This window comes from Accipiter gentilis, chromosome 10, assembly GCF_929443795.1.
Source record: "Accipiter gentilis chromosome 10, bAccGen1.1, whole genome shotgun sequence".
Classification (NCBI taxonomy): domain Eukaryota; kingdom Metazoa; phylum Chordata; class Aves; order Accipitriformes; family Accipitridae; genus Astur; species Astur gentilis.
This window is the reverse complement of record NC_064889.1, coordinates 38475229-38763586: the sequence shown is the minus strand read 5'-3', so window position 1 is coordinate 38763586 and position 288358 is coordinate 38475229.

The window sequence follows — 288358 nt, the reverse complement described above, 5'->3', positions numbered from 1 at the left end:
AAACCAAATATACTTGATAACAGGGCTAAGTCCTTGTGGGAGCTGAGCCGAGTCTTTCACACATTTCCTCAGGTAGGAAACCACTGTGCGACATTTCAAAGCAACGTCCCTCCCATTTTTCTTAAAAGAGCTCTTCAGTGACTCCCTAGGTTGTGGTTTCCAAGTCCCACAGGCTGGACACGCTGCTGGTTCCTTATAGGACATGGTGTATTGGAGTCTCTCAGGAACATATTTTCCCTCGTTTACAGATCCATATCTCCACCCTGTGGCATGACCTGGCCTGTAAAGCCAACAGAGCTCCCTTGCTCCAGCCAGGTCCATAGCCTTCCTCTTGGGACGCCCTCCTGTCTCCAAGCTTGGAAAAAAAGGAACAGGATGGGTCAGAGGAACTACATGGAGGAAAGAGGACGTGATTCAAAACTGCTTTATAGTAGCCCCGAGGACAGCAAAACACAGAGGTTGAGTCGTCCCCACGCACAGTAAAAAACTGAAATTAAATTCACTGTATCGAGAAAGATCCTCTGCCTTTTCCATCAGTAAGGACAGAGGAATTTAACACCTGGAATTCAGCCAAAGGCTGAAAGATCTTATAACTTTAATGTCTGCACTAGACTATTTCATTTCACTACAACATTTTCATTTCCAATTAGAATATACATGCACTCAAATCATTCTGCATATAACTTTCCTATGGCAGCCTCTCATGGAGGGTTAGCACAGCAGTTCTTGAGAACTATTATGTCTTCAGTCGACCATGGGTTCTCCACATCCAGAGTCCCAATTTTTGTTATGCCATTGTAAATCTAGAGAAACTCCAGTGATTTCACTGAACTTGCTCTATTGGAAAGCCAAAGTAAATACAATGAGTTGTCAAAGGAGTTATATCACATCGACACTAGTGTAACTGAAAGCATAATTTGCACTATTTTTTAATAATATGGTGTCTTAGATCATTAGGAATGAGGTCCTGCAAACACATATGTACCTTTCTTCATGTGAGTAGCCCCTGTGCTGTCTATTTATGTGAGGAATGCTAATATGCCAGATGTTGGGACTTAAGCAGAAACCATCTTGACTTGCACCAGCTAAAGCTCTGGTTTACTATGCTCATACAAAAAAAAGTCTGCTAGATTGGGCCTTTCTGATAATGTCCCCCAGAGATGATAAAAATAATAGCTAAGAAGCCTTGAAACAGGTTTCTGGTGAAATCTGTAGAGTAGAAAATCTTGAAACTTAGGGGTGGGAGGGCTTGTCAAAGATTTAAAAATAAGACTGGCTTTGCGTGACAGTCAGAGTCAGATGAGAGATGAAACTTTCGGCTCCTCTGAACTATTTAGCATTAAAATCATTTGAAAGTTTGGAAGTTACAATTCAGAAAGAAATCCTTCACGTTCAGATAACCTTCCTCGTAGCGGAATCTCATCCCTCAGTCCTCCTTGTGAACCAACAACAAAGATAACTCCCGTCACAGCCACTGCTACTGCTACAGCAGAGCAGAAAAATCTTCCCAGCTAGCTGGAGCACACCGCAGCAGCAAACACTCATCACCACTTTGATACTTCAGAAAAAGAAAAGACATTACATCCAGCCTAAAGAGTGTGCTGTTAGCTTCAGACCCGCTGGGAATGCGTGAGCAAAAGGAGAGCAACTGAAAGGAGGAATTGAAAGGTGAGATCTTGATCCCACTGGATTCAGTGGCAACACTCTCACTGGCTTCTAAGTTGTTATGGTTTTGCCCCAAATTAGGTTCCAGTGACAAATTTTTCCACGGTGGCGTGGTATGATTGAGGTAAAGCATTGCATTCATCTCCTTCAATGTAAACTATTTCTGGAGTATAGAAATTAAGAACGGAGTTTGCTGGGGTGGGGTGGGGTGTTTTCAATGAAAAGGTATTCCAATATACCTTTAAAAAATACGTTCCAGAGAAAACATAAGGAAATTAAGTTTGCATACGGCTATACAACCATTTCCCCCTCCCCCAGCCCAGATTCACTTAGAGACATAAAACAACGTCTTGATATTTCATTTTGAAGGGTCCTTTCTTCAGTCTTTTAGAAACAAATTTTACCTTGCATATAGTTGTAAATAAAAAAGTAACAAAATCAATTCATCACGGACTTTTATGAAGTGAAGAGAAAGTTAACACACACCATTGGTTATAAATTGATTTCTGAAGGCATAAGGACCAATAAAGTGCATTTCTTATTTGCCCCTGTCTACTTGCGTGGAGTTTCCTACAGGTCAGAAGGCACACGAGCTAAGGTCAACCCCTAGGGTGTATAATTTGCAACACAGTGCCTTCATTGCAGAGCTTCCCTGCCACAAGGCGCAAATATGTTTTCCTTGGCCAGAGGAACTGTATGAAATAAATTATTCTGCAGCCAGTCTGACAGAGCTGGGCATGGGGTACAGAGAACTGGACAATTTCCCAGTGGCCTCTTGCCTAGAATTTGTTCTGAATGCATGAAGCTGAGCAGGATTTGCAGAAGGCAGATGTGGATAGCGCGTATTAATTCCCAATTCAAGTTTATCTCTTCACGTCACAAAAGGACAATGTGTTGCTTCAGCAAATCTCACTTAGCAGAACTCAATGGGACTCCTACCAGAGCTGGAAGACTCAAATGTATCCGTCTTCGCATGTTTTAAGGTGGTTGCTCTCAAACCCTCTGTCTTACCACATATTTCACGGCTGTACAGAAAGACTCTCAGGTTAAATACATTGCTGGTGTAACTCTATCAAAGCCATGTGTGCAGGTCTCTTGAAAATTATGTGACAGTGTGAACCTTATGGCAATGGCAGTTATCTGACAAAGGGTGAAAAAAAGACATACAACGTTCCTTTTGCTATCCAATACGTGTTTCCATTTTGAACATGAAAAAGAAAATCCCCTTTGCTTTTGCCTGTAGACACTAAAGATCAGATTAAAAAAAATATTTTGGCATCTAATACCTATCGAATTCAAGGGCATTCAATGTGAAAAACACCCAGCAAGATGAATTTATGGTGTTTGCTTGCAAAAATATGATTGGGTATGATCAGGTAAGTAAATCTTTTGTTCTCTTCTTTTCTATTTGACTCTGGTCATGTACCTCTCCTGCTCTCATTAGGATAGCATCTGATTTTGCTCCCTCATACCTGTGTGTCTCCAAAATCTTTAACATATCTAATATTTATACACCCACATTTAACAAAAGCAAGGAAGACATGGCAGGAGCTTTAGACTTCTCTCTGTCTTGCAAACATATTAACATGATTTCACTGAATCCACATTAGCAGCTTTTGAATTGGCCAAAACAAGAAAACCTTAATAGTTAGCTGAATTCTTGGAGAATCAGTTGGTTAAGAAAGACACTCTGATTTTTACATTGAGAAAGCAGTCTGGGATCTCTCTCTTTCTCTGAGTTATTCCGCACATTTACTGAAAAGGAAAATGCTATCATATGGGAAAAATCACTTCCAGAAGTTGTTTCTTCACTAGGTTACACAGTAGCTGCTTGGAAGGACAAATCCAAATCAGACACAATGCAAGGTGGCAGTTTCATAGACTGAAATTTTGACTGCATTGCTTTTTAAGATTTCTCTCCTGCCTGAAAAGCAAACATTTTAAAACAATGGAATCCAACATTTTATATAATGAAGTGAGAAATGTACTCCTTTCAATCTTTACATTTGCACATCTGAGAACTAATACAGCAAAAGTTTATCAAATGTGATAAGGTAAATCCTGCATTATTAAAAGTGAGAGAAAGAGAATTATTTTACAGCGCTGGTGAATATTTGAGTGTTTTTTCAGAATGTCTGACTGTTATTTCATCTCAAACATCCACACAAAATAATTGGGAAGTCAAAGCACAGCAAATATCTCCTGCCGCTTGGTGGATATAACTGGTACGTTATTGGATAGTTAAGTGGATAATGGTGTGAAATAAGCCTATAAAAACCAACACACTTCATAGTTAATATTTTTTCAGAGTATAGTTAAATTACTATGACACATCTGTCATAACTCTTACGGGGAGCTTCATAATGTGTCTGATGTTATATACTCAGAGCTGTAATGTATCTCTTGAACTGCAGTAGACCTATGGAAACTGAATATCCACAGGTCAATGGCAATATACTTTATAGTGTCAATATAGTATATAGTTACAATGGTAGCATGTAATAATGCCAAGGTCTCATCTTGTTCTAAAGGATCTTCTTTTCCACCTGTGCACTGGCTTAGAAAGCTTTGCAATTTGTTTTCCTGGAGGAGACCAGCACCTAGGTGGGATTCTGGCATCATGCTGTGTGCTACCATAGCACAGTGCTCTTAGCCTGATAAAAGTCCTGATTCCTGCATGCATCTGCCCTGCAAGAAACTCTCTGAAAACTCCTAGAGAAAGAAAGGACAGCATCGCAGAGTCCTGGGAAGACGATGAATGCTTTCATGTACCGGACTGGACAGTGAGGTAAGAATTTCCAGTCTGAAAGACAGTCCTACCATTACATTTTAGCTAAAAATGCTCAAACTGAAGGTGAAAAAATAGCACCAGCATCTCATTTTCCATAGCTGAAAAAAAGAAGAAAAAAATAATCTGTTGTGAACCTGCTTGAAGTCTTAGCTGGGGTGTCCAGTCCCAGCAGGCTGCAGTGGGAAAGGTGAGCGAGGGAGGACGGAGAAGCCAGGCAGGCTGCGCGGCTCCATGCTGTCCTGCCTTAGCCAGGAAAACCTCCTCTCTGCGTGTGGACTCAGAGACGAAAAGCATTGAGCAAAACCTCCCCAGAGCCCTGCCTCTTTCTCACATAGTGATGGACACTGATTTCATGCAATGCTAGCCTCCTACAGACAGTTGTTACTCAACTCCTTGCCTTATATTAACACAGCATCTCTACTGCGAGCTGAGAAACTGTGCCAGGGGAGAGAGAACGATGGTGAAACCTCCAGCCTCTCTCCAAACTGAAACACCAAGAGGAGCCGCTGTCGGCTTAGCATGCTGGGAAAAAGACCGCTTATTCGAGTTCCTAACAACAGACTCCAGAGCCTGACACAAATAGCAGTTTAAAGAATTCTACCTCATTCGTCTATTATTACATTTGTTTTTTAATACTTCATTGGGATGAAAAACACTTAATACTAGAAATCTGCTTTTTAGCTGAAAATAAATTTGCATGATTGGATTTTATTATAAAACAGTGAAGGCTCTAAAAAAAGTTAAAGAAGTAGGACCCACGCGTCAATTATAAACTTTATGATATGGCTTATTATTCAAGGGTGCTTAGAAAGCAGGGGGTTTTTAAGAGCTGAGTTCCTGGGCTGATTTATCGGAGCACTGGTATGATGATAACTTCTGCTGTGTTACGAAGAATAACTTCCTTCTGCATCACCCATCAGTGGCTTTTTCTAGAGTTCCTCTAAGCAAAACAGTAATTTCAGTCCAGTTTTGGAAGTGACAATTTTCTGTCCTCAGGGCACTGTCCATGCTTTCAAACTAAGACAAGCAGAGAGGCAAAGCGAGCAATTTGAGTGACGAGCAGGTCTGATACATCTGGGCCTCAGGCACCTAAAGCTATGGGATTCCCATTCAAAACAGTGCAAAGTGTGAAATTTGGAAGTCTTAATTCTCACTAGCAAACTATGGGTCTGGGCTGGCTTTGGTTTTTTTCATCCACATAAAAGGAGAAGAATCTAATGTAGCAGCCAGCTACTGAAATTATTCCTGTATTACAAGCAATGGAGGCTGAATCTTGAAATGTGTTGGATTCCTATACACTTCAAGAACGAGTGGTACTTTATGGGTACCCGTGATTAATTCCTGTAGTTTTAAGTCAAGTTGTCTCAGACACTAAGCTCTGCTTCGTGTTAAGTGTTGATTTCCAGGATTTTGGCTGAGCTCAGCAAGGAGATGGGTTTCATTTCCAAGGAACAGACCTCGCTCTAGATTCTGCTTTCAAAGAAACCTGAGGGTGTCCGGACTCAGAATACTTCTTCAAACCCAAACCATTCTCCCTGGCTTGGACAAAAAACAAAAACCAACTCCAGTTTGCTCGAACAGTTTGCAAGACAGAGGGAAAGAAGCTGAGTTAGAATTCTAAGTTCTCAGTTTTCAGCTTTCAAACATCTACTGGTGTTCCCTTTTAATAGAGAGATTTAACACAATCAAATGATTTCAGGGGGTAGTTAAAATGCGGAGCAGACATCTAATCATATGGCTACGGGGCACTTTTTCAGCTCTGACATTCGGCACCTCTCTCTGCATAAAAGCAGGTAACTCAAGAGCCTCTTCTTCAGATGACAGGGGTATAAACTTTATATACAGCACCAAGTTCATAGCTAAAAGGGTTAATGACAAGGTGGGTTTCCACCTAGCAGCTCTTCTCTAAAAATGAAATGAAATTGAATGAAATCAAATTAAATCAAATCAAATCCCCCATTCTATCCTTCTGATAGAGTGGTGCTAAAAGGTTAACTTACAAAATGGTATTGCTCTCAGGCCGATCCTGTGGTGGCTCTGTGGTTTCCGCCTATATAAATTTGATAATATTTTACAAATGCAGTATATGAAATATATTCTTAACATGTGTTTAATACATTTACAATCTATTAAAATGAAAAACAGAATATGCTTCAAATACTGCTTGGGTATTTGCTTAATGCAGTATGTCTGGAACATGTTAAACATTATTTTAGAGGTAATTGAAACATTTCACACACATTCACCCTGCGTACTGTATGTGTGTACTGCATGCACTTTGGGGCCAAATCTTGCCCCAAGCACACAGCCTGAATATCCAGGCTGAGGACTGAGAGGTTCTGTCAGCCTGGCATTTCCCTGCCTGCAGAGGTGTTCTGGTCCCCGTGGCTCTCCTAAGGAACCGTAATTCCTCTCTGCCTTCACCCCACTGGCACACAACCAGGGGGTCCTCATAGCGTAGGTCTCTTTGCATCTCTCAGCTTCATTTTTGCGAAATAAATTAGATCCAAATTTACTCTGGGCAACTGGTTACCAAGTTACAGGGTATTATTTCAGCTCATTTCAACACATAGCCTGTCAAAGCAGCCATTAAATACTTCTCAAATGAATATTTATGTAAATACACGTGGTACGGGAATATTCCTATGTAAGTATTTGCTTAGTTTCACAACATGTTCCTCTCACTCATGCCAATGTTCCCAAAAAGTGAACAAGGTGTATAGAATAATGATGGAGAGAAGTCCTCGTTCTTGCTTAAATAAATGGCCACAAAGACTTGATTATAGAATTTTCCTCATTATCTCTATATAACCATTTAATGTCCCTGGACAGGACAGGATGATTAACATATTATACATACCTATTTCAAGGTGATAGAATAGCTATCACTGCTCCTGAGAAGCTGTAGAGTTTAACAGAGAAGAGTGAAAAATATGTTTATTTCCAACTTGGAAACAAAACCATGATGTGTCCCATGCATCTGACTTCTCTATGCCATTTCCTTCTCATTATTTGACTGCGCACACTTTTCAGACTAGGAACCTACGCTTAACTTGCCATAGAGCTTTATGTTTTGCCATTCTTTAAACCTAAATCAGCAAATTGTGTAATAAATATTGAGGGAGATAGTAGTTACACTTCTAGCTGGCTGTCAGAAAAGCTGTACTTCGTGCTGAGAGATTTGCTGCCTGGAAGAAGGCCATTTGTGTACAACATAAACTCCTAAAGCTAAAACGTCAGGGTTTTCTTTGCTCGCATGTGGATGTTTGGCTTGGTACTTGGGATCCAATCTCTTTAGAGATGGGAAAGCAAATTAATTTTGGAAAAAAACATGAAAGATGAAAAGGGAGAGAAGATCCCTATGCTCATGAAAATGAGATAACGGCAATACTCAGTGGTTTTCTGTCTCATTTCTAGCTGGCAGTCTCCTACAATATGGACCTTGATATCTCAACTTCTTTTTCCCAGCGGAGCCTTTACTCCATCTACTGCCTCCTCCTAACTTTTTTAATCCTTCTAAAATCTTTTCCCTTCGCCAAGTAATCTGGGCAGCTATAAATTTATCCTGGTGGTGGTAGACTGCAAGCTATTTATCATTTCAACTTTGGTTGAAACACAAATTTTAGCTGGGAGCCATTAGAAGAAAAAAATTCATCAAAGCTTAAAATAGACTAAATTAGGTCTCATTAGAGTGGTTTGCAGATGTTTAATAATTTCTGTATGATACTTTTTCTATAGCTCCTTCAGTGAGTTATCTTAGTACACACATTCAAGTAAGATGCTCCTTGAAATGAATTCTTATTAGAAAGTAGATCAATCATTTTCTAAGGACAGCTCAAGCATAATTTTAATGTATCGCATTACTGTCCCTCTTCACATTTGGGCTCTATCTCAGGCATGCAGCTAATGGAGAGACTGTACTCTGTATTCCAATTTCTTCAAACGAAATAACTTTTTTTTTCCCAATGCAAGGTTGTGCTGTGTAACTATCTTTTTTTTAAATAAGAATTATTTCACATTATTTATAAATAAATAAACCCCCTTCTCCTATACAGTTGTATTAATGTGCCCTATTCATGCAGTCAGATGCTTTAAGACATTTTGTACAAAATTCACCTGGGAGAGGGTTGCAGGTAAGTAGTACATATTATGAAAGATTCTTGCTAAAAGGAGATTACTAATTTTAATCATAAATGTCCTATGTACCTCACCAAGACTTGAAAAACCATCTTGATGGCAAGGGCATCTCTACCAGATTCTGAACGTCCCCATAAAGCTCTTATTTGAAGATGTCTTTCGTGTTCACGGCAGACCTTAAATGTAAATGTTTTCATTGATACCAGTCTGGGATCTGAATAAAGCAATAAATAAATAAATCATGCTGAGTTGAAAGAGGCCAACATGGCAAAAGCCACAATACTGAATTTCTTTGAGCAGTGCACAGCGGGTGAAACAAACATTTGTCCAGGGATACAGAAGCAAAGATGACACATTTGGTGTATCAGAGAAATGGAGCAGCTGGATTGCTCAAATTTTCAGTGATTGTTTCTATACTTTGTACTGATATGAGCCAAAATCTGAAATGGCCTACAGCTGTCTTCTAGAATAGCTTAGGAATAATTTCTAGTCCCCTGGATAACACATATTAGTAACTCTTTCTGCTTGGGTTACAGCCTATTTTTGTTATCTCTGATTCTCTGAAAAGTTTTCCTGAGCATTTTTCAACGTTCTCTGAGGGGCAAAGAAGGGCAAAATCTACCGAATTTAATTTGCTTCTCATTTTAAAAATACTCAGTATTCACACCACTGTGAAATGGACACATGACCAGCAAAGAAATTTGGTTTATGTACCTTACATTTTTGGCAAGTCAGGTTTTATTCCTTGCCTCCTCCCTTTCCTTTCATCTCTTCTCCTCCTTCAACACACTCCATCCAAACCCAACGTGCCCTTTTCAGCCCAGGAGCCTAAAGGAAAGTTTGTAGATTACAAATTTGAATAAACTTCATTTCAACAGTAAACAAGCGAAAAATGACCACATTGGTGTCAGGTTCCTGATAAATATTAGGCCTGACGTAGGTTGGGGTTTTTCCTTGGACTTCTGCTTGCTGTTCGCGTTCCAGGAATCCATTTTTTATAGTAGGTCTTTTTCTTTCTTTTTTTTTTTTTAAACGAGTTGAAAACTTGATGTCGTTTTCCAGCCTGTAACCACGGAGTGCATTGTACTCAATACTAAATGACACAGGTCAGAAGCAGAAACCTGGCTGGTCTGCCTGAAGCCATGTCTTGAATAGACAAGTCTCTCTATCTCAAGGTATTTATTTTTCATAATATAAGAAGGGGTGTTAAACAAGGGCCGTGGTTGGTGGGTCACAGTGGTAGCTAATTTCACAGAAAAGAATATATCTGGACATTAATTTAGTTTCGTTCAGTTCAGTTCAGTTCAGTTTAGTTTAGTTTTCCAACATTTTGTCCTATGGAGTTCTCAAAATGTAGACTTTGTGTCTGAATAACAACCAGACATGCATCTACTTTGCAAAGCAATGAAGAAATTTCCACATGAAAAGTAATGAAAGCTGCCAGTGCAGGAATTATGTAGCTCAAGCAGAACTTATTAACCACAAGACATTTCTGAAATATCAACCAGATTCTTTGCCCCATCCTATGCTGTGTTTTAACTTTGCATATGAATCAGCTCAAGCAATTTTAAAACAAAGACTGGCAAGAGAGGGACAGGAGTCATTATGTGAAAGAACTGGGCAAAGATTGATTTTATATAAGGTACAGAAAGAGGACAATAAAATAAGAGACTCAGAGAAAATTATAGTTCTTCAAAAAGGGGTGAGATTATGACAAATTGCACTTTCCAGGTCTAAGAAGCCTCAAGTTTTTTTCAGAGCAGTGTTTCAAATATAGGAGTGGCTGAACCGCAAAGAAATCTGACTGCCCACATTTTCCAGTGAGTGTCTTTTTGAAAACAGGTGACTTTGCTGGTGTGGAATGAGAGGTTTTAAAGATCTGTTCAGTTGCTGAATCTAAAATAAAGCTTAATCAGGACATGGGAGTCCTGAATACCTTCCTCCACTGAAAGGTTCAGCTTCTGAGATCTTTACACAATACAATTAATTTCAGCAGACCCTGAATAAAACTGTTATAGTAGAATCCAAATAAATTAGGATTTATGAGCCTAATCCTGCACATTCCACTGAAAATATTTGCTTGGGCCAGTGGTCCCATCTACCGTCGGAGAGATACTGCCTCATGTGTCTAGTCCGGAGCTCACCAAAGAGTATACAATATTTTTCTTTAGCTTGAGGGGGACAGGCTCAATGCATAGGTGGATTAAAGCCACTCAGAGGAGTAAAAGAGCAGCCAGTGAGTTCACTGTATTGTGGGACCAGCTGAAAACAAGAGGCAGTGCTGAGCAACCAACCCGGAATTTGAGAGATTTGGCAAGGCATCCCCGAGGAGACTTGCTGTATCTTCAGCCCTGACACAGCATTCTTGTTACGCTTAAACTGTGATTATTTTTAAAGTCCTGCACAATATCTGCAGAACATGTTTTTGTGAATATTCGATTGAATTTTAGTGATGGTCAGCTATGTTTTGTCTCTCTTGTTCTTCTCAGTCTATTCACCTTTTTCAGCCTTGTTTTGCCTTCGATTTTTCAGCCTGTTGTTCTCTCAGATTGCAAAGTATCTGAGGCAGGGTCCACCTTTGATTTTGTGTTTAGCACTGCAGTGTTCTGTCTGAGATCTCCACATACTGCTAAATAGCAATAAAGCTGATGGTGTTGTTTCAACAGCATTCATATCTAATTTGTGAACATTTCTGAAAACATTGCAGTAGCTGTATTTATGATAATACCTAGCCATGGCAAGTGAATTCTGAACTGATAAATACCAGGAGATTGAACAAGCATTGCAGTCATATTGTCAGGCAGCAAGTGCATTCATTTGATCTCTGTGGCCAGCAAAAAGAAACAAACAATTCTGAGTGTTAAATATCCCTAAGCAACTGATCAAAAATGATGTATACTTATTTCAGGATTTACTTCTTCCTATTATTCAGAAATATCTGCTTTAAGTTTTTTTTCACTGCTGTATGTCTCTTCCCAGCATTGCATTATCTTTAAGAAATCTGCAGCTGCTCCACCTAAGGCTGTGGTCTAAGATGGGCTGGGTATGTTTATTTGTACTTAGACTGGAAACCTCCAAAAATAAATTAAAGACCAGGTGTATCGAGAAGTGATGCTAAGTGACTCAAGAAGTGGCATCTAGCCCATTGAGTCAATACTGCATTGATGATCTGGCACTGAGTGAGGACACAATGTCTTGTTGCTGGTGCCTTCTGCAAGACAAGGCATAAAACTTCCAGTTGTTTGTACATAATATAGCATATTGTTTTCTTTTACTTTTCTTAGGTTCCACTCTGTAAGCTTGCACTTGAGAAAAGGAATCTTGGTTTTCTCAGTAAGAGAGGAGACCTGATGGAAGAAGAAAATATGAGTTGCCCTTAACCCTTAGCTACTCAACATTTTGTCAGAGAGCCCAAGAAGATGGTAGTGCTGGAACATCTCAACCTGGGTGTTACCTACTTCCAGGCAGCCTTAAATCTTGAGGACTTGACTAGACTTTTAAGCCTGGATTTGCTTTTCCCTGATGAATAGCAGCAGCAGGAACTGTCTCTGTCCTTCCCAGTAGGATGCATTTCCCTCCCAGCATTACAACTCTTGCTGGTGGAGGGAACAGAAATTGCATATGTTCTGCAGCTACCAAGATGAGTCACAACGACAGCCGATAGTTTTTGTTATACAAATATTGCTCAGACAAAATAAACAAATTAATCACTGGTTGGCAGTCTCCCTTAGTCACCGCAGAAATGGAAGTGTCATCTATTTTGGTGGTCAAGCTGCAAATGGGCAAATGTGATCTCAGCTGAACCCTGGTATTGACAATGACACCACACACTATGGCAGCCAAGAAGAGAAATGTCAGGGGACCAGGCTGATGCCGATTTTACATCCAAAACCTAAAGCAAAGCAGATTGCAATACATGCTGTGAAAGCAGCTTTTGCATTTATGCATTTATGTTTCTTTCAAGGTGGTTGTCTCGCCCAAATCGATACGGCAGGGACATGGTCACAGTCATGCTATTGTAAAATGGACTGCCACCGGTGTGGCCCAAGGCAAACAGCTCCCGCAGTGACAGAGGTGCTTCATGGCAGCCCAGCTACATGCCTCTATGAACCTATTGTTGCTGACTTGCCATTACATAATTTCCACCAGCATAAATCAGTGCGTGTTCAGAGATCAAATTTGGTTGGCAGGGTCCTAGTCCTTTCCAAGTTTCATGGCTAGTTAGCTCCACATTACTTCCTCAAAATGCTCCTATCTCTACACTTCCAGAAAATATCCACTGCTCCTAAAGAAGTTTCCAGTCTTATTCTAAATGACTTATTCCTTTTTTTTTTTTTTTTTCTCTAAGAAAGTAAAATCTGTGTGCTTTCTTATTAAGCCACTTTATTCTTGGCAGGCTTTGAAAAAAGCCCTACTTCAGCAATTTAAGCTTTTCTTCCTGGAGGCACAATACTCAGACACGAGGAAAAGTAAGTCAAGAAGACAAAATAAACATATTTTTCAGGAAGAATCTAAGCCAACTGGAACTTTCAATGAATGATTGAGAGACTAGCTGCTTTTGATATGCGCAAATACATCCCAGTAATGCATACCCCATGCAGGCACACACTATATCGCTGGATACTGCAGAGGGGGAAAACTATAATAGATATTGTAGTTTGTCCCCCACAATGGCTTTGAAATACATATACAGCTCAGCAAAGGTTGTACAAGTTCATAAATGGTGAAACTGGATTCGTATTGCCCAGACAAAAAGGAGGAAAGGAAAGAACCACTGTTTTTCAGTTGTTCATAAAATGTTCCAGAATACCCTAGGATCTAGTCTTTTACAAAATCCTAAAGCTTGTATTTACTTTCTACTCTCCATTTATTTGCTTAAATAAGATGAGAGATGACTGCATTTATACGGCAGTCTTATTCACACCAGATTTATTAAAAATTAAGGCAGATCCATAGGTGGTATGAACTGCCATTCTCTAAAGAGGTTAAAGGTGCTGACTGCTAAATACCAATCATGTCCATGGCTCCTGACAATAATTATGGTTTTACCTGTAAGCTTTAAATTAGTATATTCAGGATCTTCACTAGTATATTGCACTCTCCTGTCTTCTTCAAACGGAAACATTTTTATCCAGCAAAAAGAATGCAAATGCCTATTTGGAAAACTGAATCAAAATAAATGTTGGGAAATCAGTGGGAAAGTGGTTCACACAAATATATACAAAAAAATAATACTAACAAAACTTGCCAAAGAGTTCTGGGCATATAAGAAATCACTGCCATGAAACGTCCTTGGGAACCTTGAGCTGAAGACACCCACATATCTGTCATATGTCTTAGAACTGTTGTTCAAGTTGACCGATGAATTTTCTCATGGATTTCAAGGCAGCTTCTTGCTCCTAATTACTTCTTTTATTGAAGACAAAAAAGCAAAACCTCCCACACAGCACTGGAAAAAAATGCATTTCATCCATGACACTGCCTGACTGTACAAGGTTTATATATCTAGCACAACTTTAGGACTTGACCCTCGAGGTGTCCAGGGTAAGTGGTAAGTGGTTACCCTCAAGGTGACCAGGTAGGACAGTCTGGGTAAGGGGAATTCTGGAGCCACTCCAGGCAAGTTCAGGCTAGTTTTGTTCACGGTGATGAAGAAAACCAGAGGATTAAAACAAACTCCAAAATCTTGGACTCTTCAAAACCAACTCAATGCCGCTAGTCCATTCTCTTATCACCCCTGCAGGCAGCAGTTTAAGTCCCAACTTAAGTGGCAGAACCACATAGGGCAAGAAAGCAAACCATGATAAGATGGAATGGAAACTTGTGTCACCAGTATTAGTTACTTTGATTGCAAATATCACCTTCTGTGTGTTTAATGTCCTTGAAATTTATTCCATGACCAAGTGATTAATATGGGAGAGAGAAATACAGTTCAAGCCCAGTTCAACATGACCCATGAAACCTTCCCTATTCAGAAGGCCTTATAAACGAACAGAGAAAAAGAAACCTAGCTCTGCATCACTTCTACTCCACTATAACTGAAATTGAATTTGAAGTTCAGGTTATGCAACAACATAGCATTGTCTCATTTTATTAAGGCCACCAGCTTCTGGAGGTCTTCGGCATGTTATTGTTCTCAATTAACACACTTCTCCTCTTTCTCTCTGGAATCTTTCCCACTGGTTTGCATTGTAATAATACCTCCAACTCATAGTCTCCAAGACAGATTTCAATTTGTGAGGCCAGTTTCACTTCATAACCCACTAAAGACTATTCACAGTCTCCATTCAACATGCTGCATTAATTAGAAGGAAATTTGCAGAAATAAACAAACAAACAAACAACAATTTCTTTGCTTTTTTCTTAATGGGTTGCTTTTGTGTGTGGAATAAATCTTTACATTAGAAAAAACAGTGAGCAAATGAAGCCAGACAGTAGCTGTGTCTTTTGGCAATGAGAATAATCTAATAAAACATCACCTTTCAAAGACAAAAAGAAAAAAAAAAGTTTCTCTGGACACTCAGTAACGTCACCTCGGCACGAAATATATTCCACTCTTGGTTTGTGTTTTTTGGACCAATGCAGCTTAGGATGGTTGTTATCCCAAGACCATGCCACCAGAGTTGGAATTAATAATATAAACGGTGAGCCCAAGCTCTGATTGACAGCTCTGATTCTGTTAATACCTTCTAGTTGGTCTTCTGCTACGGTCAGAAGTTAAAATTTATTTTGACAAGCTTTCTGCTGGTTATGGAGGCTAGAAGCTTTATACTGGGGTATCCAGTGATTAAATATCTGGCATAGATTATCGAAAACTATAGGGAAAGGCAAGGAAGGCCTCTTGATGACAAACTAGATCCTGCAGTGCATAGAACTTGGTTTTAATTAAGTTATTACCTTCCTTAATAGGAAGTAGCTGTTCCTTTGTTCTTTTGCAAGTCAGCAGACAGTAACTGAGCGTGGAATGTAAGCAACTCAATTAAGGAAAGGCTGCCTTGACAGATGCTTGCAAGTACACGGAGGTCGCCCTGCTGAAGTACCTGCTGGTTTCTGTTTCAGCCAGTGGCGACTGCCTCTCCAATGAACAGCACGGGATTTCTGGGGTGACGGTGTCATGGCTCAGGCATATAAACTCTGTGAGGGTCAAAATGAGTAATTCAGGATTAAGAGGAGAGCTCCTGGGCTTAATCAGTGGATTCATAGTAATTAAAGGCAGAAAGCTCTATGAGTCAACCCGTTTATTTCCCAGGGCAGCGACAAGATTGTCTCCGTAGTTCGTTTTCCATAATGCCTCAGTGTACTAGATGAGCATTTCAAAGATGTTTTGTAAAAGAGACCTCTTACTATCTTTTTGATCACCTGTACCAATAACATTCAATATCAATAACAGAGAAGGCAAGAGAAGCCTATTTTTTCTTTCACTTCCACTCATAGCAGTAGCTTATAAATCTACAGTCACCACAGCTCAAAATATCATTATGATTGAGTCCAATTCGGATTTCAGTGATAGCAATTTCAGCTCACAGAATGTCAGTAACATCAGCATTAAGAGCAGAACCAGACCCATTAGTTTTCAACTTTAATTTTATAAAAATTATTCTAGTTGTACCAGGGAAGACCGGAGGTGCCAAGTCTGCAAGCAGAATTGAAGTCAGTAGAGAATTACTGCACATCTCACAGAGGGATGCCTGAAGTAACCCTTTTTTTTTTTATCCTTTACCCCTCTGGAACATCTTCCCTAGGAATTAAATATTCCCTGTGGAGTAAAATGTGATATCAAACTCACTCCAGTCATCTAGCCGCACCTTACAGAGTAATATTATTTGACGTAGGGTAAGATTATAAAAGCCCCACAGGATACTCTAAAAAAATGCTATGTAGACCATTCTTGTACAAAATCAATCAACAGCAACAAACATCCCATACCATACCCTGCGGGTGACGGTTTGTATGAAAGTGCAGTCAAGCACAGATGCTACATATGGTCACGAGAATCTCTCGTATAGAGGGAGTAGCCACCCAAAACTAACTTCAGACTATACACTTTACAAAGAAGCAATCCCCGTGAAGGGTTTATTAGGAAAAAAGAGACAGAAAGAGATTAAAAATAAATGAGAACAAGGCTATTTTCAAAAGTCTAAACTTCTTTGGTCAGAGGCTACATGTGAAGATGTCAGTCATTGCTCTCACTCTTTACGGATTACTGAACTTGTGTGCAAAGGTAGTACAACAGTTGCAATGTTTAAGCAATGGATATTTAATATCTTTAAATAGTGAGAATGGCAAAATTCATTTCAATAGCAAAGCAAAACTGAAGAAATGCACATTCCTTACTACGCTGTCTGATAATCTCAGATCCTCTACCACACTAAAGACTGCTCTGCATGCCCTGGGCTGCCCGTGTAGCTAATAGAAGAGGTATTAAACTGATATGTCATTTAGGATAGGGACATGAGCTATAAAGATACCACGGTGCCCAGCAGCTCTCCCAGTCAAAAGTGGGAAAACTGCTAGAAGGCTAAGGGGAGGAAAAGTCAGAAGTCTTATTTGCTGAGAGGGAGTGGGAATAATTACTACAATAAAACCGTAATTTTAACATAATGTTATTACAGCCATAATAATACGTAATTATGACTACATTCCATTTTAACAATACTAATCATCTTATTTTATTTCTGTGCACAAACTGTCCTTGCTGCTCAGAAGATATTCTGAAACCAGCTGATTATACATCTGTACCTGAAGGATGAGGGCTTTTTTTCAGTGAACTTGTAAGAATTTGGGGACCTCAACTGTTCAGTCCAAAGTATTTTTACTCTGGAATAAAGGACACATTTTATTTAGGAGCAAAAAACTGATTCATCAGGAGGAAAAGTAACAGAAAAGCAGATCAGAGAGATATGGCTTTGGGGAAGCTCCTGCAGGGTTGGGGTCCCCATTAAACAGCTTAGTCAATAAAAGAGCTAGAGCTTGCCTTGAGAAAACGTTCAGAGAAAGCAATAAATGTAGAACAGCTGCTCTTGTGCTAAGCTAGCATGTTCCCAAATTGAGATATGGGAAATATGATTGCATAAAACATTGGCTGCACGTAAATCAGGAATGCTCCTGTGAGGCAAGCCTCATGTTGACATATCAAGTATCACTGAAGAAAAAGCTAATCTCATGTTGGAGGATGACCTGGCTGAACAGTCTTCATCATCTTGGATAGCATCAGCTATAACAGTATAAAGGGTAACTGAGACTTAAAATATAAACATTTGTTCCTTGAGAAGAGACTTAACTAATAGATGATTCAAGATTGCTCCCAAACTCCTTGTAGCAACAGGCACAAAATGTTTTAGCAGTTTTCATTTGTTAATAGACACCATCAGATTAAATTGGCATGTAAGGATCAGGAAAAATCCTACCTTGGTGACATATTATGGATTATTTTATTTCTGTATTATGCCTTTTTGTTTCATCAATACATTGGAGCCATTTCAAAGGGGCAGCAAATGATGTAGTTCAGGTTTTCAGCATGAAAGACATGCTCTTTTATGAAAATAACTCCCCCAAATTCTTGTATATTGAGCTAGCCAAATACATTTCATTTCAAATTAGTTCAGCATGAAACTTCATCTTCTCATGGTGCCTTCTGAGAGTTATTGTTCTAGAAATGTCAGTCCTCACCAACTACTCACACAGCTTTTGATGTGCTCCCCAGCCAGACTACGATGCAGTGTCACTCTGGACTGATGTGTGTAGTTAATCCTGGGAATCATAAAAGTCTAGGTACATCATGGGAGATGTTGGGAACAGGTTGCGTATCCAGTAGGAACTTTCCCAGATGGACCTTCTTGCAGGCTCATGTTCATCAAATCATAGTTTCTCTGCACAGTTTCTTCTGCACAGTGCTCTCTGGTTTCTTTTCAGATCCTAGAAATCTTTTGTCTTTTACAAGCATTGTCCATGGAGAGAAACTCATGAGTTTCATTGCTTATTGGTACATAACTCCCAGCACAGCTACCATTAAGTGAAGTGATTCTTTTTTTTTTTTTCTTCAGGCACTGTACTTGATATTTCACTTGGAGGTTGGTTAATATCCAGGCATCCTTTAGACAATTATGAAGCTTTTGTATAGGAAATGAACACCTAATCCTTAGATCCCATGAGACTATGCACCCTTATAGAAGGAATATGTTTTTTAAGAAAATCCTTTGCCCTTTGCTTTAAGAAAATCCTTTGCCCTAAGTCTCATAAAACAAAGCAGCTTAGGGATCCTTGCAATAGCAGGGCTGAACTAAACATGCTTAACAAAGTTTCCCTTTGTCAACAGCATTTTGGTGAGGTTCCCTCCTGCAGGATGAGTGTCAGGCTTCAGGCTAATCTCTGTAATTCTTTAACTAGAGATTTGCACATTATTAAGTGGTCGTTTTCTCAGTGAGTGGAAAGCTATCATGCAGTGGAACATTTCTCCTGATGGAAAGCTCAAATGCTCCATTCTTCACATAAAAGGCCAGTGGTGTGTGTCTCAGCTGAAGAACAAAAATGGCAAGTGAAATTGGAATAAAATGCCTACTGAAGTACTTTTATTCACCACGTCTACCCATAGGCTGTGGGCAAGCAGAGATTTCTTAAGTTAGCCACAACTTCTTTGCTAACCATTACTTAGCCTCTACAGGTAATTACAGATCTTGAAACGATCACCGATGTGCATGATCAGCAATCACAGCCTGGACTACATGGGACAAACCAGGAGTTAGTATGACCCTGAGATAAATTACTGAAGGAACTAGCAAACCTCAGAGTCTGTCTACCTTCAGAGTCCTCAACAAAGACTCTCTTTTACTGGCATTTCAGCTGAATCCCAATTCTCTTCTACTGGGAGACATGTCACACAGCCTTTAAAATACAGTAAGCTTGTTACATCAGAGACTTTTTAGGTTTTGGCTAATACTATCCTTTTACAGACAGTGAGAAAAATATATTCACTTTTTGAAATAGGGTACTAAACACTTAAAGTAAGCTATCTCAGACCCTTACATCTGACATACAGTACCTACTTATAAAAAAACAGGTCCACGCATGGCAGGCCAGCACTGCACCAGTACGCAGAGTGGGAAAAGCGAGAAACACACAGGGAGTGGCGCACTAAGCTCTATGAGAATTTGCAAGGTAGGAAATCAGAAGGAAATTCTCCATGGTTCTTTGAAGAGTCATTCTGGTGACTAACCTACCCAGCCTTTGGCAAACCAGGGTGCCTTCTCTGAAACAATCTATCCCATTGTAATTTATTTTTAAGATTGCTTCCACATCCAACTTTCACGTCCTTCCCTTAACAAACATAGGGCCACACTCCCCTGAGGTCTTTACAATGGCTTTGCTGGGTCCCTGGGCAGTCAAACTCCTGTTGGCACTGAGATTTGATCCTCAAGCTTCATCTTGAATTCATTTGCGTGTGGCATTTGCATGCTGATTTCTTTGACGCCCTAATGGTTCAATTTCAAAGCACATCTTTTCCCTTTTATCTCTAGCTGAATGAGATGTCTCAATAAGCGCCAGATAAAGACGGAAGTCTTTTGTCTGAAATCACACAGGCATGGCCAGCTGTGATGAAAACTGGCTGAAGTTTCACAGGCTGCTTGTCTGCCTTCAAACTGGAGCTCCAGCTCCTTTCAGTCTGGAGGAACAGAGCAGGGGGAAAGGGCCCTTCTTGCACACATGGTTGCCAAAACAGCTGAGTGTCTTCCAGTGTTTATTTTTCCTTCCAGAAGTTATTTTTGATAAAGGAGTTGGGGGGGGGGGGGGGGGGGGGGCAAAAGGGAAGCGATCAAGAGGGAAGAAATAAAGAAAAAGAGAGCAGACACAGTAACAGTTAAATCTGTGATTTGCATCATATGGGTTATTAGATGGTAGACCATCTTTATACTGAGAGTAGACATTGTCTTTTGCATTTGAGCCTCTGAGTCAGACATTATTCAGTTGTTTAACAGTGGGATGCCCTTGTGCTATTTCTCTGATTTTAAAAAGACTTGCTTCTGTGCTTTTGGGTTACTTGACCTGTTGAATACAAACAGTCTGGCACTGAAAAGTAAAGGCTAATTTTTCAGTCAGTTAATAGTGAGCAAAATTTGTCTATCTTAAAAAAAACTGTCAGTCTTAAAAAATTGTCAGTAGGCCTACAAGATGGCATAATTAAGGAAGGATTATTACAAAATCAAGGACAGCAGTAAGGAGTGCATTTTGAATAATACATTTAAGGGCTTTAAGAGATCTACCAAATATGAAACCTCCTGCACAGTATTCAACACTGGTAACATACCAATCAGATTTGCTCAGGGTGGTGCATTAGAAATGCCAAAAAAATCTAGATGGTGAGTTTGTTCCCCAAATGATCTGCCCTGAAGCTAAAGCAAGCTTACGGTTTTTACATGGAGTTATTGAAAACATATTGAGTTTAAGCTCAAGAGGTCTTGACACGTGGAGAACAGTTTAAAATCTGCAAGGCCATGATGCTTGTTAGGATTACACATGGTGGAGACTGACTAGCAGTTGCTGATTTTGGTCTCATTACAGCCTGTAATGCGGTTTGTGCAGATTGTAGCTTGGCACAAGCTGCTCTCCATAAAACCAGGGAGTGAGAGCCACTGGCGCATCTTTGACCACATTTTGCACAAAGGCTTGGGTGTCAACCTGAACTCTAACTATGCTGCCAAACCAGTGCCATTTTATTACGCTTTCAGTAGAATGACAAGGAAACGTAGCTTCCCCATAGGAGCTCCAAGGGGTTAAATTCCCTTGGAGAAAGGAAAGTCAGATGGGCTAGTCTCAAATAAGCCGCCCATCTGGGAAATGTCAAGTTTTCTCACAATGTTTTTAAGGGTTTGTAATGTGGCTGATCGTTTGCATGCATGAAAACAGCATGGGAATGCAATATTTCCTACTATATGTGTGGTGGAGCCCTCCAGTCCAGCTGTATTTTGCTTGTCATGTTCTTGAATTCTGACACCATTTAGAACATGCCAGTTACTACCGTAGAAAATGCATTTTCATTCTGTTCCCTGGATGAAAAGCACATTAAGGCAGAAGAGAAAACCCAGCAGATTCTGGAGCTATCAGTGAGGTCTCTTATTTATTTATTTATTTATTTATTTATTAATAACATATCATTTCATCAGGGGGCTGAGTGGGTGGGGGTAAAACTCAGTTTGACACCATCTTAAAAATGAGAATGTGAAAGTCTGGGCTTGATGCCACAGAGGAAGAGAGAGAATGATGACAACATTACTGTCACTATATTACCACACGCTGTAAATTAAAGTTAGTGGTAAGCAGTTTAGGCACTATTCCTGTCTGATTCATTAAAAAAAATACAGTAGCTATATGGGCAGCACAAAAGTCTGGTTCTTCATGTATCTGATATATGATTGGAAAGTTGCATTATGTCCTGTCTTGAGGAGAGGCGTGTATTTTCAGCGTCCCAAGTGCAACAGCAGATGTGTAGCCATTGACTTCTGTGGATAGGACCCTATGCCTGATGTGTTGGCTATGTCTGAAGAGAATGGTCGCTGAAATATGTGAGCCAGATCCTCCATAGATGTAAACTGGCAAATCCCTATTAAAGTTAAGGATTTACTGATTTAGTCCAGCTGAGGTCTGGCACTCTGTGTGCAAGCGTTAAGAGGAGGAACTATTTATTCCTAAGTGAACCATTAACTTTGGGTCCTTTATGTTCATCTCTTCAGTTAAAATTCCTACTGCATTTCTTCAAAAGAAGAAGGGGTGATACACACGAGCCGTATGTCCACATAGCATGCACCATGACCAGCAGAAGCTGTAATTAGCACTTCTCAACAGAGCTATATAAGTAACTGGCTTTTCCTTTTACTGCCAAGTCAAGTGTAGACCTTTTGGATCAGATAAGTACAAAAATATTTTAATGCAAATCGATACATCAAAACCCATTTCTTGGGGGTAAAACAATGCTCAGCATTTCATTCTGATTCAGGCTTGCTTAGTTATATTTTAAACAGAATTACAGTCAACTTTGAAAAGCACAGGTCACTTCAGGAAGAACAGTAAAAACATTTAACTGTCAAATATCAAAACTAAGTTTTCTGAATACTCCCTATATACACATACACATCAATCCAATGAATAAGTCATCAAAATCAAGGTGAGTACATAATCTAGAGGTATCTCTAAAACTCTGCATTTTTCACCAAAATATGTTTTATCAGAACATTTTCACCCAGCTCAATTACTTTCTGCAGAAAGATCTAGAAGAAAACATTTAGTTTCTAGGATCACATTATCTACACCGGCTGGTGTTTGTATTACCTTGTCTGTCTACTTATCCATTCATCTAGCCAGGACAGTATTTACAGACAAGACCAAAGGAGATCGAGGTCTGCACATGATCACAACTGGTACAGTAGGTCCTATTGTAGTGAAGGTTGGGTTATCCATCCACACAGGTAGCAGAGATGGATGCATTGCACTCTCTGCTTCGTTTGCAGACAACCATGATACTGTCTGAACCAACAGGGTTTGATACCAGCATGCCTTTTATTCTGTTTTCCTAAATCTAAACCTCCTATACATCTGTGTGACTACAACACATAGGACTAATGGAGCCGTTGAAAGGAAAAAGAGTAACGAAGCTGAGAGCTGTTGGCTCAGCCTTGTTTCTGTTCCTGTATTTTATGTACTGGTGGTTGCTGCTTCATTTTTACCATGTGTGAAGCTAAGAAGATAAAGAAATGGAAAGCAAACTATAGAAAACATTGTTATTTTACTTGTTTAATGATAAGAAAACCACTCTATTTAGTGGCCACTTCTGTTTCGTATTTCTTGTTCTGCTCAGAGTGGAGGAGAAACCCTGTTTGACAGTGAAGTTTCGCAGTTCAGGTTAAAAACTACTTGGCTTTTCCCCCCAGGGTAGCAGTAGCAGACCATAACATGCAGAACTCTATACCTTACGGCCTGCTTCTGCAGTCAGCAGGGGCTCATACTGGGGCCAGAGCAAGCTGCAGTGGCAGGCATGGGAGAGGTGAGCTCTGCAGAGGCTAGCTCTCCCTGTTTGATGCGTGCTGGCCATACAGAGGTTGCTGGAGAAAGCAACTTCATTGAACAAAAATGGACAAAACCCATGGAAACAAACCTCCCCTCTTTAATGTAACCAGCACACACTGAATTCTGTTCCTTGTTGCAATGATGAAACAGCAGGTTTCTACCAGATGAGCTATATGAGAGCATAATTTGTCTCGCTGCCTTATTTTGTGGTTGAGATGGGCAATTAAAAAGCCATACACACGCAATACTTAAGTCCCAGACTCACACCTAATAACTGTACTGTACATCATCATGGCTTCAGACAAAACAAATACATGCAAAAGCAGTAAGACAGACCTATTACTAATCCCACCAAAGATTTTCGCAATCAGATACTTCCAAGAAATAGGACCATATTTCCTGAAGTGTCTTACAGTTATCATTGACATGTTACATGAGATTTTCCAAATACACTCTGGCTGGAATATCATTCTTGATGACTTCCAGTTCTTGATGAGTCACCTCTTAACAATCACACAAGAACAATGAGATTGTAATTGATCTCAGTGGGCCAAATTTTTAATCTGAGAAGACTTCTTTATTGAAAGAAGACTTCGTTGTTGATTCCAGTGACACAGATGAAAACAAAAGTCCTTGCTCTTACCACTTTCAGTCCTAAAGCTATAACAATGCCTAGTGGCTTGAGCCAATATTATTACTTAGAACTTTCATCCAAAAAATATCATTTTAGGTCAGCCAAAACTATTTGCAAATTTGAGTCAATCAGAAAGATACAAAATATAAAAAAGCCAACATTTTTATCTTGATGCTTAAAAATGAAATGACCAAAGGGATGCAAACAATATGAGCTTTAAAATGTTATTAAAACCAGAAAATATTTTCCCCTGTTGCAGATATTGGAACACCTCTTATTTCAGTTTCCTGGTTTGGTTTATTTATTGCTTTGGTGCTCACAGGCGGAGCACACTGGGTTGGAAAGCAACCTAGGTACAAGCTGTGAAAACTCCCCTCAATGTCTATTTCAACATTTCAAAGCTTCAGATAAGGTTCTAGCTACCTGGAAACAAAACAGAAATGAGAATTATGAAAAAGATTTTTTATTTCTGGGAGGTTGCTAACTCTTTGTTATGCCGGTTGTTAATTTTGTCCAGAGAAAGCAATGCCACTGTCACTGGATACAAACTTTTCTTCCTTTATGTTTTCTGTCTGTATGTCGGTATCACTGTGAAGACAACCATACATATCCACGCATAGTGCAAATATAAACCATGCACAAACGGTGGCACAAAATTGAGCAGCAATTTGAAGCAGAACATTCTGGTGAAGCTAAAATTAGAAAAATGATTATTCAAAACTTGTGCTAGTTCCAGCTCTTAAAGCTGATTCTACTTAGAACTGTGCTCTTATGAACACTTGGCCAGGATTAATAAATCAGCTATTTTTCTGAGATTTGATTTCATCAAATGTCATTTGTCAAACTCCTATGGAATGTTTAACATGACATTGCTCTTATCGAGCTGCCCAGCATGGGACCGCTTTTCGGAATCATCTGATATATTTATTAAAAGCCTTCAGAAGGTCACTCACTGCAAACTAAGGTCAGCCATAATAACGTCTGTATTTAGATGGATGAACTGCTCTGGGCTCCCCCACCTGCTGAAGGGTCTAATGAGCCAGCTGAGAGTTCCTGTCATAGCAAACATACCCCTTCTCAGTTATAACCTGTAGAGCGGGTTGAAAATGCGTGAGCATGTAGAGCTTTAGGAGAAGGCATTTGATGGCGATGAAAGAAATAAAAACAGGCCGAGAGAGAACACTGACACGCAGCTGAAAAAAAAAGTCCGCCTATACTATGGCGAAAGATATAATGCGTTTCACTCTGAACTCTAGGCACGGACCTTATTTATGTCTCTTTTAAACCAGGTTGCTAGCGAGCGATACGGTTTGTTTCCACAAGAATCCTGTGGTAATAGTCACAGAGAGCGAAACAGCCTCAGGTGCGGACAGGCCACCATAAAGCCTTCCACACCGCTCAGCCTCCTCCAAGACGTCGCCTTACCGTGCGGACAGCCCATCCATTACATCCCGTGAGAGGAGCCGATAGGGATGCTGGGCTCGGGGAAGGATTCTGCTTCGTTTCCTGGGCAAAAAGGAGCCTGAATTCAGTACAGAACACACACACGGTTGATTCATCTGTTTCAGAGCAAGCTGTCTGTCTACCAGAGTAACCTAATGGAGGGCATTTAGGGAAGGAGGCTTAGGAGCCAGTGCAATATTGATCGGATGACGATGGGAGGGTTATGGCTGCAGCCAGAGGAGCTGCCTTCCCTCCGCTGACGACAACCGCTTTCCCTTGTGCCACAGAGATCTCGCATCACAGTGACCCAACCTCCTGCCGGCTGCCATTTGGTAAAATTACAGGCACACCTTATCCTAAAGGCAGAGAGGGAGTGAAAGAAAACGGGCTTCGTGTACGAAGGGAGCTGTGGCGGCGCAAGCCAGTGACCTACAGGCTCCTTCGCAGGCCAGAAATGGAGAAGCCAGAGAGTTGCCTGTGTAAAACCCGAGGCTCCCCCCCCCGGCTCCCCACAGCGAGGGAAGATGGTGGCCCAGGCCCCGCAGAGCCCACCGTCCTTCTCTGGGCTCAGCAGCGGCAACCTCGGGGAGGCAGCCCTCTGCCTTCCCCTCAGGGCGCCTGGCGCCGCGGGAGCAGCGCTCCCAGCTGACAGGAGTTTCGTTCCCTCTCCCCTCCCTCCGATCGATGAAAATCGTTCGAAACTCAGCGAAAAAAACATTTAATTCTATAAACGCGAGTCGCCAGGTAAAACCTGGCCCCGCCGCTGAGGCGGAAAAACGCGAGCGAACACGCCGCCCTCACAGCAGCGGCCCGCCGCTGCCATCTGCAGGGCGGAGCTGGAACGGCCGCCCCGGCCCTGCCGCCGGCGCCCCGCGGGCCGGGGCTTAGGCAAGGCCGGGGATCGGGCAGGCCGGCACAGGCCCCGGAGGGCAGGGCGGGCCAGGGACAGGCAGGGACAGGGTCTGGCAGAGACGGGCAGGGTTCGAGCGGGCTGACTGAAAGGCTGGGCCAGTTTGTGCCTGTGGGAGCGGGCCCCGGGCCATGATGGAGCAGCCCAAGGTCACTGAGCAGGCTGTGGCCCTGATTTATAGAAGAAAATAGTTGAGTTGGACACGACCTAAAACGACCATCTCTAGTTCAACTGCAATTCCTTGTAGTAACAAGACAGGCCAGTGTTAAACCCCCGTGCAATGACAGGATTATACCAAGACGTCATTTTGGTATCTGTGACTTAGCCAGCGTTGTCCTGAACTCACCAGTGGGAAACTCGGGCACAAACTGGATTATTCAGCACTGAAGGATAGGGAAATTGTTCAAAAGGCCCCAGGCATGGGAAACCCTAACTAGAGACAAGAGATTTTGATCTAACTTTGATCATGAATGCATTACAGCTCTTCATCCAGTACGAACAGTCAAGCCTGTTGCCTTTTGTGATCGTTGAGGGTACTTTGATTATCCTTTCCTATGATTAGTCACATTCGCTGCTCTCTGATGAGGCTTAGCACAGATTTCTGCAGGGGATGTGATGGAGCAAGGGTACCTCTGAAGCTCAGACAGTAAAATTCAATCAATTTGCAACCTACTAACTAACCATAGATTAATGCAGAGAAATTAATGGTATATCGGCTAGTGTCTATTCACAGTGCAGTCAACCCCAGTCACGACAAATTACAAAAACAGTGGGGTATGATATTTTATCTTGAGGATGAGGCAGCTTTCAGTTTCAGGCTTCTGAGAGGTTTACAAGAAATGTACAGAAATATTTCAAGTTAGAAACAAACAAGAAGTATCTCTTAGAAATTAATCAGTTTGAAGCATCTATATTTTATTTATTCCACTGGAGTGGTAATAAACAGAACCTACCTTTCTTCTGAGGGTGGATGGCCAATGGGTCAGGTTTAGCAAAATAGCTGCGTTTAAGGCAAAGATCTGTACAGCTTTGGTGCCTTGGCTTTGCTATTGTAAACTGTCTGCTTAGCTTCATTTCAAAACACTGGGGTTTGAAATCAATCATAGTTTTCTTTTGGTTGATACTTGTTTGCTCTACTTCTCAGCTTTTAATACTTCACGGCACTGACTCAGAAGTCCGTGCCAAGAACTGCATCACATTGATATGAACAAAACTCTTGCAAATTCAAGCTGGCCCTCAAAATCCATTAGTGCCCTAGGAAATTCGGGAGTTGGAACCGTCGCAATAGAAAGGTATAGATTTGGTTTACATATGTTGACATGAGGATCTCAGTTGCACCCGTTATGAGAGTAACCGCACTTGGTGATGAGTGAGTGGGTTCTCCAAGGGGGAATGGAAAAATCAGAAATGGACCCTGTGTGGGAGCAATACGCTAAGGTGCTGACAGCTTAATGAATAACTTGACTGTTATGACAGTAGGACACCTTGCAGTTCCAAGAGCAAATATTTGAAATCATATGCAATGCAGGAAATGTATATATGTATGTAGAGAATACATGGCTTACCCGTATCACTAACAGATGGTCTATGTTTTCACTTCAGAGGTTTTCTTCTGCACAATCATGAGTTACTGGGGGTGAGAGTGAATCCATAGCTTGCAACTGATGACATAAAATGGAACAGTGTATTAAAGTCCCCTTTTTATGGTGGCCATATGGCTCAGAGGTTTTGGTAACAGCTAATTAAGATATTTGCCTGTAGGCCCCCTTATAAACCTACTTCTACTACTGCTCCAAAAGCTCTAGCCAGCCTATAAGGTAAAAAAAGGTAGCGATTAGAGGATGGTACTTTAAGGATATAGCAACATTTAAAAAAAAAAAAAAAAAAAAAAAGAAGAAAAAGATTCTGGTCTTCTACGTTGTCATTTACAGTCTCCTAAAGCTTCAGTGAACTATGGAGACAAGACCTACCTTTTGTCTAAGTATTTTGCCTAAAGCAAGTTTTAGGGGTGCACATTAAAGAGGTAAATTTGTGAGGATTCTGGAAATACTGTTTTCTGCCATGCATCAATTTTAGGGACCTGAAGACTCTCTGTCCCAGATTTATGCATCTTGACCCTTTCTTACACTGTCATTCTCTGACACAAGTAAAACTAGGTACCTCTTTTCTATAGATGTTCTGTAAAGTTGACCCCATTGAGATTTTTTTTTTAATTCTCTCTTGAGAATGGATGGGAATTCTTGAAATCCATGGGGTTTATGATTTTCCTAGATTATTTATGGGTGATTATTAACTTTGCACACTGCTCAGATTTTGAACACCATTTTTTCCTTAGAAGTAACTTCTTACTATGTAAAGAAGCTGTTGTGATATTTTCATTAAGAAATTCATGCTCTCTTCAGCATCCTGTTCAAAAAAAATACATTTTTTTTTTATTTTAGCAATGTGTGTTAGGAATATGTTTTCTCTGTTTCCAGTAGATAGATCTTTATGAGCACTTTGTTAATGTTTTCCACAAAAAAAACCCCAACCAACCAAACCAAAGACTTTGGAAGCTGAAGACAACTGATTATTTAAAGCATCAGCAAGAATAGGCTGATTGGCAGCAGAAAAGTAAAATGATGGAACTCCTATAAAAGTCAAGGTGCTCCTACCGGATTTATGGGAAGGAAAGACAGTTGCTGCTTGTAAACATCATACTGAAGGAATTTAGTACTGATGCAATTGAAGTGAATAATTTTTGGCAATAGATTTTTATGATCAAATGAAATTCAGAAGAAACTTTATACTTACTACTAATAAAGAGAGTTAAGCGCATGAGGTTTCCTTAAAGCAAGCAAATCTTTCCATGCTCACTACTGTTTTAGCTTTAATTTTCGATTGTTACACACATCTTGCAGTTCATCTTCTGGGAGTCAACTTTCCAGTCCCACATACAGAATTTGGTAGGGCTCAGTCCTTGGGGAAGGAACAGTCCAACACAAGCATTTCATGTGAGCCTGGCAAGGTAATTGTCTCCTGCAGCTGTCAGGACTAATCACTCAATGGAAACCAGGCCCCAGCATTTGTGGTAGCCTGAGGGCAAGCAAAATATCAATTGGGCTACAAATCAAGAGTGCAGCATCCTCTTGCACCATGAATCAGTTAAATGAGACAAGCAATTCAAGTGCTAAGTCAACATGGTCTGTATAAACAGGAGTTGTAAACTGTATTTCAGTGATTTGCTTCACCTTGTTTTTAAAAGGCATCTGAAAAAGAGAGAGATGGAACATGAATAAACTGCTTGGGTTGGACAGACCAATTTGGATAAAATAACAACAATTCTGACATCTTCACAGAAATTCCGGCTCAGTATATAATCTATTTTGATTGGAGAAAGTTACCAATTTTTTGAAAACAGCTCCATACTTCAGTCTTGTTCATTTAATTGCAGACCCGAAGCAAAAGTATAATATACTAGATGTCACTTGAAATCTATTCTCATTCATCTGCAAGCAAACATTGGGTATCCTTGTGCACTGGTGATTTGCAGACTAAAGAAATTGGAATCAGCTTTGCAAAGAAGAGCCTTCTAAGTAGGCAAATCCTTATGACAATAAGCTGACAGATGAAACTTGGCAATTTTGCCTGAATTTTTCCCTTCATCCCAAATTCACAGAAAGTTGCAACATAAATCCTGGGAATTACTAATAGCAGAATGGTGATGACTACATGATTGTAATTTTGTACAAAGGCAGCAGTGAAGAATCCCCAACAGATTCAATGGACTTTACTAGTCATAAAAAGAGTAAAAGACAAGGCAAAATGGGCAGTATCAAAATCAGCTGCAGCAATCTCTCCTCTGAGTACAAACGTCTCCTAAGGTGTGGTTACACGTGCCGTCATCCAGATACTTTGCAGATGATTCTTGAAGCACTGACGTGGTGAGGAGGAGGAAAGCATGGGATGTCCCATGTTTAGTGTCACTTTAAAGGAAGCCCTTTCAGTCCAGCATAGACAGGCATGGCTGAGTAGAATTTCAGCTCTGAACACAGAATTGGAGGAAAAAGACCCAAATTTAAAAAAAAAAAAAAAGTTAAAAAAAAGGGCAGGCCAAAAATGACGTTATATGTATAAGTGGCTTTCTGTTTAGACTAAGACACCACTGAGCTGGGAATGAAGTATAGTGGTGGGCTGATAAGGGGTAGCTCCTGCCTGAGTCTCCTCCCACAGTCTCCATCTGAACCAAATCATTCACGTCTACCGTCTGTCTGGCATCATTGATTTTCTTTCAAGGTAAATATTTTCCTTCACTAACAGGTCCAGTAATGGGAACCCAGCCCATTTGCACCATCTTAAGTGGGTGATATCCGTGTGTTTCTATAATATACATTTGTAACACACATCAGTACTCAAAACGCATTCTCCTCTCACTTACACTGCTTCTGCACTGATGTAACTCCAATACCTCTGCTAATCCTTTTTTACACTACGGGGAGAATAAGAGTCCTAGTGTTTCTAAATATGACGCTACCAACATATTACAGACCCTTGATTGTAAGTGCTAGTTGTGTAGAGCACAGCCTTGGACACCAGTTTTGACTCATCAGATGTGGATTTAAATAATCATAACATCAACATCTCATTTGCAACCAAAGATGGAAGAGAGGCCAAAATGATGGAATAAATAAATGGGGTTTGGGAGGATTATGCCTACTCAAGATGGAGAACAGGCTAAAATCTAAATATTAGTCTAGAATCATAATAAATTAATATTTCTGTTTGCAGCAGGGATAAAAGAAAATGAAAATATTGTGGCATAGAAATGAATACAGATATTGACTAATATCACTTTGGAATTGAATCAATCTTTAATAGCATAGGGAAGCTTTGTACCTGACATTTTGTTGTCAGGGTACCTAAAGCTGGCTAAACCAAAAAAAGCTTTTAATATGTACTTTTATTAACAAAAAAAAAAAAAGGGGGGGGTCACGTTTTTCAATGGAATTAAAAAAAAAATTTAAATCAAGTTCTTAATTCTCTAACTTTTTTTCCTTGCATTGCTCTGGCCTTTACAGAGAGACAGTCAAATTTACCAGAACCTGTAAGTGTCTGAAATGCCTATATTCTGCTTCTGAAAGCAAGGATTTCATGTGGAAGAGAGCATTCTGCTAATGTTTCCTATGAGGCATGCCTACACTCGCTTCCGCCGTAAAATATATGGCACTTTGGGAAAAAAAAAGGAGGAAGTCAATCTGTGTGCTTTGCATCATCCACACAAGCAGAAATCCTATATGGAGATCGACTGTCAGGTCTTGAAAATGCAAAACTGATGCAAGTATATCAGCCTCTACTGTCACAGAATGGGATGGAAGAATATGTCAAGCAAACATCGTCTTTATCAGAAGGGAGGGGAACTATGAGGTTATTGCTCACAACTTGCTCAAAGTTCTGGGAAAGGAGTAAGGCTCATTAGAGCCGGATATCTGTGCCGACTTCCCTCTCCCCCCGACTGCCACTCTATTCTAGACGTGAAGAACAGACAAAAACTTATCATTGCCAGTGTCTTTAAAGATGCCCACACATGTTCCCTGCAGACCAGAGAGAGGGGGAAAAAGTCCATTTTGTCTGGACAGGTATCAGTTTTAAGCTTGTCTTATCTTCACACACCCACCAACCTCCCCATGTGGGAGCAGGACTATCGCTGTACAGTGTGCAGGGTGAACTCCAGCTCTCCCCTCTGAGAACTGATAAGAAGAGATGCATGAATTGCCCTTTTCAGCCAAGCTCACGGTGTGCAGCCAATCTTTATCTCCAGTCTTAAGGAAGGAAAAGCAGAAACCAGCTAAAAGCCTTTCTTTCCCCTATTCTCTGATATTCTATAAGTCACATTGGGAGATTAATATTGCAACCCGTCCCTCCTCCTCCTCCCTCTACCCCAAAAAATCCCTGTTGTGACTAAGAACACTGATAAACTTCAAAATAAAAACAGATGTGGGAGGAAGAATGATTTATGGATTCCTCCATGTACTTCAGTTTCTACATAATTCCAGGGTTTGGGGCTTTTTTATTTTATTGTCCACCTAGTATTATTCAACCCATTTCTAATTCCAAATTTGGACAGGAAGGGAGGTGGGAACAATACCCAGACTTAGAAACACCAGCATGAGAAGAAGAGTGAAGCGCTACTGCAATGTGATTGGATCTGCCAGAGATCCAAACTGATGGCTGCAGTTCACAGATGGAAAAGAGGAGGGAAAAAATGTTACATGGAAAGGAAGGAGGAGAAAGGAAAAAAACAAATCTCCTCCCTTCCCCTAGTGGTAAATCGATAAAGAAGAAAAAATGTGCAATAAGTAAACCCTTTATTGGTCAATAAGCAGAAAGTGAATGGAACTGGGACAAGTGGAAATAAGGGTGATAAATATTATAGTGGAAAAAAAAAATTGAGTTGTGAAGAGAAGATAAGAAATGCTCAGACATCATCTGAAGAACAGTGAATGCCTCTGAAATGCATTCCAGGATCTTCCAGCTATTCCCAGTCAGAGGTGAAGGAGGACAGGCGAAGAGATACATAAATGCACATATTTGGAGAAGCTTGGAGCACAAACTCTGACAGCAGGGAAATGTGATTCAGTGGCATAGATTCATCTTTACAGCATGTATTATTATTATGACTGACTGGCAGTCTTGGATTACTTGTAGTTTTGAAAGCTTAGCTTTGGATGCCTTAAATGGAAGCTGATAATACTCATTACTGATATTTGATCATAAAAATCTCCATTGAATAACTAGGTCTGCAAAAGAGGACATGCACATTGTCTTACTGCTACATTGCTGCACTCAAGGCCTTGTGGTAACAGAGAAGCAGCTGTTGAATTAATTTTTAATTATTTTTTGAAATTTCATTTCATATTAAGCATCCCCAAAGACACACGCAAATGTCCCTATCAGTGTATAGGTAAATCACCAATAAACTGTATGTACAAAAATAGACTTTGCTGGACAATAGCCAGGAGGGGAGGTGCTTGAACTTGAGGCAGTTGCTTGGCATTAGTTGCTGGTATCTGTGTGCTGGTTCAGATCACATGCTATCTAGATTTCTTTGCTGGCTTTCTAGCATTTCGTGCCTGTTTTCACTCAAGTGTTTATTTCTATAAACAGACCTAACCTTAGAAAACAATATAATGACATCCTTCCTGGGGGAGGAGGGGGAGAGAAGTTTCCTCAAATTACTCAGGAGGGTTTCCGCTGGCTTTTTATTTTCAATAATCCAAGAGGTAAATGGCCGCTTTTGAACTCTGCCCTCTGCCCTTTTTATTTTGCAACTTGGGCAAAGATCAAGCCTAGAGTCAAAAGTGTCAGCAAAAATGGCTGTGATATGCGTGTGCTTTCCTTTATGAAAGTCCTCATGATTATGTTTACAGAATTCATTATAAACTCAGAGTCCAGATTAAAAGCAAATGTCTAAGTGTCCTGTGGGGAATTGCAGGGTTGAGGATGCAGCTTCTAAGAGATGCGTGGGATCGGTAGGGGGTTATGAGCATTTCCAGGGAAAAGGGAGCAGAGTTATGCTAAAGGTGAAATGTGGACACAGGGGTCACCAAGAGGACTAGAGGTAAAGGTGGGGAAGAAACAAACAAACAAAAAAGAGTCAGAAGGATAAAGTACTTCACCACATCAAAACCAGGACAAAACAATACAGGACATAATCTGTTCAAAGTGGATGCAAGGTTCTAGCAATATCCAACCATAGCAGAATCCTTGGTGAAGAAAACAAATCTATCCAGACATAAAATTGAAACAGTCCAAGACAGAGTTTACCAAACCGTGTTGAAAACAGCACTCTATCAAAATCTGGACCGCTAGGCTCCTTCTGAACATGTGACAGAGGCATTTAATAGCATGAGCTGCAGGGAAAGGCAGCATATGCGAGGGCAAGCCAACTATATGCCTATTTATTCACTATTCATACTGCTCCATCCCCAACCAGCAGATGAATGTTGGCATCCCATCTTCTGTTACTTACTGTGTCAAGGCCTCTGTGCCACAGACCCAAGGGAGAATAAAACCCTTGGCTAAACTAGATGGTCAGTGGCATGTCCTTTTAGATTATTGAATGGCATTTTTCATTTTGAAGAAAGATCTGGGAACACCAGAGAGGCAAATAGACTAAATAGGTCCCTTTTCTTCTGAAAGAGCTTCATGGTAATTGCTGCTGACAGGACTCCTCTATAGCGGTGAGGTCTCAGGAAGAACTGGAAACCATCTTAGAGCTGATTAACGCAAGGTGTTATCCCTGACCCCTGTCATGGGGAGACCCTCTCTATGTCCACCATCAGTGATAGGGAAGTAGTGGATATTAGTTGATTTGGGACAGGATTGGGAGGAAGTGGATGAAAAGTAAATTGTTTTAAGTTAGTTCCTGAAATGGCTTTAGATAACTTGTTTGCTTTTTTTGTTATAACTATTTTGAGGCTGTCAGTGCAACTGTTCAGAGAGTCATTTGTGACAGGGCTCGGAGAATTGAATGTTTCTTAACCTTTTACTGCAGTTAGCAGGAGATGTCAGTGGTGAAGGTGGGGCTACCCACAGTGCTCGAAGTCCTCTGGAACAAAACTGCTTTAGATACCCCTGCCTTCTCTGCACACATGCAAATATGAACCTGACACAGGGAACCTCCTGAAGAATCTCTTGGATTTGCCTTAATTACTAATGTCTAAGAAGAAAAAAAAAACACCACTGCACTACAGCATGTTTACATTCTTCTGCACAACAACCTGTAGGCAGTATTAACTGGTGTGGAACTGAAGTACCATCTTGCAACAGATGATCTGGATTTTTCTTTAAGTTGTGCTAAAAGTATTTTCCCATTTTATACAATTTAGCAACTGTAGCATAGCCTACACAGCTTTAAACATATTTGATTTCATTTAAGTAACATAGGCAACTGTATAGCCCCAAGAGACTCTTTAATGGGTCACTCATCCATCAGGTTAGTGGGCAATAGGCTGCTTGTCCTTTGTGGATTGTTTGTACTCTTAGAGCACAGCATCCCTCCAGTTCTCCCGAGAGCTGCTTTGAAATGGCCAACATTTACCAAGGATATATTCAGATTTCACTTTATCCTGGCTGTCAAACTTTGTGTATTTTTCCAATGTCAAACAGATTTTAAGATGGAGGAAGGAGATAATATGATGATAAAAAGACTTGACCAATTTAAAGGTAGCTTTTAAAAATACTGTATACAGCACAGGACAATTTACTTTTTCCCCAAAATTTCAGCTGAGTGGTAATGGAACACATATACGCAGAGTGGGTCAGAAGCAGACTTTCATAAAGAAAATACACATGTGCATGTCCTTACTCATGTGTGCATGTGCACATGCATGCACACAATCAACCATGTGGTGCTGGATTTTATTTTTTTTCTCTAAGGCATATTTTTAACTTTCTTTTCTATCAGCTTGTAAAACATGATTTTTATTCTTCCTTTAATGGCCTGGGCTAATTACTCACAATGACCTTTGACCTACAAGTGCCTTCATTTATGGTAGCGCATTCCTTTCAACAGAAACATATTGGCTTGGTTTTACAGGGTGCTGATGTCTGGCCTGGCAGCCCAAGCCTCAACAGTCCTACCATCGACAGTACAGCCTGGTTTTGGGAGTCAAAAGCATCATCCTTTCATAGGCCAAGTTTCTCGTAAACACTGTGAAAGTTTCACCTGAGCAGAAATACCAAGATTTGCTTTTGATATTAAGATTCTGCTACTGCAATTTATCTCAGGCAAAATCGTGTAAATCGGTACCTATACTTGGAAAAATGCGAAGGCATGTGCAAATACCTTAGCTAAATCAGGGAATGAAGCAAAGTTTAACTGTACTGGTAGAAAACTCCACCTGGTTCAATGCACCTAACTTCTCAGGAGGCTGAGCACTGCAGCACTGTACAGAGATGGCTCTGTTAGTTCAGCTACATAATATAGCTCTAGTAACTCTTGGTGAGGTAGTACTACAGTATTTCCACTAATTAACACACTACATGGAAGTCTTTCTTAGTGCTCATCTCCTCCAAGAACAAAATTCTACTCCTCAGGATTTAAGAGTAAAATACAGGCAGCAAAAAAATCCAGGCATATCAAGAGGTTAATTCCAAAACTGTTGCTAGGATTCAGCAAGAATACTCTGTTGAAAGTGTCACAGTAAAGTTCTGCCAAATACATGGAAGTTACAGAAAATAAAAGGTACAAGATACTGGCATATCTCTTGCCAACATCAGCAGGATCACATACAAGCAAGGAGTTAGGGGTGGTCTCATGGCTGAGGCAATTGGCCAGGTTTTAAAAGATAGGCCTTCCATATTAACTTCTCCCTGATCTTTGACAAATTGCTTAAAATTTGAAACTGGAAGTTGCTGAACCTTCTCGCCTAAGTTCGGAAAATCATGAAAGCCCCATATTAACATAAAATTTAAGAGCAACCCCAAATCTGCTCAGAAAGGTACTTAAGCACATGGCTGAATTCTTGAATAGGGAGGGCGAGCTGAAATGGATTTTCTGTCCCAGCTTTTTGTATGTAAAAGAACTCACATCTTGTGATGAGGAACAGTAACATTAAATATATTAAAGCTACTCAAATGCTATTGCAGTGATGGGAATACCTAGTTAAACAGAATATATGTGAATACTGTGCAGTGCAAAGAAGAGAAATAGTTCTTGGTCAATCACTGTTTACCTAAAATAGCAAAGCAAACCAGAAAAAAACATGTAGAAGGAGATGCACTCTATTGAGATACATTGCTAGGGAAAGAAGAGGAAGAGTCATGCAGAAAATGAATGTGTTCATAGGTGTTTTGCAGTAGTTACATAGTTTTCATGATAAGCCTTTAAGCTTTCAGGTTATTTTTCTTGGGTCTTCTAGATTCTTTTTTTCCTTCCTCGCCCTCCTCTGCACTAATACAGACTCTCAGAGAAAGACCATTTACTTGCTCTGTTGTCAACGCATCTGGACGTCTTGTCAAAACAATATAATTTTACTTTGTAACTTTTTGACACTGGTATTTATTGCACCTGTCTTTAGTCATGATTTATGACTTGTCTGGTGAGTATTACTCTACAGCTCCAAGTTTACAATACCAGATAAGTGAAGCATTTGAAGTCCCGAATGGCTACAGATTTATAGATGTATATTTCTCTCCCCTCCTCCAAAAAGGGAAATTAAGATGAGCATTTTCTCCCAATTTTCTGGGTGGTAGAAATCAAGATAATCAAAAGTTCTTTGGAAAGGAAAAAAAAAAATTAAAAAAAGGAGGAAAATAATGGTATTTGCTGCTGTCTCCATTAGGAGGAACACAGTCAAATGATCTATGTTAGGGGAGTGCTTTGCAGTCAGAGTAGGGGTTTGTTTTAATTAATCAATAGCTAGCTATCTGTACAGCATTTTAACACCCAGAACTGTGTGTCAGTGAATGGGACGTTAGCATCATGCAAGCTGTAGCATTCAGAAGTATCCATCAGTTTGACATTCTGAATTAGTAGGTTTGTAACACACTTTCTAGGATAATACTAGCTCCTACCTAGCATTGAAACATTAAGACCAAATATGTAAAATCTAAACTTTACCTGAGTCACCTCAGTGAACAAAATGGGTTTATTCACACACATAATGTTAACTGTGTCTATGAAAAGCTGTTGTAGAATGCAAGTCTAAATATTTGATAAAAGTAACAATCTTACATTGTAAAAATCCCAATTTTTCTATTCTTCTTTTATTTTAGAAAACCTAAATTTGGGGCTTAAATCAACTTGACAGTATCCCTTAAATATATAGCATGCTTGAAAGGTATTTATTATTCTACTGCTGTTAAAGCGGGTCTTTCAAATTTGCCAGACTTTAAAACAAATCCGGGCTTCCTTCCTAGTCAAGGTTCTTTTCAAATCTGATCCGGTATTGCAGATGTAACACAAGACTGTTGACACAGTTTGGTTGTTGTAATGTAAGTATCCTTCCAGTGTATCTCTCATCTAAGCCAAAGCAACATGTGAATGTGTGAATGTCAGATAAAATTGTTTTGTAAACATACGGCCGCTTTCATTTGTCAAAATTTCATTAAATTATAAAGGTACTTGACAAGGTTTGCAATTGTAATCCCCTAGGGATATATGTATCGGTGAGATTCCCTGTACTGATCCTTTGATAGAAATTGGGTGGAAATCAGGGACTGTAAGCTCTGGGGAGCTCTAGAAGGAAAACCTGAGATTTTTCACTGTTCAAGGAAAAACCAAACCAAAACAAACCCTCTTTACAAAGGCTACATGGTAAACAACTGTAAGAGAAGGCAAAGAAAACCCTCGCTGACCAAGCTCTTGTCTCAAATACAGCCAGTGACTTCCCGTAACAAAACAACACAGGACCTGGTATCTGGAGGCAGCACGGATTGCCTCTCTTGCCCCAAACTTTGCACATTCTCAAATGCTTTGATGGACTGCCAATGAAAATATTGGGCAGGCATCAACTGTGCGGTTGCCACGGAGATCTAGTAAGCTGGGGCAGTGGGAGCACAGATTTCCATCAACAGGACTTTAACAAAAGCCTTGATTCAGTGGCAGGCTCTTAGGTTAGATGCTTCTGGGCTTTAGCAGGGTACGCAGAAAATGGTGAATTTACTACTGAGGTTGTGAAGCAATTGCAAATAGTGATTCCTTCAGGGAGGAAAGCACAGCCCTGCTTTTCTTTCTGATTCAAGATTGACCTTTTTTTTATTCTTCCTTGCCCTTTAAAATGAGAAATAATGAGGCTGGCTCTGTAACAGTGAAATGGAATTCATTGCCATTTGGAGATATCTACATTATAGATTTTGGGGTCCTAGAATCATGCCATCAGTTTGGATACACATTCACATCTCAGAAATTATTACTTGCTGCTTTGAAAAGGCAGCAAAAATACCTCACGTTGTTGTGACAGTGGCCATCCCGGAGGACACAAAAACCTAAATGTACAAAAAAATTATTAACTTTGTATTTGTCACAAATAAAACTATAATGTATTTTTATCATTAGAGAGCCTGTTGGCAATTTGTGCTTGAAAGGGCTGAAATACAGAAGAACTTGACAGAGTAGATAGAAGACAGAAATAGCAAAGTGAGATATTTCCAAAATCTCGTCATTTCAGCTGTTGTACACAGAATTGTGCATGAATTCCTATTTAAATTCTGATGTTAATACATTCAAAGCAATATTAAACTCATTCAATGCCCTTTCAGATTTTTTCAGTAACAACCAGCAAGTTTGTGGGACAATTTATTGTATATAAGCTGATGTGAATTTGTACTTGCAAGTCCAAAGTAGATACTTTAGGTTTAAAAACAGAGCTTTGGATTTTGTGACTGAACTTTCCTCAACAGTGATGTGCATAGGACTGTTGTATTTAGAAAGAAAAACTAACAATTTATTATCATATGAAGCCCTAAAGGCAGAATGAAAATAATGTTAAAATAAGAAACTGGATTGTTTACAGGTTTCCATGTAACTAGAAATGCATTTTTAGGCACTTAGAGCAATTAAATTATACATCTTGATAAACAAGCACAAATTAAGTGGAATTTTACACAAAGTTTGACTGAAACTCAGATCTTTTAATGACTGTCTTAGGAGAATTTGTGAAACACCAGACACTAACGATTTCTTCTGTTCTAAAAATTGAAGTGCTGGTGTTCTCTCCTAGAAGTCACAGAGATTGGTTTTCAGGTTCAATTACAGCAAAGATGAGACAAATACTCAATCTCTATGCACTGTCATTTGACTGAGCACAGTTAGGTGGTAGGAGGCACCATCTCTGACATTCAGGAAGGAAGAACAATCAGAGGAAACAATTGTCTCAAACAAATCAAGGTGGCAATAACAACTAACAGTTGAAAGGGACAGCAAGCTTCATGCTTCAGTCCTCAATACAGTCTCCAGCAGAGATCAGACTGTGACCTGCTACATGGACAAGTTGTTCCACAGTTCTCCCCGCTATGGAAGTCCTTAATCCTCCCTTGAAACAGCTGCCAATGGATACTGTCAGTCAAACTCCTGGTAAGATAGCTTTGGCTCTGGCTTACCATGTTCTTTTACATTATCACTGAGATGGGGAAAGAATTTCAACCCAGAACGCTCATTACATTTAAATTATATGGAATTTTGCTGTTATCCTCAGTGTGACTGGACTCAATCCAGTGTATGAGGCCTGATGGAGCTTTCACTGCAATTAAACTAGAGCATCCAGGATGCTGTCTGGAATTGGCAATTACTTCTGTATGCATCGGACTTGTCTGAAACACCCCTAACCAGACTAGCTGGTTAAAAACAACTGTTTTAAGGACCTGAGAGATCAGGATGAAATCTGTAAGGGAGAACATCATGGAAGTCCAAGACACCTTGGTCTGGTTCTGTTTTCTTGATGAGCTGCCTCTAAACAAATCATGGTTCCTTTAACACCGCCATCTTAAAGGTAGGATAAATTATGTCAGCACACAGTTCTTCCATTTCTTCTATAGATAATGGGCACAAGTGAATTCTTTTCATAGAAATTGGGAGGAAAAAAAAAAAATCGCATTGCTACTCATGCTTAACCAACTGAACCAGTGAGTTGCCAAGCCTGTGACATCATCACTGGCAACATACAAGCTTCAGATTAGAAGTAGCCCGATGACATCACCCTTCCAGTTTCTATCTAACAGATGGTTTCTGTATATTGTGTAATTTTAGATCATTATTCATGGTTTTGGTCAGTATAATTCAGGAAGTGAAAAAACTGCCAAGAAAAATTGACCTGGAACTAGTTCAAAGAGACTAAATTATTTTATTGATTAGACTCCTTAGCTTTCATTTTCCAGCAGAGCCATCATGAATCATCGATACACAATAATATCTGAGTAATTTCTGTGTGAGCTGAATTAAGTGCTCCAAAACAAGGTACGCTTTGAAGGATTAGGCCTTCAAGCTGTTTGAAAACAAGATAGCCAAGAAGATTTGCTGGGCAGTCCTGAAAGGGGGCCAGAAGCTATTTACTGAGGCAAGTGGTTTGTTTGAACTGGATTTTTATTTATTTTCATATTATACTTGTTGACTTCACATCCGCCTTCAGCTCAGCTCAAAGGCTCGAGAGAGGCATGTTTTTCACCAGCGTGAACATGGGCCAGAAAGGAAGGACCTTCGGAGAGGCCTCACCAGGCACAGCCCCAGCGTTGAGATAAAGCACCGCAAGCCTGCTGGAGGAAAGGAGAAAAATGGAGAGGGAAGAAGGTAGGAAAGGCTGGGGAGTCTTCTTATTACGAAGGTTTACAAGAGAGTGCAGCCATGCAGAAGCCTTCATGTAAGAAAGGCGCAGAGGGCAGTGATGAGTGAAACTCTCCATCGTTTGTCAAGTATAAATACATCTGTCAGGTGCAGGGTTGGCACTGAGCGCACAGGTTTACCATGCCATGGTAGCAAGTTTCATTTCGGACTGATCCACACCAGAGTGCAGGATCTACCCTGAAATCAGCAGTCTTTGCTCAAATCAGAGATGGGGCAGGGGGAAGAGAGAGCACTTTTCTGTCGACGTACTCCAACAACTCTAAGTTAGATAACTTCTGCCTCTGAGACAAGTCATGAGAATGGGTATGGGGCGTACCAAAACGCAGTTTCCACGTAGTGATTCCCTAAATGCATGTTTAGTAAAGGTCTCAGACCCATATTATCAGAGTATTAAACAGTACTGAAGCAGGCCATGAGGATTTTAGGTGGAAAGAGAGAGCAAGTCCAGATTGCAATGGAGTAACTGAAAGCTGCTCAGCCCCTTTCTAGTCATTAGTAAGGGCACAATCAAATCATGAATGAATATCTCCCAGCCTTACAGAAGGAGTATGTAAAGAAAATATTAAAACCTTGGCAGCGGTTTCCTATTATTAGTGTGCTATGCCCCAGTTAACTGTGTCTCTTAAAGTCTCCTGCGCAGGAGTACTCCAGCATTTACAGAAATGAAATGAGCCTGAAAATGGTCTGGCAGCACCAGCAGCCTCCAGATGCATCCCATGGACTGTAGTGATGTGCCACCCCACGTGCAATGGCTTGGCACAGCAGAAGGAAGGGAGTTTTGAGACCCCTTTCAGAACAACAGTAAAATAAGAGACTTTGAGGGTAGCCTGGTCCTTCCCAAATACTCTGTGTGCTCACTTGGTTCTCTAGCATAGCTTGCAGCAAATATCCTGGTGGCTGTGGAGATGCCAGCTGGGTCTTGTGGAGAGGGCAAAAAAACAACTAAAAGAAACCGTCTGAGTTCAGTTATGAACCTCGCTCCCCATCGTAAATGATATCTGAATATTGCTCCTCTATCAGCTCTAAGGTCCTTTGAAAATGGAAAAAAGAATACAATAAATGCCAAGTTTGTCATTTAGTTCCCTAGTATTTTCCTTTTCATAGAATAGAATGAATCATTTCATTGCAAACAAGGCACCTTAATTGGCCTATTTTCAAAACAAATACTTAAGATCCTTACTCTCAGTAGTCAAGCTCTTCTGTAAACCGGATGTATTCTTGCCTTAGTCTTTTGTGAACACCAGCAAAACACCTTACCCTGGGCAAGCATCTATCACATTTGCAGTAACTATGGTTTTCAGATGTTGTCTCTGGTGAGATCATTTCAGCATTTATTCTCCAGGAGAAGAATCTTCAGTTTTATCAGAGTTTAAACTGAGAGTACCACATAGAAGAAAACCAGCAAGATCTGGGCTAACAACCTTTCAGTTCTTTGCTGTACATCAGAGGAAAGTGCAACAGCTTCTCTACAGGCATTTTTCCTCTTTTTCTGTTATGTTTAAATAAAAGAGCATTAAGATTTAATTATGTAAAATGCTTTTAGGCCAGGCTCAGCAGGCATACAGCTTTGAGACAGTGACTATTCTCAGATATTTCTGTACAGAAATCCTACTTGTAGAAAGATGCACAAGTATAGCTTTAAGTGTGGCAAGTTCCACATATTACTTACTGTACATGTTAACTTCACCATGATTTTTAGAATAAAGTTCTAGGGATTATTAGATGCTATTTTACTAAATGTCCTCTTACCAAAATATCCTGGTTTTCCAAGTCTAAATATTTAGGGAAGACATTGTAGTTTAATTAAAATCTTTATGGGGAAAAAAATACTGGCCTTGCCTTTCCAGTCACTCAGAAATAAAATATGGCACTTAAAACCTGTCTCTTTCCATCCCCAAACATATGGTTTGACACCATTCTGTTTTGTGAGAATATTTTACAAGTTTGGGTTTTGTTCTAATGTAAAATTAAAACAAATTTTAAAGCCTCGAGGTTGGCTGCAAAGTAGGAAGTGTTGTTCAAATGCCAAATTTAACACCTAGTTTTTGTTACTTGAGTTTCAGGTGCTGAGGTTGCAAAAGCTAGGGGAAACTAATTTTTAGAGGATTTTTAAAATTTGAGCCTCTCTTCTGTTCTTAATGCAAGCATCCTGTATTCGGCAAGAACTTGTCACCATTTAATTAATACAGTGTATATGCAACCTGGTGTCATCTGTACAGTCTGGCTTTGGTGGAAAACTTGCCTATGCTATGTATTCGGTTTATAATTAGAAGGGTTGTGCATGGAGCATTTATTCAGGTAGACTGAAAGATTCTGCAATACATGCAGAGAGACCATTATTCTTGACATCAAGAAGAACACGTCTTCCTCCAGAACAAATACCTACTTGCCTAGCATCTTTCTTTATTCTTTCATTTTATGCTTGCTTACCAATATAGAAGCCTACTTGTAAGACAATTTTATGGCAGTAACATTACTTTTTATCAGTCTTTCCAATCCGATAACAACCTTTTCCTAAAGCTGCTTTAGCAGAGATTATCGACCATGATAAATTGCTCTGCATTCTCATTTCCAGCTAATAGCACCCACAACCTGAATGAAGAGCCAAAATACTTTTTTCTGTTTTAGAAAGTCATAACATCCAAGAAGGCACAATCACAAAGCTCAGTTGTGTCAACAGTGATAAAATGATTCAAAGTGACCTGTTTTAACCTGAGGGAAGGTTAAACTATTAGATCTTAATCTTCAGATGATTTTATTATCAAATTTTCATGAAGACTAATCATAATAGCTATAAATATGTTCTGAGAAGATACTGCCTCTGTATACATATAACCAATAAGAGAAATACTGTAAAGATTTTTCTCTAAAATTATGCTTTTTATTAAGAGTTGGTACTGAGAACCATTTTTAGCCTTCCGGTTATTTGGGGATTTTGTTTGCCAGCTGTTCCCAAATAAGAAAAAAATTCTTTCATCCTTCCTGATTTCAGTAGCCAAATGAAAATCAGTGCAGTGATCAAGATGTAATTCTGTTTTCTTTCAAAGTTCATGCATTAACTATTTTCCTCAAGCATTTCCAGACTGGATAGCATCCCTTTCTGAACATCCCACTTCAGGAAGGGGACAAAAACCACTGACATTTTCCTTATCAGTTCTGTGAGGATCAGCTCAGGATTTTTGCAGTATTTAACACACCACATGGAGGAGACAGCATGGATTTGGAGGAGGATGTCTACAGATAAGAAATTTCCCTTGGCTATGTTTGCCAAACCACGTAACACGCCAATGACTATTTGCTTTATCCTGTGTCAATATGCTTTGTCGTAATTTTCATGCTCTTAAAGGAGAAAAATCATGCTTGAAAAAATGGAGAGCACGAATTATACATGCTTTATATGTCCACATATTTGCTATTACTTAAGTAACCTAGTGAAATATTGGCCAGCTGGAACAGGGGAGATGGTGTTGCATAGTTCTCCAACAGTGACCCTTGAGGACTGGAACAGAGATGTATTAGTTATAGCCAGAAGGGAGCACTTTGTCTCCTAAATCCCTTGGAGTAAGTTGGTTTTTCTTGCCAGTCTGCAATTGATTGAGTCATCACAGGTCAGTGATGACTGTGGATAAATATTTCCTTTGAAGACGTCAGACTTTAAAAAATAGTACAATAAATTCCCACACATTGAGCTGAGTCAAATTAGCAGGACTTCAGCAGTCGCAGCTGGTGTGAAAGGAGCAGTTGTGGGACCTGAACTGACACCACCATTTGGAGACCTATGCAAAGTGCATCAGGCTCATGTTGTTTTCAAATGTTGTTCTCCTCCCAAAGAATATGAAATAGTTTTGTGAGGTTTTTTCCCTGGGCTTTCTCTGTCCCCATCTATCCCAAGGAGTCAGAGTCCATGCAAACAGTACCTCAGTGTCTGAAACATTCAAGATTCAGCTCCATCTGTTGTTCAGGAGGGTCAAGGTGGAGGCCACCAACCTTCTAACTGGACTAAAACAGGTATACAGGGAAGAAAAGACTGTATTCAAACATCCCCACAGATCTTCACCTTCAGCAACATCACGATGCCTAATGAAAGGATTTGGCTATATCCTGTCAACTCAACATGCAGAATATTTTGTGCAGCATTCCCAGTGAAAGCCTACTGATTTCACTAAAAATTTTACAATGACGGGTGAAATGTAGAATCCATTGGGGTTGGTTGAGGGAATATCTTCCTATGAATGGAGTTGTCACTCATAGTTGGGAAGGTTTGGAAGATGGTTCCTCCTTTAATTTCTCTAAATTAACTCCAAAATTCAATATCAAGGCTAGTTATAGAGTAAAAAAATATGAAATGTTGTTTTTCTAGACCTATTTATTTTACTTGTTAATGGATTAAAATAGTTCCCAGCTGTGCAAAGTTCTCATTATGTTCATTACTCATAATGCACCTCACAATGAGATGATTAATTCAGCACACTTGCAGGCCCTTCATTGAATGCTGTTGATTAAGCAATTATGTTAATCCACTTGTGTTTGTTTTCTCACTGCTCTGATGATGGTTGGGACCAATTTCTTTGCTGAATTATTCCATGTACATGCTAGAAGTTTTGCTAACATTTGCAAAGGCCAAATCCACCATTCACAAACAACACGAAGGTGAAAATTGCAGATTATTTGTCTCTAGTGTATTTTGGATTGCTAAGAAAAGTGCTGGACTTTATTTGGATTCCTCCTGTTTTGGGCCAACTCCTGGAAAGGAGTAACATAGCTTTTCTGTATCTGCTTTAACACTGAAGTGGTAATTTCAGGCCAAGTAAAGATTAATCCTTTCATTTAATTTGTGTGTTCTTGTATTGATTGTATTCAGTAGTTGAGTTGATCTTTTATTTCCAAAAGACTGCTTGCAAAATAGTTTTTAGAGATGTTGTACAGATGGATATATGCAGGTAACCCAAATATGCCATTCAGAGTCAGAAACCAAATATTTGCAGGAGGAACATGACAGCCTCTCAATGTGACCTGCACCATGAAAAATGGACAATGATTCCCCTTACTTATTTTAGGTTTAGTCTCTTATTTGATACAAAGCAGCAGATGATTAGAAAAGGGAAGGATATTCTCCTACTTTTAGATGAATATTTTTGTCAGTAACAAAAATGGAAAGGGAAATACTGTGGTAGGAGAAATATGTAATGAATTTTAAGAGTCTTTGCTCAGCTTAGTTGGATGGGGCAGTGGTTCTTTAAGTATATTTGTCAGTTACCTACAAAGACATGTGATGGAAATATTTTCAAGAAGCCAGAAACATCCTGCTCCATTCAATATACTCAACTCTCTGGGTGTCCGAGGAACCACCAGCGATCATTTGTAATAGTTGTCGTTTACCGTTCCGCCAGCTTAGCCAGCCAGCTTCAGTGGAAAGGAAAGACGGATCCGAGTTATACCTCAATAGACTAAACAGTAACCCCGCAGCAGCGCCCAGCTTTAGGTTGGCCGAAGCATTGGTGGATCTCATGAATAATAGACACATGAAAAATGCTAACAGACTTCCCACCCATCAGAGGAGCCAAAACCAAGATGCAAAACATTAACACAAGCCAAACCTGCACAAAACTAACTGTCCCAAAAGACCTCTGATAACTTTTGAGTTCCCCATTGGGAAAAAATATGATAAAGCAGCAGCTTATAGATGCAAAGCAGCAAGATTTAGTGATACCCTCCCCAAAGCTTTATTTTTGCCATTCTCTTCCTTAGCTTTTGTCTTTAAGTGTATATTCATAACAGCCCCACCAATATTTTCTGAATATAGACCATCAATGACCACAGCTTTTATTTTGGGAGGTCCATTTCCGTAGCAACAGCTCATAAAAGATACTAAATAAAGCTTAGATCTTTGCAGCTCAGGTTGATATATTATATATTGGTCACTGCAGTGTGCTGACGGCTTTCCTGCAATGTGGCCTGTGTCTTTTTTATTATGTACATTCTTGGTGAGTGTTGGGGAGATTGATCCCATTCTGGTATCCAGATTTTAAAACAGATGTGTGGGAAAAAAAAGCTGCAGAGGGTGCAGGAAAGAGGTGCAAAAAATCCGGAGACTCTGAGAAAAAGCCTTTCAGGGAGACCTGTTTAGGTTTTTCAAAGAGGACTGAGAAGTAGAATGATAACATTGTAAAAATACCTTCACAAAAGGAAAGCCACCGGTTGCTGAATAAGCCTAAATCTAGTAAGGAAAGATTAGTGTGATTAGCAAAGGGAACTACTAAGGAAGCAGTGAGTTCTCAAGGTCTTCTTGTCTTCAGGTCAAGAGCAGATACCTTTGTAGTAGTGATGTTCTAGCTAGACAGAGATTATTGGTCTTGGTAGGAGGCAACAGGGTGAAATTTAATCTTCTTGATGTCAAACTACACAACCAGGTCTTGCCTTCTAGATTTAAATTATATTCATCTGTCAAGAAAGTGTCACTGAGATTAGGGGGTTTAATTAAAAGCTAGCTTTCTTTCCATATAAATACATTGAGAGGAAGCATTTCTTTTTTTCATGAACATTCTTGTTGAGAATTAAAAAAATATCAAATAAAGCCTGAAGAACAGTTGGCATCCATAGGAAAATCTTTAACATTACTCTAAATGAATACTTCTTTATACTTTCCAGTTCCTCCAGAAAACAGCATTATCTGGTCTTTTCTAGTAGCATCATAACTTAAAGGTAAATCACAGAACAGAATCACTTCTCAAGCATCCAGTACCTTGATTTCTTTCATCTCCCCCCCCCCCCCCCCCCCCCCCCCCCCCCCCCCCATGAGATGAAGATTCTGTAACTGTGATTATGTCAGGTTTGGGGTTTTTTTTACAAGTGCTTCAAGGAACTGAAGGCACCTAGTGCTTTACAAGGCAGTTAAGTGCAGTGTGGAATTTGCTCTTAATATTCATCCACATGTTTTATGAATTTCTATATTTGATTTTAAGCCTGGATTTTAAAGCCAGACTTGTTTTGATTCATTTATGTCTTAAACTCAATACCAGTTTCTATGTTCTCTTATTTTGGGAAACCCGAGTTGAATTGCTTAGCAGAGGAGAAAATGGATCAGAATTCTTTTTTCTCCCTAAAAACTGTGCTAAAATTGCGAAGCCAGCTGTTACTCTGAGACCAAACTCCCATCAAGTTCAGCAGAAGGAGGAGATTGCCATAACGTAACATTAGAAATCATGAAAATCCCAATGGGCATGAGAAGGTGTTGAAGGGGGGTCAAGGAGCATGATAGACATGAAAAGGCTTTTTTGCAGCTGGTTCCCTTCTCCTATCAACTGTACAAAGGCAGGCGAGGGAGAGGGAGGGAGGTAGAGAAGTGAAGCTGGATTATGAAAGGGACACACTTTCCATCCATGTTCAGGAAACCGGTGAGACAAAAGGCACGCAGCAGCAGCCACATGGCAAGGGGGCTTCAAAAAACAGGCTGCTTCCTCTGTTGTTTCCTCAGAAGCCCAGGATCCATCGCTTAGTTTGTTTTTCCAAGGAAATAATTAAAGATGTGGATTAAAAAAAAATTAACAAAAGACTGACCCTTCCTCCCCCCCCTTCTTTTTTCTGCCTGCCCACTTTAAGGGAAATCATTTTCATACCCCCCTTCCGCTCTCCATACACAATGACAGCCCCAATGCTGGAGCAGAGATTGGTTTACATCCCAGTAGAAGGGAATACTTAAGGAAACCTTTGGCAGTATTATGGATTGAAGTGCAAGGAGATGGTTTTATCAGGAGGCTTCAAGGCTATTATTGTCCAAATAAACACTTGCTTTGCCAGACATGATCTACAGCTGCTGCACAGAGACCCTTGAATTTCATCTGAATTTCAATCTCCCTGTCCTTTTTGCCTTCCTACTTCACTGTTTTCAGACCTGAATAGCCTACTGTACTGGATTACTTCATTTTTTCCATCTTAATAGGCTTCACTAGGCTCTGACTCCTGACTTCCTGCCCACGACTCTAGTCCCCACTTCATCTAGATTTAGGAAGCTTTAACACATTTTGGTGGATTTTTTTTTTTTTTTTTTTTTTTCCAGTTGCAGGGGACAGGATGCTCCCCCAGACTTAGCTATCATGATGCAGCATTTCACTGCTGACCAGAACAGTGCGATTTCAGCACAGCAGAAACCCAGACCAACACACATCTCTTCACATGCATTAGAGGCAGACAAATTGCTTGAATAAAGTAAGAAGCAGCTGAGCCAAACTTTCCAAGACAGTTGTTAAATACTTATCATTTTCTGCTTTCCTAGACCCATGCTGTTCTGTAGTCTCACAGACAGACCCAGGAGTGACAAAATACAGGTGGAGAAGGTGTTTCTGCAGCATTGTTACAGCATCAATTAAAAAAAAAAAGACTGAAACAGTTTCACTAAAAGACCGTTTCTGAGCATTTTCAAGGGCAGAACTGCAGAAGGAGAACAGCAGAAATGAGTGTTTCTAGCTAGATTTGTTTTTCTTTTTCCCTAGAAATACTATTTCGGAAAGGAATTATACCAGTAAATTGGCTAGGAATATAAGATACTTCATCTAATACCATCAAGAATCACCTTCTATTTAGTAAGTTTTATTCTTTTCTTTTCCTACTGCCTCTTCCTCTCACTCTTGGTTTAGAAGCTTTCTTAGTTTTAAACATCCAAACTAAACTCATGGCTTCAGGCACTTTAGCATGAAACATCCTCACTACCAAGACCACTGAAAATCTGGATATTTCAATACGATCATAGTGAATTTAGTCCAGCACTTACCCGAGAACCTCCCCTTTGCACCTGAGCACTGATGGGTCCAGGGACAGTCTCTCTCCAAGTTTGCTTGGGCTGATTATTTCACTTGACCATAGTGCAGAGCAGTGATTTCACTATGAGCAATCCTCCAAGGAGCCAAAGCTAAACAGAGCCCCGGAGGAGGGTTATATTGGGGGTTTGCTTTGTAGTGCAACTGCTCACACCTGCGTGATCATCTGGCCGTGAACCAGCTCCAGCTGTGACCAGTCTTTTCACTTACTGGTTTGGCCCATGAGTAAATGCTCTGAGCCTTGCTTATAGTGTTATTTGACGTTCTGATTAATTTCCTTACTTTAATTACACTGGTTTTGCCAGATACATAAACTGTTTTCTGTCATAAACACAGAAAAAGCAGTCTTCCAATAAGGGGAATCTTTCTTTGAACCTCCTAAGAATTAGAGTAGTAATAGCACACTGATAAATTGAATGTGCTATTAATGCTGTTCTAAAGTAGTTAATACCCTCATAATGATTAGAGATGCAGAAAAAGGTCTGGTAAATTGAGCTCCCATATTTTAATCCCTATCACAAATTCAGAAATATTTATTTCTAGCATTTAAGCTTGAGAGCTACCAAGCTTGAACTGCAAATCTTGTATCCATAGTTCAGGACTTCTGAACTTGGCCCTAAGGTCAGTATCTTTTTTTACTCCAGGTACTAATCTGAGCATTTGCCTTCTCCCACCAAGAGGGTTCAGACCTGTTGCCTTGCTAGACAAGTATAAAAAAAGAAGAGCTAAACCACTAGGTTCAAGACATTCCCTGCCTACTTCAGTTTAGAGAAGAGATAACACATCCATTTCTGCCCAACATAGAAATTCTCAGTAAAACCTTGTCCCTCATTCTTACACACACCTACAAAGGCAGGATATTTTATGTAACTGTTTATTGCAGGTGATGTTTTGGAGAAGCCAGCTGCGTGGCTTACGGCAAGCAAGCCAAGCTTTAAAGGAGAATTGGATTTTATCTGGTGCTTTGGTTTGTTCATGTGCAGCTGAAGAGTTAATAAGCTGGGCTTTCTGTTCTTTGCATTTCCAACCATTATCCTTCTTTCTGAGTTTTGTGAAGGCAAATTTTGTATCCCCACTACATGTCTGGTCCAGCGGCGGTTTCTGTAGCTCCCCCATTAGGATGCAGATAAGGATTTTGCATGGAGATAGTACGCAGAGACATCCTCCGACGATCAGCTCTTGGGTTCCAGTATGGCTCACCGCTGCAGGAGGCGGTCAGGTCTGAGCTCTCTGAGTGCGCAGGTTTTGTTTGTTTTTTATACCTGAAAAGCAAGACTACATAAGTTTTGCCTTTCAAGCCTTAATCTTTAAGTTCCTCACTTTCCACCACCTACTCAAAAACTGAATGCAACATTTCTAAACCACTTCAACTTGATATACCCCATTTAGCTTGCTAAATCTAAAGAAGCCTTTCACGGTTCTCCTGGTGATGGGCATCAGCACTAAATGTAGCATGTGGGAACCCCTTGCTTTGAATTTCCTTGGGGCATAGACAAGCCATGTTGTTCCTACACCTTGATGAAATGATGAGACAAGAAGGAACCTTGTCTAACTTAGCCGACTTTGGGTCTGGGCTTCAAAAGCTGCTGTCAGCCAGGAAGGGGTAGACGTTTAGATCATTAAAATTTTCTCCTTGATTGGTCTGGAAAAATAGAGAGCCTTCCTTTCATGCTAGCAAATGTAATATACATATGCAAAATAAATACAAGTTTAGTTTCTTTCTGCACTGCACTATACTACAAATAAACAGACCTGTCCTTCATAGACACACCAGCAGGATTCCTCCAAATGTAGCACGACTTACAGAACTGTAGGACAGTTGTTACAGCCCTTGATTATGTTGTCAGCACATCTCTATCTGTTTTCCCATGAAATTGAAGTAATTACTGGCTCAATGCATGCCTGTATTTGAACCATGGTCCTACAGCTATGATAATACAACTGTCAGGAGTTTTTTATTTGTGTGTCTGTTTCCATTTTTTAAAAATATATTCCTGAGATTCAACTATGTGCATGACTTTTATGTCACCTGGTAAGAGGTCAGTTTTCAGTCTTTCTATTAAAAATAATAATTTAGAGCACTACAAGAAAAGATAAACGCATCTAATCAACTTCCAAACAGAAATGCTATCTATTTATTTTTTTGCAGGTCCCTCTCTTGGGGGGTCATAAGTCATTTATCTTTGTTTGGTTTTTGGCGAGTACCCATAGTAGGATGCTCCTGGTGTTATTCATTAATTCCATAAACTATTGGTTTCCAATAACATAAGAGAAGATCCTGAAAAGATTTTCATTCCTAGTATGGTTTCTCAATGTCTTTGAAATAATCTCAGTGTAGGGCTGAAGCAGGATACAATTTTTCTCTTTCGAACATTGTTTAGGTAGATACTCTCATCACTACGTCTTTTGTTGTATCAACTTGACTTTCTCGGTCCATTTTGGGAGCACTCGCATCTTGAAAACATCAGATTTGACCTGAAACCACAGTAAGCTACATCTGATAACGAGCCTCCATGTACCTGTGTGGTCTGATGTCAGAGAAATAGCTTGGAAATGGGAAATCAGATGAAATTACATGATTCTTATCTTTTTCCCCTACAGAGGGCATGAGCTGCTGATTTAGAAGTTGCTTGAAGTGAAGGGAAATGGGAAAAAACGATTTTTCACTAAATTTTCAGGACTTGTAGCAGATATTAGCAAGGGGCCCTAACATAGTTATTAGCTATGCAAGACTATTGTTTATTTTTACACAGGAACTAAAGGAGCAAGTATCTATGCTTATTTTTCTTTACCTAGCTAAAGAAATTGTATAGCTTTTCGAAAGGGTTAAATAATTTCCTCCCTTCCTGCACTCCTAAGGCTTTTCTTGCGCGCGCGCGTGCGTGTGTGTGAGGTTCCCCACTAACCACAGCTCTGTTTTCCAAAAGGAAATTAAAATGAAATACATCAGGCATGCTGGGACTTCACACTTCAGAGACTTATAAAGCAATATCGCCTGTTTAAATTGATTGTCACTTTAACTGCCCACAGCTACTCCTCAGGAAGGGAGCTTAAAGTTTTACTGTTCTTAATGGGACAATATCTCTCTTCCAATGACTTAATTTAGGTTGTGCTGAAACTCCTATTAAAAGCAGGATCATTAATATTTCATTAAAAATGCCTATGATGTCAGGGGTAGCAACAGCAGATTACCTGCCAATCTACAGGAGAACCATCCTCTTCCCCTGGGGATGTGCTAGCATCCCACAGTAGGATGGGAAAAAGAGCATGAAGAATTGTGTGTACTCCTTAGTGCTGAGTCCCTTTGTCTCTTCAAGCTCTGCAACTTTTCTTCCTCTTTCATTGTTTGGGCTTGTACAATTATTACTTTCATGATAACAAGCTACAAGTCATGAAAGTGCTGGTAACTTAAGTTAATAAGTTAATATTACAGATGAAAATGTTTATTGGCCAGAGAGGACATGCGAGCATGGAATTGAGACACGCTCATTTCCACAGTGCTCATTTCTGGATCTCTTTTTCCTCCTGGAATGCAGGAGAACTATGGGCAGGGAGATGTGAAGATATATAACAAAGAAGCAGGCGTAGCTATAACATATAAACAGCTACAGTCCTACAGATATACCATACATTTGAATGTGTATGAATATTGTATGGCACATTTTCAGCCAGTGGGAGCTTTTGTACTTCCCTGATTGCAAACTCTAAGGAGTTATGACATCGTACAGCCCAAGAGGTTGTGTTTCCAGAGTTTATCTTTAAAATCAGGGGACTCTCTTGGGTAAAAGGAGAACTTGTATTATGAGCTTAGCAAATTAAACTATTTGTTTCTCCACCACAAGAAAAAAAAGGAAATGGCAAAAAAGCAAATGCATGTTTGATGATCAGGTTCCACAGGGCACAGGGCTCTGGCACCGAAATACCAGGCAGCCAACCTGGTAACCTGCAGACTGCAGCAATAGTAGCAGGAACCTGAACCAAGCTAGGAAACCAAGGCTCCCGACTCCCATCCAAATGCCCCAGGAATATTATTTCTTAAAGATCCCGTCTTATTTGTAGCAAAATGGGAAAAAAAATTGAAGTGAAAAAATACCTGTAAATAAATTTTTAAATGTTCGTAATACGCACTCAGCGGTCAGATAGGGGTGGGAGGCAGTGCCAGGATGGGTGCTGGAGCGCACCGGAGCACCAGCTGGAGAGGAGACGCAGAGCAACAACGAGCACGTTGTCCTGCCACTGGGGAGGGACGGGATGCTCCTCACGTGTCGCCTGCTACCATTAGAGTGAAATACTACTATTTTGAAATATCTTGTTGAATGTTAGATACTTTAGGGACTGCTGAAACCCTAAGGACTCCAAGTTAGACCCGGCAGTTAATGTTTTATTATTATGAAAGGATATTTTCCAATTTTGAAGTTGTCAGCATTCATTTCACTTTGTGGGTTTGACGCACGCATCATCTTAGGAATTTATTTGACTGACAAATGCTATCCAACCCAAACTAAGCCATGCACATAGATCTCACTGACTGTGAGATTGTGAGTTACTTGCAATGCTGCAGGATGAGAATTGCGTATTAAAAAATGAAACGAGTAAAACACCTTCCAAAGAAACTTGAAGCGAGCACTCATTGTGTTTTAACACAAAATATTTTAGTCCCTTGAAACTTGTTTCTACTGTTATTAAGTCTAACATTTGGGCCTACACTTGTGTTCATTACAGTATCAAATATAAATCAATTAGAAAGCTCCCCTTTTCATAGTAGTATCTGCATTTTTTTATGGTTAGATATGGCTATTAGTCATCATCAGGCTTGCATTTCCTGAATGTCGATATATCAAACCACATCCGAATAAGAACATTGAAAAAAGAGATTTTCAAATTTTAGAAGCAAAGGCTTTAAGTGATAATTTGTGGGTTGGATGAGGGGTAATATATTGACAGAGAAAGGCTGCAATATTGCAAGCTTTATTATCCTAAAGTCTCATTTCAAAATTTGGAAACACAGTTCTAGTTTATGAGTACAGGGCAGAGGGTAGCTAGTTATAAAACAGCATTAATATAAATCATAGTTATTACAGAAATCGAAAGCAGGTTATGTTTAAGGTATTTCTAAGCCTCTAGCTTTAGAGAAATAGGAAATGACATATATATATATATATATATATACACACACACGGGGATCCCAGAAGAAAAATACAATGTCCACTTGAGTGTCAAGGAAGAACACTGGATACATATTGATATACTGCAAAAGTGAAATTTGTGTGGCAAAGCCGTTTGAAAGGAAGCTGAGGCTCTCATGCTACTTAATTTCCCTGGTCGTTCCCCACTTCTCTTCCTGGATAATCCACTAAGAAATCAAACTCCAGGAACCTGTTACCAGCACAGCACTGGAGTACAATAGTGTTTACAGCACTTTGCCCTTGCCAGGGACTCCTGCAATGGAAATCTCAGTGCTCTGCATATGGCCTGCCAGCAAAATGACATGAAGATTGACCAGACAAACCTCTTAGAATAATGGGATAAGTGGAAAGGATTTATCCAAACAGGAAACGTTCATTTTCCACTTGTGTGGCTGCTCTTCTTGTCCATCGCTCATACACTCCGAAGCATATTTACCAGCAGTTCTGAAGCTTCCACCTCTCCTCTGCTCAATTCCTGCTCTCGGTGTCATTACTGGGCAGATACCGTTGTCTCTTTTCCCACCACTTGCCTCAGGAAGGATCTGTAATGTACTTTCTGGCAAAAGCGTGTTGTGCTGGAGCAGGGAAGATGGGATTCAGCATGCTTTTGGGGGAATACGTCATAAAAATCAGAGCTAGACTTTAATACTTCAACACTTGCAATATTGTGTATCTGGAGTTGGCAGCGTATTGATGTGATCGTGAACAGACATATATACATTATGCTTATAAGTGTGTATATATATATGGTTACGTATGTGAGCATATTTCCTTTTCTCCCTGCTGAAATCAGCAAAAATAACATCAGTATTATCTTTTACCTGAAAGAAAATTTCTACTTCTCGTGGCAGAAAAGGAAACGACAAAGTTTGAAAGTGCGACAGAAATACAGGAAAACTCAAGACCTAGAAGGTGAATCAGAACTGTCCCAGGGTTTTTTTTTTTATTATTTAAATCAAACAGGCTGCCAAACAACTTCTGAAGGCAATCTCATATGTGAGGGGACTCATCCTCCTGACTTCAGAACATTTTCATTGTCAAATACTGGTTTTAAATTTGAACCTTCTGGTAGTCCCCTGTTTCATGGCCCCTTAAGTTTTAGTTCTGGGCAAGCAAGAAGCTGTAATCAGTACGCTTCACTCAGCGTCTGGTCCGAACGACTGAGCCAACAGTGCTGCAGAGACAATGTCCTCTGAAATCTTCATCGAATTCTCAAGATACTGTGCCTTTGGACTGCAGGGGATAGCAAATAGCAAAGGGGTGAGAGATATCAGAGACAAAGTGGATGATTCTCCGTAGGGCACCTGCCTTTGCTGTAAACTGTCCTCCGTCTTCCCCTTGAAGAAAGAGAAGAAAAGTAGAATACATCAGTAGCATTAAAATAATGCTACTCTCCATTCTACGTTATTGCAGAAAAGTAATTAAAATCCTAGCTGCTGACTCTTTCCCCTGGGATCAAATTTTTACTGGAAACGAAAAGGAAAGGTGGTTGAACTGTGGAAACATTTACCAGCTGCAGGTATAATACTGTGTCTGTTGTCAGAGTGAACATTTCATTGGTTTATTTCTGGAGGATTATTTAGAGGGTTGTGGTCTTACGTCCAGGTCTCAAGAAAAAAAAATATAGCCTATGAGGTGTGCCTTCTTTCTACAGAATAGTGATTTGTTATGTGTTTGTCTGAGTTAAATATAGCAGCCAGTCATTCTGCACAGTCCGATATTTTATCCTGCTAACTTTTAAAAAAGAAAAAAAAAAAAAAAAAAAAAAAAAAAAGAAGAAATTCTTGTTTGGAGAGATGAAAAAGTCAGCAGAAAAGCCACAGTTCCTAGGTTTGTTTCCAGGCCAGTTCAGGTGCTTAGTGTTGTAAAATTCAATAATCAGTCAATATGATCAGACCGTTTCAGCTGTATTCCGATGCTCTCTGCTGATTGTTTTCTTGCCAGTGATGATTCCCGCTCCAGTGAGGTGCCCAGCTTCGGAATCGACCTGTGTTACTTCTTGGGTTGTCTCTTGAACATGGGAGAAGTTGTAGCAGGGCAGCTGACGGCTCCATTTAGTGTCTGGCAGCGATCAGTACCAGATGCCATGGGAAGAATGTAACATCAGCACAAGCGTACGGTGGAATTTTGCCAGCGCAGTCGTTATCTGCAGCTCTGAGGTGGTTTCTGTGTCTGTAACTGGTCTGTGCCTCCGAGGTGACGTGTTGGGCACCGCGGAGAGGAATTAAGTCTTTAAGGGAAAAGAACAGTTGTGTACCATTGAACCCACCTTGTTTTCATGGGTGGGAGGAGAAAAATGCAGATGACCCAACTAATGTTGACTTGTCCTAGCAGAAGGTCCTGTGTGACACCGCTGGTGCTGCTGCTGCAGGTTGACAGCTCTGGGCATCCTGCAGGTTTCCTGGGTCAGGATGAAAGCAATAATAGAAGTGTTCTACTGCACTGGTAATTGAACAAGTTTTGAGGATGAAGCAATTTAACAAGTCATGTAGATGGTGCTTTCTTGTCTTTAGCAAGATTTGGGGTATTTCCTTAGATACCTTTTTTTGTTCTTGAACAGAGATTCAGTTTTCTATAGTTATGAGTAGTTGCAGCTTGCTGCAGGAGGCTTCAGTTGTGATTACAGGCTTCACTGGGAAATACCAGCTTAATAGCAGTATCTCTGAATGACATCCAGCAGAGATATTTATTTTTCCTCAACAAGATTTATTTGGCTCCCATCCAGGACTCAGCCTTTTCCCTGCACTCCTTGAATTTTCCTGGAGTTGCCCACTTTTCTTGACTGCCTGCATTCACAGCTCTGGCTTGAGCGCCTGCAGCCAAGTACGTCTCTCTGCACAAAGTCGCCTGCCATTCATTTCATATCATTTTGCTTAAGGAACTAGGTTTTGTATCATTTCATACCCTCACTATGCAACATATACCGGCATACTGAGGTTTCTTCTTAGATATAATTTCTGCTATCATCCTTTACGTTCTCGTTACAGTCTGTAATGGGATAAAGACACATATAGAAAAATACTGCTGACTTTGGGCATGAGACTATTTACTTAAGCTAGCTGAGTTACATATTTTGGTTTAATAATTACAACCTTTTTCTCTTGCATCAATTTAGTGAACCCTACTATTTTCTCCCACTGAAGCCCAAAAAAGTATTTACACAGCTCAGTGCTCCTCAGGCTAAACACTGATGTGATACTCTAATAATGGGAATCAGTGCAAAGATCATCGATTGTTTCCCCCCCCCCCCCCCCCAGTCATCTTTGAATCAAGACTATACAGAGAAGACAGTGAGACATTGTCTGTAGGTTGGGAGGAGCGAGGGAAGGAGAGATGTTTTCTGTCTTCAAGGTGCAGGGATGTACCTCAGCTCACTTCTTTTAAGTGGAAATGATACTGAATGGAGCAATAACTGAATCTAAAATATTTTCTTGGACGTGAGTAGAAGCTAGAAATGCATTTGTATCTACATAAAGATGGAATACCATCAAGAGAGCTTCTGGGCAGAATTGGCACCTACTGTGGATAGCTGAAGGCGAATGTGCTATTTCCTCTGTTACTTGTCTAAGGAATCACCTCACACAAAAAGATAAATGGCATTTAGGATAGGAGAGAGGCTGTGCTGAACCCAGGAGGATGTCCCGAAACAGTTTCTCTGGAAGCAGATAACCTTAGAGCAAACAGATAGACCTCACCAACACCCCTGAAGCCCTCGGTATTACTGTTAGCTTTGGTGAAGGTATTATTTTCTCATAGATGAGAAAAGAATTTGGTTCTATTTGTCAAATTTCTCTGGAATAAGGAGGATGAGAGTTTCATGGCACCTGCAATTTTTCTTCTGGTTCCAGACAGATGTGGCAATGGAACAGGGGGAAAAAAACAGTCATCTGAACATGGCCTGTTAGGTGTGATTTCTACATGGAAGGAATTATTTTTGTTGTTTTACGCTTTCAGCACCAGTTTTCCTTTCCCTAGTTAGATCAAGAAGGGCCACATTATGGGCCTGGTGTTGTTTATGACAATGATATTCTGGCTACCTAAGTAAGTCAAGTTAGAGTGAGTAAGCTTTTCTATCTTTATCATTTATGATTTAAAGTTGTGCTGGATCTCTTGCTTAATCCAGGGGAGAGTACCGTAAGTAGGAACATACTTTGGTTTGCCGTTTATTTTTCTCTGCTTTCCCTTCCCTAATTCAAACAAACCAACATCTTCTTTGATTGGCGCTCCTAAATCGAAGGATGGTATTTCTCTGGAGTCTCCCTGCTACTCCTGGTGGGTTGGATGTGGGTTGTTACAATAAACATAATGAGATGCTGGAAATAGCTGGAGTGATACCAAGTTGTGGGCTACTTATTTCTTAATCAGGCTTGTTAAATAAACAAAGCATCAAGGCTGAAAAGTGAAAATTTAATTATCTGTTCATTTCTAAAGCTGCTATTGAATCATGAACTGTGAAAATGGGGGAAAAAAATCATACAATTTCATTTAAAAATGCGGTGTATTAGTTTTGGAAAAAGAATCTACTGATGTGGCTTGGAGGTAGCAGTGTGTGAATCAAGAGATATCCTGGCTTAAAGCTGTTCTAAAATCTAGATTCAAAAACATCATTATGACCACTTTCCTCTTTCGCTTGCTGGTAGTTTTCCGTAGGTTATGTGTTGTTCTATTTGGGAAATGTCTGTGCTGTTGAGGGCAATCCATGACTTGAATTTCACATGGTGGACTGCAACTCTGAAGAAGGCCTTTACGTACCCATCACTCTAACGTACCCGTTGCTCTGGAAGTCATGATGGTGCTTAAAAGAGATGATTTAAGCCTTTTGATTACCTGTGCTGATGTTAATAGTCACGAGTTGCTGGTGGTAAACCTGTTAAAAAAACCAAATTAGTAAAAGTAGCTTCCAGAGATAAAACAATTTTTTTTTCTTTTTAACTTTTACTGAGTCTATAAAGCTGGTGAGGTCATTCCTGAAGCTCTTAACCAGGGAATAGACATGCATTCACATGCTGTTCTATGTGCTTCTCTGAAAGAATAGTCCCATATAAGCATGGTCGAATAAAATCTCTGGAGAAGACTGCAAAATTAATGCCATGTATCTTTCTTAGCGTGCCAAGTCCAGCGTTAAAGCATGGAACGTGTCAATTAAATATTTCAGCTTATTTTTTCCATTGCCTTTCATTAATATTCTGTCACAAGAGGAGGTCTTTTCAACCCAACGTCTGCCCAGTCTATTAAAGGATGTGTCAGAAGCTCACTTTATACATGGGCAAGGACAGCAAGAAATTTGCATCTCTGGATGTTTTTTCTCTGATGCAGTCTTAGCGTTATGCCTGATTCCTCCAGACACAGTTGTACTCAACAGTATCTCTCAAAGTTTCTTTGTCAGCTCATTCTCTGATGTTTGCTGATTGTTGGGTTGGGTGTCCAGTTTGTGGTTCAAAACTAATCATTTACTGGCTGTAAAATACAATCTGTGTAATTCAGATTGACGGGGCATCAATGGGGTGGGTAAACCTCTCCTAGCGGCATCGTTGTCTTGTTATTTCCTTCTGCTACAATGCCATTGTGATCAGAAATGTTCATGTTTTTTATTCTGCTCCACAAAAATTGAATGATTTGGGGAGGAGGGGAAAGTGCTTTATATTTAGGAGCTTTTTTCCCTCTTCCATGGTAAGCATTTACATTTATATATGTGTATACATGCACACACATATACATAAACATATAAATACATATTGTTTTTGCCCAGCTCTTAAAAATGTTCTGCCTCTGGTGCACGAAGCCACATTTACCACTAGCTGGAGAGAAAACATATTAATATGAAATCAAATATTTGGCTTGTTGAATGCAAGATGTAATTACATTCACTTGAACGCACTTACACCCGGGAAAGAAACCATACTTAGGGGAAAAAAAATAATTTTCAAAGGTGTTTTCATGTCTATCCTGGGAGAGAGAAAAAGTGGGGGTGACTTTGGTCTAAATATAACAATCTGCTTCTTTTTAAAAAATATATCTGAAATTTTTTATGCCACAGCTCAAATCCTGTAATTATAAAGTAGTCTTTGCAAAGAAGTTTTTCACCTAATTAGTACATGTTGTGTTCATGGAGCAACTTTTTCACTAAGGATTTAAAAAACTTGTTAGAGAAAACATCTAAAAATAGAGGACTAAAGATTTTGGCTGCTCTCTGATCCCTGACAGACCCCACCTCTTGACTTGTATTTGTTCATAAACAATTTTAACCACTTTCCAGACATGTAAGATGAACCTTGCTAAGGACAGGGTGGTGGTTCTTTCCTGGGAGAGCCGTAACTGTAATACGCTGGATGCATGGACAAGTGGGACAGGAGCTGCTACAATGCACAGCCCATGAAATGAGGAGAACTGACCACAGTCAAAAAGTGTATGGAATAAGTCCAGTCCCAAATAAATTTCATAAAAAATAGTCATTAATGTTTTTCTGAGAACCCAGTCTAAAGAACTGCTGAGGCACGTGCTTTAGTGTAAGTGGTCTGGTAGTTTGTTTAATACTGATAGAGTTTCCCACTTTCCAAGAACTAAGCACTTAATTACTTAATTAAGCACACGCTTAATTACTTTGCTGCACTGAAGCCTGAGATAGGTGAGATGAAATATGGCCGTGAAAGCAGATATTTGCCTTTCTAGGTAGAGTATTCACTCCATATCGCTTTCCCTTAGACCTCAATATGTAAGTTTGATTTCTGGCCGTAATAATCCTTGGTATCAAACAGAAGCAGGAAAGATTTTTATTTTCAAACATTTTTGGCCGAGTGTTGTCACCTAAAAAGCTACAACTGCGTCCCTAGCGTAACCTTGTTCAAAGCAAAGGAGATTTTAATCAGGTCTAAATTTGTCCCCGAAGATTCAGATAAGTTTCAAACAAGCCTTAGAGATGGTGTAACTCAATCTTTTGCAAAATGAAAAATCTATTACATTTTTTTCAGCTGGTTTTCTTCTAGCCTAAATAAATGACTGGACTTCAAGAATTACCCTGTTATTGTTTGCATGTCTGATAAGCCGTGGTGGAAGCTCCAGGGTTCCAATAGAAAAGGAAATAGTGCCTGGAAGTTGTCAGTGATTCTTAAATTCTTTTGTTTGTTTTACAGGCAAACCCACTTAAAACAAGTCCTAAAATTGGATGAGACTGCCTCTCTGTTTGTACACACAGAATTTAAGCGTCGTTTTCTAAGACTGTATAATATTCAGAAATAGAGCAGGAGAAAGGTCAGCATTATCTTCGTTTGTGGGTGCCACTGACTGACAATTAGCCAGCTCCAAAACTTGAAATGATTGCTTGTCTAATTGCAAGAGAGCCAGAGGAACCTCATCTCCACTGTTCAATCTCATTACACTGCGGTGTGTATCTTTAGTCAGAGAGCAGAGCTTTCAAGACTTCCTTTGGACACGTCCCCTTCTCTGATCAGGGCAATTTCTGCAACACAAAGTAAAACTCAGCCTTATGGTAACATCCTGGATCTGTTTCTTTTGGGGTAGTCTGTTTTTTCTTCCCTGCGAGTTAAACGGGATGTTCAAAGCCTTGGAAGAAGGACTAAAATAATCAGCAATTTATCTGACAGCTGAGAGTACGCTTTTGTAGCTGTCAGTCAACTTCTGGAAAGCCACAGACTGTAAGACTGAGGTAATGTGCAAAATGAGACACATGTGTGCAAAAAACACTGTCCCAAAGTGTTTTCAAAATGCCAGCATAGCCAAATATACTCAGTATTCAGTGTTCATAAATAAGCTTCAGTTCCTAACTTGTTTTAGGTTTCCTAGCAGCTCAAATAACTCCTGACCATTTCATAAATGACAATCACATCGCCTTCCATAGCCTTTTTATTTAGAGTTCTCCAAAACATTTGATGCATGCTAATTATCTGAATTTACAATCACCACTGAGGGTAAGGGACTATTATCCCCGTCCAGGGATGGAGATAGTATCTTTATGGCTACTTTTATGGCTCTATCTTTATGACTTCAAGGCCCATCTTTTTTTCCAGCATTTCAGGGGGATAAGGGAGATGAAGCCTGGGTAAAGCTGGAAACTGTGACAGCTGGTAGATTTATTTCTTCTCACTTTCCGTTTGTGGAATTTATTTTCAGGGGTAATTCTGAATTTCGGGGTTAAAAGGGAAGTGTTTTATTTGTATGGGTTCAAACCAAAACACTCTGGAGTTTGGTGTAAATATTGTGAACTTAGCTTATTTTGAAGTTGATATTGAAGAGAGGTATTGCAATGTAGCTGAAACAAAGCTCATCCCACCTTGCCCCAGCCAATCATTCCCTTCTCCAAATGAGAAGCTGTCCAGGAATTTTTTTTAATTCGTCTTTCCAAATCAGCCTAAAAATGAAAAGAAACTTTGAAACTTTCCAGGCTCCCTGGAAATCAGGTCCAGCCTCGGCGCGGTCCTGCTCCGAACCGCGATGTCTCAGCTCAGGTCCCCGCTGGGATTGCATGCAGCTGTGAAGGAGCTGGAATAGTCAATATTTAACTCTGCCCTGAGGATTTCTCTTTGCTGTACCAGTCTGTACCTTAGGATTGCAAGCTGCAAGTCCCTGGCTGTGTCCCCATGTGCTCCTGAGCTTGCTGGGTCACTCGGAGGTAGTGCATTGCAGCCTGGCCAGCGATCCCACCATGTCCCGAGGCTCAACAACTGCATGAGCTGAAGGTTTCTCTTCATACACATACAGCAGCCCAAGTGGGATGTAAAGGAGGAAGGCTTTAGCCTTGACATGTCATTCACCTGCAGGCTCTTGGTGCTAAAATAAACCACAGCCATTTTTTGTGTTTCTCTATTTGTTTTTCTGTTTGTTTGTTCCCTCCCCCCCCCCCCCCCCCCATTTGGCAGTTCAAGCACTGAAGGTGGTTTCCTTCACTTGCCAGTGTTTGCTAAGGTCGGTCCCATCTTGCAATTTCTACTCTTTGTTTTCTTTGCATCCCGTTGCTTTTGATATTGAGCCAAGTTCTCCGCTAAAGCAGCCCAAGTCTATCCCCCCCAGTCCCACTGAGCTGGCCCTACTGCATCCCTGTGCACAGCCCAGAGACCCAGCCCTTGGTCTCATAGTCTGCCCAGGATTTATTTTAAAAGAGAACTGTCTGAGGCAGCACTTGGAAAATACCAAAAATCCCATGGAGGACTTGTTTAAAAACCCTGCAAAAATAATTGCAGCTTATTGAAAACACTAAAAAAGTGGTTTCAAAAGTGCATGTGCATGTTTGGAAATTGGACAGTCTATAATCAAGCAAAGATTCAACGAAATTTTACCTCAGGCTAATATATTTTGTCAACCTTTTTATTTTTTAAACCGTGTCTGTGGCTATTACCCGCTGTCCAAAATACCTCGCATCCTTCTTCATCACGGTGATGGTTACTGAAAGGTACATGGCACAGCGCTGCAGCTACTGTCACGGCCAGCGAGGCAGCCCGGCCTTTTAGCTTAGTATTCCTGTGCCGACACATTCCTCGTGATTTGCAGTTGTATTTATTACGTGTTATAGAGCATTTCCAGCTTAGACCCAGCGGGCGCGGGAGGAACCCACAGTTGTTGTGTTGGTGTTTGGAGAGGGAATCTCCTCACCTGGATTCTAAGGCCACAAAATTTCACACACTTGTGCCTGTAATGAGGCCAATAAGTTGTGTTTAGCTAACATCTGTCATCCAAGACAGGGCTTAAATTAGATCAGAGGCTTCAAGAGAGGGAGAATCCACCCGTTCTTCAGGTCCTTCCTATAAAAAGTCAGTTCTTCTCCCTGCTGAAAAAGGATGCCTTATTTTTATTTTCATTTTGGCTTCAGTTACCTGGGTTTATGCTTTTCTTCAGTAGACTGGAAAGCCTCTCTTACCGGCGATTTTGTTCCCTTTATGTATGATGGCAGCACAAGTGTGCTTACCTGCGTTGGTTTTAATCTAGCTAGTCTGGCTAACAATGATAAAAGGAATCTGCTAATAAATTCAACAAACTTAATGCACAGAAGCATCCCACATTGACTTTTATAGCCTACGTGACAGTTACTGTGATATAATCAAGTCTTGAGCTTCTGTTTGGCAAAGTACAGAAATTCAACACCATAAATTTTTCACTGAGAAGCTTTTCTTTTCCAAGTTGCAAATCTTCTTCTGCCTTTCTTTAGTCCACCTCTAATTTTCCAACTTTTTAAAATGCCTTACATCTCATAGCTCTGCTTTCAGAACATTAAATATTTTTAATTAGTGCATCCTTTAGGTATTTTAGAGATACCTAGTTACAGTAACGATTACTGTGCCCTGTCCCCAAGTTACATATTTTGAAAAAAAATCTTTCAACAAGAAGGTAAAAAAACCTTCCACCAAAGTAACTCACTTTGGCACAATGTTCACCATTTCCAGATTAGAGATTCAGGAAGGTTTCACAATTCTCCTTTAATTGTACTTTTGTTATTTATTAGTTTCCATTTTTCAGCTCCTTGTCATATCGGGAGAAACTCATCTCTTCATCCAGGAGAGAAAATCTTCTGGATTCTTACTTTGGGACATTGATATATCATTTAGACAAAAAGCGTTTGACCTTTAATCCACACGGGGGTAGCTAAAATTAAGATAGCTCATGTCTGCAAGTGCTCTCCTTAGACTTTCTGTCTTGATTCATTCATAGATAAAATGACTTTAAACACTTGCTAGTTTCACACCCCCCACCCCCACCCGTTTTGTAAGGCTTCACTCATTCATTTTTAAAAACATTTATTCATACAAGTAAGAGTCTTTCATTACGCTACGATCTGGCCTTTTGCACATTTTCTCACTTGGTAATTTTTTCAGTCAAGTCATAATGTGAAGTATATTATTATAGCAAGGTCACTGTATTCTCCAAAGCTCTGTCTGTCTTCCTAGGTGCTTTTTCAGATTTTGCTTTGACCCTAAAGATAAAATGATTACTTATTTTATTTCCATGGTCTTGTTCTATTGCAGCATATCCTTCTGGGATAAAGATTATTGGCCTTCTTCATTGCCGCGTTTCTGGCTTCCAATTCACTTATCTCCAGGTCTGCAGTTGTGTGAGTCTATCTGCTTCTCCCCTTGAGCAAAGCTGTCTCTTTGCTAGCCACGTCTTCTGAAATCCTTCCAATAATGCCTGAAGTTCCGTGGGACTTTTACGTGAAATTTTAGATGGGGATTATTTCTTTTTTTAACATATAACAAGTTTTTTTAATGCGTGTGTATATATATATAGCTTTAATTTTTTATGTGTCTCAACTTGAGATGTGTGCAGACCCATGAAAAATCTCCATACTGTTCAACTTAAGATTTCTAGAGATGATAACACTTGCATGCCAAAATTCTTTGCTCGCTTTTTGCCTTTTACTTATTTACCTTCTCTGACTTTTACTTCCACGCTGCCATTAAGATTGCAAAGTATATTGAGTCCAAAATCACTCCAGAACATAAACTTGAGACTTTGAGTAACCTTCACATCTGCCAAATGCCTCACCTTTCACTCACTTTAAGTCAGAGAAAACTCTAAATACAGCAGATCATCCCATCTATTTACCTTAAATAAGAGCTAGTTGGACGATGCATACAAACAAAAATGTTCTCTGCTCCTTGAGTAACTCAGCAGAAGAATGCAAACCAAAAATTAGAGTAGGACTATTTATTCCCATCATCAGAGTGTACATTTACACGTGCCTTACCTAAGCCCCAGTCTCTTTTGCCGCATTTATAATCTGTTATTGATGGAGGTGCTTTTCATTATAAGAAAAGCTTTAACTGGGCCACAAAGTTACATGGACTCCATATAGTCCAAACTTTTGACTGTATAATCTATATGGAATAGTAATTTACTTGCACAAGCCGGTTCACGTTCTGGATACCAGCAAGGTGGAGAGCAGAGGCAAAGATTTTATGGGCTGAATGAGTCCAATGGGTTTTGCAATATTGGCATAAAATGTGAATTATTTTCCATACTGAGACACATATGAGATAGACACTGACAGATATGAGAGGACTTTGGGTGATATCCATCAAAGCCATGAGAATGCCATTCATAAATCTCACTGTAATTTCCTCGAGGGCTGTTGGCTGTTGTTTCATTGGCCTGATGCTCTGCAGTTTACCACTGTTGGCATTTATGCTGTGTATGTAATTTTGAGCTGGATAGTCTTGAAACCATTTAACTTGTGGAAGTAAATTGCTTGGAGCACTATGAAAATATCATTGAGACTGTGTGGTTTTTAAACTCCTTTTCACTGTACTGTGTTACTGAATTATTTCCAGCTGCTTCTAGACACTCCTTGTTGCCTTGCAATAGTAAATCTACATACCCTATGCCATTCAGGTGATGTTTGTATGTCTGGAGACAATAAAAGTCCTCCCAAAGCTCTGCAGTGAAGTATTATCAGTGGTACTGCCGGGCATAGTTATCTTTTTATGTTGGGAAACGTGTTTACATTTTGTCACACCCGAGGTTTGTTTCAGAAATGCTAAACATTAAAAGGCAGGTAAAGCCTTTCTACCGCTTTGTCTCCAACAGAGTGTAGGTTACCAGGTGACTCAGATGGTACTTCCATATAACACAAGCTTCAGGTAAAACTTCCCATGAAACATGCAGCTGAATTTAAGGCTGATGCAAATTCCAGAGTTCTCGGAGTCATTAATAACAGACAAAACTGGTGATGCTACACCATCTTTAGGAAGCTGTTGCCCCAAACATTAATTTAGTCCATTGTGGTTAGCCAGGTTCTGGCTACTGACAAAACGTATAGGTTGTTGGCACTGGGGCATGTCAAAGGTGGGGCCATGGAAAAGAACAGTACCTTTGTTACCTTTGCTGACAGAGACCTGGTAACAGCTAAAGAAATCCAACCTTGACTTGGCTTCTATGAGCCAAAACAGAGACAGGATTTCGGTCCTGCTTCACAGTATTTTGAGCTTCGAACAGACTTTGTTTTGATGTATTTTAATGATAACCTAAAAAGAAAGACATGATGAGCTAAAGGTGTGAAATGAGCAGGGTTAACTCATTTTACTGGATGTGGTCTCACCCTTCACACCAGGCCAAAACTTCTACATGCGAAAATATTTCCATAAAAGTCATGTTGGTAAAAGTCTAATGAGAATTCACCAGGTCTCCTTTACTGTTGCGTATTACTTCCAAAAATAGATTGTTTTTAACTTTTATGAGAGACTTGTTCTAGCTGAATAAAAATAAAATGCCAATGATAATAGGAAAAGAACTGTTAATTGATTTTAAATACTGGTGGTCTTGAATACTGCCAGAATTAATGACAATGATAATATATTTATGCAGCCCTTTTTTATCCCAGAGCTCCTTACAAAATGACTTACAAATTATTTAAAGAGAAGAACAGCCAAATGTTGGGTAAAATATGGCAGTTGTTTTACAGCACACGGCAACGCTGTTCAGCATTTCAGGATGGTTTTCCAATTGAAACTGCAGGAGGAATATTGGGAGAATGTATTACTGAAGCTGGAATTGGTCCAGATTCCTCGGATTTACACACTTTTACAATACTTTCTGGGAGATCTTTAAACATCATGAATGCTCAAGATAACCATCTACAGCGCCTGTCTAGTGCTCTTGCTATGTTCCAAATACAGTGTCAAAAATAGCATGCCCAGGATGATACTTTTAGTAACCAAAGCTAGCAGAATATTAATAGATGGTAAAAGTCCCTGCTCTCACAAAACCACTAAAAGCATGTTTTCAATTGCAAGTGTTTTAAAGTGGTTTGAATCCTGATGACTTGTTTGTACAATGGGAACTTTTAAAACAGGCCTCCAAGACAGTCTGAACCTATTGGTCATCTCTTCCATTTTCTTTAAAAAAAAAAAAAAAAAAAAGAAAAGATGCCAGCATAGTTATTTGCTTCAGGATTTCTCAATATTTCCTTTTGGAACCATTACTCAGGGAAATACAAGCTCCTGCATGTGTAGCATATGTGGTACTTGCAGGGGAAGGATGGCAATGACGCGCCGTTGAGTCTCAGCTCCCATGTTCTTGCTGTTGCTGATCTGGACGTGTGCCACGCAGAGCCTGGCAAGCCTGCCACATATTTCACCGGCTTTACTTGCGCTACCAGTGGAACCCAAAACTGCAGATTTCTTATCTCCCCAAAGCTGGACTTGTGCTGATTTCTCCTGATGTAACAGGCGAGAACATTGCTTCTGCCTCCTCCTGGTGATGGAGTTCATACTCAGCAGCGTGGAGGCGGTTGGCATCCTTGGACTGTGGCCTTAAGATACCCGGTGTGGGTTTGACCAGGAGAGCTGGTGGGATTTTAACCCCCAAGGATCGCTTCCCTCTGCTCCTCGCTCTTGAGCACTGGTCCGCCAACGGGGCTTTAATCCCAGCCATGCCAGCGCTGAGCGGCTCAAGCCTACGCATACCCTGGGTTTTCAAAATGTGATGTTCTTTCATTAAATTCTTCACTTTTGCTGAATTAGCCTTGTTGGATGGGAAAATTTCCCGGCTATCTCCACTTAATAATACAACACTGCTCTACACGTTGGTGAAAGGGTGTGTAATACCACCGAAACAGTTTTTTAACTGATGTGAAAGAGCAGGGTTTCCTTGCGTTTTCTGTTCAGACTCCCCAGTTATCGATTTCGACCACACTGTTCCCTCCACCTCTGCCCAAGGATTGGAAAAAAAAAAAAAAAAGTGACAGTGAGCGTAAGGCAGACACAGGGTCTTCCAAACAGTCTAATCCTCCTCCTGCAGTGTGGGTAATTACGTGGCACTTCTGTTTATTTTAACAGACTCTTATCTCCCTGAACAACTCTGTTAGTGACCTCACTCTCCCAGAGGGCAGCTGTGACATCATCAAATGGCGATACTGCTTCCTGATAATTTTAACCCCTGTCATAACCAGTTATAAATTCATAGGGAGACTTTGGGTTACTCTGCAAACTCCTGAGGTACCCCTATTTTTCTCCTTGTAGAAGAACAGCGCGTCTGTTTTACCTGACTTGTTAATGCACGTCGAACAAAGCGTGGTTAGCCGGGTGTCTATCCCGGCACCTATTACAAATGTTAAATTCAATGTGCATCATTAACCGAGGGTATGTTGAGGATTTAACATTCTCAATATAGTCAAGTTTTTCTTTTTTTCTTCTGCAGCAAAATTTGGCAGCTTGGGAAGGGTGTAATGCATAGTATCACCTTGGCTCTGGACATGCTCAGAACATGACATTGACCCAGTAATATTAGCGTATTAGAGCCATAGACTTACCAGTGTTTAAGAATGAGGGATCATGACTTGGAAATCTTCCAGTTTCCGGGTATGCCACTCCCAGCCTTGATAACTTGGCAGTGATTGTAGTGTTGAAGAGATGCATGCAACCTCTGGTGGAATAGCAATCATTTCTAATAGGAATTACATAGCCTTACATTCCCAGGTTGAGTGTGAAGAGCTGGTTTGATGGTATTTTGCATAATTCAAATTACAGTCCTGTTCAGCTCATCTTGTACAATGAACTCATTGGCAGTAACATCTAAAAAAATAAATAAATCACACCAGTTAAACTGGAAGGTTTGAATTTCGCTTCAGAAATTCCAGCCATGTATTGTTCTGGCAACCTTTATCTTTCTATCATCCTGAAAGGATCTGCAAAATATAAGTAATGGATTATTATTTTTTTTAATACACAAAATGTCAAATAATTTATTCTGAATACAATCAATCAACCTCTGTAGCCTACAGAGAGAATTTTTACATATGGCTATAACCAGGTAAAGAAGGGTACCATATTTTTAGCTGGTTGAGCTGGTAGCAGCGAGGGTGTTTTGCCTTTGCTTGTGTTTTGTTCTCTTGTAGTAAATGGGCCAGATTCTTATACATTATCCTCCTGTAGCTATGAATCCAAGGATAGATTTTTTTTTAATTCTTGCATGGTTCAAATAGTGATTCGAAGTGGTAAAACTTTTGAAGAATGCTAGGCAACTACAGCGCACGCTTAGAAGAAAGACACATCCCCAGAAGAAAAACAGGCCAATATGTGTTCTTATAAAGCTTCTTCTATTCATATGAAAACTGTAGACATTTTGCCCTAGCTTTGTTTAAAATAAATTGGATTTGTCCAGTTCGTCAGGTGGGTAAACTAAATCAGAATCCATATGAATCACAGAAGTCCAAAGTTGAATTGGGATTTGGCTAACATTTACATCTCTGCTGATCACACTCTGTTCCTTGCAGTGGTACAGAAGAAGAACACCTACCCAGGAACACTCCAGAAATTAGACCTCCTATAAGAGTATCAGCTCCTCAGTTCTTACAGTCACATTGGCTGATTTGGTAATTAAACGTATCGTTGCTCTCACTTTCCATAAGATTTTGATGTAAACTCAACTCAAGAACAGTTTGGTCAAGAATATTGGCTTTTGGTTTGAAACTCTGACCAAGAGTGGATGGTGTTAGTTATTCTTGAGTGTGCAAAAGCAACACAAGCTCATTTCAAAGAGCACTTGGCACAGGAATATCAAGTGTTAGTGCAACTTACTCCAGCTGAGAGTCATTATTTCCAGTGGCAGTGGAAAACCATTGAGAGCTCTCATGGGAAATTGTACAAAATGTTATGGCAGGAATAATATTAACCCTTGCCACTGTTTTATGTGAAATTTCCAGTCACGGCCAAACTTTACTAGGAAATGACTCCAAGATTTTAGAAAATGACACTTTTGCCACCCATGATTTTCACAACGTAGGAAAGGAAAATGTTAAACCTGTTGCTTAGTCTGTTCTCCTGCATCCCAGTGCAGGGAGCTAAAAGAGAAAAGCAGTTTCTGCTAACTTCAGGATTTAACAAGACTGCTGGTAAGGAAAAGGCAAGGAATGGAAAAGGCTCCCTTGTAAGGACACAGGTCTAGAGTCAGGGAGACATAGGGGAAAAGGCACACTAAAATATCAATGCAAAGATCTAATTTAAATCTTGAAACTTCTGCTTCTTCCCTAGAAATCAATGCAAGATAAGGGATTTAAATGCACTGGGAAACTAGGTCACTTATTTAACTGTTTAAACAAAGAAATGAGACTGTTTTGATTTCAGTTTAGTGTGGGCTTTGACCCATAGACCTGAATGAGAAGCTCTGCATACATCTGAAATAAATTTGGTCAGTGGATCAGGATTATTCCTGCCTTAGGTGCTAATGAATGATCATAAAACTTCCCGAGAAAAATCCAGTTCCTAGGAAGCCCCATCCTTTAAAAGCCCCAGTCTTCTTCCACATGTTGGACCTAAAGGATTGCACTGTTAAATTAGGGGTCCTCAGTGGGAGGCATTAATCTAGGCACACCGCTCAAGATTTAAGCAGAATCTCTATGTTTCAACAGAGATTTCTTGTGAATTGTCGACGAAAGTCTCCGCTCAAGTAGGACATTATTTTGTGTATGACTTTTATTTAAACAGCTCACCTGGAAAAAAGGCAACAACGCACAACGCACAAAACCTAACTGCTTAATGAGTGCTTTCTGTCAATAAACATTGTGAAGAATGGCCCACGTATTGCTCTAATGGCATTAATAGTAATGCAGCAAACAGTACTTCACTGATTCCCCTTTGCCAATTCAGCCAAGAAGTAGAAATATTGACTAGAAAATGTAGCTTAGCTCAGAGGTAAAAATTAGGCTTGTTAAAAAGTGTGATTGCTGCATTCGTATTTTTCAAAGCAGTCTATGGTTACTGTTTAGAAATGCAGACACCCCCCCCCTCCACCACCTTTATAAGCCTGCAGTTTTGCTATCATTAATAAAGCCAAAAGGGAGAGGTGGGGCCACATGTGGTGTCAATACACTTTAATTAAGTGTAATAATTCCCCTTTTCCTGAGGTAGACGTGCTAAGACAGATTTCTCTTCAGAGATTTATGCCTCGCCGATGTATTTCTCAGCTTTTCCCTCTGCTTCGTGTGCAGAGCATCAGTGCCCTCTTTGGGAAGACCGCGATTCTGCAGGACATGTCCAGGGCGATAGCTTCAAGGATTTCTTTCTACACATCCACTCTTTTTAAAAAGTGTTTTTAGAGAGCAAAACTCGCCCCGGAGCAAAGAGCCTTTTCAGTTTGAGCTCCATCTCGTAAAACCCTTAGGAAAGCCTTAGCTGGACTGCAGCTGCTCTCTGGGGAATCCCTTCTCTATAATTAGGTAGATAATTTAACTGTGAGAACATCCTGGGAGCATTTTAATACCTGTACAGACATGGTGGTGTCTCTAGACCTTCCGTCAGGCTGGGGCATCCTGGGCGGCAGCAATATCACGGTCGAACCTTTTCCCTGAGCTCACGCTTCTTCGTTGGTTGGTCGAAGTGGGATGAGCAGGGTACCCGCCGGGACAACACGTGGTTGTAAACGCCGTGGTCAGATTTGGGCTGGAAAGCTGAAATAGGCAGATCCTGCCGAATTTAATGTGATACAGATTCTTCAAAAATCCCTCTCTAGGTAATCAGGTGTTCCGTTTGAAGCATGAAATATGTGCTGAAATCACCAACTAAGGTATAGACCTTAGCTGTCTAGGTTTAGGTCTTTCAGGGATGTGTGCAGGAACAGCTGTCCTTCCTTGAGAAGAAAACTTACAAAATTACAACGTGGAATTTCAAGCTCAGTACCAAAATATAAGGCTAAGAAGGGATCAGCTCGTTGTGGTTTCTTTTTAGTGAGTATTTAGGTTTTGTGCGTGACTGCAAAGTTACTGAAAGTTCCTGGTCGGCATCTGGGCAGGTCGCAGAGGGAAGCGGGCAGGGATGGAGCTCCTCGGAGCATCTCCCGAGGGAGCACCAGGCAGCCCAGGCAGGAGGCACCGAGGTCTGTTAAGCTGAGCTTTCCGGGGAAAGGGAAGGCTGAGTGGGAGGGAGGAGGTTTTAAAAGCGATCAGAAGCCGATAGCAATGCACAAAGCTCTGGATTAAAGGCACTATTGCTCACTGGAGGTCACTTTTCATCCTGAAGGATAATTCTTGCCTGCTGCAGGCTTAAAAACGCCATCTCGCATTCAACATCTGTTTTAGCAATCTCTTCCAAAAACAAAACAATATTCCCCCAGTGATTGTGGTACAACAACACAACCCCCTCTGCTCCCGCCTGATACGGGGAAGTGCCCCGCTGCGCTGCAAACCTTGCCCTGTGTTCCTGGGCTGTATTACCCCCGGACGAGTCAGGGGGCTCTCTCACTTACACATTAAATACTTGGGAAGGATTCACCTGGGACCAGGAAGGAACAATTTTGCTGAAGCGAGGAAACCTACAGGAAAGTACGAAGCAGACAGACAGGGGGTTCGGGGGAGAAACAGATCCTGCAGAAGCTATTGCTTGATGATCAGTATGCATCAGATAAGCAGGAGCTCTGACGTGAGCCAACTTTGGTTATGTAGCAGTTTGCGAGCAGTGGCAGATCCTGGCTAATCCATCCGATGTGTAGTTTAACCCAAAGTTTAAGTTTGCTGAATCCATGTGCAGCAGAGCTCCGATATAAAGTGCTATTTGCCGTCTCCATCTGGGTTGTGCTATCCATGCAAAATATAGCTAAAGTGCCAAAACCTCTGACTCCAGGAGCAGCTTGTCTCTGTGCACAGGAATTTAATTTCTAATTCCAGTATCACCAGAACCAGAGAAATCTGATAATGGAACTGGCAGCGTTATTGAGAAAGTGGAATAGCGTCAGATGATGAAATAGGGGAAAAAAGAAAAAGACAACCAACCAAACAGGAACAATTTCTACAATGGTGTTAAAAGAGGAAAGGATTTAATCCAATATCTGTATATCTCACCAGACAAGAATTGTCAAATCTGTGTAGGAGTGGAAATTTTTGCAGCGATAGGTGGGGAAGAACTGTGTCAAACCCTCCTCGTACACACTCTTTGGCATTTAATTTCTCAAGGAGCTGAAGGGGAAAGTTCAAAACAAAAAATCCTGGAGAAAATGGCTTCTCCTCCCAGGGCATTTGCAAACCAGACTTCCATTACAAAAGTCAGCCCCAGATCCAGTGTGGGAAAAGAGCCATTAAAATGTGCATACATGAATTTAGTTCTGCTTCTAACAATGAAAAGCCTCTTCTCGTGGCTGCCCTGCACACACACACACACACACACAAACAGCCTGAATACCCTGACAACGATTTAAAATTGTCAAACTCAGCAATTCACCCAGGCCCCTGCTGAAACCGCGTAGCAGCTCAGGACCAGGTCCTGACACACCAGACATCAGCTTATACCATCTCTACCGGCCAGGTGAAGCAAGGATTATCAGTGAGACCTTACCGCAACGCCCGTTGTTTTGCAAGGGAGAGCGTGGGGAGGGAAGCCCTGGGCAGGTGGAATTTAGTCCTTCCTCTAATAGGGTCTGGGAGGAATCTCTGCAAACCTGTTACCAGCCTGGGATAAACCGTAGCTTCTGATGATTTATTCCAAAATTCAGACCATCACTTCTCTTTTTTTTGTCTTACTGTTTAGAAAAACAATGTGTTTGTTCCCCCCAGCCCACAGCACATTACCTAATCGACTGACTAGTGTTTTCTTTCAAAAGGCTTTAAAATACCTAAGAATTTTTCTACATTACATTGATACAAAATTCACATATGCCGCAAAAAATATTATACCTTGTAAGAAACACATTGAGATCAGTTTGTAGCTTGAAGATTGCATAGTGTAACAGGCACATCAGATTTCTTATTTAATTTCTAACACCTCAGTTACGTTATATGCTGATTTAGGACAACGGTATCTGCATCCAAATATTACCAGACGTGCTTTAGAATTTTCTCTCGTATTCAAAAGCTTATTTCTGAGCCTAATCCAACCTAATGCATTTGAATCCAAACATCCCAGTTTAGGTGAAATTCAAGCTTTCCTTGGTGGCTAGAAACCGAAGTGCCCCGTGCCCTATGAATGTAGAAGAGGGGCTTGCAATTTGCAAATCCATCTACAATTTAAACTCACTGCTCATATGTTTTATATTTTAAGTATTACGTGGTATTTGTAGCCCTTTTCCAAAAACTGCCTCTTACTCGGTGTCCTGAGTTTTTTTCTGGAGGTGGCTGAGAGCACCGGGAGCCTGGGCTGAGGCTAGGTCGGGTCTGCCTAAGCCCCATGACCAGCCTTGCCACAGATCTGCGCTATGCTGAACAAGTCCCTGCTGGTTTTCTGTTTAGACTACAGTCACTCCAGTGCAAGAACTGGCTCTTGCTAGGAGTTTGCACAGCTTTTGACATCAACCACCAAAAAACCCCCCGCCACAAGCAGTCAGGGTCCTATGTTAGCACTGTAATGAAAATCACGAAGAATGATATTTCATTGACGCCTTTGAGACTGTTTAAATCACGTGCCGAGGATGTTCTTCAAACACCAGGTTATTACAGGTCTATACGGCAGCTTTGTTTCATTAGAACAACAGAGTGTTAAAATTGCCTTCATGAAATCACCCTCAAATATCTGGACTCTCAAGGACGGGTCCTTGAAAGAGAAAGCAATAATCAAGAGGAAGCCAGCCAGCTATGGCTCAGATTTTATAATGTTTTCCTGCTGTTATTTTCACCACAGGCTATTTTATATTCCCCACCTCTTTTTTTTTCTCTGTGAAGCTGCTTTTTAAGGTCACATCTGTTCAGGGCACATAATGATTTTTATGACAACTTTCCAGAGAAGTGGAGAACTTGAATGCAGAGGGAACTGCAATTAGACAGGTACATATCAAGGAGGATTTTCCTCCGTCTTGAGACATTTTCTCATGTTGAACTCAGATGATCTATCCCTAAGCAAAAAATGCCTGACCTAAGATCTGACAGGGCCTGAAGAGTGAAAACATAGCTAAAACCAAAGTGGTACAGAAACACAGACGGCAGAGCAATAGTTTATCTGCAAATTGCTGTAAGCTTACCTCTCATTGAAACCCAAGCACTTTGAATGTAGAAAAGTTGAAGCAAGAAAAAGTAAAAATATTTTTAAAAGAAGTCACAGGTTTTAAGCATACCTTTTAAAGGCTAAAAAGAGCCTTGGGGAAGATCAAGAATTAGCAAGCTCTGTAGTGTATTGCATAGCATCTCCAGCAGTATGTGTGTTTTTATTGGAGAAGGGGATTGCTCTTTTCTTTCTTGGTATTGTTGTATGTAGGAAACTTCTTCTGCCTTATCAAGACATGCCTGATAAATCAGAAGATCCTTTTCCTTCTTGACCGGCTCCCTCAGCCATCAAATGACATCACAGCATGAGGTGGGTGGCTTCATGCCATCATCATGGTACTATGAGGGCATTGGGCTGGCGGGGACATAAATGCAAGCAACGGCAGAATTATAAAAGCAGCAAAAAGAAGCTGGTTTTGTGTGTTGTGAAAGGACCCTGGTACTGCAAGGAGCGCCTCGGTTCTCTTTTGCTAGTGCCCAGTGCATTGCTCTGTGCTGCCTTTAATATGGTTATGATATTAGCTGATACACTCTGAGAGCAATTTTTTATCATTGCATTTGTAGAACTTTTTACAGGTCCTTTTTGATCTTGGACAAAGCACACGTTTGATTTTCTTCTTTATCAAATAGCCCCTAAAACCATTTACAGGCTTCACGGTAAACAGAACCCTTGCTGAGATTAAAGCTCTAAAGTAGAAACATTGAAAATATCAATTGCAGTAAAATTGCTGCCTTTCAGTGAGCATGATTATGTCGTGCATATGGTGTTTGTGTCCTGGCCTGCATTAGTGCTGTCCATGGAGTGGTGAACATGCTTTAATGCTGGAGCTCCTGTGTTCCATGCTCGGTATCATCTGCGAGCACAAGGCAATGCATTGGCGTCAGAGCTCGAAGCATCCCCAGTATGATCAGACATTGAATTAATGCTTTAACGAGTCATCTCCTATGCTGACTACAGAAACATCTCTCCTTTTAGGAACACCTTGTGGGAAACTTTGACAGAACACAAAGATGACAACAAAAAGGTACATGCAAAACTCCAGGGAGACCTTTTAGCAGCCTTTCGGTGCTTAAAGGGAGCCTATAAGAAAGATGAGGACAAACATTTTAGCAGACCTTCTCCCAGTCTCTGTCTGTCGTGTTTTGGACGTGCTTTTGTCCTGGGGCTCTGAGGATGACTCTTCCCATCAGATCTGAGCAGAAAGGTGTTACCCGTCTATCCACGAGCTACAGAAAGGAAGCCTAGCTCTACTTTTATCTATGCCTTTTGCTTTCTTTATCCAATATGGTTTCCAAATAAATTGCTACCAAACCAGAAAGGTAGCATTTTAAAACCATTTTGTACTGATGCAAATGACTTCCAAAAGTGCAAGGCAAGAGATTGCCAGGTTATCCTTCTCTGATGCAATGTGTAGAAGATCATATTGTAGAAGTGCTGCACGAAATTACGGCAACTGACTTCTGGGAGCTATACTGGTAGCTCTATCGTTCATGTTTAGCCTCCTGTGGGTGCATTTTTCAATTGATATCCCTTAAATAACCTTAATTATGTGTATGTTAAAGTGCCTCATACAGCAGGGAAAATTGAGGAAGACACTTATTAAAAAGAGGCACCAGCACATGTGGTATTATTTTTACAGTCATCCAGTGTGTTGATATAAAGTATTACATTTGAGTCAAACCTCATTTGTGTGAGTAGTTAAAGTGAAAGCCGATCTGTCTTTGCATTGTGTCTCGAATGGCTGTCCAATTAGCGGAATGATTAGCCCGGCTAATATCAACAGAACCATTCCTGTGTCAATTTGACAGTTACATCACCACACAGTTTTCAGCCACTTCCTGAGGGTTTCTGAATCAGACCCAAGAAAACTGCAGCCCTACAAAATATCTCCAAGGAGAAGGCATGTTTCGCAAGCATCGTCTTAGGAAGAGCCAGAGAACGGTTTCTTACGGACGCCAAATATTTGTGTTGACATTTTTTCACAATTTTCCAATGTTTTTTCTAAACATATGATCTGTTGTTCTCAGCTTCTGCTTCTGGAAAGACCGCTGAAAAATTGTTTGTTTTTACTGAGATTTTACTTGACCTTGAATGCAAGTTATTGCTTGAGCTACTGAACAGTGGTTTATGCTGTTGATATGTTTGCTATAAATCATTGCAGAGGAGTCTTAAAGGTGCACAGGAATATTTATTTGTTTTATTTAAAGAAAAAACCCAAACCTGTTTAGATTCCCAGTCATTAGCAGAACACATTTATTTGCTTACGTAGAAGGTTTACAAATAAATAAGTTCCTTTAAGAATCCCCATCCTTGTTTATCATCTGTGCTTTGTTACTTCTCTCCTTTTTTCCTCTCAAGTAGTGCCAGGAAACCAAGCACGGCTCTGTCTTTATCTGCCTCCAAGTAAACTTCTTTTCTTCCGCTTTGCTGTAAGCTGATATTAGTTTCTAATACCTTCACCTGCTCCCTCCATCACATTTTGAACTGATTTTTGCAGACTCAGTGGCCGGCGTTCCAGTGGGCTTATAAAGCCATGGGGTCTTCATAAGCTCTTTGGTTTAAGAAAAAGAAAGAGGAAAGAATCATGATCTTAGAAGTATTTAAACATTGCTAGGTGAGTCTGATTTTCAGAAAATTTTGAGCATCTCCTTCTGAAAAAATAGATGTTTTGAAGGGAATTCCAGCTGGATATCTGCGAGTGGGAGCATCCATATTCCCCAGTCATTTTCTTATATATATATTCGAATTTATATATATTAAGTGCTATAAGCACTAAATGGTGCTTACACCCATTTAGTTGTTGTAATTGTTTATTACAGGCTGCACACAGGGAAGATACCATGGAAACATCAGTGTTTTTTGAAGACCGGACTCATACGCAACTACGTTGGCTGTGTCTATGTCACTGTTGACGGCTAAATCATGAGACGTGTGTGACGTCAGAACTCTTCTTGCCTCTCCAGAGCAAGCCAAGCAAAGACATCAGTGGACCGTGCAGGCTTCTGCCAGCCAAGGGGAACCCCGGCAGATGCAGGAGTAAAGGTTTGAAATTTCCCCCATTTCTAGGAATTTAGCACGGGAGGGAACTGGAGCCTTTGAAAATGGCTGAGCAGCATTCATAGCGGGCAAGCTGCAGATAACTTTCCGTCCATTGAAATGACTTTGGGATGTTCCATTTCATGCAAAGTTAAATGTTAGAATTAAAGTCTCCTGTGAGCTCATGGGAGTTTTGCTGGAAAACCTTCAGGACTGATATTAGTAGCACCTAATTACATTCAGGCCTGGGGATCCCACTCAGAAAGATTAGCATGCCAAGCCTGAAACGCCTTAGTTCTGAAATGCCTTACTCTGATGCTGGGGTCTTTCTACACGCTTTAAAAAATACTGTCATCTTCTTCGGCAAGAAGATCAACCTCACAGAACCCAAACCTGATGATAGCTTCAGCCTGGCTTGGTCCTGCTTGTTGAAACTTTCTATATATAATTGAAAATTCACAAATACCGGTTTGAACCCAGCACTCTCGTGTGCAAAGGCAATGACCTAGACATCAAGGTTTTCTTCAGCGTTCAGCGTTCCTTTTTTCCCCTCATTCTCCTTCCAGCCCAGAGAAAAGTTCATTACACTAAATGGCACAACTTTAACAGTAATTTGATCGAGTGTTCTGGACAACTTTTCTGATTGTATTTACACATTATTCTTAAAAGCAGAGTTGCTTTGAAGAGAAATTGGTAATTGTCCTATCCCAAGAATAAACCTGGAGAGAACTAACCCAAACAGGGCAGGAATGGTTTTCTAATAAGCGATTCTACAGACATTTGAGAAGTTTTTGGTAAAACATTCAGTAGCTCCAGGAAGTACAGTCACTTCCTTATGGATTTCTAAAAAGTGGATGATAGGCATGTCCAAACCAATGATGGCAAACACTGACACCAGTGCTAAATTTGGCAGTGGCAAATTTGGGCTGGCACCAATGACAATGAGCTATAAATGTTTTTTAAAATAACTTTGGCACCAGGATTGGGGATCTGTTCTAGATTACCGTTAATGCTGCTATGGATGTCTGGAATTTCTTCCATGGTTTTTCCTTTCCAGGCTCCCTACTAAGATCCATCTTGGAGTCTGTAATTATTAGCTCTAGAAAAAACTTTTTTACAGTATTATGGTGTAACTAATTTTTTGGATTCTTTTCCACAACACAAACCTGTATCTAATCAACTTCCTTCTGTGGTTATTTCATTTGTATTTACCTTCGAGACGCGGAGTGAAGCCAGAAAGACTTGAGGAGTTCTTCCTTCATTCAGGAAAGACAGAAGGAGTGCAGGTACCAATGCAAACCAAATTCATTGAATTTAATTACCTGTAATTTGTACATATATTATGTTTTAGTCAGTGTCCTTTTTATGGGCACCCATCTTTTTCACTTGCAGTGGAATCTTCCCTCTTTCCCCCACATGCAAATAAACTTTTTTTCTTTTTTTTTTTAATGTATTTGTTTAATAAGAAATTCTTCATTTTATTTAGCCCCAAAGGGTACCTCTGTGGGACGTCCTTTGGTAAGACAAGAAGCCAAGAACACAAACTGGGTTCATAGTGTGGAATGGTAAAAATCAGTTCAAACCCACAAGATGATTTTAGTTTAGAAAGTTGCTAAATGTGTTTTATTGTTAGGCATCATGCCCCATTATGCTAGAAATGCCCAGGAGTAGTGTGCTTTCCCCTCCATGCCCTAAGCTGACATTGACTGAAATCCTTCCATTAGGAGAGTTTATAACAAGCAGAATTAGGTTGTTGCTTTTAGTTCAAACACATACCCCTTCATTTCCTCTAATTTTATACAATGTAAATAAATACTCAGTGGGGCTTGGAGGCTACTGGAAAGCACTGAATGCTGATCATGTGTTCTAAATAAGGCACTCCCAAAAAAAGCAATGCCTTTAGGCTGAGGAAGGTAATTGTCAGTTGTCGAGGAGAAAGGTCGAGGGGTGCAAGTGGGCTTTTTCCTGTATTTGTCCGAGAGGATAAACAGCAGGGAAGAAATGCTCTGTTAAAATAAAACAAAGCAAAAGTAAGAGGGAAATAGATGTCTCCCCTGTTAGACGGCAGGTTTGCCTAAACTGAACCGCTCCATAAAACTGTTGGGCTTTGCTTAACAAAAGAGGGTGCTTTTCTCTGGTGAAACTCCTGCCTTTTCCCAAAGCTGCTGCCCTCCAAGAGCGGAAAACCAAGGTCTAAAAAGATTTGTTGCCCACGCCAACTTCAAGATTGTTGAAAATGGAGCTAGAAACTGCACGCATTTCTGTCTTACAGTTTTAAATCTGTTCCTTTCACTACGAAATAGTTGTAAAATATCCATACAAACAAGAAAAGGCAGATTGAAGTGTCTCACTTGCAACTGCCTTAATAGTCAGCTGAAATCAGAACAACAAAGATATTGTCACGATCCAATCTGAAGTGTTTCAAGTCCGAGATTCAGACCAGGGAGTCTCCCTGTTTCCATATGACTAGTTCAGACACCAAGATTTTGGAGCACGGAATACATGTCACTTTTATTCAACTATAACCTGGTCTTGCTTCTCCAGTTGAAGGGCAAACTAAGAGTGCATACCATCCTAGAAACTGTAGAGAAGTTATTTGTAGGAAAACTTCACCCATCACAAATAACACTTCCCCCATCAGGCACTCAAGCTGGCAAAACCAAGTTCAAAAGTATTAAAGAAATTCATACATGTCAAACTAAAGAAAAGGGTTAGCCCAACAGAATAGTGTCTCTATTCTATTCCCATTTGTTTTCTAAATTGTTTAATGTAAGGCACAGCCTTCCTTTAATTTTAGTTTTTTTGGCCAGCTTTAAGAATTTTAAAGAGATCGTAATGATCCCTAAATCACAGATAACTGAACCTATAAAACACAAACTCTGGTCTCCTCGTAATGTCATCTCTTGCCAGCTCTCTGTCGGGAATGATTTTCAGTCAATTTGATCTTCAATAAATAATAGCCTAGGTAAACAGGTGAACTCACAGTAGGCAGACTAATCCTCTTACCCCTTCCCTAACACAGATGTCTCCCAGGGCCAGCAGGAGGGACAGTTATGAGATTGGCAGGCCATACAGCTGTGTCCATTGCACTTTTTCAAGGACTTAAATAGCCCTCAAGTGTGATTTTATACTCTAAAACATCCTAAAATATGACCACATCCTAAATGCATTAAAGATTGTTCCAGGGCCCCTGTGGTTAAATGGAAGAACCAATATCCTTGAGTAGCTCTACAAATAGGAAAAGAAAACTACATCAAATGTATAGAAGACTATCATGGTGTATAAAGGGATATGCATATTTTGCTTGGGTTTAAGGAAAGAATAGGGAATCATGTATCTTGCCAACATTCAGGTTCATTTCTTGCTGTGGTTTGGGACAGAAAAAGGATAATGAATCCTGATCAAAATGAGCCAGAAACTCTTGTACAACGCCTTAATTCCTAAGACTGTCTTGAGAAACAAGACGACAGACAGATAAATAGACAGACTCATGCTTGCCTAAAGGCATGCTGTTTGTCAAATTTACACCAAGATTTGTACCTGACAAGAACTTAAATTGTCCTTAGATTTTCTTTTACTGCAGATTCAACCCTGAGGAACATTCTCTGTGATTTCCTTGGAGTATCACACTAAAATAACTCTTATTTTTCCCTAATAGCTTTGCTAACTCAAGATTCATCCTGTAGAACATTACAGTTCCAAAGTATTTCTTGTGGATAGAAAAGATTAATATAAGCAGTTGATCCTTTAAGACAGTTTCAGTCAACTAAAAATCAGATACAGAAAGCTGGTTTTATAGGCTCATTCTTTGCTGTATGTATTCTTTGTGTAGAAATACATTTCACCTAGTTTTCAACCTAATGTCATTGTATTTGACATGACTAGCTGTTTCTAATTTGACTTTTACAAAACTAATCAGCAAAGCCAGGTAAAATCCATTCCAAAGAAACAAACTAGCCCTGTCTATCTGGAAGACTCGATGGACTATATGGACTGTCAAGCCCTATAGGATGTCAAACCCTTCCGAACAGCTGAATGAAAACAGATGTGTTCAGACCTTGTCCAGTGCTACCTTCAGCATGAATGAAGCAGGTGTTTGGCTATTATCAGCTAAGCTGAAAAACCTGGGCTGGTTTTTTCCTTATCATAGGCTTTCAAACAACACACTTCAAGAATAAAATTAAGCTCATTCCCACTCAACACTTGAGGAAATTTAGGTCTCACTTTACCTGCCTTTCCACCCCCTATGCCTTTCATGACTTTCCCCCTTTTTGGTCTGAGGCCCAGCAATTTGCTGAGCAAGGTATCCAACCCAGTAATGGGACATAATCCTGTGCAGTGGATGGTTACTGGGGAGAAATTTGAACTAGCCTAGTTAAAGTAAAACTGCTAAAGCCAGTTATAAAAACTCTTTTTTCTTTCTTTTTTTTTTTTTTTTTTTTTGTATTTTCATGCATTAGAATTTGTTCCATATTTTTGTCTGAAATTCTGAAATTTGCCATGGTTTCATCAGCTCCTAAGCTTAATTTTGCTGATCCCGTACTGTAAGTTGAAAACTTTGTTTATTAAGTACTTTTTGCTCTGACTCTATAATTGTCATTCCTGAGCAGTGCAGTACATCTGTACTCCCTGGAATCCTTTTTGGGCAGAAAACCAGAAGATTTGACATCCACTGGAAGAAGCGATTCTTAATTTCTTGGTTGTATTCTGAACTGGAATTGTTCAACAGGAGAAAAATCACAAACTAAGATAGCAAAGGTAAAATAATTGTAACAGTAATAATTCATCCCTATATCATGAATTAAGTTTTAAACCACAGTCCTTTGAAAGACTTTGTAAAAAGTCTAACTGACTTCAGCTTTTTCTGTTAGGTTCATACTACTTTATTTGTAGTGCATTACTGCGCATCTTACTGAAATACATCTAAAGGGGTGGTTAAGAAGCCTATGTATAATATGGTGCTGGATATCAATAAATATATTACAGAAGAGTGATATATAATATAATGTGGATTAGATTGGCAGAAGTATAACTGTTATACTTCTGTTGCTCTTTTAAACCTGAGACACATTGATTTTCCTATCAGTTTAACTGGATCTTCACTTAGAAATTTATGAAGAGGTGATAATTTTCTGCTAAGCATTATCAGACAATTTAAAAAGCTCATGAAAAATTTTCTCACAATGCATAGGTGGCTTTTCCATAAAGAAACAGTTTGTTTCTGTTGCTATTATTTTACAGTGCGGTAGCTTCTTTTCTGACTTAAAAGAGTGACCATGTCTGTTCTGCAAAAGTAGAACTCTTGACCTCATCTGCAAAAGGAAATTATTCTGATCTCATTTGCATCAATGTCACTAGATGGATTTATTCTGAAATGCCACAACTTGCTTGGATTGTCAGCAAGAAAGAGGAGGAAAAGGAACACTGGCTTTGGAGCAAGTTTCTTCCCATGGTTCACAGAAGAGCATCCTCCCCATCTGCTTTCTCTTTCATTCACATATTAGTTACACTATTTCCTGGATCCTGCTTTCACAGTTTCCTTTGCTGTTATGTGGTCAGTATAATGTATTATAATGAAGCATAGGTAGAAATAGGCTGTAAACTTGAGCTGGACGGATCTTGCCAGAATTTATCTCCTTGCAAAGTTGATGAGATATCAGGGAGGTCTGCAGCATGGGTAGGTGGCACAGCCCGTGTAGTATAATATTGGCCACTGTAAACAGAAGAAATGCAAATAACTTAGTCACTTGTTATTGCTTTTATTCATACCTTCTCTGCAGTCTTAAAGAAGGGCATTGTTAGAAGGCAATCAGCCCTGAAACAGATAAGAAAATAATAATTTGTTAACAGATACTCTATCAGGTTAAAAATAATTGGGCATTTTTTATTATTATTCTTCCAGTAATACCCTGCTCCCTGTTGTTCTATAGCCTTGTTCCTTCCAGGAAAGTGAAATACTATCGTCCAGTGTTTCTTAATTCCTTGCCATAGCAATGAGCATTGAGTCAGGCCCCTACTGAGCATTTCAAGAGCACAGTGGTATTTAGCAGCGTCAGCTTTGGTTTCTGCATAATTGCAACTCAAGAGCCTGGTTTTAGACTGCGTTGATACAATCTACCAACAGTTTAAAAACCAACCAAAACCCAAACCTGTATATTCTACTAAATATCTCCTAAATTTTCTCAGTGCTCGTTTCTGCTCTTCCTACTATTTGCAGCGTGCCTCTTCCTCTTCCAGCGTGCAGGCTGTAGCCCATTTCCTACAGTTTCTCCTCCCTCGTTGAACGGTGTGAGGCAAAGGGCCGAGATGTTCCACCTTACGAAGGAACAAAGAAGCACCAGCAGACCAGCTTTGGCCGTGCAACTCCTTGGCTACTCTGAGCCAAATCCCCTTTTGTTTCTCCAGATCTGGTTTCGGCAGCCAGCTGGTGGATTGCCCATCCGCCGCACGCTCCTGGCATCCTCACAGAGGAGCGAGGACCACGCGTGGCCAGGAATCTCCATCCCTGGCATGGGAACAGCTCTTGAGGGACCCCGAAGAGGCAGGTGCATCTTGGCGGAGCAGCTCCAACCACAAGCTGGGCAAAGTGATTCCTCTCGCGCCTTACCCTTCGACTTGCCCGTTGACGTCTCTTTGGTTGAGCTCAAGCTCTAGACCTCAGCGTGCGTCTTCTTTTGCATGGAGAACAAAGGCCATTCCGATGAGCTGTTCATTACCCAACGCAAGAGCTTCATGCTCCTCGCGAGGCTCAGGACCCCATGTGGAGTAAATGGCTAAACTTTCCACACTCCGAAAGATGGATAAGAAGTGCTGAAAATCGTGCTGGAATAATCAAAGACACCTGTCGCTGGTAGAAACTATTTTCTAGTCAAAGCACAGCTTTGGCTAATAGAGATATACGGGATCATCAGAACTGGTCGTAAAACTGAGGCGAGGGTTTCGTTTTTCTCCTTGTGGGCAAAGCGTTCATACTCGCTTTCCTCTCATTCAAAAATAGTTCAAGCACTTTGCTGGAAGTATTAAGGAAAATGTTATTTAAAATGTTAAATAGGCTCCCTCCCCGCCAACGTTTGCCAATATTTGCCCCTAAAATGAAAGTTTAGGAGAATTTTGAGGAAATGAAAAATTCATGAGATTTAGCCAAAGGTCTACCTTCTTTTAAGTCATAAATTGTATTTGTAGAACAGTGTCCTAGCCAAAGTTGCCTGTTTCTTCATTTGGACTTACTGGATCACACTCACTATTTTTTACTAATTTTTGTAATAGCAGCTAGCACACTCCATGCATCCTGGCACTCCAACTAAAAGCTGCATTTTTACCCTGGTTTTTATGGGGGACTGCCTGAAAATTCCTTCTTTGCAGATCTTGGTTTTTAACAGCTCTTTGATTTGTTGCTCGCTTCACTCCTAAATTGCTTCATATGCTATTGATTTTCTTCCTCTCTGCTGCAGTAATCTTCTCATCTGACTGATGTGAGATTTCAAGAGCCCTGCGCTGAGGCTTCCTCCTTCCCTTCCAAAAGAGTTCAAGCATCTCCTTTCTCCCCCCCTCCCTCTTTTTTTTTTTTTTCTTTTTCTTTTTTTCCTTACATCATCCTCATGGCTCACATCCTTTCTCTGCATCTCCCTCCTGATTCATTCTGTAACCATGAATCTCTCTTCAAACACAGAACATCTGGGGATGGAAGGAGAAGGGTATAATTACTATAACATGTGGTAAGAACAGCAGATTATTTTGGTATTATCATTGCGACTTCCTTGTATTTCTCTTGCTTCCCTTTTGGCATTGCAGATGATAGAAACTAGCTGAGTGAAATGTTTCCTTCCAGCTCTCTCCAGAGGACAGAAGGCAGGTTCTTGCCAGTGTGCCGGTGGGCAATATAGAGAAGCCGCAACCGAGGTCATTGTTTGAAACGCACACGATATCAAATGATGCCATAATTATTAGGTGCTGATATCATGGCACTCCCTGCCAGGAGAGCTTGCGCTGGAGTAAGTGGCCCTGTACTCCTTTGAGGTGAGAAAAAGAGAGCAGTGTTTCCATACCATCAGCACCAGCACACCTTGGAGCCACCACCATGGAGTGAAGTCCACCAGGAACGGGTCCATCTTCCCCCCGAGGAGATATCATTTAATAAATGAGAGACTGCCGAGATGAGAAACATCCCTAACTCCAAAGTAACTCTTCAGAACTTCTGTAATATTTTGGGGTTGGTTTCTGTCCCGTAAAATAGTCAATAGATATCAGCCAGCCCTGAGATGGCATTCTGTATGAATTCCTCCATGCCAAGCCCATGGTGAAAGATACTGTGGAACAACCTGATGAAGAAGATTCGCATTTAGTGTCATAGCAAATAAACTTTACTATGTAAAGAGTCCTCACTGCTGACAGCCAATGTTTTTTCTTGCCAGTAGGGTCTTGGAGATACATCTCCTTAGCCCCAGCTGTCGACCCAAAATGCACACTAAACCGGGGTGTGAGGCTGGTGTCACACGGCATTCGAGATTTGGTAATCAGAGAGTACATCAAGCAGTCTATGACTAGAAAGGAAAAGATGTATATTCAGCATTTACATCCTGGGCTTGCAGGGAATTGTCTGTGCTACAGCGGATGGTATTAGGCATGTTGTAGTGTTATTTACATCCACCAAGGTTGAAAAGGGATGTTTAGCAGACGGACAGGCATGAAATCCTGCTCTCCAAGAGCAGCGCGAGAGATATTAATACTCTTCAAGATTAGTACTTCAAGGTCAGAAAGCTCTTTTGTCCTATTTTCATCTTAGTACATTGCCAGTAATCTTGACTGGGGCTTTGCCTGCTATTGTAATACAAATATGCAAAAGTAGTATTCATGTAAATGCACATAATTTCTTATACTCCAGGTTCCTCATTGGTACCTTTGTTATTTGTCATAGGAGTTTGCAGTAAAACAAGTGGTTACTCTCCCTCGGGACCCCATCTTCTCCTCCTATCATGCTTGATCCCACCGCAGGGACAAGTCATATGTTGAATTTATGAGACCGGAATAATTTTGGTAAAAGCCCACAGCGGTGCCATAAACACAAGTTCCAGCTGAGGGAGAAAAGAGTCTATAAGTGAACACCTCTTCACAGTCCCTCGTGCTAGCAAGGGAAGCAAAGGAGATTGATTGCTTAGGAGTATCGCTGGCATCTGTGTCCGTATCCTCTTTTGTTAAACCCTGGCAAATAACAACAGGGACTACATGCCATGATACTTAAAGCTCGGTGAATAATTCATACTGAAATTCATGTTAAAGAAGCTGACTGTGTTTCTGTTCATGAATTACCCATGAGCAGATGTCGATTTTCTAAATGTGCTTGTTATTAGAAAGTATTCATTAGATAATTTCTCCAAATACTCTTTGGCTTTCTCTTTGTTCTGAATTCAGTTTCTTGTTAGCATCTAACATTAAAAATTGAACTATTTTGACTTCATGCAGAAATCAGAGAGTACCATCTTCCGATTTTGGTTTGGAAGTTGCTAGTCTCCAGGAAGAATATTTAGTAAGTGTGGATCCAAATTTCAATTAATATTCGGTATGATTTATTTAATATTAATTTAATATTAAATTAAATTTTTTGCTAGTTTCCTCATTTGCCAGATTATTCATGTACTCATAGAAAATGGCCATGATAAAACTATCTGCAGAATTGATACCAATCATTGCCCAAATGCAAATATATAAAATGAAATTATAGTAATTTCTTCACTCTTTCTCATAGCCAAGACCTTGAGTAATATCTGCCCTCTCTCCACATTGTTTTATTCATCTGTCTCAAGGCATCAAAAAGTACTGTACAAAGTCATCATGTTTTGCTTTCTTATCGGTCTTTAAGGGAAAGATCAACTGTGAATTTTTTCAGCAGCGATGCAGACGTATCATATCAAATCAACACTAACACCATGTGGGACTCATTGGCCTGACTCGTGGGCTGCAGATTGGGGTTTTTTTTGCAGTTATCATAATCGCTTCTGCATCTCCCTCCTCCTGACTGCTCCAGCCAAATTCCAGGTTAAAGTCCTGCCCTGGGGCACTCAGGGTTGCACGATACGCTTCTCTCCGCTGTCATTATTTGAGCCACTGAGATGTTGTAACAGCCCATAAGCTGAGTGCTAGCAGGTTGCCTTAACCTTTAATATTTATGCCTTCAGCCTGTAGTGATAGGATGAGGGGTAATGGTTTTAAACTGAAAGAGGGTAGATTTAGATCAGATGTAAGGAAGAAATTCTTTATTGTGAGGGTGGTGAGGCTGGAACAACAGGTTGCCCAGGGATGTGGTGGAAGTCCCATCCCTGGCAGTGTTGGATGGGGCTTGGAGCAACCTGGTCTAGTGGAAGGTGTCCCTGCTCACAGCAGAGGGGTTGGAACTAGATGATCTTTAAGTTCCCTTCCAACCCAAACCATTCTATGATTTTATGATAATCTCTATGGTTTAGAGATTGACCTAAACTGCTGTTTGCTCTGCATTGAAAGGGAGAAACAAACTTCTGAGCGTCATTTACTGCCTCGTCTCCGCTGAGGGAAAGGTATTGAACAACTGGGAGAAATCAGTGAACTGCTCAGGCATGATACTTAAATCAGCACAGCTGTTTCTGACCGGACCTGAACACATGTTCATTCTTCTTATCATCACTGCTATGTGAAGCTGGTCAGGGATTTCATCTCTTAGAATAGATACAAGATGAGAAGGGTGAGCTGAAAGGGGAGAAATACACCCAGGCGTGGAAGTATAATGGTCTCTGAGCTGCTTTGCATTCTGTGGAAATCTTTCCATATGGCCTGGGCTGTTTTTTAACAAAATAGTGCAGAGCTGCCAAAGACTCAGAACAGATAAATTTAACCTTGTGTGAAACACAGAGGACAGATCCTTCTCTGGCATAGCTACGCTGAAAACCACAGCGAAATGTTGCTTTCCACCAGCTGAGGATCCAGGCTGGAGGATCTGGCTTTGGAGGATGGAAAACCACTACAAAACATAAGCTCTCGGCTTGACACATGTCTTGAAGGCCAATGGTGACTGGCGCCTACCAGCTATACATCCCAAACAAGCCAAAAAGCTGATGAGCAGTGAAGAGACACACCTGATGGGGACGTGACAGCTGGAGTATGCAGAAACATAGGAAAAGGTACTTGATTTGATTTTATCTGTCAAGCAACAGAATATTTCTTACGGTAAGAAACATAAACCAAGTCTGTACTTCTCATCAAAAGCAGAAGAGGATTTGATGACAGGAATAGTTTGCTTGCTTGGTTGCTTGTTCTTATTTGATTTGTGGCATGAGATTGATGAGTTTCTCAGGTGCAGTTGAAGGGAATAGCTGTATAATCCTGCACAACACTATTCATTAGATTTATCACAGAAATGTACTTGCAGAGAAGCAGCAGTGCAAATACAATTACTTCCTCTAACTCACAGCTGCAAATATGGAGTGTGCACAAAAGCGCTTTTCCATTCAAATATAGGTTTTCATTTAAAATTGACTGTGGGGACAACTTGCCCCAGAAATGACACAATCTAATGTCTTTCCTTCATTTTAATTAGATCTCATGTGCTTTAACTATGACAAGGAGATTTCTTGATGTTACTGCTCTCCTTTAAAAATGTTAGTTTGCTTTAAAAGAGTTATTGCAATCTACAGATGATGCTGTAAGCAAAAAGGCAAACAAACCCGCCATGCATACTGGTACTTACACATACTGGTCTGTCAAGAGCATATAATTTGTAAATCTAAAAGACTTTTGAAGCCAAAACTCTTAGTTTCCAAAAGGCTGATCTTATTAGAGGATAAAACTAGCCAGGACAACATGGACTAACACCATTGCTCTGCAGGGCAATGTTTGTACTACTGGAGCATTTAACCAAAAAAAAAAAGGTTTCCATCCTTCTACTGCCCAGTTTTCTTCATCGTAAAGAACTTCAGGCTCACCCGTGGACCAAATTCTTTAGATTCTTCATAAATTCAGCTGGGCATTTGGCTCGTTTACAGGGCAGAGAATGAAGCTTTGTAGCTTTTTATATGAGAGAGGATGCAGAAATAAGGTTCTGACCACCTTGTGTAGACATAACAGAGGAATATGAACCCAGCTGCTAGACCGAGGGTTTGGGGTTTCTTCGTGTTAGCGCACACAGGAACACACATTGCAAACCTGCTACTCCTTCCATCCCAAATTATATTATGGACACAGGCATGTTCTCATAAACCACATGATAACATATTTCATCTCTTTATTTGCTCTACAGACCCATTTTCTTCTCTGACAGCAGGATGAGAAGCAGCAATGCTGCACAATGAGTCAGCCAAGTGGTTGTCTGCAATAACACAGAGGTGAATTCTCTTTGGGTCTCAGATAAAGCTTTATCGCAGAAGTTGGCAATGCTTTGCAGATGCTCCTTTCCACCCTCTCTCTCTTTTGCTGCAACAGCTCAAGTTTGTGTTAAAAAACTAGTGCCAGATTTGGCTCCTGGAAATAGATAGATCCAAGTCATTGGGAATTGGCTTGCATGTACTTCAGCATAAAGTGCAGCCACTGAAATGCCAGTCATGACTACAGTCGACACTGTTTAGTTTATTCTTTCAGATCGCTGTTGAAAGAGAATGATTTCTTATCTTCTGCCCAGTCCATGAGGCTCCAACATGTTACGGTGCCCTTCATGAGTCCAACTGCAGATGCACCCCATGCTCCTGTCCCACAGTAGGTCCTACTCTAAATCACACTCGACCCGGAGCTATTATTGGAAGTGGCATTCCATTACATGCATTTGAACTAAATGTCAAGACAAATTAAAACAAAAGCACCATTCTAAATATCAATCCTATTAAAAAACACCCCAAACATTAGAAAGGCCCCAAATCTATTTAAACGAACTCCCACAGAATGCTCATAAACTCGACAGCTGCGTGGAAACTATGCACATCTTTCAGGTAAGTTCCAGGGCTTGTTCAAGAGAGAAGAGATCTTGCCAGCCTCTATTCTATGTAAGTTTTATTGGTCACAGGCTTCCCATTAATTAGCAGAAACATCAGTGATCTCGTGGGTTGCCTCTTATTTCTGAGGTGTTGCCTGCTCTCCCTCACTTGCAGAGGCTCCCGATGTTAAAAAGCTGACCTCAGGCTTTGGGGATTCAATAAATCTGTTACCACATTCCTCTGATAAATATTTTCTCAAGCTGTTTAGTAGAACTGAACAGCAAAGGGAACTGCGGGTAGTAAGAGTGGCCAAATAAACATGCACATTAGTGAGTTGATTTTCCAGCAGCATCGGTGCTACTGGAGCTGGCCACCATGGGATGCAGGCTGCCTCTCGCCACGTGGGTGCTCACTTATGCCATTAAAGGTACATTGATCTGTAGGAGATCAAAGGTGACCCAGGCAAACTCATCAGAAAAAGCCTTCTGTGAAGCCTTCTGTATGAAACAAAGGAATCAAACGGTGCAGGATGCCAAGCAAGGGAATAGCAAATTCAGCTGGGTATCCTGGGGAAATTTCCTCTTAGCGAGGATGGATGGACAGCCATTTCATGTCAGAAAGAAGGAGTCTGAGTCATTTTCAAAAACTTCAGGTCTTTTAATATTTATTTTCAGCTTCTGATATTTCTCTTCCCTCCCTTATTTCCCAATACATCTCTCAGACTTCCTAAAATCTGGCTCGACCAAGTGCCTCATTGCCAGGAATTCGGTGTGCGTGCTGGACATCACAGAGGCAACTGGGGATCCGTGAGAATGGATAATCTTTCCCTGGGCCTGAATGGCCAGGGTTTATTTTAAGCTGAGTGGAGGACTGGCTTGGATCAAATTCTTGACAACATGTAGGTTCATTAATTTCTTTTTGTATGATTTTTGTCGGATCCGACCATTGCAGCTATATCAAACAAGTACCTACTAGATATCTAGCACTCCTTCTTTTTAACTTGGAATCAATGATGAAATTTCAGTTTGACTTGGACTGGACTACTTAATATACGGAAACAGGGAATGATGAGAAGTTTTTCAAATTTAACTCAATATTTTATCTTTTCTGCACTGTTTTCAGCAGATAAAAAGAACAAAAATAGAACAGGAGGAGAAAATAATCTAAAAGCAACAACTTTTTTTTCCAGTTAAAAAATTCTGAAGAAAATTACTAAATATCTTTATTTCAACTTTTAATTTTTGAAATAGAGCAACACTTGTTTCACTACATTGTGTTTCAATATGCCTGGAACAGCTACGAACGGTTTATGGTTAGGTGGTTAATTATGGGTTAGTAACGATTGGTCTTTTGGCCTGTTTGTTGAGATTGTGGAACTTGACCTATCAGGACTCCTTGCTCCTTGGCCTCATTCGGTAATTAATTTGCCATATGGCTTCGAAAACAACAAGCAGGGTTGTTTCTTTCCCGTCGTAGTGTGGTTTAAGGAGTCTCCATAAAGTTCTTTCAACATGAGCAGCTAGACGTTGCTAGAAGCACAGCAAATTTCAGTGCAAAACTATTCCAAAAGTTAAACCTATTCCAAAAGTTAAACCTCAAATTGTCAAAGGCATTCCCTTCAGCTAGCATTGCCTTTCTTGCAAACTCTCATAAATAGAAGTCCAGCAAAGAAAGAAGCTGATAAATTAGACATAGATCTATGAAGAGAAAGGGAGCCAGAAACCAATACCTACAAGACATATGTCTTTATTTACTCAAACATAAATCAAACAGAACAGGAACTTCTGCAAGTAAATCGGATTCCATTTGTATGTTTTTCCTGACACATAAATCTGGCTGTAGCAGAATGGCATGAATAATAGAGGAACCGAACTCCCGCAGTGACTAATCTTTCATTGAATCTGGACTGATAACTTACCCTGCTGAGCTGGGCTTTGGTGCTGCTATGGTGAATCGCGGGATCACCAGAGGCAACATGGATGTGTGTTTGCTAAAGAGTTTCTCCTGCTGAAGGCAAAAGGGTTTGTATATGAGCTGCTATACGCTAGTGTAGATCCAAACCTTATTGATGTCGTTTGCTAGACAAAAAGGGCTCTCTCTTTCGAGGCCCTGAAGAAAGAGTCTGCAGCTGTTTAGGTAGCAAACAGCAAAACACAATACAGGGGATCTAATGAGAGCAATGCCAAATGGCAGGGAGAAAAAAATAAACCACTTGCAGATGTGTTTGTGCGTGAACTTCCCTATGCTAAAACGTAGCAAGAACCAGCTATCCTCCAAGATGTGGGGAAGCATCCCTGGGAGTGTGATGGAAGCCGGCTTCAGCCTCCCAAGTCCCCAATTCCCAGAAGGCATATGCCATCATTTCCCAATGCTCAAGCTGATAGGATATGCCCAGAAAGCTGCAAAATGATAAGGCGTTGTAACAGTTCTTCGCAAACCATACAGGGGTCTTCACAGCAGCAGCTGTAGCCGTGTGGCTCAGATACAACTCGCCAGGCTGACAATAGTTGTGCTACATCTAATCGAAGTATTAACTATGAAAGGCTTTCGCAGCCAGATTCACAAGGCATTTCCAGGAGAGAAAAATCCGCTCTTTCTTAGCTATATTTTGCTGTCCAAGCTGCTGAGACTGCACATTTGACCATCTTATAACTTGAAGAGACCTTAGGTGAATCCAGTCTCACTCTTAGGAATGTTATCTTTTCAGTTTTGGCAAACAGAGGATATTTTCATAGAGATTCCTCTTGCTTGCACTAAGATGGAGAAGGATGGAACATGAGAGAGGGTTTTACTCCTTTGGCTGACAAAGTCTGCTTTGAATAAAAAAAATGGATCATGCAAAATATTATTAATGATCAAATCCACAGTTTTTGCTAAGCCAGAACATTACTCAAGGTCATATCCCCTGAAATCCTTCTTTGACTGATGGAGTGGTTTCTTCCAGTTTAAACGCAGTCACAATATTATCCCTAATGTAAACTGGCAACATGGATGTTTTTGCAGTTGGTGTTGGTAAAGCATTCCCAAGAGTGGCAGATTACTTTCCACCATGGAAAAACAAATTCCACCCTCTCTGCCATCACCCCCAATTCCACTCACCTTTTCCAAACAGTACATACAGTAGGAAATCCTGATGATGTTAAAGCTACTTCTGCTGAAAACCTGGCTACCTTAATTGGTCCTGTTCACTTGATATATGACATTTTCTAAGTCAAAGTTTTCCTATTCTGAGCATCCATTAATTATGTATCCAATGAGGCCTTCCTGGTACTGTATCAAATCCCTTAAAACCTATCTTGCAGGAATGGAAAATGAGTAAGCAGATCCACGAAGAATAACAAAACAAGTTCCTCTGGGGTGTGTTAAAGCCTACCTTCATGCAGTAGGGCAGGCTGTCAGGGCTACAGCAGCAAACCGCTTTAGAGGTTGCGAGTGGAGAACGGACTTACAAGCAGCTCTTTGGAGCAGCAGGTTGGCAGAGTTACCTGGAATGAGCGCATACGTTAAGCCTGTTGATGCCGAGTGTCTCATAAATACCCTGATATATAGCAGGAGGAGCACAAGAGTGGCTCCTGCAGAGCAGGACGTCGTGGAGGCGAGGGGGGATTCGACTTCTGTGCTGGAAAAGGGATGACCTGGTTAAGGAAAGAAAGGTTGCAAAGACAAGAGGAGGGAAGGAGGAAATGAAGGGAACCTTATTTAAAAACCGCGGTGTGGTTTTCGTTCTACCACAGTTGGGGTTAATGGCTAAGCGCCTCCCAGCTGCAAAGGTCTAGAAGACAGTTGCGAGGTTGATGGTTTTTTAATGACTTAGCAAAGAAGCCATCTGGAAGGACAAAGTGCTGCGTTATTTCTTGATTTGAATGATGCTAATGTGTTGTTCTAACGTAACATCCAGCAAGTTATGGCAGGTATACTGGAAAGGGGCCAGGTTGGGTTTTCCACCAACGCCTGGCTGGCAAGTTCAGTAGGAGACAAATTTTCAAACTACACCACACTGCTCTAAAAGATGAGTCTTCCATGGACTTACTAACTTGTCATCTAAAGAGACTTTTTTTTGGAAAAAAACCTCAAAAACAACAACACAAGCCCCCACCAAAACCAGATGACACAGAGAATGAGCCCCTTCTGAAGTGACAGGGTTATGTTATATTTCGTGATGCTGTGACCAGGTGTCATGGTTTAACCCCAGCCGGCAACTCAGCCCCACGCAGCCGCTCGCTCTCCCCCCACAGCAGGATGGGGGAGAGAATCGGAAGAGTAAAAGTGAGAAAACTCATGGGTTGAGATAAAGACAGTTTAACAGGCAAAGCAAAAGCCATGCATGCAAAGCAGAAGAAGGAATTTATTCCCCACTTCCCACGGGCAGGCAGGAGTTCAGCCATCTCCAGGACAGCAGGGCTCCATCACGCATCACAGTGACTTAGGAAGACAACTGCCATCGCTCTGAACATTCCCCCTTCCTTCTTTTTCCCCCAGGTTTATATACTGAGCATGACGTCCTGTGGTCTGGAATATCCCTTGGGTCAGTCTGGGTCAGCTGTCCCGGCTGTGTCCCCTCCCAACTCCTTGTGTCCCCCCAGCGTCTTCGCTGGTGGGGCTGGGTGAGAAGCAGAAAAGACCTCGACTCTGTGTAAGCACTGCTCAGCAGTAATGAAAACATCCCTGAATTGTCGACACTGTTTCCAGCACAAATCCAAACCAGAGCCCCATACCCGCTACTGGGAAGAAAATTAACTCTACCCCAGCCAAAACCAGCGCACGAGGTCTCTTCCCTCTCCTCTCAGCCTTGCACAAACCAAAGCAGGGACCAAGGGCTTACAATTCCCACTCCCCTGTTGCTGTTCTGAGAATGGGTACAGTCCTGGGGCAATGGCTTGAGAACAAAAACCATGAAAGTCTTGCCATTAGAAAGGTCTCTGATGAAAATAGTACCCTGACAACTTTATTCTCGACAGTTCTTGTGTTTCGGGCCACTGGACCAAATATGGTTTTCTAGTTTTCAGGATGTGAACATAGGAAAAAAGGAGCTACATCGATTAAACCTGTGTCAGTAGTTTTAAGGATATATCTATACAGTTTATTTGTGAGTCTGCTTTTAGATAGCTGTAAGTGGGCTGACACAACACCACATAGCCATGGTTAGGCTGATTTAACAAGCCTCTCTAAAAGAAAAACTATATCAGATTAAGTTTACGCTTTCATACAGCCTATGCATTGGCGTCGAACCAGATCCTGCTTATACTGTGCTGATTAGACATCCTCTACCTTCTGAGAATTGTACAGCTTCTTAAATATCCATCTATTCATCCTAATAGCTGTGCTGTTTGCTTGGGGTTATATCCATCTTCATGGACTTTAGACATTTTAAATTTAGACATCCGTCATTCTAGGCTCCCTTTATCATGAGAGGAGAGAAATGGCGCTCTCTGGAGAGAGATTCATCACATGTTAAAATAGGTGTCTGAGAAAGGAGAGATGGATAGCTCTTTGGAAGGCCTTACTCCTCTAGATGTCTAAGCAAAGTTATTGCACATGAATCTCAGCTTATCCATGTCCTAGTATCCAGCTCTCCTCCAGCTTGTATGTGCAGGTATCTGGCTACACACCCAACCGAATGTTTCTGTTCTTTATAAGCTGTGGGCATCTATCTAGAGATATGTATGAAAAATAATGAAAATTTACCAATGACTACAAAGGATTTTCCATATTTCACTGTCTACTTATCTCTGTTAACTCAGATAAATTAGGTCAACCAGGGAATGTGGCCCATGTGCTAAAATCATCAGTGGATGATGTCATGGTCAAAATGAGTCCTCTTTTAGGAGTTTAAAAGGTAATTGAAAGGTTATTTTTTTTAGAAGTTCACTTCATTTTTTCTAATGGGAAGTAAATGAGATTCAGGTCATATTCAGGCAAGCTCAGGGTGAAGTCATAGGGTGAAGAGAGGGAAGATGGAGTTGAAGATTAATTTGATTAGGATTTCTTAAGATAATATTTGATTTTATGAGGGGTTTAAAAGCACCATTTACTCAGTCTGAGCTGTTCACTTATGGTTTTTTCAGGCTACATGGAAAGGTACAGAGCCTTGGTTGGAGTTAGATGGTCACAAATGGAGAAAAATTAATACCAGTTACAATAAGAATCTGCAAAGTGTTAGCACAAAAAGTGGATTTGTTTCAATGCAGAGTTGAAGATTCTCTGATTTCTCAGGGAGTTTCCTAATTTTTGTAATACACAAGCTGTGAACTTTTAACTTGGGTGAACACTACAAGCTTTTAATTCTACTACAAACAAGTAAGTTAAAGATTTCACACGAAAAAAACAATTCCTTGCCATGCTTGTGGTTTCCCAAAAAACATTATTAAAGGTAGAGATCTGTCTCCCGTTGCTCCCAAAGAAACTTAAAACTTTGTTACTAACTGAAATAGGAAATAACAAGGATTCAAATGATAAAATCCCAACGTTAGTAGACACGGGATAAATTCCTTCAACATTGTATAACATCCAGTGTTTGTGAAGCAGGATAAGATCCGTCACACAGCACACTGACGGAGGGTGTAGGACAATGGAGATCTGCTGGTGCAAAAAGAAGTTCTGAAAGAACTCTGAAATACAGCAAGCACTTGCCTGGGTTGCAGAGCAGGGAATAACTGTTTTGATTTTGAGGACACTCATAACAGTTCTGCAGGTCATCCTAGCTCTGGGCAATCCATTAGTGTCACCAAAATTAGAAGACGTGAAAAAAAAGGAAGGGAAAAACCCCTATCTTTCTGTTTGCAATTTATGAATGCGTCCCCAAAGGTGGCAGGGCTATTAAATATCCATCAAGCTCCAGTGTGCCAGCACATCAAGTAAGTTTGTTTTTGCAGGAAGTCTGGAGGGTCACAACAGCTTTACCGGTGTCTGGCAGAGTCCTGGATACCTGCAGTAAGGATTTTCTACGTGATGCATGTGACTTTAAAGATGTGACAACTGATTAACAGCTCAGATGAAACCTGCGTGAACAAGAACAGATCTTTACTCCAAGTATACTATGTGCCTCTTAAGTGGTTTCTTGAAACAACAAAACAAAACAAGGATTTTGCAAGGGGATAGATATGGAGTGCAAATTTGGAGGAGGAAAAGAATAAAGAATCTAACTGAATCTCCTAAAACTATTTTTTTTTCTTTCCCTACAAAGAAGCCTGAACCAAGTGATATATATGCCAAAAAGATTCAGAGGGTTTAAACCCAGAGCTCGTGGTTTGCTCCTCTTGCTATAACCACATATTCGTGAATACCCTACACTGCTGGGCACGCTGACATGTTTGAGATTCACAGTCTAGGGCTTGCCCCCCCTGTTTTCTTACAACAAAAGTATTTCTGGTGAAAATGCATGTAAGTCTGAAGATCAATGAGCCAGCTTATACACACTCTTGCTTTCCTGTTGGACTTTGGATAACGGCCCAGCCTAGACGTCATTCTGCGAGTCATACAGGCATTATTTTCCTTCCTCTCTTCCAGGAGCTTTCCTTACTCTGCCATCTTATCAAAGACTTAGTATTTAAACAGCTTAAGCTTGATTGTTTTTGATGAATTGGCCACAGACCATTTCTCCAGGCAGCTCACCGGTCAGAGCTGGGGAGCAGAAAACACGAGCTTTGAGGCTGGGATAGACAGTACGGGCAAGCTGGAGGCTGTGACCTCCTTCAGCGGCACGGGATACAGAAAAGCTTATGGATAACATTTCGCTGGGACCAGGAATACCAGAACGCTTCTCCGAACTCCTTGGTCTCTTTATCACCCCATCTCCCTACGTAGCTTCTTATGAGTGAGTCATGCTTCTCCATTTGAGAAGGTCTTTTAACTATTTGGTGGATGTTTAAAATCCTGACTTTTAGCATTAGCAAACCAAGTCTTCCAGCTTTATGGAGACAGGACCCTGGAAGCTAACAGCTTGCCCTGTTTTCTTCCCCATGTATGCTTGAGACTGATTATCTAGATTTCTTGGGTTTCTTTCCTGTTTGCTTCTCCAAGAGTCCCATCAAGTTAGACTGATGTGTGCTGTAAGGGGTCTAATAACATTTATAGCTTTACTCTAACATTACCTCACTACTGTCAATACTTATCCTGTTGTTACAGGGCAACATGCTTAGCTGAGCACACAGAAGCTTGAATTCCCCATCCCCTACTACTTTCGTGTCTCATCACTGTAAATACTAATGCAATTATTAAGGAAATGTTTCTTTTCTGGATGGGTAAAGGAAGATGAGTGATATAATCTGTGTAAAAGCAGAAACTTGAACCTCCATCTCCAAAACCAGGAGCTAAACTCCTACTGAAGAACCAACTTCTCTTAATTCTCTCTTACACAGAGCACTGAGGAGCATCTGAATAGGGAGAGAACAGTACTTCTGTCTCAGTAGTGGGTAAGGTAAGAAGACTTAGAAGTTAATTTACAGCATATTTTTCTTAAAGCCATGATGGTCCAAGAAGGCTTGGTCCTAATTTCATTTAGGGTTGGGAAGGGAGTTCAGGAAAACAAATGGATCTCTCCAGATTAAACATGGGTGGAAGTCTGTGTAATGAATTGAATTGGCCGTAGGATCATTTTGCTCATCCTTGCTTTTGTGAAAATATTTGCAATGTGACTTTTGGGCCAACTGAGAACTGCCTCTGTTTGTTAAGGACCGCAAAGAATGTTTAAAGTAGAATTTTGGAAAATGTCTTTGAATAATGTGGATTAGTGGCTGCCTGTGTAATTTAAACTTTGCCATAACTAAATACCAACAGTAATTAGCAAATAACAACCAAAACCTGAGCTTATATAAAAAATATCTTTAGAGAATGACCAACTAACACAAGGACTTATAATATTGGGAAAGCTGCAAATGGTCCTAAGGGGTGTCATCTCCTCTTCCCCTCTACCTCCAGGGTACTGGAAAGCTCTCTGGGCTCCTTGGAGGGGAAGGACCTTGGATTTCTCTTGTAGCAGCCTGTGGTGGTAAATGGGACTGATCAGTTCTAACTTTCTGCCTAAGCAACCCGAATCAGCTATTTGGGTGCTCAGGAAGCTCGAAGACTATTTGCTAAATATTTTGTGGCTCTTCTCACTAAGAGGATCCCTAGAGCATCTGCTGCCTGGGGAACTGGGGTGCTAAGGGGCTTTTTTCCACCTGCGTGGGATTGGCACCCAGGAGCAATAAGGAGAGCACTGAAGGTTTTATTGTTGTGACTGGAGAGTGCTATTCTTTCTGCCGCAGTCTGCATAAAGCCAGGCTATATTTCTGTGCAACTGTGCAGCTGTATTTCTTCTGCCAAAGCTGTTTCTTTGAGACTACATACAGAGACACACAGACGCAGGAAAGAAAACAAGTGAAAAATTTAGGAAAGTGGAACGGAAAAGAAAAGGAATCCATGATTTACAAAAAAAAGGACAATGAAAGAGAGAAATAAAAGAGCCTGGAGTTTTGTAAGGTTATCTGAATTCATTTGAGAAGCAATGCAAGAAGTGAAGCTTTGTCGCTCTAGAGACGATCTTCCCTCAATGTTTTACGTCTATTCAAACGCCTAGTGTGTGGATTTGTCAAGTTTAAAAGACTAGCAGCCTTGGCAATCTAATTCTTTTATCTGCAAGCCAGGTAGGGCACAGGCAACTACCCAACTTTCCCATGTTTTTCTGCCAACATTTTCACTTTCCACTTGAAGGGACTTGGTGCGAAGGGTACATCGAGATGCAGTCTTTGTGTTTGTTCTGCTCTGTAGCAGAGACATACAAGGATGCCAATGATGTGTGAGGATTACGGGAAAGTCTGGCCCTTTCTTTACTTCAAAATGAGTTGAGAAGGTCCAAGAAACAGCATTCAGCAGCACAAGCTGAACCTGGTCTGGGAAACAAGAGTCAAGGGAATAACTGGTAACCGCTTCGGGCAGAACAGCGTACAGAAGGGTCGTGTACTGACTCCTCACCCAAGACATCCATCCGGGACATAAACATATCTGAAACTGAAAATGAAGTGCCTCCCTGGCCTCATTACTAGGATACCTGAGCACCTCTCCATCTTCCATGCCGTCTTCACAGCTGGTTGGCCAGACACCCTCCAAAGCGGCGCTCACCAAGCCCTTACATCAGGAGGACGTAAGGATGTAAGGAGGATCCTTCTGCTGAGGCGTATCTCTCTCTCCAGATGAGAGACATGACTAGTGCGGAGGCAATATCCTGCTTTTAGCTGGCTAACATCAGGGAAGACAAATTCTGCCTCTAGTGAGTATAGTATGTCCACAGTGAGGGTACAGACAAACTGGATCCAGCTCTGTGCGTGTTCCCAGTCAAGGGGATGAAAGACAGCTCTAGGTCAGAAGCTGTGCAACAGTGCTAATGTAATGCTCTGCCTGAACTATTAATCCCAACACTGTGGGTGATAAAGACATATCCCAGCATGCCTGTGATGGAGTAAGGAGTTGAAACTGCATTTCTTTTCTTTTAGGCAAGCATTCCAAGTTACCTAATTCCCATTCGGACTTAAATATGCGTTCTTGTTGTCTGCAAGCTAAAATTCAATATCTGAAGATATTTTGTACTACGACCATTGAAACCGAAACCTGTTTTTTTTTCCTATTCGTTTCTGATGAGACTGATTAAGAAGTAGTGAAGTCAGATCTGGGATGCAGGGTAACACTTTCCAGCTCTGCTCACAATAAGCGTCTCAGATTTACTCCTGGATCCCAAGTGTTCCCCTCTGATACAGGATACTGCATTCCCACAGAGTTCTTAAATCCCTGCTATGCAGCAGAAGTGTGTGGTCAAGAGTATTTTGCATTGTTGGGTAACAGATCTCAGTAACGTTTCTCACATCTTCAATGCAGCAGAGGATCTAATTTTTGAGAGAGGGGCCACAGACTCATTCTTTTCTGGGAAATAGCAAGAATCAGACATCAATCAAAGTCTCCGTCTAAAATCTACCTTACCCTCCACTGTTTCAATGAGTTGCTACTTGCACATGGACACTAGATCCAGATAAAATGGCTGATCTTCTCCAAGAAAAAGGAATGCCTTTGAACATGAAATATTCACTTCATTTATGGCCTACAAGATTTTTGGAACATCACGCTGTGCCACAAACTTTTGGCTGCAGCCCTTTCCATCAGCCCATCCAATTCGCCCCTTGCCTCGGGACATGCTGACTCCGTAGCAAAAGCTCATGCAATTCGTTTTAATACCTGTCCGATCATCTCATTTTCGTGGACCACCCAGACCTCACTAAGCTAAAAGCACTCTGGAAGCTAAAAGATAACCATATTTCCACACTATTTGTTTTTGGGTTTGTGGTTTTTTTCCATACAAATAAACTGTGACAGGCTCACATTGGAGGTGATTGAATCAAATTAAACCTGTTTTCATATTACAGTATAATCTGGATGGACTTGTTTACACTAATTGGAAACTAATTACGTGCCTCTGCTAAACTGGTAGGTTTCGATTGTGGGAGGTTCAGGGACTAAAGCACTTCATGCTTTTCACTTTGAGATTGCGTTAAAGCTACTTTATATAGAAGGCACGTGGAGTGAAATGGCCAGAAGAGTGAACTGATAAAATCTCACTGAGCTCAAACTTGCAGCTGGTGAAAATCAACCCAGCTTTGTTCAAGTCACCCTGAAGAGGAACTGGTTGACTGACTGTGTCCTCGCTCGAAGGAGTTTGTAAACTCCTTTTGAGCATAACACAGTAAAAAAGATAACAAGCCAGCAAGGAGAGCTGGGGGAGGACAGGGACTAATTTGTGACTGCTGAGCAGAGACATGGTGTGCTGTGGGACAGCAGCACGGAGGTTTATTATTTAACTTGTAGAAATCATTAATAGGAGACTTTTGTTCTGTTTTGGTTTATGACCACGTTGGGTCCTCTACAAATAAAAAGATAGAAACGTGTGTAAGGAGCTTTGTGTGACAGGGGGTCACACAGTCCCTGGTGTCCAGCTGCTCTACGCTCTGACCAGATTTTCTGCCGGAATTTTTCTTATGCTGTTGCTGACTCAGCAACACTAGAGCTCTTGGGACACGTGCAAAAATTAAGCAGTTACCTGAGAGCTGGTTAGATACAAGTCACTAAAGGGATGGGAAATATCTCTGAGGAGTCATTGAGACGAACATACTTGGGACACTCTCTGGAAAAGCAGACTCCTGTGGCCTCAGACACCAGGATAAGCATTAACCTCGTGGCCTAAATTCTACCTGCAGCAGTTTTCTATCGGAGTAATTCCCATGTGTTTAACCAAGTGACAGTAAGGGCAGATAGTGTTCAACCTATTTAAAAAGCTGAGATGCTATGGCTTTAAAATCTGGAGTTCTTGCTTCTTCAGACCTTGCTGCCATACACCCCCCTGAAACTAGGCTTTAGATCTGTCATTTTAAAGGGATGGGGGAATTCAATACACCTAGGATTTTTAGATTCATAAATGCCCATGAGTCTCACAGGGACATAAGTTTCTACATATGTTAGGACTTAAGATGTTGTAAGGTACAAGGTGGCTTTTACTTTAGGTGTAAAAAATTGCGGTTTTATGTTTTTGCACCTGACTGAGAATATAGCAACACTAGTGAATGAAAACCAGTTTATGAAAACTGGCTAGGCCGGTTCCAGGCTACCTGTTTAGGTGTTGCTAACCCTTTGTCCTGGCCCATGGATATACATGAAGCTGAGTCTCTTCCCAGGAGAGGACTTGTGTTCATCTCAGAATTAGTGCCCACTGCTTCGAGCGTCAGACTTGCAGAAGCAGTTTGAAGTCACTTATGAAAAATTAGGGCCTTTTTAATAATTGGCAGGTTTACCACCAGGCAAACTGTGCTTTTATCTTAGTGGGGGAGGAGGTGGGGGAGCGGAATGGGTAAGAAAGAAAGAAAAAAAAAAAAGAGGAAAAAAAGAACCAGAAGCAGGGGAGAACAAGGAAAAAAAAGCAATGAATCTTGCATATCATACATAAGCTCCAGGGGCACTGACATTCCGTGCCAGTGTCTTATTTGCATGGCTATTTCAAAAGAAAAAATAAACAGGCAACTCCACAGCTGCCGATTAGTATTCTGTGGCTGTCCGAGATTTGGCATCGCCCGCGGCACAGCCGACACCGGGAGCTGCAGAGGCCACCGATGGCTAACAGCTGAATCCTCCAGCACGCGGGCTGCCGACTTTATCAAGCCAAGGTGTCACTGGTTCTAAGCTCTTTTGCTCTCATGCGGTACAACTTGATTACCGAGAATGAGGAAATCTGAGTATTTTGTTTTCTCGTGAAAGGGGCTAATGAAGTGTCTTTGAGCAACCGGGATGCTCAGCTCCAAACACACGGTGCTTCCTCAGCAGAGTATAGTTCAGCAATTTGGGCTCCATTTTTTTCCAGGGTTTCTATAGCATTATGTCAGAACATGATTTAAATGTAATAACAATTGTTTGGCTTGCAGTCTGGGAGGAACATGTGGTACCTTTTTACTGGTTTACTATTTTTATAAGTTAAGCTACATCATTTTGTGTTAACTTAGAGTATCTGCGGTTCCTAGGGAGAACTCGCATTCCAGATTTCAGTATTTTATTCTGTTTCTATGTTTGAAATAGATTTTTATTTTCCCTTTCCAATTGCCTTTAAAAAAAGTTTGCCTTTTAGTGTAAATCCAGATAAAACCATCCTGGCCTTGTCACCAGCACCCTGTTGGAACTCGAAGTGGATATTGAATTACCTTGTCCAGCTGGCTGGTTGCCATTAACTCTGACTTATCTGACTTATCCATAAATTCGCTGTGTATCTGAGACAAGAAGTGTCCCTTATAATTTTGCTGCTTTTCAAGTGCAAAAGACTGCTTCTCTAATAGAAATTTCACAGTAACCTCTCTTTTCGTGTAGTACCATTCACGCACCCATTAACCTCCGATGACACAAACATTTGTAGAAGTGAATTTGAAGGTCGCATGCACATGTGTTTGTGGAAACCAAGTGCTCTGTTTGAACATGCAGTTATTCATGCCAAATCGCGTGGGCATTCAGCCAGGGAAGGAAAAGAAACAATACAGCGAGACCCCTCTGGCCAAACAGGGCTAGCAAACCCCTCTTGACTGTTCAATATTGAAACCCCATACTTGTCTGACGTCGTTTTTAGAGGAGAACATCTTATCAGTACGCATACCTTATACACGAGGTGGAAATTGTGCGTGGAGCAACAAGTTGGTGTGTACTTAGATGATTGATAGATGCGCACATAACCAGCTAAGCCCCCGACAAGGCGGTCCTGGATGTGAATATTTTGTCACACCCACTCGGTTGGCTCTATATATACAGATGGACTAAAAATGGAACCTGAAAATCAGATTCCACCAGATCTCAGGCTAAAAGAGGCTGGAGCTCCTGTCTCGCTGGTTGCTCTCAGCTTGTTCTTGCTCACCGTGCGATTGCAGCCGCAAGGTTAATTCCTTCCAACAGCGACCAGCTCTCACGCTTACTTTGGACCAAAAGCTGCAAATGCCTTTTATAATCTCAATGTTAGGTATTACCATCGAGTCCGAACCATAATCCTGACTTAAACCTGTCCCCAAACCATAGCTAAAACTCATCAGTTTGACTTCTATCCGTTTCAAAAGAAGGAGAGCCAAGAGTAGCCAGTTCCTTTTTTAAAGGGAATTAGGCAGCTCACAAAGCACTCAGAAATAGTCGACAAAATTAATTTAGGATGGTCGGTAACTTGCAAGACTTCCAGTAGTCCAGTGAAAACAATTCACCAGGATATCTTGGTGCCTTCAGCTTCTCCATCTGCAATTAATTTCTGGAATGGAAGGTGCAGCTCTTGAAAAATAAAATGCCCTCAGCGGTGCGGAGCATGAGATGGAATCTGTACTGGTTGTGTGTGGCCTCGGTATCAGCTGAGTGAAATCAAATTATTTTCGTTTACAAAGCTGAACGTTCCCGAAGCGGGTGTATGGCTCTGCTGAGTGTGTGCGTAAGGGTCTGTCAGAATTCCTTTGCATCGTGTGGTATTTTTGGGGGTATGCACTTAAGACTTGAGTACACGGGGCAGGTTACCAGTGAAATCATAGCAGTGTAATTATAATGTTATTATTAGGCATACTTATTCCAGAATAGAAACTACAGAGAAAGCTACACTACTATAACTATGGCAATATAATTAGGCAGTAGACAGACTTCTTAGTCATGCTAAATTCTCTAATATGGGTCTGTTGCAAAGCTGACAGAATACCCAGGAAAAACAAGATGACTGTGCAGTTTTCTGGAGAGAAGTTTGTGTTCTGGCTGTAGGATCAGCTGCAGAGCTGCACGTAATAAATGCTGAGAATCCTTAGAAATCTGCAGTAAAAGATATCCCATGCTGATTGAAGATACAGGCTTCACCTTTAATATTGGACTTAAGTCAGTGGCCTGCAATCTGCAAACAATTCTTAGACTACAACAGGGCATTTCATATCTTTATTTCTTGGAGAATTTGACCTGTCTCATATGAAGCACTGAAATCCAAAATTTAATCTGCAGTTTCTCTCGTAAACTATATATCAGGCTGGGAATCTCATCAGAACAGGATTTCTTGAGAGATTTCCAATTCCTGATGGCAGAAAATACCACAAGAAAAGACTTGCTTTATTCTAGCCAAACCCAGAAATTTCAGAGACGTGCAAAACTAAACAAGTGAAACACCCCAAGTGTTTTGAGACGCACAGAAGTTTTTTTAGGATTCATGTTAATGCGACCAGGTCTCTTTGCGGTCCCTCTCTGTTTCAGCCATGACAACGTGACTGATAAATTGCCATTTCTCAGCAGTTCAGGCAGATTTCTTATTTAAAGGAATGAGATTTCTTTGTGCTGAACATAGTCTGTCTTGCTGAAATTGGTGCTACAAGGGGGCTCCACACAGCTAACCATTTCTTAGAAATGGAAGAAAGAAACCCCAAATCAAAACAGAAATTAGCTCAACCTGTTATTAGCGGTTAAAAGGGGAGAAGCTGTAATATTTGAGTCTGATGTGGTCCCACTTGCTCCTAAAGAGGGTTAATTTTTTTTTTTAATAGTGAAGTGTAAAAAGCAACTTGCAGCTTTCGCTTCTTTCCGAGAAATCATAAAGATCTTTAGTGCCCTCTACAGCCACACTGAATTCATTCATACCCAGAACGCTCAACTCACTTTTTGTATTCTTGCTCTTCTGTTTCTCAAGTGAGCTGCAATGTACAGTCCTTTAAACGAGCTTTCAGCACTGCATTAATCACATGCCTTAATGGGCAAATTCAGCTTTTTTCTTGCTAATATATTTGCATGCTCTTTACGTAACAGAATGCTAAAAAGTACAGTCTGTGCAGCTGGAGAACTACAAGCTTATTTCATTTCCAACCCAGCTATGCAGCATGTGGTTTATATACTGAAAAGAGAAACAGAAGGCACAATTTTCCTCCCTGTGCACCGACACTTCATCTCTTCTGCTTGTAGCCAACTGCCTCTGATTGTGGATAACTCACGGAAAAGTCCTGAAAACCCCAAATTACTTTGCAGCCTCGTACATTTACCGTGAGTGATTTACACAAAGCGTAATGGACCTGTGTGCTCTTTTAGAAAATAAAAATGAAGGCATCTTGACTAAGCTTACGTAGCAGTTTCCGTGGCCAAAGATCTAAAAGCCCTTCGCTGGCTGCAAGACTGATAAAGCTCTCTGATCAGTGAAAATCAGGCTATAACCGTGTTCAGAGCTGAGATTACGCACCGAGCCCGGCCACAGCTACAACATCCTTTCAGCCGGCGTTTCATCCACATTCTTCTGTCGCAAACACGACATCTCTTCTTAGGTGGCTCGCCTTTAACCGCAAACGCAGGTTTTGTGTATTTAGCTTTGCCCTACGGACAGCTGCGCAGTTTCCCACCCAGGAGCAGCTTCCACATGTGTCCTGTAAACACAGCCCACATCTGCTGACCTTCCACCCAGGGTTTTCACGACGGGGCCGTGAACCGTCACAGCCTTTTAAAAGTTGCTGCTCTGTCGTTCAGGCTATCTCAGCACCGCAACCTGGAGGTATGAGCCCGAGGTTTCAGCTAGCAAAGCCATCCCGAAGAGCAGCCTCTACTCGGAGATGGACTTCAGCCACCTCACGCTTGCCCAAGCGGCTCACGCTCCAGCTCGACCCAAGTCCCTTTACAACGAGCCCGGGCGCACACGTTTATACACGCTGCAGATGCATTTCTGGATCGCGGTGCAAGCCCAAATGAGAGGAACGAGGCCAACTTCTCTTGAAGGCTTCGCCGTCAGAAGTGCTGGGTCAGGGCACTCCCTGGTGCGCCGGTTGCCTCTGACCACGTCGGCTTACGCAGCCCCAGTGGAAACCAGCAGCCACCCCATGCCGGTGAAGGTTTGGTAGTGAAAGGGGCTTTTCCAATTACATACACCATTTGTTAATGGTGGAAACGTTGTCCTTTTATTGCTCTGTTACTGCAACCGATGTCTCCAAAGTATCCTACGTAGGAAAAGTTAACTGATAGGAGCTGAGCTATTACTTCATCAGAAACTCCATGACCTGGGGAACTGTTAAAAACCTAAATAATAACAAACCTTTTATTTACAACTAGTAAATTATGCCCATATGTTTCTGAGCAAAACCTTGCTTAACAGATGAATTAACATGCCAGAAATAAGCCATGTTAATGCACATATTTTTTCAGCAACCCCTGATGCTTAATATGGCTAACAGCCCTTTTGTTTCATTATGTTCCACCCTCTGTTCTTAGTTTTAGAGTTTCCTGGAAAACCAAATTATTTATTTATTGGGGGGGGGGGGGCAAAAATAAAATTTTCAATTGAAAATATCATTCTCCCTGTGGTGTTTTCATTTCAAAATACATTTCGATTTTGTGTGTGTGTGGATATGAAATAATACCTTGAAATGAAAACCTGTGTTTCATTTTGAAATGTTAGACTGAAAAACACTTTCCGCTTAAGATGTCACTTTATTCCTATGTTTGAAAATATAAAAATGAGTCTATGCTTCATTTTAAGCAACTTGAATTTTTATCACGTAACTTCTTTTCCTCATTGCTGACTCTTCCCTCCTCCTTCCCCTCCTACCCATTTTTTTCTATGCTGGAGAAAGGCAGAAAAGTCAGAAAACTGGCAAAAAAATGGTACAAATGTTTTTCACTCCTTTTTTTTTTTCCATATAGCATAATGTTGCATAACTTTTTCAGTTTATAAAAAAGTGACAAGTGGAAAAGAGGGAATTTTTTTTTTTCATATTTTCTCACTTTTTCACTTTCTATTGTCTTGAATTAAGAGCTTTGTATGGAAGAAACTTAAGGGGCAAGGGAGGCATTCCTAAAATCAAAAATCAAGATGCAGAAAAAAATGAATCATCCCATCCTTTTTCAGAAGCACAGCCTGGTCCAAAATCAAGATGAAATGAAAATTTGAAGAAATGAAAGGAAACCACGTGTTTTATCTGGACATGCTGTTTAAAAATATTACAATTTCATTTTAAACTGTCCAGGTTGATTTAAAAATAAATTAAATCAGTGGTAAACTTTTGAAATCAGCAGAGGGGAAAAAAAAAAAAGAACAAAACAATTCAGTAAAACTTTTTCATCCTTCCAAATGGAGAGTCAGGCTCCACTGGGGTCGGACAGGCTAAATATAGAGATGCTCCTTCCTGAGGCTAAAGATGTGCGAGATTTTGCTGTCCAAAGGGAGCAAGGCTTGAGCATCCAGCAACAGCAAATGGTACGCTGCTCCCTCGCAGCATTCACGCGCGCCCTCAACCCAGGGTGCGAGAAACCTGAACTCAAAACTGGGAAGAGAACTCAAGAAACGGTTACTGGGAGGCACCACGTGCTGCCTCGGCTCCCCGCGAATCCGGGCAAATCCTCCGGGACCTCACGTTCGCAGGGAGTTAGTGCAGCTGTGAGGTCCGAGGAGCGAGGGAGATGCTGGTGGGCACTCAATTTGCCAATAAAGCAAGCCACTAACACCTTCAACCGTCCTTGCTTGGATAAGAGTGCTGTTTGTCTAAGGTTGGGCAAAATCCTGGAAAAAAAAAAAATAAATTCACCCTGTTAAATGCTGTGGGCTCAGAGTATCGGCCACAGGAAAGCACTAGCATTCAGGATATTTCCAGTTTCAAGCTGGCTCAGCGTGTGCTTTTGTGTATTGTGAAGGAACATAATCTGTTACCATTTACAGGTTTATGCCACACACGCACATGCAAACACAAATTATGATGGAGGATACAAGTGTAGAGTAGCTGATGACAATAAAATAGGATTAGACTGGAGCCTTGTCTTCACTTACTGATAGAAAAGGAAAATCTCACAGAAGACAAGTTTAATCCAGCTGTGAAATGTTTCAGGGGGTCTTAGACACATATCATGTACCAAGTAGAGAATAATAGAAACAATAAACCTATGATAGACACATCTGAGTGTTTTGAGTGGATGTATAATCACTTCATCATTTTAAAATGATGTGCAGAGTTTATATTTCTGTTATTTCACATGCAGCATGAAAGCAAACAGTGAATCCAGAGTGATCTGGGAAGAGAGATCACTGGGAGGGAAGAAATGTTAGACTTCAGATTAGTTTTCTACCCCATAAATTCAGCATTTCCATGCTTCTGTTCTTTGTTCAGTGCCACACACCCACCCTCCTTAAGTACACTCTTGCAGAAATAGAGGTGCATTGCTCTTGGTAGTGCTCCTTATTTTCCATCCAGTTCCTAAATATGAACATATTTGCTATTTTGCATAATTGATCTGCTGGGTAAGAAGCCGTTTTCATACCGTGAGAGCAGCCGAATCCCAGTTAACCTTGCCGTTTGATGCAGGAATTGAACCCGGGTACAAGGAGACAGCTACATGCTGCAAAGTTACAGACAAATTTAGGACGGAAAGTGATGATGGTATAGATTAAAGACTATTTTTAACTATTAGCATTGTCTGCAAGCTTAACTTATGCTCAGGGGTTTTTTTCAGCTTCTCTTTTGGGATGAATAACGCTGGCTCGATCATTACCCTTGTCTCCTCCAGCTCTTACTATGCTACTAAGAAACCGTACCGAAACTGCAAGTCACACGTATGGGGAAACTGGGAGGAGAGACTGCAATTGCACAAGACCACAGTTCATTATCAGAGTTCTCGTTTTTAACTTTGTGAGTGCAGTAAAAAGCTCATTTACACCCCTCCCATCTCTAGACAGAGCACGGCTAATAGGAAGCCATGTACGTGAAACCCATTCAAGCCACCCTGCTGTGCTGAAGAGAACGAACAAGTTTCCAAATCTCCAAAAACATTTGTAGTGCAGATGAGAAGCGGGAAGTTACAGGACAGACCCAAGGACATAATTTTCTGTGGAAAAAGTGGGCAGAGGAAAGAAAATGAAAGGAGAAACTCAGAGCTCTAAACTTAGACTAGATGAATCGGGGAGTACTTCTGTTTTAATAATCATTAGTCTATCATTTTGCAGATAGTGAAATGACTCCATGACTCATTTATTTTGTGCAGTTTGCACCAGCCCAGGTTCCTGTCTGTGCTTCTGGCTATTGCTTTTTGTTGCTGCTGACTCGGTTTAACCAACCTTGACACTTAAAGGCCAAAATTAATCTTCCAAGTAAAAGATGGCCAAGGTTACTAAATTATGTGCCTCTTCATTATCTTCAGGTACCTTCTTAGGACAGATGAATTGCCTCAAAGTCAGGGAAGAAAATCCTACAGGGAGAAAGCAAAGAATAATGTGCAAATACTGAATGAAAGAAATGAATCTGCACCAAAGGAAAAAGGGAAAAGCACACATGCCATTTTTTTTCCCCCACTCATTCTGTTTCCTTTATGTTCACTGGTTCAGGGCCGCTGGTAGAAGATGGAGACATATATTAATTCTCCATGCAGAAAAGTAAATAGTGGTCTCTGTCCTCTGGGATTCAGACGTCTGGTCTCAGCTGTCCCCGAGGAATCTTCCTCCATTGCCTAATGGTCTCTGACCATAGCAGATCCATTTAAGGGATACCATATCATTTTCTAAAGCCTCATTTAGACTCATACACAAAAAAAAAAACATCACCCTGTCACACTGAAGCGATTTCAACCCCGTAAACCTCCTTTTTCTTTATTTCTCGTAACTAATTTAAAATGCATGGATGAATTTAAGAAAGAAAAGGAGAGGTAAAGGAAGGAAGGAAAGGAAATAGCACAGGAGCTAACTTTCCAGAGTTGCATTAAATGATGGATTTTAAAAGTCCATTTTAAAGAAAGTTGTGTAACTTTTTTAGAACAAGTGCCTGCCATAAAAGAGAGAGAAGGGAAAAAGACATTATCTGGTCTAGTAGTTTTCAGGAAGTTGTGGTCCCAATTCCCTAAAAATAAAATTTCTTTATGATCATCATTTTGCTTATTACTTCTGTTATAGTAGGACCCTGAAAACCTCAGCAGAACTTGGGATCCTATTGTAAAAACAGAGTACTGGTGACCAGATCTAGTGTTTGAATAAATCTAAACCAGGGCACTGGTGTAAATACAGAAATCCTCTCCAGAAGAGGCTCAGGAGCTCAGAACTTGTTTTTAATCTTGGGTTCAGCTGAAAAATGCAAACACATTCGTTATCTGTGAACTCAAGTGCATAAGAAATATTAATTCTGACTTCATGGAAATGTTTGACTGTGACAAGAACAAAAATTTTAGTTTGACAATGTTTAGCCCCTATCATTTCAAGCTACACATTAAAATAGAAGTGATAGCAATAAAAAGATTTGCCATCAATGATTTGACAGAAGCAGGAGGTGCCTGTGAACCCTTCTGGTTAACATGAAAGGGCATTTCCTGGTGGGAAACTTTTCTGGATGAAACTTTTCAACCAAATCAAGTCAGATTGGAAGCTGCCACAGGACAGATGAGGCTGTAATGGAAGTTCATAAAATAGTAAGAGACTTGCTAAAGGGCATCTCGGCAGCAGGGCCAGGAGCAGAATGAAATCTCCTGCCTCCTTATTCACGGCATAGTTTAATCTTTAGCTCTACATGAATTTACTCCCGTGCAGCAGTCCTGCTGTGCTCCCTGTCCAGCACACCTCACAACTGCCAGCCTGGGGAGAAAAATCAGCCCATCCTTCTAGTAAACGACTGATTTCATGCACCACTCTGGTAATGCTATTAAAGATGATATTTTTGAACAATAAGTAATCTGTTCTCTGGGATATTAGTACAGTGGAATTCCTTTTCCCTGCCCTGTTGGTTTGGGTTTTTTTTTTTAAGAAAGAGAACTAAATTGCTATAGGTAATCTAAAACTGACCTAATTTATGGTAGAAAATATGATTGGTGTGGAGCCCATCTCAGAGAGTTGTAACTTTTCTGGGTCAGAACTTTAACTGGTAAAATTTAGTACAGCTCTGAAATGAGCAGAGCAAAGATCTGGCCATATAGATTTAAGGACAATGAAATATTCCATAATATTTCAAACCTTTTTGAAGCCTCCAACTGAAATGAATGGAGTTAATTTGGGGGCCTCTCTGAAACGACAATTTATCTATCAGCTGCTTCGAATTTGGGCTTGTTACACATCAGTATCAGCAACTATTTCCTTAACCGGAGGATCTTCATGCCATAGGGTCTGCCTGGGGTGAGATACGAGGGTCCTGCTTGGTCCCACTGTGTCCACATCAGGACCAAGTGACTGGGCTGGACTGACCCAACTCCTCTCTCCCAGCTCCCAAACCAGGGTGAGCAGGACAGCGGGTGAATGCAGTGCTCTCTGCTGGGAAAATTACAACTTTTTACCCAAATTTCAGGAGCCCTTAGGTCACACCAACTAGGAGTTTCTGAGCGGAGGAATCTGCGTTTTGCCTCTTCTTGTTGCTGTAACCTCGGGGAGTTGATTCTGGAGACACGGTGACTTGGGCGGCTGTTGTGTTTCATTGCCATGTATGAATTTGCTATTCATTTCCGAAGTTTCCTATTAAAAGCTTTAAACCATTTCTTCAGATTGTAGTTGGAGCTCCCTGCTGCAGATAGAGCATTTCAGAGTCTTTTCAAAGGACATATAATAAATAAACAACCCTGTAGCTTGGAAGAAACACTGTGGAAAAAAACCAGCTACATCATGTGCATGCATCTCTAGTGTAGCTGTATGTTTTCAATTTGCTCCCTTTCCATCGCTTTTGAGGCCAGAAACCCATAACAGCCAACTCAATCTGCCATGAACTTTGGTGATACATTGGTCTGTGATCATTTGTCATTTTAATGTCTCCACCCAGATATGCATTAAATAGTGCACGACAGTGCCTCCGTGGCATCAAGAAGTAAAAGTCTTTGCTTGAGAGCAGAATTATGAGTTGCTAGAGGTTTTGTTAAAAGAATGAAAGGTAGAAGTAACCACATTGTCTTAACGTTCTTCCTGTTGCTGTTTGTTTATTGGAAAATAAAAAAAAAACAACTTGGAAAAAAATGTTTCATGTGATACCATCTCCCCACAAGATCTAAAAGTGCAGGATACCTGAAATGAAGAGAAAACCCTCCCTTAGAGTATCTATAGCTACCTCACATTCAGAGTAGACAGGGCGTACTGGAAAATTTTCCAACTACCTGCAGAAGGGGTCCCTGATCGGTTCGATTAACCTATGGATAATGCTGAAAGTTTTGTCTTGCATTCCTGGCACAGAGCTGAGCCCTGGCTTCAGCACTTTCTGCAACGTGTTGGGCATCCACCCATCCGAGTGGGTGCTGTCCTTCGAGAATGAGACATTGAACTGCTGGCAGTAAAAGGATCAATCTGTCAAACCTCAGGGGATGAAGCAGTTTGGGGCACAAGGCTTTTGGGTGATCAGCCAAAACCAAAATGGTGCTTTCAAACTTTTCAGGCTTTACTTGTTCCTGTGTCAACATGTTTGCTTGCTGGGACATGACTGGCACAGGATTTGGTCTCATTTTAACTAAGATGCACGAGGTAATTTATAGAGGAAATAAACCTCTCGTGGTGGAACAGTCTTAGTAAAACTGGTATGTGCAGTGCACATCCTTCGATGTTATTTAAAATGTATATTATGGCTCTAGGTTTTATTTTGAGATTTGGTTTAGCGCAGTTTCCACTCTTGCATTTATTCACACCTTTTGCAGGCAAAGGGCTCTCAGTGAAACAGATGCTGGATCTGTGTGAAATGCCCTGATCCATATTTCCTTCTTCTCGACTCTAAAATCAGCCCTATATATTGTGTCTTTAGCAAAACAAAACAAACAAAAAACCCTCTTCAAGCCATGATTTCCAACCAGATAGCCATTAGACATGACCTGATACATACTGGGTCTAAACCTTCAAATGAGAATAGCACTGATGTGCGGAACCCCTTCAGGCTCTTGACCCATTATCACCAGTCGCTTTACAGAGAACCCAAACTTACAGGCAACTTCATCTACCTATTTGAACATAATTTGGCTGAGACTCAAAATCCAAATAGCTATTCATTTCAGCAAATTCAAACTTAGCAGAAGGAATAGTTTCCTCTTGGATGGCCTGTGTTTATTTTAACTGTACTTTGGTCCGTATGATTAGTGCTACTTTCTTGCTCAGGATATGGGGAATTGCAAATGTTAATTTTTCTGACACACTATAATTACTGCAGACATCAACTGTTTTTATGCACTTCTCCAAAAATATGGTCAATAGTGTTTGCACAGGAAATTCTGGCTTGCAGGGAACGCCCTGGATTTCATCCGTTCTTGCTTGTAACTCAATCTCTTTGAAAAATCAGAAAATACCTGGGTTTACTTGTCTAATTTTTAAGTTGCATGAAACATTGGGTTTTGGTCTAGACATTGCTCCTATATCCATGCTGGCTATATAAGTTTTCCAGGAATACCTTCTTTATGTCTTTTGAAATGTTCCTAGCGTTCTTCTGAAAGTAAGAATATGTTTTCAGTCAGTTCTGCTGCCTTTTTCAGTATGAATAGAGAATCAGCAGAAAGTCACAGCCTAGTACGGTGGAGAGGGAGAATTAGGACACTTGGACTCCAAGTCCTCTTGCAATTATTTTCCGTAATACTGTAAACATCATGTCTGTAATTAGTGGTGCATTTGATGGCAGTAGGGGCTCCTCATGGATCACAGTTTTATGCAGCACTACTGAACATTTTGCAACCCACATTTCAGCACTGATTGCTGGGCAGAGGCCACTTCTCCATCACTTTTGTTCTTAGTGCGGTATTTTTGGCAAGGCGAAAAGCAGGACAGAGCAGGCATACGTTGTGCCCGCTGTCACTTCGTGCTCTACAGCTATTACGTGCTTGTCCTGCCCTACTCTAACTGTACCGGCAGTGTGGGATTTGGTCAAGCTGAGCAATGAAATATCTTCGGTCTAGATATCCAACCCCAAGAATTGCTCCATTTTTAGCTAAAGAAAGAAGGGAAAAGAGAAGAAAAAAAGAAACCTAACAGCAGTCACATCCAAAGAGTTACCATCACTTTGCAACTTCTACCGTGGTGTCTTTCCCTTTTGCAGAAGACAGGCAGCTTTCATGATGGCTACACGCGCGTCTTCTCTTTTTGCTTCATCCAATAAAAGCTGCTTTAGCCAGGACTGTGTACACCCAAACCCATAGCCTGTGCATTCATGTCATTGTTGGACACAAGCCCAAATCTTGTTATTTAAGACCAGAGGCATCACTGCTACCAGCTGAGCATTTATGTCTGTAGAGTAATAAGAATTGAAGTCAAGATAAAAATGAAAACAGCCCATTTTCTCAGGCAAGTTTTACCTAAATATCAAATACAGCATACCAGGAGCAGTTCCAAAACATTATTTGTGATCCTGATCTGGCCTAGGGACAAGAATATTACTTACACAGACTCTAGCAGCACTGCACATAACTTTTATGAGAAGCTGTCCTGCCAATTACTGCAACTGGAAACATACGTTTGCACGCTGAATATGTGGATTATGGAAAGATTTTTGTTTGTTTGTTTTGGGGTTTTTTAGTGTGTGGAATGTTGGAGACTTGGTTTCCATTTGCATGTGTGCATCTATAGGATACACTTCTAATGGACCCTTTTGAATTACTTTGAGTGGCTAGACCAAGTGTGGATTATATTTGTCTGGAAAATAACAGTTATGTACCTAGTGCACTTCAAACTACAAAAAAAAAAAAAAAAAAAAAAAGTCTAGTGGATCTATCTATCGTAAGCACTTCTGTAGCTCTTAACCCAATATCTGGTTGCCTTGCAAATGGGAATTCTTCAACACAACATACTTTCATTAAAAAAAAAGATGACTTGTTGTAACGACAACAAATCAATTCTGACAAAATCTTTTTTTGAAAAATTTCTTGTGTGTAGCTAACAAGAGATTGCCAGAGTAGCCCGGGTAGGTATTGATTTCTTGCAACACATGGGACTATTGACCTCAAGTTCCTATCAGAAAGATGCAACTTCAGAAGACGTGGATGTGATGGAACAATGGCTGTGTCAAACCCAATGTCCTGTCATATAGAAGAAATCCTTAAAATTCAGTTTTAAGTCTGCAAGATTATATACTGGAGAAAATTTAAAGCTAGAGGAACTTCAATCTGGCTGTTCTTATGCCAAAATGGACCAGGTCTTCCTCTGATTCAAATCAGCATTTGGGCAGCAAGCAAAAGTAAAAATGAGCTGAATAAGTTCTGTCAATGTCAGAAGATATATGGTGCACACCTTCGAGAAAAGAACACTGCATGATAAAGAGTTCCTGAGAATTAAAAAAAAAAAAAAAAGGTGTTTAACTCGATCTAATTTTGTGTAAAAGCAACAGTTGATGACAGCCAGCCAGTCAGGGCACATTGCAGATGGTGTTTTTCATGGCTGTAATCTAATGTCATAGCTTTTGCAGAAGTGGAATTAAAAATCTTCAATTCTTTGTGGTGAAGACAGACAGATGCTTTCCTGCTTTAATTCCTGAGTGGCCATAACATGTTCGTTGACATTTCAACTTGATGTTTTAATTGGCTGATTTGAATAAAACTCAGACAGGTTATGTTGCTCAGTTTTATTTTGTGTCTCCCAGCCCAGCAGCCAACAAAAAGAAGACAGCAGGACAAGGAGGGGCAGTGACTTTTCACCTCTCTGATTCTCTCTGTGTTTTGTTTAGCTCTTAATATATTTAAATTCATGCCTTGTTAAATTAGAACTGTGTCCTGGAGGGACTGAAGTCGGCCACTACAGTCCAAAAAGAGGGTGCCCAACATTCCTCCCAATTGTCCAGGACAATGTTTTCTTCAAAGATTTTTTATTCCCCCCCCCCCCCCCAAATGAATCCATTTCTTTCTCATGTGCAGCTCTAAAAACGTTACCCTAATGAACCACACAGCACATCTCAGGGGTGTGCCGCAACCCTGGAAGCAGAAGAGGCGGGTCCTTAATTTTCCCAAACTGTGGAGGACCACTCCTCCCCATTCCCACCGTTCCAAGGAGAAGGACAAAAGCTTCTCCAGAAACTGTGCACATTTCTGTGTCTGCAGCAGTGGCACTTTCTGAAGGCTCACAAATTGTTCAAAAAACACTTTAACCCGTCAAGGAAACGAAGCTCTCGAGTGAGGAGCACTGTGACCTTGCTAACCTGGATGGCTGTGGAAATCAGTCCAGCTTTGGGCGATTATCATCCCTTGCCAGAAAGACGAAGGGTCAAGAGGGCTGGATGGAGTGAGAGGGGAAGAGGAGGACAAAGAAAGCAAATGGTTAGCACATAGGCTGATCTAGCTGGTGTTTCTCATCTAAGGCTTGCTCAGGACCTGCCTGCAAACTGCTATTCTCCTCTGAATACTAAAATACTCAGAGATGCTGAAAGGGGAATACCTTATGACAAAACTGTGCCGGCATCAGTGTCATTTCCCCCTCCCCATATTTTTTTTCTTAAGTAAAGATATACTAACGTATACTGTACTAATTTGGTTTGCGTTTTTCTCTAGACCATAGGATATGCAGTTTCTGTCTGCTCACTTAGGTGAGCAGATAAAGGCGGAGATCAGTATCTGCAAAACCGTTGCAACTTCCAAATATTCTTGATGGTTACAGCTGTGTATGGGTGCATGTGCACAGAGGCACGTGTTACGGCTCAGCGATATTTAGTCTTCGAGAGACTGACAGGGAGAACGTGAGGCGTGCTTGGTGTTTTAAAAGCAGGAGGTATCTCAGGTACCACGGAGGAAGCACAATCTGAGTGGGAAGCGAGTTTGCTCGTCCCAGGTTAGCGCTTGAGGTGCAAGACCACAGCACAAAGCCGCCACAGACCATTAGCAGAGCTGGGCATCCATCTCTGTCAAGGGGAAGGTCAGGGCTCAGTTAGCATGGAATCTGAATTACCTTCACCCTGGAGAAACAGGCGCTCGGGTGGGATGGAGGTCACTGCCAGGGCAGCGTCAGAGAAGCCCCAGCATAAACTGCTACCTTCCAAAAAAAGAGATTTCGGCTTCACCTTCGACACTGTCTTTGCAACTACAGAAACTCCGTGATTTTGTTCCTTTCCTGTAAACTCTCAGAGTAGAGATGTCCTGTTGCCCCACTCCTAGTCCTTCGTGTTCCTGTCGTCCATTTGCACCCCACATAGCTGTTTAGTCTGCCTGAAAATCCACATCAGATTCCAGAAATAATTCAGTAGTAATAAATTGGTGCCTCGTCTCACTGCAGTAAGAAATGCCTTGACTATGCCGAGTATAATTTTTTTGATACATAGGTAGCTTTGCTGAAAAAAACTGAATCAAACTGGCAAAACTTAGAGGAGAATTACAATCTGTGGAGCAAATCCTGAGCAGCTGTCATTTGTCATATTTCCATCAGAACTAGTTCTTTGATGATTAGTCAACCTAAACTCAGAAACTGGGCTGTAACGGTGTGAGAATGAGAAAAATCGATGTGATCCTCAGACGTTTCGTGCGGAATAGCGGCAAGTCCCTATGAAATGAGTCCGTCCTTCCCATCAATCAACTGTCAAACTAAATTATTTCAGAGTTCTAGCGCTGAGCTTCTGGAATACTATAAGAAACTTCTTTTTTAAATTCTAAACTAAGCGGCAGCAGACAGCTGAAATAAAAGCAACTCCCTCCAAAGCAGCAGTCAGGATAAACTACGTGCGAGGAAATTCGTCAGTCCTGGACATTACTTCATGTTTTCACCTGGGAGTTTTCAAAACCAAACTTGCATCCTGGGCTGCCAACAATGTTTGAAGAGAAGTCGCTGCTTGAGGTCACCGCCGACCATCCCTGCCGGCACGAGCAGTATTGCAATACAACGAGTTGCTTCTCTCCAGGCTGCTCTCGGGAGGAATCCGACCTCGGTCAGACATCAGCTCTCAAAAAAAAAAAGTTGGTCCTTCTCACTTCGGAGCTGTCTGCCGAACTGAGTTCTTTCGGCTTGAAGGAGGCTCTTCCCATGGTACATCCCAAGGTGGGGAAGGACTGGCGGTCCCTGGCCCATACTGGTGTTTGGAGGGATGAACCAGTTCTTGCCGTTGTCTGCAGGTGTATACACCAGGCTGGGCTCTTCCCCAGACAAATCTCCACCTGCCTTTATTAAGAACTGCCCAAAGGCCAACTAAAGTAACATTCTTTGCTTAAAACGATGCTGAGAAAGCAAGGAACATGAAGAAAAACTGTGAAATTAAAAGGGTCCACATACTAAACTTCTTGATAATTTTTTTTTTTTTTTTATTAACCTTGTTTAGGAAGCTTTCCTTCACTTGGATGAACCTTATTTAGGAAGCCCTCCTTCACTTGCATTCAGTTCAAAATTCACCCAGGCACACACAAATCCCATCGACTTTGGTGAGAAATATTACATGTGTGCCGATGGACAGAATTTGAGCATGTGTGCTGATACTTAGCAAGAGAGAGAGACACATTTCGTTCATGTAGCAGAAAGGAAATTGTGCTTTACTGTATTGTTTACTCTTCCCGGTACTTTAATTTTCCCTTTGTTTAATATTTCAGCAGAAGCCATTTATCTTCCCTGATGATCAAATAAACTGGGTGGTAAAATAACGGATATGCAATTCATTGGGCAAGGGAAAATGGTATTATAAGGTAGACCAAAGGGATATAGTTTGGAAATCCAGTAATGTGTGATTCGCTACCTCACGCTTGCCTCGGTGCCCGAGGGAAAATATTGGGTTTTTCATACCAAGCGAAGATATGGGTTATTCTTTAACAGCACTGCAGTGCAGGGGATTGCAGCTGTGAAAGCCGATACTTGACTGCTTAAAAGAGCCATATCCGATTCAAAGCAAGATCTTTCTCTTCAGTGAAGATAACAGGTAATGAAGGTAGCTATCAGGATTTTTGAAGCAAGAGTAGCTAATTAGAAAAGACTGGGTAAGGTTCAGACGATGGGAGGTTCAAACGGTGGGAGGCTCAAGCGTCAAGAGCAAAACGATGCTGCCTGAAAAACAGATTTTTCTTTGGTCCTCCATGGCCTTGATCCAAGGGCAGCAAAGTCTTCCCATGGGCTTCGGGGGGATTTTCAATGCAGAAGACCAGACTGAACCTGACTCCCAACGTGGTCCTTTAACTAACGAACTTCTCTGCCAGTTCAACCGCGTGAGTAGGTACAACACAACTTGAAGAAATGCTAGGAGAAGATGGGAAATTTTAGACTATTGTTCCCATTAAATCCTTTTTTTTTTTTTTTTTTTTTTTGCCGGCAGAAGGGCAGGATTCACTTCGCTTACCTTCCCATCAATAGTTTAGGGATGCAAATACTTATCAGGCATTTTCTGCTACGACAGTTACTTAAGTAAAGCCCTGATGTTCCCTGTGAGCTTACAGCATGGGTTTGTGACAGGATGTTCATCAGTTTGCTTCCTTTCATCATTTTTTCCTAGGTTTCTAGACGAAAAATGGGAAACTAATACCCATGTAAGTTGCACCTATTTGATTACAAACGTACATGAAAGATATCAGTTGCTCTTTCAAATTTTTTATTGAGAGTCCTTTGCCTGGCAGACATGCAGACTTTATATAACACAATTAACAAGAAAACAGATAAATTATATAGATTAGAGTTGTTATTTCATACCTGGTTTTTGCAGCAAATTGCTAAATTAAAATTAATTAAGAAATCCTCTAGGAGTATCAAAGCTCTTTTAAAAATACCTTCTTTTTTCCTCTGATCTGAATTTTTTAGTTTGAAGATGGATTAACCAAATTAAGAACAGGAAAGTGTAACGACACGACATGCCTTTGAGGACCAGCCTTAATTTTTCCAGCATATCTCATCTAACCACATGAATATTTTTTCCTGTGAAGTAGTATTTAAATATTTATTTTAAAATGGTGAAGTGCCTTCACATAAAGACACAAATAATTGTTTTAGTTGGCAGGCCAAAGATCAAATAAAATACCTAAGTGTGGTTCAGATATTGACATTTAATATTTTTTATGAGAAAAAATGTACCCTAAAAGACGACCTCAAAATACTTGATTATTTTTGGGAGCAGACTGTGGGTAAAAAAACACCGTTGCTATCTCAAATTTTTGAGAACGAAAGATAAAGCAGACCAGTATTCATAGGCATATCTATGTTTATGTGTTGGATACAGTCTTTTTTATTTTTTAAATTTTTGTAGTCTCAAAGACCAGTGATGTTTCTTATGGATAGGGGAACGTAACATTCTGCTTATATTAGTGTTACAAATACAATGACCGAATCTTCAGGTTTTCATTAAATCACTATTATACTTGCAATTTAGAAAATCGGTTTTTCTGTGCAAGGTCTCTAGAGCCTAATAGGGAGCCTGAGCTCCCATTGTCACCTTGGCCTTAGTGGTGCCACACATTTGGGCATCTCTGCTCTTTGTTTATTTTCACAAAACTTTAGCAGAGTAATATCTCTGAGACTTCTACAGCTAGACAAAAACATACAGAAAGTTTAAAAAAATATTGTAGGTAAATGGATTCACCTGCATGCAGACACATGCACACTGAAAGTATAATCATTTCCTAAGTAAACTGGGCTTAAAAAATGACGAGAAGAATCAAAGACAAAAATAACAACTTTGATTTCTACAGAAGGGATCTGGCAAGGTTGTATCCTCAACGCAAACCTTCAAGTTCCTTTCCAGGAACTGAAATGTGACTTTTTTTCCTGGTATTTCTAAAAAAACCTGACTTTCTTCCATCCCCCTTTATTTGTTTCTTTGTAGCAGAAAGGGTAAAATTTCTGTTGTAATATCAATCCTTGCTGTTTGCTTAGACTTTTTAAAGTACTTGCTGCTTTTTTTTTTTTAATTATTATTATTTAAAGGATCAAGAAATATTTTTTTGAGAAAAGCTGTGGAGTAAATCAAAAAGCTGCACCAGACCTCACAAACATTATCAAGGCATTGGATGTATATTTATAGTTAGGAAAAGACTTTGGTTCTCTTAATCTCACGTCTTTAATAGACATGACAAACTCAGGCTCTGCTACAAGTGTTTTCTCTAAGTGTAATTGCCAAGCTCAGCTAGAAATAGGGTATAATTTTTGCCCCCGTCTCTGCTAAGTCCGTCTCAGATTTTCATGGCACAAGATCAGCTGGGCAAGAGGTGTTTTCCTCAGTGTTCCCCTTCCTAAAAACACAAAAGCCTGCTTCCAACACTAAATTTACCGCTTGATGTTATGATGGAAACTTTTTATGGTTTCCTACCCTATATGAAGTCCCTAGGAGAAACCTGCTGCGTAGACACGAACGAAGGGCTGAAGAGCATGTGGGTGAGAGGAGGTGATGAGGTGACACGGAGGCGCTTTGCTAGAAAGAGCCCGGGGTAGAGGAGCACTTTTTCAGCAGTGAGGGTGAAGCTTTCCCACCTGGGCTCCTGCACTTATAAAGCATCCTACTCAGGAGTGCTGGAGGAGACACAATTTTAGTTCCTGGCCTTTTACAAGCCCCGTAAGAAGTCAGGGAAATAACATGTCCAAGTAGCGTGGGTGGCTCTTCCACGTAGCGTGGAGCAGTAGTCACCGACTCAAAAAGTTGCCCATTTCTGCAAGGGTAGTATGAAGAAACCTCCCAGCCCTCCCATCACTCTGCCTTGCTGAGAAAAGCGAAGATCTAAAGAATCACATTTCAAAGTCCGAGCTGTGTTTCCACTATGTTTCCTACACGTGGTTAACTCCGATCGTTGACTCTATGCCGGGCTGATTCCAATAAGGTGGCAGCAAACACCGCATAAAGGCAGTGTCCGCCCCAAGACGTAAATTAGATTGTACGGGGCGGAGCTGGTAGATATCCCAGAAGAAGACGGCAGTCAAGCCGAATTAAGCACTGCAGTTTCGTTAATAGCCAAGAAGCCTAACCAAGCTGTCTCTGCATGCCGAAACATTCCGCATTTCACAGTGCGGGAAGGAAAGCAATTTATAATGTTAATCCCACATAACTAGAGCTATTCCTAATGATGCCAGCCTGCCCAGGCACGTTACAGAAAAATGTTTTCTCTCAGTACTGCCAGATTTATTATCTATTCATGTGTCTTCTGAAGTAGAAGAGGGAACACTCAGTGACAACTTGTTTATCTGATGGACTGTGCATTTTATCACAGAGAAACCATTTACGTCCTTTAGAAACATGTTTGTTTTATAATCAAAGGTGTCATTGTGGTGCTCAGTTGCACAGGCAGCACCGTCACTTAGGAGTACTCATTCATACTTAAATATACAAGCACATAGAAGAGGATGGAGATAGTATTGATGCAGGCTCAAAAGGCACTGTGGATAAATTGTGTGAGACCCCAGGTGTTTATTAACACACATTGCAAAGATGATGTGGGTTCTATGGTCAAGACCTGCTCTGAAATAAACGCTGTCTAACTGCTAGCATGTATTACACCATGATCCTTTACTAAGAATTTTTCATTCTATGATAAAGGTCCATTCTGGGAGAAATAATACAAAAAAAAAGGGCAAAACCCCCAAGTTACATGCACATTACAGGCCACCACCCTTTGGTAATGCTAACCGTGTCTGACATGGTCTCCAGAGCGTTTGCTGCAATGAGTGGGGCAGCAAGCAGAGAATGGGGGTCCAAGCACTGGAAACAACATGTTCTGGCTGTGATTGATGGAGAAGTTGTTGACTTGGACCGATTCTGCTCAGAGGGAGGTGGCAAATTGTGGAATTTATCATAAAAAGCTGTAAAGCAGGACATTAAACCAGACATTGGGTTAAAATATACAAGGAGGAAAAAAAAAAAAAAAAGAAAGAGGTTAATTTGTTTTCATCTGCTGGTTACATTCCAAAAGGTGAAGTTTGTTTTTTCCTCTTGAACTAGCTTTAGAGAGGAGATACGCACCATATGCCACCAGTTGCTCTTGCACACAGAGCTGCAGCAAGATGTTTGCCAGAGGTTTGAACTCTGGTGAGCATGGCCTTTCCCTCCCAACTTTCATTTCCAGCTGTTTATTTGAATGTGACTTTCAGGCTGGTGAAAACATGCTGGATTAACAGGCCTTAAAAATTAAAGACTATTGATCCAGGCAGCAGGTAAAGCAGAGGCAGCTGTCTCTCTGGCATCCTAAGACGGTAAATATTTGGAGGGCAGTGGGCGACTGTGGTTTCGAACACAGCTGAGGGTTTGCCTGGCTTTTGTTGTAGGAATTCACACTCAACAGTATACATGCCCACATAAGAAAGACAGCAAAATATTTCCACACTCAGAGATTTGTGCACGTCAAGACCAGAGGGAGCGTGGTGTTAATGTAGTTGAGCCTGTGACACTTACGCAGGCCAAATAATTTAACCCCTTGGCTTCTACAGTAAAGGGATTTGTTCAGCTTCTGGCAGTAGAACACCGAATCCACAAAACCATGCCTGAAGGAGACTGTGCATGGTGTAAAACCACGCATCGGTTTGAAACTCTCAGGATCTTCAACATCTTTATGCGTTCAGAAGCTCCGGGGATGCGGTCGAACTCGTCAAAGGCTGACTGCCCGAGAAAGGAGCCAAATCTAATCAGGACAATAATGCAAAGCATAGCATGGGCTTGTGCAGCAAGGCTGGGTTTGTCACTCTCTATTAGCCCATATGTACGATTGCTTAACTGCCCCTTCACTGCTTTGTGTTTTCTAATATGTCCCGCTCTCAATTCCACCAATAGACAGAAAACTTCCTATCATGCCAGTCGCAGAGACAATTATATAAGAAACTTTTTTTTTTTTTTGTTCCCCCCCCTCTCTTTATTTCAGTTTAGAGAAACAAAGAGGTCCATTCATTCAATTTGCAGCTGAGTCTCCCAGGTTATGTAAATTGTTAAATCATCCATGCTCTTTCTTTTTAGCCATATTGCAAGCAGTGAATTTCCATATCCAGTTTAAACTTCACAATTGATCTATCCCGACAAACACAGAGAGTGAGAGAGATCAAGAGTTTCATCTTTTTTGCTTCCTTTCTCCTGGTTAACCAATATGTTGTACTTCCATGGAGACTAATAAAAAGAAATCAGAAGTCTTTCATGAAAAAATAAGTGGAATAAAACCTTGTGATATAATTAGGAGATGCCTGTGGACTTCATTTGAGCTTTATTCATTTCCGTCAAGGCATAATTTAGTGCAGAAGCACAGCCAAGCTTCCATTTATACTCTCCTGATTTTTATTTTTTTTTAAATTCTTGCTATTTTTACCTTACAGTTTAAATTAACTAGAAGTTCTTTGGGAAAGCTGCTGCTGCTTCTGCTCAGTTTTTGATGCTTACATTGGTTTGTTAAGACTGTTGGAGGATTTCTCTGGAGCAGGAACCGATAGCAATACTAGAGTTACTTTTGATCGCTTAATGATGCACGTTAATAGGAGTATTTTGTTTTACTTTGTGCACATCTCAGTTTCCCTGCGCCTTTCTGTGGTTTGGTTTCAAAAAGGAAAAGAATATTATAAAATCTGTCCAAGGCTTGGCCACTTGGGGACATTTATACTTAGCTTTTAGCTAATAAGTGTAACTTTTTGCAAAGGATCGGCAAGTTCTCCTTGTCCTTGCAGCCAATCGAGGCTGTGATTCTCTGTGTGGCTGTCCCTCCTGAAGAGCCTACCCCTTCCTTTCCAAAGTCCTCGCCAAGGAGCCGGCCAAGAGCTCTGCTCCGAGACCCCTTTTCAGAAAAGCATGCTCATCTAGTTTAGTTAAGAAAAGAGCATTTCATATAGCACGACACTTAGGCACGTGCTTCGCTTCTGCTGGCTTTACACAGAGATTTCTTCTGGTTAAGAAAAACAGCATCTACCCGCATACACCAATGAAAAGGGCAACAACAAAATAATAGAAAACAAGATACAGAGCCAGGGAGAAATTGGCGGTAAGTTTATGAACACCCAGACTAAAAAAAAGCAAAGTCGAAAAATTCCCATTGACACCCACATGACTTTTACCTTTAGCAGGACAGGAGTATGAAGCCCAAACGTGTTAAAACAAGGACTCAGGTACTGCATGCTCTGGGTGGGCTTGAAATGTCTGGTATCCATTAGGGCCCAACGTTCTGCCGAACCAAGAGATTAATTCTCTTGCAGGAACCTGGGCAAACCAATAGCAGCAGAAAGTTAATCAAGCACTGATCCTCCCAATCCACTTAATCACAGCCAGCTGCTACTTAAAGCCTAAGAAGAGCAACATCCCCAGGGCAGCCCTTTTGGAGGAGGGGAGAAGCAATTCAGAGAGAGCACCCTGGATGGGAGAAGGGCATTAAAAAGTTAATAAAATAAAAGTTAATTCTCTCAATCAAGGAGGTAGAGAATAGTTCTGGGAAGTTCTAAAGCTTCCAATATTAATTTCTTCCCGCCTTCCCAGCTGCTTATCCCTGGAAGGCATTTGATTTGTACTAAAATATTTGCTCATAACCCAGGTTTCCTCCTGGAGTGTACACAGACTGTGCAATGCCTGAGACTTGGCTGTATTTTTTTTCCCTCTTTCATTCCAAGTGTCTCTAAAATCTTAAAAACACTGACCACGCCAATTCAGTTTACATTGGCTGGATAATCTTGTCTTCATTTTCTTTTGAGGTATGTATGGTCTCTTGGCCATGTCATCCTCTTAATATAAAATTTTGCCTGTTTTAACAAATGTGCTATTCCCCATTTGAACTTTATTGGACTGGAACATTTTGAGGGGTTCTGACAGGATTTTAGGTGTTTAAGCTTCCATATAGGAAATCCCTAAGTACATCATAGAGGCCTCTTTGCAAAACACTTGAACACTTCATGTGATGTAGGAAAATGCTTTTTCTTCCTGAATTCTCATTGGGGAATCTGAGATACTGATGGATTAAGTGACTTGATAAAATTACCTGGGGTGGCTGTGGCAGAGTTGAGATTTAAATCCAGCCTGTTATTACATTAACCAGTTCACTATCTCTAAGTACTGGGTTGAAGCCAGCGGAAGGATGGGGCCACATCCCCCAGTCAATGGTCGTCACATTTAGTTGTGGAGTTGAGAGAGGATTTTATGGTCTAAGCTTGTGGAAGGTCACTTAATTAACAAGGAAACCGCATTAAGATTTTTGTCTTGGTCGCACAGGAATTTAGGAAGTCAACGCTCTAAAACCAGCATTTCGAGACACTCTACCTGATTATTAAGATCCGATCTTGAGTGATGTGACCGGGATAGAACAAAGGAGGTGAAGGCTCTTGGAGGCGGTAAGGCTGGCTTGTCCAGAAGCTGACGCTCCACAAGTGCACAGTCCTGCATTAACACGAGCTCTCACACCAGAAAGAGTTGGTGTCCCTCCGTCCTGGAGGACACGCGTGAGCCTATGGTGGTGTTGGCTGGAACGCCAACATCGAGAGGGTCTCCACTGGGAATGGTCACAGCAGGGCTATGCTATCTTCAGACTTTCCATACAGATGGAAATCCTGGTTCAGCGTGGCAAAGCCTGGGGCAAATTTCGCATGTAGTTACAATATTATGAAACAAACCCCCACTTTGTTCACAATTTTAACTTCAGCCTGCTATAAGCAAGTTGCTCTTTAAAGGAAAGAAAGTTGTCATCAAAAGTATCTCCATTTAGTTTCACTGGACTCCCTCTTTTTCATGAATCTGCACAACATTTTGAAAATGCAAAGTATTGGTCAGCAGTTTCATGTTGCTGGTTATTATCTTTGCCGTGGCAAATACATTCCATAATACTTCCCCTAATATTTAGTTTTCTGAAAATTTTCCACCAAAGAAATATTCCTGCATGTTAAAAAAGCAGCATATTGGACATACCACAGACTTTTACTTTTTTCTTAGAATAGGAAATGTCAAAATTTTAAACAAATATTTACGTGTATACATACACACAAACACAAACACACACACGTGCATATGCATTCTCAAGGTACCGTGATAGGAAAAACCACGCTGGTGATCCCATCAGCATTCTGTTAAAAAGTCAGTTATTTTGAAGGTACATGGCTCACCTTATAAAAATCAGTTGGACTGTAGTTTGTGTTCTATTTTAAAGATGTTTACATAATTTCAGAATTTTTTTTGGTAAGCCATCAGCAAACATTCCCACTCTTCTGTTGGCAAAACACCTTACCTAGAACAGTCTTTGGGGGGTTTCCACTAATTTCTGCAATTTTCTATAATATAGCTTGACTGACCTTTTTAAATTAATGTGGGTGGAATTTTCCATGTGGCTGAAAGAAAATCTATTTGAAGTGGGGACTTTCTATTTATTGCTTTGTGTTTACCAATTGCTGTCTAATAAGTGTACTTTCAAATTAATTAGTACGGTAGCCAGTGGTTAGGTTCCTGCCTTCCCCAGCTGTGTGCACTGCAGTAGTTCTGCAGTACAGATGTGTTGTGCTGAACATATCCTGCAAACTCGCTCCCAGAGGTGCTCCTTTCCAGTGGCTAGACATCAGTGAGTGACAGCATGGTGAAAAGCTAAGTCTGGATTTCGAGGGAGAAGTTCTGTCATCAGTCACCAAACACCAGGATCGCCCCCGTCATTAAAAGCCAAATGGAAGAGAACAGTTTCAAGGAGCTGAATATATTTTTCATATATCATTAATGAGATGATTTAGGTTGAGGAACATTAAGGAGATCCGGTGATGCTCAGGAGAGACCTCGAACGTTAATAGATGCAGCTTAATTCAAAAATCCCTTTCTAAAGCCATTTAAAAAGTGATTTATTATCATAACACACCTGAAAATGTCTGCAAGGCATAGCATTCCTGCAGCCAGATTCAGAATAGCCATTAAGCACACGCTCAAATAAAGTCATTAACCCAGCGCTGCCTAACTCTATGAGCAGGGGAATCATTAAGGAATCATCCACGCTGTTTTAAACCCGATTGTATTTTCTATAGCCATACTCACTCCAGCCCTCACGTTATCCATCTCCACCTTCCATCTTCTTGCATATACCCCTGCAATCAGTAAACAACTCCAACCCAAAGTGATCATCGTTAGATCAAGAAGGTTTGCAGACCACTTTAAAAAGAAGCTTTGCTAGTATTACTAAAATCAATAATGATGGTTAGACTGAGGTTATCACAGAGCACAACCACGTTGCAGAATTTAGGAGACCAGAGTCCTTTGTACGTGGTGTACGACCCGACGTAGACGGGATCTGGTGAGAACTGAGAGTTAGAGAACTTTTCTTACAGAGGAGAAAGCTCCTGGCAAGAGGTTTTCACCCCACCTGGGCATAGGGGAGAAGTAGCAGAAGAAATTTGCACTTTAAATAGGCGAGCCAAGCTCTGCCAAGCCCCTGCTCCCGTGCACGTCTGGCGCTCGGTGAAAGAGGAGTAAACTCTGACTTGGACCCTTGGAAATCCCACCAGGCAGCCCGGAGCGCTCGGCCAGGGAGGGGAGAGGGCAACCCCATCCCTCGCGGGGATGACATAGCTCTGCTGTGTGAAAGCTCCATGAGATCAGATGGAAAAGTTTAACACTACCCCTGCAAGGTTTTGGTGCGTGAAGGATGGAAAAAAACCGAAGAACATCCTTAAAATGTAAAACATCTTGGTCTTTTAATAATCCCATGCGGTATGTTTTCACTTTAGCAATAATTGTATTTTCTTTTTGCGTATTTTATTTAACAACATTTCAGGGCCCAGCTAATCTGTTCCATCTGTTGAGGGAGCGAACAATGTGCTGAGCACAGAAACAACTGCCTTTATCAGGCTGTGGCAGTTTGCAGAAGCAATCTAACACCCTGAATAATTCCCCGGGAGAAATTGCAGTCTCACCTACCGTGGACACTGCCGTCTTTGCTGCTGTCAGTAACCACACTGCAATTGCAGGTGTTATGAAGGTTCAGAAGAAATTTATTATTGAAAAATATCAGTGTAACAGTAATTGAAGGGAGATAGATGAAACTCCTACCAGAAAAAAAAAAAATACATTCAGCTTTTCTAAAGCTGATGTGAAGGCTTGTGGTGGTGCATTTGTATTTTATGTTACAATCTTCAAACCAAACAAAGCATCCTAACCAGATTAAGATGTGTGACAGTTAACATTTAACACTTACGCCGTAGCACTTTCATCAACCCATCCAGGGTGTGATGCTAAACAGGGGAAGAAACACCGCAGTAGAAAAAACCCGCCGCACTCTCACACTTTGGGATGCGTCTCAAAATAAAACTCTGCGGCAGGATCCCTCTTGGCTACCTCTGCCGTGTAAAAAGAAAGGTGTCCGAGCATTCCGTGTCTCTGCAGCCCGTAGGCAGAGACAGGCAGGTGTAGCACAGCTTGGATGCGTGTCAGGATGGGCTGGATGCTCCCAGGCAGATGTTTCTTGCAGGCAGAGGTGAGCCCACCCAGCCGGCCACCCTGCCCTCCGCCAACCCGAGGGTGCTCGGGCTGTTTTACAGTGTCGTTGATGCAAAGCAGCTGTCAAACAACCCATTCAATTAGCTTAAGAGCTGCTTTCGATTTCCTGAGTGGTACAAACCGGTCCAGGTGTAGTGGTGGGAATCTGGCTGTAATAAGCGTGCCTCCAAATTTCCCTCAACAGAAAAAGTAAATGTCACCGATGAAATGCAGTGCTTTCTGGAAAGGATCATCACCCGCTGTTTACTGTGCAGTGACACGCAGGCTTAGCACAAATATGTGGAGATAAAATCGGGGGGGGGGGGGGGGGGGGGCAGGAGGTGAGACCCAGACAAACAGGAAAGATGTAGTTGCCCCAGCTGAGGTTTGGTCCAGCTCAACGGGGTGATGGTTGCGGGAATGCTCGGGCTGACAATGATGCAAAAATGAACCTGGGCTATTGTATACCTTAGGAGAATCTGGGGATGGAAAAGGAGCAGAAAACTCAAACACTTCCAGGAGAAAAGAGGTAACTCCTATAGCAGTAATTTAAGACATCCAGCTGCTTGAATACATGTAGCAGACAGGATTATTGCAGCAAGTCCAGGGAGGGTGGGGGGATATTGTAGGAGATGCTAGTGAGGCGGTTGTGTTTGGTATTACCTAATTTATGATATTGTTTGGCAGTTTGCTCCTGGAATATCTCATCCACATACACAGTATATAAAGGCTGCTCTTCTTTTTCCCTACCATGTCCCAAGTATCGTGTTTGATTTCCTGTTCTTTATCATTTTTGCATAACTGCAGAAATCCCACACTTCACATCAGAAGCAGCTTGAATAAAAAAATCCACAGAATGAAAAGAAAACAACCTCGCTTGGAGGCCACATCTTCAGACACGGACAAGTTCCCACTCTCTACTGACACCCACGGTGCTGTGCACATTTATTTGACGTGAGGACACGCCGCATGGGGTGTAGTATTTGTTTCTCCACCAAAATCCTTTCTGATATTCCAGGGTGGACCATTTTGCGAGTGATGGAGTAGTGAGGTGGCGACACGGCCAGTGACAAGGGCAGACGGGTGTGCAAGAAACTCAGATAGACTGCAGCATAGGAAAGAGGAGGCCCCCCCTTACCCCCAAATACATACATCTGGTCTTGGGGGACTGTACTTCTACAGAAGAGCGGCTGTTATTATCTCGTTTATACTGAGGCAGATCAAGAGGGATGCCAATTCCTCATACTTACAGATATCTCCAATACAAAAAAGTGGGAACTTGGGCAAGCGCAAGAGAGAAGTGTGGTTTTCTTTAACCAGCTCAATAAACTGATGAAAAAATGTATTGCTGGGTATCCCTGAGACCATGACGAAGTCCACCTACTCCCTCCCAACCCGGCCCCCCAAGAGAAGAAATTGATTTCATATCACATTTCACACTTCATTTATTCTGCCTCCCCCAGAGAAAGGCCCCCACACAATGACACAAAAGACATCAGTTTTATTTACTGCCCATCTACTTGTGTCTTTGTGTCCCGTTGAGTTGCAGGAAAGCAAACCAGTGTGGGAACCCGGCGGATTGAGATTGTTCAATGAAGCTTGCCCAGTGGATGCGGGCACAGTAAATCATGCCTGACAGACTATTGTTGTGAGGAGGGCTTTTGTTTTGTTTTGTTTTGTTTTTTCTGGAGTGGTGTTGGTTTTTCCCTGGGATGGCTTTGTAGTCCTGAAGCAAGGGTGGGTGTTGGGGGGCTGGGAGAGGGGCACGGGAGGCATGTGCACTACAGCGTGGGGGGGGGGACGCATTGGCACCGGGCCCACCGCATGACAAAGTGCCTTGAATGGTCACATTCCCTTTTTTGTTTTCCTTTCTGATTATCCTCTGGCTCTCGATATGCTAATGAGTTTGGCATCTCCTTCAGCGTAACGCAGTAGGGCAAGAGCTGAGATAGCTCGTGGGCGTCCAGCTCACCCAGAAACCTTCTCACTGGAGGATCTCAAAGCTCCTCTGTCCCCGATCCTGCCCAGGAGCCCCTGTGCTAGGCTCCCCCACCCCTCACGGACATTTCGGGCTAAATTTGGACCTCATACTTTAACCTTTGAAAGAGCTGGGCTTGGTTTTCCTTGGTGACTTGATACATTATCTCAGGAAGGAAAAGAATTACCCTTGAGAGTAAAGGTTTAAGAAGCCATTTAAGATCTAATAAGTACGTTTTGTTGTATGCCAGGTCTTCCTGAAATTATACAGTGACAACAGAGGATAATCACCCTTCCCAAAGTAAATACGCTTATGCCACTAGGGCATTTCATAAGAGAACTGGTCCACATTTGTACCCTGCAGATCTCATTCAGCTTTGAGAAGTGGCTCACGTACGCATTATCCCGTTCACTGTCAAATGGAATTTCAAATATCAGACAATTTTAAAAAAGCAAACCCATCAGCTACATACGCTCTTCATAAAATCATAATACTTTAAAGAAAAAAAAAAAAAAATCGGGACAAACAAATATTATGAGGTCTTATGCAGCAAAGTTCCAGGGGAGGATTCATCTCTAGAGGCTTAAAATGGCTGTTTAGCAGTGTAAAAAAGCAGATTACAGAATGGCCAACAACTATTCAAAGCAGAGAATGAGCACCATTAACTGGCTGAATAGAAGAAGCTAAATAAATGTTCCCTGCCTTTGTGGGATCATCATCTGTGACCATAAGTGTTGCACTAATTGTGCTGGTGCTGAATCAAAGGAATTTAGCAGTGCCTCTCATGGGAGACAGGGTCCCAGAAAATGACTGTGCGTAATAGTGGAAGAAGATAAGGGAGGGGATAGTTAGATACTAGAATGAAAAACATTGCCAAGAGAAGCTGTGCGATCTCCATCCTTGGAGATATCAAAAAATCATCTGGATATGACCCCAAGCCACCTGATTTGGCTTTGAAGATGCATCTGACTGACAACAGCTGTGCCTGAAGGAGTAGGTCGGTCAGATGGATTCCAGAGGTCCCTCCCAACCCAGGTTGTCCAACAGCTCTATAGTATCTCTAGGTCTGACGGATGAGGTTTTGTACGTGGCTACCGGGCTGTCTTTCTGTCCCCTGTATATCACCATTTGAGCGTTAAAGTGAGGTTCACAAAATGGTTTTGCCAGGTCTCAATACCTTCCATGTAGCAATGACTGAATCATCTTCCTGCAGATAATTTTTAAATCTTTGTTGAGTATGGGGCATGAATGACTGGCTCTGGGCAGGAAAGTTTAATGTATATGATCAGAATTAGTCTGCTTTCCAGCCTGTGACCTCAGATCCATCAGATATAGCTGAATTCAAACCAAAATCCCAGATGAAATTTCTTTTTTTTTTTTTTCCCTGAATGCCCAATTCTGGTTCTGCAGTCCCAAACAGCAGTGTCCTTTATAAAGGGACAGACCCCAACCCCACTCCCAGTCCACATGGGCTGGCTCCGACAGGTTCATCCCTTGGCTTCTCATGTCCACTGTGACTTCACAATTCCCAATCTCCATTTAGATTAACCACACGTATTTTCACCCCGCAGCGAAAGCTTTTCTTTTTCACTTGCCAGACTCATGAAACCAACCTGTTTCTATGAATGGGTTCTGTTTCGATGAATCAGCATTTCCCATCAGTAAGCTTTGCATCTGAAATTCCCTGGCTGTCCTGAACCAGACGCCTGATGGCAATATTTTGAGCAATCTCTTGGAGTCCAGGGGGAGGGATGCCTGCCTGAGTCAGCGACTTGCCTATTTTCTCCCCAGCCAGAACAATTCGGCAGCGACACGGAACAAAGAGTGCCCAGCAAACACAGCCCATTGCAGCTGTCATCTACTGTCGCTTCTTTTTATTCTTTCAAATAAAGGCAAATCCTTTTGAGCAGTGAAAACACTGGAGACTTAGAAACAATTATTATGAGGTAATGCCTGGAAACACTCTTACAGGGCAGGATTCCTCCTTGAGGTATTTGCTCAAGCAAAAAAGCCGAGCTGACAGTACCATGCTGTTGGGCCAACACAGATGGAAAGCCGGTGATCCTGTAAAACTGCAAGGTGCCAAACATGCCCCTTAGGAAACCCGTTGTCTTTTTGGCCTGAAAGGAAAGGGGCTGTCACTTGAAGCGTGGGCAGAAGCAATGCACCACCAGTTAGTTGAGCACGCCTTTTGCAATGCCTTCTTGAGTTTGAAGAGTTCCAGGTCTTGGCTTTCTTTTTCCCTGCACAGTCTTCATCTGTATCCCATCTGATAGGAATTTTTCTTGCCTGCCTCCTTGGCTTGGATCTCTTTGTTTCAGCTGTGTGTCCTTCCTCTAGGCCTGATGCCAAAGTCACAGATGTGCAAGATGGGAGAGGAAGACCAGGACATGGAGAAGCTTGTGCTTGAATTTATCAACAAGCACTTGACATCCCCATGGTGCTGTTTATTTCACTAAAATCCCACCTGTGCACTGGAGATTTTTCAGCCAAGCCCAGCTGGGAGTAAGGCCAAAGGCCGAGTAGAGCTGTGTAGGCTTTTACACCTTTCAAGAGCTCCCCCGTAATTGCAGCTTGAGATAAACCAATGCATTTGTTTCCTTTGCCTTTTTTTTTTTTTTTTTTCCTGATCTTCTACACGAGACAGTCACAGGATATTTGAAGTTGATGTGTACTAGAAGGGGTATGTGTCTGTTCAATAAACTGAGGAAGCTAAAGAGAGTCTAGGAGATGAATATCCTTACAAGGAAGGCCAAAGTGGTAAAGCTTTGATAGCACGGATTTGCTTTTTCACATGGCATTTTGCATCCTCTCGGGGCTTGTGTCATGGCCCTGTTCCAATGTCAAATCACCTCTGAGCATGCAGATCCTATCTCTCAGGGGTGAAACTGAGCAAATATTTAGATACATGAAATGCACATGAAGAGCTAAATAAACTGCTGATTTTCAGCTGTTGATAGCTGGAGTTTCTGCAGATGTCAAAACAATCCACCTGTGTCCTTTCCAAAGTAGGTCATTTCCAGGATTTCCCATTTTCAGGATGGGAAAGAAAGCAACAGATTGCATAGTAAGTTGGTATCGGCAAAAAGAAACCTAGATTTTCTTTCTGTCTTCAATAGCAAGAATTCTCCTTCTGGAAAACCTCTGGTACAGTCTGCCTTGGACAGTCTTTTTGGTAAAGCATCACCAAGCCCAAGGAGATACAAGAATTTTGCTTTCTCAATAAGATGTTTGTTAGTTGCAAAAGACCAGGCCTTACGTGAGTATCACTTAAGCTCTAACAACCATCAGCAGCTATGTTGTACTAATAGTTATGGTAGTAGAAATGCAGAATAATTTCATTAAATAGGTTTACATGATGATTTTCTTTTCCCCTTAAATTTTTTATTTGTTCGTAGTAGTGCAACAGACACGTAATGGGTGTTCCAGTGTAAATTAGACACTACCCATATATCTAATACTTCCTTAAGACCTGCTCTGTCTATTATAATAGCTGCCAGAAGATCCGTCAGTCTTAGGTATGTCCTTTTACAGTTATGGATGATAGGGCATTGCCTCTAAGAAGTAGCATCAGGGAAAATTTCTGGAGCAGTATCAGCGAGGAACAGAGAAAAGTGATGTGTTGGAACAAATTAAAGGCAAAAAGTAAGGAAGACACTGAAGTGGCTCACTGCCTGTGACACTGAGATGGGCTGTCCAAAATATTTCTAACCTTCTGCTTTCTTGAAAAAAAATTGGGTTTCAATCGGCTGAAATTGTTTATGGATATCTGTGAACAATATTTGCTTTCCTTCCTACAGTTTTTCCTCCTTTCGTTTAAAAAACTAAAAAATAACAAGTTAAAGAAAACCTGTTCACAATCTGTATATTACTTCTGTTTTCAGCAGCAACAAGAATTATAGCTCTGTGACAACATATCAGTAGTGTCTTAGGGAAAAAATAAAAAGAAAAGGCAAAACATTCTGACCATCTTTGGCATGAGCTAGTATATAGACCACGCTCAGATTCTTGCTGTGGGAACAACAGTCTTGGACAAGCCGTATCTGTCTGCAGCCATCAGTATCCTCCTTGTCAAAACAAATGTGTTTATCTCTTTCGCAAATGCTTTGAAACAGGCTGTAGAAGAAATTTTATACACAAGACGAAAATCCCACAAATCTAATCACGTTTCTACTGGAACAGAAAGACAGGAAAATATACATCAAAACCCACTTTTGTTGAGCTGGGCTTTTCCAAGAGGAAAAAACCAAAGCATTTGGTAGCAATTAATATGCCCCCTACATTTGCAGTTTTAATTCCTGTGCAGATGCGTAGTGTTGTTATTCTAATAACTTCCTGTGGTGCTCCCTTTTTCTGTAAACCTCAACGCCAATTAAAATGTGATCCATCACCAAATGCTTCCGAAACAAAGGGGAATGTCCAACTTTCTGATACAGCCATGAAAAATCCCAGTCAGTCAAAAGAAGACCCAGGGAAAAAGAAAAAAAAAAAAGCATTCAAGTCTTCCCATTTCTGTAAGAAAGAGTAGAAGAAAATGTTCTTTTGTGTCAGTCTTGTAATAGAAACAGACTGAGGGATTTAGACTATATTAGGAGAGACCAGCCAGACTTCCACTCAGCAAAAAGATTGATTAATAAATGCATCGAGCTTCTTGTGCTGAAATGACAATGTCTGGATATTCACCCTCTGGGGGAAACGTCAGGGATTGGATGGTACAAGCAGATGTATCTATGGTTTCGCGAATCGCTGAAGCCAGCTTTCAGGCAGCAGCAAGTGAATGCCTTCCCTTCTTTGTCTGCGACGAGGAGAGGCAATGCCGTGATTGTGCAGAGATACACAATTGTGCCGCCAATAGAGACTCCAAGCCTTACAGTAAATAAAAGGTGGGCAGCTCGTTGGTGGTTCACCAGCTTATTAAAAAGGCCTGATTTGCTTTTTCTTTCCACCCTGAATGATACAGCTTCCTCTGTAATGCAAATCAGCATCAAACAGAGGGCCTGAGCACTCCTGTTTGTATGCAGGACACGACGGTGCCGCCGAGGACGGTTTTTTCGTGGTTCACGTTTCCGGGCAGCATCCCAACATACCCTACGGTCAACTTTCGGTAGGACTTACTCAATGGGCCTAACCCTCCTGGGGGAACGGCTTCTCCTCCTGGGAAGTGCTGAGACTTTTCTTGCCATCTCTGCTGCCCTGAGACCCGTGAGTCCCCAGCCGGTGAAGAACGCTCCGTACCTTGACAGACACTTGACGTTCTCCAGGTACGCCCTGGCTGCTGCATCAGTGCTGGAGCTGTCTAATATGGCGTTTCCCAAGGTTCAGCTTTAAGTTTTATCAGCTGTAAAAATATTTTGCTGATTTTCCAGGAGGATTCTCAGCAATTACAGAGATCACGGTGGAGAGAGCTCGCTCTAGCGCTGTAGTGAAGACAAACTTGCGGAAGACTCTGTGTTCCCAACTGCCCGTACTCCATCATATTTAGTTGCATTTATAGACAGTAGGGAGATGCAAGGGGTAGACTGGGGGTGTATGGTATTTCTGTACTATAAAATCAGCGCTTGTCTCTAAAATAAAGGATAAACTGTTCCGTTCCACAGGGACCATATTCTCATTCACACCCAAGCTTTGTAGCTTATTCCTGAGACTTTAAATCAGATGTTACGATAGAATGAGCATCTTCACCCCTTTGTATAGCTGCCGACTGCATGCTCTGCCCCCCTGTTCAGAGAAAGGACAGTAATAAAGAGATGCAAATGGTTTGCCTTTCTCAGCGTCAAAATAAAAAGATGCCACAGCCAATTTGCAATGGGCCGGACACATGTCCTCCCAGAGTTCGGTCAGGAGGGGAGAAGAAGGACTGCAGGAGAAGGAAAGGAAAGTTGTTTGTTTATTTATTTATATCCTCTCCAAGCCTGTTTTCTCCAGGCACGAATCCTTGCCAAGTCTATTTACAAAGTTCAGCCCGGGGATCGTGAGAATTGCAGCTCGCACGCAGCTCGCGGTCCGGTGCTCAGCGTTCACCCTACCACAGATGTGTCCTTCTTCCTTCTACTCCGTGCTGGACCTTTAGTCCTGCTTTGGGGGAGGCCAAGTTGAGGAGGACACAGGAAAAACACATACTAGAGAAAATATGTGCTAGTAAAAGTATAGTAAAAACTTTGTGTCTTCATCGCTACCTGTCATTCACACTCCATTATGATAATGTATTTCTTATCCTTTAAGTATTTCATCATGTGTGAACGTTCATATAATTTACAGATTCAAATAGTAAACTCTTTCTAAGGGCTACGAGCATGAATCTAGATTAACATCTTGCCTGAAAAGCACCAGTTTTCTGGCCAGGATACCTGTTTCCATGTTTCAATGTCATCTTGCTGGCATCGAATTGTAGTTCATGAACCAGATCTGGAAGCACCATAAAATGATACAGCTCTGAGGACCTCACAAGAAATATGCCACTTAATCCTATCTTTAAATCTGTCATATTCATGCTCATTAGCCGGTTAGCCAGGAGTGTAAGAAGCCTAAACTACATTTCAGGAAAGCCTTTGAAATGAATGCCCGTATTTTAATGTAATCCAGGCACGAATTATTGGGAGACCAAGCTCATAATCCATTTGCGGGAAAAACACCATCTTCTTTCTCCTTTGTGATGTAAATGTATTTTTTATTGGGAAAGTTAATGTAGAAACAAGAATGGTATCACATAGGCATCCCAGTGTGTTTGGATATATGGTATTCTTTCAAACCTGGTGTAAGTTTTTCCTTGAGCTGATGCATTGAGATAAGTCCTGGGCTGTTTATCAAGGCTAAAGAGTTTGAAATATCTGATGAGGGAAATCTTAAATACATCAAGGCCCCTAGCAATCTCAAGAATGACTTAAGTGCCTAAATATGCATGTCGCTAAGATGGCAGTGATGAAAGCAGTATTTATTGTTAATGATTATGTTTATTTTCAATATTATACTATTATTGAAGAGTATTTTTATATTATTTTTATGTTCCGGTTGTTATAGGTAAAAAATGATGGGTCTGGTCACCTTTAAGAGTTATGTGTATAGACGGAAAAAGGAATTTAAATTCATGTTTGTCCATCTGCAATATGTTCTTTACAGAAACATCATGTCAGATTCTCCCATGTCTGGGTTAGGAGATTTATTGTGCAATTACAAATCCTGGATGTATTGTCTGGCTGCATGACACAGAAGTGTAATCAGTGGAAGAGGAGAAAAATTCTGGCAGTTTGTGTACTATTTTTTTCTCTTGCTATCCTTCAGTGTCTTGCCTTTTGTTCCCTTCTACAACTGTCCTTCTGGTTTCCTAAGGAAGCACTTTATTAAACCCTCTCTCTTAGAGGAAAACGGTGTGCTTGCCTCAGTTTCTGTAATCTGTACAAAAGCAGGCTGTAGTCACAAGAATTGATTTTCCCCCTTGCATAGGACACGTCGAGAACAGCAACTTCTTCCATGCGGATATTAGGGTGACTTTTAAAACACGTTACTTGAGGGATCATTTCAAATCCATCACGAGACCTGTAAATAAGTTGATTTGATTTCAGCAGCTGATTGCAAGTCACTCGGGGAAAGTCATTCTCGAGAATATTCATCAAGGATACACAACAACCCACGTAAAGGTAATGCAAAATCTTGCCTCTTGTTTCACAAAGGAGCAGAATTTCTTGCCCTAGACAGACGAAAATGCTTCCTACCTAAGAGATATAGCAGAGCTTCAGGGATTCGCAACAAGTCCCTTCTGAAATCCCCCCTCCCCAGTAAAAACCAAAACCAAGGGGAGCTGTTGAACTGCTTAATTTAGCCTGGTGGATACACCATGAAAATATAACTAACCCAGGAAAAGGCCTTTCACAGAATCCATTTACAGGCACAACGTGAGGTCAAGTTGTAAATCGTTCGGCCGGGTTTGTTTAGCACAGCCTTGATGGATCGGGAATTGCCGACGTTTTCCGCGAGGTCCGTATTTGCTCAGATGGTTCTGGAAAGGTAAGCAGCTCTTTCCATTGCAAAGAGAAACGTTTTAAAGGGAACGGCTGCTCGGGCTTATCCATCCGAGCGGGGAGCACCGGCATGCATGTGCTGCCTACCCCGGGAACACTAAGTGAACCTGAAAGCCTCCCAACATCTGGCTGCAGCTCGCCTTTGTTTGCTTTAGGCTTTCCATACAGACGACCACCCTGGCTGAGGGAGCAGGGATGAACGGGGCGTCTTCACGCATGGCTGGCGAGATGTGTGGAGTTTGCGTCCCAGCCGCCTCTTTGGGGACGGGGAGAGAGGCTCCGGGTTCGGGAGCTTTTGGTCGCGTTCTCCTTCGGAAATGAGCTCCCGGCACAGTGGGGCAGACGTTCTCGTTGCATTTGATCTCACCGATGATTCTGTAGAGGCTCATCGACCCTGTGCCACCCAGGGGTGTGTTAAGGTCACTTAAAGACCCTTTCAAGATACCCCATGATGTTCAGATGTCAGGGTTTTCTTTGGGGGTTTGGTCTGGAAACAAACTTTTATTTTGCCAGAATCTGGAGGATGCTGTTGGGAAGGGACTCTCCTTGCCTCATTTCAGGAATTCCACTTCTAGTTTTGGTTGAGAAGAGGCAGAGGGAGAGTGCAGTGGAGAAAAGAAAAACCCAGATATGTCAAAATTAGACTACTAAATACCAGGCAGTTTCTGGAAAGCAGCTTCTATTCCCCCGAGATCTGATGATGTTGCTAGTTTCTCCCTCCTCCCAGGATTCAGTTTAATGTAAAATTCCATGGCTTGGTGCTTTTTTTTTTAAATATATATTGCTTAAGAGAATGAAAGAGATGTTGGATGGGATTTTTGCTAACTTACTGCTCTGAGTGAATCGATAACCTATGAAGCTGCATGAATAATCTTTAAGAAGATGAAGCAGCCTGACTTCTAGTAATGCCAACAAGGACCTGCCAGAGGGGGCTCTCCAGATCCTCTTCATGCTATGTGAGGCAACATTTGTGAGAACTAATATCTTTTATTGTACCCTTGATATAGGCGAAGGAAAAAAAACCACCTTACACAGTCCACAGCATAAGCCTTCGTCAGATATGAAATAAAAGCAGCAACTTTAAAGATCTGTACAAGGCCTTATCTACCCCCCAAAAGCTTCCCCCCTGCCTCTAAATCTGTGTTAATTGGTGCTAAAAAGCCTATCATCTGCTCCTGCAAAGTTGGCTTAGTGTGTCTCTTTAGATCATCATAGCTGTAACCGTGTCGTGACTTGCCTTCCATAGACTAATAATTTCTTGATCACTTTGGCATCAAGGTTAATCAGTGAAGTGCTGGGAAGGTAAGCTTGCACGGTATTAAAATTATGGTACTTCCCACTGTGTTCTTTCTGATTCGTTTCAGGCCGGGATGCAGTTTTCACGAGAATAACAACATTTTAAGCTCTTTCTATTAATGTTAACAGAGCTCCCTCTTGTGGGTGAAGCAAAGCCCTTGCTGTGCACTTCCAGCTCAGAGACAGCTTGCACTGTCCTTTAGACTTCTTGCAAGTATTTTCCTAATGACCGAGTCACTGATTAAAAAAGTTTAGTTGAATTTATTATTTACCTACCGACCATTTCTTCATAGTATATTACAGTATGCAGCTTTTATTCCAATATCCTTCAGATCACTTTTAGAGCTAAAATTTAAGAATTGGGAATTCAGCTTATTCTTTTTGTATGGAAAAAAAAAAATCACATATTTACTGATGACAAAGGAACTACTCTTGGTTTTAGATTACTTGCTCTACCACATATTCATTGATACAGCCGAGGTGAGACACTTGACAGTCTGTATGGAGTAATATTGCATCATATTTAGTCAGAAACCTGTTTTGCTCGTAGGTGAAGAATATAACCCATTCTCACATGTGACATTTCCCTCTGCTTGGGCCTCCTTCATCCGAAACGGTCTGTGCCAAATCCAACAAGTCCTTTCACTGGTGCTACATATTGTGCAAGCTGCACTAGAGGCAAACAAAGTTCACGGGACATATTGGGATAGAATTAAATTTTCCATCACAAATTCTTTGTTTTAAAGCTGAAAAGGCACATAACACTTTAAATTAAAGATAAATGCAAATCCCCTGGGGGGTGTGGAACATGTTAAAAAGAATAAAGACAGCTTGCATCCAGGGTCAAAGAAGAAATCGGGCGCTCTGAAGTCAGTGCACCCACGCGTGCCTCTGCCAGCAGCTCTGAGGACGATAAGGTTTCTCGCAAACTGCTGGCAAAAGGCACTTCAGAGGAGAATCCAGGTATGCCAAGTCCTAGTTCAACACGTGGTGGCAGCAAGGGACTGGCTCTGGAAGGGTTGGCAATAAGCACAGGCCAGCACTGGCCTCAGCACAAGGACATGTGTGCCTTCCTGAAGGGGAAGGAAAAAAAAAAAAGTTTTCTGACCCTTTACATAAGAGATCGTGGAGCAAAGATGTTCTGTTCCAAGATGTGACTGAAGAACGGCATCCCAGCAATGTCTCTTCTCTCGCATGTCCGCAGACCGGCGGGACCAGCTTCTTTCTTTCCCATTTTACAGTCTATCAGTCCTCGGGTGCGGTAGGTGCTAGTTTGCAGGCTGCACTGTCTTCAAACTCACCTGAGTAGCCCCAGTGCTGTAAAATCAGCCCTTGGACACTCTTGCACAGTCCCAGTACTTTCGCTGTATTACGGGTTTGAGCCATAAAAGGACAGAAAGCTATTTAACTCACCAAGGTTTAAGATGTGTCCTTGGAAGCCTTTCGCTCTTGCATGAGCACCCAAATCACGAGGCTGGATCCCCAATTTGCACCTGCTCAGTCTCCCTAGCTCAAGAACTGCTGTATTATTCTTTCTTAAGTACAACAGCTTAATTGGGAAAACATAGCTCAGTGGTACAGCATTACCAGCCATGACGCTGGTACAGACAAATCCCGGCAAGGCAGGAGGAAGGATGTAGAAGCCAACGTGGTAACCATCAAACCGTTATACAGGGGCAGGGCACGGCCAACCGCTGCGTATTAAAAGAACAAAGTTACCCCACCCTATTTTTTTTTAAAGGAAAAAGCAGTAGATGATACCAAGGGGAAGGATGTGAGACTTGCTCCGAGGCAGGTGTTTAAATCCCCCAGGTACGGCCATCTCATCAGCATTTCCTCTTGGATAGCCTAGATAGCACCGCACGGCGGCTGTGGGATGCTCCCCTGGAAGAACAGCGAGTTCGTGCCGGGAGGTGGGCCCTCAAAATACGGTGTGGTAAGAGTGAGATTCACCATATCCACCTCTCTGGGAGGTTCCAGTCAAAGGCTGTTTCCCTTTGATACTCAGGAGTGGTATTTACCCGTAAATATTTAATTCCTTTAACTTATCATTGCAGAAGGGATCAGTGGAGTCAATCAGTTAAGTCAATCCCTCCATATCCCACTCTAAAGCCTATACGGTAGGTTCACTTTACATTCCAATTTCAGCCTAAGCATGTCAGCTTTAACCAGCATTTTTATGTAAGTGGCCTCCTTTTACAATTGCTAATTGGCAATTAATGCAAAATACTTTCTGCAGCTTATATTCCACTTATTTCCTCTTTAACCAGTCCCGTCTTACTTGTATCAACCACCACGTGTCTGGTGACAGAGGGAAATCCCCATTTTATTCAACACTGCTACCTTTTTTCTCACCTGTTCATTTTTCACAGGCCAGCAGGCTATGGACACATCTCTTTGAGATCACCAACTGCACTTTTGGGGCCTCCCAATAATTAACAGGTGATTCCAGTTGGCTGAAAAGAACAAATCTTCTCCTTCATAAAGCCAGCCAAAGTGATGGCAATGCAGTAGTGGAGCCCAAAGGTTTCTGTTCTCAGGTGTTTAGTGCTACTCCCAGTATTTCTGTATTGGATTGCTCAGACCAGCACGCATTTCAGATACATCCACGCCATCGCAACCAGAACTGCTGAGTTTTGGCCAAGATTTTGGGAGAAGCCAGGTAGAAAGGTGAAGGTAACGTTCACGTCAGCTATGTACAGACCGCACTCACTGACCCTATGGCAGTAACCACCTTCCAGCCCAAGCTCAGCCACGCGCCTAGTAAATCCCCCACGCTTCCCGATTAAGTCGATAGCTCTTTATTAACCTGTGATTTAAATGGTTTAAGCCATCCCAGCTCATTTTGACTGACACAGGCCAGGGAGCACTTGCGTGCTTAGCCAGGGTGGATCAAAAGGAGAGGTAACCTCTGAAGATGAAGGATCAAGGTCGGGACATGGGCCAGAGGGGTGATACGACACAGGAGAGGACACACGGCCGTAGCAAACAGAGCAGGCACCTTCGGCTTAGCGTGGGATTAAGGGTTCCGAGTCCTCTTCCACGCCTCCATCGCCCCTTTCAGCCACCCAAAAGTCCAAGCCCATCTCCCACCTACCCTCCACGACGACACCACGTCCTCAAGCCCGAGCGCCGTGCCCCCGTCCGCTGTCACACGAGACAGCTCGAGGCAGCCCTGGCAAAAGGTCACTTGATAAATCTGTTTTTCTGCGCTGTTTCCAGGACACAGCCCAGGCACCTTTTGAAGCGAGCGCTTTGGCACGCGCTCCACCGCTCCTTGAGGAGTTGGGTTACTCGGAGCCTCGGTTGCTCCTCCGAGAGCGGCTGCCAAGCCGAAACGGAGCATCCCGACCTCAGCTCCTCCGGTCCTGTGATGAGCGAGACAGGTGGTAAATGACGGGAGGTAAAAGCACAAATCAAGCAGCCCAGAGCGCGTCAAGCACATTTCACAAACCCCTTGATTAAGGTTAATGAGCACCTGCCTGTTTCAGAGCAGGAATCCGCAGCAGCAAAAAAAAAAATAAATACCGAAGCCCTCCTTTTACTTTTCGTAATAAGGGTTGGCTGGCGGCCAGCCGAGGGAGGTGGCAGTAGTTCAGTAAATGAGGAAGACAGATCTACGCACCACCCAGTTACCTAATGGAAATGAGCAAACAAGAAACCGATCTCTGATTAATGCACTCATTAGCTCACGGAAAGGACGACCAAGAGCCAGACAGATTTAAATTTTGTCCGAACACCATCTGTGCCTTTGTCTGACTTCCTCTAATTCGGGTAATCATTTGGGAGGTACCGGTTAAATATGAACCATCTCACAGCGCGAGCAACGACGGTTGGCTATTTGGCCCCTGGTTTCACTGGGCGTAAAATGGGACAGTCTTGGATGAGATTTTATTTGTTCTAATGAATAAAGGAAAACCAAGCTCATGTTAGCATCTGTTACAAATATCTATGGCATGAGCTTCTGTTCTACAATGGTTTCTAGCAATCTGGGAAGTCACATGTTTATTTCAGATTTATCACACTAAGACAAAAATAATTATCCCAATAATGACCTAACTGAACTGATTTTTTTTTTATTTTTTTTTTTTTTAAATATAGTATGAGCCTCAAGAACCTTGGATTTAAAGACCTTGTTTACAGGAGTATTTCAGGCACAACATCTGTTAGTCATGGGTAAGCATGTCCCTTTGCATGTATTACCATTTAGGGCAGTAGAAAGATCCATCTGAAATTAAAAAGCCAAATTTAGCTATAATTGAATAAAAGAGCCAGCTCATGTTTTTTATATTTATGGAAGAAAATAGGGAAATTAGGGTAAAGATTACTTCAGATGAAAATAAACAAGAAAACAACAGCAGTAAACCTGAACTAATTTCTTTCCTACACTATCGCATTATTTTTACATCGTTGTGGTTTAACAAGGCCTATATCTATTGTATTACTTTAATGGCTGCTTTTTATGTTTTGTCTTGTACGAGGGCCTTTTCCCAAAGCCTCCCCCTGCCCCACGCATACACAGTAAGGAGACTTGCTGAAGTCAGTAAGATTAGTCTCAGCACATGGCAAGCTCTCATAAAACAGAGCAAGAAGGAATTTCAGAAGCTCATCCACGGGAGCATTTTTGATGCCCCACAGCAGCTGGATACTCTTCCAGACCACCAATAGAACAGGTAAGAGATAAGGGGATATATACAGGCATATAATTTCCACATCATACGCATAGAGCAACTCTCAGGACATTCTGCACATACAACACTTCTCCAAGGGACGGTCAGTCACAGCCCAACAGCTTCCCAAACCCTCTAGATAGTTTTTCCATTGCCCAAATCAACTAAACCAAGGCCTTTGCAAAGACAGACTTGTTCACTTACATCCTTGAAGCACCATAATACGGGTTACACCTTTACGGAGCACCAGCACAGCGAGGCTGCTTTCAAGGAGTGGAATAAATAGAAATTAACCTCATACAGGTGATAACTAATGAGATAGCGAATGAGTTAGAGCTGCAGCAAATCAGGCAAAGAATGGATTCAGGTGTTGCTGGTGGTCCCGAACAAAAACCTCTACCCCAAACAACTCATCATTCCTTTGAAGTTCAAGCGCAAGTCTTATTAGCTCTGTACTATGGCCAACGCTCCTTGCAATTAGCTGAGCTGCAGACTATCTGGACTTTGCTTGGGGATGGCTGTGAGATAAGAACTCTCGGTTCCTGCAGGTTTGCTCAGTTAAAAAAGAGCCAGGTGCTCTCAGGCCTTTGTGCAACTGGGTCTTCGTGCTTTGGTCCCTAATAAAAGATGTTCTTTCTCGGCTTTGTAAACACGCTACTCTAAGCCTTTTATTGTTCTGCAGAAAGAGAAATGTGCCATAAAATGCGCGTAGGCAGGGTATCAATTTCCTTGTATTGATTTTGAATAAAAGAATTGTTCATTTAATATTTTTGTTTGATTACTTTATTAAATGTATTGATTTGCAGCACAAGCTTACAGAAGAAATAGGATGCCCGTGACTCATACCTATTCTTCAGCAAGAATCCCCATTAGATAAAACATTATGCTAAGAATTACAGCTGCTGAGGCTTAATTATGATTAATTTATTCCCTCCCTTAGAGTGGATTAAACTTAATATTTGCAAGTGTTTTAATCCTTTCTAGATAAAACAACTCTGAACTGTCTGGAGTATGGATATAAGTTATGGTGGGAATAAGTCTGTTTTACTAAGGTTATGTTGTAAATGACAGGAAAAGATTACTGTCAAGTTAATAGATCAACATTTCAGAACTGTGTATACACTATGGTGGGATATGGAAATGAAAACATTCATGCAACCAAATCAACACATGCATTTTTTAAAAGGAAAATCAGTATCATTATATCTAGTCTGCAAAGAAACTTTGGTAGAGAAATAAAGAGCTTAGAGACTGTCAGTGCTAGAATTTGGACCCTAAATCAGTTTGCTCTCCCATTCTCTCCCCCTTATTGCATATATGCTGTGCAGGGGCGCGAACAGAAGCACCCAAATATCCACGCAGGGATGGCCCCTCTACAAACAGGCACAGGTACAAATAATCACAGATGGTACAATGATTTTCCTCATCCAAACCTACATAGCAGAAAAATAAGCGCCCTTGGCGTGAGCAAGGTGTTGGTGGCCTTAATGTTTGTAAGTAAAGCTGACTTCCCATGGGATCATAAAACACAGAAAAAAAAGTAACTTTTTAGAACAACTTGGTCAGTTTGCAGAGCAGAGTGTAAGCTCGTGTTTGAAATAGCAGGAAATTTGACTTAGATTGCTAAGGGAGCTCTTCCAGTCCTATGTTCTTGCATCTTGTTAAAATACTGAACTAGAGTTTGAGTTACTACTTTTCTAGTGTTCTTAATTAAAAACCCTGGGGGGGGGAGATCACCTGAATCCCAGGTGTCTTAAATCCAGCTTTACTTCTCCATCTAAACTTTAGCCTTTCTGCCTTTTGTGCAGAATTAGGTGCCAATAAATGGAGGAATTCACAGCTATTTCTGCAATGTGCAGAGGTGGGCAGAGAGTGGGTAGAGTTAAAAATTACAAGCAGAATTTGTACTTTCGAAAACCACTTGTTTGTGCATTTTCCAACCAAGTTGTATGCTGAAAACGGTTCTCTACATTAATATCTTAAAGCAGAAGAGTTTTTGCACTTCTGCTATTTAAAATACATTTGATTGCTAAAAATTGCTAGGATTTTGGATAACAGAATTCTGCTAGTATAAAAAGGTAACTCAAGCAGATGTTTCAAAAAATCAGTAGAGTATAAAAATCCTGAAAACAGACCCTGCGTTTTGTCATGTTTATTGAAGAATGAGACACGCACAAACCACAGTACAGTATTCATTTACAATCCTATTAAGTTAATAAATCTAATAAATGGACTGAGGAGAAGCAAAGAAGGGAGTAATGGGGGGGGGGGGTGTCAGTAATAAAATCAGACACATCAAATGAGGAGTTTGTCAACGAGGCAAGACTATTAGTGCCATTCACACAGTTCCATGCATTTCTTTTTGCCAGGGTACTCCAGCTCTGTTAGGAGGCACCACCAGCCCCAGCAAAAATGCTGGCTGAGATGCACGTCCACGGCTTTCACTACAGCAGGTTGCTTAGTTTTATTGGGATAGTTGGCTGTTTGCCGAATTCTTTATGCAAAAAAGAAATCGGGTGAAGGATGCTTAACTTGAATATTGCATTTCCCACTTATCCCTGCGCTGGGTCTCTGCTCTGCAGCCGAAGCCTTCCCCCCATGCGCTTGAAGAGCTCGGTTTAAAAATTATTTCTACGAACACAAGAGCCATTTTTACAATCGCGGGTCACTCGGGGATATCTCGGTGCTTTCTGAGGCTTGTCCCAAACTCTTTTTTTTTTAAGATCAGGTTACATATACGGGCACTGAACCAACAAGCCTGGCTCTGGGAGGGGTGAATATTACCCCGGAGCATGGGGGTCCCACGTACCCAAAGCAGATGAGCACGGGGCATGTCCCAGCGGGGCATGTCCCAGTGGCTGCTGTCATCTGCTCTGGAAGCCGCGATGCGAGCAGAAGGTGGGAGGTTTGCAGGAGCTGCCTGCCAAAAACTCCATAGGGATAACCGGCGCGGCCGCGTTCAAACACCTCCTTACGCGTTGTCCTTGCCCGTGTGATACGTGTCTCGGTGACCTTGCTGTTTCTAAATCGATATATAGCTTTTGGTGAAAAGATAACGAAAATTGGGAGTTTTACGGTGGCTGATGTTATTGCGAGCCCGGTGAGCTGGTACCGCCTGCCATGGGCAGCAGGAGCCTGCTGAGGCTGGCATCGTCGGGAAGACGTCGTCTTGTCTTTTCCACGAAGATTTAGATTTCCAAGGAATAATCCATTCACTTGCCTTTTATACAAATTGTGGACAATTTACTTTGTTTCCTAATTTTGCTCCATTTGTTTTCTTTCCATCTGCCCCTAACTCAGGACCTGATCTAAAAATAGAAAACGAGCTAGTGTCCCCTAAGAGGGGAGGAGGATCCTGACAAATGTTTCCATAGCCATAGTAAAACAGTATGCAACCATCAGCCATGTAAGTTATTCACAACAAACTGACTGATTTATCCTCTATTTGTCCTGAATAAATGCAGCGTATCTATTGGCAAACATTTGTTTTAGAGCTACTGATTGCATCGCTGGGGTTGGAAGGTTCTTGACGAAAAGGGCTTGTCCGGGGAGCGCTGCTGAGGTATTGTTTTTCTGAAGGTTTCCATTTTCTGGGTGTTTAAAAGCTGCAGCCAAAATAATTAATTTGACTTGCAACAAGGGCGATCCTCTGGTTTGAAAGAGGGTAGAGAGGATATAGCAATAGATGGATAGTCACCGTACGGTTTTGTGAACCCGAAACTTTATACATGGCTATAAATTAAGTCTCAGGACGTAGGTGACACCAGTCGACAGGCGTGAACCCCCACAGTTCGCGGGCAAACCCCCCAAATACCCTTCGTTAGCGAGTCCTGCAACAGAGCACCGAGGCGCACGGTGGCAAAAAAAAAAGCTGAGCAGCTGTTGCCCACATTCAGTCTATTCGGTGGATAAACAGAGATTTAATTCTGCAGTAATGTTTAAACCAGCATCTTTAGAGTGAACATATGTTTATACTCATTATGCATATGTTTATTAGAGCTGGTCATAATGTTTTGACAGGAAAGTCCAATGAAAAAATGCAGTTTTTGTCAAAACCGAGATGTTCTACTGGATTGTTTCAATTTCTTCTTCTCAGTAATAGTAAAATATTTAACTTCAAGAGAGGAAACATTTTGCTTTAGTTTTCCTATCACAGTAGAATATTAATATTTAGTATAATGCTTCCTTATTATTGAAGCAAAACATTCCTGTGTTTCTGATTAAATAATTGGGGGAGTCTTCTTTTCCAGAGGGTTTTGGTTTTTTGTTTGTTTGTTTTTGGTTGTTTGGGTTTTTTTTACTTTTTTTTTTTCAGAATTGGAACTATTTCCAAAACTTAATCTGCCCTCTCCTACAGAAAGCAATCGCAGTCCAGGCTGTCACTGTTGCACATCTACCTGTTAGAGCACACAAGACAGAGGGGAACAACCCACTCCATGAGACAAAACTTTCCTGAAGTTATTTTCCCTGCTTGAAATAAATACTTTCACCAGCTCTCATGATTTTATCAGCAGCCTCCCGCTCTGTGTTTTGTTTTTGAGACCAGCTCCCTGTATGTACTGATTTATAGGAAAGTCAAAATGAAAAGGAAACACAACCATCAACAAGACACATACATTTCTGGCCATTGTGGTTTTTGAATGAAAATAATCTAAAATATGAACCAAGAGGCTCAGAAACCAGAAGTTCAACAAAAAGAGCCCAAATGTATCACTTTTGAAAAGCCTTATGTTTTTCCTGAGTCAGTCTCATGATTTTTCTTGGCTCTGACAGAGTATTTCCAAGGATCAGAGGCTGACAGTATTATAATCTTCCTTCTGTTTCTCTCAACGCATGTTGTACTCGAGATTTTTCTCTGTACATGCTCCATTTTCTGCTGCCTGAAGCAAAGTCCTGGGACAACCAAATTCACCTCTTCCGCTACTAGAAAAGCCCATTTCACAGAAACTCTAGTCTGCTCATTTTCCCCACATATCAATAGGGGGAAAAAAAAAAAAACCACACTATTTTTTGCACGCTAAGTTGCATCACCTCACGAAGAGCCGACCCTAACAAAGGGTGGGAAAAGCAGCTTCAGAGCCAGGGCTGGATCCCAGGAAGCAAAGGACAGGCAGGCTGAGGTGGGATTAGCAACACAAAGAGCTCTTGCAAGGAAAATGCAGCATGGTGTGAAGGTCTTGCAATTACCTAGCTTCAATTTTAGCACCAATTACTATTATGGAGTACATAGTTCTCATTTAATTTTTCTTTGTAGATTTGAGAGAAAACTTCAGTAAATGTAGGATGGAGATTTTTTTTTTTTTGAAGCAAGAGCTGTCTTTGTCTTCTTTTTCATAGCGCCTAGTACTGCAGAGCAGAGCAAGCTACACAATTTGCTGCACCTTAAAGAGTGAGGAAAACAAAAATCAGTAGTAAATCAGGGTACAAGCCCTAGTAATGCAGGCAGACAGCACAGTACCTCCACAGGGTCCCCAGCACTACAACCCCCAATGCAACTGCCCCCAGACAACAGAGCTCAACCCAGTCACCATTTCGATCCCAAGAAAATAAGCACTAACTCCTAAATATCCACAATCTGAAGAAAACAACAAAAGAACAATCAGAAGCTTAATCACTACAACAGAAAGGCTTTATGAGCTGACTAGCACCATTAAAAGAAACAAAGAGGACCCCTCCCCAAAGCTTTCTGACCATATCTCCTTGCACCATTACCCCTAATAGCCAAGCATCTCCCACCAACGCCCCAATCCGGTCCCTTTTAGACCTGCTAAAAGACAGAAAACCTTAAATACCACTTCCCACCCACACCTGCTGGGACATTCTCAGGTGCCTGCACTGAGGATGCAGATGGCACCCAGCTGGCATGGCTCTCCTGCACCAGTATGAAAGCAGGTGGGCCAGGCAGCAGCTTGCTTTGTTTTCTAGAGAGGCTGTTTTGAGGAAGAAGAGGCCTGGAGATTTTTGTTTTGTATTTTTTTTTTTTTCTAGTTCGATGAGGCACCTGCACAGAGTAAGACTTTGTAATTTTGATGTTTTCGTTAAGTTTTTTAAATCTAGCTTTTGAAAGTTCAGTTCTCTTGATTTTGTGGGTCAACTCATGTGCCTGGTGTTTATGTAGTATATGACTAAGAAAAAAGTAGTCTTTTTTTTCTTTTTTTCATTATACTGTGTATGATAGAGATCGCGTCTTAACTATATAGTAAGCAATATTCTTGTTTGGTTTGTGGTGTTAGTATTTGCTGTGTATTTTGTGCTGTTGTAGGGTTGAAGTCAGTCACATACTACAATTGCTTCATCTCCTAATATTTACTGTGGATTGGAGTACATTTAGTAAAAAAAAAGCCTAGCTTTGTGACTTTTTTTTTTACTTTGTTAAAAATGAAATGGAGCATTTACTAAGCCTTTTGATTTACTGGCTGTGTTTATGGCTTGTATTTGAGAAAGTTCTAGGGAAAGCCTCCCTAACTGCAGAGCATGTGAGCAAGGGAGTGCTTGAGCAGCAGCCTGGGAAAGTCCTGCTCCTGCAGCACTGTAGTGGGTCTTCTCACTTCACTTTCCTGCAAAAAGGAAGGAATAGCAGAGATAAATGCAGTTGTTCCTATGAGAAATAACGTTGATAAAAATATTCTAGAGGCTGTAAAGTCCTGAGCGTTAACTGCCTTAACTGTAGGCACTGGTGTGAGTGTGGTAGTGGTCTGAAGAGTTGCAGTGTATCCAAAGTGGGCTAGCAACCTTTATAAATGAGAAAAATGACAAGTTTCCCTGTGTATATCTGTGCTCTTGACATTGACAGTAGTATTTTAGATTTGAAGCTAGTTACCAGCTGTGCAATGGGGTTTGGATGAGAAGGTTTTTAGTAACCTGATAGTCTTGAACATGAAGTATTTTATTTTCCTTGCTTGAGGGTATATAAGTTGAGAGGTACCATGTATAACCAAGCAGCTAGAGATAAATTTAGGGATGTATATATATACACACACTATTTTCAATACAGTGACTGTAATGATAGTAGAACATGTGGTCTTGTATCCGCTTAGGGCTCACTTCCAACTATCATACAAATGTATTTTTTAACCTGACCTCTTTGTCTTTCTCCTCTTTCCCCCTTTGCCATATAAAACTTGGCTTGGAGAGTGTAGATCTCAATGGGGTTATTTCTACTGCCTGCAGTGGGGTCTGGATCAGACCCAAGGGGAGGGTGAGCAGAATAGAATAGGTCCCCAGTGGGTAGGGTGTGAGTGACTTCCTTTCTTTCCTAGTCCTCAACAAAGCACAACCTCCTCACCTGTTTGCTTTTGCTCTTTTGCTCCTGCAATTCAATAGCTATTGTCAAGCCAGAAGCCAGAGGAGGCACGCAAGCCATGTCTGAAACTGCAGATGGGCAAAGCGGTTGATGTGTTCGCATGGCAGCAGCTCTCCAGGTGGACCTTTGAGCCAGAACGAAGCCCTGAGAAACAAACATTTCCCCCCCCCAATGCTGCTGCACCGGTGTCCTAGCTGAAAACTCAGCTTTTCTTCCTTGGGGTAGCCTGGCTCTGACATCCTTTTTGGGCACAGGATCCTTGTGGGTTGCTTGGGCCATGCGGTGTTCTCCCTGCCCCAGGACTGTTCTAACTATTTTAACTATCTTTTTTTGCTAGAGCTCAGTTCTGGATATAGCTCTGGGTATTCTACTTCTAGGCACATGGATAGTGCTACTGAGGTGCAAAAAGTTTGTGCAACAATTGAAAGCAATGTTACATTCTAGATCTTTTTTCGTAGTGTTGGAATAAGGGGAAAAAAATCACTGCAAGTGAGTAATTGGATAGGGTTTTTGCAGGGTTGAGCTAGCCTCTTGGTTAAGCTCTCTTTAAAGAGGAATTATTCTCTTTGGTTTGAGAGAGAAATTGCGCTGTCAGGAGGGTACGCGGCTTACTGTAGTGAAGCCAAAACACTGAATGACAGAGCAATTTGATCAAGTTGACTTAATTGAAATTGTGCATTGACAGCACAGGGAATCTATCTGCAGTGCTGCATGGTTCAATTTGGAAAGGATCCTGACAATCAGAATGCTCCCACTATCCAGATTGAATGTTTGGTCAGGGTTCTGTTAACCGCCATAATAAATCCTTAATAGGTATGGCTTGTTAAAAGGAAATACTGACAGAAGTTTATTCAGAAACTGCTTTGCTCTGTGTCCTGTGATCACACTGGTATTAAAACAGCTCTTCCTTTTATTTCATGCTGGAGGATTACAGATGTTGCCTGAAAATACCTGTTTCCTGCTAACCTGGGGGGACGGGACTAAAAAGATGCAGAAACATGATCGGATGTTCCTGTCTGATTAAATCTGACTGCAATTTCTGAAGACTTGCCCTCTTCTTCAACCAGTTACTCCGTATTTGCAAATGTCCTGATATACATTTGTCAGAGTATGCAGATCTGTGAAATTTTGTAACAGCTTTGCTGGCAAGGAGTTTCATCTGTTAGAAAACTAAGCATGTAGTTGCCAATCTGCGTGTTCAAAATACTTCTAGTTACAATTGAAATGACTCAAATTTCAGAGATTTCATTGGTTTCTTTAACAGATTTTGAATTACAGTGTTTAAGATCAGCACTTTTGCAAACAACCTTTGATTATCATTTTGATTCATGTGACCATAATTTCAGCAGTCTTGATGCAGATCCCCAGGCGTCTCAGTTTTTTCCAGTAAGGAGACCCGTACTTCTATGAAAATACATACATGGTTTTATATTTATGTGTGTAAGTGACATCACAAAAAATACCTTTCCTTGCTTTACCCTGCCAGGGACTCGAGGTCTCTTGGCCTGTTATTTGCAAGGTAGAAAGTCGGTGAGTTGTTTGCTTTTTCACTTCTAAACAGAACTGTATGAAGCAAAACAAATGACAGACAGCAGCTGAGGAATTTGAAGGTAGCCAGCTGCTCACATTTCATTTAAAGGTCAGGATCCAATTAGCTATGCTAATGTGTTAGCCAGCATTCCCCTCTGAGGAGGCTGAGAGTTGTTCACCTCCTGTAATTCTTTACAGCGTCTGGGGCCTCTCTGAGGTTTCTTGTCATCATTGCAGAATAGCAAGAGATAAGACGAGGCACTTCCAAAACTTTTTTCCTCTCCATTCCTCCTCCTGCTGTTAAGGCACATCACCAAGCGGGTGATTTCCCAGGGTCAGGCATGCCAGGTGAATTAGAGGTAGGAGGTTGAGCACACACTTTACCAAGCTTTTCCCACTCCCGCAATGAGCAGTGACCCTCCCAGGACTTAACCTGCAGATGTGAACAGATGCCTGCGAGATGTGCAGGACAACCTGAAGTGAGCTGACCTCCCTTTTGCATCTTGCTGACCTCCTTGGCTCTGTCCTCAAGGCTTCCTGGAGGCTTGCTGCTGTCCCTAGCTCCAAAATCAGAAAGCTGCACTGAAGAAAAAGAAGCAGCTGAAGAGAGTTGCATGAGGCCCTGTGATATAATTTAGGATGAGAGGGACAAACGGTCTGTTTGCGGGGGCTCTAGTTTAGCCTGGTTTTAACGAAGCACTCGTTTATTTCGGATTTTAAACTGCTTTGTGGCTGGCAGGAGCTGGGTGCAGGGTGGAGGTTTTGCAAGAAGAGACTCAAGGGCCGGGGCATTGGGCTCTACCTGTAAGTGTGTTTTATAGCTGCTGGGTTTATGCTACACATAGTTCGCTATAGGAGAGTGGTTTTAGTGCAGGATAGAGATGCAGAGATGTTAATATAGATGGCATGTTCTTGGAAGGAAATCAGTAGGGGGACTGGATCAAGAGGCCTCTTTCAGATAAAAATAGCATAGGAAACTCATCTCCTTTATACATGAGGCTTCTAATTGCTATGCTAATTTAGTCCCTGTCAAAAATATCAAATCGCAAAACCTTTTCGGTAGTGTTATTGGGCTTTCTAATATGGCCTCTCCCTGCAGGTATATGCAGCTATCATGTTTGAAAGTAAGTTGGCGGTCTTCAGAAAACAAAATCTTTGTATACCAAGGGGGACGCTAGCTTTATATCTCTTTTTTTTTTTCCTATGGCATCTGCTGCAAAAGAACCTGGAGCACTCTTGTATTTCCCTATCTAGAGCTCAGAGGCTCCTCTCTTATTAGAGGTGCTCTCTGCTGTTATTTCCAAAAACAATGAATCTATCCAAATAACCTCACATTCACCCCATTTTTAACCACCTGCTTTAGAAAGTTTTGGCATTTTATGAATTTATATAGACCATGCCAGGACAATAAGAACCTAATGTTCCTGGAACACTACTGGTTTTCACTGTGATTTTCTGTCTTGGCCAGTTGTATAAGAACTGGATACCTTTTGAAAAATGGTATAAAATAAAAATGCTGAGGAATGAGTAACACCTCATATAATTTGCAGAAAGGCGGAATTAATGTGACTGACCATCAATTTGGCTTTCTCCCAATCGCTTAAAAATTACCGCAGTGATTTTCATTCTCTACCGTGTGGAGACTTCAACTCGGCATGGAAAAAGATTCAAAAGCTGCTTCTCCAGCTCAGAGGTTTGCCTCTTTCCTCTGTTATGACATCTAAAGAATTAGCATATGCACATGACCCAACAGCTATATCTGGTCCTCCAGTTTAACTCCGGTGTAAGTGTGACTGGTTTCTATTTCAGAGCAAATTAATAAATTGTAAATGTTGTTTTCAGAGTGGTTTGGGTATGTAAGAACCTTTAAGAATTAAAAATCTGAGCCTATAACAGGTGCCAATATTTTCTGCAGTTACTTTGACAGCAGTTGGAAAATCATCACATCAATTTTACACACCTATCTTTAAACCTCAGCATCTTTAAGTACAGAAAATGTAATGCATTGCTGTATGAATGTATTACAGATCAGTGTAATAAGCAAATACATTTTCTCCAAAAGAAATCCGAGACCTGCAGAGTGCTCTTAAAACGTTTATAATCTAGATGACAACTATGACAAATGAATGGTTATGTGAAGGGAAAATACATTTTGAAATAATTGTGCAGTAATGTTTCTGGCACCACTGGCACGTTTGAGGTAGGGAAACAAGTGAATATAAGCTAATGATTTGGAACAGAGCAGTGCTCTGCTGTGGATAATACAGGCTGGTAATCTTTTTCTGGTTAACCTGCTTGTTAGAAATGTGATTTTGGAGTTCCACTTTGTACTGGAAACCCAGGTATTCGTACAGTACTCGTGTTGGTGAGTAGAGTCTATTCTCAGCTCATCAATATGCCAAACTCCTGGGCTTTCACTGATGCACAAGAAAGTAAAATATTGGTGTATAGAGAGGTACTCTGTGGAACTTCACCAGAAATTTGCAGTCTTCATAAATTTTCTGCAAATTGTGCAGCTGGCACGGTAGATGGGGAAGGGATTGTGTTAAAGGCTGTTTTCGCTGGATTTGGAATGGTCAGGTTTTGCTGATGGACATATTGTCTCTTCAGGGATGGAGTCTGATGAATCACTGCCTTGATAGTGTGGAGAATGACCGGTGAAGCACAAAACTCTTTGAAGGATCCTGTTAGCTTGTCTCTAATAATGAAACTATTGATAATTATTGCAATGTCCTTTGGCCATGATATTCCATCCCGATTCATAACAGCATCTAATGAATAGTAGAATTAAAGCCTTTGCAAGCACGGGTGAAGGCTAGAGGATGCTTTGGAAAACAAGAACTTCTTTTCATTAAATTAAAAACAAGTATTGTCTTTGAAAAATAATAAAATAAAGGATTTACAGAATGAAGGGTTTGTTTTTGATTCCAGCTGCTCTGTGGCCTTATTTTAGTAATTTGACAGAAAACAGATTCATTTTGAGTGTATGGATTCATGGATGATTCAGCTCAATTCCATTTTGAGAGCACAAAGGGCTTGATGTAATTGTGTGGAGAATCTGGGTAAACCTCAGGTCTGGCTAAACCAGAGCAGTTCAGTCTAGGTAACTAACTTGGATACAAAAGATCTAAGCTTCACCTGTGCGTTTCCATTAATACTTGGAGGGGCAAATTGGATTTCCCTCTAGCCTTTATAAATCTGTATTGGTCATGTATATACATATATACAGTTTACTTTTGGATACCTGGATGACAAAGACTGAACGTGCATGTTGGCAGGATGATGTGTGCTGTGGTAACTTGCTGCACAATAGTAGAATAGAGGTATTGGTAACAAAAGCACAAATAGCCAAAAGTTATCAGCAAGCTAAAAAAAAAAAAAAGTATTAGCTTTAAAAATACAGGGCCTTCTGCTATTATTTGATTTTTTTTTTTTTTGATCAAATGAAGTTTAACCAGTTTCCAGCAGCAGTTTTCCAAAATTTTCTTCTTTCCAGAAGCATAGAGAGATCTTCTCAGCCATGAAGATTTTTCCATTTTCTTGGAACAAGAGCAAAGTGCTTCTGCTTTACAGGGGTAGTCCACATAACAAATTGAGAAGGCAAGTAGGACGTGAGCAGTTGTAGATGGAAACGTGAACGGGGACGTAACAGCCCTTGCGACCCGTGTTCTCTGCAGATTTGTTTGGTTTGCCTCAAATTATCATCCATGTAGATCGCGCTGGGTAGGGAAATAGATTCAAGGTCAAACTTCCATGGAGGTGACATCTATTTTTAAACAGCACAGATGGCATGGGCCCCCTGTCTGGTGCTCTTTTCCCTGCATGTGAGTTCAGGACTCGTTTGGAGCGTAACCTTGGCCGTGCGTGGACGAAGCCGGTCGGTACGCGGCGTGTTCGCCCCGAGCTCTGCACGCCCAGAGGATGGTCTGTGTCGGGTTGGGGAGTGAGGGCTCTCGGGTCTGGGGAGTTTGGTCACCTGCTGTTGGAGATAAATGGTTGTCTATGTTCTTTGAGAAATTAATGAAGCTGTGTTGTTAAAAATGATTGGGTTTCCTCCCTTTTTGAAGTATATTGGTTGGTAGCTCTGGGGTCTAAAACCACTTTCTAGAATGCACCCTAAATATTTCAAAGTCAAATAAATATGCACATTAGTTTTTGTACCAGCGTTTTGCGGTTCTGCTCAACTCTGTCCATTTTTGTGCTTTCTGGAAACAGTGAAAGGTTTTTAATTTTTCTTTTCCCCTCTGTTTTCCTTTTCCTCCTTTCCAGCCGACCTCAGTCCTACAGCATGTTCAGTTACAGCTGTCCCTCAAAGCTACTGTGGAAGATATTTTGCATATGGCACTATTGATTTTGCAGCACTGGCTATGACTGATATTCAGATAATGTAATGCTACTATTAGATAAGTTTGGTTTTCTTTAACCCTTTACAGGCTCATTCTGTGCCTGCTCAAGAAAAGGTGTTAAATGTGAGACTTGCTTTCTGGGCCGGTGTAAGAGAACACCCTGTACAGCTTGCTGGTGTATTTAAAGAGCACTTGATGCTCTGTGGAGAGTACATGGTGCTTGTCTGTGATTAGCAGTGTATAGGGTTACAGGTGGGATTTCACTGAAGGAAATTCTACAGCAGCATAAAGGAAAGCTTTTATTCATTTAACGGGGGGAACGTAGCTAGCTTTCATTAGAACTTTTCCATTTAAAATGACATTTCACTCCCTATAGTTACTTTATGGCTCTGTTCAAAGTGCATTAAGGTTGTAAAATGTTGGAAGATTATTTGAATATTTTTCAGGTCCTTTTCTGACCTTTATTGTAGTCAACTATTTCAATTCCCAGTCCACTTCTGGCTTCTTCGGAGGCTGATGAGAACTAGGTGTTGGTCTAGTATTTATTTGCACTAGTGGGAATTATTGGGTGCTAGGGAGAAAACCGGTTTCAGAAGGCAAAGGTGGAAATAATATAATGACAGGCAGCACAGAAGTAATTGGTAAAAGGTGGATGCATGGAACTAGCAAAGATTTTTAAGAAAATGGTTGGAAACTTGTAACCTCATTATCTATTCGGAGTAGTTGTGAGATGGGCTGTCCTGGTGCTTTGATGCTTGTCTCGGGACAGTTGATCCTCCAGAAACTGTTCAGCTGCTATCCTGGTAGACGTGCAATGTTTTTGCTGCGTTGGTGTGGGTCTGGTATGGAAAGGTGCCTGAAAACTTGGGATTGGAACTTGTTACAAACCAAAATAGGTTAGGATAACTGGTCTGGGAATGTGAAATCAGCAGGTTTTCTTCTCCTGGAAGGGAAAAGGTGTTTGAGAAGTTTAGAAACAAACTGTTCAATTTAAGCTGTCCTTCCCTGTGCACTGCTTACCCACCTGGTCGTTTGTCTTCATCTCGATATGAGTGCTAATTTGTTATCCGGAGGCCCAGTAAGAATTCTCTTTGGATGGGAAGGCTGACAGGGAGGAATACAGAAAACTGAGCTGTTTTGCTGTGGCAGTGCAGTCTGTTAGCATCGAGGGCTGATGAGGATGGCTGTTATCCTGGGAAAACTGTTCCAAAGATGGGAATTGGGAAAATCTAAATGCATAATAAAATCTGTTATTTGTTTCTGATGTCTGCATTCTATATCTATAAAAGGGATAGCTCAACTGAAGAGTTCCTCAAATTTTACTCGGTTCAGTGCCATTAAACTCTGCCAAAAAATACTGCGTTGAGAATTCTTGTATTGAGCACAGTCAGCTTCAGAAAGTATTTTGTTCTCTGGTAATACTAAAGCAGAGGTTTTAGCTTCACGCTGCTATCTAATATCTGCAAAGTTGCATTGAAAATGTCAACTTCAAATTAAATCATGTTAGTAACATCAAATTTCTCTGCCTGGTAAATAGACGACTGCAAATGGGGTACTATTTAAAATTTTCTTCAGTAGGTCAGAAGAGGTCAGCCTGGGACTAAGGGAGCTTGCAGAGTTAGCCTTGGGTAAGTTGTCAGGCTGTATAGCTGGGACGTGGCTATGGCTAGAAAGTGAAATTATCTCCCACCTTCAAGTACTTATCTTGAAGGCAGGAAAGGTTAGCTTTAGAAACTGGTTATCACATTGGTATTTATGAAATATATGAATATGTTTTGGAGACTCAAACCCTGAGTGTTTCTCTCCTAATGATCTTCTCAATGCTTTTGTTAATAGCCAGTGTGAGGAATGGGATATCTGGTTTACAATTCATTTTAAACCATCAGTTTTCTGCTTGCCATTCCACTTAGCCAAAAGCGCCTTGGTTACCATCAGGCTGGCTTTCCAACCAGAAATGCCGTTGGGTAACCTCTTTGTGTGCTAAAACTACATGGAAAAGTACTGCAGGAGGACTGACATTTTATACGCACTATCTTCCTTTTTCAATTTAGCCTGCTTTTTTCCTGCCATAAAAATCGCTGAAATGCATGGACACAGTGAGGATGGAGTCACTGGAATATTATGAGCCAAAGATGTTTTCACTGAATGCAAAACATATGGGACTGCACATAAGCTGGTGCATGTAAGCAAATGTGCCAATAGTAGCGGATTCTAGAAATTTTCTTACAGCACCAGATTTTAGGAGTTCTCAAGTCTTTACTATGGAATCTGATGGCCTAAAATTTAAGGAAAGAAAGAAAATAGTGTTATAGCACAAGGACTGGTATGGCTGTTACTTGAAAATTACTCAACAGATAGTACTGCAATAGGAACACAAATCATGCTCTGCACAAGGCTCAAACGAAATTAACTTTGCCAAAGCTTAAAAGAAATCAAGTTATTGTGACATTAAGGAGTATTTCTGCTTTTGACATGTGTAAAGGACCATCTTGCTTAGCACTGGCTTACCTCAGAGTGAGGGAAATCTACTGCAACATTTTTCTAGGTAGACGCATTGCTGCCTATAGGAAGTGCTGGCAGAAGCTAAAGGCTGTTTTCTATTGAATTTAACTGTCCTCTAAGAATATGCTTAGAAAAGACAGTTCTCTGATAATGTGACAGGCTTTGGTTTCCATTCCTGTGTGAAGCAGAGCTGTATAAGCAGCAGGAGCATTTGCCTTGGAGTCTCAACTGTAAAAGGGAATTTCTCAAAAAACTGGGGTTATGAGAACCTTCTATAATATTTGCTTATGGTGCCACAACTAATTAGTTGCAGAATAAGTAGTGTGTGATGACTCTTCCTCCAAACATCGCTTCAATTGTGAAATCTTTTTTCTAGAAATTGTGAAAGAATTGACTCCCAAGAGTAATATCACTTTACCTATGTTGCAGACAAGTCCTTGAATATGCACGTGGAGAAAATAATTTTCTTTATTTCATAATCGAAGGACTAAATTTTGTTAGACCAAAGAAATAAAGGAGTCTTCTGCAGAGCCCTTTCCAGCATTACCAGCACTGTAGAGCTGGTTACTTTAAACATTTTGATCTGAACATAAGACCTCATTAGTAATAACTCTGTCTAAACTGCATTACAAGTTGTTCTGAGCAAGGAGGATTTATCTTGCTTTAATGCAACTAAAGGAATAGGCTATTGCTACTCAACAGTTAATGAGCCAGTAAAACCTCTCAAACCCAATATATAACTGATTCTCCTTTGCTGTGTAGTTAGCTTTGCCTGAGTGATGCTCTCCAGCTGTGGAGGAGGTTGAGCTATAGCCTTTTGATGCTGTTTTTTGCTCTTCCCACTCTATCTCAATATAGAAGGCCAACGGGAGAGAATTTAAGGTCCATTACTTATGGTAAAATAGTAAGACATGTGCAGCTGCTAATAGCCTGCAGCGTGGTAGCTCATGGAGGTACAAATGAGATTGGGGATTCTTGTGTCTGGCACTGGTGTGGATAAGAGGCAGCCCTGTTCTGTGTTGTTTGAAAATGGAAAGGGTAAGGCTAGACTGGCTGGCAGAAAAAGTTTTATGGGCAAATGGTGCTTGATTGTGATTAAATATGCCTTCCAGCGACATCTGGTAATTGCAGATTGGCTTGTTTGACCCCAACCCCTGCACCTGTTTGTCTTGCATTTCTGCAAGAAGTTAATACTCCTGGAGGAGGGCTAGTGGAAGTGGGTTATTTCTCTGCAGCTATCAGGCCTGTTAGCTTAAAAAGTGAATTAAGTTAACATGCCAAGTAATCGGTTATGCTAACGCTGGTATAGTATACCCTCTTTTTTGCTGTCTTTTACAAGAATGACCCTCCCAAGCCAAACTTGTGAACTGAATGTATCTTTCCATATTCTTTGCAGCAAAAAAATTGCAAGGTACTGCTAATTATTCAGCCTTCGATATTTACCAATGCATAGTCCTAGCAGTAATGTAAAAAAAACCCTGAAGAAGGAATGGTGAGAGAACAGCTCTTGGGGCTTGGTGTAGCCACTCTGCAGTGCTTAGGTTGCTTGTGCGTAACTCATATTTGCTGTGTATGTTTAACAGAGTTCAATTTGCATGTTAGGGTTTAGAGTTCTTTGTCCCTTCCACTTCTGGATTTAGCTAGGGGAAAAAAGGGACTAGCACAAATAATAAGTTACTGGCCCTCTCCAACCAAAACTTGTCTGTTTCAGTAGGTAGCTGAGCAGGTAAGAGCTGGCATTCGTTGAGTTCCCTTTTTAATGTATTTAAGTTATAGTAATATAATATCCTGCAGAGCTATTAACTGACCATTATAAAACGCTACAGCCATTAACTTACAATAAATCTCAATATATTGCATTTGTTTACCCTGTCAGTTAGCTGCACACCACTCTGGGTCCTCTGTGTGCATCTAGGATGGGAGATTCACTTCTTGCTCTTCCTCAAATGCAATTTGGGCCTCGGAGGCGGTCTCGTGTCACACTTCGCCATCAGTCTGTGGTGTCTGGCCGAAAGTGCAGGATGACCTTTCTGTTGCTGCTTAAGGAGGCTTTGAGCTTTATAGCATCTTCCATCTGATCTCTCCAATCACATTATGAAGATGACGTAAAGCCTCGTGGCACCAGGCAGCGTTTCAGCACGCAGCCACTCCTTGAGGTTGTGAAAATAACCTGGGTATTAGTGCCATGCTTGGTGGCTATAACAATCCTCGGTATGCAAAGGGATGTTGCTGCACAGACTTGTAAAAGTAGCATTGTTAAGGTAAAGGCTTGACAACATCGTTTTCTAGCTTTCTAATATAATCCCTTACTGGGAATATTTTCTTAGGATGCGAGTGTATATAGTAAACTATGGAAAACCTTTGTTTCCATAGTCTGTTTTGTTCTTTGGTCCTGAATACTGCTGGATTACTCTGTCCCTGCTTTCAGGTCAGATCTTACTCTGGGAAAGAAGATCTGGAGGAGATCTCCTTGGTGTGCAGAGAGCCCGAACACCGGGACTGGCTGATCTGAGGTGTGGCCTTGGACTGGACAGGGGCTATGTGAAAATGCCTTTTTTCAGAACTTCTGCTAGAGCTGCTATATAAATGTCAGAAGGTTGTAAAGCCACAGGCTCCTGACTGTACAACTTCACTTGAGCGTAAGGCTGGAATAGGATGAGAACATTCCTGTCCAGAGATTGCAGTAATAATAACAAAGGCAGCGAAGGCTGAGTTTGGCAAACTGAGCTGGTGTATAACATAAATGTTCTTTTCTTTCAATAGCTGCGTGCCAAGGGACTGAACAAAGTGTTCATTAATTTAATATTTTTTGCATATATTTTTCTTCAATTTCATTTTTCTTTCATATTTTGATAAAAGCCAGAGATTCCATGTTGTATTATGAATATGGATTTGTAGCCAGAAGCTGTGTGGAAAAATCAATACATTCCCAGTTTGCTCCCAGGTGTTTCTGCTAACTGGGAGGGCAGAACAAGTCTGCTGCCAGGAATGTATTCTGCCTGCTGATTAAAAAGGATCAGGGCAAAATGGCTAAAAACTACTGCAAGTTGAAGAAAAAGTTGTGTTCGTTGTGGTTATATATTGCCTGAATTAAGCTTCAGTTAAAGATGAACTCAAATGAGAAATTATCAGGAATGCAAGAGGAAATAATTCTTCTGAGTGAAAATTGCTGCTTAAAATATACAGTCCTGCCAGACTTGTTACACACCTTTAACAAATCTATGGAAATAAAGTCAGACGCTTTATGTGACAGATTAGTGAAAACCAATCTACTCTGAAATGATACTCATTGCTCAGCTACTTGTCTACAACTGAGTCTTCTAATGGAAAACATGTGAAATGTGTTTACTGAAAGAGCAATGTAAAGCGATAGCTACAAGTGTGTAATGAAGCCGAGCATAGAAATAACAATGAGAAAATCTTTTGAAAGCTGCAAACTGAGGCTCTGATCAAAAAATCCCTGGCTATTGTGCAAAAATAAGTGATAATGCTTGTCTACATTGCAATCAGATTTCATTTTGGACATGATGAGTTGGGATATTTCTCTATAACTCTGAGCCAAAGGCTGTGCATAGTTGGATTTAAAATAGACACCGCTCTGAAAGGGCCTAGAACTCTCCTTTGCATGCTGTCACATCTTGGAAAACAAGCCAGTTGCTTAGTTAATAAGCAGATGACAAATTAAATATTTGCGAAGTGAAATTGAAGGCAGTTGTATTAGCTGCCCAGAATTATATAATTATTTGAGATAATTTGGGCTATGATGCATCGGCAGGGCTAGGTATATAAAGCTCATGTTTCATAGGGGTGGAAAAATATTAATCTTGCGTTCTTCCTTCCCAAAAGATTTCATCCAACTGCCAATGTCATCAATAGGGTTCCATCAGCTCTGGGTATGATTACCGAAGCTCTGGCTGAAATCACTGCGAGACTGAGGTTCAATTCTGTGCCCTTAGCATCTTGTAATTGGAAACTCCCTACCTAAGACTCAGTAGCACCTGGACGCGAGAGCTTTTCAGAGCCTGTTGGATTACATGTTTTCCCATAGAAACAATATTTTAAAACAAATTTATGGCAATTATACATCTGATTATCCACTCTCCTTCCTCTGTGGCAGAACAGTAATGTGGTCCTTGCTGAGCAAAGGTGTTGCATGTATGCTGGACTTACACTCCTTGAGGGTATTTATACCCAGCAGCACCTCACAGGAGCAGTAAGTCAAGACCATATTTTATTAACTACTGTTGGGCTTTAGATGAAGCTGAAAATCTGCTCAGGACTCAGCTCTTTCTGGCAGAGATCAGATTTTAAATAACTCCCTTCTAGTAAAATAAATGTTCAGTATTAACTGCTCAAAATGGTACTTAATAGCATCAGTTGGTCCATACACTGATTTTGGTCTCAGTAGCCTTAATCACAACAAAACAAGGCTGGATTTTTACGGTGTTCAGGGTGGGCAGATCCATGCTGTACAAGCGCGAGGGCTATAAGCTTTGTTCTATGCTGTGGGCACTATTACACTTGCAGAGCTAGTCCTTGATGCTGCAGCAAATGGGATCAGAACGTGGCCCAGCTACCAAAATTGATAGAGGCGTGAAGATTTATGCTACCTGTCTACCTGCCACTTCGAGTCGAAGTCTGTCTTTTTATCACCATAGCTTGTACAGCATCTTTGCAGGTGAATGTAATTCACTGTGCACTCTGGATTTAAGATCTAAGCTAGTGACTTGTTCTGATGTTGCTATTTCTTGCTGAGCTTAGTTTTGAATACCCTGATGTTTCTTCCGTGGGTCTTGAATAAATCAAATGGTGTAGAGCAGAAATAGAAAAAAAGGTTGTGAATGGGAGAATAAACTAAGAGAAATCTATCCTGCAGACCTTTACTGCTGTTGACAGTGCTTAAAGGCAGCTTTAGCAGTGTCTGATAGCTCCTCTGATTCATGGGGTGGGCAGCACCTTAAAATGATTGCCCCTTCATTTGAAAACACTTGTTCAGAGAGTCTACTCGAATGAATAAAGATAGGGAGATTTGGCCCAGGGTTTTATCAGCCTTTATTGACTCAGAGCCTATAGTAATGCTGTATGGCTACACAGGAAAGATACGAAGCAAGTAAACGGATTTTCTACATGGATAATTATAAGGCATTTTTAAGAAGTCTTAAACTTTGGCCTCTTTCCTGTTTTTGGAAGGAGACTGCAAACTCTAAAACACAAGAGAAATGTCTCTTACCGGAGGTCATATTGCTGGCCTCAGTGGTCATCATCTCCTGTCAGATTTACTGCCACAAAATGGTTAGCCCAGAACCAAAATAACTGAATCTGTGGGAAAACTTTAAAACAAGTACAACATTCATGTAGCTGCTGCAGTGTGCTGAGTAGGGAGAGCAGTTTAGTTTCACTTTTTCTTTTTCCCAAGGAGGGGAAGAAAAGGCTTTTAAAGGCTTTTTTTAGTATATCAAAACAGCATTTGTGCGCTCGCAGCAACTGATAGAAAATGGAGTCGTGTGAATCTGTTACAGTAGGAAAAGGATTGATGCTGCCAAACAGATGCCCAGGAGCTTTCCTCAACTGTGCCAGAAGTTGGTACCCAGCTGAGATCCCAGGGACCGGGGTCACCTGCAAAGGGTAAATTCCAGAGGTTATACCCAGAGTAACTTTCCGGCAGCTTGATGGGTAGGGAATGATCCAGATCGGATTGGAGGGCTGCAGGGACTTTTAATACCCTGTCAATCAAGTTGCCCTTTCATTTTATAATCCACAGAGGCTGTGAAAGGTAGTAAAAGAATAACGCAGGCAGAGACTGATGGAGCAGAGAGCACTGGCCGGTGCCAATGTGTTCCTACTACATACAGGGCTACTTTAAATTAACTTTTGCTCTTATATAGCATATACTATTTCTCCTCTGGAGACCTGCACCCTATTCTATGCACTGCTCCTGTCCTTGTTCTGGTGCCACTGTGGAAAACAAATCTGCTTAATTTACCACAACCGTTGCAACTTTGCAAAGCAATGTTTGGAGGTAAAGAGGGATTGATCAGACAGTGTTTTACTGTTACCGTTTCCATTTGTATTACACTTGGAAAATGTGTTTAAAATGGAGTGTAAGACTATAGACATTATCTAGAGATAGGATAAAATGCTTTGACATACTCTATTTAGCTTATAAAAAGGACTGATTGGTGATTTAAATGCAGTCACTTTCCCTTTCAGAGAGAATTTTGCTATTTAAAAGTCTTTTTAATCTGCTGGAGAATACGTAGTAGTTTATTGAAAGGTGAAGCTGTACAAATTGAAATTGGAGACTGGGCACATTTTTAATGCAATTTATTGATTATATTCTGGAGCAAATTGCCAAGGGCAATGAAGATACTCAAAGGTTGAGAATCTATTGCCCCAAGAGTAGAATGTATATTAGCTAAACACTAGCTTAGGTGTACTCAAGTCCAAGTTTATTATTCAGTACAATGGATGACTGATTGAAGTTCAGTCTTCTGATACACAGAAGATCAAATTAAATAGTCTAACATGCTTTTTTTGAATATGAATTCTACAGCTATTACCGAGCAAATACTACCTGAGCCAACCTTGGCAGACATGCTTTGAAAAGTTCTTGTATTTCTCTTCCTGGTCCTGCTTCTTCTAATTTGTACCTTTGTTTTATACAACCATTTGTACATAACGTGCATGCAAATACATAAAACAAGTGAAGGAGTTTTTTCTCGGTATCTTTCAGTGGCTGACAAGGTACATGACCACATGAACTGTTTATGCAGAAGATGAAAGAAAGCTCTTGTAACATCAGGGTTTAGCTAGAGTAAGAAAATGTCTTTAGAGGAGTTGTATGTTCTGCTTGGTACTTAAATGTAGGTGTGATGATGTGATAAGGTGTAGTGTTTCTGTGGCTAAAGACTATTTAATTCTATCAGCTTTATCGTATCCATTTATTGTGGTGCTTTAGGAAAAAATTAGCTCTTGATTTCTTGAGTAATGACTTCTTGAAATCCAGTTAATTTTCTTCCTTCATCCCCAAATCGTTGAACACCAGTTACTAATTATTTTTAATAACTATGGGCCATGTGTCTGATTTTTCTAACAAATGTTACAAAGCATTTATCAGGGACATCTTTAGATTCTCTTCCATAGTTATTATTGTGGGTATAATTCCTTACTGTGTCTTTTGGTCAGTGTGACCCCATTTGAAATAGTAAGTGGGATCTGAAATAGACCTTTGCCTTGATGGCCCTTTTTTGCTGAGCTAAATTCTGTCATAGTTCCTGGAAACATTTGATGTTAACTTAAAGATCTCAACACATAAGCACTTCAGGGTGAGTTGAACTTTTCCATTATTTTTTTTTTTCCCCTGCAACACCAGAGTTCATAAAGTCATCAAATCCTCTTTCCCCTCTTTGGCATCAAAACGAAAAGCCCGATGAATTCTCTATTGAACTAAGAGCAAGTTCAATGTGCTCTGATGTCATATACTAAAAGTGGCGTGGATGAGATCCTGTCTGCAAACCGCTCTCTACCGAAGGGCCGGTGCTGTGTATGCACCGCAGGGCATGATACTTCACCCCCAAAGGGAACAAGTCAGCCAAGCCTTGGCTTGAAATCAAGTTGCAAGCAAAGCAAGTAACCCCTCTGCCCTCCAGCACGGCACCTGCTCGTGCCTGACCTCTTGAATAGCGTTAATCTCATTAAATAGAACTTTTTTTGGTATGGAAGATAGGGAGGTTATGGCAGAACCGGTGGGTGCTGTTGGTTTGTCAGGGCTGTCACGGTTGAGCATCTGGCTGGGATGCTTTGTACTGGAAGCACAGAGAAGTGTTTCGGCAGCAGAGCGGGCACAGTCGTGCTGGTGCAGCTGCTCCTGTCTGCTCTTTCCATCATTGCTGCCTTCTTTCCAGGTAGAAGGCATTTGAGAAAACTTCTCCTGTGATGCCTAGGATGGGAAGGGCTCCTGTTGAATTTTTATCACCTCCCTGATCTATGAATATTGCCTTAAGGTAATCTTGAAGCTTGGCACCAGGCAGAATATTCCGTGTTTAACTTCTAGGAATTGCCCATGAAGCCAAGCTGCTCTCGCTTTAAGGATAGGTTTTTTTTCCCTGTAGTAAATCAGAACAGAAAATTACTTCCCCATAGCTTTTTGTTTGTGATTAAATAAACCAAATGGTAAAAATATTTGCTCTGTAGCATAGCAACAAATAAATGGTCTGTTTGGCAACATAACTGAAACTGATCCTTAAAATAATATAGCTTTTCCCATGCAAAGGGATGATGTTGGAGGCACCTTACTAGGTAGGGTAATGATCCTGTGCTTAGACATCGCATAATAAACTAAGAAATGCAGAGATGCAATGGTTCTCTGGCTTGTTTGCTGCTGTGGTCCATAGCCTTGGCTGTATCGCTGTTTGTGCCCCTGCTAATGTTTCACTTGGAGTCATTTAGACTTTTTAGACTTTGAAGTGCCTCACGCACCTCTGCTCTATAGTATGATGGCACCTGAGCTTTGCAGGTTCTGGGTGTTGCTGGAGCAGATGCTGCCGTAGATTATTGTGTTGCTGTTGTGATTAAAAACTGGCCAGAGCAGCTGAGGGACTGCTGCTTTCTGTAACTCCTTTTGCTTTTTTCCTCCTGCTCTTGAGGATGTGAGTTAGTCCTGGACTGGCAACTTTCTGGCTTGCCCTGGCCGCTGTCAGTGTTTGGCCCTGTTCTGAGGGTGTTAACCAGATCTAATTATTCACAAGCGAGTCCAGGATCAGTCCGCTATGCATGATTTAAGGGCAGTTTTCAAAAGCATTTGTCTGCTTGAAAAATCCCAGAGCACCAGCATATTTCTAGAGCATACTGTCATTAAATAATAGCCTGTCGGAAGGCAAAATCAGTAGAAAAACCTTCCATAGCCATCGGTGCTTCGTGCTGTATTTTAAGGAGGTGTAACCACAAAGTAGATCTTTGTTTCCTGTTTTTCACTGTAAATCATTTGGAATTGCCCTTCATTAGAAAAGCAGGGCTTTGTAATGAACAGGAACATGCCAGGCTGGTATGAGGCCTTTTATTTCTCAGAATTGCATGAAGTGCAAGGAAATTTTCTTTTTATGGCTAGGACTTAATAGAAAGGAAGATGGGAAGTTCCAGCGTATCAAAAAAGCTGGAAGTCCTGGATGTCAGTAAACAGATGTTCTGCATCAGCTACTGCCAGGCCAAGGACATAATCCTTCATCAGTGATTTAAATTTCCTATGGATCTCTAGCTTGCCATGAGTGTTAATTTAAAGGGCTTGTTTTCCGTGACACTTTTCACGCTGTTTTCAGCTGGGGCTTGTGCTACTTTTAAAGCCAGCGCAGGGTGAGAACTTTGAAGCCAGCTGCAGCTCGGCATCCCCAGGCAGCAGCGGTCCTTCGCTGTTCCAGCTCGAGCTCGGCGGGCGCTGGGACTGCAGACACGGTTCTCTAGGGCAATTGCAACTTTTGCTTCAATTTGGGAAAGGGAAAAAGCAGAAAGTTTCCATTTCTCTCTTCCATCTCTTTCTGACATCTTTTCTTCCTGCTTTTTCTCTTTATTCTACTTCTACCTGGAAGCTTACAGAAGTGAAATAGAAACAGGTTTCTTGCACATCTGGAGAGGTGAATTTAAATTCTAGGTAAAGCATTGTATATAACTTAAAGCTGGGATTTCTGTCGTGCAGGGAGGTGTTTCCACTGGTTTCTCGGGGTCAGGGTGACTTTGCCGCTGATCCACCTCACTTCGGTGCAGCCAGGTGTTTGTAAAGTCCTACAGAAGTAGGAGCTGTTGCTCAGGTGAGCAGGCTGGGAAGGTAGGAAAAGCCTCTGTTCCTGACCTACATTTTCAGTCTGGCCATTTAGAGCCTGTACTCGGAACACGGGATGAGTGGAACATTTCGTTATGTAATTCAAAGCTTTCCTCCCCCATCAAACCTGATTACTGGGTGTGCACTTCGTGTCATACTCTTTAATTTCTTTTATAAGAATTGGTACAGCAGAGGCTGTTCAGGACTGCTTTTTTCCCATGAAATATATAATAGAAATTTTCTTTTCATCAAGTGAGAATCCCCATTTTACAGAGGAGGGCTTTGTATATTAGAAAGGCTTGGGTGGTCAGTTAACTGCACCAATTTAAGCAAGATAATAAGCTTGTCATTTGAGGGGTTTTTAGTTATTGCTAATCACTGGCCACACTTGTTTCTTTCCATCATTCCAAGACAGATTTTTTTCCTCTTTCTCTTGGAAAAATACAAAAATGGTGCTTGATAAAAACCAAAACTATGCAACTAGGTATGTGTGTGAGCAGAGTGGAAGCTTTCTAGGCAAATCCCCTGTGAATCGCATGATGTGAATAATTGGCATCTATATATCACTTTCCTGAAATATATTTTCTGGAATAAAAATAATATAGGAGCAGAGTGCCCCTTTGGCAGGAAAAGGCAGGTAGACTTCTACAATCAGGTTTGAGTTTGGAGAAGATGAGTAAAGTTATGCCCAGTTGCAGCCTATGCCTGTATCTTTATTATTAAACATGCTGCTAGCAGCCCAGCTGCAGGAGCACAGCACCAAGCATAGGCTTGGTAACTGTTCCCAAATATGCTGCTAAAAATGGCAGGGGATTAGGCTAAGGTCTTTTATCTCAAAGGTATCTCCGGACCCTGGCTAAGGGCTGGATGAACTGTTGAGATGACATCTCACTTCAAACCTCTGATTCTGGTTGGGGATTTTTTTGTATTGCGCTTTGGTTTAGATACGTAATGGCATTTATTGTCTTTTTCTCTTTTTTCCTGAATGGAAATCTGAAACTATCCATTGTACAAATAGTTGAATAGCAAAATTTCTGAAAGCTTACTGCTTTTGTTCTCATCTGGGTTTTTCTATGACTGTGTTGCCAAAATTCTTTGCCAGGTTTTACCTGAACATAAAAGCTTTGATCAAGGCCAAATGATTTTTCTTGTAACTTACACAGTTCTAGGTAATCTGAAATAATTAATTTGGAGATAATGTAAATCAGCTGCACAGATGTCTTCCTAGTTCCTTTCCATCAGCAGGGTTGTTTGCCTTTCCTGGGCAAGCTTCAGAAGGACTGGCACTCATTTGTCATAAAGAGCAAATTTACCGCCTCTGTTTTGTGCTGGAAATCCGGTGAGGTGCAGATTTGTAAATGACTGGGATTCCTGCATTTCCTGGGGTTGATTTGGCAGGAAACCCCATCATTTACTGCCACTTTGTTACTCTGGCTTTTGATGTAAATCTGAACGAACGGGAGTGTGAAGGGCAAGCTTTGACTTCAGGGTTAACAAACTGACTTTATATTATTGCCGTGTGCTGCGTTCTCGCCCACTGTGTTCACTTTCTTGGATTGCAAGGCAATTACTAGTATGTGAGGTTCTTTAGTGGAATGCTGTTGTAGCTTTTCCTTTTAACTCTAGTGCAAGAAGCAGATGAAAGTCTCAGTCCCTCCAGCTGCTTGATTGCTCTAAATAACTGTAATTTATAGAACCTCATTTGTTCTTTGTCCATTACCTTAACACTAGCTTAAAAGTAGCAGAAATCAAAAGGTAGACTTTGGTTAATGCTGAGGGAAGAGGAGTCCACCCATTTAAGCTTTCCAAGTGTTTTCTCTAAGCAAATAAAACCCCAAAGTTGTCAGCCAGTGGTCCAGGGTACTGCCCTGTGGTCGGCAAAATCCTACCTGTTCCTATTCCAGCCTTGTCACAGAAAATGGGTTTGGAAATGCTGGATGAGGTTGGAAAGCCCTTTCCTACCCCCATATTCAGCTGTAAGAAGGAACCCTTGGTGCAGCTCATTCTGCTGGGGCTGCTTGTCGAGTCGTGGCCTTAACAGCAAAAACGGTTGCTCCCAGATTTCAGTAAACATTTCCGAAACTTTCTTTGTAAAAGTTTTACCATTTGATCTGGTTCTGAACATGAAGGTGGAAGGATTGCTGCACTTAAAAGGCTGATATAACAGGTGATAAGTTCACACTGCTCCTGCTTCAGCTCGTAATTGTGTTTTACAGTTAGCCATCCCCACGGTAGTTACCAAAATGCTGTGTGGCAGGGAATGTCCCAAGGTTCTCCATACCTCTGTAAAGTTAAAGAGAATATAATAAACTGCATCTGAAAATGTCCACTTGAGGAATCATAATGATACTATGAATGTCAGTAGGAGGAAAAAAAAAATTAAAAAAAAAATCTGTGCTGTGATGTAAGAAGCAGCAGTTGGCAGCAAACCCCTTCTGAGTAGGGGAAATCTAAATAGGAACTACTTACTAACCTTGTGCTGCTTGCTCGAGTGTTTCCCAGAACATCCCTTGGTGCCTCTGATGTCCTGCCAGGCCAACAGCTGTGTTCACCGTCCAGCCTTTGCTCCCCTGGGAAGTGTTATCATGATGCTCCCAAAACCCACCTGCTGCCTGTTTCCAGGGGTGGAGGCTTTCTATGCAATGACAGCCTTAATTAAGGAGTGTTTAATTGCAATTAAGACTAGCTTGTGTGATGATATATGCAGGCATGTGTAGGCGTGCTCACAAACATGAGTGCATATATGAAAATAACTCCTCTTCCTCTGTGCTTTATCTACCTAGAGTATGTTTCATCTTTTGGTAATTTATAAGAAATTTGTCACCTCATCAGCCTGCAGTAACAGGACTCAAAAGACACAGATCTTAAAGCTGGTGAGAGCTCTGCAACTTTATGGAAATCAGCAGGATTAAAAAAAAAAAAAGGCTGATTCAAAGTGTAACAAGCTGACCATAAATTTTAAGAGAATATCTTCAAATAAAAAATAGAGAGCTTTTTCCTTTCTCTTTTCCCTATAAGATGAAGATGGAAGCAATGCTTTCTGACATTATCATGGGAGCTTAAAAATCTGTGTGCCTTCATAAAAGTCTGCTAGTAGCAATATGGGGCATTTCTTCTGCTTTTTCTCTTTAATCAAATAATATCTCTCTGGAGGCGACCTGCTGAGCAAGTGCTGTTCCAAACTGTCCAGCACATGATGTTATATTGCAGAGATGATTCCACAATACATATAGCCCATGAATTTCCCCTTCCATTTCTGCCAACACCTTTGTGTTTGAAAATACAGCTGTTTAACTGCATGAGGGTGACAATTGGGATGTGTTTGGGTCTCCAGTTCCAGAGTGATTGTCTATAATTATGATTACTTGGAGGACTGGGCAAAACAATTTGCTTTAGCCACATTGATATTAACACTAATTGTTCAGTGAATTCCTATGGAAATTCTGAAGGCCTCTCTGTTCACCCTGTGGTGATTCACGATCTGTGTAATACTGTTCCTGCAAACCACGTAATAGGGAAAGCTGTGTTTTCTCTTAATAGCAGCTTTTAATTTACTGGAAGGAGCTGTGATCAGTCAGACACCATGGGATAATCACCATCTTCCCCATCAATGTTGGTAATGTTTCTCTTCATGCATAGATAGCTTAATCATCTCATGCTGTAAGGGATTAAATGCACCAGGAAATGCCTCACTAGTTTATTTTCTTAACCTTTTCCCATTGTAGACAAGGGTTTGATTATAAACGCGGATTGCAAAACCGATGTGTGCTGGGAACACCAGCCCAGGCTCCCTGGAGCCTGCAGGGGTGTGAGGGACCCCTGAGCTGGGCATGACCCAGTCCCACACACCGGATTGGGGATGGTTTGGGGATGTCCCTTCATCGTCCAGCTGGCATGGGACCTGAATGGGGAACTGACAATTAATTTTCAGTTATGAAGAAGCTGTTTAGCTTATGCAGGTCCTGGTGAGTCCAGAGAGGCACCTCCAGAGGAACAAAGACTTCTACTTTGGTTATAGATGCAAAAGATAAGTTATGATTGCAAGTGTATTTTTAAATATTTACTTTTGATAAAGGGACTGGCAAGATAGACATAGGCATTTTCTGGGCAGCCGTTTGACTCATTTTTAGCCTGAAAACTATTTCTTCGGCCTGTGCAATGAAAAATGATGGATATTGCGTGCCAAGAAGCTCTCACTTGCCTCTTGGAGGATTTGCGAAGCTGGGGAGGTGTGGAATTGGTCATGATTACTTGTAATGAATAGTTCAAGTAGTGAGGACTATCACCACCTTCATTTTCTTAGTGCTGTGACTAGGGCACAGGCACAGCCTGGAAAACACTGCCGCTGTCTTCTTTCTATCAATTTTCAGCCAGAAAACCCCACTCGCAAAATGCACATACTGTGAAAGTTCCTTTGTCCACAAAAGGTGGTGAAATGAGAATAATTGTGGATGCTGAAGCATGGAATATAGAGAAAAAACTTACTAATGACTACAAGATAACCAATGCAACATTCTGCTCTTGTGTACTGTTGCAGGGAAGCAATTTTGTGGTAACTGGTGCATTGCAATTTTGCATCCCTTTGCTTATTACGTACCAGCTGTTGCAGCAGTGCACGCAGAAAATACTGCTGTTATAACAAATACCAAGAAAAAAACCCTTTCTAGAAGCCAAAGATGGAGCTTGCTCTACCAAAACCCTCACAAAAGACTGCAGTTGCTTGCAGGCGGTGACATGGCAAGAGCTGAAATTGAGAAAAAAAATCTTTCCAACTGATGGAAAGAAAACTGGCTGAGTAACAGATGCATGAATAAGATGTCCAGAATGATTGTACTGGAGATTAGGGATATGGTGATTACTGATATTGAGGTAAAAGCTTGGAGAACGTTAAAATAAAGGAGCCCAAACTGACTCCTACTGCAATTCATAGAGGCTGTTGAAGTCCCCTAACCTGCTTTGACAGCCCATACCAACCTGCAGGCAATATTCTTTCGTTGCAGTAGGTATGCTTACTCCTAAACCTTTTCAGTGTTGAATTTGTAAATGTGCAAAATTGCAAAAATAGCAATTTTTAAAGTTCTGTGCAGCAGCCGCTGATCTGGATGAAGTCAACTGCTTCTGACAATTAGAGTAATTATTTGGCTTGCCCAGTCCCTTCTCTACTTCCAACTCTTATTCAGCTCTTGGTGGTATCAAATAATTTCCTGAATGAAACAGCAGTTCTGCCTCAATGAAATATTTATGATTGTTGAGTGCTTCCTGATCTCTGCTTTGAGCTTGCTTTTTTGTTATTTGTTTATTGGGATTCATGTTTCTCCATAGCTCTGGGATGGAGAAACCCAAAAATTAAACCAGTTAATTTGGGGGGTTTGAAATGGTCATCTGTCATCTTCAGTTCTTTTTTCTTTTTTTTTCCTGAGGCTAATACCTATTTGAAGATGCTGATTCTCAGTCTTTCATTTTTCCTAGTAAGTGAACCCATGATTAAGAGCTCACTTCTAAAAAGCAGATGTTTATACTGGGTTTAAAAGCACAACCTCGTTATTTTCTACCACCGTCCTTGATTCTTATTTAGCAGGTTACAGGTGATCTCTCTTCTCTTCCTTTCTCAATACGAAATCATTGTAGCTGTGAATTCTATCTCCTATGATAAGATTTTTCTTAATCGGCCAACCCTAAGTCCAGTGCTGAACTGTAGTAGCTCAGGATATAAATGTAAGCATGACATCCGAAAGGCTGCCAGAACTATTTCTTCTGGGTTTTATTATGATTAATTTAATAGCAGGCTTGTGGCCAGCTAACTGGCATTGGTGATATTTGCTGTTGTTTATGAAGGTTAAAATGGAATTGACCCTCTGTAGATGTTTTCTTAATTCTTCTTTCATAACTGATGCCAGACAAGGTGACTAAATCTAATACACCATAAAAGTTAAAATGGAAAATAAGCATCTGCTGCCTTATTTTGTTGTTGACCAGTCAGAATGACTCCAAATAGGAAAAAGCCCATACTGCTCTGCTTGGAGAGGCTCTGTGTCAGTTTAAAATGGTTTCTTAGTCGGTTTGGAATATGAGTTTTTCCCTCTGTGACCAAATATGTATATTGCAACTATTGATATTACTGCTTTGGTGAAATGCTACATCCTACCCCTTGTCAAATGCTCACTGAGTATCTCCACAGATGGTAGTTTAAGATTTTGAAATAATGGAGGATTCAAAAAAGAAATTGGGCTCAGTAGCAGTGTCATACTAGCCATCATTTGTCAGTTTAAAAAGTGGGATAGTCTTCTACCATTTGAAGGTCTTTAGGACTGAGTCTGGAATGAGTTGGGAACTTTGGGAATGTCATTTTTCTTCTCAGAGCATCCTGTCTTGCACAGGAATAAGTGAAAGCTAGAGTGAAATTTGGAGTTAAGGAAACCATCCTTTGGAAATTTCACCTTTCTCCATGAGATGAGGGGCGGGCGATACGTGATGCGTTGCCAAATGTATTATACAGCAATCGCTGTTTTACAGTAGTGCAACCCGGTGGCTTGCTACTAAGCCTAACCATCCAAAATTGGAAGGAAGAGGTGGGAAGTGCAGTAAAAACTTGTTGCATTCCCAAGGGTGGTGTGACTGACGAGAATTTCCAAGTTTTTCATTTGATTTCCTGGATCTCCAGATTTCCTTTCCTTAGCTGACACAAGCATTTCATTTATACATGTATATACATTGCACCCACCTCTGAAAAGTGTTTGGGAACAGGCTGGGGCAGAGGCAGTGTTTTTTGGCCTGAGGTTTCCTATATAACAATTCATTGCAAGGGCAGACCCACTTGCTTAGAGGACTGATATCTGTGGCCAGGAGTAACCGTGCTTTTATTTTATCATAAGGATATAGCTCACAAGGACCTTATATGGAAACAGGTGACACGTCTTCCCAGGTTCCTACGGTTTAATTCTGTGCTTACCAGTGGTTTTGCTGCTGTGGTGGAAAGGCTTTAATGCTTACCGTCAGGTACAGGTCTGGCCCTGCTGAATTCAGCCAGTTGCTTACAAAGCTGTGATTGCTGCCAGACCCTACCAGCAGTTTTGAATTTGAGTTGTTTCCCTTCTATCTGGTGTTGTAGAGTCTGATTTTTCTCCCTTTTACAGCTAATTCGTGTCACAACCTCATTCCTGCCTTGAATTTGGGTGTGAAAAGAAGCATTTTGCACCTTCAGTTTGCGTGCTGAGAGTCTGACTTTCTTCTAAGCAGCACACTGGCCACTTACCTCATCCAAAATGTATGAGCAGAGCAAAACTAAAGGGCACAGAAGGCATGAACTTGTAAGGGGATTGCAGCAAGGTCAGTTCAGCTACCTCGCGATCACCTTTCCTAGAAACAAAAATAAAACAAAATACCCCTTTCTTCCCCCTGAATCTACAGGAGAAGCAAGGCAATTTGAAAAGTAATTTTTTGTGATTTACTCTTTATGTAACTTGGTTTAATGATGCTGATCACCACCAATCCTGCACTGGAGAGTTCCCAAGGATGGCTCCGTAAGAGGAGGCTCAACTGCTAAGCTGCCAGAGTGCAGGGGATGGCTCAAATAATTAAACTTGCAAGCCTATAATGAGTTGCACTGTAATTTCATTTGGGTTTAGAGTTTAGACACAGCTAGGAAGGCTCAAAGAAGTCCAATAGCGCAGGATAAGGACAAACCCAGCCCCGCAGCCACACTCACCGCTTTTTGGCATGCGGTCCCCTGTCCTGTAATGTGTTGTAAACATCTGGGCTATTTACTAAGCTGGGATGAAATCAAGCAGGGGTGGCTGAGTAGGATGATGTTGAGATGACAGTGTCTGACCCAGATGCCAAATGGTTAGATAACAGGCGACGGTAGGAGGCTTTGTCTTATCGCAGGAGCTGCAGCTGGCAAGCAGGCTCTTGCCCTGTTCTTTCTGAGCCTGCACAGCAGGTCACAGCTGGAACTTGCTTGTCGAGGTCTCTTTAAAAAAGGTATCCGTGTGAATAATAGAGAGGGGAGATAGGGCAAAATGCGAAGCATTTATCAGAGTGTTCATTTTTTCTTTATTCTTCCCTTTCCAAATTTTACTCCGATTCCAGCTCATGAAGCTTTATCACAGCCTGTAAGTTTTCCCTGGACTGTAATTCTTTCAGTTGCTTATCTGTTGTCACCTTTTTCCTCCATCCTCTCAATCTCATTTTTTGTCTCCTTTTTTGTTTGTATTTTCTGTCTCTTCTGAGCAATCTTACTATCCTTGGATTGTTTTCATTGCAGACTGCAAAAAATTAGCTTTCTCGCTTGTGCTTGGGCAAATTATCTTTTGCTGACATATGTGATTCTCTTCCAAAGATCTCATCGGTTTGGGCAAGAGTGTTTGCATTCAGCTTCCTCTACTGTGCTTGATGTCTCTTATAGCTGCCTTTTATTTTATTAGTTGGATTTTTAATAAAAAAGAAAGATAAATAGGAATCCAGCCATGTACCTTCTAAAGCAATTTTCTTGCTGATACTTCAGTTAAGTACTGAACAGTATTCCAACTTTGGCATCTTTTTCTACATTAATCCTAAAATGGCAAACTGTTCTGGCTCTGTACAGTATTTTATCAGGCAGCTGGAGGCCAGCAGAACTATGCAATGCCTGAGTCATGGTACCATACTTTGTGATAGGGGGAACGATGATTATTTTTATTAGGAGTATGACTGATTAGGATCCCAAAGTGGAGGTAAGTAAATGCAGGGCAGCTGTTGTCATCTTGCTGACCAAACAAAAAGGCAGTAACTGTCCCAAAGAGCTTAGGAGCGAAGAATAACGCCAAGGTGACAGATGGCAAGGGGCAGATGTGGGAGTGCATGGACACAAGACCCAAGTTCTCTTGCTTTTTCTTACAGTAATCCCCAACAATGCACATTTTCTCTCTGAGAGGAAAAGACAAAAGGTGTTACCAAGCCAGAAACTCCAGCAAATTCAGATGCATTTAGCGTAAGGGATTTTTTTTTTGCTCTCAAGTTATGGATTTCCTATAAGAGGAGCCAAACCAAAATACCTGCTGCAACCATCTGAAGATAATCTTAGGCAAACAGACACTGGATGAACTGTTTTGTTGAAATAGTCTGTGAAAGCAAATATTAGTATGAGGTAAGAAATGCAAACTGGGACTTAAAAGTCCAGATAGTGAAAAAGCCATGAAGCGCCAGCTCCTGTGGGATATTGAAAACCTCAGGCCTGGTGCTGCGAACCTGGCTCACCAGGTAGCTAAACTTGAATTCAGTGGGATGGAGCAGGACTGTGTGTGAGCAAGGAGTTGTAGGACTATCAATTTGGCTTTAAACTTTGCAGAGGCCCAAGTGCTTCTGACGTGACCACGGTCAACTCGAGAGCAAATGCTGTTGGAGCTGCTCAGAGCTTTATCAGAGAGGGACATGAGTCTTTCAGTACTGGGGAAGCATAAATTAAGGGAGCGTTACAGCAGCAAAACGTGTATCAGTACAGGATATAAGAGATGTGAGGTAATTTTCCTACTTGCCTGTCTTTGGGAGCCAACTCTTTCCTTTCTGCAGAAGATGCCACTGCCCAATGCCTGTGGAGAGCAGTGCCTGCATTACTCAGTGGTTTAGCTAGTCCCCATTGCAATGGGAAAACAAATTCCTGCTTGCAAAGGTTTCAAATGTAGCGAGAGAAATCTCGCTTCTGCCCACCACCTTGTGCCAGGAAAATAGTTTGGACTCTGAGATGATAAATACAAAAAAATAAAGTGACTTCTCATAGTTGCCATCTTCTACTGCCTGTCTGCAGGTAAAAGGTATTGATAAAGAATGTTCCTGCTCCAGGGGGAAAGTAATGCTTACTATCAAAAATTGTAAGGGGGGTTTATTACTGATTTCAGTGACCTGAGGGGCTGTCTTTTATAACAGCTGATGCCTGCTCTTTGCTGCTGGTCACACCACTAGTTGTGACTAAAGTTGAGGTTACCCTGTGCCTGCCCTGATTTTTTTTTTTTTTTTCACCTTGACCACCACAGGGATGGCAGGGGCCATATGAAGCAGTGTTTGGTGTCGGGCAGGGATGGATGGAAGCAGAGAATGGTGAATTTTTGAGCCAATAATGGCTATTTAGAATCTGAACAATATTTTCCATTAAATGGTTCTTGTCTTCAAACTTTTAAAAGTTGTTGAATAATATAAAACTAGATTCAGAGAATCTGAATCTTCTAATTCTCTAAAGAAAAGATTGTAACACAATGTATCTAGCAACATTTCTAATAATATTACTTTTGAACAATGTACAATGTGTTCTGTTTGAAATACCTGGGAACATCAAATTGGGTCCTCTGAGTATCATAAAAATACAGCTGATAAAAAGACAGTAATCCAAGAGAACACCATTAGCAAAAGGCATAGCTTTGATAAAGTAAAAGGGACATTTGGTTTTAATGGAAATTGCAAAACCAGCCTCCTGTTAAAAACATCATTTCCTATTAAATCTTCAGAATTTACTTTGTGGCATGCTGAATGAAATTATTAGGAATGGCTCTGTATTACTGGGTCTTTTTTGTTATGGGAAGCATATTGATTTGGTGCCAGGCTCCGATGAACAGAAATAAGCAGCAAGCCATGGCACTATCATTGCATTAGAATCCTTGTACTAATTATTTTCTAATTAGAACCAATGAGAAATTGTGCCATCACTACTGAGATGAACAGCCCACTTGTTAAAATAAGGACTGCAACTTCTGGACACTTGGGCAAAAATCCAAAGCTTGGAAACTTCAGCAAAACTCCCACTGATGACAGTGTTCATATGTTAAATACATGAAGGCAGAATTTGGCCCTTCTGCTTTGAAACACTTGCTCTGTCTTGGACTTCGTACTGACTATTTGTGCATCTAAGATTGCTTTTTTTTATTAAAAAAAAAAGGTAGGGAACAATGGGGGCCCTGATGGATTTCCCAGATTGCTTGGCTTCAAACCTTTGAGTGAGAAAACCCTGGAATAAAGTCCCTTCAGTACTAATATTTTTTTCTCCAGAGTTTCTCCCTCCTTGTCAGTTTTCAAACAGTGTGATGGGGAAAGCTAGTTTTGTGGAGCTTTGAAATAAATGCTAGGACTTACACCAGTCATTCCTCTGAAGGTAAAAGGCAATGACTTCACACCCGAGGAGTTCCTACCACCCGCCTTGGCATGATATTTCTCCCTCTATTGTAATTTTTTGGGGGCCATTGTTATTGTTGCATTTTGTTACGGATAGGTTAAAGCTGCTACTTTTGAAGGGAGCCTTTTGTACCGAACGGTTTCATTGTGCAGCCCAGGCTGGTGTTGTGTTTGCTTGGTGGAGATGAAGGGAGAAGAGACTCGCTGCTGAGCTTCAGTCTCCTCCGGGATGCCCACAGCCAGCACGTGTGGGTTGGCATTTCCAGCCCTATCTGTGACTTCCACGGGGAGGGATTCTTCCCACCCTAGCAGAGGCTAAGGCTGCCCTGGTGTTCTCCTAAGACGTTCTCTCAAGGACCTCAAGACTTTAAATCACCGATGGGATGAAGGCAGCTGGCCAGCCAGGGGTGATGCTTTCTGCCGTCTTCCCCAAATCCTTCACCAAGCCAGGTACCTTTGTCCAGGTAGACGTGTTCCTCTGGCGAGGAAAAGCTAAGTTTTCAGCATCCCCTTTCATTGCTGCTTTGAGAAGCCTGTCCGAAGATCAAGTGAGGCGAGGGAAAGGCTCCACTGCCTTTAGAGTAGACCTGTAGGGAAGAGCTAATGAGCTTTTATGGGAAATAAAAATCTCTGGCTGTTTCCTGGGTACCGAATCCCAGAGGTAGTTATGTGGTGTTCCTGGGATAGAGTGGCTTCAGCAAACCTACTTCATATCAGAGGAATTGGCCTCTTTTACTTTGCTTTATAAGTATTAATCCAACCTCTCAGCAAGAATCTGCTGTGGTTTTGACTAGTCCCCAGTAACTTCAGGAATAAAACAGTCTGTCTGGCACAAAAATCGCTTCTGCCACCTCCTTGACAGATCACAATACAGCAAGTAAATTCCCCATGGTCAGTGATGCTGCCATCCGATACATGTGTTTCCAGCAAGTTTTATCTTTGTCAAGTTTCCTGAAATCAGACTTCATGGCCATGGAGCCGAAAAGGGTTTCTCTTTAGTGCTTTTTTCACACTTGTTTGTTATGTTTGGGAGCTTAGTTGGATTTTTATTTATTTTTTTCTAATGGGAGGTGGGAGAGAGCAGAGGGGAGCAAGAAAATGAATCCAGTTTGGCAAGCTGAATTTGTCTTTCTATCCTGCAGCCAAAGCAGGAAGGAAATGTCTTGCAGTTGGCTGCTATCCTTTCTGGACGTGTCGAACTGTTTAAAGTAAAATATGACGATTCTGGCCACCCTGGGCTTCAATGCCAAACTTAAGCTGGTCTCGCTGGGTGACAAAAGCAGAGGTGTGTGACGTGGGGGTGTTTTGAAGCAGATGGAGGGACAAAAAGAAGCAGGGATGAATAAAGCAAGAGTTTTCTCTGTTACTGAATATAATAGTCTGAATGACACAGCAATGTCCAAAAAAATGTATCATGTGGGGTGATTGAGGATTTAGTGAGATTACCCTTAATCTTCCTCAGTCAATAAAAAAGGAAACGAGAATAGATCCTTTCTTCTTAGAAAGACAATGACATTTAGTATGTTTGCTGGAGGTGGAAAATTGGCACAATGTGCTTTGTGTCACAATAACATTTAAATCTTCATAAGTTTAGACGCTAAACTTTATCTGCTTTGCCCTAGTGCATACATGGCTAAATGCATTTTTCTGTAAAGCTCTGAAATTCCTTATCTGACAGAAGGCTTGTAAATTGGCCTGGCGATAGAAATAAACATTAGTATGGAGATGTCGCTAGGTTCTTAGCTGTCATTGGAAAAGACAACTTTAAACAGATATGGGCTTTACCTGTCTTGCTAATCGATGAGCTGCTGCATCATGCTTTTGTGTGGCCTCATTTTCTTGTGTTGTGGTTTTTTTGTTTTTTTTTAACCTGTGCATTTTGAGTAGAAACGAAACTTGCTCCAAGTGTGCGTATCAGGAGAGGTCCCACTGGCCACCCCATTTTTAGAGCTGGACCTGGAATACAGGTGGTCTAACACTGAGGATGCTAAACTGGGCTGGAGAGACCTGGATTAAATGTCTTCTTCTGTCAGCACTTTGAGGTCTCCGGTAGAAAAATGCTATGCTAGAGCAAGGCAGTAATAATAATTTGTCTCTGTCTGATTGCCACTTCAAAATTGGATAAAATTACTTCCATATCTCACAATGCTGCTTAATACACTAGAGGTTGGAAGATTATAAGATACTTTGCTGTGGATGTATAAAAACCTCTAGGATTAAGCATTATTTCTGTAGTGACATTTCTACTTAGAAAGTAACATAGCAAAATCTTGGCTGGTTTTACAGTAAGACATAATCCAAAGAAAACTGTATTCATGTGAACGTTTCTGAACACCCCCTACCTGCATGCCTGTGAAGATCAGTTCTGACATTTATGTTGGTGTTAAGGCATTAATGTATCTAGAGCTCACTGATGTCCCACAAGAAAAGTTTTCTCCAATAGAGCAGATGAAGATTAATTAGTTGTGCACATGGATTTAGTGTGTGGGCCTCGAAGACTGGGCAGAATTTGGGTTTTTGTAGAAAATGAACTGTGTTAAGCAAAGCTCAGGCTGACTCATGAAAAAAGGGCCTCAGTTGTGCAGACTAAGCCTATATGTCACTTTGCTGGAGAAAAGCCCCATCCCAGTCATTGGCTGTCTTGAGACCAGAAGGGTGTTATAAGCCCTTTGCTGGATCGGATTTTAGAATGAAATCCTGCTCCTTTGAAATGAGCATATGTGCACAATCGTACTCTGGTAACGTTGCCAGTTTTGGGGACAGTATCTTGAATCTTCGAGTCTGAATCTCAAATTTAACTTGCATATAAGTTTATGTATGATCTTTTTTGTATTCCTGTGTCACCTATGCGAAGCTGTCATGGGTGAAGCCCAATAATAGATGATGTGTAACTAGCCCATCAGAATATTAGTCCCTAACTTGATAAAGGTGGGTCCTTGAAGAGCTTACAATCTGACTGTAAAATAAGAGACAAGGGATAGCTGCATGTGCAGGAAAGGGAGTGAACAGGACGGTCAAGAAAACGTAAAACTCCAGGAGGTGTAACTACAGACACTAAACAAACTCTTTCATAATAGATTTTTGAACCAATATTTAATATATTTGCTTTTCAAGTTTGATTCCTAAATCTGTCATGCTTGGATTTAGCAATCTCCTGCTTAGGCGACCCGTTCTAGTTTGCATGTGTTAGAGGAGATGCTCCGATCTCTCCTGCAGCTAGACTTTCCTATTTTTCTCATACTTCAAGAATGATACTGCTCTGGAAAATGTCAAGTATTTGTCATAGTTATAAAAGTTTGTTAATGGATGTTTTGTAATAAATCTTTCTCTAAACAGCAAAATACCTACCTTGCATGGAGATTGGCTGTCACAAGCAGCCTGAGCAGCATTTGGCACAAGAGTTTTGACAGTTTTCACCTTTTTTGAGTGTTTGCAAAGTTAGAGGGTGATATTTCTTGGTTTTTTTCCACTAGTGAAGGAGGCTATTTGGTGGTAAAACCCACATAAATTTAGTTTGAGCAAAATCTTATGGTATTAATGATTTGCCTCACGTGGAAATACATTATCTAAATGGCAATGTTCTTATTTTCACCTTACTAGAAAATCCATCTGTCTCCAGTCCCATAAAAATATCCCAAATGAAAATGGAAAATGCTATAGATAGCAACAGTTCTTCCAGGGAAATGTCAGCAAATCTGTCACCCTTCTTACCACTGTCACGTAAATACTAACCAGTTTGGGATTCATATTGTATACAAAATGAAAATGGAAAGAAATAGGAGAGAATTGCGGGCATTGTCATGAATTCCCCATTTTCCCCAAACCTGATGAACTTTACTGATCCATGTTATTAGAAGGAATAGGTCTGTTAAACTCTTATCTGCAGTTCTGCCTGTAGACATTTCCATGGCTCCACTAACTTCAGTTGAAACATTTGAGCTTACATCAGCTCGGGGTTTGGCGTTCTCTTCCTGCAGATACGTGTGCGCTCACAATAACCTGCTTGGATAAATGCCTGTGAGCATACACCAATTCCTTGACCAGCTCTAGATTTTTACTGGGCTTGCCCGCACTGCAGCAAAATTCAAGAATATGTATTGCGAGATTATTTTTGATCCTGAACTTATTCCTGCAGTTAAAACATCCCCTATATTGGAAGAAATGCTGGAGAGGTATCTAAGGAAAGAGTTGTCTTCTGTTGGGTGCGTATAAAGCTTGCCATCTGTCTGACCCGAGATGTGCAGTGATGAAATAGTATAAAATATGCTGACTCCTCAGCTTTACAAATGATTTCTGGTGTTGATGCTGGGCTTTTCTCCCTTGTAATCACAGCTGCATACCACTCTGTTGTCACAGATGCTTTCTGGCAATTAAACAAGCTGTTACTGCTCACAGCAAGTCCTGGCTCCCCAGTTTTATTTGGAAACCTTTACCTTTGAAATGGTTAACTACTCGGCTTCTCTCAATCCCAATGAGCTGCTTTTTTCAAGTTTTCTTAATTTACATTGCCATGACTGGGCAGCAGTAAATCAAAGCCCAGCTGCAGCTACTGATCTCTTACAACCCTTTTTTTCTCTTAGTTGTAATTTCAACTATAAGCTCAACAATAAGCCCATCTCTTAATCTCAGCATGAACAAATGGAAAATGGTCAAATGACGCACAATTTTAAGCTTCTTGCTGTATAAATTAGACAGACTGCGTCAGTTCACTGGAATACTCTGACCTTTTCTCCTTAAAAATATTGGGAGGGGGAAAGATCTGGGTTGAGCCCTAGGTTAAAAGTCGTCTATATTTACAGTGCGCAACTGCCTAAGCATAAGGTACCAATATGTACAGAAGCTGGTGCTTAAAATATATGGGGAAATGGAAGCCAGGGCATATAGAGAGGAGTGCCAATAAAAGCCAGACTGTTGCTAGCTTTCAGCAGCTAAATTTACTATAGTATTTGTATAGCATAGCGTTTCCCATCCTTAAATATTGGGAAAAGGGCTATGCTAGCTACCTGAGGGACTTAAAACTGAATTGCTGATTGCTCTAGTATTGTCCTTTATTTCAGCTGTAATGCAGCGAGCCAAATTTGGCCCAGCTTCCACCAGTGCGAGGCTATTATAAAGTCAAGGGAAGGCAGAGCCTGGCTGGCTCCGTGCTGGGGGGAAGGAAAGCCAGGAGCAGCGTCACGCCGACCCGCGGCGATCCTAACGCAACCCGGGGCTGAGAGCAGTGAGCAAAGCGAGGTTAAGAACTGCTCTCGCTCTTGGGGAAAATCCACTTTTGCCGACGTTGCGGGAAGGGATTTCGCCGCCGCGGTGCTTTTGGTGGGGTGCTGTTGTATCGGTTGGGTTCGGTTTCAGGTTGCCTGCTGCTGTAACGGTGATCAACTCGCACAAAATGTTATGCTTTATAAATTCAGCAGGTGGGTAGTTTGGTACATGGGCAGACTGCTATGTGCGTAGTCAACACTTAGGGAAAAAAGTATTGTTTTCATCGTACGTCACCTGATACTTAATTTAAAAGAATTACTTCTACAAAAGAGCTATTTCAGAGTTTCTGGACAAAAAAAAAGTCCCATAAACTTGTTTTGAAGAAAGCCTGTCTTTCAAACCAAGTGCAAATGATGCTTATTAGGTGTTGTCTTCTCTGTGGCTGGCCAGGGCATCACTTCTCACTGTCCTTCACCTCAGTGCTGTTTATGTGAAATTAGTTGCTTCATTATTACTATCTCCTTTTCTTGGCCCAAAGGAAAAATGATTCTTAAGTGAGGAGAGAGAAATAAAAGGAAGGGGACAAAACTTAACAGGATCTGATTGTAGAGGCAAGGTTGGATTTTAATTTTATGGGCTACCCATAACCTGAAGTTTTATCTGAGCTGAAACTTAAGAAAGAATTTTTTTTCCAAACCATTTTGTATCTGTTGTCAGTGTTTCTCTGAGGAAACAAATTCCTTTCTCTGAAGGAAAGAGTCACTTGGTATGTCTGAAATGAAGCCGCAAGTGATGGCTTTTACCCCTGACCCTGGTTGATCCACTGATGGTGGCTTGTGATGGTAACACCTCTCCCACCAAGGTTGTTCCCCACATCTTCCTTCTGCAGGACAGCGTCCCCCTGAAATATCTGGATGCCCGTGCTGTAGATGCTGAGGGTGACAGTGTGACAAAGTGGTTAGGGACTGAGGAGGGGGCACAGGTGGGACCAATGGCTCTGTTGCAGCCCCACTGCTCCTTATCTCGGTGAAATCAGGTGGAGTTTTCTGAAAAAGCTGGTGCTGTGACCACTGGTCACCTTCTCCCCTGCACTGTGGAATGGACTAATGTAAACCCAGCCTAGTCTGACTGAAGACTTAAATTGAATTTTAAATAGTGAAAGGCACAGGGCACAAATGTGCTGGAAAAATGCGCATGGAGGGGGGGAATGGAAAATCTCTTAAAGTGAAACTGCAGATTTTTTAAAGATGCACAGCTGGACTTGGGTGATCTTAAAGATCCAAATCCAGTATGTGCATGTGTTTCCATCACAAGTGAAATGCCGATGTATATTTCTGTTCTTTCTGCCTAACACTTATTGAGCCGAGTGGGAATTAAGCTCCAGGCCACTTTAGGACTCCCTGCTCCTTCCTAAATCTAACCATGCACATAGTGTACCTGTATTTATCAACATACATACCTCAGTCTTCACTGGTTCCTTGCATGCTGTTCTTAATTCACCTGCTCGTGGTGTGGGCAGTAGAGCCACAGAACTTCACCTTTTTGATACATGCAGGCTCATTTTGAGAAGGCGGAAACCTGCTGTTTAATGCATTATTGAAAGCTGTTCTTTATTTTTAAACTTTCCAGGAAGTTAAAAATAGACCTGATCCTTTTTATTCTCTTATAAATAAAGAGCAGATCAGAATTATGCATTGAACACTGTGTATAATCCATTGGTCAGGGATTACAGCTGGTGAATGCATCAGTTAACTGAATCAAGTCTATTTATATTTTCTTAAAAAAAAATTCCAACCTGATTCTTGGCCATTTCCTTGCTGTTTGGATTAAGGCGGCAGTCACAGAGCTCTTGCCTAGCTTAAGTGTACTTGATCATCACTGGATTTTGAGCTATGTGTTCAACCAATATCCGCAGATTGACCAGAAGTTTGGGTGGATGCTCAATGGAAATGCTTTGAATTGGTATTAGTTGTGGGTGTCTTATTTTTTCAGAATATTCTGAGAAAGTAACGTCACATAGAATGAACCCCTTTTTTTAAAAAAGAAATTCTGTCCTCTAGTTGCTTTGTACTGGGTGGTGTTCGTGAACACAAATCCCTATCCTATCTGTATGTGGAGTGGTCTACCTTATCTTACATTTCACTGTAAAGAATGTAACTGCGGTGAGCAGGGTCAAAACAATCTCTGTAACCCTCAGGAACTTTGTTAGAGAGACATGAGAAGGACCTGGCCCGGTGTGGAGGTGCCTGTGTGTATACTGGATACCAAATTCATTTTTTTCAGTTCCTATAAAAACGTATTATGCTGCTAGGTATTTGTCTTAAATAACATTAAGCTGCATAAATGCAAGGAAAAAATCCAATCAGTGCCTAATTTATTACAATGAGTTGTCAAAGAGCCATAGGGGTTTGCATGCAATTCTGTGAATAATCAATCATTACAGGTGGGATTTTCAAAATTGCTTGGGGGCTAGCTCAGCCCCACTCATGCCAGGGAGATGGATGAATACTCTAGAAAATATCATTGAAATACCAAAGATTAGAGCTAACCAAGGACTATTTTTCTATGTACGCCCTTGTCTGTGACCTCCTTTACTGGAATTTTGGGACCTGAAAAAATATCTTGCAGAAAACTTCATTGGAAAGATAATTCTTCATATCTTGGTCTGAGTTTTAATTTTTTTCGAAAGGAGTGTGCTAAGAAATCGGAGTCAAAAAAGGAGAAAATCAACTAGTTTCACCAAAGCTGTCAGTAACTGATAGTTTAGGATGAAATACATAACAATCATTCTTCACTTGCTCACAGACAGAAATCCTTTGTGTCCATAGTATTTTTCTATGCAATTATAATGTTTTTTTTCTTGTGCAGTGAGTTTCAATGGGAGAATGAACTCGTAGCTCACATCTGTTTTGAAACCCATCTCGTGCTCTTTTGCAGCTTTCTGCACCTTAAATATGCCCAACCCTCTTAAGAAAAACAATCCCTTCTTGAAAGGGGGTTTCTTTGGGTATAGACATGCAAGTAAGTTGTTCTAAGACAAGCTGCAGAGTGAATTTATAATGAATCCTACTTCAGAGAAACTACTCTTGTGTACATTTATTATTGAAAAAACAGGCTGAGCCAAACTATCCACCAAGAGATTCATGCTGAACGCAGCAGAGCAGAGAAACCCTTGCTTGTATTCATCGACTGTCTCCTGCAGGACCATTGCTCTCGAATCGGAAGAGCTGTCAGTGCTGGCTCTAGTGTGCGTCTCAGACTTGTACCCCGTACTTCGAAAGATGTAATGTCCCTGTGTGGAGTACAAAATGGTTTGTGTGTGGTAATAATTGGTCTCTGGGCTTCAGCTTTTTCCACCTGTAAAAGCAAATACTTACTAGAGAATGGAAAGGTTCCGAAAAAAAAAAAGAACTTTTTTTTTGTTGCTAGAATCTTTCCTGCAAGGTGTTCCATGTCCTATTGCTTATGAACCCTCTGATCTATATTTACAAATGGCCTTAAAATGGCAGGTAAGCAAAAATAGGGTTGCATGAAAGGAATATTGCCAGCCACCTGGCTCACCAGCTTAGTATTGCGTTCAAGTCTTTCGACCTTGCTAGAGACTCCACGAGGGGTGTTATGGCTCAGGGGGATTAGAAGGAATGAAAAGCACTGATTCAGCTTTCCCCACAGAGTAGGTTACATCCACTGCTGCTATCAGTTACAATACGATTTTATGTTTTCTAATAGAGAGGAGCTGGCTGGGGAAGCGGACATGTTAGCTGCTCAAAGACAGTGGTGGCTGGTTACTCCTCGCATCTCGTTCTGTATTTTTGGAAATGCATTCTGGAACAGTTGATGGAAAATCAAAAAGCTAAGAGCAGCGGCCACCATTTAAAAGTAATCTGGAGTTGTGTTTGATCTCAAATGGCTTCTCCCAGCCTTGCAGATGGTAAAGTGCAAAAGAGGGGTTGTGAGCCTGAGGTTTTGTTCGTCCTTTCAAGAACTGTGTGAAGACCACATTGATGGTAAGGTGGGCAGATTAATGCATAAACTCTTCACCAGTGCTTTGGTGATCCAAGCTGATGGCGGAGGGTCAGCGTTTCTGCCCCTCTCGGCAGCAGTAACAGAAGAAGACCCGACCTGGAGCCCATCCCAGTTCTCCACCCAACCCTTGCCTCCCTCGAAGCAGCAGCAGCCCGGCAGTTGCCTCTTGTTCTTGGAGTGACAAAATTCAACCTTGCTGCCGTGTGGAAGCCTTGAGCCAGCCTTGCTGCAGCTCTCTTCTGCCTTTTGGGGAAAGGGCAAGGAGAAGCAAACATGGATTTGTGACTAGGCTGGATGATTAGGGACTGCTACTGCAACAGAAAGATTTTTGAGTGGAGGGTTAGTGAAGGGAATGCTCTGGCCAATGCTCTATTTCTGCTACGTGTTAAAAGACTCACGTGAGCTCCTGCCCATGCATTTTCTGGTCTGTAGCATTTTTTTCCTGTTCATATGTAGCTCAGCCACTGGATGACACCACTCTCGTATTTCTGGAGATACCACCTAACACAACGAGCTCCAGATTGTCACACTTCTAAATATTTCATTTGGATTGTTTTTAAGACTCTCATGTCTTGACCTATGTGAATTTCTCTGCTTTAAACCAACTGATTAATGCTCATGCTATAGTAGTTTTAAGTTCCCAGAAACAGTATAACCTATCAGCCTCCAATAAACCCAAGCACTCCCAGCTGGAGAAGCTTAGGAAAGGTCTATACTGAGAGGTATGTAGGCTTTAATTGTTGTACACTAATCTGGCTCACAGAGCAGAATTCAGCTATTCTGGGGGGGGGCAAATGGAAATTTCCACTGCAGGGCTCCACGCAGAGGTTGAAAGAACAAACCAGGTTTGTTCAGATGTGGAAGACTAGCTTGTGTCCTGGACCCTGTGTGCAAAGTGAGCGGCTGAAGACATTGAAGACAGACTAGAGCAAGGACAATGAGCAGCAGTTGGAAAATGCATTTTAGTAATATCCTTTCCCGATAAAGCACAAGTACCTATTTGCAGCAGCAGGTCTTCTCTGCTGATTGAAAAATTCCTGGGGAAGATCTTTTTACTGCTGAAGTTTTTCTTCTTACCTGAGTTCAATAGGAAAGTTTGAGAATCTGTTATGTCTGAATTAATAAAAATTGGAGCTGGTCTAAGTTTATCCACAGGTATTTTATGGTCTGTCTCAGAGCAACTATTAGATATATACATAAGTTGTGTTGAAATTGATGTCTGACTCAGAACCATGCTTGGGAGGGTACATCCAGCTGGAAAACAAATACAGTCTTAAACATCATTTCCCCTGTTGTACCAAGGGCAAACTGTGCTGGTTGCTTTTTTAATATTTTCACATATTTTCTAAATATGCATGCTGAGAAGCAACGTGAAGACTTACTCTCGTGAAGTGAAGGCAGAGAAGCAAAACGTGTGTTTGAGTGTACGGAGCTTTTGTTTGCGTGAACAAGTCAAGCAGTTGCTTGGCCAGGAAGATAACGCTCGCAAACAGACTGTGTATGGAAACATGGGTGTGTGCAAGTGGGCTTCAACCCTTCACTAAGCTGCAAATGATTAGGCCTGTAATGTTAAATGGAAACACATAACACATAAAAATAACTGCTTAAAAATAAGCTTTCCAGTCTCGAGGTCCAGGATTTTATACTTACAGATTATTTTTATGGATGCCATTTTCTCTTTCCAGTATTGTCTGTCATTGGTAGGGGAATTATTCATCTACTCCTCAAAGATTTATTTGCTAATCTCTGCTAACAGGTGCTTTCCAGGCATATGTATACCCATCCCTTTGTTAAGATGCTCTGGATCTGCTTTTGGGACTCTTCCCCCATCTCTGCTCTTAAAATCCAAGGCCAAAAATTTCATATCTGTCTGCCTACTTATTAGGTACCTAAATCTGTTTCATGTATCACGTGTAGAACAAGAACATGAAAGCGTGCTTGTAAAGGGTGGTTGTAAAACTAAGCTGGTGCTCTATTAAGAGAACTATTTACAGAATGCAGCAGCTCAAAGTCTGGCCAAATTTACAAGATGGGTTTGTGGGTGCCACCTCCGTACTCCTCCCAATGTGACTTTTGTTTCTTTCCCCAAGCTCAGTAAAATAGTTAGTTTTCCCTTTAAGCCAAGCTTGCTGATTCAGAACCGTTTGGTTGGGTGGCCACCAGTTCCCCAAGAGAGGTGGTTGTTGGGTTGTATGCATGAGCAAGAAAGCCCCTTGGCCGTAAGGTGTTGTGATCCACGTCTGCTCTTTAGCTCGTTATTTCCTCTGCTGGTCCTCTTGGCTGCTCCCAAAGTTCACTCTTCAGCTGATCAGAAACTCCTGTGCTTGAAAGGCAATTAATTTTTTCACCAAGAGTTTTCTTCTTTCTATTTTAATCTCCTTACTGATCAAATGTTCAATTCCATGATATATGGGCTTCTTTGAACACTTCTAATGTTCATTGTGTTTATCCATTTAGTGCTGCACCACAGGGAGATGTTGTCTCAGATTTACAAGGGGGAAGATTAAGCAGTGAAAACAAACAGTCAATGTCATAAAGCCTGTTCCGTGGTAGAAAGGGGAACCTGAGTCTCTTGACCCCAAAACTGTTCTTAATTGGTTGAATAGTAGTTTAGGAATTGTACAATTTGTGTGTGGATGAATCCAAATCAATGACCCAGCAATGGGCTGAAAACAGAGATTCTTTGCATTAAACCCAAGTAAAACTGAAGCTTCTACCTAGAAATGGAAAAGCATGTCATTTTTCTGGTTCACGGGGAAAACTAAGAGGTAACATCACATGAAACAACAATATTTTGAGTACTGTATTACTTTGGTCTGGAAGGTCAATGATGAAGTCTTACATCAGCAGAGATCATGACTTACTTTAGGGAGTGAGAAACCCATTCAGAGAGGCTAAATGGATTGTCCAAAACCATAGATCAAACCACAGAAGTCGGTGCATCCCTGATAAAGCTGCTGAAAGGACCAAGTTCAGAGGTGAAAAGAGGACCCGCTCTTCTTTGCGGGGGGTCAGGGTAAGGGAATTGGAAACTAAGCGCTGATGGAAAAAAATAACTGCTAGGTTGGAGATAAGTGAATAAAAATACACTGCCAGTGAGCAAGGACAGCTGTGGTGCTACACCCAATGGCAACTGTGGAAAAACAAGGCTGTAAAATAAATATACACATGGGGAAAGGTTAGGCAGGTCTTATTTTCCACGCTACTGTTACTGTAACCCATATATCAACACCTTGTTTTTGGTTGTGAACGCAAGAACAGTGATCCCTTTGCTGTTAGCTAATGGAAAGGATGGGTGACAGTTTGGGTCACTCAAAATTCAGTGTTTCGGTCCACCTGTCTCTCCAGATTTCTCTGTTGTTCCCAGTCGTAGGGCCAGGGGAACTGTAACATCAGAGGAGGAACAGTGCTGTGGTACTTCAGTATAACCATTGCCTTCGTGCAGCTGCTGAAGGAAAAGTGTCCTGTCCTTCAGGGCAGATGTAGCTGTTCCAGAGAGTGGAGTACGGTTAGGGAGAGATCCCTGGCTAATTACCAAAAGTAAAACCAAAATAGGGATACAATTGTATTCATCATGGCATTTGAAATGGTAGTAATTTCAACTGCTTGCTAAAATCTCCCTGAAATGTAAAAATCTGGCTAAAATAAAACATGGCAATTGGAGTGGTTTGGGGTTCTTAAAAAGCATAGGTTTTTCAGTCTGAATTTTGGTACCTTTTTGTGGTTGTGGAAGTGGTGAGTGCTAATCTCATCTTAAGTTTACTCTGTTCTTTAGCTTGGATATTATAATGTGTTTCAAAAAGTAAATGTAAAAATGATTAAAATGATTCCACATTTTCACATATGGCTCTAGCTCAAAGAAAATAATCCTTTGTAGGAAAAACTTCTAGTTTTGTCTTTATTGTGTATATTACTCTCCTATTGTCTGCAGACATTTCGGGATCCTCCAGAAGTTATCAGAATCTCTTCTGTTTCTCCTTGTTAGATTTGGACTAGGTTTTAAAGAACATCAGGTTTTTAATACCTATGTCAGTGAGAATCTTCTATTTGTGTTACTATAGTCATACTGTCCTGTCAAAAAATGTGTAAAAGTTAATCAGTTTTGCCCAGAGCCTTAATTAACATAAGGAACTCAGTGTTCATTCTTTTCCTACCAGAAGTGTGTGGCATGAGACAAAGGTAATTTGTTCCTGGTATAAAAATAGGAAAATTACATCATTTCACAGTTAGATCTATCACAGAAAAAATATTCAGGTTTGTGCTGTTCTAAGTGGGAGCATCATGAGATGCTCTATAAATGGAGACAGCATCCAAGTCAGGCTAGCAAGCCCCCGTCGCAGTCATTGGCACAGAGATAAAGGCAGCAGAAATAACGTTGCCAGTTTGTGGAGTTATTTGAACGCTTTGGCTTTGTGTGATTGGGAAGTATTTCTCCTTGCTAAGCATAATCGAGGCAAGAGGCATACGACTGCAGAAGGCTTCCATCTCCATGAAGTTTTGGCCACGCTGTCTTGCCTCGCCTCTGGTGACAACTGATAAAGCATTTGGCTCTTATCATATGAGGTTTGCATGGTCTACGTGTTATAGCGTTTTCTCTAAAATCGGTCCCAAACATTTGGGCAAATAAGAAATTACCAGAAATTATAAAGATGAGCCAATAAATCTGAAAATCCCAACCAGCCTAACTCCTGTCCAGTTGGATTCCTTCCCAGGAACGGGCTGAACAAGGGTCATCGCTCAAGTCTCCTACAGTCACTCAGGTTATTATTAGTGCACTGTTGTCGGTGTTATTTAAGAATTTCCAGTATAACAAATGGTAACTTTAGTCAGCATTGTCAGAAAAAAATACCACCTATAAACTATTTTAGACTTATGCACATCAACAGTTACTAATACAGTGCTTTACAAGGCTCAGTAAGTTATGGAGATAAGCTATCTGTTGGTAAAATAAAACCAAACACAATATTTAGCCTGCAACTGTGTGCTTACAGCATATACAAAGTTACTTAATTTTCCATAGGGCGAGGGAGGTTTTATGTTGTAATTATCAGGTGGCAGTTGTGCTTGCAGAAATGTACTTGCCACTTTGACAAATGCATTTAAGATGGAGCGTTCAACATCTGACAAGTGTTTGTCCTATTATAATTTTGATTAGTTTCAGGCATGCAAAAACAAGCATTATAGTCATGAAAAGTTGTGTTAAGTAGGCTGTAACAAGTGATGTTTGTATAAGAAGTGTATAAAAATAAAATGAGTAAAAATTAATACCTGCAATTATGAGAATCAAAGGCAAATGACTAAGCAAATAAATATGTAAACTGTCATAGTGTCAGAATAAAAAAGTCGAACATCAGAAAATGAAAACCTGATGTTTTTACAGCTACAATAAAGAAAATTGTCAGTCTAGCTTGATTATTTAACTGCTTACATTATTGGAAAAAAAACCCATTGATAATTCCAATTAATTTCTACTAAAGCTTTTCAGATCTGCCTAATGACGGAACTGTAACAAGTGTCTTTACCTCATGATGCTGGTACTCAACAATATGGCTTACTGCAAAGTTTGCAGATGTCGTGGGCAAGACCTAATTAAGAGGTTGTAATCAAGCTGTATCTGAGCCCTGACCCAGCATTCACTGAAGTCTATGATAATCCTTCCATCAACCTCGGCCGGTGATCGCTCATCCTCTCTAGAACTGCTGCATACCGCGTACAAACTGCTCCTTAATTGCACTCCTGCAGGGAAGACCCAGTTCTGGTGGCTTTTTAGAATTTCCCCTGTTAATGAAGAGCCATCAGATGGTTCCTTAAAGTTGTTTAGGATCACTCTGTACTGTACATGACACATCTTGTAAGCGTAAAAACAAATTGTTGGCATTTCTCTCCCAGCAATCACGGGAGAGTGATTTGGACTAGGCTCCGTCCCTGCCAAATTCAAAGTTGCGAAGCCTTACTGTTTTGGCGAAGAGTACAAACAATTTCCATTGTGCAGCTCAAGCAAAAAATATATACAAAGCTGTTGAATCTTGCACTTTTATGTGTTTTCATTTGGCATAGGAAAATGTAATCATTAAACAAACCTGTTTATCTAACGGGTCAACTTGTATCTTAGCAAGTAAAAGCCATCCTTACTGCCTGTCTATCTCTTCAGGAGTGTGAACCAGCTCTCTTAGAACAAAGAACAGAAACCCAGTGCTGGGCATGGAGGCTGCCAATGAGGTATTTTATAGCCTTTCAGTGTGTTCCAATACCTTTTGAAAGGAATTTTTATTCTTTATAATGTACCTCTTCCTAATTTACCTTTTGGAATCGCCCTCTGCTTTATTAAAGTAAAAGGCTTTTTCATTCCATTATGATTAGTCTTGGGGCAAGTCAACATGATTTATTGAAGGCAGATACAAGCTCATCCTACCTCTTGCTTCAGCCAAAAGCCACGTAGGCCTATAGTCATCTGGGTTTGGGCTCAGCATCGTGCACACAGCAGCTGCATGCTGTATGTTTTGAAGATCCTGCTCTCTTGAAAGGCGAGGGGGCTTCTCTCACACCTTCAAACCATAAAGCAAAGCCCGTTATCTCCAGTATCCACAGTTAGTGTCTTCCAGGTTCAGTCCTATCACCTGGCAGGTTCTCTCATCTGCAAATTGTCTTGTGAGTTGTGAGGCTGTTCTTGACGGAGCATAGGGAGTTAATGGTGTTTTCTTTCTCCAGGTGTAAATAACTTTGAGAAAGGGTGGGGAAGAACCCGGTTCAGAGGTGCCATCAGTGTTGTGGGTGCAGATTTCTCACAAATCTTTCTTTTGCAGCTCTTCCATTTTAATGAGTTACAAAACTGACTAATCCACTTTCTCTCATTTTATTACACGCTGCAAGTGTCCAAATATTTCCCCATCTGAATTCTGACTGTACAATACGTTGTCTTTCCAGTCCAGTAAAACTTAGCATTTATGACATTCCAAAAGCTGTTGCCCATTAGCAGTTTCTCAAGCTTCAGGGTGTTTTGCAACACAGCAGTCTAACTAATGATTGAGGGGAAAACAACATAATCATGTGCTGACATTCCAAGTTATTTTATAAGGCACTTTTATCTCGGACACCCTTTTCCTCCCTGCCATGTTAGCCTAAATCTGTGCCACCCACTGCTGCTTCATTGAAATGTTTCTGTGGTCGAGCCTAGAGGTCTTCTTTCAGCTGCTTGGGTAGGCAGTGGATGTCCCCTATCGCAGGGCATGCCCCCCTCGTACACTAAAGTTAAAAAGAATTCAGCTTATGATGACTCTTTATTAGCTCTTCTGGCTGCACCAGAATTATCCCCAGAGGCACCTGTACCGGCAAGTTTAATGTATGTTGAAAGAGTAAAAACTGTGGCTGGCTTTCTGGTGTGCAGAAGTGATGATATTGCTGGATAATTTATCTGCAGGGCTCAACTGGGCTTGGGATGTCTAGGTCTAAAAATATGATTGTTTCCTGCCTGTACTGAGTGGTTGGGGATGCCTGTGCAGTAACAGTTGCATATTCAGAGGTGTTCCAGCTCACAGCGTGATGTAAAAATTTTTGCTCTGTTAGCATGTCTTGGGTGCTGCTTCTGAATGGGGGGGCTTATTCACAGTAATTTAATTTCTTTTGTAAAAGTGTTTCAGAGATGTAAGGTGTCTCAGGGCCACTCACGGGTAACAAATGCAAAAACCTTTGGGGACCTGCGTGGAGCAGGAGAAGAGAGCCCGCAAAACCATTTCCCTCTGCTGAAGCAGGTTTGCAGCATGGGAAAACTGGGGGGGGGGGGGGGGGGGGGGGGTGTGCCAGGCCAAAAAGAACATGGCAATGACAGCATCGTAGTCTGCATTTAGAGGTTCTCCCAGTTCTAGATACTGGAAAATAGTTTTGTCTTTACGCTGGATGGATGGAAGGTGTGCCGCAAATTCAGTTTGTCTTTACAGGAGTTTTGTTCAAGCGGGTTCCCTTTAAGTATATGGCTGAGCTTCTCTTTGTTTGCTTTGATTTCTGAGTTTGGGTGAGCTTAAAAAAAAAAAAAAAGTAAAACTTTATACCTCTGCACACCAAACTGTGGAACTGCAGGTGCACCCCATTGCAATGCAAAGTTATAAACCGGCCCCGGTTCCCATAGCGTTTTCCAAGTAAACAGTTTGTCAGCTTGCAACAAAAGACTAAACTAGCTAAACGCTTACATCATTTGGGTTAGTTTTTAACAGAAACAGCCAAAATTACCTTTTGCTGAGCTGAGATTTACCTGTGCCCTTACAAATAAAGCACGAATCTATTTAATTGAAATTGAGAGTGTTCCCCTAATCCCCTGAGGCAGGGAGAGGTGTAAAAACCCAAACTGAACTCTAGTAATGTCCCTCTACTTGCTCTATGTAACATAAATACTGTGAAGTAATTGAGCAATGTTTTTATTCCTGGTTGATTTCTTTAATTCCTCCAAGAGAAATTAGGGAATCAAAAGTGATACTTGCTTTTGACAGCATACTAATGGAAAGTTTGAGGCAGTGGAAAATAATTTCTTGTTTTTTTAATGTCAGTGATATTTACAATTTGCCAGTTCACTGACATTTTCGGCAATTCCTATACATGCCAGTAAATACCAAACACCAAAACTTGGATGCAAAACATGAGAATAGGATAGTAAAATGATAGGGACTGTTTTATCTGTGAGCCAAGCCTGTTACCTTTAAATGAGATTGATCATCCTTGGGACAGATCAACTATTTCTGTGGGTAAAAGTTTTATAAAGACTATTGTCTTGTTAAACTATGGAAGAGCAGAGCTTGAACTCTGTCTTAAAAGTATCTATCCAAAGCTGTACAGTTCTGTTTATGGTTATACACATGAGGCCAAACCACTGTGACTTCAAAAAGACTTTTCAGAAGAAAATAGAACTCTCATTCATTCATTCCAGAAATTAAATTTAAAAATAATTAAGTAAATTGAAAAATAAGAAATTATTTCTGCATTGTTATATGTTCATAGTTTCCAGTGTTTAGATGTTAAAATTGTGGTCGTTTTTCTCGGTGGCTGACTAAAGAAAGAATAGAGAAGGGAAAAAGGTCCAAAGGGGATTTAATTAAAGTATTAAAAGTTATGAGGGGCACAGCTGTCTGATCACTTCATTGTCCCTCGGGGAACAGTCAAAGGGTCAAGATTAATGACAAATACATTTAAAGCATGTCAAAGAAAAAATATCATACGTGTTTAAGCAGCCTTTGGAATTAACTGTTGCAGGAAGCCACATGAGTATATGGTATAGCTTGACTTTTTAAAGAGCTGGATCACTTTATAAACAAGTAATAGCTAGGGGGTAATATTTATATCTTGACAGCTTTAAATTGAGCTATGGTGCTGGATTTTAATGGCGCTAAAGTCTTGCGAGCTCTTCTTGGCACAAACAGAAGTGGGTATGGCAGTTTAAAACGGATTAAGTCAGAAATCTAAATGAAATATGAACGTGTATAGAAATTAAGATTCAGGTAAGCAGATCATTCATCTTTCTAAAGAGTAACTGATGAGATATAGGAGACTTGAATCTCATATTCAGACTAAGGTATGGGTGCTCTTCTGGGTCTCCATGAATACTTTGTACCTAAATGTACCTGCTGTAGATCTCTTTTTACAGACTCTGCCTAATTGTCACAGCTGTGTAAAGAGAAAAATCTGAAAAAAACCACCCCAAACAAAAACAAACCCAGAGTAAAGCTCTGAAATACACTCTGTATCTCTACAATTCATTTCTGTAGCAGCTATATCATATACCCTTCACTATAGACATTGAATGCATGGCATCTTTTTGCTAGAATTAATCCTTCTTACTTCTGTATCAACATTTTAGTAGTTAACGAAGAGGCAACCTGCCTGAATGAAGATACTTGCAAGCAGCGAATAAAGGGTCACCTAGCGCAGCTTATTGATGCAAAATACAATGTGCTCTTAGGGCTTATTTTGTACTCTTGTTTGGCTCCTGAAGAAAACCTGCCTGTCTCCCATCTATCTTCTACTAGCCAGGGATTGTGAGTCAGCCCCAGGTTTGCAGATAATTAATTTGTCTCTCCTTAGTTCATTAAGTAAAGAGTGTAAGGCTTGCAAGTCAGAGCAAAAATGACAAAATGTAGGAAAACTTCCTTCCCCCTCTTCCAAGGGTTTGCTCTTTCCTCAACCCCCTTCCATTCTCTCATCTTCTTGGCATTAACTCATTTGCGGTAATCATATCCTACATTTAGCCCTTGATGTTTTCTCCTCTCTCCTTATATCTGGCTATTTCTGTGATCCAGCCGTTCAGCAGAACTACGGCCTCCGCTCCTCCAAGTGCCATTGCCGTCACGGATCATTTATTTCTATTCCGGTAGTCCCCACTGTGCCATCCACTTGCTGAGGATCAGAAGCAAAATGAGTGATTTAGCCTTTACCCCTCGGCTCTCTCCCCAATTTCTGGATGCACCAAGGATGCATCTCTGTCTTTCCCCACCCTGCGAAGGCACACAGGGTACTGCTGTCCTTTTATTTGGGATCTGGTACCCAAACGCCAGTCCATTCCATAAGGAACCTCAACAGCCATGACACTACCTTTGGTCAAGGAGATGGAAAATTTGCGTAACAAGTTCTTACACTTTATACATATGCTGAGCAACTGCCTGCTTATCGGATCAGACCCATTTGTGTCTTCCTTAGTCTAAAGCTTCGATAAACTTGGAAGGCAAAGGAGTTACGCAAGTTCATATTAACTGAAGACCCGACTGCCTTTTATTAAAGTTGTGCTGGTTTGTTTTTCTTTTCTGTTTAAGATTAGGAATGGGCAGGAAAACTTAAACATGTAAATCAAGTATCCTTTCAAAACGCTAGCCAAACCTGCAGTGGGCTTGTTTCAAGTGTATTGATGTTTTTTTTCTTGAAGTATCCTGGCAAACCAAAGCTTCAAAGTATTAGCAATTATATTTGAATTGGAGTTGGCTGAAAGTTTGCAAATGTGAGCAAAATCGGTGCAAGCCACTGTTAGCCTGTATACTACTGCCAGGTCAGAATGAAAGCTCACTGCCGGTGCATCTGAAGCTTACCTTAAATATTCCCAAAACTGCTGTCTGTGATGCTGGAAATTTGATGCAAGTTAAAGGCTGAGATATTTGCCATATACCTGACACGCGCCTTCACTCCCTGAATCCTCCGATAATTGAAGAGTGGACAGCAGGAGAGCGAATACGGTTTTCTCCCGTCTCTGTCAGACTACATCCTTCAAGGGGGAGGTACGGGAGAAGCTGAATTAATTACAATATACCACGAACAAGCCTGGAAGGTGTAGCAATGGAAAACAAAGGGCTAGTATGTCAGCTGCCGCAAACTAATAGGGATTCACTAAGCTAACAGTCATGCCAGTTTAGCACCAGCTGGAGAAGGATCTGGCCCGCTATCTTTCACTTACATGAGTTAAGAAACAGAGAGATTCAGTAACATGCCTCTCTGCTGAGTCAATAGAGTAAGAACCTTTCTTTCCATGTGCATTAGTTTTGCAGCTATGGCAACAGTGTATGCGTGAGGAAAGGGAGCGCTTAAAATAGGCTCCTGCTCCTAGTTGGAAAGAGCTGACAGCAAACACGTGTGGTCACCCGAGAACAGAGCGGGAGGCAGCACGCTATTCTCAGCCTCCCTTCGGGTCATCTGCCCCGGCCGGTGGAGGCTGTAACCGAGAAGGTGGATGCACCTGGTCACAGCAGCAGCTTTGCTGGTCTTCAAAACCTTCTCCGAAGTTCTGAGGTGTTCCTCCTTCCGTGCCCCTTCCCACCGCGCTGGCTCGTGTCTGAGCAAGCTGGGATGCGCCCACCAGCGAGGGGCTTGAGCGACGCTGGTCGGTTGTGGAAGGAGTAATTTGCGGCTCACGAGCGGGCTGGGCTCTTCCACCGGAGTATTGTAAGGTCAAGACAAAGCTCCATGCGCAGTCACTCAAATGCACGGCAAAAGGCCTGCAGTAAGGAGCAGATATTGTGGGGTGTCCTTCTTCCAACTCTAGCTCTACTGTGCCGTTTCGGAGAGAGGGGGGAGGCTGGGGAAGTGCAAAATAGTAGCTTTGGCTCATAAGCTGTAACCTGTTTTGGTCTCCGTTAATTAATTTGGCATTGGCTTTATTGTATGCTATTATTAGGCGCTCTATTCCCCTCTGCAACAAATTAGGGCTTTCACATCTGCCTAAAAATAAAACTTTCCTGTCTGCTGGCTAACAAGCAAAACCAGAATGCAGCATATGTGTAATAAAGATGCACAGCTGTTCTGTCTGTGAACTCGGGAACGCGTAAGGGGTTTTTTTTTGTTAAGGATATGGTAGGTACCCAACAGCGAGAAACAGTATTTCCAAGAAACTGTCAAGCTTAAGGTATTGTTGAGAGATTGTTACAAAAGGTGAAACCAGAAGGGAACATCCAGGAAGATTACCAGAACTTCAATAGAAAAAAATGTTAATTTTAGTTCTTTCTTTAAGCTAGTCCTGAAAGAGTGACATTCTTGATTTAAATAGAAATAGTCATAAGGGAAGGTGTAATTCCCCTATCATTTTCTGTAACTCCCAGAGGCCCCTAAGCTTCAGCGCGTTTGCAACTCTCATTTTCTGCCTCTCTAGTCCAACAGCTTGTACTGCAGTTCACACTGAGCCGTGGCTCTGCCCAGCCTTTGCAGATGGTGTCCAGGTGTGGAGCAGTACCTTGACACCAGCCACAGCTCCATTCTAGCCTGTAAGCAGGGGAAAAAAAAATAAAATATGTGTATCACTCATGGCTTGCAATGAGGTCAGCAGTGAGGCCATAAATATATTTATTATCAAAAAATTTCATAGTCTTTCCTACTCTAAGGAGCCCCTATGTGAGATACTTTTCACCTAGCCAAAAACATTATGAAGCAAAAGGAGTAGGATCTATAGCACATTTTATTGTTTCAGCAACCATATGCTTGGTAAGACTGTTGTCATCTCCAAACTGTTGCTTCTGCTGCTTAACGTGCGCTAAGCGAGGACTGAGTGATATGTAATACAGTATGTGCGTTTTCATTCTTTCCGTGGCTCAAATAGGCAGGCATCTTCAAGAGAGCCAGTTTGAGCTGGTCTAGCTTTTTATCACCTGACACATTTAGATATGCTCTATAGATAAGATTAGCTAATGAATTTCCTTTGACATTGGTATTTACTCTGTCTCTGCATTAGTTACATTTCTGTGATGTGGGATCCTTGCTTTGCTCTTTCTCATTCTAGCTGTCTGTGTGATGTATTAATATTGAAGTCTGTTATGTAGGCACTGAGCATTTTTTTTCTCTAGAAATTGGTTAAATAGAAATGATCTGGTTTACATTTGCATCTGGCCCCAAAGTAACAGCATAGAATTGTTAACTAGCAAAACAATGGGTCGCAAGGCATTTTTTTCACATAAAAAGAGGAAAAAAAAAATATCTGTTAATTGGATTAGTATAAAATGTACTCACCATGTTCATTCAGATGTGTTAGGAACCATAGTAATTAGTACTTTTAATTCCTAATTCTATGTCCAGGAAATGGTAATCTCCGAAGCTAGGGAACTTGACTCTGGGGTCATGCGGGGTATGTTCTCAAAGCTCTTTCCCCATCAACAACATTTTCCTTGTACCTGAAGGATTTTCCTGAGAGGGGTCAATGGAGTCCAGGCTCCTGATTACAAGATGCAAAGTCTAACTACCAGACCATGCAAGAAAAAAAACCCAAAACAGGAATAATGATCTCTTGTTTTCCTCCTTTTCTTCTGAATTACGTGACATTTCACAGAAATGACTGCAAAACTTTTTCCATTCAGACTTTAGCACTGGTTTGGTGACAAACTTGGTAAGATTAGCAATTTTCCATGCATTATAAATGAAAACTGTTTCTGAAGCTGACTAAACCTTTCCATTCAAAGATGCATGTTCAGGTTTTTTACAACTTTGCTAACCTTAAACCTTGGTTTAAGGATGCTGTTTTCTATGCCAAGAATCCTCATCCCTATTAAACACAACTACACACACTTGCCTTAGCAGGACCCTCATCCACGGCTGTTTCTGGCTGTTGTTGGCCCCATCGTTTAATAACTTTTTATGCTTGTTTTCCTGGCTTTTATCTCACAGCGCGCTTCCATGAATTCTGAAAGTGCATGAACAAGATAGAGTTCAATAGAGGGAAAAATCCTGACTTTTTTTTTAAAGTATTTGTGTTTTGCAAGTTGAAAACAAAACTCTTTGAATAGTTCACGCTTCTAATGTAACATATAAAGCTTGCAAGCAAGGCTACATTTGAAAAAGAAAGATGGTTTTCTTTTTAAAAGCAATCCTTTTAAGTTCATTAAAACTTAACATGCAAAACGTGAAAAAGTTCCAAAAGTCTGTTTTCGTGTGCTAAATTATATTTGCAAAAGCAGACCATTTTTCAGCTAAGAAAAACATTTTGTCTGAAAAATATTGATCTGCGGTAATACCATGCATTGCCAAATATGCCTTGTCTTATCTCTCCTAACTTCCCCACCTTTCTGATGATAGAAAAAGCAACAGCTTTCCCTGTTCCTGATGAAGATCTAGTTTTCTGAGCCAATGTCAATAACGCTACTAACATGCTGTTTTCCACAAAAAAAAAATATGAAGTTACAGAACTTTATTTTTTCTTGATGAATGTGCATAAGGACAAAAGTAAGATTTCACAGGCTTAAAGCAGACAATAACTATTTTTTTTGTTTTTAAACTTACTTTCCAATCATTATAGTAACTACTAAAGCTTAGCAATAGGGTGAAGAAATGATATCATGAAATGAATCTGTATTTGTAATAGATTTTTGAAAAGCTATTATTAATATCTATTAATGCAGGGTATATATATAAAAAAAAAAATTACGGCAGTGAGTCACTCATGTTCCCTGAGTCCTGCATGTTTTGTGTAGGAACGTCCTGCCTTAGACACAGCTCCTGCTGGGAGAATGAGGAACAGGTTGTGACTCAGCAGGAGGAAGATCTGTACGACATTCTCCGTGCTGAATCAGAGAACCAACCCCAGGAGAGAAAAAAAACTCGCCTTGCAATGACCGACACTAGTTCTGGCAACTTGCAGGGATTAAAGAGGAGTCCAGCTTCTGCGTAGCGCTGAGCAGCGCTGGTTGGAGTTGATGGACCGAAACCTGGACTCCTTTATTTGGGCTGTCCTCCTTCTGAGTGACACGGCCATGGAAATGGAAACCCTGCTTGGAGAATGTAAGGAAATGGCTCTGGAACAAATCATGGTTTGAGAAAGCAGTTTTGGACTTGCTGGCCAGAGCGCGGACACTGACGGTGCGCGGCCGTGCAGGGGCTCAGCACCGCGTTGCAGAAGGATGGTCAAGTCACCGGCCACTTTCGTACTGAATCTGGGATCTTTAGCAAGGAGATGAACGTAGCAGAGAGATGCAATGAGCTGAAAGAGCCTGTAGGTTTGATTCTTAGTGGTATCTTCCCCAGACTGCAGCGATTTCCCTTCTGGGCTGCCTCCTGACGTAGGCTTTCCTTGGCTTTCCAGCAGAAGAGTCGCACCGGCACGCGCTGTGTTCCTGCGGCTCCGGGAAATGTATGTGGAAAAGACCAAAGCGGTTCGATAAAGATGGAAACTGAGAGCTAAATCCAAACCCGCTGAAAAACTCCCTTTGTAACGCACGGTTGAGTCGAGCTCTTTGGCATGTTTGACAGCAAATGGTAAAAAGGAACGTGGGGTAATATTTATCTCCATCAATAAAAAGTCTGCAGGGATCTATAGGAGAGAAGCAAGTCTCTGAAATAATAGCATTCAAATAGCTTCAAAGCCAAAAAAAGAAAAAAAGGTTTAATAGAAAATCAGTGTTTTCGTGAAAAAAAAAATAGGTAAGAGGCCTGGATTTCAGAGGTTAGATCTGTCTTTGTCAGTTAAAAGCTGCTCTGCTCCCACAAAACAATGTAACTAGTGGGAAGAATTATATTGCCCATTTGCCCTTTCTGACAGTTTTCTTAGAGATGGATTGGCCTGAGAACTCAGTGGAGCGCACAGACCTTGCTCTGCTCCGTTTGATGCTCTTTCTATCAAAACAAACCTTTTGGTTCTCAAGCAAGACCGCCTCACATTGTCTCCATCATCACCTTACTGTTATTCAAATACTTGGGCTGATTTACGTTTTCAAGTGTCTTTAGATAGTTATTTCAGGCTACGTTCCTAATTATTTTTTTAATGGCAGTATTATCATGCTATAGATGTATTTGTTTAAATCCTGGCTGACTTTACAGGGGCAGTTTTTTAAAGGAAGAAGAAAATTAAAATCACAATCAAAATATGTGCTAGCTTTTTTGGGATAGATGCCAATGCGGTTTTAGCTGGCACAGAAGTGAACAATAACTGTGGGATTATATGCTCCTTTTTTTCATCCACATAATCATTGTTTTTTTATTTCACCTAGCTGCTTTATAGTTCATAACCCTTCTCAGCCTAGGAGAATGGAGCAGGACTTCTCTTTGTGTTCAAGCTTAACTGAATTATTCAGTTCTGCTCCTTGGTAGAGACAGAAGGAAGTAGGGGAAAAATTAAATCAAAACCTCTACTAATTTTCACTTGTGCTTTACCCTGGTGGAAAGTTGTCTTTCCATGTTGTTATGTTTTTATTTTACTCTCCTACTGTGGAATGAGGACCGGAATTAAGAGAGCAAGTATCTTCTTGAATGTTATTAATTTGAGTTACTGCCTCTAAGATTTTAGTGCCTAAACAGGTATAACTAACAATGATGGGGATGGTATATCTCCAAGCTGGTTTTCCATACCTTTTTGTTACTGGGCATCCTGAGGCTTCCTCTGAAGAACACTGAATTGGGCATTTTCACAGGCAACAGATTGTGGGTCTGATCCCAAATGGTGATTCCTGAAAATGGAGCTGAGGATTTTTCTTGAGCACGAGTGAGGCTGGGCATGGGAGTCAATGGGTAATAAGAGTCATGTATTAGAAAGGATGATTTGGGAAAACTCTCATTGAAATAAGCAGGAAAGACTTTGGATGTATCTCTGCTAAATGCAGATCATCAGCCTGTTTTGCTCGTGTCCCTCTAAACTTCTTATTTTCAATAGTCTCAGCCTAAAGCCATCCCCGTAAACTAGACATTGGAATTGAAACCAGCTGCAGCATCAGACTAGTGCTTGTCCTTCCTTTTGGTGGGTTAAAAGTTTGGTCCAGGTAGCTCCTTTGATTAAATGGAAGCAGCTGAGAAAATTACCCATAGCTTAGCTCAAAGGCTGAGCAAAAAATCAGGCTGAAGGGATGGACAGGTACAGCAGTGGTTAGCAAATCCCAGCACTTTCCTCTTCACACCGACTTTGAAAGCACAACTGTGACCTCCAGCCCAGCCAGAGAACATGGGAAAAAAAGAAATCCTACTCTCGGACCTTGACCAAAATCATCCAAGTTCAAGTTTACATTCTTTAACTTCTAATATTGGCACCACTGCTAATGCTTTCACTGAGTGCTGCATGCACAAAAAGAGAAAATAAAGAAAAAATGACAGATGGAAAAAGCATGCTTTAGCCACAGCTGTTTCCTCCTTCCTTCAAAAAATGATTTAAGCACCTTATAACCTAAGGGAGCAAAAAAAGATGGTTTTCTAGGTGAAATATGTCCTGTCGAAAAATCTGCTATAAAATTGCTTATTACTCAGTAAGCTAATATCTCAGAATTATTGCTTAATGATTTAGAATTTGGGTTTTTCTTAACCAATCATTCCCAAAATTTCCGTTACAGAGAGAAAGAAACTAGCCATTAGTGACAGACTTTATGAAAAAAATGTGAACAGAGTAAGGAAAAACGGGGGGGGGGGGAGCTAGGGATTTTGCTTACATATGAGGTTCTGCCTAGTGTAGATGGGAAAAATAATGTATGATCAACTGCTTTCGTTAACAGTTAAAGAGGAGACAAAAGCACCTTCCCACCTGAAGAGTGGGAAGTTCCTGTCTAAGGTTCATCCTCCCTAATGTTAGATATTTATGTCGGTCTAATAAGATAGAAAAAGACAGATAAAGTGAGCAGTTCATGTTTTAGGCAGGCTGAATTGTTCTCCAGGAAAGCTTGTCTTTCTCCAGCTACCCGAAACCCCCAAATCACCACGTTCTTAATGCAAGAGTCACACCTTGGTCACAAAAATTAGGTGAGACAAAAGCAAGATCAAGCCTTTTGCAGACAAGAGAATGGATCTAGAAGCAAAGCTGGTTTTAAGCAGCACCTGAGTTTTGTGTATCCCATTTTTGCAGCCTTGCTCTCACATATATGCTGTTACCTGCATAGCTCTACATGGGGTTGGGGAAGCAGGTTATTATGGTAGTAGATGCTATTTCTTCCTTGTATTGGTTATTTCTTCTTATTCTACTTTGAAGCCTTCTCTGAGTCATTGCTACTTAAGAGATGACCGCTGGGAAGGGTTTAAAGCTGCTTTATCCTATGTCGGGGGGGACGACAAGAAGTCAATACAGTTAAGAGAATAAACATCACTTAAGATCTGGTGAGGCTGGTATTTGGCGCTCTGCCTGAAGCTTTTTACCTGACAGCAGCTGCATTAGAGGTAAAAGAGTGGAAAGGGCCCAGCGTGACCCTGATATAGCAGCATTGCTCATTAGACAAATAAAACTATTTTGGTCTGAAAACTGAGTAGGCCGAGTATGGAAACCAGTAGGGAAGAGTAGATGGAGCCCTAGCTTGACATTTCTGAAGGCCCTGTTCCACAAATGCTTATGTTTTAGCACACAAATGTCTTTATTTCATTTCGTGAGGTAACTCATACGTATAAAGCCAAGCATATCTGTAAATGGTTGCCAAACATGAGTCTAAACCAGAATTTAAAGAAGTGCTTGAAAAAAAATCTGCAACAGAAAAGTAACTTGGAGTTGTAAAGCATCGCTGCTTAGAATAGGGGACGTATGTCAAAACAAAAACCTGCTTATCAATCATTAATTAAGTGTTTGCATGAGACATCAGATATTAACAAAAATAGACAGGTTCCAAATAAGAAGCAGCTGGTCACCCAAAACCTCTTGTCTTGGAAAATAAATGAGAGGAAATACAAGCAAATTGACTATCAGTGACCATTTTATATACGGTAATCTGGTCAGGGATCTGGAAATAGTTGACAATTAATTGAAATAACGCATTGCAAATTGTCACTGTATGATGAAAAATCTTCGGGGGGGGGGGGGGGGGATGCTGTTTGGTCTGGAAATTTGGATTGTACTAAAGTCATTGTAAGGAAAAAATGTAACCCAATTCAACCCAAATTTCCACAGAATTTTCCCACCCAAAACACTTGCAGGGATTTTAATTACAAGCTGATATTTCACGTTAGACTTTTTAACCATAAAGAGGTGAAGAAGGTGTCTTTCAGCTAGTGGGCAACACTGCCTCCTTTCTTTGGGGGGGAGGGCTGGTAGTGTGTAAATATTGTTTTCAAAGTTAAATAAAGCTGCCTGAGAACCTTAACCCCATCTCTACCAAGCACCAGTGTTTTACTGTCCAATTTGTATGTAAAAATAGTTCACCCCAGTTCAAGACTTAACCTCATTTCTTTTTCCTATGGGACACTTTTCAAAACATGGCATTCAGGCTAAACAAGCTCTCTTAGAGGATATGTTCTCCTTTATCTCCCTCGTAAATAACTTCTTTCTGCACTGGAGAAGAAAAAGGAAAGGGGGGAGGGAAATGCCACCCACAACGAGGCACGAAAGTAACAGAAATAAAAAAAAAAGCAACATGAAATCTCTATTTCCCCTGATTTCAGCGTGTGTTCAAGTGAGAAGGATAAGCGAGGTTGGTTTCGGGAAAAAATAAGCCCACGTGTACGGAATTGTATTGTCGCTGCTACTCGTGCAGTATCAGAAATTCCAAATCAGCAGGAGAATTAGTCACCGAGTTACAGACTTCCTTCTGCCTTTACACATTGCGCAGCCTCGAACAGACATTAAGCCGGGTTTGCTCCTGAGCCTGCAACGGCTGAAGCGGAGGGCACTTGGGCTTCCCGCTCCCCAAGGAAACATAGCAAAAAGGACAAGGGGGAATTGGAGAAAAAAAAAAAAGAAAAAACAACCTGGCTGCAAAACCTGTTTCTTGTAGCCAAGTGGGAATTGAAAATATCTTCCTGTTACATTCTTTCCACATCTGCAAGGGCCATACTTAGCTTTCATTAAAAAATATTTCCTCTTATCTTGAACAGGTTCTGACATAAGCCAGGTATTTGTTAATCCTAACATACTTTCTTTTTTAGCTGGTCAGACTTTTCCTGCAAGATCTCTTTATTCCTGCACTTTTCTTATGTTTGCAAAGGGGGCCTTTCATGATATATGTGTCAGGATTTCTGGGGGAAGGCAAGTTCCAAAGACAATGTGTAAATCATCCTTTTTAGGAAAATACCACGTGTGCTCATTAGCAGCAAAGAACTACTACAGATATGTAAATAATGAGTGTGCAAATAGAGGTGTGCGCAGCACTTTGTTATTAGGACCTTGGACAATTTGGGCAGAGGGTGAACCGCTGCTTTCAGCAAGAATTTTCAGCTGCATTTTCCTGACTAATCAGTCCCACTTTTCTTTCTGCAGCTAACTTCTAGCTGCATCTTTTGAAAACCTTTCTGATTTTTTCTCTCTGGGATAAGAGCGCTCTGTTAAACTAGGTTATCTCCAAAATTCATTTTGTTCCGGCAGGTTTTGTGTCTGTGTTACAGAAAACAGAACCCTAAGCTGCTCCTTGCTACAATGTGAAGTCAATGGGAATTTTACCACTGACTTGACTTCAAGGAGAAACAGATCTTTTTATCTGCCTGTGCTGAATGCTTTACCCTATTTGAATAGATATGATGATGGTGAAAAAGAGAGATAGTAATGATGATAGTAAAAGGAATTAATTGCTTTTACCAAGCTATGAAGCAGAAGCTTTTCTCTCTACCTGTCTGTATTCTTCTTTATTTTATAAATACGTATATATATTTGCTCATTTTTGAACCTTAAAATTGTAGAAGAAAAAGCAACATCCTCATTTGCTGCTGTTAATGAGAAAATGGAAGAGCTGCAAAGCTTAATGTAGTAATATGCTGCAGTACGATGCACAGCGTTTCCTCACGAGTCTGTGCGTGACACAATGGGTGTGATTAATTCTTGCATTATTACACAGTGATTGTTTTGTTACTGGCAGGGGTGAAAGCAGAGAAAGAACTGTTGACCTTTCCTCCGAGTCCTCAGATTACGATACGATCCTAAAACGTGTTGGATGGGAAACTTCCACGGAGGAAGGCTTGCGGAGGACCCTCATCGCCACATCCAAAAAGAGGAGCTCGTTGTAGGGAGAGGGTAGGAAGAATCCGGGGAATGGGGACTCTTTCTCAGAGGTTATTAAATGGGATTGACTTGTTTTGCCTAAGGAGAGATGGCTGAGAGGAGATCTGACAGCTGCCTATGAGTGCATCAAGGAGGCAAGCAGCAGGCAGAGGAAAGTTATTTAAGTGAAGAGACAATGTTGGCACAAGAAGAAATGGGTATAAATAGACAGGCGCTGGAAATCCCTTCCAGTAGGAATAGTGAGGACACATGAAAAAAAAATCAGGCCAATTTTTAAAATTAAGATCATGAAAAGAGATTACACGCTTTCTGTGGCAGCTGGGATCTCTCGCACAGGAGGTCCGTCCTCTATTTCTACAACAGTAATTCTCCTTCTTCTGCGTTTAATATTAAGGCTGGCGTCAAATTCACCGGTGCCTCTGCACCAGCTGAATTCAGAAAGAGAGCTGGATATAGGGTGCTGCTACCAAATATCTGTGCCTTGAGATGCTCCCTCTTTGTGATGGAGTTGGATTTGGCACGTAGTGCTAGAGCCCATCCAAGTGCAGCCCAGTCCAACTTCTGCTGTGTTGCATTTCACCAGCAGAAATGAGATACTTTCCTGAGTCTGAAATGTCTTTTAGTGTTGTGTGAGCTCATTAAAAAGTCAAGATTATTTTTGTCTTTCTAAGTAAAAGGGAAGATTTACTGTGTTGATTTGATGACCTGATGTGTTTTCTGGACCCTGCAGTACTCCAGTCTTGGAACAAAGGAAGATGAGCGCATCCACAATTTTCACAATAGCATCTTTTTACCGTGGCACTGATACAAATGTTGTTGCGGAAGAGGTTTGGAGTATTGAGCGGCTTGCTCCAGACAGGCAGAGATTTGAATGATCAGGAAAAACAGGATAGGAACAAGTTTCTCGCACACGTCCTCCTCGTTACTCCTGTCAGTAAGACTGGAAAGGTCTTGGGGAGTCCCACCTTGGTATTCCTTCAATTAGGCTTCTACCCTTAGTGTTGGGGGAAGGTTTTTTAGAGTGGCTTTTTTAGCCCAACTGACAGGACATTGAACTGTGCTCGTTTGCTTGCCTGACCTGGTCTAGCACAAGCTTTTTCAGGTTCTCTCATTGTATTTTCCAGGTTTTGCTTTTGAAAGTGGATGTCTCTTATTAAAGTTTTGCATTTGTTGTCGTGTTTTGCTCTCTGGAGTTAACATTGTATATGTAGTTAAAGAAAAATCATCACGAACTATTGTAAATGAAAGGAGATACAAAATATAATCTCATAAATGGTCACTCTTTTTTTTTTTCACACACAAAAATTGTTTCTTGTTTTTCCCCCAGTATTACCTTCTTCTATCAAGAGCTCATATTTACCTTTAGTTTTATACCTAGGTTTCAAAAACTGTTGAGCAAAACCTTTATTATGATGTTGCTAAAACAAATCTCAGTACGCAAGATTGTCACTTGGCAACCGTTTCTGCACAAAGGTCATACCCCGTTCAAGAGCGTGGATGTTGGCAGTCACAAATGCAGTGGGTCTTGTATTTTCTCCTCCTGAGCAGTTGTGGCAGGAGGAGGAACGGTGACGTTTGTAGCTCAGCAGGAAATATCTGGCTTAACCAGATGTACTGAGAGCGCTGCAGCAAAGATGACTTTTTCCAAAACTGCAAGGCTCCTTGTGCCATTTCTCCTTTTGCACCCCTTTCCGTGACTTCACGCTACAAACATGAGCTCTTTGGTTTTGTCTTTGAGGCTCATCTTGGCCTGCAGGACCAGACCTCTATTTCTGCCTTAGGCTGACAAATTGGCTCGGTCCTTGCCTGAGCTCCGCATCATTTTCTCTTTGCAAACAATTGCTGTCTCCTCTCTTACGCAGAAATGGTGCAGGGCAGCAGCCACTTTGGTTTTTTGGGTTTGTTTGGGGTTTTTTTTCCCCCTCTGATGGCCTTCTACCATCGTGTCCAGATCTCTGACTTGTTATCGCTGATGCTGCAGCAATACAGTCTTTTGTACCAACTAGCCTGTGTTCTCCTGCGTGTCATGAAAGACCCAGGTAGCAGAAAGATGTCTCTGAACTTCACTTGTGATGGCAGAGTTTAAAACATTCTAAAATCGAGTATGAGCATAAATTCCTATTGTTACATTTACTACAGAAGAGACTCCCTAAATTAGCTTTATACAGTGTCCCGCTGTCCTATGAATGTCCCTGGTCTTTTGTCACTCCGAGAGGGCATAGGTATATTCAACTTTTTATCTTATTGCTTTTACTTCATTTATACGTTTTCTCAAGTTTAGAAGTCAGCCAGCAAAAAAAAAAAAAAAAAAAAAAAAAGCCAGTAGACTATTGTTTGCTGAACATTTGTTAGATAAATTAGAAGCTCTATGTAGACGCCTAATGCTATTGATTTTTTTTTTAATCTCAGCTGCAGGCAAAGGCGTTATAGCTTGGCGTTTGCTTGGAAAAGGATACTGCTAAGAAAATATTGGATGAGGGGGTGGTGAAAGCAATAGGCTGAGCCTATTGCAGAGCTTAGCGACAATAGCCTGACTTACAGCCTGAAAGATTAGCGGGAGCTTTGGAGGCACCGTGACCTCAACAACCAGTTAAAAAGCAGCTGCTGTCTTGGAGTGGGATAGAACTGGGGTTTATGGAGTGCTTTCCTGCTTGGAGATGAAAAAATGATGAGTCTTTATTAAAACTAGGCAAAGTGGGAAGCTGCAAAATTAGACTTACCTTTGGGGATTCTGCAGACCTTTGCGGCTGGACCACACCTTGTTCTGCCCTGCTCCGGGTTACTTTCTAGTGCTGCTGGTTCAAAATGTGAGTTTTGAGGGCCTCTGCACTGTACCTCATAGCACAGGAAGGATATGGCCAGACAGATATGTGTTTTGACTGAAGAATTGGTGGTTAATCATCAAAACAAATGACTGAGAAAAGGGATGGAGTCTCTCTACTTTCACTTCTTCAGACCGAGACAGGTTATTATTCATAGGTTCAAGATCAAGGTAAAATATGATAACAAGGTCATAACCAAAAGTTTGGCTTTGACTTAAATTCTAAGAATCTATTTAAAAAAGATTAAAATGCTATAATAATAATTTTTTCTTGTATTTGGGTTTGCAAAGGTCATTGAATCTTAGCCCATGGCCATGAAGGTCACAAATGATGTTTCAGGAAAATTTATGGAAAGTGAATTTTAAAGCAGATGTGTTTCCAAGTGATGGTAAAAGGTTGAGTTTTAGAGAGATGCTTTTCCTCTGTCCTCACGAGAGGGAAGAGCAGAAGAATTTAGGCAAAGGAAAGCTTATCCCAAGTCAGATCCTACAGCTGCACATCCCGTTGCTATGGTGAAATAGCTTCATTATACTTTTTAAGTGAGGCTCTGGGTTGTACCTGACTGAGATTGCAGTGAAGACTGCAGCTTTAACAGTGCCACTTTCTTTAATACTGCTACGGGCAGGTTACCCTTTCGGTTTTAGTGATGTCTAGGTTTAAAAAGCAAGGACTTTTTGCAGAGCTGGGTGGATGTACAGCAGGAAACTGCAAAGGGCTGTTCATTGGAGCCTGGGAAGTCCCAGGAACATCATGTGTACCCAACCATTGGCAGCACAGCTACCAGAAGAAATGCAGTTTAAAGCAGAGTAAGTAATGCGTCTATCCCCTTTTGATTAATCTACATTTATGCTGAACTCAATGTCTCTTTTGCATTTCCCCCAAAGGCTGACAGATCTCATCATTTAAACAAAATCCATCCACCCGCCCACCTTGGGTCATGTCTGCCAAATGGCAGGTGGAGAGAAATGCCTGTCGAGGAATATTGACATCTATACAAGAAACCAAACAACCGAAAACACGCGAAACATTTCTCCAAAGTGCAGCTGCAAAAAGTATTTTTGCTAGGAGCAGTTGTAGCTCTTAATGACCGCTGAGCCCTGTGCACTTTTAACTCACGTAATCCTTTTTCCTACAACAGCACCATCTTGGAAGAATCAGCCAGGGACTGCGAACATATTTTCCTAGTACTTGCATTCTTGCCATATATTAACGATGCCAATAGAAATGCATGGGGAGTGGGAATACAAATACCACTACCTTAAGGTTCAGATGCTCCACAGGAAGGTTTCCATAGGGATCCAAACATTTGGACACTTATCAGGAGCTGAAATTAGCTTAGGATATTCAAAAGAGCCCCTAGGGGTTAGATGGTTTGGGGGACCTAATTATTTTAGGTCCTGTGTACGTCCTAGCCTTAAAAAGGAAAAGCAAGGCTCCGTGCGCTCACTTAACAGCGAGGCCTGGATTCATCCCGCTTTGTTTGAGACTGCTATTGGAAGTGTCGAAGTTAAGAGTACAGCCATTTCTCCAGACACTAAATAAAGGGAGAGAGACATTTCCCCAGAATATTATCTTTTTTTTTTTTTTTTTTTTTTTTTTTTTTTTTTTTCCCCTAGTAGGCAAAGTGTGGCCTAAAAACGTCATTTTCAGGACTTGGGTAGCAGCTTCCTGAAGGCCATAGCGATACATCATCTTTCTGATGTCTGCTTGTAGCTGGCCACTGATAAAGCTTAACAAATTTATTGTAACAGTAGACTGGACAAAGAACATAAATAGCTACTATAAGTAATGCAAGTATGTAAATAGCTATTATAAGTAATGACCACGCAGCTAACGGGGAAAACAGTTGAGGTAAAAATCAGTGGGGCAAGTGGTCCCTTAGTTTACTTTTCAGCTCTGGGATCAGCATTTAAAAGTAGACTGCAGCTACCCAGAGAAGTTCACAAGATACTTAATACATAAGTAAAAAATGTTAAAAAGTTTTCTTTTCTCACATTTTTCTCCTTATGTTTTGGTTTAAAATTTGGTTTTGCCTGAACAAAGCTAATTATAGAATGAAGTCAAAGCTGTGAGATGAGCATGCACGCAGGGCTGGCAAGAATTCCAGGTTGAGTTTTACGTCAAAAGTGGTGTGAAAAATTAATGGTGAAACCAGTCTGATTTCATGTCTCTGTCCACAGCCAAGGCACAGTCTCTGCTAATATCCCATCTGTAAAGTGCAAAGGCACCACAAACACAGTTAAGAACTCCATTGCTTTGTCTGCCAAAAATCCTAATAACTTTCCAAAGTTGATTCATTCAGCACTTGATTAATGAAAAGTTTTTCAGTTTTCCTTTTTTATTGCCCTTGAGAAATGATGCCAGGTTGTTCTTCAGCCAATTTTATTGGAGATGGCTTGTAGAAAGGGATGAAATTTCCTAAAGGCATTACATGCAGCCTCAGGTTTGGTCGCGATAAATTTCCCTAGTATAAAATGATGAGAAGAGCCCGGGATTAGAACAAAAGATTCTTGCAACATTTCAAGGAGGTATATTGCTTGTATTTGCCTAGCACTTGGCCATAACTTTGTTATTGATGAGTAATAAATAGCTATTCATTTAAATACACATATCTTTAACAAACACCTGTGCAACCCATAAACAGGTGGGTGGGAGGGAGAGCTCCTTTCGAGTTGCTAAGGTACAGCAAATCAGTTATTTTATTATTTTGTTCTGTTGAATTGGTCTATCCCTACCTGGATAAATACTGCTTGCTTGTTCACAACCCCACCCAGGTGACAAGAGTCTCCAGCTCCTGCCCATCCCTCCGGCAGTCACTCATCTGCCACATCTCCAGGGTACTTCTGTGTGTCTTGGCTGGATTTAAGACAGATGAAAAAGTGCTTTAGGGTGGTTTGAATGTGACCTTCGCTTTGACACATCCCTCAGGCAGGAGGGAAAGGTGCAGCACATAGTAATTCAGTTGTGAGAAGAGCTCTGGGAAGTACACCTAGGAGGCTGGACTTTGCTCCTATATTTTACGGTTACAAAAGGGTCTCGGTGGGCTTTGGAAAGGGGCAGGAGCTTCTCAGTGCTCAAAGGCATGTTCATTTGAGGGCTGGGACATATTCTCGTTTTAGGGCATGCATCTGCTGTCCTGCTATGAGGGTCCTCATCTGGTGCTCGTGACTGAACACTTCCAGCAATTCCCAGGCATGTGCTTGAGCGTTCTTGAACCCAGAGCTTGAAACATGCTCCGTAGGCGGTTCAAGGAAGGAAGCCAGCGCCCAGGGCCATGCTCATCATTTCTCTGGTGTGGATCTGACGCTTAACAGTCCGTTGTTGCTGTTCTTACAGACTTGTTCTTCAAGTCCAAGGCTCTCTTGATAGGTTCAGTGAAACTGCACCACGTCCCATCTGCTGCACTGTGTAATTCTGCTCTGAGATGTGGGGGCACAACTCGAGCGATATTGGTGAGGTCGATGTGCTGGTCTGTAGTGAAGCGAAGATAAAGCCTATAGAGATGCTGTTGTGATCAACCATTGCAAAACACAAAACGAAGCAAACAGCCCAACTCTCATCCAGGATCAGATCCTAGCATCCCTTGTAGCTTTTCCCTCTTGGCTTCCTATGCATTATATCTGCTCATTAGCCACAGAGGTGTAAAGTGCCTTGCAGGTCCCTAAATCTTACTCATGAGCTCACTGGCCTCCTTGAATTAGCACAAATGAGTTTTGCAGAAAGCAAACAGGCCATTTAACAAACCAGTGTATGTCTTGAGCTGCAATAAGCGATCGGGGTAAGAGTATTAATAAAGCACTTTATCAAAGCAGCATTGACTTATACATACACCAGAGTCCTAAGGTATAGAAATGTGTGTGCATACATGTACATATATACGCACGTGTGTGCACACAAACATACAGTAGTTGGCTAGAGGGATGGATGGAAACTGTTTGCAGTTCAAGGGTTAAAGGGCAGCTGATGCTGTATGGAAAACTTCTCAAATATCCTATTTATAACAGTTCTGTCAGAAATCAGGTTTTTCTGTGTTTTACTTCCCTGTGTGTATTTTTCTGCATAAGGATATTTTGTCAGTTCACACCTGGTAAGAAACTGGTCTTAAAAGAGAAGGTTTTTGGATGTTTAGGACGATTTAGGATTCTGATGAACCTTTTTGGGGTGCAGGGGCTGCCTATCCTTTATGCTCAGCTATTGGAGATGGTTTGGGGTATTTGTACAGGAGAGCATAATAGCTAATATTAACTAGGGATTGTGTAGCTCTGTGAGAGCTGTCATTATAGGTCCTCTACAGAATGTGTTTCTTTGTGCCTAATGTTAGGTTCTAAGACTCGGCCATAAGGTCATACCCGCCTTATCTGTACTTTTTTCACAACTGTCAGTGTCTTGCCATGTAAAGGGAATGGCAGAGGGGAGTTTTATCCACCTGGTGCTTCAACTGTGGAAATAGACTGTGGACTCTGAAACAAGGTGAGCTTAAATAATTATATGCTTGGGAAAGAGCAGCACTTGTCATTATGATAAGCATAAGGGAAAGATCCAGAAATAATCACGGCAGAAACTGGTAATCAAGTGTTATCTTCCTGTCTGAATGTTGGGAGATTCATTACATGTCTTCAACAGAAACATTGCTTTACTAGGACAAACCCAACGGGATCCCCCTCCATCTAAAACAAACAATAAGCATGGAGAAACTGTGGCTAATCTGCAGATAACCCAGGTATTTCAGGTGTCACCCCCCAGAGAAATGGCTCCCACAGCAGTTTCCTAAAGGTGTAACTGCCTGCCCACGTGATGTGCTTTCCACGTTCTCTCCTTTCTGCCACCTCTCTGATATTTGTTGTAGTTTAACCCCAGCCGGCAATTCAGCCCCACGCAGCCGCTCGCTCTCCCCCCCACAGCGGGATGGGGGAGAGAACCAGAAGTGTAAAAGTGAGAAAACTTGTGGGTTGAGATAAAGACAGTTTAAACAGGTAAAGCAAAAGCTACATGTTCAGGAAAAGCAGAAAGAGGAATTCATTCCCCACTTCCCACGGGCAGGCAGGAGTTCAGCCATCTCCAGGACAGCAGGGCTCCATCACGCATCACAGTGATTTGGGAAGACAACTGCCATCGCTCCGAACGTCCCCCTTCCTTCTTCCCCCAGGTTTATATACTGAGCATGACGTCCTATGGTCTGGGATATCCCTTGGGTCAGTCGGGGTCAGCTGTCCTGGCTGTGTCCCCTCCCAACTCCGTGTGCCCCCCCCTAGTCTCCTTGTTGGTGGGGGAAGAAGCAGAAAAGCCCTTGGCTCTGGGTAAGCCCTGCTCAGCAACAATAAAAACTGTTATCAACACTGTTTCCAGTACAAAACCAACCCAGAGCCCCATACCAGCTACTGGGAAGAAAATTAACTCTACCCTGGCCAAAACCAGCTCAGTAGATGACCCTCTGCTGAACGTTCTTTTGGGACTCCCCAAGCAATTTTTTTCCCTGACCTCATCAGTGGGTGATATTGTCCAGCGCTGTGACCACTGTGTGTCCCCAGGACTGGGTGGGAAAGCATCGCACCCAGACCAGCGCTGCGTGCCATGCCAGAGCAGGCAAAGCCGTGCCAAAGCATTTGCTTTTGGTTTTTGCGTTGGTTTTGCACTTCAATCCGTGTAGCTCTGTAGCGTTAGAACTTTTTGTTCCGATCTGAAGTCTGATCAAAGTGGAATTTGAATGATTGCTGTGAGATTGACTTTCTTAAATGTTAAAGAATCCAACATTTTTCCAGTATAACTTTTTGAGGTTTGTTTTCCTTTTTCTTCTCTCCTTTTTGAGACCTAGGAAAAAGAAAAAGCACAAAATATTACCATCTATTTTACTCCAAAATTAAAGTTCCTTTGGAATATGTCAAGTAAAAGAAAGACTGTTCCGTTCTGCTTTTAATCGACAGAGCAATTAAGATGTCCAATTGCACTCAGTTTAAAAGCATCCCTTGAATCAGGCTTAGCTGAGGCCATGATTAATTTAGGAGACTTTGGGGAGCCTTGAATGTGCCCAAGATGAGTTCCCAATTCCCACTGCAGACCTTTGCGCAGCTCTGCTTGCTAGGGCATGTATGCAATTTGTGCGGGGTTTGCATTTTTCCTTTCTCCAAGCTTTCCTTTGAACATTTCTTCCTTGTGATCTGTTCTCTGACACATTCTGTCCTTTGGCTTAGCTAATGGCACTAACCAATAAAATCTAGTTGTCAGAGTGGCAGTGCTGTTTTCCCCCATGATGCTTTGCTGATATTTTCGTGCATTATTGTTTTATTGAGGTATCCGGGAACTTTGATTTTGCAAAGATAAGAGTTCATGGGGCTGAAATTCAGGAGAAAAGTCACAAAAAATGTTGTTCAGGCTCACAGAGGGGGTAAAGGAACTTAGGGTAATGTTAAAGACTTTGCTGAGATCATCTGCCACGGGGAGGTTACGGCTGGCTGGTCCCTGGTGCTCCAAGACAACCTAATCTCAGGGTCAGAGCAGGTCAACGAGAGGCAGCGTTCGGTCTGCACACAGGGCATATGATAGTGTAACATGGTGTTTTATCTAATGCAATATTCACCTGCAGAGAAAAACAATTCAGCATCGCGTATATTTCAGGCTAAATTAGATAAATGCCGTTAGTGGAACTGCTTGATATTTTCAGAGATGCAAGGATAGGTTAGCCGCAGCTAGAAAAAGTACAGAATGACGTGTTAATAGTGATTTATATTTCAGTTTCAGGAATAAGTTTGAAAGAGATTCTGTATCTTGGCTGGCAGTTACGCCTGTGATCGAATCCAGCCCTGACCTCTCCGCAAGTTATACAGCCGAGAGATGAACACAAACTGCCAAGTTAATGTTTAAGGGCTGGAAAGCAGTGGTTCTTTTCTGTCAATCTGTTTTTATTTGGGTGGATCAGGAAGGAGAGGTTTCCTGCTTTAACGTTTCACAGTGAGGGGAAAATAAAAAAAACCTTCTCTTAAAAGCAGTGCTAAATAACATTAATGATGTTCAGCTGATCGTCAGCTTCTGTGAAGAAGATCTAAAGACTAATGTGGGTTTGACTGTTTGATTTTTTTCGAAGCCTAAAGGGGAAGGAATGGAAAAGGCCATCTTGGGGAAAAAGTAGGGGAGGAAGAGATGAGATGAGAGAGCATCCCTGAGGCTGGATATCGATACCTGTGCTGGAACATGGTCAACAAAAGCCTTGAAGTTTGAGGGGGGGACAGGGATTCTCTGCTGAATCTGCCAAACACCTCGAGCTGCTCTTGAAAGGGAGAATGAAAGCTCTGAGCATCCAGCAGACAGGAAAACTTCCTAACAAATTGAGTAACACTATATGCATATTTATATTTATAGTTGCTGGGGGCGTGTGTGTGTTTAGTTTTGGTTTTGTTTTTTTTTTAATTGCTCAAAAGAGTTTAGAATATAAATGTAAAGCAATGCCTCAGAAAAAGAATAGCTGTCAACAGAGGAATAGTGCCAAGAAATTAATGAAAGAATATATTGGTCAACTCAAGAGACAGTGAGATGCGGGCTGCCAGTCACCTAAATTTCTCTTCATGGTCAGTTTTTCTGTCATATTTTCTGGGTTCCATATATTTAAAGAGTTTTCTAATATCATCTTGTGTTAATGCAAGAGACCGAAAGTCTATGACAATAAGACAGGAACTTATAATGCAATTCCGATCCCTGATCCCTGACAGTTTCTTAATACTGCTTATCCTGCCTTCCCTTTCAAGATTTAGTCATCCTAGATTTCCTTCCAAATGTGAATGAGGTGGCTTAAATCAAACCATAAATTATGCTTCCACTTATTATGTGCTTGCTAATCAGGATGGAAATGAAAAGAAGTTGGTTGTCAACCAGGACTCTTTCCCACAATATCCAGGAAAGTATCAGTATTAGGCAATTTAATAACAAAAGGAAACCGGATTGCACCTTGAGGAAGAAAGAAATAACCTGCTAGCCAGGAAGAAGAGAGGAACATGATTTTTGCCAAATAAGCTTAAAAAAAAAAAAAAAAAAACTAATAATTAAGAGGGCCTGCGAGTGAAGCTGGTAAGGACAGAACTGTGACGCTTCCTGTTAGTAAATACAAAGAATAGACGCTAATAGGGCTCCAGGGGAAAGCGATAGCTTGGGAATAGCCTTGGGAAGAAAGACAAACATACACAGAGGATGCAAAAACAGTGTGAAAAGTGATTCATGGGGACTCGATGCTATTCCTAATTGTTAAGGCTTTTATTGTATTAACGCATTCCTACAAACTGAACAAAGACTGTTGATTTCAAAGCGGTATGAATTGCACGCCCGGAGCCGGCCAAGGCTGTGGGGAACACCTGCTGGGGCGTGCAGAGCAGCACCCTCCCCAGAACCAAACCAGAAAAAGTTTGGATGAAGGTTAAGGCGCGCGCAGATAGCCGGGAGAGCCGGGTGACTTACTCTGGATACCTGATACGAGCCCTTTTTTAAGCGTTACATTAAGGCGTGTGGAAGTATGACCGCGCTTAACGTGACTTGAGATGAAATGTGTGTTAACTTCCAGCTATGGGATTAAGGGACTACGGCACTTGGAGAACTGTCACTGAAGAGCCAGTCCGGTTTACGGCTTGGCTGGTATTTGTTTCACTCTCTGCAGACTCAAGCTCCTTCAGCCACGTTTTATGGGTCTCCTAAATTAAAGGTGCCAGGACCACCGCAGGCCAGATTAAAAATCACTGCTCTCTTCCAAAGAGGAAGAGCTCTGTGTTTAGAGAAGCAGCTCCTAATCCAGCACAAAACCAGAGTGGAGACTCGGTCTCAGTGTGCCAGGGTGACCGGCGCTGGGACTTGGCAGGATCCTTGCCTTTGGATCTGATCTGGATTCCACATTTTTTGAGTTCTTGGACTTGTGCTCCTCAGCCATGTTTATCCTTATGCTACACTGAATTTTCATTGTCAACACAGTTTGTGTAACAAAGACTGCAGAATTTATTTCTGCAATGACATGGAAGCTCTCAAGGAGATATCAGGAAAATTTGTCTTTGTGGAGTTCATTTCAGCCGTACTAAAGTACATGAGCTAGAAATCAGAACCCTACTTACTGCTTACCATCTCGTTCAGGCATGAACTCCTTGGGAAAATGGAAGCTTTTTGTGGTTATTAGTTGAGATTTTGAGCATTAACCTCCGTGACAACTTTAAACAACTTCTTTTACAGATCAGACCTTTCTTACTTTTCTACTTGCACTGCCAATTGATTTCTGTGAGCTGACTAGCAAGAAAAATCAGGATAGCACATACTGCTAATACATTTCAGAGATTAAAGGCTTGCGATTAATATTTAGTCCAGTAGTCTTGAACATAAATGAATATTCAGGTAGAAGGACATGCAATATTTTAGAAGCTTTCAGTGATTTGGAAGTTTGTTCATTAGCAATGGTATGTTTAGGAAAGCAAAGGACCTGTCTTGGCAAGTAATCTGTAAGTAAAGACACGTGCTAACAGCTGGGGAAAAGTTCTTGGGGTGGGAGGGAAGGGATTCAGGATTGTACCCTAGAGTACAATCTTCTCTGCTTTGTCTAGTCTGATTACAAATGATTCAAGTAATGAAGTTTCTACTATTACTCCTGGGAAAAATCTGTGGTTTTATGTTACTCGTGACTTGGGCCATTCTTGAAACCAGGGAGTGAGGAATGTTCATCATTCATATTTTATTAGCGTTCTCTGAACTTTCAACATTTACATTTAAAAGTGTGAAAAGAAAAACACTGGGAAATTGTTTTCAGGAATAATGCCACTGAGACGCATATGTGCATTTATAACATGCACACAGTAACCCCTTACATATGTTGATGCACTTGTCTGTTCAGACCGAATAGATACAGTTGTTGCTCCTGCCTGGAGGTTTTAAAAATCAAAGTGAGGCAACCAAACAAAAACTGACTCAAACCCAGCATAATTCCCACCTGCCCCATTTGTAACTGCTTCTGAAGCTCGCTAGGAAATTCAGCAGGTCAGAAAAGGCGTCCTCTCTCCCCCACAACATTTGCGTCCATTTTCATGCTTCTATTTGAATAACCGATGGAAAAAAGTGGCAGCTAGACCAACATTCACCAAACCTCCTACAAAAGGAGCAGCCCTCTTCTCTGCCATCTGGCTGGGGGTTGGTTCCCAGAAGGGCACTTTAGCCAGCAGATATCCCAACATGGTCAGGTTCAGGGCTCAGTTTAAAAATACTAATGATTTCTGTCTTTCTTAAAAGCCATCTGTTACTACTATCTCCTTGTACCTCTCTGAACCTGCTGCTGACGGCATCTGGAAGCTAAAAAGGTTGGAAGGAACCATGAGCAGGAATGCCACATCCCAGAACAACTCCCCAGCCTCAGCTGTGGGTGCAACCATTAGAAAAAAAACCCAAAGCTGTGGGTGCAACCATTAAAAAAAATCCCCAACCCTCTGGCCACCTTTATTTTAAAGATGATATCTTCCCAGTATTAGTTGCCTTGCACTCTAGCTCTTGGCACTGGAACCAAGGAGAGTTGGGAGCATTTTGGAAACCACTTCTACAAAGCTGTCCCTTTTTCTTCTTTTCTCTGTCCTTATTTAGGTGAGCTGGTTGGGCTTTGGCCAAGAATACCTGCGCGCTCCAGCTGCAGACTGGGGGAAGCTGGGAAAGCGTGTTGTCAGTGTGGCCATAGGCTTGCTTTTCTCTTCCGCTTTTTCTTCAGAAAACAGGGTGATGGCTCCGATGGACCTTAGAGCCACCCTGTACGTCCATCCAAATGTATAGCGGTAAATATGAACAGTCCCAGTACATGTGGCTCCTTCCCAGTGGGCCTTAGTAACTTGTCTGGCTGATTTCCTTCATTATAGCTTCTCTCTTGTTGGGGCAGCTGAATTAAAGCAAATATATTAAATATCATGCTGCTCACCACATAACAGACTATGTGGCCGTACATTCCGGCTTTTGGGGAAGAGCAAAGGATACACAGGAGTGAGTGAGAAATGCTCTGTTAGCAGGTTTGATTAGCTGCTATCTTCCTGTTTGGCATAAGAATAGTGAAGTCCTGGAGGCAGTTAGCCTGCTGGAATGAACTGCTGTGTTAGCTTTTTGTTATGGCTGATCAGCTTGTTTCCAGCTTGGACATTGAGAAACAACTTTCTTGCTTGTTTTTAAAACAGACAGTCTTGCCAGAGCTTTTATTTCTTTTCTACAGAGTCTCTTTTGACCCCTCTGATTTCTTTCTGTGCTCCTACTATTATGAACAGCATGCTATTATCTTTCCTTACCTTACATTGAATTGCCTGTAGGCTAGCAGCCCTTCACATAGCTCAGAGGTGGCAGAGCTGACCTCTGCACAATTAACTCAACGGGTCCAAGCTCCGTAAGGCATCTTGGCTTTAGAGGACACAGGAAAGATAAATACTTTGAAAAATAAAATCGGCCATAGGAATTGGAGGAGAGGCACTGAGCAGGAAAAGCCGTGCTGCTCAGCACTCTGATTTACAGGAAAGGATTGCTGACATGTCAACCGGAATTGATAATTACAATTTCAAGTTGCAAGGTGACTGCATTTCAGTTTTTTAAATAAAATTTTTTAAAAAATTTTCAATTGCTCGCTTGCCCAAAATTTCTTGGGAGAAAAAGCAGCCTGCTTTGGCACCAGTGTAATGGTTACGCGTCTCTGCAGAGACCCCCGAAAGAGCAAAGTGTTTACGACCTTCAGCTGTAAGCCAAAGCTTATGGACTGTGAAAAGTTCAAGCCACAATGATGCACTGGGTCCCCCAAAAGTACGCTGCAGAGATAGTAATGCGGCCAGAGAAGCGTAATGCCTTTGGCTTTATGGATTTGCTTGAGTAAAGTTAAAAATACATTTGAATGTCCTGCTGGGTCGGGGTTTGAGTGAGAAGATGCAATTTGCTCTGTGGTCTGATGACACACCACCAAACTCAGGACCATCTCAGGCAGTGGTCAGCTGGTCCTGAGCCAGCTGATGATGTCGAGTTTAAATAGGAGCGCGATTGCGCAAAATCCAGTGAATGCGAGAGCTGATGAGTCAAATCAGATCTGACAGCTGAAAGTGAGAAATGCTCCCTTGTGCTTTTGCAACTGTCAATCTCTTTTTTTGTAGGAAGCGTAAACTCCTTGGAGCAGGAGCTGTGCGTTTGGTTCTTTATTAGTTAGTACAGGGCTTAGCACAGCAGCGGCCGCGGCTAGGACAGCCTGGGCTTGCTGTAATATGGGGATTTAATATTAGGGTTTTCTGGGTGTGCGTAAGCCCCGAGGTTTTGTCAGGTAAGGCAGAATGCTTGAAACAAACCTTTCTGTAGTGATGTACTGGTTTGGGGAAAATACCGTTTGATAAAAATCTCTAGGATGGAATTTCTTTTTTAAGACTAGACAGAGGGCAAGCCCACAATCCGTAGCGGTTATGGCCCTTACATCGGATGCAAAGCATGGTAGAGGAAGGACCTATGGATCATCCCATATTTCAAGTGATTACCTCAACACCCGGGCTGTTCCTCAGTCCCTGCTTTGCTCTCCACACTCTCCCTTCGCAGGTACCCCTTTCTTCTGAAGTCTTAACTTCGTTTTATTGCAGACAAGGTGCTTTGTCAAAGGCTGAGAAAGTCTCATGGCAGAGGACAAATGTTTCCTGGGCAAAGCTGGTAATACAAGAAAAGCAAAACCTGTTTGCTCTTTGGTGCAGGCGAGGTGAAGGGAAGCATTTATTTGCATCCTTGCTTCATTTTCATAGGTTCCTTCTGCGGTGGTTGAAAAGCTTGAAAGCAGAGATCCTTTCCTTCATGTCGCATCCGAAGTCAGTGGGGAAAATAAGCTCAGAGACAGAAGGCTCAAGTCCAGAATTTCACAACGGGTTCTGGCTGAAACAAAACCAAGGCGTCCTCACCTCGGCCACGTCCATCTTCCCACTCGGAGCTGGACTTTTTTTAGCTACAGTGTGAACTCTCCTGGGGTGGGATGGTGGGGTATTTTGAATGGTAGCTGTTGCTGTGCTGCCTAAAATGAGCCGTACAAGAATAGCCTGCTCCCCAAAATATAAGTGGTCTTTGAGTTCCAAGTCTTATAAAAGCTCTTTTGCCTGTGGAGCACATGCCAGATGGAAAGTGCCCCTCTGATTTCCTCCAAACACGCGTGCAGCTGTTACTGCTTCCCCCCTTTTTTTTCCTAATGAAATTTTTAGACCTCACCTGTTGACACATGCATTATAGGGTTGGGGGGTTATTTTGTGTGGGTTTTATTTTTTTTTTTTTTTTCCTCCCTTGTTCTCCTAAAGGAAAATGACTTGAGATGTTTTGGAGAAATGACACAGGGCAGAAGCTGTGAAAATACCTTTGACATACTTTTAAGGGTGGGAAATTTCAGATACCGGCAAGCCTTTGTGACCACAATACAGTGCCTGGCTGGAAAGAGTCTTTGTTTATAGCTTGTTTTATTTTGTGAGACAGAAGCTGGAAACTGCCCAGGTCTTAGGGGGAATACCAAGCATTTAGCTTGGACAGAAATAGAGCTGCAGCTTAGGACACACTGAAACAAATGGAAGACAAAGTGATGACCCAGATCCAAGTTATTAAGGGTAAATACATATTGACAAGATTGAGGATTAGGTAGAAGGTACTTACGCAAAGAAGGAACTGTCTACATATTGTGCACTGAGGAAAGTTTACGCTGCAATCCGGGGCTTTCTCAGAGCAGTCGATTTTTCATTAAAAAGAAGATAACCAGCTCAAAGGCAAAAACCCTACTTTTCTCTCCCAGCACCTACCGTATCGTGAACGTAACGTGACCAGTGCACCAAAACCTCATGATAAATCGGGGAGGAAGATGTCTGTGCTGCTCCAGTGCAGCAGCCGGGCTTGTACCACGTAAGGATCTGGCTCGTGGCGATGTCATCGCTTACATGTGTCTCCTCCTTTGCCGGAGTCTTCATTACTCAGTTCACCTTGAAGTGCCCCTTTCACTGTGACTCGCAGCCCTGTCTGCTCATAGGCTTAACAGATCCTTCTGTGTCTGGTGATGCTATTAAGACTGACCCAGGAAAGAAGAAAAATAGAGGTTCCTAAAATAGGGGTTGAAGGAGGACAAAAGATTTTCATTAACCATTTTAAGAACTTGAGCCCTGTGTGAATGTGGTAATAGAAAAAAAAAAAAAAAAAAACAACCCAGGGGGTTAGGAAGCAGGTGGAAAAAATATTCTCAAAGGAAAAGATAATTGTGGCTGAGCTAATCTTTCACATCTTCTAGCTGGATGATATCTCTAGCTGAACGCAAAGACTGCGTTTATTATTTGCGTATTTGCATGTTATTTTTGGTTAGCAAATAATATTACTCAGCTTGGCTGCTGGTTGATGCTCATCATTTTCTTTTAATGGGTTGTACAGACCCAGTAGTAAAATCAGACTTGTGATACACCAGGTACTGAGCATGTGCTCTGCTTCCCTGTTGCACCTGGGTGATTAGGTGTCCTTTTATTAGGATATTTGCATAGCTTGCTATTGTGGCAAGTGGCAGTCATGACTCCTAAAACAGATGTCAACAAAACCCTGATTCCTGCAACTGTCAAATAAACGGTTGTTTCCCTGTAGAGATCCATACAAGGGAATATTTTTAAGGGGGCTCTAAACATACGTTATTTGCTTAGGTAAAGCCTGGTCATTTGGAAACGGTGTCAGATAAGAGCTAGGAAACCTCAATTCTTTCTCAGCTGGATTAGCTGACAGTATCCCAGGTCAAGAAGCACGTTGGTTTAGAGAAAGCCTCGTGGCATTGTTTGGGCTATATTTAAGACTGTTTAAATGCTTAAGGATGCAGACAGATCCTTAGGTGCTCCTGAAAATCCCAACAGGCATCCTTAGAAGGGGTGGACAAATATCTCAGTGTTTTGTTTGCCTGGTGGGTTTGAGGGAAAGGAAAGAACAAGGAAAAACTCTTCACCTTGTGTCATGCAAACCTAATTTTGTTCCAGCATCTAGCAATGCAGAAAGACCAAAGATTATTTGTTCTGCAGCAGAAACAGACCATTTGACCTGAAGTGAAAAATCTTCTTTCAGACCAAAGAGATGTTTTATTGAGGCTTTAATATTTTATTTTTTTTTTAATGAAGAGATTTAGTTTTAGTAATATTGAAACAAAACTTGAAACTTTTCTGAAGTGAAAAATTGCCTAGAGTAGAGATGAATTTCAAGCAAATTTTGTTGTGGTACTCGGCTTTTTTTTCTGACAGTTTTTTGCATCAGCATTTAAACTTCCTTTATGAAATCCGAGGTCTTCTTCTACCAGTTTCTCTCAAGTGCTCCAGAGTACATTAGATCTTAGTTTTAAGTGCTCATTACTGGTTTTGTGATACTGAGTTTTTGTCATTCTGAAGACCCACAAACCTCTGGAAAAAGGGGGCAGAGATCCTAAAGATGACTTTCCGAAAATGGATTTGTAGCAGAATGACCCCACCTGACTCACTCTGCTGAGATTAATTCACAATTAACACTGGTTCTCCAAGCTGTTTCTCCTTAGTTAATATTTCCTTGCATTTCCTCTTTAATCATCAAATATCCTTCAGAATTTGGCCTATGACTTTTAAGCGCTTCGTGCTTTAAATTGCCGGATAGATATAGCCTGGGGGCATCTGGCGTTTGGAATTTGATTTATTAGCCGTCCCCCAAAGGTTTGCCTCCGCTCGCAGGCAGCTCCGTGCCCAGGGATGAAGCGTTCTGGAGGTTGCAGAGCTATGGGCCGCGGAGCTATTTTCATACCCGCAAACAGAGGGTATTTTCACAGGAGAGTGAGCAGGAAGTTATTGTTGCAGCTTACCTTGAATAGACAAAGGGGAAATCACCAGCAATCCCAGGGCAAGCTCCTGCTCCTCCAACATCCAACCATTGCAGGAGCTTCTGGGGCTTAAAACAAACACGTAGGTCCGCTCTATTGTTCCTTAGTTTTCTATAGCCCTCGCTTGTTTAAAAAATGATTTAGAAAGCCGGCTAGCGCAGAGCCAGGCTTTGCGTTCGTCTTTGTGCGTGTTATTTCAAACTCGACCCTGTTCAAGTTGTGAGGATTTAAAAAAAAAAAAAAAAGAAAGAAAATCCATCGTTATTTTCTATCTTGGGGGGGGAGGGGTGGTTGTTGTTGTTGTTTCAGTTTTTAGTCAGCTTCCTGTATTTACTTTTCAGCCTGCTCTGGTGATGTGCTGACTTCTGGTGTTTACTGGTTTTAACAGCTGCAAACCTCCAGGAAGGTTTTACCAGTTCTTCCTGCGCGTTTCTGAGGGTTTCCCCCATACCCGCTCCCCCCCCCAGAGCTGCGAGGGGGAAAACACGCGAAGCCGGTTAGAAATGTCCCGCTCCCCCTTTCCTTGCTGGTCTTGCTTAAGTCCCTAAAAGCTTATTGCAAATTGTGGGTTCACCAGCTTTCTGGAAAAACACTCAAAGTCCTTTCAGGAGCCACCTGACACAGATACCTGAAACTGGAGATATTTATCGTATCCAACATCTGCTTGATAACTGCCTGATGCTTTTTGACACCGACGTATATTCTGCTAAAGTGAATTATAAAGGGCTATTCCAAGCACTGACATATCCCAAATATCTTTTTGGTATAGCCTGCAGACAGCAGAATCTGCCCAACGTGAACTCATTCACCTGAGGCATCTTTTAGATACGTTCTTTCTGTAGAAACGGAGCTGTCGTCGTCGGGTCTTTCATGGGCAAATTGGCAGAGACGTGGAGGCATGACCTTGCTCTGATAGGCACAAAAAGCAAGACAATTTTTCCCTGCAAGGCAGTATTCCCAACTATGGTCAGGAGCCCTGTGCAGAGGTACGTACCACATATACATAGCCCAACACCTTCTCATCTGCAATTTATTCCGCAATTAGAACTGCAAAGTGGGTGCTGATGCTACCGCATATTTAAAGCTGGACCCAAAAGGCATTTATTTCCTGTGCTGCTCTAACTGAGCAGAAGTTTTGCCAGTCTGGATTATTTAAAGGATGTAAAGCTACTCTGATTCCTGTTATAAAAGCAGGGAGGGGAAAAAAAAAAAAAGAAAAAAAAAAGAGCAGTTTGCATTGTCTCTGCTTGGATGCCTCTTTTGCTTGGGAAGCAGCACCACCTACCACCTACTCCCACCCTCCGGCTGACAGCCGAGGGGGGGGGTTATTAATTTGCTTGGCAAAGCTGGGGGCTGATATTACCATACTTGGCTCACATCCTCCTGGTAGGACTTTCTTTACGGTTAAAATTATACTTTCTGAACCGTAAGCGGACTCCTTCAGCGTTTTTGAAAGAGGTGAGCAAACGTACGGGATAGGATTTTCAGAAGAAAACGAAAATCGAGACTAGATTTATATTTCCGTCATTTAAAATGATGTCAGTGTAGCCAGAGGGATAACCTGCTCCCCTTCACTTGAACGGGTGTAACAGTACTTTTACCAGTATAGCTTATTCCAGTTTGCAAAAGCAAAATAAGAGATATCGCCGTAACTACAGGATTTTCCTCAGCTTTTCTGTGGCTGGGGGAAAAAGTCATACTCGTACCCTGCACAGTCACGCTCGAGAGGCCTGAGGCAATAGGGCACGACTTACTGAAATGCCCTTGGGTGCCGTTGAAAGTTTTATTTTCCGAATTTCCTTGTGTTTACTGAAGGGTGTGAATAACCAGCAAAAGCAGCGTTAAAGCGCTGCATCCATGGAAGACATGAGAGATGAGTGTCATCAAACAAAACCAGGAAAGAGGGAGAGGAAGGGCAGTGTTGCGAAGGACAGGAAGGTGGATATTAAAAACAAGGAAAGCATAAGAAGGATGGACACATCAGACTGAAATAGCACACGTGAGAAAATTCTCCCAGCAGCAGCTACGTACTGTCTTAAAATGAAAGATGAGGGCAGGAGAAAAGGGGGGTGGAAAAGCGGCAGGGCACCCTTGGTTTAGCCCCCATGCAGAACCAGCTAAAAAGAAAGAAAATGGAAACCTTTTGCTATAAAAACCTGAGTGTCAAAGGTTTTTTCGCAGCAGAACTGAGACAGAAAAGAGGCAGAGAGAAAGTTATTGTAAGACATCATGGCTTGTTATCTCCTACGCCTGCAGGTATTCTGGGGTCTGAAGTTTCTGTGCCTTGGAGGCTTTTCTTCTTTTATTGCTGACAGCAAGGAATTTAGAAAATACACAAGATGCCACATTAGTTAAGATTTTGTTTTATCTTTTTGGCTGTGTTTTTGTTTCTTTTTTAACTGTTTCATCAAAAGGGGCAAGGGAGGGAAATCAGGTGACATAGAGAGCAAGTCAAATGTTTGCCTTTGGTTTCTTATCAGAATCGCATAATTAAGCTATCTTCTTATTACTGAAACATTGCAGGGCTGGACCCTATGCACTCTGGGCAGTTATGCTTTGCAAAGAATTAAATAAACTGCTGATTTTGCAAGATGAAATTAAAATGCGAAGTGCAGCCCAAGTATGTAGAAGTGAGAGGGGCATTTGGATTTTTCTAACTAGAAGACAAAATGTAAATAGCTCCATAGAAATTCTCTGAAGTGTATAAATTTACCTGTTGAAAGATTTCTCTTTCCCTTTGAGATCTAGGTTTGGATTAATCTTAATGTTTATCACAGCGATGACATTCAGATTCTTTCTCCTCTTTAATTGCTTTGATTGCTATTTTTTTTAATCATTCACTCATAAATCCACCAATCTGGGACCATTATACATTGTACTTTGGCTCAGGACCATAGAAAACAATGGCTTAAATCCCATACATGCTTTGGCATCCACTCAATATCTAGTACGTTCATTTATGCTAAATTTACTTCTGTTTTCAATATTTCCAGTATGCCCTAACCCTTTTGACCTACAATCTGCTGTAAATCCCTTTTACTACTCACTGACACGTGACTTTATAAATCATGCACAGGGCACTAAGATGATCCTATAACTGAACCTGGTATTTAGACTACAATTGAAAGGTCATAATTCTGGGCATGTTTAAAAGGCAGAGCTTGCAACAGCAGTTAGCACGTGATTCAATCTTTGACCTTAAAAGCAAAAGGAAACCAAGGTTCCTCTATGTGTCGTCGTCTCCCCCCCCCCCCCCCGCCCCGTTACTACGCATACATCGTTTTATTGCAAATAGTGCATTCAGCAGATAGATGAAGCAATCCGAATTATTCATTCCTCAGAACCCACATCTTGGAAATATCTGGCACCAGCAAACGCTGCAGCGCTCTGAAACTCGGAGGAGTCCGTGGGTGTATAGGTTCAGCTGCTCCCTGAATCCTTTCCCAGAGAAGGGAGAGGCTCCACACCTTTTCATACTGTATTTTGCTCACTGGAAACCTCAGATATTTTGCTACAAATGGAGCAAAACTGCAAAGTTGAAGCACTGTATCCACGAAGCAAGTTCTCGCAGTTGCGACTGTTTTGTCTGAAACTGCTCGTCAAAGTGTCTTAGAGATTTGGGGTAAAATAAGGGAATTCAGCTTCCCAATGGAAAGGTTCTCCTTATCTGCTTCGTATTCACTCACACATCAAAACCTATCCTAAAGTTTATTCTTATTATGGTATTGGGTAGGAGTCATTTTGTTGTGTGTCCCTAAGGCACCTAATGTAAGTCAGGTCAGTGGTAAATTGTGCCTGGTTACCTTTGTGGACTCTAAAAGGAGACTAGGAGAAGACATTTCAAATGTAGATGCCCATAGTTAGGGAAGAGGAACCCCCCCCCATTTTATGACTGAGGCACATCCAGTAATGTCAACTGAATACCAGCATTGATCCCTGCTCGGCACCCTTGTCTAGGCTTTCTCCCTTGCTATGTGGACATAGCCCCAGTGACTTCACCTGGTGTTGGATGTGACCACAGCAAGCAGTTGTTTGATTTTTGCAGGTTTGAACTTGTAATTTCATCTGGTCTCTGTTTTCTCTGCTCATGCGGTGGCTTACCCCATCATTCCCAGCCAGCTGAGAGGCTGATCACTTGCAGAAACTGGTTTGTTATCGGTGCAGGAATATGATATATTGGATGTGTGTGTGAAAAACTGTTCTAGAGCAAGCTCATCCATGAGAAGAAAGAGCTTGTAATTGTGTGATTAAAAACACTAGCGCGGCTCTTCCCATCAACTACTTAGCAAGGCTGTTATTTACTTGCCTTGCCTAGTACCCAATAAAAATTTGACTTGTTTTTCCTGCCTGCAGTTTTGGAAGCACTTACATCCACTCTTCAGGGGAAGTAGATTACAATGTTGTAGGTAAATAAAAAGGGAATCCAATCCAGTTGCAAAAATAATGACTATAAAAAAACAAAACAAAAATTACAAACCTCTAAAAATTCAGAGCTTTTCTCTTGGCAACTTTTGAAATAACAGACTACTGCTCATAACATTGCATAACATGCGAGAACATTACTCACTACAAAGTGATGTAATGTGACATCTGGTATTTGGAAACTTCAGCTATACACTAACTATATGTTGCCTTGACTTGTTGAAGAAGTCGCAAGATACTCTACGAGAGGAAAGCATGTGTGTCAACGTAGCCAATGCACGACTCTCATGAGGACTGCGTACCTTCTGCTGGCACAGGCTTTTGTCTCTGCTTTTTGCCCAATTTCATCCAATTTCCAGTTGCAGTCCTCCTGCAGATGCATCTCTGCCAAAAGCCACGGCACTTAGGGAAGGCGAATGGTAGTCCATCAGCAGATCAGGCTGTGGCCCTTGGGTGAAGGCCTCTTAACACACACCCCTATCAGCAGACTACCCTTTTCCTCTATAAGAATCGCAGCATGTAGAAATAATTCGGATAGTCTTCATCTACAATGTCAGTTTTACAGGTAGATCTGCTCTCTTAAAGTTTGGGTAAATGCTTTACATGTTGTCCCCCACTGGGCAGTGCCTGGCCATACATCTTTCCCTGAGTGCTCACCCTAAAAGGCGCAAGGACCATGTTTATGCTATGCCATACAATTTAATTCCTTTTAATTATAATTTAAGAGCTACCTTCGAGTCCAGATACACTTATTCTCCTTTCTGCAAACCTGCAAGTTTAGCATCCAGTCCACAGGCTGCTCACGAGACAGACTTGTGTACAGAAGCCGGTGGGAAGCTGGGGTCAAAGAAAAGACAGAATGGAAATACAGCGGGGACTCTCCAAAGTGTTCACACTAGGTTAAGCGTTCCCACCGAGAGCACTAGGACAGCAATGAAACCTGAGCTGGCGTTGCAGAAATAAGAGATCTGCGTTCTCGCAGCACTCGCTCCCTGCCCCACCGCCTCGGTCTGCCCCATCCCTCCCGCTCCTCCATCGCTTTGATTGATTTCCCCCATGAAACGTGAGCCGAGGATCTCCCATCTTCTATTTTTATTCCAGGTTTGGATCACTCTCAGTTTCCAGAAGGCTTCACCTCCCAGGCTGTATTACAAATACCTTTCACGCTCTCTTCACACCTTCTCCTCTCCCATCTAAATCGTTTTTATCGTATCTCTCTTGGATAGAGAGAGAGATCCTCTTTCTGCATTGACCCCAAGCGAGCAGGGCTGGCCCGGGTCCTCTAATAGCCGCGTGAATTGCTGAGGGTCCAGCTGACCGCTGCAAACCTTTTACCTCTGCTTGTGTTTGTTGGTTTGTCTCTCGGGCACCGCTGGTAAGATAACACCCAGCTAACAACCGCACAGCGTGAACTTCGGAAAAACTCTGCCTTTAACGTTTTGTGTGTCCTTCACCTGGGAGGAAAAGGAAAAGAAAAGGCAGGAAAAGAAAAATCCCTGTTAAAATTCACTTAGACCCTTCTGCTTGTTTGATAAAGCACGACCTGAAAGGCATAAACTCAATGTGTTTCCATTCAGCCAGAAGCGAGTGCTGGGGGACAAAGTCCTAGAACGATAAGGCTGGAATTAGTGCAGGTTGAAAAGGCTCCTTCCCACGTGTCATAATTTGACGTTAATGTGATGGCCTTAGTGGTATATCTGAAGGGAACATGGCCCAAATGTAGGATAACGCAGTTTTCCTTGTTGTCCTTTCCCATACCACCTATTACCGACAGCTGCTACCAAAAATCCTGAGGCCGTGGCGTTTCATATCGTGCCATTGAATTTAGCAGCCGTCAGCCCTTAACCTTCACCGGCTTCTTGAAGCGTTCAGGGCTTGTGTGGGTTTATTTTTTTTTCCTAATCTTTCCATGTTCATTCCTTCTCTTTTTTTGGATAGCGCCTGGCAGTTCTAGAAAGATAATTTGCAAACATCACAAAAAAGACACGTACGTTCACACGTGCTTTAATATAAAGCCAATAATAAATGGCTTAAGGTTCTAAGACACTTTCCTTTTCTTCTCAGAAATTAATTACCTGAAAATAAGAAGTACCTGTGTTAAGCGACATGTCAACAAACCAGCTCCTTTCTCTTGCCAGCAGCTTATGGCACCATTTAACATGCTCTTCAATAGATGTTAATTAATATGGACGCCTTGTGTTTTCATTAGTTATAAATAGCTTAAGTGGGTGGTAAGCAATTGGTTCTTCCTTGCCACATAACTTTTATGTGTAAACTGCTGCACAGTAAGTATTTAGTGTATGATTCATAGGAGGCACTAGAGTGAAGACTTGTAATAAGATAGATTTAAAAAAAAAAAAAAAGTAAACTAGTTGGAGCTGTAAAGCGCCTAGCAGGTCACCTGCTTTATTTCCTCCACTGACAGTGCTGGATTGTTCTCTGGGACATTGCCTTCTGGAAATTACTGCCTAATAATCTTCGTTAGAAAGGGATATTTCCAGGGATCAATCCCAGTGTTTATCTGAATATATGCTGCAGAAGTAAAAACAAAAACAAACAAAAAATCAAGTGGCAAGTTCATAGTACTGCACACTAGGAGACTGCAAAGAGCAGCAAGGTCTGAGATGCACCAGTTTGCCATGTCTTTCCTCTTTTTTTTTTTCTATTTTTCTGTTTCCTTTTTTATTTGAAATTGCCCATTTTGGTTATGAGCTTTCTCTAAATGTGTATCTTGATACAGTCCACCACCTTGGGACTTTAAGATCAATTTACAATTGGTGATAACAACTAATTCAGGATATTTCCTGAGGTAAACCCATAAGGATTTAAACTGGAATTCATTTAATGCTTACAGGATGGGTTTTTTCTGTCCCTTCCATCCAGATCAAAGTCAGTATACAATTCATTCTTGAGCTCTGACTCACCTGTAAGGGAAAAGAGAATGAGATCAGCACTCTTGCAGAAAAAGCATACTGAATTTTCTGTAGTTAATTTGTATTACTGAAAACACAGAAGATTCAGATTATTTACTATTCAACTATTATTTCTAATCAAAGTATCATAACAGGTGAGAATGAAGAGATTGCTTTACATGCAAAATAGAAATTGGTAGAAAAAAAAAAACCCAAATATTTACTGCAAATACCCCATTGTGTCCTTTAAATATGGCCACAATAATTAATGGTAAATATTTTGGTAATGAAGGCATTTGGAAGAAAAACTAATGACTTAAAACTCCATTCTGGAACATTTTCCCGGTTGTAATATGAATGAACTGTCCAGCACATTGCACTTTACGAGCATCCCATTCACCGCGTATGTGCACACACGCGTGAGTGCTCTCGTGTACAGGAGTGCAGAAGAGTTTTTGCTGCAATTGCGTGCTACCTGCTCGCAGCTCCCAACAGCGGTGGGGAGCACTTAGCTGCAGGTGAGGCAGATTCGGTGTCCGCTGCCTCCAGGCAACTCCCAAATAGCTGAAACTATGCCAACAGACATGCTGGGATCGGAGTTGTGAGAAAAATGACTTAACGCAGTCAAAATTAGTCGGAGGGGGAAGGGATGGCAGGTGAGAGAGAAGGAAAACTTCCATTGGCAGCCTTTGAACCTAAAATTACTCTTAAAATCACTGTCTGGGGGCAATGGAGGGTGAACTTTAGCACTTTGCCTAAAGAAAGCCAAGAAAAAATGCTCTCTGGACGCCTCTTTGAATTGTCAGGTCAGCTCCCCAGAGGTGTTTACGTGCTTTGCGGAGCTCCGTGAAATCTGGGCACCTTGAGTCTTCTCATGATGGTGAAGCCTAGAGGTCAGCGGAGGAGAGGGGCGCAGTGTGCGGAGCGTGGGGTGGGAGTTACAAGAAAGGAGCTTGGAAACAAAGAGGGGAAGCAGAAATCCAGAGCTCTGACAGTCACTTGGACTGAGGCTGGGAAGTCATACATAATCCTTTCGAAGACTAGCCTTCCAAAGAAGCCATTGTTTGAGTTCTGGCAAGATTTGTGCCTGTACTTACTATGGAAGAGGTTCTCTAATCATTTGAGGTCATGAGATTGTGATTTAATTATTGTGAATTTCACTGCTAACTAGTACTGGAAGTACCAAGGGGGAGTAGGTAGCACAGCTGACTGCGTGCAGTCTTAAACCTCTCCATGTCTATATGAATTTGCATTCTTGCAAAGAGTCTAAGAAGATTTTTCTTCCTCAAGACACAGGTTTCTATTGAGACAGTCACTGAAAGTGGAAACCAAACCAGCTCTTTGGGAAAACATTTTTAAGGAATGCTGCCAACTAGTATCTACTGGCCCTCGCTTAGTAGGTGATTTTTTGACATGCACCGAGAGGGTGTTTTAATTAACATTTCAAAAAGAAACAGAGGAAAGAGTGATTTTTCATCTTTTAGAAGGTCAAAAGGTATTCAGATATCATAGAAATGGATATAGTGTGAGAGCCTAAAGAGAGAGAGGCATGTCAAAACACTTAGATACCACATCCCCTTAGAGTAGCTATTTTCTTTCTGTTATCATCTTAAATAGAGGTATCATAGAAATTAATCTCCTGTTCAGACACGCTCAAAAGATAAGACAGGGGTGGTGGTAGGTACTTCTTGTTCAGAGTGCCTTTGCTACATTTGGCCAAAGTAATGGGGGTGCTTAAAATAAATAGTCGTATGATGATTTTGTAACGTGTTACCCCATTGCCGTCAGCCCTCCAAACGGATGTCATCACTTTTTATGAAGACATGGCATTCGCAAGTGTGAAAGGTTAATGAGATTGTTCTTTAGCCAGGCACAGTGCAGGGCATCTCGCATCTTCCAGCTTGGAATTGATGAAAGGAGAAAGCTTACAGTGGGAAAACCTTTTAAACTCCAGTTCTTGTACTTTTCTGTAGCAGAGACCATCAGTCATGCCGAACTTTACTGAGAGCTCCCTAATGCACTTCACTTGAACTTTTAAACTGCTCAAGTCAGCTTTTGTTCAAGCTGGGACCCCCAGATCAAACTGGTTTTATATGAAAGAGGTTGGTTTACCACAGGGAATGTCATCCCTTTTACTGAACTTGCGTCAGAGCCAGCCTGCACATAAAGAAATAACCAGTTTTACTGTGCACAAAAACTGCCTTACACCACACTCTGAGTGTGCCTGCACACGTGTGAGCCCCACACGTGTGCTCCCATTTGTGGGGCGAGTGGACGCTGCCTGGCCAAACAGCTCCTCGACACAAAAAAAAGCAGAAATATGTACAGAGTAAAAATTCCTCTCATCCTGTTTCAGTAATCGAAAGGGCATAGTAAAGTGCTCTCAAATATGAAAATTAAAATGAATTTTTTATACTCGAGCTTGCATTGGATGCAAGATGGTACTAATTACAATGCAATGCTATTAAGTGTGCATTTTTTCTTTCAAGTGGTTGTGGGAGATGCTCTAAGCTGAACGATGAACCTACGGTAAGTAAAAATTGAGCACAGCTCTCAAACTCTTACTAAGAACCTGCACACCTACAGGAAAGAATTTTTATAAAGCTGAATGTGTGACGAGACTTTCGACAGCTCGAATGCTCTTGTAAGTGCTGAAAATAGATGATTTCCCAAATATATTTCCCCGTCCAAGGCAGTACATCTGTTTAAACAGCTGAGGGTATAAAGGGCTTGCAAATAAAATGTTAAGTTTGCAGGTATCTATGACTGAAGGTGATTCAAAGGTTAGAAGCCAAGAATAGAAACGAGAATAGCTGGGCTCTAATCCTACAGGTGCCACGGTGGCTTCTTCACCTACGGAGCTACTTCCATTTTGCTCTTTCTTCAAGGGAATGTTTTAAACCTGTCCTTTCTATCCTGCTTGATCCTTTCTCATCTCCTTTTCCACCTCGTACCAGCACTAGTGGTACAACCGTTTCAGTTGTGCCAGTTAAGCTGCCCAAAACAGATCGGCGAAACGATCCAGGAGGAGAGCAAATCTCAGGCTGTGAGCTGAATCGGATCCAGCTGAATCCGAACAACTGGATGGGGACTAATTCTGAACAGGTGGCAACAAATGGGGCTGGAAACGTCTCAAAATGCCATCAGAATAGTAATGTGCCCTGGTTGGCCCATCAGAACATAAATTATTCTCACCTCTGGAGTGCCTCGTGGGCTTAGTACTTAATATATTCAGGTTTCCCAAGCAGTCAGAGCCCAGGGAAGGAAGGGAGCTGTAGAAATACAAAATATCAGCATTACAGTAAATTGCAGAGGGGAAGCACGCTGTCATTTCCATGTAAAAACAAATTGGAGCTGTATGCTGACTGCCTGGTGGGTGGTGAGAGCAGCACTGATGCTGTGATCTACAGCGTCCTGGAAAATAAAAATCTGCATGATTAAACTTCACGTTTCTCCACAGCGCTAAACAATTAGGCAGGGTGGAGGCTGGTTTCAACCAGGCATAAATCTTTCTTCCTTCTGCTTGAATCTCACGCTGATAGGAATAAGTTTTCTTATCGGCTACTGATGGTAAGAAATAAGGATCTAGATAAAGTTGTTTATTCCAGTCAGGTATTGGCATGATGTGAGAAAACACACTGGGAGACCAGATGTTCAGAAGCTGGCCACCGCAGGCATTTGCTCAGGAGCAGGAAAAACGATTTTCCCTCCTTTTCCCTGGCCTCACGTTGCCTGTTGTTATTTCCTACAAGCACCTCGACTTTGTCCTTCGTCAGTCGGTGAACTCGTCAGAGCAAAGCATGGTTTCTCCTCTTTGCGCCATCTGTTTCCAGAGCAGTTTTTGAATGCTATCAACACGCAAATGATAAATACTCCTCAGGATTCAGGAAAGCATTCAACTGAATATAACAAATAGAATTTAAGCACATTCTTAGTAAGCCGTTTGGCCGCACCAGTAACCACCAATCTCATGTAGGACAGTGTTGACAGCTCAGCTATTAGGTAACTTGTATCTCCTATACATCAGAGAAATCGCCTGGCACTTGCAATCCCCCGGACACCAGTTTAGCAGGAATGGGCAATTAAGTTTCTTTAAGTCCCTATGGGTGGTTTGAGCATAGTTGGCGGCGTGGGTCGGTGGAAACTTGCTTGCAGCTAGCTCGTCTCTCCCCAGATGCACCGAGTTCATCTCTTTCATCATGGGGAGATTCATTCGCAGAATAGAAGGACAGCTTTTGTGGATGACTTTGTTCTTTTGGGGTTTGTTTGGAGGGGTTTTTTCCAATTAATAGTATTTCAGTAGAAGCTAGACAGGGGAGAAAAAACACAATATGAAAATGTTCATCGATGGTGATCAAATGTTTACTCTATTAAATAACTAATTAAAAAAAATGAGCAGTCTCAGCTGTCTGCAAAGTGTTTGTAGTCTACAAACACAATAGGAGATAATCAAATGTCTACATAATCTTCCCTTTTAACCTTTTGATAAGGAAGTTTACCAGCCCGGCTGTACCTGAAACAATTAATAACCGCGCATCTCAGCAGATAGGATTCCTTCCGAGGGCAGCCCATTGTACGCTGCATAGAAAGTATTAGAAAGCACTTCATTAACCAATCTGAAATGAAAGCATTCAATCTTAATCCTGTCATCAGGGTTGCCTAATTAAAGGAATGGGCAGATTTATGAAGCTGCTATTTTTAACAAAGCCCCGGCACATTCAGTGCCTTGGCCTCTCGGCGCGGCGGAAGTGATGTCAGTGGTTGCCTGAGCGAACATGAATTATGTTTACAATATCCCAGGAGAACTTTTGTATTTTTCAACTCCCACAGAAAACTATCATATTTAGCTTCAAATAGAAAACCTCAGGCAGGGCTCCAAGTGATTTACACAAGCTGAAGCTGAAGCTTTATTTTTCTTTCATATTTCATCTTACAATATTTTTTTCCTTTTGTTGCTGTAAAATCCTGATCTTTTGCAAGTACAGATTAAGGCAGTGGGATGCATTTTCTTCCTGAAGAGACTGGAACGTATTTTAGGTATTCCTATAAAGTCACCAGACATAACCCACGTTTGCAGTGGGATCGGTGGTGACAGCATTTGGTCAAATGGGATTAGGAACTTGCGAGTGTGTGTGCTGGGACACCTGTAAACCTATAAAAAGTGAATGTAGATCCCAACAGATGGGGAATTTGTAGAAGGGAGCGGTCCTCTCTTGGCCCCTTGGCACTGTTGGCACCTTCGCTGCCTCTCCCACCTCTTAGAGCCACGGCGCTTTTTTGAGAAACTTCCTCGTAAACAACTTGTTTGTACAACGAGGGATCTCCGGGAGCATCCGTGACACGGCCTCAGCCCCTTCCTTCCACCCTCTGTTTGAAATTGTCGTCTTTAGCGATGCTGCCGGGGGAGAAGTGGAGCGGGAGAAGGTCCAAGTTTCAAAACGCAGCTGTCCTCCCGCGAGTGATAGAAAACAGTCTTGATTTCAAAGGGTAAAGAAACCCCCCTCAAAAAATCCGACAAAAAACCACCCACAAAACCAAAGGAAAGAAACCATCAATACAATTTACAGAGAACAAAAATTGAAGCTCAAAGTACTTTCGGTATTTTGTTCTTAACATGTATTGATGAAAAGCTTTTAGCGTTATCCCTATATTTAGCATCTTAATAAATGTTCCGCATCCCCACACTGCCATCACTGCTCATTTAAAAGCCTAATAGCTTAATTTATGACAGGTTTTCTTCCTAATGCCACTGTTTTCGTTCTCATGAATTATAGATCCAGCTCTATATACAGTGTTGGTATCAGAGAATAACCAATAACTTCTCTTTATGAAGAGAAAAAAAATAAGATAGAAAACTGCACTGCGACAAAGGACAAATTTATCGATTGGGGGGGAAAAAAGGGGGTCCTTTCTGGATTTTGGATTGCAACAAGTCTTCAAACCCTCTGTCAGATTCTGCCTTATTCATACTGGGGGAAAGGAACCATTGACTTCAGCAGGACTTGGATTTCTTCCTTACAGCAGACCAAAGAGCAGGATAAATGAATAACTGTCAAAGTACTTAGTGGGCCAAATCCCTATTCTCTTGTCTAGCAGGGATAACCCCTCACTTTACTGTAATTTATCATGACCTCTCCCAAACTAAATATTCCTTTGTGAATTCTGACCTGGACACTATCCACACCCATAGTTCAACATGTTTTACTACCATTAACCAGCATTTCACTGCTGTATCTGGCCTCCTCCTTTCAGGGGAACCTATTAGCAAGAAATAACATTCCTTTGCTTAAATTCCTTCCCTCCTACGATAGCTTATGTTGGTAGAAGTGGGCAGAGTTTTACATATCGTAAACCAATGCAACATGAGTCTCGCACCCAAAATATGGAGGAAGAATAAAATATTTAAGTAATTTTTGCTCTTATGTTTGGGGAACAAAAATGCTGCCAATTATCTAAAGGTCTTTACTTGTCTTAGGTCTCTGCACTTCTATGAGATGTTTCACTCGCTTCAGAATTAAACTTGTGAATGGCATGGGGTTTTTTATTTTGGTATATATATTTGTACCTTCTCATTTTCTTCTCTTACACAAGAAGTCTTGCCAAATGTTGCTTTTCTCTTCTGTATCTCCTACCTCCATATCTTCCTTTTCACATTAGCTGACAGTCTGTTCTGTCCGTATTCTGGCAACTTCTTCTGCAAACTCTTCATTCCAGGAGGAAGGAATGCAAAGGCCAGATAGTCAAACATATCTTTGCAAATACTTTAAGCATTTTTTTCCTCTCGTCAAACCATCCTAAAATAAATGTATTCTACACCTATAGCCTGAAAAACTTTTACAAGGCAATGCTTTCATGAAAAAGTATAAATCACGGTGGAGATAAGAATGCAAACGAGTAAGTTGTATATACAATTGAACTGCAGAGGTATGAAGGTCTGGCAGATGTGACCAAGATACTATTTTCTAATTGTTTCCTCACACAGAAATCACCTTCTTTGTCAAAGCCTGAGCGACTTACGGGAATATAGTTTATCCCAGTGCCTGCTTCTGACATGAGTAACTTTGCCGTACTGACCTTCTGCCTAAATCCACTCAACATCAGCTGGAAAGTTTTACATTTTTTCATGCTGTTTAATTCTATCTATCGGTTCTGCCACTACTAGGGCAGCAAAATTATCCCCATTGAATGACCAAAAAATGCAATGAAGAGAGGAAAAAAAGGAGGGAGCGAAAGCAGCTTTGAAAAATAATTTTTTTTTTTTTTAAAAAAAGCCAACTAATGCTGAACAGCAAACTTTTGTGTTGAAACTCATAAAATCCTGGAGGCCAGTGGCAGCCTTCTGTCCAGGCGCTATCTCAGTATATGGACACATACACACACAGCCCTAAAGCGAGAGTCACTGTCAGAGAGGGCGGATTGAAGAAGCCGTCTGAAGTTAAATATGCTGGTTCCTACAAGTTGAGGGACCTCAGGGAATGCAGCACTGCCACCCCTGGTTTGTCCTGGAGGCCAGCAGTAACAGTCCCAGAGCAAACAAAGAAAGAAATCTTACCGAGAGTTTTCCATGAGACTCCTTCATCCAACATTGCTGAATATTAGTTTAGACCAGCCCATACTGTGCCTGTGAAAAGAGCAAATTAATGAGGGATGGAGTGAATTCGATACTGAATATCCCTTTTTTGTTAATGCTCTACAGAGTTGCATAGCATCCAAGCAGCAACAACACATCTCCGAGCAAGATTCCTCAAATTACTTTAGGTGGATCGATGTGGTTAGTTATTTCTTTCTCGGTAGCAAATTTTGTGAGGTTGTTCTTGTTTCAGTGGTAAATTGCATTTGTCAAATTATCTTCTGAAGAGCGGTGGGTGATTTATCTTTACGAGGAATGCGTTGCGACTTGCGTAGACGTTTCGGTGTTACTGGGGATGCTGGGAGAGCTGCCTGCCAGGAGCTGACGGAGAGGTCTGAAGCTGCGGCCGTTCATTTCTCTCCAACACACGCTGATGATACCGATACGCTGCTATTAGCACTGCGGGACACTGGGCAGTGGCAAATATTGATCGACTCCTGGTACTTAAAATGGAATTTTTCAGAGGTGGAAACGGTCACGGGGTTACAGCGGTTCCTTACAAGGGAAGAAGAAAGCCTAAAAGCTATGGTTCTGGGAGAGGCAGAAGCACTTGGTCTATCAAAGCCTTGCAGAACTCTTCCACGGAAGACCGAGGCTGCGCTCGAATGCAGCTGTGGAAACGACAGCCCTTTCCCCAGCCGGCTGGGAAAGCCACCTCCAAAAGCCCGGTGCTTGTCCCTCCGCTGCCTCCCTGGGGACCTCGGTTGGACCCATGGCACCTCCTCCGCTTGGACCCAGCTGCGTCCACCCGCCGGCTCTGTCCGAGGAGCTGCTTGTCATTAGTTTGGCAGCATGTGCCTCCAGGAGACAATGAATGGCTAGAGAACAAATAAACTGACAATGTCAGGGATGTTATTGGACGAGAAAACTGATATTTGAGATGAGCTAAATTTAATTATGATTGTTTAAAATTCTTTCTATGTCTTTTCTATATTTTCTCCTCTGGTTCTCCACCACCACCCGTGTTCCTAGGGCTTTCAAATTGCCGCCCTGGGATGAGCTTGGCAGCAGAGGCTGCCTGGGAATCGCCAGCACTGGAAGCCCTTAGATCCCCAGAAGCCCATCACGAATCCAGGCATGGTTCCATTGGAAACCAGCCTTTGATTCACCAAAAGCTTGACGTAGCCAAGATACATCAGATGAAACAATTTTGGGTTCTGCGGAAAAAGAATGACTTCCAAAAATATTCAAACCAGCTCTAACCACTACATCTTCAGCAGTGATGAGCTGCTACCTCTTAATCAACCCTAAGAATAGCTAGATTAGATATTTTGCTCCATTTTGAACAAATTATGGTATCCTAAAACAAATATTTGTGGGTGGCTAAATTAGTCTTTACAAATGTATAAACTAATTTGGGTTAATTGTCAGTTAATCAGCTCAGGAAATGAGGCTTAGGCATTTCTCAAGAAATGCATGCAACAAAACCAGAAAGACAAGACACTTCTGATATTTTTAAGGTAAACGAATAAGAAAACTGAGTACGCTATTAAAGAACTTTTAGACTACTTTTGCGCATCATCAAAAGAATGGCAAGAGGAAAGAGATAGAGTGTCCCCAGTTTCTCCTGGGAAGCAAAATCTTAATGATTGCCTACTGCCCTAAGAGCTGGACCTCTCACTAATGTCAGCTGTAGTAAGCACTGATATACCTGTGACTGACTAATTTGGGGGAGTAAAAAAAAAATAGAGTGAAGGAGGTTTTCAGGATTATTTTCAAGAAAGAAAATGGGTATCCAACTTCCAGTTTGACAGGCACTTCCATGGGTTTGGAGATGAGTGCCTTGAAACCTGTGCTTCCTTATGGAAACAGTAACACGTTATGTTACTCTCTTGGTCCGGCTTCCTCTACCTCTTTTCATTTGGAAATAATGGGCATGTTTATTCTGAAGGTAAGACCGAAGTGCCACAGAGCAAGTTAAGTTCCTCCACCATCGGCACATCTCTACGTCATCAAAATGAGGCATCTAGTTCTGCACCCGCTACTCTTGGGAAGTGCATCATCTGGGAGACCATGGGCTTCACCCAAACAAGTGGCATTAAAATCCAGCTGTTGCAGGGAATGGTGGCAGTGATTCAGTAGGTGGCACTACTCCCTTTGAGTCAGGACCAACACTCATGTGTGAAGTTAGGGAGCTTTGTGCTGTAGCATCTGGCATCCTTAAGCTGTCACATTAAAAAGGTTCTCCTTACCCATGAAATAGCACATTATTAAAGATCCCATGGCGTGTTTCGCAAGACTGTACTCAGCAATATTGGTGCACTGAGCAAACCTTGTTACCTCCTGCGTCCTGAAATTTCTGTTTCCATTAGAGAAGGCGATTTCCATCTTGTCAGATGTGACTGGTAGTTGTATTTAATAGTCAACCTTCCACACTACAAGCTGTCTGCATTTCAGTAGGAGGGTGTAGCTGAAATTCTATGTTTGTGTAGAATAATTGGATGCTTTTCAGGAGGGTAGTGTATCAACGTCAGTTTTACTATGTTTCTCAAGCTGCTTCGTACTTGGTACATGAACCAAGAATTTGTGTTGGATGGAAATTCATGGGTGGTGATATGAGCAGAGACCTCATTAGCAGGAACTGAGCGCAAAGATGTGAGTTAGTCATAGTGTGATTACGTTGTATCTGTGTGAATTACCTGTGAAAGACTCAAATCTTTCCTAGACTGTGTCCAGAGACATCTTCCCAGGAGACAAAAGTGGCAATGTCTTTGCAAGTGGTGAGATTAGGGGGGCTAGTATACTCCCTGTTACCCCTATACAGGGACAATAAATTCAAACTGGAACAGAGAAGACGTACTATTAACAGTGGGATTACTCTTATGAGATTAAAGACCTCCACCTATTTATCCTTGAAATCGTGGCTCTCAAGTAAGAATTGCATAAACACATCTGGAGGCGAGAGACCTAACCGTTTAAGCTAAAGGAAGTGTTAGGAGAAGAACAAATGGCACCAAAATGATGATGGGTATAATTAGGCTGGATATCAGATAAGTTCCAGTAACCCGAGCAGGAAGAGTCTGGAACTACCTTCCACTGGAAGCGAACACCGAGACTAGTAGTTTTTAAGATATAACTTAATCAGCTTGTGCAATGGTTTATATGATGTAGCTGCAGAATACAAAACCTCTTTCAACCCATTTCTGTGGTCGCGCTCGAACAAATAATAACTAAGATTAGCTTCCTAAGTACATTACTACACCGCTCGTGCCCTCTTGCTATGTCTCCGTCTGCTTATTGCTTGAACCTGTGATTTTGTCTGGCGCGTGTGGTATGCTTTGTACTGCGTGGTACCTCTAATCCCATTTCTTTTTGAATCACACTTGATGCTGGTTTGTGTAATGCACTGCTGATGTGGAAAAGAATGAATGCACATCTTACACAAAAGCAAAGGAAGACTCCTGTTTCAGGAATGCACTGGCAGTAATCCACCGGACAACGATTTAACTTTCAACCACAAGAACGGACATAAATGGTGAATGGTTGTCCTCCTGAAAGAGCCCAGGAATGCCGCTGGGACTCCAGTCAGTGCTCGCCCCAAACAACACCCATTACACCTCTCTGTCTTACATGTGCGAATCTACACAAAAGCACAAGTCTTTGCTCCAGACAGATAATTTGTGTGAAACGCAGGTTTTTACTACTTGTCTTTCCACTCCCACAAAAGCCTCTCAAGCCCCATACCTTAGTTACTGATATGTATTATTGCCTCGGGTGAAATGTTCAGTGATAACTGGCAAATCGGTGGGCAGGTGTTTGCTTCTCTGAATATTAACTCAAGAGATTGAGGAGTGAAGGGACATGGCATCGTCCCTCTGCTTGCCTTTTCAAGGGGGTCCTCCCCCACTTTTGAGTATGTTTCAAGTGTATCAGACAGGGCTGACATCCCCGGCTAAATTCTGTTGTTCAGAGTAGTGACAAACGCAATGTTGTGTGAAAGCTATTGTCAAAAAAACCACCAAGGTTACTTATTTTCAAGTTTATGGAAATAATGAAGGAAGAGTTAATGCTAGGTTCAGTCTGAGAGAAGATGCAACAACAAGTCAGAAAATAAAACTAAATGTCTATGTCCTCTCTATTGCACAGCCTGAAGAGTCCAACTTTCAGCTGTTTTTCCTTCTGTTTTTTCCAGAACCCGCTGGAGATTTTTTTAATTTGTTTTCTTAAAATATTCATGGTAATTCGTCCCTCTTTAGATGCAAGAAGGATGATGTTTCAACTCCTGCTAAAATCCAGCCAGCAGAGCAGTGGTGAGAGCATTTATCCTCCATATTCCAGTCTATTGGTAGGCTCTTTTTTTGGATCTACAGAGACAAAAATTGATGTTGCTTTGTGTTTTTACTGTGGGAACACATAGGCCATGAATCAATGGAACTGCAGTCTAACTTTATGATCTCCTGGGGAGCCTGAAATGCTTTTGTCTCTGTGATCAAACCCCTTTTCTTTGTCAGTAAAGCAGCCTAATTGCTGGAGACTGTATCAAGTTTGAACAGTGCTGTGCAGGAAGCAAATGGGAAGTTTACTAGCGGTGGGAATATAATCCCACCTGCAAACAGATCTCGTCATGGACTACACCTAAGTTGAATCGTCCAAAAATGAGTGTCTTTACAAGGAAGGAAGATCCAAATATTAACCTGTTAATAAGAAAACACGCTCGCGTTTGTTTGGATTTGGGTTAGTATAGATTTTAGAGCTCAAATTGAATTATGTTTACCATATGGCAAATTATTATTGTTTCTAGGGTGCTTAAACAGTGTAATCGGTTCAAAGAAACTTTGCGGCATGCCTCACTGAGCAATTACTAGTGCTGGTGCAGCTGGAGGGAAAAGACGTGGCAAAGCAAGAACAGGAACTTGGGAAATGAGTTTCTGGCTTTATCCATCACTATGAAGTGTTTTGTCAAGCGTCGCGGAAGTTGTCTGCGCCTTTGTTTTCTCCTCTTTGAACGCGCTCTTATAACGTTGACCTCACACTGTATGAACTAATTAATTCCTATTGATAAAGAACTTTGCAATATGTTGTCGATGGGCACTGAAGGAGTGCCCAGTGATGATAATGCTGTTATGGCTCCACTGGTGTCCCATTTCTTATCACCGTGGAAAATGATTGGCTAATGGAGCCCTAAAGCCAGAGATGAAAAGGAATATTAACTCAGAAGCAGGGAGTCGTTATTATTGGCAGCTGTGAGCTTGATGACCATTTCAAAATTATTTTACAGACGTTAGTAAAATTTCAAATATATTTGTATTCATTCAGACCGTCATGAATAAAGAATTCTACCAGCATGTTGGACATAGCCAGGCAGGCATCCATAGCTTTTTTTCCACTCAAGTGTCTCTCTAGTAGTAACAGGCTTTGGGGGCAATTCTGGAGAACGGACTGTTGGGCAGCGTATCTCCTGGGCTGAGAACCCTCATTAGTTTTCATGTCTGAAGGACCAGGCTCTTCTCTCGCCCACGTCAACGGAGTACTCTAGCAATGCTAAGTTTTCACAGGGTTTTCTTCATTTTTAAATCTCTTTGATCTGACGCTGTCCTTGTGAGATTGCTTGGAGGCAGATGATTAGCTTGGTGCCAACCATGCATTTGGCACTGAGTGGTATAGAAAATACCACCTCTGCCCTTTAAGATCCCAATTAAAGCTCCAGCCCTGCAGGACGCTGAGTGCCCTGGGAGATTCCTGTTTTCTTTCTATTCCTTCGGCTAAAATGTTGGAAAAAACCATAACATTTCTTAAGCTGAGGCCCCCCAAAATTTTATCTAAAAGCACATAAAAAACATAATTTTATTAATCATGAAGTTTTCAAATGATGAAACCATGAGAAAATGTAACAAACTTGCCCTACACTTCCAAGATAATTCATATCAGAGCTGTTGGAAAGTTTTAAGATATTCTGCAGGTCTTACATTGTTGCCAGTATCCTGAATGAAATCTCCAACACCCCTGTAATTATGCTTACGAACATGAGTTTAACTTTCGTTAAGAAAAATAAAAATCCTAGCTCAGAGTCGATGCAAAGTACAGAAGTAGCAAGCATTATATGATTCTCTAGCTTTTTTCACTGTGCTTTTTGTGGGGGAATCCATAACTTAAATCTGACCAGTGTCAGTTGTAACCCCTTCCACAATCATGAGGAATTTCCACTTGGTGATGTTGCTGGCTCCAGGCGATGAAATTCCGTGACCCATATAGAGGATGTGCCAATGGCCAGCTTCTGTATGTACCACTCCCAGCCTCTGCTCTGGCTGGGCACGAGGTCCAGATCTCTGTTTTTATCTTTTGATTCTTACACAGCTGTTGGAAGAAAACTCATCCAACCGCCGTAAGTGACTCAGGAAATATATTGCAAATCTGTTCCATTCTGGCCATGCTCCAAAGCGAAACACGGCTGTACTGGCCGGCAGCAACGGGTGGAAATCCACACGGGGACATTCTTCACATTCCAGGGCACGTGCTGCTTACCCAAAAAAACCCCAAAAACTTTCCACTGCAAATAGGCACTGAAAGACGCCCTCTGTAACTGTCCCAGTGCCACCAGAACTGGTATTGGGAATACTGTGGTATCAGCCCCTGTGACTAGCAAGTGGGCAAGCCCACACTCAGAAGGGAGAAGTTCGCTTTCTTTTACCTGCCTTGAACGTGTTGTTGGAGCAGCTTTGCAAATAGAAGAAAGCAGACGGGTTGTATTCATACCCAAACTGGTCCCTGTAAGGTCAGACCAAGGGCTCACCCAGCCCAGCGCCTTGTCCCGGAGGGAGCCCATAGCGGGTGTCAGCCCAAAAGCGTGGGACAGGCTGACACATTCATTGCGATCCTTTCTCTGCGCACTCTCCAGCCCCCAGCAATTAACGGATCAGGTGCTTGCCAGAGCCACTGGTAAGAGCGTTCTATTTTAAAATATTAATAAATGCAGAGCTGCTTATCCACGGCTAGTGAAGAGGAGCACGTGAGCAGCACAGGGTGATTGTAATAGGTGACTTGATAGCGGAGGAAAATATGGCTGAAAGGCTGCTCAGGAAGAGCTTTGTGTTTTAATTGCTGAAGACAGCTTTAATTGCCGTCTTCAACTTCTCAACGGGGAGGTTGCAGAGAAGGCAGAGCCAGACTCTACGCAGAGGTACACCGTAAAGGACAAGCAGCAGCAGAGACAGCTTGCAGCAAGGAAAATTCTAGTTAGATACAAGGGAAAAAAATTTCACCGTGAGAGTGAACGGGTGCCCAGAAAGGATGTGAAATCCTCACCCATAAAGACATTCAAAATTCAGTTAGATGAGGCCCTGAGCAGCATGGTCTAGCTTTGAAGTTCACTCCGCTTTGAGCAGAGGGTTCCTTCCAACGAGAAATGCGCTTTGACCTTATGAATCTACACCTGTGATCCTTGACTTTACAAAGTTATAATCTTGCTGTATTCAAAACTGGTTTCCCTGACTCTAGAGAGAGCCTTCCGTTGTGCTATCTGCATCCTCAAAAAGAGCATTTTCTTTTGCATCAGGGTATGCATCCTGAATGAATGTACTGCCTGCCGTATTCTTGTATATTATTGATTTCCTCTGTAATTTTAATCCCTGCTAGCCTGATTTAATTTAATAATAATTTTGTCGTTAGTTACCTGTCACCAGAACATCTGTCACCAGTACCTCCCTAGAATTCTCACTGCATTTGTATGATTCGTAGTTGCGTAGTCCTGTTGCTGTACCTCCCTCACCTCTGTGTTAACTCTAGGACGTGTGTTATATGCCACGTTTCTTTCATCCTCCGTGTGTACCTACAGATGCAGAAAGTGTTGTCAAAACCAAAAACGCATCTCTTTTTTTTTTTTTTTTAATCAATGAAAACAGAGAAACGAGGTCAAATTCCCTCATGTGAGTACAAATTCATTCACTGTTTTTTAGGGGATGGAAAGACACTGTCCCAGCAAAAACATTTTTAATCAGCAATTTTTGGTAACCTGTTCTAAAAAGTTTCATAGTCATCTTTTCTGTTCTCTCTTGTCCTAAACAACAAAACAAATACTTGTACGTCTGAGTTTCATCAGCTTCTCTGAGTCCCCTCTATCACACTACAACCAATTGGTGCCAAACTGCAAATGTATATTGAAGACTGTTGATGTCGCAACTGCAATTTTTGGCTCACCGGTCACATATGGAACTGGGGAAGCAATCAGGACGAGACTCTGAACAGCGTGTGTTGCTTTGGCAGCCAGAAGCGGTGGCAGGCACAGCAGCCGCGTTGGGAAATACGGCACAAAACGCTGCTGAGCTGCGAGTGCGAACCTTGCCCAACCCCACACAGGTCCCGAAGGCTCGTGGGGCTCCTTCCGAGCTCCTGACATCACCCGCAAGTGTCCTTTGGTTCAAACCAGGGGCAGAATGAGTCAACGTTTTGAATGAGCAGTTTGAAAATCGGGCTGCTGGAGGGAACAATAAACAAACGCACATGACTCCCCAAACTCATGCCACCAGTCCGCCCAGTTCAAACCCAGACAATGCATTCATGCCAGAAAGACTATCCCCCCACCACCTCCTTTTCATGGGTTGCTTGCAGCAGTAGGCTAACCAGTTTGGCAAGAAGCAATGACATTTCTCATATTTTCACCCACTGGTGGCATAAAAGCCAAAGTAAAATCATTTTAACTTCATCCCAATCATAGTCCCCGTTTGCAGCTTTGCTAGCACTTCCAGAATCCCTGTGTGCTAGAGGAGTGTTACAATTTCTGCTCCACAGATGAAGAATAGAGACATGAAGGGACAGATTTTCAGAAATTCTCAGCATGCACTGAAGGGACCAAAAGAGGACAACCCTTAGATAGGCAGCCAGCTTTCTTCTTCTTCTTCTTCTTCTTCTGCTTTTTTTTTTTCTTCTTCTTCTTTTTAATGCTGAACACTCAGCAGTTCTCAGCAGCTGCATCTTTTAGATGCTTAAATGGGCCTTGGACTTTTATTTTAAGAAAAAAAAGCTGGCTGTTAAATGACTTGCCCAAGCTCACACAGGGTGTCTGTGGCAGAGCCAGCAATCGAACCCAGATCTCCTAAGTCTCAGGCCAGCCTTAACCACAAGACCATTCTTCCTCTCACAAAGATGATCCCCATCCCATAGGAAAAATATTCCAACAGGATTAAAAAAAAAAAAAAAATCCTATAAAAATACTTAAACCTGAACAAATATGTAATAATTGCTATTCAGAATCCATGCAGGGTCTAATTAAATCCATATTCCGTAACCTTAATTTAAAACAATCCCAATATTATTTTTAGGTTTTGGATGTGGATTTATTGCTTCTATCAGCAGCATGTTTGGCACCGATGCCATACAGAACCCTGTGTGTTTCATCAAAGCTCTGGCAAGAACCTTTATTTTCTGGACAGCTGCTGTAGGCTTGCAGCAAAGGAGAACTAGCAGCTTCATTTCCCTTACATGGTGGCTCAGATTAAAAAACATCCTTATTGCTTATGCTTATGTTACTGTACCATTAGAAAACAGGGCGGTTGTGTTACTGATAATGTAAGAAAGTCCTTTCTGATTTGTTCTCCAAGCCACAGTTTGGGATTAAGCTTTAATTCCGGAGATACGAGTTACATAATAAAGCAGAATATGACTCCCCAAGCGATACACTTGCTGACCTTCCAGTCTAGCGAGCAGAGGGCTGTGGTGCTGAGCTCAGAAATCCGACTCGAGCAAATTCTTTCATCTCCTTAGGCAGAATTTCTCTTTGCCTCTTGATTTCTAATGCGAGGTGTGCCTCGTGTGTGAGATTTTGCAGAAGCCCAGAAGTTGAGTCAAGCTGTAGGTGTTGTTTTCACACGTGAGAGAGACAGTAAATTATGTTCTCTTCATAGCAATTGAAAACAAAGGCACGTGGTGACACATATCTTCTGATTTTTTTCCTTTTATTCATTGTTTCATGCTTCTGTAATTCCAGGATCGGTTAGAGGAACTAACCACAATAATACCGTTTTTTTACAAGATTTCTAACTTCATTTTGGTCAGGGACAAGAAACTCAAATATTTCTGGTAAACTAAAACAATGCCGCTTCTGTGAACTGAACTTGAAGGCTGCGCCCTTAAGAATAGCAAAGCATCTATTTGTCCTTTTTTCTTAAAACCTTTCATCTTTGTTATAGAAAAGGGTTAAAAGCAGTAGCAGAAAAAAAGCAAAGACATCAAAATAACGTAGGCCAACTGCAAAGCCGGGCTATTTCTCACGTTCTTACCCTGCGTCTCGGTACCTGCTAGACTAGCATCTCCTTTTTCATTATCCCACGAATAATAAACACTCCACTTCAGCCCTCAATCCCTGCTTTGGCCCTGAGCCTTCAGAGCAGATGTGGCGGACGACATTATAAAAATAGTAAGTAAAGAGCAATGGCAAAGGCCAGGCTGGACGGGAGGAGAACGGGAACCCTGAGTTTGTCGTGCAACAGTCGGACAACGCTGATAACGCCGATTCCTCTTTTGGGTTCACTCTGTGTACTACAGGGGATGGGACTGTGCATGCAAATCATCTGAAGTCGCTTTGTGGTTGTTGTTGTTGTTGTTGGGTGACAGTGGTCAGCGCCTAACTTGCCATACCCTCTTTTATAAAATTTCGGCGTTTTTCTCTGAGCGTTGCAACTTCATACACTGTGCAGACTCAAGAATCCAGTCTGGGCAGAAAACCCTTTTGCTGCTGGATTAATGCAACGTACAAAAGACGTGTCCCACCTCTTCTGAAGTTTTTTCCTGCTAGGTCGATGGTGTGCTGTGACCCTGAAGAGAGAACGTGCCTGGGAGAGCTAATGGTAAAAAAAAATAATCTCGGATTCGGTAACGCTTGTGTCCAGGCCAGTGGCGACACACGCGCTGCCACTGCTGAAGGTGATTAGACCCTGACTCCAGACTGACACTTAGGCAGATGATCAAAGTTAAACGGGGGCTTTCAGGGCGCTCCAAAAACAAATTGACACAAGTACATACTCCTGAAATCGGACACTAAGCGAGGTTTGCGCTTTGCCGCTGAAATGTAGTCAGATGGAGAAAAAAGCAGCACTGTAAAAACAGAAGCCATTGTCTGTCATTACCTCTTTATCTTGCTATGATATATATGTCCAGCCTTGCTTCACTTTGCAAACCACTGTGGCTGGAAGCATCCATCATCCTATCAGTTCAGTTGGATTAATTATGCTCAATCAGAATGTTTCAAAAGAGGACAGAAACGTCTGCAGCAGTTAATCCTGTACATTTAGGTTGTCAGGACATTGGCATTTTACACTTCAGTTCAATTACAAGACAAATCTGCTAATGGGACGTAATCTTTCAGAGTAAACAAGGAAGCAAAGCACTAATATTCTGGCAATTGATTTATGCAGGGTAAATGGTGCAGAGTAAAAGCTTCAGGAAGCCACATGAGGGAGAACAGCCATAAGCTTGTCTGGCGCTGCTTGCCCTTCCCTGCTTCCACGGAAAAACAAAAATCGTTACGTGAAGTCTCATTTTAATTGATCTACACCCAGGAGTCAACTCTTGGCCGAAAGGACACATGATATCTGATGGGGACCTCTCCTCTCCCTTCTCCCTCCTCCCCCCTCTTTGGCTTCCAAGGGGAAGCAGGATAAGAAAGGGAACAAGCGAATCATAAAAGCCTTTGCTGTAAAGGGTGAGGTTCCAGGGTTTTATGTGCCTGCCCTGCAGATGGGGAGGCTGGAGAGCCGTGCGGCAGCTCGCCAGTCTTCGGCAGCGAGCGAGCACAGGGCTGGGGGTGCAAACGAGGGACCCCCACCTCTCCCCTTCCATCCTCATCCTCCCCCTTCAGCTCAGCTCTCTGTAGAAGGCACCGGGGAAGTGACCAAAAGCGAGTGCTCTGCGGAGGACTGAGTTGTGAGCTCTGAGCTTTTCTTTGCCTAAACAAACCTTTAAAGGTTTAATTAAAAGCGCTTTCAAGTGATGTAATTGCCTTCCCACGCAAACTAAAATTCCCCAGGCGAGCTGATCGAACTATTGCTATGTAATTCCGTGCACACGCACGCACAGATACGCACATCACACACCCTGTTATCCCTGGCACGTTTTTAGAACAGATGCAAGAGAAGTAAACGTGAATCCTTTGTAGCTTCTGCCCATTGCCTGGTTACTTACAGCGCTGCAGCTGTGCAACTCTGCCTAGCCACTAATACCCTCCAACAGCCTTTTGGACATCATGTTTTCATTAAGCATTTATAGCAAACCAACTGCAATTAAAGATTTATAAATCCTATTACATTACGGCACAACCCAGAGCAAGAATTGACCCTGAGGTCAACTTTCCTTTCTTTTTTTGTTTTTCTCAGGACAGTAACATGTTGGGATCAGTTATCAGTGGAAAGTGCACGCGCTGCTTCTTCATGGGTTTGTCTGAGTGATTTTGGGTTTGGAAGCATCTTGGATGGAAGCATTTTGTTTGGACCGTAGTATTTATTGAAGGAGGAAGGGCCTGAAAATTAGAATACACCAAAAACTTCAAGTCAGTTCGGAGAGACCTCCCAAACCCATTTTCACCCCTGACTCTGTTCTTTCAGCACAAGCAGAGATTCAGCACATTATTTGCCATGTGATAGATATAACCGTACTTCGGGCAACTCACCTGAGCTCTCAGAGGAAGGTTCCTACAATGAGCTGACCCCTGGTTTCCCAAGACTTGACCTCCTCCCCAAAATACTGCACCCATCAGAAAGCTGCATGGCACAACTGGATGCCAGAGAAACGTGCTGCTGGATTATCTTCAACCATTCCTCTTAAGAAATTGAAGTGGTTATTTTGTTCTGGAGGAACCTTATACCTCTGCCCAGCAATTGTTGTTGAACTCGTTCATCCACCTTCATCTCCGATGAGTAAATTTCACTGGAAAGAACTGTTGAAAGCAAAGAGTCAGTTATGGAAAAGTGAAATTATTCTGTGAAATGATGACTCTGTTAGGATCAAAGCAGACATTGTTATAATTGGGTACATCCAGACTTTTGCAGCGCATTTGGAACTGAAGTCATGTATAAATACTCTTTCTCAGAGTACCCATGGGATTGGTTTTTTCCCAAGAACTTTAAGACTTTACAAGCTACTTTAAGGAAAACAGTGTTTGCCCTTTCTGTTAGAAGTTAGACCATACCAACCAGATTCAGTCCAGCTTGATCTCTGCTCTTTTAGAATGGGGAGGGAGGGGTTTACCAATTTATTTACTAAGACTTTACCAACTGTTACACTGTGAATGCTTAAAATTACACCTCGAAATTCCTACCTAGTCATCAAGGAAGTGGACAGAATTCAAACCAGTTCAGCACTTCACCACCCTCAATAAAGTCAGTGTTTCAGTATAACCCCGTTTTGGCTCGGAGAGAAGTCGCGATCATATTTTTTTCCTAATTGTTAAGACTTGAAGTATGTTTTCACCTTTCTGGAAGACACGCGCTAACACAAGCTGTGCAGCACACCCACAAGCGCTCTTGCTTTTAGAGGGTGGGTAATGGATTTCCAGAACGGTTCCCGAAATGTGTGGGTCACAGCCTGACGTTTTCAAGGCATTTGTCCGCATAGCAGATGAACTGCTGCCCAGCTGGCAGAAAGCTCTGGCTCTCCCTCCGACGGGCTTTGAGGGGCTTGTGGATGGGTGGGCTTTGCCGGAGCAGAGCAGGGGGGGCAATGGGAGCTGGCACAAGGTGGCTGATGTGGGACATGGCTCTTATCTTCGGGAGAAAGTGCTCCTGTGGATCTCATAGAAAGCAGCTGCACTCTCTCCATGAATATTAAATCCTCTGTGCATGAAAAAAACCCCTCGTCCTCCTCCAAACTTGGATTTTCAAGGGTTTTATATGCTAACCCAAGGTTGGGGGGGGGGTGTGAATTGCTCAGACCCAGCTTAACAACATACTCTCCGGACCACAAAATCCACACTTTGCCTGTCAAAACTCAGCACCGAGTATTTCACTTCTGTTTGTACCTAGGCTGGATCTCCCCAGGGACCAGTGATAACATTTTGACTTGTGACAGATGCTTCCTTCATAAGGATATTTTCCAGACTGACTTTTCCCCAGCCACCTCATCAAAATAGTCTCTTTTTATTTGAAATGGGTTATTTTAGCTGTTGGGGGGTGGTGGTGGCATCCTTTAAAATTTGTCTTTTGATTAAAAGTGAAAAATATAATTCTAAAGTAATTAACATGTGTGTTATTGGATGTACACTGATGATTACATTATAGGACTGGTTATCAAAGGATTACAGTTAAGAGGTTTAATATTCTCCAGCTGATCCTGTAGCAAATTAATCTGGTCTGACCTTTACTGTTCTTTGTTATGTCACCATAGTATCATTTCAGCTATATCATCCCTTACTCCCTTTCAGTAAAGTTAAAAATTTTTTTTTTTTAAAAAAGGGAATTTCAAAAACATATCTTTTGGGAGAAAGACTAACAAAGCAAAGTTTAGCTTGTTCATCGTAACTGATCAGTTGAGAAAAGTAGATCTGGATTGCAAACTGTTGCACCTCTGCAAACCTTATGTTCTTGTTATAACAGCAACAAACTGTGAAGAAATCCGTTGCCTCTCTAAGAATTAGGTTCAGTACTAGATAAAATGGGAGCTGCTTGGCACCACATACATATCGTATTGTCTTGTCCCTAGAAACAAAGCAAAATATGAGGCCAATAGCCTGCATCTAGCTGTCTCACATTCGAATCTATCACATTTAATCCCCCAGTGTCCACATGAAGCCCACACAATTAAGTGTTTATATACGACAATGCAATCTCACAGCCATGAGGTCATACTGAGCAGAGTGGATTAAAAACATGCTCCCTCAGTATAATAGATTCAGACTTCATAGATAAGAAAAGCTGCATAATGACAGATTTCTGAGCTTTTTGTCTGACTCAGCAGAGAATAAACGACTAAGCCAATTAAATGACTGACATCTGCTTTTATATACTTTTGCTCATCTCCATGTAAAGCAATCTTAATAGGTATTTTTTAATACCGTCAGAAGAACAGGTTTGTCACTGATCAGGTCCGTACAGGTGAATTTTCCTGTTGGAAGTGTTAAAATGTACCGGTGTTAGCAGTCAAACATATGATCAAACACATGATTACAAGAACACATACTCCAGGGCTCTGTAAAACCGGGAGAACATCCAGCAAGCTCTCATGGAAACAAAGCCTGAGCCAGCTTTGCAAAATGCAAATGCCTTGCTGATAAGCCACAGGTGCACAAAACCCGACCAGCTCAAAGGAGATGGAGGAGTGAATTTTCTGCCCCAGCTTCACTCCCTCCATGGGACATTTTATTTCTTTCTACTCTTTTCTGGTCAGTCCATCTCCTGCTTAGGAGTTTGGGTGTAGAATGGCGGATTTTTGCCTGAGGTTTTTTGCACCCTTAGTCACGTAATGCCAGACCAGTGCTATTCTACCCCTTCCCTGGAGAATAGTCTTTATTTCATCTAACACCATTTTTCACATTCCCATCCAGCCATTCTACCAGACCAGCTCCTGCATCTCTCTGTACCTGATGCCTGTGCTCCTCTGCTTCAATTTTCCTTCTTGGTTTGAATTTGAATTGCCCATTTGGTAGAAAGGACACAACTCTACCATCTAAGAACAAATTGCTAGCCTAAATTTCTTGTTCCCAAGGAAGAAAATATTCATGTTTCCTAGGAAACTTAAAACATTCTCCCGTATAAACATAATCTTGGCATATTTGAGGAAATATAAAGATCCTCTTCCATCACAGAAAAAAAACTAGTGACATTTATCAAACCCTTTCCCAGTAGTCTCTTCCTGGAAATGGAATTGGAGGCTCGTTGTTCCCTTCAATCTACTAGACCCCCAATTTGAAATTATTGCAGGGTTACCTACTGCAAAAAGCACCTTCCTCGTGACCCTGAGGAGCCGCGGCACCACCCAAGCCTCATGAATGATTGCTAAGAGGAAGGTAGCCAAAATGAAGATGCTGTGGTCTAGTAGCCTGCTGAATATTCTTCTTATGAACGCGTCCCACTCTGATCTACCTTAAACCAAGCCTGGTGGAATACAGGGCAACGTTCTTCGCCCTTTACTTTACGGTCTAGAAGTTGGGTATCGGGTCTAAGCTAATCATGCAGGCAGCCTCCTTGGTCACTTGAGAGTTAAAAGGCAAATTCAGAGAGAAATTATATTAATTATATCAAGCCCCGAAATTATATTAATTTCCCCCTTTTCTCCTTTGCTTTCCTTTCTCCCATCTCTGTTCTGTTGGGAGTTGTCACTGGTCATTAAATTGAAGTATTTGCATTGCAAAATGGAGCGAGTGTAGAATTCCCAGCATCCATTTCAACATGGCATGAAAACATGAAATCTGGCGTGTAATTCTCCAAAGGGTATGGCTGTATTATATGTGAATCACAAGAGTTGGAAAGACACACCCAATGTAAGATCCTCCAGTTATGCAATAGTGTTTAAGAAATCAGGCATTTCTTCAGATTCTACTCTTAATTTGCCAAAAGGAGTTGATTGCCCAAGTCCATCGGTTGCCAGGAAATGTATAATATTCAGCTCTGTTTTCATATGGCAACCTGAAAACACTAATAAATAGGATTTATTCTGATTGATGCCATTTCAAGAAGTATTTCTACACAATTGTAGGCACCTTATAAATTCAATTGTGTGCCTATAAATTAATAAAAAATTTCCCCGTCTGTCTCTCAGCATTCCATTTGGTTGATAGTAAGGATAATAAATTCACTTTATAAATGCCTTGATAGTGCTATTGTTAGCATTGTCCTCATTTGCCTTTTGTAAATTCCTGGTTTGGGTTACATAGAACACTGAAAAATTTTAATTGTTTGAACTGAAAATATATGTGGTGGAGTGTAGGTTTCAGAAAATTTTTCATTCTTTTTTTCCCCCTCCAGCTAAAACAATTCACCTATCTTCCCATTTAAAAAAAAAAAAAAAAAAACAACAACAACAAAAAACAAACAAAAAAAAAACAAAAAAAAACCAAAAAAAACCAAAAAACAAAACAAACAAACCAAAACCCCCAAAAAACAAACCAAAAACAAAACCAAAAAAACAAACAACAAAAACCAGAAACTTGATCAGTTTTAATATTGTGAGACTTTGGGGCAGGGGCTTGAGATCTGGCTGCAGGAGGAGATCTGGGCTTTTTTGCTATTTGTGTGGCTGTGTGTTTTCACACACACATGATGCACATATATATATTTATATAAATGCTGCATTTCAAAAAATGGTAATTTCAAAAAATATGCCCTTTTTCTGCATCCTCCTAAAGCAAGAGACCTTAGGGTTGTATTTTGCAAAGCATGCTAAGCTGCTGGACACATATCAAACATTTTTAGCTTGCTGCTCATTTACTGAAAGCTGAGGGAACTCTCCAAGTCCCCAAATACACTGGGCTGCAGACGGCATTTACTGACATGTCAAACTCCAGCTTGGGGAACTGAGGGGAATGTCAGCTCTTGGACTTGTCAGTTAGAATGATGCCTTAAAACTCAGTGTACAAATATTAGCTTTAGCAATGCTTTAGCACTACTTTATTAAAGAAAAAAGAGTATTTAATGATAATATTTTCTAGTCCAAGCCCTCTTCCAGCATAAACTATGATACCAGCAAACACTATCATTTTTTTACAGTCTACACTTAGCAGTGTATTAGATTTTCCCAGATGTATATTTCATTTCATTGAATAAACAGTTAATGAACTCCTCATAAATACCTTTATATCTAAGCAATACAGAGAGATATCTCTCTGTGCTCACAGAGCTGTGGTGACAGTGCAGTCAGGAACCTCGAGTTTCATGTTGTCTAAGACAAAACAATGATGTCAACATGAAAAGTAGTAACTTTACTCCAGGCTTCAAGAAGTCACTGAAAATTTGTTTCCCCTCTCCATTATGAGTTTTTAGAAGCAGATTATCAGAATCCTTCTATTCTACCTTCCCAGAAAAATGTCATTTTCCATTCCTCAACAGAAATTCATGCTTGCTGTTTCATATGCATTTGCATTTGTTTTTTAAATTATATTCAAGGGAACCAAATATAAGAATTTTCTTTTGCATACAATAACATAACTCATAGCCCAGGTTCCTTAATCTTTTCTATGAGCAAATAGGCACATGGGTAGGCGAAGAAAAGCATGCATACTATGCAAATTCATGTCCTAGTTAAAGCTTCACTGCAGCATTAGCACATAAATATTTTGGGGACTAGTGACACCGTCTCAGCTACCTAGAGCACAGATTTCTGCTAGCCACATTGAATCTATGTTGATTTAGGTGTGACCCTATCAGGGGAAAAAAAAGCAAGGAAAATTATTTCAAGTAGAGCTCCATTAAAATATATATATATATTCATATCTATTTATATCTAAAATAGAAATCTTGGTTCTTCCCAGTGTTTAGCAATATTAGCAGCAGGCAGCAGCGTTGATGGCTTTGGACTACTGACAGAAACTTTGGCTTGTAAACACAGTCTTGTGTTTACAAGAGGTTGAGCCCCAAATTCCAGAATGTTTTGGTCCTTTGAGCCATCTGCAGGAGATTTTCTGCGTGCATGGTGCACCTCTCCAGAATAACCCACACAGGACAGCTTGCTGCTTACAGGTGTAACTGCTGCAGGGTAGAATTAGGCAGTACTATTTCTTTTTTTAATTTTTATTGTAATAAATCCAGATGACAGCTAGGATCTTTGAATATTCAACAGAACATTGTATATCCCCCCAATGCCTACACTTTAGCTAGAAAAAGATAGGCAAAGTATATATTACCCAGTTCACAGATGATGGCTACATTAAAAAAAAAAAAAAAAAAAGTCATGACTTTATTTCAGCGGTGGTAGAAGTCAAGTTCAGATCCAGAAAACAAAACCATTGGTTTGTCCTAACTGATGTGACACAAATTATCCTCTTTTCTATGCTTGTTCATATTCCTCTTTGTGGGTCATGCTTTTCGGTCTGTGCTGAGGACTCAGTAAGATTCACTGCACAGAAGAAAAACAGGGTCTTTGCTAGTAGTCCTAGGGAGCAGCTCTCTGGGTAACTAAATCCTGGGAACTGTTAGACTACAAAATGGGAGCTGCAACGGAGTCTTCTGCAAAGCAAAACCATTTTCTGAACCAGCTTGTGATTTATTTCATTAGTCAACAGGTCCTTTCTCCAAAATATCGCAGTTTCTGGAAGTACTGCTCCGCAGTGTACATCTCACTCCTCGGGGAGTGCAGGCAAGTTCAGTGATGCTTAGGTCCCAGAAGAACCAGGGTTACATAAAAATTGCAGTGGGGGAAAAAAAAAGTGGTTTAATATCTTTTATCAAAAAAAGAAATGAAAACTTTGCCTGGGCTGGGATTATTCTGAAAACTAGACCCAGGCTGTCAACCGTCACATTGCTCCTCACCTTTACCAGTGCTATGCTCATTCACACCAGCTGATGATTTAGTCTTTGGTCGTTTGAGTGCTGCCTACACTCAGAAAAGTTAATTAAGAATAACAGAGTCTCTCCTGCAAACAATGGTGGCTCTGTTTCTTTAGTTCTTTTAGTAAATACTTTATTTCTGAAACCAGAGCTCCTAAACTGATTTGTGTTACAAGAGTAACTTTCCCTTATAATTAATTGATTGATTACTTAGTTAATTACTTAGTGATGTGATCGCTCAGGTGTATTATGGCATCTGGTAGGGTTGATAATGATCTCTGACTAAGTGTATGGTTTGTACCTGCTGGTATCTCTGCTCAAAACATGGGGGGGTGCGTTTGTTTGGATGTGAAGGAGGAATTTCCCACACCTCAGTCTGATCCTTCTCGTCACAAATTTTGCTTTTTGAAATCTTTTGGTAAGTTCTACTTATGATTCAAAAAAAAAAAAGAAAACAAAGTGTAAAGTAGGAAGGGCGTAATGTACACCCATTTGCTTTGGCTTTTGAGCGCAGGTTTTGCAGCGTTTCCCTCCCTTCCCTCTGGCTCCATCAGGACTGCAGCTCGTCCTCCTGTTTCAAGGGAGGACAGACGCGATCTCAGCATTGTCTATGAGCTACCATGAAAATTCCTTAGAAAATAATTACGATTGACCCATGTAGCCCGTGTATTTTCTCCTTCTCCCCATGCCCCTGAATTTTCATAATTTTCATTTTCTAAAAAAAGCCCCCTCTTCTCTCAGCTTTGTTATGTTTCTGTGGATAAAATTCCTATGAGTAGGATGCCTCCTTACAGGATCTGACATTGCTAGGTGCTGACACTACTGGAGATGCCGCTCAATTACCGTGATTCATTTGCTCTTGCTGTTGTACAACCTAGGAGCAGCCTCACCATCGCGTAGCGAGCTGCTCGTAGCCCTCTGAGACCACACAATCCTGTTGCATCATCTGCTCCATGCTCGGAAAACTTTCTGGTTTACTTACCCTACCACCCAATGGTTTTTGGTTTGGTTTTGTTTTGTTTTAAAAAAAAAGAGGTTTGGTTGTCTATGAATGATATTTTACGAGTTGTCTGAAAATTCTGTAAATGCATGGATTGATGCTTGAAACATTTCATGAATAACCGTGTTCCAGCTAGGAGGTATTTGTTTATACTGTCTATATAAAAAAAATTAGTACATAATAGCATCTAACTAATTCAAGTTCTAGTGTGACATTTTTAGAAAAATTATAGGTATTAAGGTTATTTTCTCCTAAAATGATTTGGGTTTATTTTGCTTTTAGGTAGAATTTCCATAAGAAAATATAATTATAGCAAACACTTAGTTCATTGAAGTTTCGGTATGGATGTTTGAATAGGATTAATTCTCTTTGGCCAGCTCAGTTCTTGATGATTCATATCAGATTATCATCAGAACATGCCCGTCTTCAAGCAAGAATTTGCTAAAATATTGTTTTCAGTTGAGCATTTAATCTTCTTAACCAAATAAAATTTTTTTGTAGTGAACACCAACTACAGCATTTCTAAAAATTGATTAATATACCCAAACTGAAATGTCCATCCTTAAAAATTCATATTTTTAAATTTTCATTAAAACCTGGAATGCACTTAGCTCCATTTCACTTCATAAAAGCCATCCTAATGGATTTTTCTTCAGAGGTCCATCTTTTGCCCTGTGAAATGAGTTTTAATTAAGCATTGTCTTTGGGTTTTTTCCACGTCTGGCTCACGATTTTAAAAAATAATAATTCCAATTGTAACATATCCCATTTTCCAAAGACTTGCATTACAGCTAATTTTTAACGAATTATAACAAATCCCTGAACCTTCAGGAGTTTGAAGCCAGTGTCAAGTTTTTCAGGGCAGGCTTTCCTTTAGTTTTTAATATAACATTTTCCATTCACCTTTAACTAATCTCAACCGAGGATTATAAAGCAGAAGTACATGGAAAAAGTATCTGGTGAAAAAGTAAGGAAGTCGTGCTTGAGTACCAAGCAGGTTTGTTTCATGGTTGAGCAGCTCTCATTTTCATATATAAAATGTAATACAAACTACTTGTATCTCCTTTCTTTCTAGCTGTAACTGACCTGCATTAACCTGGCTACTCAATACCGTTGGTTTTATCTTTCCAACACAATAGACACACAAGTCCTTTTTTCCTCCTTTTCTCTTTCTTCTCCTCCTATTCAACTTCAGCACCATTTGGGAGAATGGAAAAATTAATTGATTTTCCCTAATGATGTCTCAGTGAGCAGATCAGGTTAACTGTGGACAGCAGCTGCAGTTTAATTTGTGAGTGTGCAATTGAAAATTATACACTCATTGGATTACTGCACCTGACCATGAGGTTGGCGTGCTGCCTGCTGTGTCTTAAAAAAATGAGACTCACAAAAAAGTCTAGAGAAAGTCTAGTATCTGTGCGAAGGTATAGAAGGAAAGGAGAAAGGAGATCCATCCTTATTTGTTTAAAAAAAAAAAAAAAAAGGAAGTTAGTAATTTTCTGAAGGAAGTCCAAAAAAGTTGCAGTTGAGAGCTACTTTAAATGTCATTATTGCATTTGGTGGTGTTAAACCCAACCTTACTGTTCTGGAATTGTCTCAAGAACCAGAAAGTGAAACAGAAACACTGAGGGAAAAGTTAGCATAAGTTTTAAGTTACTGCATAGTGGTTAATAATCTAAAGTGCCAGGAAAGTATCAAAGTATTATGAGTCTGAGCATTTGGAAACAGATTCTTAATTAAAAAAAGACAATTTCAACCTGATGAGAATCTTGATCTATATTTTTACCTTAAAACTGACAGGGTGTATGAATATTGTTGAGGTTTCAGTTTGTGGGTTTTTTTCCTAATACTTCACACTTTTAAACTTGAGTCATTTCACTTCCAGAATATGCTTAGTTTCTCTTAAAAAAACAACAAAAAGCATATTTAGGGGTCCCTAAAATAGAAAAGAGAAGCCAGCATTTGGCCCATTAGATTTTTCCATTTGAAATCATTAATATTTTGCAATCTGGATGAAGCTGTGGATATTTGTACTCTGAAATGTCAGCCAGCATCTTACAATTTCACATACTTGTCATCATTTTACAGACTTCAGGTTCATATTACAAGTTGGCAGTAATACTTTTCAGGTCGTCTAAGTATTGCCTTTTTCTCTTTCCCTTACCCGAACTCTTAGATTTCAAAGAAAATCAAGAGGCAAATTGTAGTTCCAGGCAAATATATCACCTCGATATTGCAAGGGCAGCTGTCCTGCAAACCCTAGTGCAGGCTGGGCTCTTGCACATCAGATACAGCTTTGTAACACCAAGGGCAGGGGAAAACTTGAGTTACAAAAAAAGGCACCTACGAACCGCAAAGGTGATGCCTAGATGAAAGGCTATAAGGGGTGAGTCGTGGTCTAAATTCTGGAGTAAAGAGTAGCCAATAAGTTAGTTCAGAAAAGGCAGGAGAAAAACCTACACGTGGCTGTTATGAGATAATCTATCCAAAGAAAAATTTCCATCTCATCTCGGAGAACTGGAAGTTGCCCCCAAACTCCATGGTTTTGCTGTATTTTGTAAATCCTTTGCTTTCAATGGAAATGCATTTTCTTGCACGTGAGAGGGAATTCCTGTGCTACGTCGGAGCGGTGCTCCAACAGCACTAGCAACTTGTTTGCACTTGAGCTCCCCTGACAAATGTGTGGAGCACAAATGGACAAAACACAGCTGCACTCATACCCTCTAAACGTTTCAAAAGGTTTTCTCTCCTAGAAAACATGACCATTTGTCAGGTTCCTACACCGAAAGCACTTTAAATCGAACAGCACTATAAACCACAGCCCTGCAAACCTCTACTTCCATTTATTCTTTTCTTTCTGCAGTCCGTCTGGGAGGGTTGGAGAGAGAAAACTCACCAGCTTCTAAGTCACCGCGACAGGAGAGAGGGAAAGGGTAACGCAGGTCGCCTATTCTGCTCTTCTGGCAGAGTAAGTTTGTTCTCCTTTGCATATATATTGCCCAAGCCAACATAAAAGCTTTCTCTGTCCAAATACCGTTTCTTTTGCTGCTTTGAGCTCTGAAAGTGAGAGGATTTATCATTTGTAATTTTGTCGTGTCCTGGATCGGAGGGGAATAGACGTACGCTGGAGCCACTGTTGACATTCCTGGCATGTATGGATAGCACAGGCAGTTTACATTTACAAGCCAAAAACATAAAGAACAACCTTTTGTAAGCATTTGCTTTTATTGTGACATCTCAGCTGTGCAGCTGTGCTGTAATCTCCGTGCCAAGGAGATGAAATCATCAACTTATTCGAATTCTTGCTTTTATCAGAGCAGAGCTGCTATCATAATGGAAGGACTAACGTCTCGCTAGGTTAATTGGTTTTAATTTGTCCTTTGCAGGAATCTTTTGACTCGACTGTCAGATGGCATTTATATAATGCCGATCCTCTTCAAAGCACTCCACCAAGATCAATTACCTCGGAAAGCACTCTTGCAAACTCGGCATTACTGTTCTTCCCTTTGTAGTGTGCAAAGAGGTCAGCGGCCTGATTTTTCAGGTCTAGGAGCCACACCTGAAAACTCAGCCAGACGTGACTCATCCCAGGTTAACACAAGGAGAAAATATCACAGGAGGGCTTAGAAAAAGTTGGAGTGACAAGGTCCCCGTCTGTACTCGTACCTGAAAGATAATTCCCCCGCATCACACAGTTCAGCCCCCACTCTGCCTGCCCAGGCCACCAAGGAATAGTATATCTCTAAAGGGAGGAAAATAACTTCATGGAATGAATACTTTAAAAGGGATACTTAGATCCAGGTATTCAGGATTAAACACGGCATTTTTCTGCATTTACCGAAAAATTCATCCAGTGCCAGACAAAACACCAAGAAAGACAGGAACATAAAAATGGGTTTTCACTAGAAAGGGACAAACACACAGCAATGTTAGGGTTAGACTAAGACTAGTTAGACTAAGACGATGATTTCTTTACAAGGATTTAGGGTCCTGAGTATCAAAGTCACTTCTGAACTTGGGACTTCGGTAGATTTGGTAATTTGGTAGCGTCTCTTGCATTTTCACTCTTTGGATGAGGTCTAACACTCCCTGCCTTCCCTGTTTGTGTCCTGTTCATCGCAAGTAACTCGGCAGTGGAGACGTAGCCTCGAGGACCACTAGACTTAAGCAAGGTGGGAAAAGGTTGACCACAAAAATGAATGAAAACCGTTTAGCATCTTAACATCAGTGCAGCGAAGCAGGCTACCCTTACCGATAGATCTCAGAATTTACCTTTCTGCCCCAGTGTATTTGCATGCATTAAAGAAGGAGGAGTAGGTACCTTCATACCCATGAGAATGGGAGCGGAAGATCCAGACTTACACCAGGGTGTCTATGGTCAGATTTTGTCTCTACATCATAAACTGTTTCTAGGTTTCAAGAGAACCACTCACCATGTTATATTGTCGTAGGAAGGTTATCTTGGATATTTTTATCAATATGAAATAAGGTATAAACCAGGATTTTGTTTATACTAGACTCTCTTTGTGGCACCAGGAGTCCGATGTAAGAGGAACTGTAATTCTAAAGTAAATTGTGTCACCAAGGCAGTCAATGTAATCCCTGGGGGGTTAATACGTGTTTATACCTCTCCTCTAAGGCTGCAGATCTTCCCTGTAACAAGTAAAAGATAAATATTCCCAGAGAGGGAGAGGTGTGCGGCTTAGTGTGGCTGAACAAACACTTTGCTGAGGACCAGAAGGCACTAAGGAAAGGAGCCTGTGAAGGGAGACAACTTAAGGAAGATGTTGGGGGTGGGAAACCATTCACAAAACTTATGGAAAACTCACAAAAAACCGTGGATCTTTGCCTCTGGGGATTCTGCACAAAATTTATTATTCCTTGCGCTACAAATACTCCTCTCTATAAAAATTAATGAATGAAGGTAGTAGGATTGCACTGGGACAGATAAACTCTTTGCAAAATGTGTTTAGTAATGTTAAAATAACTGTCCAACTATTGCAAGGAAATTGCTGACTGAACCAGGGATGGATGTCCTGGACACAGAGCGTCCCTCCGTTCCCACTTTTACATCAGTGGAAGTGGTGTCTACACGCTTTCCTCTACTGTCATTAGAGCTTAGACAGGGCCCCTTTGTACCAGCTGTCTTAGTTTTTGAGAGCCTCTGTCACACAGTTTCCAAACCATAACTTTCTGCATTATATTTCCTGTAAACTATTCCTAGCCATTCCGAGCTCAATTGTATTGAACTTGAGCAGACTGGTACTATTTCAGAAGAGTTTGCAGACAACAAATAGCAGGATTTGCTAAATACATGACTGCCAGATTCTACGTGGAAGAGTAATAAAATGCAAAGTACATAACTCAGCTCCACATAGCATGGTCTGGCTGCTTGCCCTTTTGCCTCTGAATTGCTTTTTGAATCCCTGCCCTGCCCAATACAAGTGAAATTATTCTAATTATACAGTTTGAAAGAGTCCCTAGTGACATGCTGGATACTGATCGTTTCCTAGTTCACTGCAAAACAATTTCACATATAATACAGATTACACAAAGGGTCATGAGCTCATAGAAACACTGAAACTGTCTTGAAAGCTTTGTATTCTCTCCGAGCCTAGGTCACATTTGGGTATGGATTAAAGAAAGATGATGAACCTTCTGTTATTTTTAAAGTAAGCTTCTAGATATTTTATTCTTCTTAATCTCAGACTTGTACCCTCTGAAGAAATAGAAATAGATCTGCTCTTTTTCTTATTCCATTTGCAGATGCAAGATGAATTAACCAGGTTGTGCTTGTCAGCTCCGTTTATTGAGATGGACCCAATACCAAGCCCCAGAACCCAAACAACATGCTAACCAGAGGAAGCTCGAAGTTGGATCCAGACTTTTTCCCTGTTTTCCCTTTTGAATGACCCAAACCCAAATTTTAAGGACATTTTCATCAGGGTTTGATCTCTTTCTAATTACTAAGAGGACCTGCAGAAGAGTCACAGTCTCTAGCTCAGAAGGAGAAAAAATACAAATATAAAGATCTGGCTGCTCTTTAAGAATCTTTTTTCCAGAGTTGTGCGACAAAGACTGGTTTTATCACCACTGTGGTATAAATTAGCCACCTAAACAGGCACAGGAAGATGGATACGTACCCTCAGTCATCATTTTCCCTCTCTCTGCAGGTGACCCATCCCACCAGACTCAGGAATGACAGTCTTTTACAGTAATATTGTTCTAATCTGCAAGAGCAGGAATAGTGAGAATATTTTTTTCTCATTGCCTGTCTTATGCTCTGAGATTTGTTGCATCCCTGCACATGTGCTTGTAACTACAATTCAGTATAATTGAGGTCATAAAATTACACAGTCAATTATATAAAATGACCATTGTTAGTCATAACGATCTCTCATAGGATAAAATGGGGACAAAACATGCACTCTGAAAAACTTGCGTCAAATATTTTTCTAGGGCTGTTTATTATTTGCTGTCTTGAAGGCTGAATTTTCATCAAAATCTCAAAAATGGAAAATTGTCAGCAAGGCCTACCAGGAGCATCGGGCTTCCCATCTGTCCTGGTCTCAGCTGGGATAGAGTTAATTTTCTTCCCAGTAGCTGGTACAGAGCTGTGTTTTGGGTTTAGTATGAGAATAATGTCGATAACACACTGAGGTTTTAGTTGTTGCTAAGCTGTGTTTATCCCACGTCAAGGATTTTTGATTTCCCATGCTCTGCCAGTGAGAAGAGGCACAAGAAGCTGGGAGGGAGCATGGCCAGGATAGTTGACCCGAACTAGCCGAAGGGATGTTCCATACCATAGAACGTCATGCTCGGTATATAAATGGGGGGGAGTTGGCAGCAGGGGCAGATCGCTGCTCGGGCACTGGCTGGGCATCGGGCAGCAGGTGATGAGCAACTGCATTGTGCATCCCTTGTCTTTCTTGGGTCTAATTTCTCTCTTTTGTTACAATTCATTACGATTATTATTATTGCTATTATATTTTATTATTGTTGTCATTTTATTTTATTTTAGTTATTAAACTGTTCTTATCTCAACCCACAAGTTTAACTTTTTTTTTTTTTTTTTTTTTTTTTCCAGTTCTCCTCCCCAACCCACTGGGAGAGGGGAGGAGTGAGCCAGTGGTTGCGTGCCGCTTAGTTGCCAGCTGCGGTTAAACCATGACACCGTCACAGAAAATTCCCCACACTGGATCGCTAGCCTGGTGTCTTGGTCTGTAATACTAAGCTTATGGGATTTGACTTAACACTGGTCATCAGTGGCATCAAAAATATGAAGTGAGAAAGAACGATATTCAAAAGAAGTAAAGGTCTCCCTCTCTCCCCTTTCCCTGTTCCAAGCTTGACATGTTTCCAAGAGTCAAAAACAAAAGATGTGCTCTGCTGTTGTAATGACCTCACCTGCAAAACACTACGCAGAGTCATGCCAGCACAGATTTTTCATGCACATATAATATGCAGTTATCCAGCACTGGTTTTCATATTATTGGGGTTTTTTTCCCAGTAGTTTAATCAACAGAAAAATAGCCATGCACCATGTAACAACGTGATGGTAGTAGGGAAACAAGAAAAAATTACCTTTGGTGCCGGAGTAGTGACCTTGATTAGCCATTAAACCAGCCTAAATTTTTACAGAAGACTATACCTGGACACAAATTCAGTGTTTGTATTCTTAATAGTCTTGTTCCAGCTTCTTTATTCCCTTCTGGTTAGTATTTTGTTATTTGGGTGTTTTTCCTCAATTCCAGTGTAGCAATAGATCTAGAAAGAGAAGTAAAGAAATCTAGCACAGGGTAACTCTTTTTACTATCTATAGGATGCACTGGCTCCCACATTTTGCACAGAACTTCAAGCTTTGGAAAGCCAGAAGTCAGGCTGGATAAAATCTAACTTTTTGCTGTTAAAAAAAAAAAAAAAAAAAAAAAAAGGAAGAATAGTTGAATAGATCAAAGGAAATGCACTGCTCTTTTAAAGTCAGGGACAAAGTTCAGTCATTTCTGATAGATCCAAAGCGTTCACCTGTGACCTTTTAAACCCCAACAGAACAAGGTGGACACACTTTAAACTGTCTTCCAAGGAGGTGTATAACTTATACGGGCATTAAGCCGTTCAGATGAGGCATGGCTGGATCAATGGGGCGAGATGCCCAGCTGAGGGGATCCGGTTGCCCTCTGTCCGGCCCCCATTGATGGGATATGCCGATCAAATGCCAATCGATGTCATTTCCATGCTGATCCACAGCACTGTGAGAGCAGTGGGGAGGGCAGAGCCTTGCTCGCACCGCGGCTGTGCCTGAAGCAGCCCTTTCTGCGCCCTCATGCCTCGTCCTGGACATCTGCCACTATTTCGAGAACCTATTCTTTTTTCCCCCCCCCGACAAAATCTCATCTCTCACATTTTATGCTTCAGAAGATAACTGTAGGGAGTACATCCATCAAAGCTGGGTTGTCCCTCCTCCTGCAGTCAACCCTTTAAAATAAAGCTCATGAGATACCTGGTGGATCGGCTACGAGACGACCTCAAATAGGTCCTTCTAAGAGAAGCTGAATTCATGCCAGAGCTCCACTGCAGACCTATTGCTTGTCTCAGACCGAAACGGTCCAACACAGAGTGCCCAGCTGCCCTTTTGGGGGATGTTTCTGTTGGCCCTTTCTGATTTTAGGAAAATATCTCCACTGCTCACTGTCTTTCCAATTGCAATTACAAATAGTTTGGAGAGAATGATGTCTTGCCATCCATTGCACAGCTCTTTGAAAAAAAGAGGTCCCATGCTCAAAGTTAGTCTTTTGGATCTTCTGGGGAAGAATTAAAAACAAAAATAGCTTTGGATCACAAAATCGGTAATCGCAGCGCTTACACAGACAGCTTAAATCTTTCCCAAGCCCTTGAATCCGTTGCGCTCCAGCTTACAACTGCTAGCAAAGTGGAGCAGGGGACTGAGAAATTTTTTTCTAAATTAAACTTGGACTGGGTGTTTTGGTGAACTTGTCTCTTTTATAATAAATATTTTCCCCCTAAAATTACGGAATTGTCTGTTTCATTTCAAACTGTTTCTTCACCCCAGGATTCACAAAGACCAATGTTTTTTTTAATGTGGAAATTTCTTGCACAGGTCCTTTTGTCCTTTGAGCCAAATCCCATTAATGTTTCTTAAAGATTTATTTATTGATACTTTTTTGGCCCACCTGATTAGTTACACAACTACATATCACAGGCGGGATGTAACCACCAGTTTAAAAACCTTTTTGAAAAGTGACTCAAAGCAGCCAAAGAAGCTTTATCAGAATCACACTGATTTATTTAGCACATACAATGATTTACTACAGCATTTGGTTTATGCTTGGAGAATTTTTTTCTCTTTTTTTCATCTTTTGCGTCTCTTCTGAAAAGTTGACACATGTAACCACTATTGTTTTCTATTCTAATATTTTCAAATTTTTCGGGTTTAAATCATCTCTAATAAATAAAAACTTTCAGTTGAAACATGAGAAGGAAACTTTTTTTCTTTCCAACTACTCCTGACCATATGGCACGTTAAAGGTTCCCCCCCCCCCCCCCCCCGTTTTCTGCTTCTGTTTGTTTTGTAATTAAGAAACTACTTGAGTGAGAGAAAAAATATATATCTCTTGCCAATCTTGGATCCTTTATTCCTTATAGAGCCAAACTTCTTTGAAGTTTCTGACAAATCCCATTATTTTTTTTCCTATTACACTCTAAGCTTCCAATTCTTAGCTCAAGCTGGAAGTGCTGAAATGGCAGAAGTAGTCGGTATTGTAAGTCTCATGAGATTTCCAGTAAAATATTGGCAGCCTGGAAGGCTAAGCTCTGGATATTCTGGAAAGGTATCTAAATTAAGCTTTTCATACCTATGCCATTCATCAGTGTGGATGGCCTAGCTATTCAGCTTTATCATCCAAGCTGGCATTGCCCGGAGCATTTTTGGTGTTGCAGCATTCCTGCATTATTGCTGGGGAACTGGCCCCACCGGCCGCCACGGAGAGGTGGAGCAAAGAGATGCTCCTTTCCCGGGAAGAACTTACATTTTAACAGCGTTCTTTAGCATAGGTCCTCTTATTTTCACAAACCCTTCTGTAAGCGAGGGAAGCGGAGTCAGTCCTGATTTAAAGATGGGAAGTCGAAGCTCACAAGTGTAAATGATTTGTTAAAAACAATGGCAAAGTCAAAATGAAAACACAGAGCTCTCGACTTCTCCTCTAGTGCCAAAACCACCAAAGCATCATTCTCTTCCCTTTGCGAGGAAAAAGCTGCTGGTTCACGTCTCCTGGGGCAGATTTTCAAAGGCAATGACTATTGGGATTTTAAAAAATACGCAGTTGTGGGGGAGTTTGGTACCTAGGCGTGAAGCAGCCACCCGTTTTTCCAAACAAGTCCTCCTGCATCTTGAAAACCTGACCTTTCTGCTAGGCATCCAGCGTTTCATAGTCCATACTGTGAAGATTTTAGAGCCCTCTCAGAGATCCAGTTGTCATTTTCACCCTGTTGCTAAAATGTTTTCAGTGCCAGGCACAGATTCAGCAGTTTGCAGGGAAAGGCTGTTCCAAGCTCTTCAAGTGCAGTTCTAGTCATTTTTCCAATTGATAAATACACCACGGATGACTCCCATCCCTGCCATTTCCAAAGACATAAACAAGCTACAGACCATTCTGGGTTTGAATCACAACCAGAGTAGCAAAGTCCTGAAATCCAACACATTATCTCATGTTAAATACACTCCTGTTCTATATGATTAATATGCTTTCTACTTAATTGAAGTGTGACACACAAAGCAAAAAATGTTAATTGAATTTTATAGCTCATGAAAGTTGCCAGGTTCTTTTGAGATAATTTTGCTGAGGGGATAACTTATCTTTTCAAGCTTCATTTCTTTCTGGTTTTGGAAGCACTGAAGGAGCATTAGCTTGGAGAGACAACACATTTATTTATTGGCTTTGGTTTCTTGCAGCTAATGGCTATTTTATTTTTCAGAAAACATGCCTAACTTGGCTCTTAACTACAGTTTGTGTATAAATCTCATAAAAGAAAAAAAAAAAAAAAACCCTGTTCACCAAACCTCTGAACTTGAGCCTTATCTCAGATTTAATCTCAGTTTGAAATGAGGTCTGACTCCTGACCTGTTTCAGTTGAACACCCCATCACCTGCCAGACTTCTTTTCTGAAATACAACTTTTATGTTTCCTTGTAACTTAGACTGCATCTAATATTACAGTAGTCCCTTCTGGGAAAGTCTGTTCTACACTTGTGCTTTGCTATACGTGACCAATTAAGACAGGAGAAGAGCTGATAAGAGCAACTGTGATAGCAGTGACTATTATAAGCCACTGTGCATTGATTTTGGTTGTTTAGAAGGGGTAGGGTGGGGTTCACATGCTGGGTATTGATCATCATATACAAATGAAGACATTTATGAGGTAATTGCTGCTTCTTCTGCAAGTCTATGCAATGTATTTAAAGTTTAGCGGCACTAGAACTGTGATCCTCAATAAACACAATATCCTGATGGAGAGACAGAAATTCTGCTCCAGAAATATGTGCACTTTCCAGCATATTAAAGACGCTTATTTGGCAAAACCTTTGCCAAAGATGCCTGGAACATCATATCTCGCATGTCTCTGCCTAACGTTGTCTGTGTCACCAGTCTGAACCTCGGCTGTCAGAAAAAGCTTTGTAAGTATTAAAAAAAAGGGAATTTGATGCTTTGAAGACAGGCAACTCTACTTATTTCCTCTGCGCCAGTGGAGTGGAGTCCATGCCCCAGCCTGTTCTATGCATTGGGGAGATAAGTTTGAAATATATATGTACGTCCTCTATAACAATATCAGTAATTGCTTGCAAACTCTTGAGAAGTAGCACTTCTTGATTTTTAGCAGACTTTTTAAGTTTATGTCCACCACCAAGAAAAAAACCCCAAGCATGGCACTGATAATAAAGTTCATCACTTCTTATCTAGTGAATACCTGTTTCTATGTGCAGGAAAAGACAGAAGGCAGAGCAAAACCCACATACTGGCTCATTGGCAGGTTTTTTAGAGGAGCTATTAGCATTCTTATTAATGGACCTGCTAGATTTTCTTATTAGTGGAGTTGCCAGACCTGCAGCAATACGAGGCCTATTTTGCTTCTTGTTATGCTTTTAGCCCTAGCGTTCATCAGAGGCACAAGTCAGGGTCAATTTAATTAAATAAATCCAGTAGTCAATTTGGAACAGGTCTTCTAATACAGAATATGGGAAGACAAAAGAGAAAACTAAAAAGAAAAGGAGATAAAAGTACAACAAAGTATTTCCAGCTGTTCGGAGAAATTTCTCCGGTTTCTCCATACTCCAGCACACTCACCAGGCTCTGTTGTAGAGGTAAATCTGTTTTGCATAACGCACAAACCAACACCTGAAATCATGTTTGTCAACAAAACGGTAATCACACATCCCAGCACCACTGCTACCAGAAAAATGGCATTAACATCCCATAAGATCTCTGATACAGACCCAACAGCTTCTCGTGTTTGCGTTCTTAAGCTTCCTTCGTGATAAAGCAACCAGCTGGCAGATGACTGCGTGTCGAAGCATAGCGAAGTACAGTCTGTGGTTTTAAACTACATTATCCTCATCCCCATTACGAAGAAATATAGCTCCTTATAATCTCCATTACACTCCTGCATAATTGTGAACAATCTGCTGTAGTCTCTAGAGAGAAACCCTTGAATCTTAGACTGCTTCTAACTAGTATTTTAAAAGCATTGCATTAAAGCCCACATATGTTCCTTGTATTTTATGCAGGAATCACGCTAATATGCTTAAACAAGAAATCCACTCATTTTCAACACAGAACGTTTGTTTATCGATTTTTTGCTACGCATTTGTTGATGCTACAAATATGTCTTCCACAGGAGAAAGAGGATCAAGCAAAGGAACAAGAACACGTATAGTCTGAGGGGAGAATTGCTAATTCTGATTGGGAATGGGAGCTGTGCAAGCAGTAAAAAAAAACTTATGTGGAAGTACAGCCTACAGCAGAGACCCATATTTTTCCAAATTATCAGCAAAATCCTGCATATGATTTCATAAAAAAAAAAATTTGATAAGAAATCCCATGCTATTTGATACAAGTTTCAGAGCACTAATGTGGGGTCCTCGTACATGACTTCTATTTTTGAATTAATGAATAAAGTTGACTGTGTGCTTGATGACCTGCCTCCACTGAACAATTTTCTGGTGTACCATGCAAGTACAGAATGTACAATACTAATTAGCTGCTTTGCTCATCTGCTTAAAATGTTTTGCACATGCCAGCAAATGTAAATACACAATTAGGGCGTATTTAGTTCAAAGGCAAAGCAAGATAAAGTACAACTATTACTAGCGAGAACAAAAATCTTCATGATCTTCATCCATATTGAGGTCTAATTAAGTTTGCAAAATGTGCAAATCAGCTCAGCTGATTATTTAAGGTTTGGAAAACAGTCCGAGGTTAGAAAGTACGACACTAAGTATTTTGATGATGCAGGTGACTGGGGTTTGATGACTATTGTTACTATTAGCTGTTTGTTGTCTGCACACGCACTATAAAAAACTCATAAGGCAAGTGTGAAAGTAATTAGCGTTAGGAAGTTGTGTTAACAGGAATAAGAAAAGTAGTCACAGGAGATCTTCATTACAGATGAAGAGTATTAAATGTCAATTGTATCAGATGTTTTGTGTTGTTGCATGTCTTTGTACTTAAATGTAGGAAGTAAATAAAATTCAGCTCATTGTCAGCTCAGTTTAATGACAAAAACAAGTTTGAGGGGGAAAAAAAAAAGCAAAGAGCATTTTCTCTCTCTTGTTGAGCATTTCATATCTAGAAATACTGCACTTTTCAGTGCTTAAGATTGTTTGGGATTATAAAATGCTTAAAGAGTTAGCGCCAGAGAAGATAAAAAGAAACTTTCTTCCAGGGAATTTGAAGCATTCTTCACTGCGGTAAATGTTTTATTTTCAGGTTAGAGGTAATTCCCCTCAATCTGAAACACAAGGTCTTTTATAAGAGCATTGCCTCTGACACGAAGTATTGCTTTGCAACAGCCCAACAACTTTTTTGCTTTCAAATTTACATAGGGAACTAATTAAAATAGGGTTGCTTAATTTCCATTGCAGAGGGGTTTAGCTTATGTCTAAAGGCTGCCTGAAACATCACGTTACGATAATCATCGCTCCAGCTCCCAACTAGTCCAGTTGCTCCCAGGACTGGAATGTGCATCCTAAAATTTGTCCACCTAAATTCCTGGACTGAGGATGCACTGTGTACATCTGGGAGGGTTTGTCAGGGTGGAGGCGACACCCAAGCCACAGCACTACTGGGATTTCGGTGCAAGACCTTGCTGGGCTCCATCTGATGCTCCATGTGGCAGCTTCGTGTGGCTTGATGCCTGTTCAGGGTCTGCTGTCCCTGCGAGTGGCATCAGTGTCCGGGCTTCCTCGAGGAAGAAACAGGTATGTTGATGCATAAGTAAATAAGTTTGACGCGTGGAGGTAAAGCAGAGACTGCCACTCATCCTCTCAGTAGGATACTTACGATAATATTATTTAAACAATGTTTTTTATTTAAATAAAATTTAGCTTTATTAGTGTTTCATCTCTTCCCTCTTCTTCGCTTCTTCTCCTGGAGTTAAATTCCTACCTATTTTCTACATAGCAAGCTCTTTTCTTTCCCACACCCCTCCAAATCTGAGTAGGTTTCAGCGAAGCAAGACAGAGAGGAGCAATTGAGAGCTAATGACTAGTGCAGGCTGGTATCAGATCCCAGATAGACAGGGTTTATGACTGCTAAATGTGTCTGCAAGTTCTAGAAAGCTAATTAAAGCTAAGCATATTCTTCTCATCTTACAGGTACTCTGTGTCTGTGGGCTATAAGATAGCAAAAAAGACTTCTGTTTCCCTGATCCTTTAACTGTGTGTCAAGGCAACGAGCCCTAAATGAAGTTTCATCTTTCTCGAGGTGTTGCTAGGTGCTAATTAGCCTCGGGGTCTTATAAAAAGGGGAGAAAGTGCAGCAAAGGATTTCTATGGAGATTGGTTTCTTGCCCACTCTTTAGAAAGAAGCCCTAAAGGAGTCTGTCATTAGAGGCTGCTGTGACATTTATTCACGTGTTGTAGTTGTTCCAGGGCTGGACTCTGCACTTATTAATATGAGTATATATTGCTGCTTCAGTGGATATTTTAGCAAACTCATTTTCCTCACTCTATAGCCAGGGCTGTCTATAGCATCTCCAAAGCAGAGGGGAAGACAGAGCAATATTTATACTTCCCAGGACTTTGTTAGTTTGGTTCAACTAAGGAAAACTTCCATCCTGGACCGGGGGTCTTTCTGATTGCTGGTTTATTATGTCAACATAAACCAACAAAAAAACCCAGAGCAAATAACTCGGTCTCAGGTGAAAGTGGGCAGAGCTGAATGGTGCCACAGGTCCTAATGTCCCAACCGTGATTAAATTCCCAATATCCTAGCGGGTGGAGGAGCGGGAAGTGTCCTCGATTCCCTGACAGCCTTAGCTCTACGTGCTCAAACACTCAGGCACTTTCTAATAAAGGGCTTTAGGAAACTGGATGTGGATTTGGCCTACCCAGATACCCACTGTTTTTTAATTTATTTTTTTTACTGTTCCATTTACTGTGAAGGAAGGAAGTGGTGAGAAAGTCGAGTTACGTGCCCAGCCACAGAGTCCCAGCAGTTTACAATATTCCCATACTCCCAAGGATGGTCATATTCTTGGCAGGCTGATGTTAGTGGCAGGCTCACCTAAAAGTGCTTATGGCTGCTGTTAAACCCTTCATAACATGGCAGAGTACATCTTGTTTGTAGATATCCTAGCCTTTTTTAATTCAATTTCCGACTGTTAAATTACCCCGTGCGCTCTTGTAACTATGTAATCACAGTCAATTCCTTCATTGTTTGGGGTGATTGAATCCAAAGCTTTTGGGCTTTTTCGGGTCATGTGTGCCAGACCTCAAAGTGACCTTAACTAACAATCCCTTGTTTCTCTTCCTTTTTCATGTACTTACTTTCCAGGATCAATCTCTTTCCAAAAATAATATTAATTTTGGCCCCATACCCTACTCCATTTCACTCTGGTATATGTCTGGAGCAGTAAGGATAAGAACAAAGCTTTCTGTCTTTAAAACACTTCTCTTTCAGCCACAGTTGGGTCCTTTTATTTACATTTGTTGTATTTCTAAGGGGGAAGAAGGAGTGTTTTGCAGTAAGGAACTCTGTGCCCAGTGCTAGCGACTCGTGCAGCATCCATCCAGAATATTTGCTGGACTCGTTCCCAACACATTTTGATATTCTTCAAACATGAAGGGGAATTCATAACCTGGGGCACTAATGCGCAGTCACTTTGTTCCGACTTAGAACATTTATCTAATGCATTCTGCATTAAAAAAAATAATCACAAACCAAGTAAAGCGAAGAATAATGCACAGGTACTGGAGTATACAGGGACAGAAATGGGAGGAGAGGCTGATCCTGGAATAATGTGCTCGGTTTTGATGGCTGCAGTAAGAATCAGTAGCTGGAAGCTACTGAGTGTAGAATTATAACAAGAAATTAGATTAACACATTTAACAGCAGAGTGACATAATCCTTGGAAAGAAATTACTGCGGGAGTCAGTGGACCTTTTTATCACTTCACAGCAA